Source organism: Aythya marila, assembly GCF_965140915.1.
Source record: "Aythya marila genome assembly, chromosome: 4".
NCBI classification, from domain to species: Eukaryota; Metazoa; Chordata; class Aves; order Anseriformes; family Anatidae; genus Aythya; species Aythya marila.
This window is the reverse complement of record NC_139045.1, coordinates 2,731,812-2,948,050: the sequence shown is the minus strand read 5'-3', so window position 1 is coordinate 2,948,050 and position 216,239 is coordinate 2,731,812. Positions and strand designations below refer to the sequence as shown.

The following is a 216,239-nucleotide window of genomic DNA, read 5'->3' as shown; positions in this document are numbered from 1 at the left end:
CTCCTACTCATGTCTTCCAAATCACAGTCAAAGTGCTCTACACCCAGGCCCAAAAAATCAGTGTGCTCCTGTATTTAGGTCTGTCCCAGTCACATTTAACTATTTAACTATTTAACTATTTATTTATTTATATTTTTTAAGCATAAATATTTAACTATTTATGTTTGTGGTTTGGTTCCAACCAGACTGAAACAGTGCTTCCGAAAACAGGTCAGAGAATGATGTGTCAACACCTGCATGTCTCCAAATATACGCATGCAAAAATCAGATTTGATGAAAGAGGATTTTCATACTAAATGAACTGAGGTTATGAATTCACAGATCCATTTCAAACTGCTGTGATGGCTTTGAGGGGCATTTCACATAACTGGTTCTTACTATGGGCTGTCACACATCAGTCTGCCATGCCTGCAGTTCTTGGAGCATCGAGATGTGTTAACAGCTAAACACTTCCACTGAAGGATGAATAGGTCACATAGTAAATTTTCCTCTCCTCTTCTTTCATTTTAATCACTGCAATAAGTAGTTAGGACAGTTTAAAAGAAAATCTAGCACTGCTCCTTAGAATAGTTTTCTTCACATGACTGCTTGCTGTACACATAGCTTTGTTTGTTTTTTGTTTTGTTTTGGTTTTGCTTTTGACTCCCCAAACCTGATCCAAGCATTGCTGATGATTTCAGATGCCTTAAACTGCACTCAGAAATTTCCTTGACCATGCTGTAAAAATGTTGAGGTTGTGACCAGGAGACATAAAGAAAGTTCCTGCATAAAGACATAAAGAAAGGTGATCAATGGAATGGGATGTCAAGCAGGGTCCCTCTCAGGTTCTGGAAACTTGTTACTAGTCCAGAATTCTTAAAACATGCATATATATAAATATATATTTATATAGCACAGGAGTAGTCATTGTTCTGACACATGAAATCAGCAAAAACAAGTCCCAACAAAGAAAGCTAGATCGTGAGACTTTTTTCTTTTTCTTCTTTTTCTTCCCTTCACCCCAAGGAACAGAGTGAATTTAAGCCTTTAAAGAACTATTTTGGTCAACTTTCAAAGAACCTCTTAGACCACAGATTTGCCAAAATTACCAATACAAAGAATACCAAGGAAAGCATGGAAACTGCTATGTCAGAGTTAGAAGTGTACACGTTTACACCATACTGACAACCCCAAGGCCAACCAGAGAATCAGAAATTAGCCTGCAAACAGGTCAGGCATGCTGCTAATGTCTATTATTATGTGTGAGGATACCCTGTTGAATTCAAACTTCTGTTTAGAATGATTCTTTTCTATAAGATTGGATTTAGGGAGTGCTGTCTGTGGAGGTTTTGTAAATTAATGTGTTCAGACAGCTGCTAGGACACAAAAGAAAGCTAAACTGTCAATTATTCACCTAGAACAAACACATTATCTGTTACTAATTTGCTTTCCAAACAATTTCCCAATTCATTTAATAAACCATCTTCCTAATTTACTAAAATGTTAATTATTTAAAATATTTACTTTTGATCAAAGCCAAAGGAATATCCACATATCACTGTAAAAGAAAAATAAGGTTCCTTAAGCCTACCTCTTTTGGTAAAATATTGTTTTAAACGATTTGTAAAAGAACAAGCACTTTTATAACTTCTGAAAAGATCTATGAAGTGATTTTATCTTCATTTGGCAATATAGGAGTTTGATGGCATTTGATGGTATCTGATAATATACTGAGTTCTAAAGAGTGCTTTTTACACATACATGTTGTTTTCCTTTTTAAAGAGGTGCCTGGGGTTCAGGTATCCACATGTGAAACAATTCATCCATGAAGGCAAAGCAATGCATTTTCCATAACTGTTTTTGCTAAGATGAACAGGACAGGCAAGTTTTGGCACAGCCCAGGGTCCTGTGGTGGTTTTACCGTGCTGGGCAGCTAAACCCCAAAACCGCTCTCTCACTCCCCCTCTTTTAGATGAGGAGGGGGAGAAGTAAAGCAAAGAACAACTCACAGGTTGAGATAAGGATAATTTAATTAAAGGGAAATAATAATAATAATTAAATAAAGATTATTATGAACTAAACAATTTAACTAAAGGGAAATAAAGGCCTCAATGCACATAGCCGGTGTTCGGGAGGAGGACCGATGTTTTCCCAACAAGAGCCCACCCCTCCCCTCTTCTTCCTGTTTCCACCTTTTATTGCTGAGTGTGACACCACATGGTATGGAATATCCCTTTGGTTGGTTTAGGTCAACTGCCCTAGTGATGTTTCTCTTCTCACTTTTTGCCCACCCCCTAGGAGGGTTAGAGAGAGGCCTGATGCTGTGCCAGCACTGCTCAGCAGTAGACACAACACTGGTGTGATAACACTGCTGTTCCAGCTACAAGTGCAGAGTACAGCACTGTATGGGCTGCTGCCAGGAAAGTTAACATCCCAGCCAGACCCAGTACAGGTCCTTGTTTTACCTTCTACTAAGTTTTGTTCAGGGATTCTATTTGTAGTCCTAAGTGTACTGTTGTTATTTTCAGAGCTGCTGATATAAAGTGTCTGTCTTCATCCCCTCTCTTGTGTGCATGCAAAAAAAGGGAAAGAGAAACCCAGAGACTGGTGTATGCAAAGATGTTTTTTCCCTGGTTTTACATAAGGTATCTGAGGAAAAACATTTGCTTTGCTGATCTAAGGAGCCCTCCTGAGCAGCCAGGCTATTGCCCCCCTCTGCTCAGAATGTGGTTTGGCTGACCTTATTAAATGTTGCTGTTTTCCTGCAAAACTGGAACCCAGTGCCGTTGTCTGTGAATGAGTAAGAAAACTGCTGATTTTGGGGCTTCTCCAAAATTTGGTTGGTCACTTTTCTTTTCTCCCATTGTGTCACTCAGTCCTGTTATAACCATCTTACTGACCAATGTCAACACTTAGGATGCTGCACATGAAGGCTGTGCAGCACGAACCACGCTTTTCTCAGCAGTGTTTTTAAACCGTCATTTTACCATTATGAATAAATGTTTAAAAAAGGGAGATACAGTCATACGTGTTCAATGGAATGGCAAATTCCAAAGATACTCAGTTCCATAAAGGTTGTAAAAATGATACAGCACCACCTTGGAAGCACTTAGCATTTTGGGGGATATTTAAAGCAAAATATACTTGGTTCCAGAGACGAAAAAAGGAAAAAAAAGGATGTACATGCTTAATTAGGGCTTCTAGTAGAGTTTAGTTTTCTGTGGGCGATCAGTGTCACACTTTTAATCTGGGAATGTCCCAGGTGCCTAACATTTGTTTTTGCTTGTGTAGAGGCAAGTCACTCTTGAGAAAACAGAGAGCTGAGCACTGGTGGGCTACTGGCATCGCTGTACAATCCACAGGGCTGCTGGATCTCTTTTGCTCAATGACATCTGGTAATCCCATTGATTGGGCACTCCCTGAGAGGAATGAATGCTGGCTTCTGCTCTCAGATCTACTGCTGTGTTTTATTCTCACCTTTTCTTGTTGCAATGGCCCTTGAGTAGGATCACATTAAGCTTTCAAAAAAGAGATGAGTGCTATACTCCTTCCATCCTTGTGAGACATCCAGTGACTGTTTTTTGAGCCAGTCCAAAACCTCACTTTCTTAGATTAGAAAAATATTGGTGTAGAGTTTCTCCCAAAGAAAAAGATCATCTATATTTTTACTATTAAGTCCACTACATAATCATCTGAACTGTCACAATTATATACTGTAACTTTGAACGTCTATTTGTAAGCTTAGCCTTGTTTTTCCTACTATGAAGTAGTTTTTAAAAGACCAGTAAAGTTTTCTGTAAGCCTACGTTATAGCCAGCTCTTGATTTCACTTGTACTGATGCTGATCTGCTTGCAGTAAATACTGTACGTAACACAAATGGGCCACCAGCTATTGGACTCACCACAAAGTGACATGTGCAACATGCCAGTATTATGCTGTACTTAAAATTAAAAATGAATGGTAAAAAAATCCTTGCATAGTAGAAACTGAGAAACATTAACATAAAATGACTACCATCTTTGGGCTTTGAATGAACATGAACTCTCAAGAAAACACTTCAAAATTCCAGCTATTTCTCCCCTCACTTCCCCTGTGCCCCATTCTGTTGCTGAAAGTAATCTATCAGAATAAATACACACAATGCTATACAACTGGAGTACTCCACTTCTGTGGGTCATGTATGCTCACCCATACTGGAAAAGGTAACAGTCATCTCTCCTCTGTTTGCACCAAACTTGTCACTCTCTTATAAAAACAGTCCAGGTGAATTTGAAGAAACCTACCGTAGAGCTATTGATCCTTCTCAACTGCCAGGTAAAAATATGAAAGCACCCAGAGCGCCCCAGAAAGGGCTTTATAGTCCAGCATGAAACATTCACAGAATGACTGTTGGTAAGAGAAAGTCTCTTTAATGTGTACTGTAGGGACGGTTAGGAAAAACAAAAACAAAGAAACACAACAAAACACAGCAAACCACTAAAAAGAAAATATGTGGGAAGTAATATAAAAATTTTTGTTCACACTTACTTCTTGTAGGAAACAAGAATTAACCTACTCGTGGGAAACAACAACTTGGATTTGATGAGAGTAAATAACTGAGGGAGGAGTCACATCTCTATTTTCATCACCTTTACATGAAGATATGCAAATGTACACGTTAATTTGTTAAATTGTTCACCTGTTGTGGACTCTTGAATGCAAACTGGTATGTTGGTAAATGTACTGTGTTCAGTTACTTAATAATTGCACAAACATCTTCTCCGTGGTAAAACTGGTTTAAGAATCCTATCCCTTTCCCACCCAAAGCTTATTTTCTTTTATTCTCCTTTGTTATGCTGATGCAGCTTCTTGTCCAATAACCTTGAGAAACCAGATCGGTATAATGACCATTATACCATGACATTATCCAGTGGGTTAAAATACAGTCTTTGAAAAAAATTGGCTTTTAACTGTGATCAAAAGCATGAGTAAGTATCTGATGTGAGGAGAGGGGGCACCTTTTAAGATAGTATTGTCCCTAGGGAAAAGGTAGAAAAATAACAACAACACATGTGCAACATGAGCATCAACATTTGAGTGCACCACAGTGATTCTGGAGACTTGACCTCTGAAACCAAAGGGGACGTGAGCATTTAGGCACTTTCAACATTGTGAACTGGCAGTCCATGAACTGTATCCCAAGGAAAAGCTGCTGTGCTCCAGGTGGAGATCAAACTGCTCTGCCAAGCAACCCTTCTAACAGAAATTCATACCCAGTGAAAAATAAACATAAAAAGCTTCATCTCTTAGCAATGCCTCTGGAAACTGATTCAGGAAGAGGAGCTTCATTCCAACTTGCGATTGCAAAATTGCTGCTTGGCTGTTATCCCACCTACAGTGGTACTTACATTTCATGTTTTTTGATGAATCCAAGAAAGACAAAATTTTGTTTCAGTGTATGTTGAGAAGCACTCACAGTTGAATAGCAGAGTAGCCGCGCTCACAGCTCATGCTAAAACTCTAGCTCAGGCTGGACAGCAGGTATTCAGATGCCCATTTTGCCCCAGGAACTTAATCAAGTTAAGTATGCTGAAAACATGGTAAGCTCTCAAATTCATGAATCCCTGTTTCAGGTTAGTGAGGGACAGAGGCATCACCTACAAGCATCAGAAAACAAACAGGGCGGCACAAGCAGTACAGTGAGAGGGTGAAAACTGAGTTTAAGACAGATTTTCTGACAACAGAAAGAAATACAGCTCAACTGCAAAGGGGCTTAGCAAAGAGAGATTCCGAAAGGGAATCCTGTTATCACAGGATACTGTGATGGTTAAGGGGTAGGTGGATTAATCGGGCATCATAAGATAGGAGGAGAGTCATGAGTACTCAGGGTAGGAGTGACAGTGTCAGACCAGGACAGTGTTGACAGATAAGGTGAAGGGCAAGTTGCAGGGACAGCATCAAGGAGAATGCAAATGTGAAATATCACCCTGTGTCTACTACCCCTTATACTGGGGTTTTATGAATCTCAGTTCAATCTCTTTCACTCAAGCCACAATTCAGAGTTTCTGCAACACCCACTAGTGAAACACTCCTTGCCCATTAATATCCTCTGTCACTTTGCAGGTGACCATAGCACAGTCATCAGCTGCTTCCTACACCAGTCTCTGGGGTTCCTGCCTTTTTGCTTATACTGGGATTGCCACAAAACTTTTAGCAGATCTGCCACCTAGCAGAGCATCCTGAGATTTCTTTGGGAATCCTGTGGTACAGTGTACTTGAGGTAGTGGCTGCCAGGTTCACAAGGTCACCACAGGAAACGCGTGCATACATCAACAAGTTGTCAGCTAGAAATGAGCCAGTAATATACAATGGGCATGTAGGTACTATCACCAGCAGCTAAGGTAAAATCACAATGTCTATAAGCTTTCAAAATCTGATCTCTGCAGTTGCTTTGTCCTAGGTAATCCCCCAAAATAACTGCTGTGCAAGGGAGGCAAGAGCTCAGTAGACCAGGAACATCTTCCTTCACCAATGTGTTAATATATTCAGTGATACTATAAGCACTCTTAATTCTACCACGAGGTCCTGTTGCTGAACTTTTTGTCTCTCGCTCTTGTACTTACCCCAGTCCAGGACACAGGATATGACAACAGTTTGGTATCATGTTTAAGTTAGTGCCTTGCTTTAACATCCCAGGGGTGTGTACCTGGGAGTAGTCTCTTTCTCCATCCTTACTGAGGGTTTCACTTTTGTTTAAGCACCAATATTCAGCAGTAACTTCACTTACAAAATGAGCCATTGGGCACAGGAACGTGTGCTCTTACCTCCATTCTAAGGCTGATTGTTTGCTAGCATGGTCCCTTGACTACATGTGTTACTTTAGCAATCTGTGACTGCCACTGCCTCGGTCCTAGGCAGCTGTCTTCTCAGAGAGCCAACCCTGAATGCCTGAGAAGGGTGGGAAAAGGAGTGGTGAAAGAGTGGAATGAAGTCTTCCTTCCCAGCTCAGGGTTGTTTTGTTTGCCACAAACTCTCTCTCAATGCAGTGGGCTGTTTATTACAACTTTGCACCCATCTCCTTCTGCACTGGCTTGCTAGGACACAAGGCAATACCTGACCGTGAGCAGGGAACTTAGTGAAGCTGGCTGCTGTTTTTTCTGACCTGACTCGAGGCAGTGACTTTCTGCTATGGGCTGAGTTCAGGGAACAGAAAATATAAGACCTAGGCTCCAAGAGCCTTTCACTGATGAAAGGTGAATCAGATTCCTGGTAAATTCTGTGATTTAATGCAACTTTTCAGAGGATACTCTGTGGCTACACAGACTCAACACTTACTATTTTAACCTCTTAGGAAAGACAGTTTGTCCCAACCATTTTCCACACTCAACTATCTAACTCTGCTAACTAATTAGAGGGCATTAATCAAAAAAGTCGTATGGGACAAATTCCAAGTTAGTTTCTAAGATGATCCAGCCCCATAGCTGCCTTCTGACAACATCTTTAAAGAAAGAATGTGACATTTCTTTAAATATGGATAAACTGCTCTCCCATCTGTTCACCCTGTAAATCCTGTTTTCTCTTAACTTCTCTTCTTTGCACTTGGTTCTTTTTCCCTCACACTGTGTGATGAGATGTTCTCCTCTTCCCCAGACTTACTCTCTCTAGTGCCTTTTCCCTGGGCTCAGAGCCTGGACAGGAGTATGCTGAAAATAAGCAGCCTTGCACTGCTGTTCTGGAGCAGACAGGCATGCAGAATTGCTGCTTTCTCCTCACTTTACATGCATGCTATCTTGGAAGTGGATCCTGCAACACACCCATTTGTTCTGCTCTGCCATAGGTATCTGTGTAAGGGAGGGAGGGGAAAGAGGAAAGGCTTCTAGTTTGCTATACACTGGATTCCTTTCATATTAGGCATAGATAGGTCTCAGTATAGACAAGTCTCCCCTCTCATGGACGTCACAACCTCCCTGTACTCCTGGTACAGGCATGTAAGGCCTCTGCTACAGTGGCTATCTTTACAAACATTTAGCAGGTGGACTTTGCAGCACTGGACCTTTAACCTGTGGCATCCTTTCTGAATTTCACCCACAGCTCCTTCTCTGTATTTTATTTATTAGGAGGAAAGAAGCTGAGTCTCCTTAAGAAATTTGGATCAGTTCTCCAGCTAATATTTTGTTAACTAATGGTCTTTTCCTAACATGAGTTACATACAAATTATGACTGTGTAAATTTAGAAAGAAAGAATCCCCCATCCCCCCCTCCCCAAGAATATTAATAAATTTGCTTCAAGGATGCTTTCTACGGAGATGATACATTACAAAAGATTAATACCTCACTGAAGAAATGGTAAAGTTTATCTTTAAAACAATGAACTCTGGGTTTCATATATGACTACAGGACTATACAGACTATATGACTATATATGTATGACTATAAGGATTATATTTTCTTAACTGTGTCCTGGGAGCCCATTTTTAAATGGAATCAATGTGATTCTTTCAGGAATGTATACGGTGTAAATTCAAGATCAAGCAAACGGGCATTTTTAACCTCTGAAATACTGTGTATTCCTTACTCACATTACATTGCATGAAAGCATTGAGTTCAGAACAAATAGCATCTTCTTGTGCTCTCCTAAATAGAAAACATTGTTAAGAAAACCACCAGGAGGCAGCATATTAAAACTCTTGTGCTATAAAGGGTATCCAGAACAATATAAAAATCAATTCTCCCCAAATCCTCGATCTGACATTTAGCAAATTTATTCCGACCACCCCTCTCCTAGTTATTATGCTTTACACACTTCTTCTTATCTACATACCTGAAATTAGTAGTGAATCCACTGCTATCAAACAGCTTAGTGCAGGCACACAGTTAAAATGGAAGTCAGTCTGATTTCTGGAACAGCATTTAGTGGAAAAAAAAAAAAAAAGTAGACAAAGTAGGTAGAACTGATATGAAAAAAAAATATAAAATCACCCAGCCTAAACCACTTTTACTTCCTCTGAGGTTTACCGAAATGTTCCAAACCTCTGAGGTCTCCTATAACTTTATTTATTTATTTTTACAGATACATAGCAAAATGCCTCCAAAAGGGAAGCACTGGAATTTCCCCTACACTGGAATACTCTCCTGCTCCTTCGACAAGCACTACTCCTGGATGACTGTCACATTAAAGCCACTGCCACAGGGCTGGCTCACAACTATGCTACCCTAGGCACAGAGCCAGAAAAATGATCCAGCTCTGTGTTTCACAACCCAGGGAAGCTGGAAGTTGTGTCCTCTCCTCCACCCCTTCTGTCTCTCTTTTCTGCTGGTAGAAAAGGGCTGTTCTCAGTTGTGACTCATGATAGGTTTAAGGAGACTAAAAATCACAACAGGCTGATATGGAAATATATGAAAGCTTTTAAACTAACACATTATTTGAAATCCTAATTATTTATGGTATTTACTGCATTTTAAGGTCTGCAACTGTAGGCATATAATAACTTCTCTTTTATGGGATCTTGTGTTACACAGTGAGTATACAAAACAGTAAGAAAGCTACAGAAATGTGCAACTACCCAAAATACTTCTAAATACAGACCTACAAACACAAGGTACATGCAAAATCTATCAACAAAGTACTAAGTAAACAGTGTATAACTGGGCCCTCAGAAGAGGAAGTTAAGAACTAATCAAAAGACAAATCATGAGAGCAAACATTTGTATTTTCAAATTGCAAATCTGGCTTGTAAGGACTTTATCTGTGTTTCTGACTTCTTAATTTAAACAGATGCTCCACATTTTCCAGTGCAAAACCACAATTAATTCTGAAATTAACACACAAGCACAATGTCAGCAGAAATCACAAATTTATTAATCCTTAAATATATCAATCATTTACCATTATGGCAAGAAATATGTACACTGTGTCCCATGGTAAACTGCAGTGTTCCAAATGACAGAAGAGAAGTGTATAATTCAATTGTGGTAGAGAGAACAAATCACAATTTCCATCTTGGTGTGGAAGACAAACTTGATCTACGGTAATACGCCAACACCACATGCTATGTTAGAAGTATAAAAAAAAACACCCTACAACTAATTCGTTAATTTTAAATACAGTTATGCCACTTATAGCCGCTTCACCAAAAAAAAAAAAAAAAAAAAAAAAAGGAAAAAAAAAGAAAAAAAGAAATTAATGAGAAAAAAATGAGGCCATTACTTTTTTTTTCACAGATCCCATTGGCAGGTTAATATGGCTCAACACATTTATTGTAGATGCTTATTTTAAATATATATTGTTTAAAATCACGTAATAATTATCAGAGAAGCTTAAATCCATCTACCATACATCCACTAGTAACAACATCAAAATGTTTAAGAACTGCTTTTGATCAGTAACCAACACAGAAAGGTGAAATTATACAAATTAGGAAGCTTTCCCATCTTATAAACTTCAGGCTGTCGAATTGTAAATTTTCCACTGCTAAAAAGAACATTGATTGAGATACCATGCACTATACAGCGCTGCAGAAAACAGTTAGCCCTGTTGGTAATAAAACAAATGAGAAAGAGATAACCAATCCCTGCATTTTTCTATTAAAAATGGAAGGGAACAAATCTAAATGCTTGTAAGGATGTACTTCACAGCCACGTAAAGGAAGCGAAAATAGTCCCTGTCACAAAGTTTGTGTTCTGAACTGACATTGAGAGCATTCCCTTCAGAGTGTACAGACATTTGCAGCCAGGGATAAAGAGCCAAAACAAGCTGGTAATGCTGCAGAGATTGTTGTCCTTGATACTGTACGCTGTCTGATGATTTTAATAAACAAAGAGCAGATTGAGGGGGAAGAGGAAGGAGAAACAAATCTGTGGTAAAAGCGTTACAGTTACTAGAAAACTGGTGTAGTCATAATACATTTCCAGAGAAGCAACAGCAACGTTGGAAAGTAAATAAACTCTTCATACTAAGCTTTTAAGGCCTAATACTTCTAGAGTATATTAACCACTGAAGTGGTCTATAGCTTAAACAAAATTTTAAAATGTTTTAAAGACTCCTTAATAAATTTACAATATATCCTAAAAGTGATAAAAATCTATTTTTCTTTATGCTTTCATTTTAATCCTCAAAACCTGCCTCTCAATCATCACTTAGTTCCTTACAATTTTTAATTCTGCTTAATTATCTAATATAAATTTTCATTTAGCATAGTAAGAAAGCAAAGGTAAAGATTTCAAAAGAAAAAAAACACTTCTGCTGACTAGCCAGAACATCGACAGTTAATTCTGAAGTGGCCAAGCCAGCAAATGATGAGATTTTTCCAGTTTACATAGACTAATAAACTAAGAAGGCTTCAGCTGGGACAGAGCCAAGATATTATCACTTCCACATTTATCAGTGATTTCGTCCATCTACATGCTGTAATAAAAATCTGTTTTACAGTAACAGAGCTGCCAGCGGAAATCCTAACCATTCCTACCAGAACGAAAGCAAAATCCAGGGACTCGGGGAAAAGGAGGAGTCAAAAAACAGTTCTTAAAAAAAAAGAGGGTAAAATGTATTTTTTGTTTCTTTTCTTTTTTATAAACAGGATAGCTTTTAAAGTTGTCTGTCAAAACTTGGCATAAATGAAGAAAAGATGACAAATGTATCCTGTATCTACTGCTGTACATCAACTTTTTTTTTTGTCTTTTATGCCTTGCTATTTTCTATTTGCATGGAACATCACCTTCATTGAAATGTTAACAGTGTACAGATGGAATACACAGCAAAATGGTGCATCACAAATGTGTTACATGAAGAACCTTCACAACTTCATGCACTCAGAAACATGCATGAAGAGAACAGGATGGCCAAGATGGTAATCAACCAGGTGCGTTGGGTACAGATAATGCAAGAGCGGCACCGCTGATATTTTTAGCTAGGAGGAAGGAGAAAAAAAAAAAAAAAGATTGCCATTACTACAGTAACATCACCACCAGTTAACAATACATGCTCAAGTGTTAACCAATACTATTAAAAAAAATCCTTCTACAGATCATTTAATACAATACTGCAAAGAAAACCAAAGGAAAAAAGGGGGAAAAAAGCCCAAATGCTCAAGCAAAGCATTCTTTTATTTTTCAAACCACTTTACAGACATTTCAATCTTTACAACATGCCAGAGATGGTGCCAAAGTAGAAATTAATCAGCTTCTCAAAGGAGCAAGGGCAAAATTAAAATATGAATCTCTGTTCCAGTTAAACTTACTTCCTTAGCATGTACGTTACAGTCATGGCCACAGAGTGAGATTCTCACACAAAAATTGAACCGAGTAACAAAGAAGAATCAGATGTCATTTACATGCAAGACATGCTAAAGCCACATGTAAAGAAAAAAAGAAAGTTCAGGAACGTGTAAGAAAGTAGTTAACTAATTGAGCTTATAATATAGTTTGTATTACCGTAGCATCTAGGGGCTGAAGTCATGATTGGGATCCCGCTGTGCTAGGCACTGTACAAACACAGAACAAACTCTTTACTCAAGTTTCTTGCTGTTTGGTATTTAACTTATGATAGTATATGAAAGTGCAATGTGTGATAAAGTGAGTAAATATAGGCCTGGGAATCACAGGTTTGAATTTAGGTTTAGGAGTCAGTTTCAGTCCCAACAGCTCTTTGACTGTCTTTGCAGGTTTGCTCTTTGTTATGCAGGCAGTTCTGCAGACACATGCTAGCACAAATTCTTAAGAACACTGAATACAAAGAAAGATTTCCTACCACCAGTCGGATCACTCAAACAGAGAAAAACAATGGGCAAGACAGAAACCCAAACTTGTTTGGACTGTCTCACAGCAAAAAATAGAATTTATATATAAACTAAATATACTTTTGTGCTCAGATTCTTCTCCAAGTCAATTATCTGCTACAAGAAATATCTCCATATAGCTACAGCTACCAGAGAGCTCAGTACGGTCCTTAGATTTATGTACTTATTACTGTAGTTCTGAAAACAAGTAAGCTACTGTCCACAGAGCTACTGATTTGACATAATCTAGGATACTATGTTTGCAAAAGCAGATCAGTGCTGTAATTGCCTTTGCAAGTTTATTAGATTTGAAATTCTTGACTGGAAATTGTGCGTAACATTTTTTTATGACAGAAGTGCCATTATTAACTACTGTGTATTGGTAATAATTAAATAGTTGTAGACTGCATAAATTTCAAATGCAAGAAAAGAAAGGACAGATCATCTGGAACAATATTGTAATTAAATTTCTTACATAGTTTTCCAAAACAGAGCTGCTGGTGTAACGGGTAAAAGTAAATGTGAAGTTCAAGACAGTCGACAAGACAGTCAGGATGGCAAGTTCTGACATGATGCTATGTGGGAATCTACCAGATAAACTTGAGAAGATGGGGATTAAAGAAAGAATACAAAGTAAAACAACTAAAAGAAAAATGATAGCTGAAAGGGGAGCTGAGGAGATTCAGTAATCTTTGTCAACAACAAAGCAAAAGCAACAGGACTGACCTCATGTAATAATACATTTACATATAGGTGGAAGGCATTATAAATATTGAGGAAAACAGGAGTCTTGTATGAGAAGAACCAAATGAGCTTAAGGTCTGGGTAATTCAGAAACAGTACATGTAATAACAGGAAGTACAAAGCTAAATGCTCAGGAAAAGTTTCTATATAGTCATTGGTTGGAAATACCAGTTGCAGATAAATTCATGGCTGTCTTAGAAGACTGGCACATCTACTAATATGATGTAAACAACAAAAGTGCAAAATCATGCCAGAAGACAGCAGGCGTGGCACTCTCAGCAGGGTAAAGAGAGAAATAGTGAAGTTAAATAAAAGCCCTGACCACAATTATATGCAGTATTTCAGGACTCAAGCTAGTGAAAAGCCAAACCTCAGACCAGAAAAGACATGTTGGAGAGCTATCAAGGTAGCTAGGAAAATGGAGATCCTATCAATCAAAGCTAACCAAGGCATTATTGTTTATTTACCCTATGAAAATAGCAGGTGAGAAGTGATCTAGTCATCCTTTATATAAAATATCTCGTCTGCATATCTATCCACCCAGTGTAGGAGAACAATGATGACATTAGAATAATCAGGAATACATTGCGTATGACTAAAATTTCAGGCTGGAAAGTAACCAGCAGAGAAATGGTATTTTAGGACAGTAATAATTAGCAAGTTGAGAAAAAAAAAAAACAAAAACAAACAACAAACACCTCTCTGAATTTAAGATGGGAGTTAGGTAAAGGATTTATAAGATATTGCTGCCAGCACTACATAGGATCTTTCTAAGGCTATACTACAATCTCAGAGCATCTCTCCTTAAGCCTTAGTCATGCCCTACGGTGTTGAGCCATTACTCTTCTTTTGTGGCCTTTTCATTTTGGATATATTCTCATAATACTAAAATTTCCTGTCTGACCCTCAGAACAGGTTCAGAACACCCACAGACATAGACACAACTGTGCAGGCTCAAAAAGATCATGTCTCAGCTTCTTTTCCAACCCCTTGCATCCTTAGCAGTCCCAGAAATCCTTATTCTTGGCCAGCATGAGCTATAAAGTACAGGCAGTACTTGAGTCTGAAATACTGTCACAGCTTCTGTGAGGAGTATCTCAGATCTGTATGGGCAACCGTATTCCCATGAGATTTGCATTTTGCAGACTCTGCAGCAGCCAGATGCACTGCACATGCCCTTTATATTGCAGAGAAACAAACTTTGGTGAGTGCTTGCAGGAGCAGTACATGTCACAAGATGCAGCAGCCCATCATACATGCTACATGTTACATGAACAAGTACTGAGGCTCCTGTTAAAACACTCTAACTCAAACAGGACACACTGCAGTATATGCAGATGTGAAGTGTAGCTCCGTAAAGTATTATTAGAAATATTATTGTTAAGGAATTGTTAAGCAAATTCCATAATCTTCCACGAAAATTGCAATATGATGGCTATTTTGTTGCCCTCTTGTTTTGGTGTCTAAGTGTGGTAAGTTACCTTGTTCCTTCTCTTAATGGTTATCTCTTATCAATATGTTTAGGTTAAGAAAGATAAAAAAAAAAATAAAAAAATACCTCCCCCACCTTCCAAATACTCTCTTTAATCTTGGAGATTAAATAATACCCTAGTCCAATTCCTATCAGTCACTTACAGACTTACTGTAGACAGATAGACACTACCGTGCAGGGTGCACCAGAAAAGGTGAACCCATTTAACTTACGCTTTCTGGCTCTACATATATCCAGGTCAGATTCACTGAGAAAAAGGTCCATTATAAAAACATAAAAAAAATCTGTAATACTTCATTTCAGGAAAACATAACTACTCTATCAATATTATCTGTTTAAACACTGGCCGTGCAGCTGGGATGTGAAAAATAGGATGACATGGTTCCAATGAGAAACCTCTCATTGGTTTCTCATTTTTAAATAAAATACAATAGCTATTGCTAGGTAACCAAATTACATTTTTCCTAAATATATATATGTGTGTGTGTGTGCATATATAAATATATATATACATACACATTTCATCCTCAATGAAGTTTAATACTTTGTTCTATCATATTTAGGTAGTCCTGTGTGGAGCCATAAGTTGGACTCAATGATCATTGCGGGTCCCTTCCAACTTGGGATAGTCTATGATTTTGTGTTCCTTACTTAATTGAATATGATTTCATTTAGGAGGATTATGTTGCAAGAAGTAAGTTATGGGACAAACTGAGGTTAGAAAGTTGAAATCTAAGCTCTTATCATCCACACTGGCAAATTCAGCCATTATCCACATTAAGACACCCCATATAAATGTAATTACATCTTATACAGAAGGCTTGCACCTAAGCAAGCTAATACCTATGTCAGTGCTACCTAATTGAGAAATGGTCTAATATAAGTGTGTCTACTTAAAGAAGTCAACAAGCTTGGGCTCCAAGAGACAGGGTAGATTAGTGAAGACTGAAAGCAGAAAAAAGGAAAAGAACTTGAGCAGAACCTCTTGAAGACACCATGACTCTCTATTTCATTACTGCAACTGTGAGCGTGCTGTAATTTACTCTGCTGAAATCTGGCGCAAGGAATTCAGCTTTGTGCTCACTGAGTTGCAGCATGACTCTGAGGGTATAAGAGGGCAATCAGAGATGTCCGAATGAAAGAAAACAGATAAATGACGACAAGAGAGATTTCAGGCTTACCCACACAGGTTTAGACTATCAGATAATGACTGTTCAGCAGTCAAGCAAAGGGAGCATAGGAAAAGAGGTAAGACAGCGATAGGTACTTGTGCGACTTAATTTACAAAGGAAATACATAAGCTGGCTCAAAATCAACTTCCAAAGAATATAGCTAGGCCTGAGTGAATAGAAGTGGTTGGGAATCACAGAAAAATGTTATTCAAATTTCAATTTTTCAGAAAACAGACACTGTTTTTCCTTGAAATTTTCCTGTCAGCTCTAACACCTCTATGTATCCTATCATTTTTTTTCAGTCCAGGTTTTCCTAAAATCCTATTTCAAGTTTTACAGTCCTATTTTGTGCGACTTGTTCCAGGCCTTATCTGTATTAAATCATTTTTGTCTTCAACCTCTCAGCTCAGGGACAGAGCTGGATCAGTGGGCATCACAGTTGAAAATAACAACAACAAAGCATTATTTTTAAAAAAATATTTGCACAAATACTACAGGCATACTACTGAATATAATACACACTGCATAAATAACCACAAAAAATTCCACTATCAAGAGGACAGTTTCATAGTTTTAAGGCCAAAAGCAGCTATTAGACTATCTGGTCTGATATACATAGTTTAAGCTTGTGGTCTGAATTGTTTCTTACTTGATGGGTACTGTTGGTGACCCTGAACGGTGAAAGTGAACATTCTGCCATTTCCCATCACGACGGTGCCAGACCCGTGTTTCCTCTGACTGCATTGTCTTTGGCATCCCACTTCCATCCATGTACTGCGTGAGCCGTATGTATGCAATGCAAGCAGCATCGTCACCCACAAGGTGGACATGAGGATTGAGGATAATGGTGTGGATTGGCTTATTACTTTTGGATAATGCTAGGAAACAAATATACACAACACACAAACAGGACAAATTAAATTTTCTCTACGTAAGCCAGAACAACTCATCTCACTCCATCATACAAAATCAAACCATCAAGCTTAGCAGGTACAAGGCAATAATTTCTGTTTACTGTTAATCATTACTGACAGCTAGCTCAAACACATTTGTAGAAATGGGCACAGTCACAGCATAATGTATGCTCTCCTCTTTCCTGTATGAGAAAACATCAAATGTTTCAGAGTATGTCTTATTTATCCAAGTAGGGGCCAGACAAGTTTCCGTAACCATCCATGCAGAATTATTTGACCTTAAATAGCAGCATTTTATAGTCATTGATATACTATACTATAACTTCCTTCTCTTTGATCTGGCAGTAAGTTTGTTGGAAGAACCTCAATAATTAGTTTCTTAACGCTTGTAGCAATAACTGCTACCTTTTTAAATACCTTTTTAAAACCTGCTTACAATAACAACTGAGTAATTTGATATGTCCCATTTCTAATCTGCAATCTTTATTGAAAATGCCCAATTGGGTTCCTGGTCATATTTCAGCACAACCACCCTCCAGGTGACATGTTCTATACAAGTGTTTGGAGACTCTGGTTTGAGATGCAAGCTGCCACCAGGTATTTCAGTGTGCGTGGCCACACAAGGCGCCCTGTCTCATTCAGATGGTCTGCTGATCAGATCCTCAGCAGTACAGACTGAGCAACATCTTCCCCAAAACAGCACATAGTAGCAGTCATTATAAACTCACTGTAAGTGTTGATTTTTACTTGCACTCACTCTCTAATCACAATTTAGTGATTTTCCTTTTAAGTATATTTGCAGCTTAGCATGATGTACTCTTTTTTGTAATGGAAAAAAAAATAAGAATTACTTAATTTATGTTACTATTTTATTACATATTTATTTTATACACCTTAATTTTCTCTCTCCAAATACCTAAAATTTTCTTCCACTTTCCAAGGTGCTACATGACATATGAATGAGTGCAGCAGAAACAAACAAAAAAATCATACATATCCAAACTCCAAAAGAAAAAATGAAAAAAATGAACTCCTTCCCCTGCAATCAATCAACTCCTAAACAAAAATGCTGCTTAGACTGGAAAAATACATTCACAAGGAACAGATGAAGATATACAGAGATGAAAGAGGAATGTTTACCATTTTCAAAGTAAAAACGGTGGAAGTCCATCCCTTCTACTAGATTACCCAAAGCTTCAGGTTCAAAAGACGTAAGGCCTGGATCACAGATTTTTCTGTGGAAAAGAGGAAATTCTGTAATAAACACATGCAGTCATGTAGCACAATGCTGAACTGAACTTTCTAAATGTCTCCTTTATTCCAATTGGAAACTTACTTACCTATGACATTATGTTGGAAAAGAACATAATTTAAATGGGGAGCATTAACGGAGTTCTGGTTTCATCTAAATCAGAAAATTTGGCAAGCTCACTTCAGGGCTACTAGATTTCACATCAGTCACCATTTGACTAAAAGAAAGATTGCCAAAGATAGCCACAAAGGCAATCCTATGATGCTGTATCACAAGTTTTCACTTGTGACTCTGGAAACTGCCTCTGTGCAATCCAAAAAATATTTTTCATGTCTCACACCATTGTTTAGGTAAGATTTTAAATGTTTTTAATCTAATAAAACTTAGACAAGAATTCAAAATAAGTTTCTACTTGACATTTGTACAACACAGGTTTTAGTGTGATCACACCAAAGTGTTGGCAAATCTTTAAATGGGAAGAGCAACGTCACTGTTGACCTGTGTGGCTTGTGCTTCAACACGGCAGAATTCACCCAGAGAAACAAAGGAGACCCAATGCAATGATGAGAAGTGTTTTCCTCTGCTTCTTCTTTGAGTTAGCAGGAGTGGAGAAGCAGTGATGAAATTGTGTCTTTGCACAGAAAAGCCAAGAAAGCCAGTCACCTTTCCCTCATCAAATTCTTGCACAGAAATGCACAGTGCTCAGTAGAGACTGGTAGAGCCTGAATCCCACATGATCTTTCATGCCTTAAAGTACACATGGGATTCTAGCTACTATCAGTCTCTACAAACACTGCAATTTTTCTGTTAAAATAGGTTTCCACTGTGTTTTCTGGATTGGATACCAAAAACGTGACTTTACTTTCATATACCAAGATAGGCTACTGCATGTTTTATGTCAGTATGATGATCCTGTCTCAGCACAGCAGTACCTCAGATTTACACTAGCACCTCCTCTGAAACTGGCATCCAGGCTAGTGTAAAGCTAAGACAAGGTGGCAACGAACAACTCCTATGTTTCCTGAGGGTATCTGAGAATAATCTCCAGCAATACATAAATACAAACATACACACTTGCATTTGCTTATTTACATATACATTTTGAAATGTACATCCACTCTCCTCGGTCTCTCCAAAATGAGAACACTTACGTGTAAGCTTCAAAGTCCCCATTGTTGATAGCTTCAATCAACTGCTCGGTAACCTTGATAATCTCCTGCTTACGAGCTAGAGAGAGATACAAACACAACTATTAAAATGGAAAGTAAAGTGGAAGGTGACAGCTGAAAAGCTGTCAGAACAACAGCTGTAATAAAGGTACTGTCATTCTTCAGCTGGTACAACTGTCTTTTCTCTTCCTTGTCTATGATCAAAGGACACTATGTTATATTACTATGATACGTTATTTTGCCTTCAGTATTCACAAAGAAATTAAACAGTCAAGATCAGTCCCCTTTCCTGCCATGGATTTAATCTATGGATTTAATCTTCTTTCTGTCACTGAAGGATCTTCTGTTTAAAAAACCAAACCAAACCAAACCCAAATCTCCAGCTCTTTTCTTTGGATGATTGTTTTACAAGTGATGGTCTAATGTTTTACTTGCAGATGGGGCCTTTAGCTGGTAAGCATATAATGCTGATTTTCAGAAATCTTTGTAACACCTGGTGTTCACTTTGCTTAAACATACACATTTGGCCAAAGAGGAATTCAGGCCCTAAGCCTATAATCAAGATCCCCTGGTGCAAAGCTCATGGATTACATATAATGCCTACACACCCACGCAAGTCTAATTACAATACAGTGTCTCTCAACTCCAGACTTCTGTGACTGTGACTATCTTTTGCTTGCAAAATGTGTAACATTTACATTACAACAAACCTCAATCAAATCATTTGGAGCTATTACAGTATAACTGCTAACTAATACTAATAAAAGCTAAATAGGAACAGAAGAATAAAACATTATTAACAACAAGCAGAATTCATATTTTTCCAGTAAGAATATTCAAACTTCCAACAGTTTGCAAATGCCTCGATTTCAAAGTCAAAAGTATGTGAAACAGTTTCTCCTTGATCCATCAGTCAAGAAAAGACCACAGGTCATTTGCTAATTTTGATACGACTTACACTACAACAGTGCAAAGTAAAAAAAAAAAAAAATCCTGAATCCTGCACGTGGTATCATCATTGGTAGCACCAGTTACTTTATGAGGGCTAAGTACAGAGACTTTCAGAAGATGGAAAACTTCACTGACTTCACTTTGAAAACTGACTTAAAATTTGCATTTTATTTTTCCTAGGAAATAACGTTTATATTTTCGTACTGTACATTTGTAATTTGAAAACTTCAACCTTACAATGATAAAGTTCAACCAGAGTGGCACTGCTCTCAATACAGATTTTTATGAGTTTAATGCTAAGGAGGTAAGGGAGAGAGATTTTACTGGTACATTTTCAAGGATTTAACATATGTTCAACTATTCATTAAACCTAGAAAATCAATTTGGAAGACTAAGCTTGAAATAAAAAGAAAATTAAAATGTTGGCAACCAGGCTTTAGTAGATCTCATATAAGCAATAGCTTTAATTGTCCTGCACACTCCTACACATGGATTAGACAATTCACACACACACTTGTCAAGTCCTAAGTGCTGAGGCAGTTCTCGTTCTTCTTCAAAAAGAAAATGTGGGGGAGCATAGCCAGAATATAAACCTCCAGTGCTGTACTGCAAGAACTGGCACCATGGTGTTGGACCCTCGTAATTCCTTTTATGCTCTGCCATTCTGCATCCAGGTGCACACCTAATGCTTTCAGATAGAAAGCATCAAAAGGAAGCCAGAAAGGAATGAAGTAATGGGGAATAACTGGATATAAAAGTCCAGTAAGAGTTTTTGTTAGTAGTTTTTGATTACCAGAGAGCATGCTGGGTAAGCATATTTAGTGTACAAATCACATTATTTTTTCACAAATATTGTAGAAACAACAAAGAATTTTAATAAAGAGATCTTTTTGACTGTAGATCAGCAATGGCTCTACCATCTTACACTCAAACAACACAGAAGAAACTGTGGACCTTGTGTTGCATTGTCAGCACAAGCCAAGTGGTAGGATGGTTGGCTAAGAAACAATGGTGCAGTGTTCAGAGAGGCTGAAAAATGAAAAAATGAAAGCCAGAACATGCAGACTGCATGCAGGGGGGAATCACAAGTTTTACATGCTACATCTCATATGCATGTAACTCAACTGAAGGATCTGATTAAATAACCTGGTAACACATTCCAATCAGAGATTAGAAAATTACACATTATTAAATCAGATAGTGGAAAATGAGGTAAAATTTCTGATGAGCTGCTACAGAATCCTGAGATCGTGTTATTGTGTAACTGTTAGACCAGTGTGAGCAATGAAAGTGGTTGTAAAGGTACTGTAATTTCCACATGCAAGAGACAAAACCAGATGGCCATCTTGTGATTTCACTTCACCTGGCTAGTGACAATTGGTAATATTTCCTTTTTGACTAACCTCAATCATTTCTTTTCCAAGTGCTATCATGAGAAGTCCCCAGTTAATTTGCATGTGACACATGCTCTGACAGGGAACAGCAAACGACAGGGAACATCTGAATATATAGATAGCATTCTGTGAAATAAACTGAGAGGCTGATTAATTATTTGCTTATTATCATTATTTTCAAATGAATGGTGTGCAACAACTCGATTTAGTTACATAACTTCATTCACTAGCACCTGCTTGTGCCTTTGGTAGTAAGAGTTAAAGCCACGGGAATGCAACCTTAAAGGTTCTATGACTCTGTGAATGACATAAGTTCCTTGCTGCGACTTTTTGAGATTTTGAGACTTGATTTCAATCTGAATGTGCAGAGAAATCTTTGCAAACATACATTTAAAAATATTTTGGGTCAATCAAACTGTATTTTAAAACATATATTCGATGTACTGAATTACAAGATTTAATTCAACATCAACCCAAGAAAGGAAAAATGGAACCATATTGCCAAATTGCTTTTATTCTGTTGTTTCTCCCAAAATTCAATTGCAGTGGAATACGTTTTCATGAGGTTTTCTTATAGGAGCCACCTAATATTACAGAATAGGTTCCAGCACAGTTTCTCTGGGCAGTACTAACAGTTAGCAGAGCTTAGTCCATGGAGTATGAAGAACATCCAACAGGAAGCTCTACACGCTGGCAAAATACGTAAATGAGATTAAAGGCAGCATCACTGGCTCAAATCAACCACCGACCAACTCCAGCACTAGCGTCAGTTCTTCCAGTACTTGTGGAAAACTTTGCAGTTCACAATGGGGACTGTCAGAAGCAGAACAATGCTGCCAAGTCATTTGCCTTCCAACACATCTCTCAAGCTTTCTACAAAATTCCAACCACCACATGAAAGTCTATGTGAAAGCAACTATGCTACGCTTTCCTTTCAGTAACACATAGACGATTACACTTGTATATAAGCAGCCCAAGAAAATCAGATTTCTTCTTACTCAGTGGTACGCTATGCAATCTCATAGGCAGAAAGTGACTAAAAGCCAAAGGGGCAATGCAATTCAAAAACTGGAGTTCCGAAAGGATTTACCCTCTGTGCAAAATCCCCCTCATTCTCAGCATTTCTCATCTGAAAGCAAGAATGAACATTACAAGAAAAAGATGGCCAAGAAGAAGGCAATATGAAATTTTATACTTTTTGCGTAGGTATGTGAGTGGGCAGAGAGAGACAGTACAAATACAGAGCAAATGTATTTTAGCCTATAAATATGTTTAGGAAGCTGAAGTTTTGCCTGGGAGGAAAGAAGAGAGAGACAGGAAGGGCAGGGAAATGGGGAGAACTGGACTACCTACTAGCAGAAAATTGGAAGGAGACTGGAAACCATGAAGAGAGGAGGAGGAAGAAAATTCAGCTGTTGCTTGGTGAACATGTGAAGCAAATCAAATGCTTTTTTTTCTTAGTGCAAGGGAAGAAACTGCAGGGCACTGGAGATGAAGGGAGATGAAATGGATATTGGTAGGACAGAAATAATTACCACCTATTAAAGTGGGAAGAAAATTACCAAATTTTCCTTATAAAATGGATGGACTCTGTGTAATGTATGCTTTTTCAAACCTCCATTTTTTTCCCATCTAAACATGCTACAAACTACTCAAGGACAAGTGAACAAACAAGGCAGCGGGGAATGGGCATCTGGCCAGCTCCCATCTGCCAAGTAACTGTCACCCACGATCACTGTTTTCATTTGATTATTATTCTTTAAAATCTAATAAACTTAGCTTGTTCAGAAGTCTAGGAGAACTACGTTGTTTGATGTACAGTGGTGCTTTGATGCTACTATACTTTTTAATGTGCAGTACAAATTCCCTAATTAAAGTACCTCAACTTAGGTTAGAGCAGGTCAGAGATCAGTATGCTCTCTCAGTGCGATGAGATACTCAGACAAAACCAAACGGCATAGCTTCGCTGGCATTATAAGCTGTGTGTGTTACAGTTCCACAGAGTCCTACAACTTTTTCTTCATGTTCAGATTTTAATTAAAGAATCCCCTATTTGTTATATCTCAGGTAGCATTGACTTTGTTTACAGGATAAGACCGTAATATTTGCTAGCACTAAACAAAAGGGGCAAAATTAAATCTGAAACGAACTAGATGTAAGCATAGTTACTACAGGGTAGTTTTCAAATGGCTATTTCCACAGAGTGATATGCTTTGGGTCAAACTCACTTACTAGATGCAAAGATATAAGCTCATCCATGCTGTCAGTGAACTGCATCAAAGCACCCAATGAAAGGAAGTATTCTGTAAGCATAATGAAATCACCAGTCCAGTGTTGCATTTCCTAAGCCACAAAAATAATCCTTTAGTTCAGGTGCAATGATCATGGTTTTAAATGGTGCTTTTTAAGGAAAAGTGCTTAATTATCATCACATGTTCAGAGTGCAAGGGCCATATGTTATGTAAGAGTTCTATAGTGTCTGCCAATGGTTTTCTATGACATAAAACTACACAATCTCTGTAAGTGAAAGATTCCTTAGCAAAACCAAATTCAATGTTTTTAAAATAACCAAGGTGTGAGGAAACATGTTATTAAAAGAAGTCAGAAGGTGCAGAGCCATTTCCCTAAAAACTAATCACGAAAAAAAATGCAGATAGTGTACCAGAAAGCTAGCATAAAATGGCAAACTTCTGTGGAAAGGTTGGTAGCTTTTACATCCTTTGCTCAGAATATGGGTGAAGTAAATCCATTAAAGAAAAGATCTTGGACCTACTCTCTAAATATAACCTTTACCCCTGGAGGGAAAGTGTGTGAAAGTCATAAGGTATTAATGGTTCAAAAAAAAAAGCATGACCCCTGCTTTGGCAAGTGAGTAGGTACATGACTAATACAAAGGCAGTTCAAACAAAAATATTATGAAGAACAGTTATAAAAAGATCAAATAATAGGAAAAGAACAGAAGAGAACATATTCTAACATTGACTAAAATTATTTCTGCAGCAGTGCTGTTGTACATAATTTGACTTTAAATGGGTTATGAACCTCTAGGCGTATTTAACTATTTTTTTCTCTCTCTCAACTACAGGGTAGGGATAATCTGTCATAATTAAATAACACCATTAACACCAATATCTAAAGAACACACAATAAGTATAAAAAACATTTATTCAAAAAGCATCTAACACTGTAAATGCCTTAATAACACTATAAATGCCTTAATCTACAGGGTGCAATCCCCTAGCTTGTGAAATAAAGTACCACAGAACAAAAAAGTTTAAAAACCAAAAGCAAGACCTTATTCTTGAAGACAAGTATGGGGCTTTTTTCCCTTCCCATAGCCCCAAACAATGTCAGTAAATTCACTCTCCAAGAATCACACATGAATGACAAATATTTTTGGTATTTTAATTGTGGAGAGAAGGTGTAGAATAGCAGTGAGCTGTAGATATGTGCAAATGAAGTCTTCAAAATACATATACCAGAAACTACATGTTTGGTGAAACACGGAAAAGAAACCTTGGTAACTGATGAGCATTTTACCCATTTAATTGTTCAAAACTAACACCAGTATGTTTGTTCTGAAAAAATATTTTTTTTCAAGTCTATGCTTCATTAAGATAATGGAGTTTCTTTCTACTTTCATTAATACTCTACATGATTGACTACCTAATTACAGTATTGGTATGGTTATCAATTAACCCCCACTGATTTTACACGAATACTCAGGTTTTGTTGTTCCTTGGCATATTTCTTTTAACACAAAATAACCCTAGGAACAGCCATTATATAGGCAAAGCATAAAAATAAAGCTATATTTTTGATCTTTCAGAAGACAGCTTCTCATCAAATGAACACAGTGCAGACAGCACCTTCAAGAGGGCCTGTGAAATCCATAGCAAAGACCAATCACCCCCATCTTTCCATTAACACCCAAATCAGGGAACTGCATGCTCCTTACTAAATGTTTTCTTTAAAACTGATAGCGATGAAATCTCTGTGAAGGAGGAAAGAACCTTTTCAAAAGAATGAGGTAGCTGGTTTATAAATTAGCATGTGAACTTGATAATGATTAAAATGATTCTGCTTCTTGCCCACATGTTGTTTCTCAAGGATAAAATCATTCAAACTTTTCAACTCTGTACTCTTAGCTGCATATCTTTGTACACATCATATTGCATTAACCTCACAACATTTCAGACAAGTAGAAATACAGACAAGCAATTTTGTTCTCTCAACTCCCCTCCCTTATAGTCAATGGGAAGAAAAAAGCACTTTCAGGGCACAATCCATTTCACCCTAAAATAGATGTCTAAGATAAGTGTGACTCATCTGACCTATTTGCATTGACTATAAAGGGAGCCTAGACAACTAGCTCAAATATAGATAACTACACAGTGGAAGTCCAAACCTGAGGAGACAAATCCTACCCATTATGCTACTATTTTAATACAGAACAGTCCTTACCAAGGTGACATTGGCTTTCTGAAACTGAATAACACAATATGGGAGGACCTACCTTAATTTCTTATCACAATATGGTACCAGCAAACAGCAATCAGATGAAAAGCATACAGCCACTAATACTATTTCTATACTCTGAAGATGAGCAAAATTTGGAGGGGGAAAAAAAAAACAGTGGAAGAGACTACAGATTTTCTCTGTGTTGTATAATGAACTCTGGTTATATGGATGTAGCAGATATATCACTCAACTTTACATCGTGTACTGCTACCATAGAAGCAGAGAAGAACACAACAAGTGTCACCAAATGTTGTACAGAATCATTCTATTCACACCAACGCTTGAGAATTCTCTGCTGATAATTTCTCTTATAATTTATTCCACAAATAATCCAAGAAAATAAATTTCTGTGAAGAAAAAAAATCAAATGTGTGACAAATGACAGATTGAATCTTAAATGTACATGAAAAACACCTAGATCCTTCAATGACAAGCATGCTTCAGGGGCCTTATTTTTCAACAACTCTATCAAAATTTAGTGCATGTAAGATCAGAGTTTATACCTCAGCCAACCTCTTGTAGTCTAAAATACCTTAAACTTTGATTTTGAATATGATATTTGAGTTGTCATCTTGTGAGTAACACCTCATTCCTAGTGCCGGTTGATTATAATGATTCACTCTGATTGAACCATAGATGGTTTGGAAGGGTTTTTAAGGCTACTGACTGTCTTCTGCCTTCTGAAAACCCTTCAAGCCTACTATTTGCCTAATGAAAATTTAACTCATTAGGCATGGAGGCAAAATTCTGAAAAATCATCCCCACAAATCATTTTTCTAGTTTACACAGACAAAAAAAATAAATCAAACAAAATAAATGTATTGACTATTTAAACCTTATATGCAGTAAGTAGCTTCCTTTTATTTATGTGTAGTTAATTATTTCTAAAGATGCTCTCTAATACTTGCACTGTGTCATATGTTGGAAATGTTTATTTTTATTGACAAACCATCTACAGTCTCAGAACAAAGCTGTATCAAGTGCAGTTACAAGATAGTGCACTACAGTTTCACAACATGTTAAATTAATCATGGAATCTGGCTCCCAACTCAATAAATAACATTTGAAGTCTTGATAACTGAAACAGTAATAAGCTTTGACACTGTGAATTTTTTAATTTAAATTATACTTCTAACTAATTACCCTAATACAATCAGATTTTTATTTATTTATTTTTTTACAATGGAAAATCAATAATAATCCTCAATTCTCTGTCTTATTCCTTTTAAATATTTAAGTAAGTTTTAAAAGCTATGAGATGTGTTGTGGTAATAATTCCTGAACAATAATTCTATGAAATATGGTATTTGGCTATTTTACTCATAGAAAAACTATGTTATCTTTAAAATTATATTCCTGAATACTCCAAGCAGCTATTAGATGTTTTACTTTCCGGGACTTTCTTTTAATTACATGATAATCCTTCCTCATCACACCACATTTACCTCACATCTTTCTGATGTCTGTGACAGCCGATTAAAATCTATGGAGTTTGAGCAGCTAAGAAATCAATATTTTTCTATTTTTTTAATGATATGTGTGCAATTATAATAATTGCTGCTTTGCAACAAACACAGAGTGAATTCAATTCCATAATACACGGAGATAACACTGTAGTATATTTTAGCTCCCACCTTCTTACCACTGTGTTGTCATGAAACAAAGGTCAGGTATGATTCATCCAGGTAAACTTTGAAGCCCTCCTCATTTTCCAGACACTTTTGTCATAAAGAAATTGCACATGCCTTTGATGTCCCCAGTCCTGTCTTCTACTCTGAGTTCACCATATAACTTTTTCCTTTTACATTCTCAAATTTGCCTTTGAAAAAAGCCACTGACCTGAATACTCCTGTGATGGCATTTAAAAATCATAACTGCTTGAGCCTGTATCATTCTTTCTGTACTTCCCATGTTATTCACCCCAAACACCTGCAGAGCAGTATTAACACCAGGGTAGTACTAACTTCCACTGATTTTTTACTGTTGTTCACTGCTAGTGAAAGTTATGCATTATGACATGAATACAGATGTTTATAGACACTACTTTCCAATCTTTTTTTCTGATGAGTGTAAATCTGCCAAATGTACACACCCCAATAGTTCTTTTTTTATTTATGTTCCCAGTATTCTAAAACAGATCATTAGAGCTACCCCAAGAAAATTCCATTTCAAAATTATTTTAACTCAAATGTGTCTTCTGTTAGTCACATGAGCAGTTTTTACCCCAATCATGTTACTGATGCCTTCTCTCAGCACTTACTTAAGTTCTTTTTACTTTTCTTGAATTAATCCTATTTTTGGTAGACAATAATCTCTCCAATCCCTGAACTTTCTCAGGACACAGAACTGCAGATTCCTACTAAATGGAAAGCTACAGAAAACACAGACTATCATGGCCATTTATAAAATCATATTACACCAGAACCTGACATTTTAAAAACTTACTTGAGGACAGGTAAGGTTACAGGGACTTTACAATTTGTTTGGTCACTGAAGTTAGTTATTTAACTAAGTTAAATATGATGGTTATTGGGACAAAGTTATTTTGAAGCTTAAGAAGGAAAAAATATAAGCAAGTCTGGTGCATGTTCAGATACGAGGTTAATTTCTGCTATTTTGCCTTCTAGGACTTTGGCAAGCTCTGAATTTCTTACCTGTAAATGATTTAAACAAAACAGCTGGTAGGCTAAGTACCAGCTGTAGCAATACCATTACGTTTCCATCACGTAGCTTTACCAGAATAATTTCCACCTAATACTTTTCCTGCCTCATAGCAAAGCAGCAGATAGTTGTTTAATCTGACTGCTACTGTACTCCTTAAATTGAATTCTATCTGCACCTTTTTATAGTGATTTTGGAGAAGTTTATTTTGCGGAACAAAGTGGATAAGAAGCGTGCATGTTTCTGAAGTCACAGAATGAACAGAATAAATGCCAGATTGTCTGCTTTCTTAAGACGTGATGATATATACTATGCTATTAATACACCACACCTAGAGTGTTACCTAAATTTGGTAACAAAATTAGTATGAACATCTACATTTAAACATTAACAGTGGTTTTAGCACTATTAACTACCTAATGAAGCAGGAAATGTGAGGCAGCTGTAATTCAAATCTGAAAATGTTGGGTACATAATGGATTTTCTTGGGATATACACTGCAGATGGAATACAAGTCTCATGACGTGTTACTGACAGCTTTGCAGGTTATATAAGTGTGTGATTTTCCTATTCATTCCTCCCATCTTCAAGGTTCTGTGCAGTTGGCACTGCCAGCACTGGTAGTTCACATTTGAACAGTCATGCTGCTAACATAACATGCCCTGCAGAAGCATGGTATACAGGCAGACCAACTTCTTCTACCCTCTGTGCAAGAAAGCCTCTGTATCAGTCTACTGTCACATTGACAGATACACCATAAACTTCCTTTTCTGTCATGAAACAGCCGATCTCTCATTTAGAACTATTTTTACAACTACAGAAAAAATAACTTAATTCCCACTTGTCAAAACAGTTATCTAAAGAATTAAGAAGAGCTTTTCCACTCACTGTGTAGCAGTGCTCTGCTCTCAGTGTCAACAGGGTTCCAGGTTGCCAATATCTAAATATCCTGTTCTTCCCTAAGAATAAAGCTAATATTTTAGTCTCACTTATCAACAGTTGTGACCTGGGACAACCCATCATCTACAGTGCTGATTCCCCTCTCACCTGCGTTAGTAGCAATGAAAAATTCCTAGGAAAAAATCCACCCAAATTCCCATTTAGATGTCACCGTAACGGTGCCTTTGCCAATTCTTAGTTTCAGCAAAATTACCCTTACAGGATGAAAGATCAGAATCTGGCAAGCAGAATGTATGTTCTTAGGAAATCATTCCCCATTTCAACTCACAAGCTACCTCCATGGTAAAGAATTTCTGAATTAATTTATAAACATGAAATGCATCTACATAGATGTTTTTTCTGTTTTACCAGTATATGAGCTACTAATACTATGCCATTTTCTCTCATATTTAAGTCATTCAAAGGTATTATCTTCACTCGAACAATTTTCTTTAGTTTATTGGTTACAAATCATCACAGATCTCTTCTTAAATAAAGCATGCAACATTTCAGTTGCCATGGATAAATACTGCAAGTTAACAGCTGTTCCAGCAGCTTTAAGGTTGGTTTACCAGTGGTGATGCTAAATAAAGTAACTTGATGACATTCATAAACATAACAGGTAATTAATCTGGAAGCCCTATCTAGGATTCAAGCCAGAGTTGAAGAGTAAAACCTCTAAGCTGAGAGCTACTGCAGAGAGGACCTCTGCAAGATATTTTTCTGAAATACATACCTATTTATACTGCTGTTATCACTGATGTTTTTTATATATATCTTTATTTTATTTTTCTTTTTTACAAATAATAAAACCTGGCCAAGAAATGAAAAGGTTAAAAAAAAAAAAAAGACTGACACCCTGACACTTTCATAAAAAAGTGTCATTCTCAGATCAGACATCACAAAAAAACCTGTCATTTTTTGTGCTACTCTTAGATGATGAGGAGGGAAAAGAAGGTGAGACAAAACAGATCATCTGAGCAGATGAGTCTCAACTTACACAGTACAGAGGAAGGAGTGGAGTGGGAGAGCTCAGACTCAAGCGAATGACTCTGTGAGTTTGCGTTTTTCGTGGACTTGCCCGCTGAATTGATGGAAAGAAACACAACATATGAACAAACAAAGATGAAGAGGTAGAGTATGATCAGAATCCTCAGCAGACACTGGCAGCAGGAGCGGCCGCTGGGCCATGGCAAGGATGGTGACCACTGAGATGAAGAAGCAATGGAAGAGGAGGAGTGGTGGGTGGAACATAGCCTCTCCATGTCACCCTCCTTTGTGAGAGCTGTATGAGGGTCACGCAGATGTAAAGGAAGAGAAAGAGAAGGCCAAAATAAAAACTGTGATAATATAATTACAGGCAACAAAATCTTCGAGCACACAATGTCAGTGATGTACTTTTGGGAGGAAGCGTGGGTGTCAATGAACAGTAGTAAAGGTCGTAGCCATAAATGACTCTGTTCAGATGCCAGCGCAGCTTTAGCCCTCTGTCCAGTACTGACATATACAGGATTTCAAAAAAGCTTAAGAAAAAACAAACAACCTTTCTTAGAATTTTAAAGGTTTTGCCTCATGAAAGCATGTTCTAAACAGTTTACATTGGTTTCTTTCTATGGTTAAAAAAAAATAAAATACAAACACAAAAACAAAAGCTGTAAAATGAAATAAATTAGCAAAATATATGAAAATATGTACCTCCTACATGGTTAATTTTTTAAGCTGTGTACCTTACAGATGTATTAAGCAGCACAGTTTAGCCAGAATTTATCTGATCTGCAAAGTGCCCTACAGCTCAGCAATTCTGCCCATTGGGAATCATCAATCCTACTGGTATTTTCATTAATTCATTTCCAGGGGCAAAATAATACCACGAGAAGTCTAGACTTCCTGACCATGATAAATTAAACAACTCATCTTTGCAAAAGTTTGTGTGTGTTGCTGGCAAAAATAACGACGGTATTTTACCGTGTGACTGAAAAAAAACATATCAATCTTATGTTGCTGCCAAAGAGTTCCAATTTCATTAGTACAGGAAGGAGAAGAATCCTGGAAGAAGGCATTGATTACAGTTCATTTTTCCATACGCTTTTTCTGTCTGCTCCTACCCTTATCTTTAGGGGTGATCACTGTCACACATATAAAGCATGCGATCAGTGGCTGATGTCTGAAATTTACGTGAGCAAGGAATCTGAACTATGGTTTCAGGTAACTTCAGACTCGAATTCTAGAATTAGCTTATTCCTTGAATTATTAAAACTCACCATTGCTTGCCAAGTAATGTTTCTAGTGAAAGAAATATGTTCTGTTTCTAAAAGATGTAAATACATATGTAAGTAAAAAATAAAAATAAAAAAATGTACAGACATGAAGATTCTCAATGCTGTTTTGAAAGTAATTTTCAGTGTGAAACATAACATGAAAAACCAGACTGATTTCACTGTCTTCAAAATAAATATACCTGCCTTCAAATGTAAAAATAGGGTGAGATCCTGACTTGAGAGAATACTGTATACTTTCCCTGAAAGATGTGAGAGGTAGGAATCTGTTCCTAAAGATAAATTTGTGATAGCTGATTTAGAATGCTTATTTATTTATTTTTGTTTAATTTGATACCTTTCTTATTTAATTGTAACATTTATAATATTTGTATGGGCATACATATGCACACACACTCCCACAGGGCACAGAAAAACATGACTGTCCTGGACATAATCTATGCCACACAGACTCATGTGATTCACACAATTTTAATGCTGCTTTTAAAGAGTCATGTCAATAAAAAAATAAGAAAATCACTTGATACAGAGCTGAATGTTTTAAATGCGTGTGGACTGGTAACACACACAAAGGGAGGAACCTTGCACCTGTGTGTGCAGCCTGTGCACAACATTAGAGTAACAGGAGGAGGAATACACCCTAATAAAAAAAAGCCATTCTCTGCAAGGTGTAGGTCATACTGTAATGCCATAGAACATGCTAATTTTACTTTTCAGTTACAGAATGGCACCCCCAATTACCTTTCTCCTTTGCAGGAAGTACTTGTACACCACGCTGCAGAGAAAAGCAAACAGATTTTTTAAGATCCTTTGTCACCTAGGGTGAGGAACATTCCTTCTAGATCTCAAATTTGGTGACAAGTATCATCTCGAACATCTGTGTAAGGAGCCAGACAGTCACTAATCTGGGAATTCCCTCTCCTACTTCTGAGATCCATTCATCCCTATCAGTGTCTTATCTCCAGCTGCAGTCTTTTCCACTGATGTCCAAGAAAACCTATGTACATAAGTCAATTTTGGTGTAGGAGAACAATGTCTTTTCTCAGTGCCCTACTAAACATAAGGTTTGAGCTTATAGCTGTCAGGATTTCAAGACTGCCTATTCCCTGAATCACTCTAGAAGGACTCTTGGGGTACTCCTAATAAAACATTATGAAAAGCAACCTCAGCTGGAAAGATTAGAAGTGTGAGAGAACACCCAAAAGTGAAAAACAAGCAAGCATGCAAGCAGTTAATGACAGGAAGATTATATTTGTCTTTTAAATAAATGGACAATGAAATCCCTGTAAGGTGGAATAAATCAAGCTCCCAGTGTCTGGTGAACAGGGTAGCGGTACTGCCAAGCTTCATGCCATGGATTTGATGCTGAAAGAGCTGCATCATTGCATGAAGTGACTGCGATCATCTCAGATGTTACAGATCAAGCTGTCATTCTTGGTGAGGAGAAAGCATCCCACCTTACTGCCAAACCATGTGAAGAGCAACAGCACACTACTCTGCCTCCCCTTTTGCAAGCATGGTAACATGTGGCTCCTCCTCCTGCAGTCTCCAGAAAATGCACAACGCAACATTCTGGAGTACAGCCTCAAATCTTCTTACTGGCTCATCTGTTTCATGCCCTTTGTGTCACTACTATACAGTAATGGGTTAGGAAACTATAAACAACAGAAAGCTTCTTTACCTCATTTTACATCTCTCACTAAGATGCAGAAAAGAAAAGGACACATCCAATTATCTTGTCTCTCAGACCTGTGATTACTAGAAGATCCTTTTTTTTTTTTTTTTTTTCCCTATTTTGGAAATAAAGTATATCATAGCCATCCAATCTGTTTTTAACTGTGATATTACAGGATCAAGTAGAAGAATTGGGCAAAATATTTTCATTGTTGTTTTTCTTTTAATTGTATTGCTCAGACATAATTCTGCATGGTAAGCTTCAAACAAAATTTTATAGATAAAAATTCTATGGTTACAACATCAAGTTGTATCACCAAGAAGAGGCCCTATAATTAAATTATTCATTTAACGAAGTTAGTTGCTAAACTACACATGGTGGTTGGAAGAAAGAAATATAGAGTCTTATGAATAAAGGTAAATTACACTGTATTATCCTCTGCATCAGCTGCAGATACCTGTAATTGTTCTCCAAGCCGTTACTTTGCATTAACTCAAACTGCTATCACTAGGCTGTTATTTAAAATGAGTGGGTATTGGCTGCTAATGTGCCCAAGCCTTTGTTCAAGTGGAGGCAAAATGATTCACTAAAACTCTGAGAACAAAAAGGCAACATCAGTGACTTAATTAGAGCTAAATCCAGCTTATACAGTAAGGTAAGGTAAGTCACACTTTACAGCTGCATTGCTACGAGCAGTGGGTAAAAATCCTCCACCACTGGGACGCCAACGCCAACTGTGTAAGAGGAGAGAAATTCATTGCAGTACTGAGCACTGCAGATATTAACCCACACACCAGGTGAGCTCCTCAGCCTTTCCAGAAGCGGTGCTAAGAGTAGCAGCAGAAACAAGACACAGGGCTGCCACGGCCTTGCTCTGCTCTCCCATGCAAGACTGCGCTAAGCTGCCATGATGTAAGGGACCAATAAATCTCACATACAGCATAACAAAGCCCTCATTTTCAACACAGTGCTTCATGCTGTACTCCTTGACTGCCTCTACACCAGGAGACTACAGTTTCACAGAGCAATTCCAAATTTTTGCTAAACTCCAAGGATTTTTCCCTGCTTATAAGTGGAAAGGCTGAGAGAGCTGGGACTGCTCAGACTGAAGAAGAGAAGGCCTAGGGGGGATCTTACCAATGAATTCCAAGAGCTGAAGGGAGGACACAGAAGACTGAGCCAGGCCCTTTTCAGTGGTGCCCACTGACAGGACAAGATGCAAGGGGCACAAACTGAAACAAAGGAGGTCCCCTCTGACCTTCAGGAAATGCTTCTGCACTGTGTGGGTGACAGAGCACTGGCACAGGTTGCCCAGAGAGGTTGCAGTGATCTCCTTGGAGATCTTCAAAAGCCACCTGGACATGGTCTTTGTAAGCAGGGGGGTTAGACCACATGGCCTCCAGAGGCCCCATCTAACCTCAACCATTCTGTGACCATTACGACTATAAAAGTTCAGAAAGCAAGAAATTTATCAGAACAGACTTCAGGATGTGAAATACCAGTAAAACTAACACCAAATAAACTTCATTTTCAAAGTTTCAAGTACTTCAAAAACAGACATACAACATGGTATTTTGTTGTGCCTCTTTCTTTCTCCCCCCCCCCCCCCCCCCTTTTTTTTCCCAATGCAAATGTTATCTGCTATATTTTGGATAAGTGGTGTTCAGGGTCACTTGGTTCATTTTTACAGAGGTATTGCCAATACAAATGAACCACTGACATAACAAAGATAATTATGTGTCAATAAAATAAGTATAAACTACATATTGTATATAACCAATCCATAAAATGGTACATCAGGATTTGCAAAGGTCATGACAATGCTGAAAATAAAAAAGCTTATAAACATTCTGTACCACACACACTGTTACCTAGAAAGGTTGCCCTTTCCTGTTTCTCCAATTAATATTCATAGGTTTGTTTGTTGGTCTTATATTTGTGCAGAAACCCTCCCTAATATAAAACGAGTCTAAGCCACAGGTTTGTACAGAATATGAACTTATTCCTCTGCCAACATTAGTTTCCTTATACTAATAGTGGAATATAACTAAGGGATCAATAAGGATACATGAAATGTCACCCTTTTAAGCGTGTATCAGAAAGAAAAGGCAATTAGTTAGTAAACACATAATTAAATTTTGGATAGCAGAGTAAGTTTTGCCCAGGGGATATGATCCTTGCATTTATTTTGCTCTTCCATTATGGGTCATAAGGAAAGGATTAGCATTTATAATCACGTTGCCATTCCTGACCCCTTGCTACACTACATTTGCAGGAACAGAATATGGACTTACATCTCCTCAAGATCACATGAGTTCTTAAAATTATTTTTTCTGTTATTGATTCTTCTGCAATGATAATATTTGAAAAGTAAGAATATGCTGAGCATAATAAAATATATGCTACATGAACACTGGATATTATCTGATAGCACACAAAAGGAGTGGAATCAGAATTTGTTTGCTTTTAGAAACTGTGTAAATGTGCCATTTCCTGAATAACCGCAGAAATTCTTTGCTTAGAACAGGAAACATGCACAATATTGCCAGGTAAAAGATGCTCATCTGAACTGTTGCTCAGACAGTGGTGTGCCTTACTAAAGAAATTATCCTCTCTTGTATTCCTTGTTTAACTTTTGATTAGCAACTGTCACGTAGTTCTAAAACAGTACACTATCAATTTATTACCCTGGCAATACCGGTATTTATTTATCAAACATGGATAAGACCTGTTCTGCCAACCAAAAACTGAGCACCAGATGGTTTTGATACAATTTTAACTACTTCATGATTGAACGTCTTCTAAATTCTTAAATGCTCCCATACTTGTCTGAGGCCAATGAGGCTCTTTAGCAGATTCAAGCCTGTGTTTTAAGGTGTAGCATTCTAAGACTCCTACAGGAATTATACTACTAACAAAATCAAGGAATGCACATAATATAATGATTATCCAATAATTCTCTTTTCCATCCTCTATATTTTATTTTTACTGTCATCTTTGACTTGCATTTCACTTTTACATATACCATTTTTCTTTAGGGCTGAAAGATGACCATTTCTGTGAACCAGTGACACACAAACCCAATACCCAGCTTCAAAAGAAAATGTTGTTAAAATAAGTATGAGTAACATCACAGTATAATATTTAGAGGGAAAAAATAAGAAACAAAACCAGTATCTGTGAATTTACAGATTATTATTATAATTAATTATATAGAAAAAGTTGTTGATTTTAGATTTTGAAGAACAAAAGGCTAAAATAACTGTATGGCCAGAACAAACTAGAAACATAAAAAAACACTGGCATCTGAACAGAATAAAAATTAAAATGCTGACCTCCAAAAAAAAAAAAAAGTATGCAAAAAGTACACAAACTCAGGAAGTGCTGGTGCATTTTTACACTACTACTATTATTACTGGAATTAGTATCTTAGCTAATAAGCAGTAATTTCATGTTCTTCATTCCAAAACATTCTGATAAACAACATCTTAGGAACTAAAAACCCAATGGTAAGTCGGAAATATGTCAAAAATAGTACAGAAGACTGTAAAAATCATTTCATTTATAAAAGGAAAATAGTCTCTCTTATGATTAGTTAGGAGTTTTTGTGTTTAATGACCTATTGAGATACTTTCACATAAACTCATGTTATTGCTTCTCCAAATGTTTCAAGCTGAAAATCATACCTTTCACATCTTCATCTTCAATGGTTGTATTGGAACTCTCTGTTGATTCCTGTTGAGAAATAAATATAAGCAGAATGTATAAAACAAGCCAAGTCTTACTTGCGTGCCTTTGAAAATTACAGTTAGTTACAGGTATCATGCAAAGCCTTGAAGCAGGGTGGGATGTAATTCACAAACAAATGGTCACAAACCAGTTGAGACATTTCCAACCTGAAACTGATGCCAAACATTGCCGCTCACTACAAAAGGGAACATAAATACATTTCCTGCTGTCTAATGCATTTACTTCACAGGAATGTAAAGGCAACATTTTTCTTAATCATCCAACTGTACAAAGTCCATCTGAAATGTTATATGAATTACCTCAGCCAAGTAGGAGGAGAGCTTGCCATTTTAACTGATTAACCAGTGATTAACCAACTGTGTAAAGTCATTCCAGTCCAATTTTTAAATATGCAGATTTCTTCACTCTGCAATTCTCAATTGTTTCTCCACTCTCTTACACAGTATGCATTAAAATTAAGTTTCCCAGTGATTTTAGGAATTTGGATAAATTTCTATCATTTTTCTGTTGCTTTTGTGATTAAAAAAAAATCAAAGCAAACAGTGAATGGGTAAGTTTATAACAACTTCGACAAACTGAGGTATCTTTGTAGCAGTATTCCTCAAGCAACCATCCAGAGGAATGACTTGTCTATCAGAAAGTTTATACTTAAAACCACCGCACGGTTAAAATGGCAAGAATACTGCATCTCACTCTTTCATAAATTACCAGAAACATGAAATATTACAGGAAAATTCAACAGGGCACTGTCAAATCTAATAAGTAAATTTTTTTTGAAAGCCTGCTAGCTTTTAACCTTGATTTTTTTTTATCTGTGTATTTTTTTTGAAAAGATCAGTATTTTTTGTCTTTAACTCTCAGCTCAATAGCAAAGGGACTAATTGGGCTAATTTTTACTGAGGGATGGAACCTGGAGGTGGTATTGTATTTAACTTTTAAAAGGATTTTACAATTAAATAATAAAATCTAAATTTGACAGTGCCCTTTATTTACCATCTCCTCATAAGGCTGAGTCAAAAGAATGTTCAAACAGTTAATGCGTTACTTGGACCTTAAAAAACAAAACACATGTGCATCCATAAATAAAACTACATGAATCAACTCTCACACAAACAAAACCAAACAAGTCACCATGCTTTTCTGGTACTGGCGGGTGTTAGATGTTTCACTCTACACAGATGTATCATGCTCTTTCACTTCAAGTATTAGGTACTTAAAAGTAAACAAAAACCCCACATGAAAACAAGTTGTAAACACCATGCACAAGCTCACACAGCAGATGTAGCCTGTAATATTGAAGCATCCACTCCAGTTGCCATACTATAACGATCAGTTTTTCAGACAAATTTAGGAGTAACTCTCCGCATTAAGTGATTTGCTTGTCTGCTGTGACCTTTTGGGACATTGAGCATTTTAATTGCTATGATTATATATTACAGTCAAGTAGATGTAGTCATGCCAATATTGTATCTGTGGTTTATTTTTTTTGGTCTTTAGTGGACTTTAGCAACAAAGCTTAGATTAGCATTTCCAAACAGGCTGTTTGTTGCCTTTGAGTTAAAACTTGGGGAGCTGAAAAAGTAGTAACATGAAAATAAGAGCTCGAAGTTCTACAGAGGTACATAAAGGAATGGAGAACACAAGCACAATACACACCATCAGCATGTTCATGCTTCAGAAATGCCTGCATGCGTTATTTTTTCACTCAGATTCAATCCTTCTCCCATAAAATAATCACAAGTAGTTAGACTAGATGAATGAAATGACAAATGTCAGCACTGTAAACGGGGAAATTTTTGTTGAAGAGTAAATTCTTTGCAGGAAACCTAGGAACACGTGTTATATGGAAATGATATTTCCTGTCCCTTTTCAAGTCCATGCATGAAAAAACAAACAAACAAACAAAACATGTTTTAGGAACCAGCTGCCAAACACAAACACCACAATACGCAAGAAAAGGAAAACAGCATGAAGAAAATGTATAAAAATAAAAAGACCTCTTGATCACTTGAAATGTTAATTTTTTTGAAACTGCTCAATGATGTTATGGAAGAAAACCAAAGTCCTGTGCAAAACATGGTATATAAACATGCTGAGAAACAGCAGATGGGATAAACTGAAATTATGTCTTTATCTAAGGTGACAACTGCACATAAAACTCATTATAACATCACCACACTCTGACAACAGCATTCTTTTTTTTTTTTTTTTTTTTTTTTTTTTAACTTAAAATGGAGAATTTTTGGCTGGAACAATTAGTACACAATGCTCCCTGAGACTGGTTGCATGGGGTACTGAGCTCTGCCAATTGCTGCCAACTCCCCCAAGAGTTTGAGACGCACAGCAACCAGCAGAGCACATGCAGCAGATGAACACAGATGAAACAGGCTCAAGAGACGCCAGGTGTAACAAACGCAGAAATGAGATTTTGCTCCATAAATTCCTGAAACGGCCCTACTCTGTTGTGGAATAGTGGATGAAATGTGTGGTTTGGAAAGGCAAGATGGAGTTGATTCTTTCTGAATACCTTATTTCCATCAGGGTTGTGGATTACTGTAGTTTGGGGCTCCTGAGCAAGAACAAAATAAGAGAAAGAGTTCTCATTGGTAAATACATTCTCATTAGTGTGAGGGAGTGCAAGAAGAGCCAGCTCACAAATGCTGAACAGTGACAAGAGCTAGAACAAATGTTAACTATTGCCAGAGGATGAAACTGGATGCCTCTAATAAATATTTCCTCAACAGCAAGCCAGCAAAAAAAGACCATCTCACCTAATGCAGCAGCATGCAAAGACCTTATTCATGACCAATGTATACAGGGCTTTGAAGCTCCGGAGACCTGCAGAGGCTCTCTTTTTCACAAGGTCACACTAAAGGCTTTGCCAGGCCAGACAAGAAGGCCAGGAATGACCTCTTTTCTTTAAGCATGTTTGCTTGTATTAGTATTAACACAACAATGGTCTATAAAAGTACAGATGGATTGATAAAGGATAAGCTAAGTACCTACAAACACTACTGTGTTTAGGAATGTGCAGATTGTTACCAATTGATGCCCAGGCAGAGCTGCACAGGATAAGTGAAAGAGATCTTTTAAAAGTGTATTTTATCTTTTTTTAAAGGATTTGGGGAAACTAATAATAAAACAGATTAAATAATCATTGAAATGGCAGTTAGCCAGCATGCTTTCAGCACTGACCATTGTCCTTTGTGACTATGTCTGGAAACACAGACCATATACTCATATATGAAACCTGCTACCTGTTAACTGGTCCTTGAAATTACTTAGCAATGTATGCTTCAGTACCAGTGGCCCAAAAATTGAAGATGAAAAATCTCTCCCAATGCGTGTAAGAATTATCCACATTTCCTAAGTGATGCATGCATGCATATGGGACACAATGCCTCACAAAATTAGGTACTTACACACTGGCATTCATATTTGTGAGCCACATGTATGCCTAAGAAATAGGAGATACTAATAAAAGCAAGATTGCAACAGAAACATTCATGAACGGCACTGATTAGTAATATGTGCCTAGCAGAGCTTATTAATGAGTAATATCTGCTGCAGCTTTAATGCAAGAGAAGTAGTGAAAATGTTTAGGACTATATGCCTCTCAATCCTTGGGAAGACTTGCAAAGTCCTGCTGAGTCTCAGCAAATATGGAATGAAAATCTGAATAAGGTCTATTTTATGGTTGCCAACAATAATCCTGTTAGCTCTCCTTGATATCAATACTCATACTAAGACAAAAGCAGAGAAAATAATAGATTTTTTTTTTTCTCCAAAAGGTTAGCGTTAAAAAGATTCAAACAATCATCAGGCAAAGAGCTAAGAGCAACATAAAGCACATTCTACTCACTTTCTGGCACAGCATGCAAAAAAATCCAACTACAGTTACAAATGCTATGACTCTACCGCATCCAGCTTCCACGTAATGTTTTCTATTAATAAACACGCTGTAACAATGGTCTTCCTCACACACAAAAAAACATAACTCAAACAAAAGTTTTTTTTCAAAAACCTGTTCTTAGAAAGCAAACAGTGTAAAAGCATGAAAAAAAAAAAAAAAAAAGAGGGAAGAACAAACAGAAGACAGTCAAAAACTTCAAGATAGCATGAGAAGGAAGATTCCAGGTATACCAGCGCCGGGGTAGGAATATTTTCCTTGGGGCTGGTTACCACGTTCGTTTTGTTGTTTATCTGTAGGTATGCAGAAAATAGAAACAGACAGGCCTTAGAACTCTTGGTAGGCAACGTATCTATATCTCTCTGTATAGAACATCTATATACAGATATAGATATCTATATATAGATATAGATATGGAAATAAAGAATCACAGAAAGATGAACTTATGAACTTGGAAGAACACTAACAATAGATCTGATAGCTAGCTGCAACTCCTCCAAACATGCTAGCTACCGGTTTTCAGATGCACTATAAGTTCTGTATGAGGTATAGATGACTTCAGCTGTGACACTTAAAAGAACAGAAAGCCTTTAAATAGCAGCTAAACACATATAAAAAGAAAAAAGAATTATTATGGGTTTGAAGAGAGTACTAAATAGCCATTGTGATTTCTTGTCATGCAACAGTATTAAATAATTGCACCCAATTGTACTTAGTTTCTAATCACCAATCACTAGCGTGAATAATATTTGGTTATTCATAGCTCTTCAAATATCTACACATTTGTTCTACTGTCTTCTGGGAACAGACCTGAATAAATATAACTGATGCTGGAAAGAGACTGGTGCCCCTTCATCTTTTTTGGTGTCACTTACTACAGAACAATTGCCAGCTGTGATTTTTTTTTTCTTTTTTGTGATTTCAAGAATCCTGCAGTAACTGAGTATCAGCCTTTCAGTTTAGTACTATGAACTGAAAGTGTAAGGTTTCACACTACAGCATCTGTAATCTTAATACACAAATCACTGCGTATCTGCTTAATTTACATGTAGGCCACCACACTAATTCTTAAGCTTTGCACAGTACCACACTTTTACAAAATTTTTGGCCTTTACTTACATAATCTCTTAGTTCAAATAAGTTGTTTAGCAATGAGATTGAAGTTGTCTGATTCTTTAAATCCATTTTTTAAATTCAGCTTTCATAAATACCATGGTATGAAAGGAACAGAAATACTAAAAGTCATGTACCAAGCCACTTTTTACATGCACTAGAAAGCAAGATTAAAGTATAGGTAAAAATTAGTCCGAAATATGTCATTTTTCTTTAACAATTATTAGGAAATATTTTCATGTACATTTCAGTTATGTCTAAATTTAACAAGAACAATCCAAAGCAGCATGCAGAACTGGGTGCATAGATATAGAGTCTGGAAAGACTTTGATCAAAAATGAACTTCTACTGAACCTTTTAGTCACAGTGTTTAATAATATACTTGCAAAACAAACGAACAGAAGTTCAAAATTGTTTCATTATTGAATTTTTGTAAAAATTTAAATAACTTCATCATTTAAAGAAGAACTCTAGCAATTTTGGGGTCAGCTTGTAAAGTATTTTTTCTTCTAAAAGAAAAGCCTTTCTAAAACCAATTAGAAAATTAAGATGTGCTACGTAATAAATACAAAAAAGCATAAGGAATGAGTAAGTCCTAGAATAGTAGCTGTACATAGAGCTGTACAGTAAACATCTGGCTTTTAATTTAAATTTCCCAATGACCGTAGCCTCGGATGAAGTATTCAGCTTCTCAGTGGTGCAGGCTGTGAAGCGTTTCAAGTTCGGTCTGTGCCAATGTTTTGCGAAATTCAAACCTTTGGAAGTTAGCATCACTGGGGAAAGTTACTGAACTTAATATCGTTGACAATTTTTCATGATTATTTTACTTTGGTAGAGGTATAGCAGGAACTAAGCCTGCAGCTAACCTGAAGTCTTACAGAAGGCATGTCTAGGTTCTAGAAACATCAGCAGGGTTTGCATTACTTAATTACAGACTGCAAACTTCCTTACCCTAATAAATATTTAACTGACTTAAAAAAAAAAAAAAAAGTCAGGGAATGTTTTGATACTAGATGTAATCTAGTAATATTTGTGATAGACCCGTTCTCCCATATAAGATCAAAATAATTTTCTTTAAGATCAATGTCATGCTGTAGAGCACTGTGAACACGAAACACTTTTTTTTTTTTTATTTAAACAATGATCTTTCTACAGAAATACCTATTAAGAGAAAATGAGTTATTATTGAGTTCCAAGTGTTTATTTTATGGCCCCAATTAGCTTAGTTATTGCCAAATAAGTTTCATTCATCTATTCACTGTTACATACTCAGTGATATTTCAGCCAAAAGTTTCAGGGGTATCTGAGCTCAAGACAGGGAGAAAAAAAATACCTTGGTGCATAATTTCATTTCAAGAAGACATACATATTAGTGAGTATTTTATATACCAACTAACTTGCTTAGATATTTATGGGACTGTGAAATTGGCAAAACCTGAACTCCTTACTCAGGAAAAACCTTAAAAAACACCCAGCTACTTCAGTAAAAGGAAGTTCTCTATAGCAGAATTATGGAACATCAAGAATACATACAACGCTGCTTGATGGCATACTAAATCTTCTAAACCAGGAGAAAAATCATGTATCCAGTTATATAACTGAAAGTTCTTATTTTGGTGACAGCCTAGTCATCAAAAAAACTATGAACAAAAAGCACCTAACAAAAGGCACAGATACACATTAGCAAAAATGTGAGGAAAGAAATGAATATTTCACAAGATTTCATACAGTTCTATTCCCGTAGCTTAAAAAAAAAAAAAAAAAAGTGATATGCCAAACAAAAGCTTGTTGTTGAATACATAATGAAAACAGGTTAATCAAATTCCAATTCCAATTTTGCCTGAGTAAGGAGAGCAGGCTTGGGTCCATACTCCCTTGGTGAAAGTCCTATAAAAATAAACAATATCCATTACAGCTACTGCTGAAAACTGCAGGAAATATATTCAAAACTTCTTAGTAACATAATGAGAATATAGCATTCATTAGTAAAAGCAGAAAGAGATAGCAATTCAAAATTATTTCTTCTGTACTTTTATACTAGAATATACTTCTGTATATTATTTATTCTGAACTTTCAAACTTAGAGAGAAATCATCAATAAGCCTTATACTTTCTCTCTCCCACAGAACACATAACTTGTGTTTTTTTTTCACTTGTATGTTAACACACATTGTGTATTTTGCATATATTTTAACAGAAGAGGGAAATGGTTTAAAAGGGAAAAAATCATGTTAAACAATTATTCTAAAGCTCAGTTATACCAAAGTGGTGATCTTCTGTTTGTTGTGAAGAAGGAAAACTTATACTAGCACACCACTTGTCAAGAGCCATTCTTTTAGGTCTGATCATGGTGCAGGCTGGACACACACAAATGCTCCAAACATCTGGACATGACTGTAGAATCATTACAGGTCTTTTGTCAAAATATTATAAAAATATTTTAAGAAACAAAACCTGCATCTTGGGATTTAAGCTTGCACATTATACTTCGATAATGAAAAGTTAAAGCACATCGCATTTGGGCTACTAGAAATATCTTCAGCACACTTTTCCAGTAATCCTCATTTGGCCACTGTTACCACTGATCCTCTGTCACTGAAAATATTTGTTCACCCAAAGAGACGACTATTTTCCTATATAAATACATGCCTGTCCACACCTGACCAGAACCTTCTTGCTTTTCAAGGAGAGTTGCGCTTCCCAGTTATAGGTGTGGATGAGGAGCATTTGCCATTCCTCTACCCACAGCAGCAGCAGAAGCTGGCAGGGACATCACAGCACATCATCACGAATATCGCAAAATTCATATTCAAAACCATATTCAACAGGGTACAGTAAGTTGCTGGTCTGTTGGGACCGCAGAGGCCAAATGAATACATGGCTATAGAGAAGGCTGAAGAGTAAGAAAAGAGGCTGACTGTCAGTTGGGATGCTTTGTGATGAAAATTGGAGCCGTGAAGGAAGTTAGTTGGGAGGCTGTAGTAAGGACAGACTGTGAAATTGTTTTCCTGATTCCTAAGCATTTAGCATGGCACCCTGATCTATAGTTGCTCAGTTAAATCAATACTATTTCATTGTGCACAACAATGTAGTTTGTGTTACATTTTATGATAGTAATACTATTAGCTTTAAATGCAAAGAGATTTTAAAGATTAATGGAAGGCTGTTATAAGATTACTATTTTGTTACTATTTTTATTTACCAAGGACAGCTGCATTGGCCAATGTTACATCTACTTTTTGTTTGGTTTTGTATGTCCCCAGGTAAAAAAAAATATAAAAATCTTGCTTGAAAGAACTGCAGAACAATTCATATAGCAACTGCAGGCTTAAAATTCACAAGATTGTACTGTAAAGTCTTGCAGCTTCTTGCAGTATGTTAACAAAACTAAATGCAACTGTTTGATTTCTAGGTGTGAACGTTTCACCGTAGGAAAAATCTGTCAGATAAAGATCCTCACCATCATCTGAACACTCGAACTGGACTTCCTTTTCTGAATTGACCAGTCAGAGAGAAAGGAAAAGAAGAAAATGTGACTGGTTGGATTTAAAGTATCAATGCATGGAGTACAGTATATATTTTTTTTCTCTTTTTAATAGGAAAAAACTTAAGCTGTAGGAAGAAGTGGAAAAATGCTATGGAGAATATAGTAACTATAAAAGAAATGACCAAAATAGACTTCCCCCGATGTAAATTTACTCCCTTTGCTCCACATGACCATGCAGACAAAAAGCAGATATATAGCGTGCTGAAATCCAAAATATCGTATCCCAGCAAGTGTAATTTAGGCAAAATTTTGGCAACAATTGTTTGCTGTATTATATTGAAAATTGAGATATAACAAATACATTGTAGACCTGTAGGAGGAACGATATTTATAAAGGAATATCTGTTCAGTTAAGTACATAAAATCTATATATTCCACAATAATCATGTTAAGGATTTTCCACAGAAATGACTGAGTAGTACAGATTGTGTGCTTCTCCATATAGCTAAGATACCTACTGCTTCTAAGTGAGAAGCACTGAAATCATAGTGTACTCACTTCATTTTGTCAGTGCCAAGATGTTTTTATAGGAAAAGTGTACATATTTGGGAGAACAGGGACAAATATACTACGAGTCTGGTGTTTAAGCATACAATGTTTTGTTAAAATAAAAAGTTAAGATTGAATAATAAATTAAAATTCAGATCTAAGACATACTCCTGAGAGAAAACATAGAGCAGAAGGATCTCTTTTGAATCATATAATGAAAGCTTTAAGCACTTATTTTAGTCTTCAGGAGTCCTCAGAGAAAATAAATAAAATATTTTTCATTACTGAGTGAGATATATATATATATATATATATATTTTTTTTTTGGCTGTTTTTCAAAGTATTTATTCAGAACACTCATTTGTGAAGAATCTCTCCTCCTGCAGGATCTGGTGACATGAGAATAGGAGCTCTAAATCATGTATGAAAGCTGCCAAAATGTTCCCTTCTTAGCAAGATCTATTCATCAAGATGAGCTGATTTGTTGAGATACTAAACCCCTCGAGTTCTGCCAAATATAGCAAGTATATCTGGCAGGATACACCTCATGTGGAGCCAAGCCTACCAGTAAAACTTTTGGTCTTCCAAGGAATCTAATGAAAAGTCAAGGAGAAATATGGAGGCAATAGAGCTGCAGACAAGCACTGATACCTAGCCATCTAACATGGCCACCACCAAAACATCATTTATATTTATAAGCTAATTAATAACATTGAGTCACACAATCATCCTTCACTGAAACATCAATAAAACATTTTCTCCAGCAGTTTTCTATTTTCCACTTATTAAAATGCTTGTTTTTCAAATATTTATTTTATTTCTTTTTTTTTTTTTTAAAGTTTCACCTAACATTCACGACTTCAAATACATAATAAGAAGCACTTATTATCACATTTTATCATGAAAAGAAATAACAATACTCAAATCTAAGAATTGCCAGAAGTTACAGGTAGGTGGTGACTAAGAATATGTATTTTAAAGCATGTGTTTAACCTACCTTAACTCCATCCGGCTTTTTCAGTAAACTCTTGGCTGCTGTAAAATGAGACAAGTAATTTCAGTGTCAGACGGTCACCACTGAGGTCAATCAGCTGTGCAGCAAACCCCCATTGACTCCCTGCTGCACATACATTTTCAATTTCTATTTCCTCCTTTTGTTGCTCTGAGTACAGGAAATTAAATGTTGATAATGTTTAAGAAACTACAAATACCTCAGATACATCTCTTTTTCCACTGATTAAAGCTGATGGTTAACCGTAAAATACAAAACCTAGTTGTTAGGAACTTTTCTTGGTGGCGTACAGGAAACAGTTGCAGCTGGTATCGTAATGATGTTATTGATATAAGAGTGCCACAGAAATAACCTATATCACATCAGTAAAGTATCTCAAAAGCACAGTGAGGTACATGACTGCCTATTCCATTTAATGAAAAATGAACTGATTTTTAAAACATCACCTCTGGGCATGGTTTGTTGGGGACTTCCCACCAGGACAGTATCAGTCTCCTTGTGTGACAGGTCAGGGAACAAAAATATGAAAGAACAATCTGCTAGTGAAGTTTTGATTTGGAGGAGTGCTTCTTGGGAGTTAATAATAAGGAATGGCAGCTTTGCCTCCAATGAGAAAAACCTGCCTGCCACTTTTCAATCATGTTGCACACTGATCAAAGTTCTTCAAAGTAAGTGGTGGGCAAAATCTCACTTGCCATGATTTTCTTAGGCTTTATATCCCACCACTTAAACTAGCACGAAGAACCAGGCCAAATTATTCCAAATTACTCAATTTGGAGGGCTAATGTGCAAGAAAACACACCACAGCCCAGAACCTGCAAGCATTACAGCAGAAAAATATGCGGGAAGACCTACTAAATTCAAATATACTATTCATTAAAATGCAAATGCTTGATGACTCACTGCCAATTCTTGAAGAATAATAAATTACAAAACAAGCCTTGTGGGTTTTTGTTTTATTGGTGTTTATGGTCCAATCTTCCTATTGAAAAGTATATCACAGCTTAGGTTGAAAGTGCCATTCTATCTACACTGTTTTACTCAGAAGTAGGAAGCTTTCTTGAAAGAGAAATGCTCCAGCTAACAAGCTGGCATTACCAAAGGGAGGTAGACCTTATATGAGCTCTCATCATTACTGGTATTCTTCCATTAAAACCAAACAAGATAAACCCCAAACCAGCCAAACAAAAAGAAATAATTGGAACTTGCTAGACTGAGGTTGCTCCAACCAGTTGAGGATTTTGGAGTTAATGAGTTATCTGTCTTAAAGTTGAAGTTCATTTGTGTATTTGTGGCTTACTCACTGGCTCCATCTGCATTAAGTGCTCATTTAGGTCTGTACAGGGTACAGAAAATGTAAGCCCACCTCAGAAATTGTACAGAAATAACTGATGTCCATTACTCTGCTGTTTACATTAAAAAAAAAAAAAAAAAAGAAAGAAAAAAAAGAACTGGATGATGAAGCCAGATTACCATTTATAATTTCATGGATACATCACCCCTCCAAATGCATTTTATAAACTATGGACATCAGCAAAGACTGCTGTTAAAACTCTCATAAGGGCTGTGATTTCCAACTAAATTAAGAGCAATAAATTTGCCTACATTACGTAACAAGAACAGTGTATATATTTTTTTTAATTTACAGAAGCATGTGAATTAATATTTAAAATAAAGTGTCTTACAAAAATATGGGGGGGATAGGATAGGACCTGTGTGTTTGAAGGACCTGATACAACCAGGCATTCCAGAAAGTCATTTAGGGAAAGCAAAGGGGAAGAGATACTTCTACAACCTATGGCCAAAAAACCCAGAAGTTCATTGCTTTTGAAGCCTGTTTTATACCATTATAGTTTATAAAATTATGGGAAAATATACATTAACTCTTATAGGCTGCTGTTCATAACAAACTAGGTTCTTTGACTACAGTTATGCATAAAACTTCTGAGTTCTTTCAACGCTTAACCAACATTACATGTTATATGTGAAAAATTAAATAAAAGCCAGTAAAATGAAGGCACCAAAAGCAGTAACTACAGGTATTGTGTTTATGGCACTGCCAGCATGTCCTTTAAAATGTGCCTGGTATGGATTATTATGCAGTATTTTATGTTATAGGACATATTTCATACTCAGCTGCCTTTGCAATTGTTGTTTTTGGCTTGGAATGCTTTTTTTATTTTTATTTTCATTTTATATTTTAATTCATCTTTCTCTAAGCACAGATACTGCATACAAATCAAATATTTAAATAATTTGCAGTAGCAAAGCAATTAGCATATTCTAAATTAAGCCCACAATGAAAGATTTTTTGCAACTACAAGCAATAGCTATAAATAAAACCTAAGGCAGTGCTAATAAGCCAGAAAGCAGACTAAAGAGAAATGGCGTTGTGACAACATGAAGAAATTAAAGTGATTTAGGGCAAACAGCAATTTTGAAGAGAAAAAAGATGTTCCTTTCACGTGCTGAGGGTCTTACCTCACAAGAAATATACATTCCACATAAAAGGAAGAAAGAAAAAGGAAAATAAAACACTTTTATAACCACATTGTTATGGACAAATGACCTTCAAAAGCATGCTTTGCAATGAAATACAATGAATAAACAACTTGAAAAATAAAATGCCATCAACAGATACTATGGGGTCGTTATGGTGTAAAACAGAGATGATAGGTGAAAAACTTCAAGAAAAAAAAAAGCCAAAACCCTGTTTGCTTTTCATGCCAAAATCACATTTTAAAATGACTTCAGCATTTTTCCTTCATGAAAGTTGGAACCAACTCTTACATGTACAGACAGTGACAGGTATGAAAAGTGATGAAAAATGATGTACTTGTTTGATATTTAAAAATAACTAAATTTTACAAAATACGCAGCCAACAGCATTCCCACCTTGAAAATGAACTGAAAGATGTTGGCAATTCATTAAGCCTTAACCCAATGAAATTTACATAAATGTAATCTTCTGTGTTAAATGTATATATTAAATATAGAAACCTAAGTAAGAAAGAACGTGTATTTCAAGTACTATGCTAATTGAACAAATTGTTTTTGCATTCATGATTATTTATTTTGGATGATTCAGATCTTATTATTATTCAAAACATGCCCAAAGCACTATCATGTTTTTGTCTATAAATTAAGTTACGCTCCAACAGTTACATCACCAGAGTAGGAGGATATGTAATATTACTAATTTTTAAATTTGGCATTCTTTTTAACTATGCCCTTAGGATCTTAAAAGGCAAAATGTAAAATATAGCATAGCATCATAGTTCCAGTAATACTGCTACTGAGGACAATTCTAACTCTACTAACAGCAAACACATTCTAGTTTTTGCTATTAAAATTTATTTAATATGAAGATCTAAATCTCCATGTACACTCACTACAAAATTATTTCATAAAGAGGAAACATCTCATTATAACAAACTAGGCAACAGAAGACAGGGAAAAGATGGACCAATTTTAGTGCATTTCTTATTTCTTAGCAAAGCAATAAAGAATGGATTTTTTTTTTTTTTTTTTTTTTTTAATGCAAGATGTAATAGTTCTAGAATGAGATGTCACATATAGAAAAGTGACTTTTTGACTGTTGTTTGACCATACTTACTCATAGGGAATTATATGTATTATTTTCGATTTTCCTCCACCAAAATAAGACAGGAAAATTCCATCTGTCTTTCAACAGATAGTACTAAACATGTAAAAAGAAGGAACCCACATTCTACTGAAAAATTACACCACTGATGTCTGCTACAAGTGATTCTATTTAGCCGAAATAGCTTAAATTCTCTTGCTTATTTCTGCAATGGAAAAAAAAAAGTGAGATAGATCATGTTATGTGTTCCTTAATAACAAAGATCTTTGTGTACTAATAAATCCTAATTACACCTTAGTTATTGCAGACATCAAAATACATGTATAAAAACTCTATGAAACTGGAGTTCAATGAACATACCTGAGAAATTTCTGGTAGCCAGCATAGTTGTCAAAATGGCCCCCTGTGTATACATATATATTCTCAAATTAGCAACACACTTGTTTAAAATATTGAATGTGAACACAACAGGAAAAAAAGTAAACAAGCATGCATTACATAAACTGCTTAATTAACCCTGAAAGAATGGATTGTCTGAGCATTAACTGTCATTCATGATGGTATGAGAGCATAAATTATAATTTAATCTTAATTATGCATCTACTAGCCATCCTGGTAATCTCACATAGTTACAGACTATGAGTATATAATGCCCAAAACATAAGTATTCACACACACAGCATAATACATTGCTGAATATAAAACAGACTTCACTCACTTGCTTAGATTCTTTTATTTTTCTTTGATAGGAAGAGAAGTTTATTATTTGCAATGTGCTAATTAGCAAAGCTCATATTTGCAAAGTTACGCTGTCTGGTCAGGAGAAAATATGTTATAACCTACAAGAACAATCTAAGCCATTTTCCTTAAAAAAAATATTTTTAATGTGTATAAATGAAGGTGGTTGACGTGATTTTGAATCCAACAAAACTATGCAATATTAATTTTAAATTTTCTTTCTTAAAACATTTATTTGTAATTGGTTAGAAAGACAATTAGATTTGCAAAAGGATACATCAGTTCCAGCATTATATACTTTTTAATGCTTAGCAGCACAGCTCATGTGAAAATATTATGTTCTATTCTCTTTCATTAAAAGTTAAGAACCTCATGCTCAAAAGCTGCTCATGTATCTAATAGTTCATGATACGACTATTCAAGAAAAATTCCCTTGAGGTCCATTTATTTTATACATGGACCACAAGCCAAATTACAGTTTTGTCTTTCCAAAATTATCTACTCATCCTTGCAGAAGTTTTCATTCTTACCTTTAGTTTTCGTCTTGCATTGAATTTCTTCAAGCAATCTACAGTCTCTTGTCTGTGCATCATAGAGGCAACAGTAGAACGTTGCTAAGGGAAGAAGAAAAGACTTATTTTAATGCACTCAGACAGACATCTAGCTTTTTATTTACTCTACAACATACATATTCTGACTCATGTGGTCCAAGGTTGAGTCTTCATTTTCTACCCTACGTGAATATTGCTTTTTGCAGGCTTCTACACATCTGGTAAATTTCCAAATCAACAAAAACCTCAAGATCTCTTTTTACCCAGTCTTTCCTATGTGTATTGTCCTGTTGAAATAAATCATTTTTTCACAGTTTCCTTAATAAGGACTAAGAAGAACACTAAATCTTAGAACTTGGGTTACACAGTATAAACATACTCAAAGTAATATACTAAATTATAGTTCCTGAGAATATGTTTTAAAACAAGAGGGTTGATTTTCTTTAACATTAGTGATATTAGGTGAGGTACAGAAGCAGGAAATATTTCAGAGAAAATTCAGCAGTACCTACATTTTCTCTGTAACCCAACTTAATTTGCATCACAATCTTACAGGCAAATAATGCAGCCTAGTGGAATGAATAAAGACTTGGCAACCAGCTGTACACCTCACTGTGACTTTCAAACTATCAGCTCAGACTGCCTGTAAAGTCAAAGCATAAAATACACTGAGAATTGGAAAGTGGTCCTGAATCCAGTAACACAGTCTACCTCTGTTAAAAGTAAATTGACTTACAAAAAGTCCATTAGTTTCCTGCCTTTTAATTTCATGTTCATTGTAATGGTTATAGGAAAATGATGTAAAGCATTATGCAACTGAAAGTTACTTCCTTGTACATTGTTTTTCCTGCAGAATTTAAAATAACTTTCTCATTATGGCAGTGAACATCTGCATCACAAATTCAAGGCAAAGAAGTTTGCTTCTACAAAATTTCTTATTCCAGGCTGAGACCTCAATGTACAAAACTATTGAGTGTATAAGTATAATCACAATTGTGCGCTCTACTACTTAAATAGCTGCAAAAGAAAATCATAAACAAGGACAAAAATTATCGTCTGAACACCTCTGCTGTATGCTGAAGTATACCATAAGTTGATTTGTCTATTAAATTACTTTGTTAAATGCGCAGAAAGTACTTACACAGATCCATGGATGCTTTAGTGCTTCTGATGCTGTGATACGTTTCGCTGGGTTGATAGTGAGCATTTTATTGATAAGGTCTTTTGCTTCAGGAGTCACTGTATCCCATTCTGGTGAGGGAAACTTAAGAAAAAATATGTACATGTATATTATCTTGCATGATCACTACACAATTTTACCTAAATATATTTATTGATATTAGTTCTGTAATATTACTGTCTAGTTCTAATGAAAAAAAAAATGTTTTTCCATAATTATAACAGATTGCATTAGCCAGATTTATAAGTAATGCTTTTGTCCTTTTCTGTTTTGACTTCTTATTGATTTGGTTCAGACGCAAAGTATTTATATATTTACAATAACACGATGTGAACTAACAGCAGCACACAGATTAACAGACTCCAGTCAACTGAGAAGAATATGGCCATATTGAATCTAATGCAGTACTAATTTCATTATTAATAAAGACAAAAATATTAATCATTATTATTCAAACTCCTTGTTCACTTTCTTTCAACGTCAGTATTAATGCTAACTGTATATAGCGTATAAATTCATAACTCTAATTAGATTTACCACCTCCCTGCTCAGCAAAATATTTACACATGTACTCAAATTGTCTGCCCAAATGGAAATGGATTAAAAAATATGTACATCTTAAAATACTTTTGTGAACAGACCTCAACCTTGAGCATTTTGTTTTCCAGCACTAAAAAATGTTTATTCTTAGCCATAGGAATTTGATACAATCTAGATGCAGTATTCACAAGTATTTACTATGTTATGTGCAACACAGATGTATAGTTTAGTCTCTGCACTTACTCATTTCTTGCCCTCTCAGCTGAAACCGTATTTCCCCACTGTCACCCTGTTTATTACTGTGTAATTCCTTGTTTGGTTGGAAGAAGACTAGACAGAGCCTAAGTTCATTTCCACTAAAAGGCATAACATATCTAGCATAACAATCACCTTTCAGTCATTACTCTCCAAGACTAGATTCAATTAAGAGCTTTTAAAAATTAGAAGGTTTAGTCTTTTCCTCTTCATCATTCACAAATGACTTAAAGATGAACACCAATGGCCTTCTGTCTGTTTAATTTAATATAAATGGATGATATTGCAAAATTCATAATGTCACCAAATCATCAGCTGATGCTTACCAACAGTCGTAATGCTTATTGTTGGAATACACATATAGTTAATGAAACTATTATTTTTGAGCAGCTCATATTTATGAGCTTTATTTAGAAGTGGGCGATACAAGAACATTTAGGAAGCTTAAGACTTCTTAGAAACAATTTAAAATAACTAATTAGTTGAAGTGATAAACCATAAGGAAAACAACAGGCCTTTAAGAGTTCAGAAATATTTATCAGAAGCACAGAGGTCTTAACAGGCTTGTCAGGATAACATAAACTTTTATGGTTTATACAAGGACCAGACAATGAAAGCTTGGAGCCCTAGGTAACGTGAAACTATTTTAGTGTAGGCATTCCCATCCTTACAATGTTCTTTTTACTAAAGTGACATTTACTATATTGAGTGGCTCATAACAATAGTCAGTACAAAAAAATAAAAATAAAATTTACAGAATGAATCTAGTTTCACTTTTCACTCTAGGAAGCTCCTACTTAAAGGAGCGATAATAAATAATTTAAAAGACAGAATATGGCACATACATCATAGGCACCAGCTTTGATCTGCTGGTAGAGTCTGTGCTGGTCTTCATCCCAGAAAGGAGGATATCCCACCAGGAGGATATACAGAATGACACCTGTAGAAATCATAGTAGTATTAAGTTATTTCAAAAAACAAACCACAACCAACCAAACAACAACAACAACAACAAAATAATTTTTCAGCTGGCAACCATGTAAGACAAACAGCTCAACAGGAGCATCCCAGCTCCTGAAAAACACTGCTGCAGATAAGAGTGAATGCGGGGTTCACAGAATAACCTCCAATAGAGTGTGGGTAAGAATGAATCTGACACAAAATCAGATCTGACACACTGAAAATATCTATTTAACTGGAGAAATAGATTTGCACTTTTCAGTGATGATTGATGTTCTATAAAAATGCCTCTTTTTAACCTCTGGTGTTATCAAGTATTGTACTGCTGTTTTAACTAATTCTGTTTTATTCTGTTTTAACTAATCTCATGCAAAGAAAATTTCAGTTTATCTCCATAAATATATGTTTGATAGGAAATTAAAAAGTCCACCTGCTAGTTCTACAGAGATGATTCACTATGACTAAAGAAAAATGCTTTCATAAATACAACCCAATAAGTGTGGGTAGAAGTAAAAGAAGGAAAGGTACCATTTGTTCTTAGGTAGGTAGCTATCCCTTTGCTGGTACCATAAATTACAATGTTTCAAGAACTGGATGATAAAGTAATTGGTCTGTACTCCATTTAACAAAAACTTTAGCTTCAGAGTTTAAAAATTGTAGTTAGAGTATCTTGGTCACATTGGTTTATAGACCATATATATGAATTGTTATGCTTTGTAACTAGTTAGGCATTGTGTGATGCTAGTATTATAAAAATATGATAAAAATATGTTCTGCAGACATTGTAAAGAATGCAGTGATAACATATCTTCACAAACAATATCCAAAATTAAATGAAGCTGGTAGAATATCAAATACCTGATGATTTCATCTAACAATTAGTATCAATTTTTAACTAATACCTGTTTTCTGATGTTGAATACAAGGTATTCTAGATATCTTTTCTCCCTCAAAGTACTTTACAGTGCACTAAACGTCATCTTTCAGAATAATGCCTTACCACATGCCCACATATCCACAGGTTTTCCATAGGGATCTTTTCGTAAGACCTCTGGAGAAAGGTATCCTGGAGTGCCAGCAAAGCCTGTCATAAGGCGAGGGAAATACTCTCAAAAAACTGTATGTGCAACACAAAAAGCAAGCAATTTTCATGTCAGCCCACAACACACAGGACTTTCCCAAAACCCCCAGCACCAACCATTTAATTTTAAACTTTCCTTTCTACGGTGAATCACCTAGAAGGAACAATAATAGGAACAGTTATGCAGACCTAGCCCATTCCCTTTCTAACACCAGATCTGGTGCAGTGACCTGTCTACACTAGCACTCCAGACTCAACAGTGGTGTCAGAGGTCTTGTGACAGTGCAACACTGGAAGGCTTCCAGAGGGGCTTCAAGATAGCTGACAACATTTCCTTTGTGACTTGTCCGTTACTGTGAGCTGTAGCAAGACGTCCAGTAGTAAAGTGCAAATACATCTGCTTGGGGTCAAAGTCAAAAAAGTTAGTGGAGCAGGGGGAGTGTGGGAAACACTGAGTGATCCCCTTTGAGATACTAACTGAAAAACAGAAAATGCATGCCAGGCAGGCCCAAATCTGTGAGCACTGAGGTTTGCTTTTGTTTGTTTGTTTTTAATCACTAGTCTAATCTAGTCTATTTTAAACTAGCCCCAAACTATAAAAATTATGCCTTCGGGAGAGCACAACTTGCTATTGCTCAGCATGAAGACAACCAGCTTGGGTTTCAGCCTTCTTTTGGTGGTTGGGGGAACGGTTGGACTAGGTGATCTTGGAGGACTTTTCCAACCATAATGATTCTATGATTATGATTTTTCAACCATAATGATTTGCTGTTCCTATTTCACACAGCTTCTCTTAATAAGATGTTTCCATTGCAACACTCATTTCCTTGAAGTCATACCACTTGTGTAAACCTCCTTACAGAGGTTCAGGAAAGCATCTCTGAAGTCATCTAGCCTTTAAAATTTATTCGTTCTTCCTTCCTTTTTCATTGACAGCAGTGCTGTCTTCTCTTAACAGAAATAAAAAATGTAAGTGTAAATGTAGAGTTGGTAAAAAGTTGGTAAAAATTTAGAAGACCAGTAACATCCTGTACCATTTCTGTTAGTATATCTGCTCTTTCATTGCCTGAAATAAATGGCTGAAAATTCTTGAAAGGTATTTTGTGGCTTTAATGAGGGACCACATCTTATTTTTGAAATACCACATTGTATTCCTAAAAACTTGTGCTGAATGGAAGATAAGCCATGGAACTTATGAAAGACAGTGATAACATGTAAATTGGACAGCTACAGAAAAAGGAAGCCTTTGCCCTGCAGCTGGCAATCATTTTGGGGTGGGAGGAGGAAATGGAGGAACACATTCTGTGTATTCTACTGAGAATTTATCTAAAATATTTTTATGAAAAATATGCTTGTGTTTCTCAGTCTCCTGATATGAGAGCCATGAATTGTTAGAGTCCTATCATACAGGAAACATAGTTTAAGCTCCTTTGAGAAGCTAATAAATATATGCTCCAAGTAGCTTTCAAAAGAGTGGTTTCATATTTTTTCTTGGGCGTAGTGCTCTACATTAATATTATTGTATTAATTTAAGTTGTAAAATTGTATTGACTTTCAACCTTACCATAGCTCCATAAACATGATTATACCTCACTTGAAACTAAACTTCATAGTGAAAATAAATATGCTACTTAGCTAACTTTGTCTCTCAACAAGGACACAGAATGGGTCTACACATATCAGAAAAAAACATGTCAGAAATAAATATGAGTGTGTTTTTTAGAAATCTATTGCTAATAGGAGTAATTTAGCTAAAAACAAATGAACAAACAAACAAACAAAAAAAAAGAATGGAAAGCTGGAAACTTTTTGTGACTGTACAGTAACCTACAAAACACCGTATCACCATGTATTCCTATTGTCACACAATGTAAATAAGTATTTCAGAGGCCTAGGGTGCCTTGTGTTGTTTGGTGGTGCATGCACATATGAAATAGCATGTAACTCAACCTTAAATAGCTTACGGTCTCAAAACCCTCTTACACGAAGATTACACATATACTTAACTTCATAAATGGTGAGCATGTCTCAAGTCAAAGCTGCACTGAAGGTTAACTATAATCCCATGACATAAACTAAAATTAATACGGGGAGATGTATCTTAAACAACAGCAGAAGAGATTCCTGCTCAAAGAGCTGTCCTATGCTTTCATCACCTTGCGAGAGTTATGGCCTCTTAGTGCCATTCATGCAACTATCAAAAAAAAAAATCAGAGGAGCTGCTCAAATGAATGAAATGGTGTGTATTTCAGTCCTAACTACAAGGCTGGACTTAGTTTACTACAAGGTATAACTAGGACTAAATCTGACTACCAATGAGTAAACTGCAGCCATCCCACTGAGTGAGTTTGAGTGAGTCCCAGCGAGTCTGTCCCAGCGAGTGAGTGGAGCCTGTCAGACACCTTCCCATCACATTCAACACCTGGTGGGAGTGTGGGGAGTTTCAGTTAAACAGAGTAACAGTTCCTGCAAACAGGCAAGAAGCAGGTTTGCTTTATAACATGCAAACTGGGAAAATATCCCTGTGGTATCCAAACGCACAGTCCTATGGCTTGTTTCCTGCTGGTGCACATCCTTGGTTGAAGCAGAAAAGTAACCATCACATCAGAAGAATACAAGAAGAAAAAAGAGAGAGAAAAAAAAAGAAAAAAAAAGAAAAAAAAAAAAGAAAAAAAAAAAGAAAAAGAAAAAGAAAAAAGGAGAGAAAGGAGAGAGAGAGAAATACTGATGCAGAGCTATAATTAGAATCAGAGCATGCCATGAGTCACTAAGTGCTGCAGAATCCACTGGAAAGCAGAAAAATATTCTGGAAGGAAGCAAGAGAAAGTTCAAAACACTGAACACATCATGTTTTTGCCTTGCTAAAGCAGTCATGAGAAGATGAAGGCAGGCACACAGACCATTATGGAAAACTTTTGTAGAGGAAGTTCCAAAACAGGTACAGAACCAACTCGTTTTATCAAATATTACAAATTTTAAAAGAGCCACATCACACTACTTCCTTCCACCATCTTGCTGCCAGCCTCTCTGTTCCTTACATATATGTGTTTAGAAGACAATTTGCTCACTCTCCTTTCTACCAAGTTCAGCATGGCAGTCTTCAGGATGCTACGAGTCTGCACTCCACAAGCAACGACTGACCAAAAAAATAAAGCGCAACATTTTACAGGGAGTTGCAGTCTCATGTGCGTTGTCTGCATCCATACAGACATACCATCTGGAGAAAATAGCCCTGAAGTCAAGTTCTATCTGCTGCTATCTGCTGCTTGAGCAGCTTCCTGCTTTCCTGATGTTTCTGTGATTTTAACACATCACTTGCATTTCGTTTTAGTTCTATTCAACTCCTTTTGCACTACTCTGTTTTGTTAATGTGCAAGAGCAATCTCCACCGTCTTTTCTGGATTATTGAAATCCATTTATATAAAGGCTGGGATTTAAAACAACAGGCTAGCTTATAAAGCTACCAACATATGCCCAATGGTACTGCCTGTGCACCCACACACAGATATATCCTAGATTTCAAACTCAATCTCTTAACACACCGCATGCACAAAATCCTTTGTGCTTTTATTCTAAGCTTTGCGAGCAAGCTCCCAAATGCTTTGTTCAATTTTAAGCTGCACTTCCTATCTGCTGTAAGTGAGAATATGTAGCTGCTACAAATGCATATATTTTTTCATTCCTTGGATTTACAATGACTTCTGACTTGTGCTCCATATCTGTTCAAAGGGGGTGGTATTTGAGACAGAAGCATTATATTTATGTGTCTTATTATTTAAAATGATCAGTATTATTTTTTTCCTACACTTTTCCTTTGGGCATCTGTTAACTGTAACGATCTGTAATAAAAGGTTTTTTTTAATCATTAACAAAAAAGAATATTTTAGTGGGACTAGAGAGAAATGCACCATCCCCCATCCTTTTTTCATACCCTGAAGTGAAGCATTGTACAGGACACTACTCCAGGTATCGATCCCAGAGATCTGGTTTACATGTGAGTTGCTATCTCCTGGAGGGCAGAAACCCTCCCTTTCCAATGTTTCGTGAGCTTATCTGAAGCGTGGAACTTGTACTCTTGGTGGCTGCATGCACACACAGTTTGTTTCCACATTCTGATACACCTTTGTGACCTTCACTACCAAGTAAGCGTGCTTTTGATCCATCCCAGATGAAGATAAAGTTTTCAAAGTCACCAAAATCGCTGAGAAACTCCAGTCTCAGCTTCAAAGTATCTTTTTAAGCTACAGGCAGAAAACCTTTTCCAGACTGCTGCACCAGGTTCCAAACACATTTAACCACCCTCTCGCCTCCTGGATTCATGGTCTCCATGATCTGCCATATGAGATGCTTCTATATTAGTTATTGAACATTCTTATAAGAAAGGTTATTTTTAACTTTGTGTGTCAAAGAACAGTTTCATGAACAGGAGGTCTGAAGGGGCAGTCACCTCTAGGACCACGATATAAACAGCTGGGGCAGATAAACTGGACTGTCACAGCAAGATTTGGATGTGGATGATGGCTGACAGTTTCAGGTACTCACAAACCCCATGTGTGTTTCTTTTTTTCATTCAAGTCCTATTTCAAAATGCTTCATAATTTTTTCAATTATTTCCAACTGACAGACAGCTGTTCAGACAACATGTTTTGCTCACTGGGCAGCTGTATTAGCTTGCAGTGTTACTCATCAGTCAACAGAACAATAGACCATTCCAGAGGGATGCAAACTAGCCATCTCCTTTCCCAGCCTCGACACCTGAAGTTCCTTCACTTATAAATATATATATACATATATATATATATATATGAATATATAGAGAGCGAGATATGAAGATATGAAAAAGAAAGTTAAGAAGAAGGGACTTTTGTATACCTATGTCTTAGTCAACTTACAAGCAGACAGTAGCTGGGACAAGCCTATAGTCAGGAAACCTAAGTTTCAGGGTCAATGAATATCAAAAGCACTTAGATTACATGCAAAAGAGCCGTTTGTAAAGAAACATATATTCACTAGAAGCATGAATAATAATAAAATTTCCTCTGCATCCTATCCCTTACAACGTACTGCTGTGCTTGCAAAATCTCTAGTATGAACATAGCCGTGCCAACAGAAGATACTTCCGCCAATTTATTTTGTGTCATTTAGGAGAGTGAATTAGCTTTGCCAATGAAGAAGAGGTTACGAAGCAGTGCTTCTTCTTGTCTAAGTGAGCTCTTAGATTTGGACATGTAGCTATGGGCCACTTTTGTAGTTTGTTTTTGTTTTTTAACGTATGAGGTCTGCTGCCAAGCTCTGATTTGCTGAGAATTATAGGTAATGTACTTCCTGGAGAAAAAGATCTAAAGTTTAGCCATCTGATTGAACTATGAACAAAATACCCCTCTTTTAAAGCTACAAATCAAGTAGTCCCACCCCTACAGACTTTACACTAGACTGAGAACTGGGAGGTTTGGAAGGTTGAATGGCAACACTGCATAAATAGTAAGAAATAAAACATATTTACTTACCAAACCAAGCCTGTTGTTCTCCTTGGACTTCTATAGCCAACCCAAAGTCTGCCAGTTTTACTGCTGCTCCCTTGGATTTGCTAGCTAAAAGTAAGTTCTCAGGCTTTATTCAGAAAGAGAAAAAAATAGAGATGAAAAGATGAGTAAACGTATTTTAAACAGTTTTTCCCTTTTGGCTTTAGTTAAGGTAGTCTGGAAAAGAACAAATACTTAAAGCAGTGGAAAATGAAAAAAACACCATGCATTTTCTCCATAGAATTACAAAAATTGTGCTTTCCATTCTTAATGGGAAGAACCACCAGGCCTGTAAACAGCCTCCATGACCCCATATGTCAGCAAGACAAATGGGCACATCTATCAAAGAACTACATAGGCCAGAATGGCCATATGACATTGTGATACCTTTTTCTTTAATAGGACAATTCGGAGAGTCCTAACAGCACACTACTGGAAAAACACTGCTGAAATCCCCCAAAGACACATATTCTTTTGATTAGTAGTCTGACCTACGCAGTTAGCAGGATCAGGCATCTACAGCTGTGGACCATAAATATGCTTTGCATGACAGCATAGCAATAGCAGCCATATTTTCATATTTGTATTTAGCGGGCAGGTGTATTTGCAGTGCAAATCTTTCTGCAAAAACATCACGCCCACATTTGTGCTTGCAGAGAACCTACCACAAATAACAATACAAGACTGCATAAGTTCCCACTTTGCTTTTTTAGAGTACATGGCAACATCTGAAATCAAATGCTACAGTATACCTACAGAACCAAAAGTAAAGGATTTGAACATTAACAATGGTGTTCATTCTAGTGTTCACAATGTATCCTTTTAACCTCATTTAGCGAATACATCAAATTTGAATCGTCCAAAGACAACTTTATTCTATGAAGCCTTATTTTTTAAACCTACAAAATACTGTAGAATGCAACAGATGATTTCAGAAAATTGACCTTATAATATTTTCTTGACTTTTTTTTTCCTATATTCAACATATTTAAAAAAGGTTTTGTTATACATTTATCAAGACCTTTCGTTCGTATTGCGACTTTTCCAGAAGCAGTTTTTGTAGTGCTCTATCACAAGGGAATTCACTATATCCACTCTGGCATTGGGGAACCAATCTTGAAAATTCTTAAGTATATATTTCATTTTAAGCCCAGCAGCAATCATATATGCTTCCAAGGGACTATTTATGTGATTACAGTCAATCCCATGCAGGTATCGATCTTGGGAACAAGTAAGATTATAAGCTTCTTTGAGGAAAGGCTATCTTTAATACATCTGTGTCAAATATGCTTGAGTGTAATCAAGACCTCAACCACTGTGACACGTCTATTAATTAACAACAAACTGGCCTTGACAAAAATATTTAATTTACAGGTGCTTTTTTTCCCTTCCACTGAACTGTAAAGGAACATTTTTCATTTACAAACACCATCTCTCACTCAGCCCACAGTTGCTATATCACAGAAAAAGATCACATTAAAACCCTCTCATCAACTATTACATGATTAATCTCCCATTTCCAAAATTTTCAAAACCAAGACTAAGGTTTCTGGGAATCAAATATGATCTTTATATTCATTTCAATTATCAGTAACCACTTCAGGGACATTACCTAACCAGAGACTGACCAAATAGCTCAGGACTTTTCTCTAGGTTTATCAATACTGATTTAAGCAATTTCACATTGCTTGCTGGTTCATCACACTAACTTCAACATGTAGCCACATATGTTCTTACATGTTTTCTACTGGGGTGAGAGAAGTTTACAGTAATTATTTCCTGGAATGCACTACTTATGTAAACCTCTTACAACAATGGATGATCTTATTTGTTGTGACCTTCAGCAATCCAACAGCAGCGAAATGCCTCACCCTCTTGGTTGAAAAAGAACTACTGCTCTACCAAGCACTTAGCAACATGATTCCATCCAAAATAGTAGTTTTGTGTTTTCTGTTGCTGTTTTTCTTTTTTCTTTTTTTTTTTTTTTTTAATTCCACTACACATCTTTAATCTGCCAAAGTGCTCTAGAGAAACACCACCATCAGAGATAAATATGTTTCAACAGAAGATGAAGCAGATTTACTGATTTTTTCCTAAGCCAAAGACAACAGCCTTTTGGACAGTGTTGTGTGGACTGTGCCCTTAAACAACACGCAGCTGTCACTTCTGGAAAACAAAAGGCATACCAGATAATCATCATGCATGAACTTAGAATGACTGCAATTACTTGGAAAACATTAATAGCCCAGTCCGGGACGCTGAGGACTCTACTTTGGATTCAATAGTGTCACTTCGTACTATCGGGAGACCTGCTGCAGTCAAGCATGTAGAATGGCAGCGTTAACTATTGAAATTACTTGCAAATAAATTAACGTGATTTACACTTTGTTTTTCCAAACATCTTTGTTCTTAGAGATCAAGTAATATGCCTCTGCATATTCTTCTCTACAATAAAATTAGAGGTTTTGTTTTTGTTTTTAAATTTAACTTCCATGGGGAATGCAAGAGGGTTGCAAGCATAGAGTTTAAAAAAGCAGCCATGCTGCTGGTTGCCAAGAGCTGAAATTCCTACACAGAAGTGCACTTCTACCATCTGTTAAAGACAGGCTGCCACTAACAGGTCAGTTTTTTCTGGATCTAGGATCTGCCACCATTCTGACTTGCACAAGGATTTCGAGAAGAGCAACAACACACAGTTTTGCAGGTCATAAGAGGTTGCAAAAGCTCCCATTTGCTACTAAATTACACTTAAAGGTCGGTTAAATAAAAGCAGATTGTTCAACTGTTCAAATCTCCTCCTCTCATTGCCCGCCCACATCCCCAAACATGCCATCAAATTGTGGTCTGCATTACTCGAAAAAAAAATCCAGAGTTTTGCAGTTAAAAGATCCATGCCAGGCCATAACCATCTTTTGCATATTGTAGTTCTGCTCTTGGGCCTTTGCATCTTCTTTTCTGTACAGAATTCTGCTGCAATTTTACCACAGTCTTTCATTTCACTCTTCTTTTATTTTCCTTTTGCCAGAAAGTAGTAAGTGAAGAAGGATGGTTTTGTGTTTCCTGAAGTTTTCACTTTCAGAAATGCAACTGGGTACTACAGTTTGGCAGAAACAGTTTTTCTCACACTGTTTCCAATTCATCCTGGATTTGCCAGAATAAGGAATCCACACATGGTTTGGAGCAGGCAGCAGCTGCATTTAATACATTTCCAAAGAAAAAGTTATTTTTTGTGAATGTATAAAACATACTAGAAAGCACTCCTTATTGTGTAGCCTGAAAGTCAGTTTACAAGGCTACAATCAAGTTTTTTTTTTTTTTTTTTTATTCCTTTTCATGCTGAAAGCATAATGCTGCATGTGCAATGAGGACAGGAAACCCTCAGAGCAGCTGGACAAATCTGACATCCTTTCATTTAGACTTGGTACGTGTTATCCAGCTCCCTGCCATGCAAGAGTTACAGACTGGTCAGAGATTCGTCATTCTCTTTTTGTACAACCGTGACCTGGGGAAATCCAGAATTGCAAAACGGGTTGAAGATTTTGTCTGTCTCTCTAGAATACATCACGCTCTCTAAGCTGTCCAAGTGTAACCCTTTATGATCATACATGACACATACTTTTATTATTTCAAACAATGACTGTGACAGATATTTTTTTGGGAGTGAAGGAGGGCAAGAAAGAAGACAGCATTCTGATTCCAAAAATTAATACTAACCACCAGAAAACTCCTGTCCTGAAAGGAAATTCCTGCTCCCTATAACTCATTCTGGAAGAAAAGTAAAGAGACAGAAGCTGTGCCAGAAAGAATTAGTGTGTGTTTCACTGCCTTAGCTCTCAAGCCATTTTTCTTCTGCCTTTCTAAAGGATCTGGTATTTCAGATAGTGCATTTCCATTTGCTTTCAGAAGAAAGTCTTCTTTTACTTGAGATCTTGAAGGCCAAGTGCCCAAAGTCCTCTCCCTTATCCATGAGGCTAGTTTACTAATAGCTTTGAGAGACAAACTTGCCTCTCTGAGCTTCCCAGTAAAAGAAAAGGATGTTTAACTGTTTCTTTGCATGCCAGCATGCTTCTAACACAGGAGGCAAGAGTACACAGCTAAGAAAGAGGCGATGCTGTTCTCGGCACAGCAGCCTTCTGTCTGAGGACAGATGCTCTTCTCAGCACAGGAGCTTTCTACTTGACTTGTCGGGACCATCACTGTGAGAGTGCTGTAGAATTTCCATCTTTCTGAACACGTTTGACAGCCCAGTCATCCGGAGGAGAGCGAGGTCTTGTGACAGCAGTCTTGCAGCAGCAGGCCTTTCCGCAGTGAAACATGTGATGTGCAAACACCAGCACGTGTCCCAGGAGCACTCCAATCATGCTGATGAGAGAGTTAAAGTTCCCCCTTCCATACCCTGCCCCAAAATCTCTGGATGACAGACAGGAATGTATTCAGCGAATACACCAAAGGCATGGAAAGTGACTACTGTTTCCCCTGGTCCTGACAACAGATGACGGCAGACTCAGACGGCTGAGCTTCACAGCCCAGATCCGGACAGCGAGGTATCGGTAAGCCTTTAGCGGGGTTTCTCCTGCAAACGCTAGAGGCTCGTTCTCGCTCGGAGGTGAAGCGAACCAATAAACGAAAGACAACAAAAGCAAAAAGAAAGGGCAGGAGCACCGTTTACACGTCCGCCGATCGCGGCTGCTCGTGAGGGTTTGCTGCTCTCCGCTGAGGCACGGCGGAGCGCCGCCGGGGCGGGGACAGGCGGAGCCCCCGGCTGGGGAGGGCTCGGCGGGGCAGCAGCACTCACCTTGAGGTCGCGATGGACTACGCCCATCTGATGGCAGTGGAGCACAGCCTCCAGGATCTGCTGAATGCAATGACTGCATGCAAACACCAGGGGCGCGTGTTAGTTCCAAGCGTGCACTCGCCGCCCGCACGCCCGCAGCCGGGCGCCGGCACGGAGGCGGCGGGGCCGGGGCCGGGGCCGGGGCCGGGGCCGGGGCCGGGGCCGGGGCCGGGGCCGGGGCCGGGGCCGGGGCCGGGGCCGGGGCCGGGGCCGGGGCCGGGCGGGGGGCGCCGCTTTCCCCCCGCCGCGCCGCTGCCCCCCGCCCTGCCCCGCCGCGCCCCGCCGCCCCTCAGAGCACGACGGCCTCAGGCACCCTGCCGGCCCCGGGGACCTGCGTCGGTTGGCTTGCTCTGACCTCGTTTTTATTTATATTATTATTATTATTTTTTTTTATTTTGAATAAAAAGGACCATTTTAAAGGAAAGTCTTCGGCAAAGCTTACAAATTCGGCCAATCGAAATCTGTCGAGGTCGCATTACAGATTTGATATCTTTACTTGTTCTGCCTCCGCTTTCTGCGAGCTCTCTCGGAGGCATCAGGAACTGTAGCGGCCACTGAGGTAAAAAACCATCGGAAGCGAGGTGTTTTGGGTAAATTATTAACTTCTCACGGTCCAATTTAGTCAGCAATTAGCATCACTTGCCTGAGGGTTCGTCATACTCTAATGCAGCAGTGTGCGACCGGCTGTTGTGCTACTGCAACCCAGGGCTCAGAACAGAAGTGGTGTGTAAATCTGCAAGCTGACATACATCACAGCCAAAGTTCACCTCCATGTGCGTGCACAGCGATACACGGACACCCTTAATAAAATACCAGACGTGTTCGACAGCATGGGATAAATCCAGAGCCGTGGAAAAGAGACAGCGTTTTGGCAACCATTCCCCCTTTTGCCATGATGTATATTAGGCCTGTAGACTTGCAAACTGGAAAGAGGCATCATGCATTAATTATTTGTTCATCTAGCTGTTTGGAGGGTGAGCAGGATAGGCAAGGGAACAGCGCACACAACCCGCCCTCTGCCCCTACCCAGCAGAAAAACAACCACAAAACTCTTATCCAATTGATGGGCACCAGATACTGACCTTCAGGTCTCTGTGAACTATGCCATTTAGATGACAATGATTAACACTTTCTAGAATCTGCTGTATACAATGACTGCAAAGATACAAGGGCAGAATGGAAGGGAGAACATTTTAAAGGCACATAATCACATCAAATACAAAATAAACAAAACTTAAAAAAATTATAAAGAACAAAAACAATTGTACATCTCCTGACAAGTCCTGATTGCACGTTGGACTGGAACAAAACAGTGTTAAAAACTGAGTTATTTCCAGCTCTAACACAGCCAAAAATTAAAATAAAAAATCACAAACCAAAAAAAAAAAAAAAAAAAAAAAAAGACATTTAAACATGGACATAAGACACCTATTAAACAGAATCATTAGACTGGATTTTCATTCAGCAGTATGGAAGCTTTTTCTAGCTTCCAAAAACTGCGATAGAAAAAATAAACTGGAAACAATAAATTATTTGGTGATATCTCATATTTTTTTGAACATTTTTACAATGAAGTTAACATTACAAGTGCTGAAACAAGAAAATGTTCAAAAGTGAAATGATATACAGAAAACAGATGAAAAAAATCAAAAGTTAAGGAAAAGCAAAACATTTACCATTGTGAATCTAATGGTTTCTTAAAAATTATTAGCAGAATAAAGCCAAGTCATTCAAAAAGGTGGCATGCAGTTTCAGTTAAAGTACTGTTGAGCAATAGTTTAATAAAGAGTCACACATGGAATGGAAATCCACATCAAAAATGGAGACAAATGCTTTCTTTTGGCTCTTTAAATAATTGAATTAGCACCTATTTTTCCATGCCCAGGTTTGCAAGTTTTGACCAGTGTACCATGCCAAAAGAATATTTATCTTTTATAGCACTGGAACTTTTTCAGATGTTTTTCGGCACCACAAGAGCTTATAAATGCGTTTGGATTTCTTTTTAAAGATATCCTTGTGGCAGAAGTCAGTGATATATAGTGAAGTAATATATAGTAGTCATGGGCCAAGGATTTGATTCTGCTCATCCAAAATGTTTTGGCCATGGAATTGAGAAGGAATGGTGATAAATCAGTAACTGGAGCCCAAACCTGAAAACCGTTTCTTATGCCAGTAGTTCACAACTCACCAACTAGCTGCTCATGTGAGTAAAGACTACTTGCATGAGTAAGGGCTTGCAGGAGCAGACCAGTATTAAAATCCTAGGATATGCATCTTTAAAGTCCATTAACTATTTCTAAAGGGATACATACAATCACACATATACAGACATGTATGCACTATATATATAGAGATATATGTATACACACACATCTGTATATATATAAATATATAAAAATAGAGATGCATAATAACTAGAAATTTCACTTATTTGGTCAAGTTCTATTGAATATATACATGCATATATATATCATATATTCATAGTATATATATGCACAGCAACTTCCAATATGCAATAACACTAAAACAGAAAAAAAAATGCACTTTTTGCTTTTAAATCACAATAATCTTAAAACACAATGACACCATATGGCCTTTGGCATCAATACTAGGCAAAAATCCCTGCGTTTTTTTTTTTTTTTAAACATAGCTCATCTCCTTCCACCTCACCTAAACTACTGATCTTGTTTGCTCTTCTACAGCATGTTTTGCCATGTGTTATTCTACAGTTAAATGCTTACAGAAATGACATTCCTACTATTCCACCAGAAATTAGTTAGAGTAATAAATAGTGGAAGCTTCCTAATATTTAGATTAACTTCTTTGTTCATTATTATTTTACCAGCATTGTTAGGGACACTTAATGCTTTCCAGTCATCTGCCAATTAATTCCAAATATAAAGAAATAACTGAAAATTATACATGCTAAATGTGTATCAATAATGGTGTGTGACTATGAATGTACAAAACCATGACAAATTCTTTAAATTTACTCTGAGATAAAGTTTCTCTGAAGAATGTACTGGTAGGAAAGCAACTGACCACAATGTTTAAGACTTATTATTGTATGAAGGCAAACAGATTCTGAGATGGAAAAATGCCCCTGATATTTTATGCCAGCATGCAAATTATGATAATCTTCAATTTATTCTTCAAGTTTTTCAACAAGCACTTGCAGCAAATTACTAGAGATTTCAAATTTGAGCTCAGACTATGAGCTGCACAGTATAATTGCTTATTGATGAAACACAACAAAAAATGTTTAATTATGAAGAGGAAATTAGTACTTCTGGACCCAGAACAAAAATGGTATTTAATGTAAAATTTCTTTCAGGACCAATATATATTTCACATTTTGATCAGTAAATACAAGAGTCCCTAGATAAGATTGCTGCAATTATATGTCCAGTTTGCAGAGAGGAAAACTGGATAGAGTTTTTAATCAACATCAGTAGTTTCCACAGATTTATCAAATTTAGATCCAATTTCAGCTTCTTCAGATCTGCAGACATCAAGACGTCATAGAGTTTATCTCCACACAGTTTTGAGCTCAAAACCCCAAACTGTGCCTCTTTCAAAGACTAAGAGAACTCAAGGAGAAATCCAAGACTCTTATAGACTGCTAACCTAACTGATGCCAAACACCAAGAGATATTTAAATACCTATACTGGAATTATTAAAGGCAACATCAGAAAAATAAATGACTTACCTGGCATCTGCTTCACTGTAATATTCTCTTGCAACTATATCTTCAAACAATTCACCTCCAGTGACTCTGTTAGAAAAAGCGAGATGGGAAAGGAGATTTCAGAACTGAAAATGCGCAACTTAAAGGCAGCTTGACAGGGAGAAGTCAGAAAAGAATAACTGAAATATTTGTACAGAAATGAAAGAGGTCTTGACCAGCATGGTGAAGGAACTAAAGCAGTAGGTTTGTCAATTCAAATTATTATATGAATAAAAAGTAGGCAGTGGAAGAGCAATCATAACTGGAAAATAACAGCAAAGTGCAGCAGCTTATTTGGCAGGATGACATACGTCAGCTAAGGATGTCAAGAGTACATAGTACAACTACACAAATAAACAGGAACTGACCAGCAAGGAAAACTGTGGCTGAAGTTCAGAACAGTTCAGGACAATTTGAGGATTGCAACATAAATTAGACATAAAAGGAGAATGCACTAATGCTAAAAAAAGGAAAAGGCTCTTTAAAGGGTAAGTCAGAACACAACAGAGGTATACCCATGTGCCAGATTGGTTTGCTTTCTATGCTTTTACTAGAAGGAGTATTACTGAGTTGGAGGAACCTTATCAGTAGAAGAGATGTACCTTAATCAGCTAAATGGCAGATTTTTTTCCCCTAAAATATTTTCAGTTATCGAAGAATACAGGAATACTTTAGTGAAATTGCCGCTTAGAGTAAACTAAGAGGCATTAACAGCACAAAGGAAGAAGTGCACAAGCCAGAGGATAAAGTAACAGAAGCAACAGAGTGTGCTTGCATACTTAGGATCTCACAGTATAACCAATAGTTTGATAGTAGGAAGTAGCTAAAAAGAAAAAAACAAAAACAACTGTTATAATTGTTATAATCAAAAGATGACAGTCCATAATGAATCACCAGCAGGATACTGCCACAGTCTTGGACTGCATTTGACAGCAATGTCATTACATACAGCTGTAAAACCTCTCCTTGTATATTGTACACAATTCTGGTCACTTGTGTTCAAAATGGGGATTGGAACAGCCATAATGAGGAGAAAACTGCTACCTGGCTATCCATTCACTTACTCATCTTACCTTCTTGCAGAAGCAAAGTCAGTTTAGCTTAGCAAAACAGTATTTAAGGGGGCTAAAAATAAATACTAAACACAAAAATCACAAACCATGTTCTCCACAGAGGAGAGTTTTAGGGGACAATATTGATACAATAATAAATGAACATACAGCATCTGTGTATAAATATATGCTTAAAATCAGGAGAGGGTTTGTAACAATTATAAAACTGGTGTAAGGAAGACGTTTTTAGTAAAGTAACAGAGATAGATGCTCAATTTTAAGATGAAGATCGATGAGCTTCTAAATAAAATCATGTCTAAAAGAACACAAAACAAAACAACAAAAAACTTTGTCTGCCTGTGTCAACAAGAGAATGAACTCAAAGAAACAAGAGGATCTTCCTAGTAGTATATTCTAACATTTCTCTTTTATGGAACTCACTGGTATATTTTCATAGTTAAATTAAAATCTTCATATATTTAAAGCATTGTGCTGAACTGTTGAAAACTGATACAAAGCTTGAAAATGCACACAATGTGAAGTACCCCTGGGCACAGCCTAAACAGAGCACTTCTGAACATAACGCATGAGTCAGCCTGATTCCTGCTTTCCAAAACCTTGATCCTACTGATATGCCAACATCAGTAACTCCTAGATTGGGGAATCAATGGTCATATTTCATTACTGTTTATGAAGGTAGTGAGCTTTCATATTACACAGTATAATCCCATTGAAGTCCCAAAGTTAAAAACTGGAGTAGGTTTTATCAGCAGTCCTGGCTATCGGGGGAGGTCCCACTTGACTGGCAGCTAACAAATGTGACGCCCATCTACAAGAAGGGCTGGAGGACTGACCCAGGAAACTACAGGCCTGTCAGTTTGACCTCAGTGCCAGGGAAGCTCATGGAGCAGATCCTCCTGAGAGTCATCACGCAGCTCTTGCAGGGCAAGCAGGCGATCAGGCCCAGTCAGCATGGGTTTATGAAAGGCAGATCCTGCTTGACGAACCTGATCTCCTTCTATGACAAAGTGATGCGCTGGGTGGATGAGGGAAAGGCTGTGGATGTGGTCTACCTTGACTTCAGCAAGGCTTTTGACACCGTCTCCCACAGCATTCTCCTCAAGAAACTGGCTGCCCTAGGCTTGGACTGGCGCACGCTTCGTTGGGTTAGAAACTGGCTGGATAGCCGGGCCCAAAGAGTTGTGGTGAATGGAGCCAAGTCCAGTTGGAGGCCAGTCACTAGTGGCGTCCCCCAGGGCTCGGTGCTGGGGCCGGTCCTCTTTAATATCTTCATCGATGATCTGGATGAGGGCATTGAGTGCACCCTCAGTAAGTTTGCAGATGACACCAAGCTATGCGCATGTGTCGATCTGCTTGAGGGTAGGAAGGCTCTGCAGGAGGATCTGGATAGGCTGCACCGATGGGCTGAGGTCAACTGCATGAAGTTTAACAAGGCCAAATGCCGGGTCCTCCACCTGGGATGCAATAACCCCAAGCAGAGCTACAGGCTGGGAGATGAGTGGTTGGAGAGCTGCCAGGCAGAGAAGGACCTGGGAGTGATGGTGGATAGTCGGCTGAATATGAGCCAGCAGTGTGCTCAGGTGGCCAAGAAGGCCAACGGCATCCTGGCTTGTATCAGGAACAGTGTGACCAGCAGGGCTAGGGAGGTGATCATCCCCCTGTACTCAGCTCTGGTGAGGCCGCACCTCGAGTACTGTGTTCAGTTTTGGGCCCCTCGCTACAAGAAGGACATCGAGGTGCTTGAGCGGGTGCAGAGAAGGGCGACGAAGCTGGTGAGGGGCCTGGAGAACAAGTCCTACGAGGAGCGGCTGAGGGAGCTGGGCTTGTTCAGCCTGGAGAAGAGGAGGCTCAGGGGCGACCTTATCGCTCTCTATAGGTACCTCAAGGGAGGCTGTAGCGAGGTGGGGGTTGGCCTGTTCTCCCACGTGCCTGGTGACAGGACGAGGGGGAATGGGCTTAAGTTGAGCCAGGGGAGTTTTAGGTTAGATGTTAGGAAGAACTTCTTTACTGAAAGGGTTGTGAGGCATTGGAACAGGCTGCCCAGGGAAGTGGTGGAGTCACCATCCCTGGAAGTCTTCAAAAGACGTTTAGATGTAGAGCTTAGGGATATGGTTTAGTGGGGACTGCTAGCGTTAGGTCAGAGGTTGGACTCGATGATCTTGAGGTCTCTTCCAACCTAGAAATTCTGTGATTCTGTTATGAGATGCTTAAATATTAAGATGCTTAAAAATCTATACAATAGTGAATATCTGTACTGAATACAATTAAGTTTAATACAATTAGGAAATTAAAAATGAGGATACTTGGAATCTTCAAAACCAAAGCATTCATTTCTAATTCACTATACTAACAACAATTCCTCATAGATCTCAGTTCACTTAGATGATGACAGAAATGATCTGCTCAACCAGTAACACAACCCCTTTCTGCTTTGAGAAAACCAGTTAATTTGTGTGTGTGTGTGTTTAATTTGTGTGCGTTTCCATTTACATGTACATTTGTGCTATATCATCCTTTTTCTGAGTTCATAACTTACTGACTTTGGAAAATAACTACTTTCAGGTAACAACACTATTTTGTGCAAAAGTCTGCAATAAAATCTGTAGGAGGTAAAATAGCAGGTTGCCTAATTCATACTTTCTCTCTCTTTGCCTTCTACCTTCCAGAAACTCACTTAGATTGCTGTAACACAAAATGCTTAATTGACACGTATTTTGACATTCTTTGATACCTCTTTTTTGCATGCATGTTTTCTACTACAGTTCTGGTAAAGGGGATTAATTCTTATTTTGTGATGTATGAAAAAACAAAGCATCCTTTGATCTCATTCTTCCCTAAAACACTCATTTTTGATCCAAGCCAAGAAAAACCTTTTGTCATCAAAGTGCATTTCAGTGGGAGAGAACACCAAACTGATGCATGTTCTTCTCAAGGAAAGAAAAAAATAAAAAAAATGCACTCTCAGTTGCTGACACTAAACATTTGCTTAGCATTGCTAACCACTGTTAAAAGATGAAAAAATAAAAACAAGAACAGAGCAGATGAATTTCACTGAGAAGCAAACAAGTATTCAGTAATTCCAATGCTGTCACTCTGAAGGATACATTAGGAATAATTCTTAGAAGACAGATAACGTAAAGAAGGCTGTAACAAAGGCAGGTAGTGCAGGGGACTAAGAGAAGTCATAACACTTGTGTATCTTCTGAGCCTCTGCCTGAGAAATTTGTCACAGCAGTGTTAGCAACCTTTGCTCGCTGAACGTGAGCAAGCAACTTGCCCATGCAGCAAAAAAAAAGGTCAACTGTGTCCCAGTACAGGACAGCCAGCAGGCTGGGGGAAATGATTCTTCCCTTCCACTGGGCACTCATGAGACCACACAGGTCTGCCCTTCTGCCCTTTCCAATACTGACGTTCAGAACTGAGTCTAATGGAGAGCAACCGAGGCGGTTAGAGTTGTAGCACATGATGCTCAGGGAGAGGCTGAGAGAACTGTGTTTATTCACCACTAAAATGGGAAGGCTCGGGAGAGATCTCGCTGCTGTCCACAACTCCCTAAAGAGCGGGCACACAGAGACAGCATGAAAGGCAACAGACAAACTGGAACAACAGAAATGCTAAATAGGTACAGCCAACCCCAAAGGTGTTCCAGCCTCAACAAATCCCCGAGCATCCTGATTCAGTTGGACCTGGTTCAAGAAGGGGGTTAGACCAGATAGCCTCAAGGGATCCTTACCAACCTATGTTATTTACTAATTTTATAAATAAGGAACAGAGCCAATACCAATAACTTTATTTTTATTCTCCATACTTTAATACCAAAGTGGTTTCAAAGCATTCTACTCATTATTAGCCATCTTTTCGCTAGGCTGATTTTTTCCCTCTATCCACAGTTCTGGAACATGATGACTAGGGAATGATCTGAGATAGCTAGCATGAATACAAATCCACAAATATGAGATCCTTAGTTATGAGGTTTTCCTTGCTTAGTGAAGGGCATCAACCAAATCAAGGAATCATGTACTCTTCGGTGAATGCATGGCTCAGAGGCACTGCTCTGTGACCAGCAGGGGCATTGAATTGCCTTATGGGGAGAGGTGTGCTGAAATCAGAACTTTTGGGGGTGTTGCTGATCAGCAGAAATACTTAGGCTGATCTCTGAAATTAAAGTAAATCCTATTATATATATTATAGCCTTTTGTAATTTATCAGTTGACTGCTGCTTCAGTTAAACATTTTCTTTTCTAAGCTAAAATAACAAAAAACTGATATATTGTACCATTCAGGAAAAAAAAAAAAAAATTAAAAAAAAAAAAATCACACAGATTCTAGTCTATGTCCTTAAATCAGAAGCCAACTCCCAGTACAGTCAGATCTTCTAATGTATCCAGGCCGTACACAACAGAAATGAAGAATGTAAACCAGAAGGTTGAAACAATCAAACCAAACCAACCAAATAAAAAACAAGCGGTTTTGGTCCTGCGCTAACTAGCAAGCTACAGGAACAGCTGCCAAGCTACTTTCTCCCCACAAGATTAAAAGAGGAAGTATATGGATCCCAGTGCCCTTCCGATACAGATATATTGCTGACTTCAGTGAGCTCCTAGCTCATGATGGGACATTTCAGGATACGGGCTCTAGTGACTTTCAGGGTACAAATTAAAAGCCACGGGCTCTCACTAATTATTCTTGTTCTTCTGTAATTTTCTTGAAAAGCATGCTAAAAAAGCAGCAAATAAAGCACATGGGGTTGTTTAAACAAAAGAATTACAAACCCCATGTAGAAATAACAAGCCTCTCCAGGAATATCTTTCAGAAAAGCCACAGAGAGGCAAGCAGAAGGATTCCACGTACAAGGGATGTTATTTCTCTTTAATTTACAAAGAGGTATATTAAAACACAGACTTTTTGACATCACTTTCTACAATCAATTAAAAAACCACTACTGTGCTTAGAATATTAAATGCCACTTTTTTTGTTGGAAACATTCATAACAATATATACAAAAATATTTATTTCATATACTATATTCAATTTGTAAAGAAATTTTTTGAATACGAGAAAATGAAAACCCAAATTAGCAAAGCTAGCTTAAAAAAAAGCCTCTGCTGATGATCACATTAACCTTCTTTCCTCTTGGCTTACATCTCATATTTCTTAAACAGCATAATGAAGGTGGGAGGAAACAGTCCTACAAAAATGACAGTGTTAATATATTTTTTTACATTTATTTCTGACCTTTCTCCTCCTGAAAAGGACACAAAGGTTCAGACACTTACTGTAGGCAGATTGTTCTGCAACTAGGCTTTTTTGGGTATTTTTTTTTTCCTTATACACACTACAGTCCCTCCACTTGGAATTCAGCAGCGATGCCAGGATTCTAAATGTACCAATTGTTGCATGTCAATAAGTGCATTAAAATGGGAGACACTGAGCAAAGAGAATCTCATGGACTTGCACAAGAGTCTTCAAGGGCTACAGCTGTTTCCATTCAGATACAGCAATTAATACTGACAGAATTGATTGAATTTGAACTCACATAACATCATTAATACTGAAAACAACCTCACATGTGCTTAGCAACTGAAACAGGTTGATGAAGAGATGAAAATCTTAACTACAGTTGCTTTAATCAGTAAGGGGAGAGGAATTAGAAACTTACGGAGTTCATTGCCAGTCTTACTGTGCACACCTCATTATTCAGAAATCACTGTGTCTTGTGGGAGAAACATAACAGGCATGAGTCCTTTGCTTGTGCGAAGTATTGCAGCAGGCTTGTTTATTTTTATTTTTTTTGAAGTAGGAAAGATCATGTCAGTAGATCAGTAAGATGACTCTCTGCCTTGGCAGTGACACCAAGGAGACACTGATAATCACTGCTTTGCCTAGTAAAGTACAAAATAACCCCCATGCTCCAGAACTAACTGGCCATTTACATATTTCAATGGTATGTCCATGGCCAGTGAGTCAGCAACTGAAGCATAATTACATATATATGGCATGTCAGCTTCAGCGTAGATAATTCTCCCATATTCAGTGCTTCTTACAGGAACACCTCTGTAAAATAAACACTCCTTCTAGCAGGAAGCACTTAATTCAATGTTAAATGTCCAAATTCCAAGTGGAATTTAAGACCTCCACCTTCCCATTTTGGCATTAGAACTCTTCACCTAAACACAAGCCTGTAGCAGGGAACATTAATCACTTTTCTCTCTCCATATGAAAGCTTAACTATCACTGAGGTATAGAAGCAAAGCAACAGGCTTCTCCTTCAGATTGCAGACATCTCTATGACATTTAGTAAAAAGAGATTATTAGAAATTCAAAATAGAATGTGACAATGATCATCTTTTTCTATTCAAGAAAAAGAACTCTTCCTCTGTACTTTATGTGGGATGCAGTTTAAGGGAAATTTCTGAAGAAACAGTAGCACCGAATCCCACACAGTCTGAAAGAAATCATTAAGATAAAAAACACGATGGTATGCGTGGGTGGAGTGACAGTGTTACACCACAGTCGAGCTTTAGTTGGAAAAAATGAAAGCACATTACTTGGTCTTCATATTAAAGAAGTCTATATGGCACCTTTTTTGTGGCAGCTCTTTTATGTACTTCTTTTAAACAAGCCACTAAACCACATCTATAACTGCATTAAAGGTGAAGTTTCACTAATCCATAGTATTAGTGAGTATTAAAGCCATAATTTCTTATTTAAAACAGTACTTTCTTAGCTTAAATGCAAAATAAACTGTGAAAAGCCATCCTTACTAATTAGGATACTTATCTACCAAAGATTAGTATCTGTCAGTAGAGTTACCACCTTTACCATTTAGACATTTTCTTTTTTGCAAAATAATTAATTTTGACCAAAAAAAAGGTAAAAATCTGTACATATATATTGAAGCCCTCCTTATTTCCTTATTGGAAGAAACTGAAAAACAAAAATGTGCAGACTGCTCTGGAGGAACAACAGATGTATGAGTCTGTTTGTATGTTTTTCCTGAATGGAAGTGACATTGAAATAGAGGAAGTTCCAGTCCAGTGCAGAATGTTTGGTACGCAATCTAGTTTTGGCAAGACAGTACCTTGGGGTTATATATTATTTCCTATTGCTGAACACATGCTTCTATTTACTCTGTAAGTACCCAGATATAGATACTGATATCTACAACTCTGCCGATGTTCAAATTCCTTCTAGTTCATATTGCAATCATAATCTCCTGAGATATAGCAGACATTAGATATTCAATTTAAGGTAAAAAATGCACTAATGCAATTACAGTATGTCAGTTTCTAATGGTACAATAATATGGCACGAAATTAAAATACCATCAGTTTATAAAAGCGATGTTGTCCCCAGAACTAGAAATTCTACGTGCATTTACTGGAAGAGTTCAGGATTAAGAACATTTCAGCAGTTCCACACAGAAAGATTTCCTTTGTAGCCCTTAATTTAAAAGAAAAACAAAACAACAACAAAAATAGGTATGTCAGAGAACAAGTATGTATGCCATGCCCTAGAGCTGATTTTAAGTGAACAGTCAGAACACTTACCTGGGATATATACAAATCAGATATTAAGTTCCTGTTGTGCCCAGTTCAGATCAGAGTACTGAACCCTAAACATCTTCACTGCAGACAGACCATGTATTTAATATTTTTGTATTGCTAGTCTAAACTCTAGTCTAGAAGAAGTCCCCAGAGATTTAAAAGTCAGCAAATAAAACAGAAGGTAACCTGAATGTGAAAGCGTGTAACTGATTGTAGATCTGGGTTCTAACTTACCTAAACTGAATGCACTTCTGTTTGCGTGCTTCGAAGTGAGCTATTTCACAGTTCTAGGGCAATAATGTATTCTCATTCTAACCAGCAAAAACGTATCGGGCCTAAGGAAGTTCTTAGTGGGGGCAGGAGGAGGTGGGAATTTGTCACATCCATAAACTGCCATGGAAAAATATGCAATTGAAACAAATTGTTTTACCTAAATATGTCAGTTTTGCAAGAAAATTACCAACCATTCATGTCTGCCCATATGCAGAACCAAAAGCAGTAGTTTTTCACATGATTGGAGAGTTTGCCCATCACCAAGAATTGTGAAGAATATTAGTGTTTTTGTTTCAAAGGTAAGAGTCTGCTATATGTATGTTCATGTTGTCATGTTTTACTAAACATCATTATCTGGAAGAAACAAGGTTTCGTCCCCATCTATCCCTTTCTGTAACCATCCTCTTCCCACACACACATGCTCCAACAGCTCACAGGATTCAAATTCATAGAGTAAATTGAGAAAGACAATTCCTTTCTGTATGCTGGGCATTTTGTATTCTGAAAAGAGTCAAAATGAAACTAATCATACATATCAGTAAACCATAAATCAGCAATAAAATTCATATGATCTTTTTCATTCTAGTGAAATCAGGCTTACCTGTCAACATAGCACTGAGGATTTGCTACTCCTCCACATTTGTTTATGTTTTCTTTATCAGACAACCAGTTTGCAGTGAATTCCTTTTTCTGAATTGTATGTTGGTTTAGCGTTGGCAGATAGCATGCAACTTTTACTTACTGTCCTGGTTTCAGTTAGGGCAGAGTTAATTTTCCTCCTAGTAGCTGGTAGGCTGCTATGTTTTGGATTAGGATGAGAAGTGTGCTGATAACACGCTGATGTTTTAATTGTTGCAGAGCAGTGCTTACACCAAGCCAGCTACTCGCTCTGTCCTGCCAGCGGGCAGGCTGGGGGTGCAGCAGGAGCTGGGAGGGGACAAACCCAGGACAGGTGACCCAAACTGGCCAAAGGGGTATTCCATGCCATCTGACATCATGCTAAACAATATATAGGGGTGGCTAGCTGGGGTGGGGGTGCCGTCTGCTCGGCGATAGGCTGGGCATCGGTCAGCGGGTGGTGAGCAATTGCATTGTGCATCACTTGTTTCGTACACATTACTAGTAGGAGTACTATTATCATAATTATTATTATTGTTGTTGTTGTTGTTATTTTCCTGTCTTCATAAACTGTCGTTATCTCAGCTCACAGGCTTTGCTTTTCCATTTCTCTCCCCCGTCCCAGAGAGGGAGAAGGGAAGGTGAGCGAATGGCTGTGTTTAGCTGCCAGCCGGGTTAAACCACAACACTTACACACCTACATTTTATATTAAAATCCAATTCAACAGTATCCCTACTTTGAATATTTTTTTAATGTGGAATTCTTACAGTGACCCTTACAAATTAGCTTTTACATATGCAAATGACCAAATATGTTAATCACTCTATTTACATTTATTTGTCCAATTCCTTGCACCAAATTCATGCATTAACCTTGTGAGGTTGTATTTACATCTAAGTGTTTTGAATACCACGTTCCCAACATGCTAAACATATGCAAAAGTCATACTTACAAGTCAAAGACTAAGTAATGGAATCCTTCTTCTGATATGCTGTCATGAAGCCGCACTATTGAAAGGGAGAAAAAGATAAAAAACAGTCACCTTTTTCATGTCTTTAATGTCTCACTTTGATTTTTTTGAGACTGTAGAGCTGGTACTGCATCTATGCATGTCTTCTCTCTTTTCTTTTTTTTTTTTTTTTTGGGGGGGGGTGTTTGGTTTTAAATTCTCCACCCTAAGAACTGTCTTCTTCATAAGGTGAGTTAAGCAAATATCACTGTACAAAGACTGTAATGTGTAGGTCATTGTGCAGTTACTTTTAAAGGCGCTCTGCTTTTCTTACACCACAGAGGAATGCTGCAGTCATTTCCTATCACCTCCTACTTGTATAGGATAGGAGATACACACACTGCACTTTGCCATTACCCTTCATGCTGAATCATAGCTAAACAAATACTAAAAGCACAGACAGACTTTGTCTAAAAATACTGTATTAATATTATTCAACTCCCTCTTTCCTAGGCAGAGCCTCCAATCAATCTTTTAAATAGCATACAAAGGAGTATCCAGTCACTGGACTTGAATTATCTTAGAACGGTATTCTTAATGTCATACAACTGTTTTCCCAGTAGCACCACATCCTAGAAGTTGTAAACAAAACAAAATGGAAAAAAAATTTAAAAAGCAGGCCACAATTAACCATAGATTTCAGCAGAATAAAAAACTTCAAGGGCTATGATAACAAATTCTGTAATCAGACAATAGATGCTGATTTTGAAAGTGAAAGCATCATCTTTGCTGTTTGCTAAAATGTTTGACTGTATTAAAAGATGGAAAACAAAACTGCACATTCAGTTCATAGCTCAAGATTCTTTAACTAACCAACAAAAATAAATTTCAATTAAAAATAAAACCACTGCATATAGTGCCCAATTTGCTTTTTCTGGTCTCTCTTTTTCCTTAGTCTCACTTTTAATTACATGCCTGAAATTTTGGTCTAGGTGAAATAGTAATTTCAAACATTTAAGCAAGTTAACTGCCCAAACAGTTAACATGTTCACTGCCCAACCTGTTGCATATAGCTAGCTATAGAAAGATAGAGAATGGCATCAAGTTGCACCAGGGGAGGTTTAGGTTGGAAATGAGGAGACATTTCCTCTCAGAAAGAGCAGTCAGGCATTGGGATGGGTTGCCCAAGGAGGTGGTGGAGTCACTGTCCCTGGGAGTGTTTAAGGAAAAGTTGGACATGGTGCTTAGGGACAGGGTTTAGTGGATGACAGTGGTAGTAGGGGAAGGGTTGGTCTAGATGTTCTTGCATGTCTTTTCCAACCCTAATGATTCCATGATTCTAATTTCACTGTAATGCAGTCAACACAACTACACAGAAATACAGTACATCCTTCCTTGGAAAACCAGCTTTCTGTTCTCTTGAAACTTACTCTTTTTTTTGTAGCAATACACCACAATTGTATGTAAAGAAAATGGAACAATTTGGTGTGACCCTTAGAGTACCTTTAAAAAAACTCACCAAAACACCTGCTTATCCCTTCCCTATCAAATAAGATCAACTGAGTAACAGCAATAGCCATACCATACTCTTGAGACTACTCTTCAGGAAAAACAATTCAAGTCCACATTTCCTATTAAGACTCCTTAGCCAAAATAACAGCACAGCTATGAAAATATAAATCCTATTCTGAGTACACAAATATTTTTATATGACAGAATCCATACAATACCGATTCCACACACTCATTCAGACCTTACACCAAACAGCAGTGTGTTTTCCTCGTGGGATGTCTGAGCATGGAAGACCAAGAAAGGATCCATGTAACAAGAGAAGAAATTTTGAGAATGGCAAGCTCACTCTTACAGGTTTAGTTAGGTCATTTATGAAAGCATTTCATTTCATTTATGAAAGCAGGTAGCTAAAATAAATAAAACCTTCAAACTAAAACTAGATGCATGCGGAGATGCTCAGAGAAAAAAATTATATGAGAATAGAATTTACTTGCTGTTCAGCTGACATGTACTGTGGTAAGGGATATGCCAGCTGGAAACGGGAATATGGGAATAGGGATGACAGTCAGGGAGCTAAAGCCCATAGACTTACAAACTGCATCGGTCTGAGAAGAAAGCAAGCTCTAATTGAAAAGCTGGCAGACTTTGGTAATGACTTTGTTTCTGTTAAAAAAAAAAAAACAAACAAAAAACAGTAATACTAGGCTGCATCATACATTTCTGATTCCATCACTAGCTTCTGTCTCTTAACCGACACTGCCAAACAGGGTCAAAAAGGGAATATGCTATATTCCCACTCAGTTCCTATTGTGTGTTATCTATATTTCCCTCTAATCTTCTTATCTCTCAACCCCTTCAACAACATGAGTGGTGAAAAGCTGCAAGGAGATGAATCTACTGGCAAATCGATGCCTATCAGTCAATGCTGAATATCCATGGTGGCAGCCAACAGCACAGTTGAAAGACCAGAATGAACAGACTACACACACACTGCCTGGCTGCTGGTGTTTGGCCAGACCTACAGGCAGCAAGGACCGTCAAGAAGAGAAAAGAAATGAGTGCTTGGGGATATGACAGCTCAACAAGGTAACTGACTCTTATTAAACCACCATGAAGGGTGATTTCCTGAAAGATTTAAGGCACAAGAGAGGAGGTGCCAGAAGAAAAAAGACGGGATGTCAAGGAAGCAGTCATTGGTGTTTACAAACTTACAGCATTCTCATGATCAAAACCTTGTGCTACTTTTAATTGCACCTATGCATCCTACATTTTCTCCAGGAATGCACTAGTCAGTTGCAGAACCTTCACTTCCAATTTTAAAAATTGAAATCATAGCATGGTAGAGCTATGAACTAACTATGTGTGGTTTCTTTTAGTAACTTGAAATGAAATTGCAATTCCCAAAGCTAATTCTCCTGCAATGCAAAAAAGCTTTGTCAGTACCCTTCTCCAAAACACTTACAGAACCAAATAAAAAAATAAGGGTACTCTAAACTACTTTGTGTTCAAACCTGAGCTGATTTCCCTAGAAGGTTACTTTATATATTATTCATTTTTCACACAACGTGTGACATTTAAAAAAAATTCAAATAAACATGACTTCTTTACTTAATAATATTTAGCCCAGGGAAACATCTTGTGTTTACACAACACTGATGAGAAAACCAGTTTGGCTGACTCTCTGCCCAGAGCTCGTGATGATTCAGAAAAGCCAAGTAGGTCTAAATCAGAATTTGTGGTTTTGGCTGGTTCTATATTCTAGATTTGTCTTAGTTTTTACAACGTGCAAGCCTTGAGCAAAAAAAGACTGAGATGGTACATTGCTGCTACAATGAAACGTATTTATAGACATTAAAGGGACATACAGATCAGTATATTGGCATCAAATAGTGTAAATGTCAAGTAGTTTAAAATGCAATGGATTGAAAACCTGGAGCACACCAAAAGTGAAATACAACTATTCAGATGATAACAGTGATGCAGCAGCAAGAAATAGAAAACGTCCAGATCTTTGTATTTTGTACTAGTGAATTTCCAAATAACTCTAGGGAATATCACTCATCACACATTATTTATTTGTGTCTTTTTTTTTTTTTTTTCTTGACCTTTATTTTGAGTTGTTTTCTTTGAGTTCAAATTTCAATATCCCCAAATGTCTGCTATTTAAAGCAAACCAAATGTGGGATGAGACACCAAGTACTAGCTTAGAACAGTATCCTGAAACTTCTAGCTCAGAACAGAGACCACAAAAACATCTGGTTTTGAGTACACTACTTCATACAGTAGCATCAAAGATACTAGTGATGAACAAGTGCTCAGAAGCTAGCAATGGCATTTAGTACGGACCCTGGTTACATCACAGAGATGCAACATCACCCTAAACCAGTGAACTTTGAGTGTAGCTATGACATTTTGCATACACCGCTATGAGAAAGTTTTAAACTTCTTAAGACTTCAACATACAAAAAAATGATACATTTTGATAGCAACTGCCTGTTCCTGAAAAAGATAAGAATTCAAAGCACAGTTTTTCTGTGAATGTTTTTTGAGCTGAAGTAGCAATCCTTTCCTCCGTGCTCAGTAAGAACAATCTACTCAGACAGACATAAGCCTTCATATTAGATTTCCCATATCATGTATGGATATTCAGAGCTACCAAATACTTCTCACTATGTGAGATGTTTGCTGCCAACTGCTTTTTCAAAGAGCTCTGAAGCATCTAAAGAAACCCAGACGTTTCAATTCTCTAGAGACATTTCAGAAAAGCATTAATACTTAAAATTTAGAAATGAAATCCACCTTAAAATATTACTTCAGTATTAGAACAGACAGTCTTGGCTTGAGCTTGCAGCTGCAGAATAGTCAGCAGCACATATTCATTTCATACACATACTTACTCAGTTCTCATGGTTCACTCCCTTCCACTGCTACAGCAACTTTCTGGCAACGAGCTGAAGCAAAGACTGTATTCCTTAATTATCACTGTATTTTTAACACAGAATAAGAATGATTTCTTATGTGCATTTATGAGAAAGTCATCTCCTAGGTAAGAATGAAGTCAATGTGGCCCTATGCTCATTAAGGCACAGTTTTAAGGCAACAAAGTCATAGGAGAAGCATAAGCTGCATTTCATTGCCTTTGTTTCACAGCAATGCAAATCCCTTTCTCTCTCTCTCTTTTGCGGATAATTGCATCTACCACTTGTATTGCTAGGAATACCTGTATTTAAACCTGCAATAAATACTTCATATATATGCAGACTGAGGTAGACATACTATTAGAGCTATTACATATAGCTAGCAGCAGCACCATAAAGAGCCATAGCTTATTCCTATGTCAGAGGAGATGAACAACATGCCCAGCAGCACACAGCATATCAAAATTATCAGGAGTAGAAGTGTTATCTTGGATAGAGGCACCCGTCGTAACCCTCTAACTAAGCAGACCAATATGGCTCTATAGGAAGGGGCTTCACAGCCTGCCTAAAACAGGAGGCACTCTCACTTGGCCATGCCCTTGTCTAGAAGAGGGCTTCTTCCTCCAGTGTAGCTCCCTCCCAGCTAGAAAAGGTGTTTGAGATTATGGACAATGTTTTTCTCAGGCAAGTGAGGCTTATTTCTTAATAGCCAAACTGCAGCCTGACATATCCGTGGAGATATATTCTTCAAAAATCACATTCTTTCTTTCTTTCCTCACAAATGCCTGACTCACACAAGTGAGACAGGACAAATCCTTCTCTGAATCAGGATCACATGCCCGTGATTGTCTCTGAAAAGGAAAACAGTCTGCGGCAGCCAGAAAAGATCAAAACTGTCTTTTGGCAAGCGCTTATGTTGGATTCTTTGGTCAGTTCAGATACAGCTTTATGCCAGTAAATCTGCTAGGTAAAAATCCCAAATAAGCATGGGCAATGGAGAAAAATCCACGGTGAAGATATGCCAGCCTGACAAGCTGGAGCAGAGGGTGCACAACAGCACAGGGGCAAATGCAGCATGGCCCAGACCTTGGCTCTGCCTCCTGCCTGCAAGCAGTCTGCAAGTCAGCTTTGCAGTGGAAAAGACAAGGGATGTTGTGGTGACAGTCTTGAGAAGCTATTCACGAAGTTTAAGAAGTGATTCATTACAAAAACCATTCGTGTATTCATTTCAAACATATACAGTTCTTTGCACACACGTATCAAGCAGGATTCAGGCACGACAAACCAAAAGGCAGCAATTACAAAGATTATTCATCTGATATAAGAACTCCCATCAGTAACCCACACTGCAATTCCTATTCCTCCAGAGCCACTAAAAGCATTCAACTGTAGAAAATGGTCCCATTTATCTTTTTTGAAAAGATTAGTTACATCTAATCATTATCAACTGGAGTTGGATAATCCCTGAGTGTTTCACAAGTGCTGTCATGAACGGCCACATTATATGGTTGAAAGGATATTTTATATAAATAAATAAATAAATAAATAAATATTCCTTTTCCTCCTACCTCTTTCTCCTACCTGCTGCAGTGCTATGGTCACTCTCTCCATCGAGTTACAGAGAAGATATTTAACAAACCTCTGACAGTGGAGTTGCTGCTCCTCAGCAAACTACTTGAAATAGCTGATAGGAACTGAGACAGCACACAGCTCTTTCTATTGGAGAAACACTACAAACCTACAAAAGATCAGGAATATTTCCCTGCAGCTTCTGCACTAATTTTCATCTGAAGCAGTTTCCAATTGTCACTGTATGATAATCATTGTGTTAATTTAAGGGAGAACTTCTATTGGCTTTATTAGTTTTGTACTTACCCATTAGATTGGGCAAGGTCCAACCGTATTGTAAAATCCAATGATCTCCTTTGCAGGATTTTTTTGCTGAACTATATTTTCTGTCTGTTTTACAGAATACTGCTTGCTATAATGCCAACAAACAACATTCGTGCCCCTTCTAGATTTCTGCCTTCAAAGGAAAAAATATAAAATAACACTGTATTGCAGTGTACTTGCAACGAAAATCAAATTCTTCCAGATAAAGAAATAAATCAAACATACAAAGTCATATAAAAATTCCTTTGGGTGAATGTAGTTAATCATATCTAATAGCTACTGCATAAGATATTTATTTTTGCAAAACTGCTGAAGTGACAATTTTCATAAAATTTGTATCTGTATTAGCTCAGTTCACTGAGACAAAATATTTGAGAAGACTCAATGAAACAGAAGTGATAGTCCATGGACAGCACAGCAGCGGCATGATTGTGCATGGAAGTGTCAAACTGCCACTCATTAAAGACCTTGCGAGCCCACTTGTTGTGTTTATTAACAGTGCATGGAAAGAGACTACCTATTTAATGGTAATGCAGTTAAAGACATTCATTTTCCCTTTGGTGCTAAAAGATTAAGATCTATGGATTCCCAGAAGCATCAATCGAGTAACGCTGTGAAGCTCGATGCCTTTAACTACTGCACTTTTAGTAAGTTATGGGATTCATTCATCAGCAGTACAAGTTTAAAATGGGTTTGAAGGACACAAAACCAAATGCCAGTGCCGTATTTGTTGAAATATGCAGATGGATTCCTCAAGTTCCTGTCTTCCTGCACAAAGAGTGAAATAAAGGCACAGATGTGCTTTACTCCAATGCTCAATTCCAGAAGTGCATTAAAAATCTTTATGCAGATCTTATGTACAGTCACAGCTGTAGCCTCTGGACACTAAGCTCAATAACTAAACAACCATGCTTAAGTCTCTGCTATAAATATACTGCTATGGCTACAGCTCCTGTTTCTCCACCATATACCATCAGCTTCCCTTCTGCTCTGAAAACAATCATTTGTAAAGATCAGTGAAATCTAGTAGAAAAGCTGGATAATGACCCAGGCTGCCACTGGCTGACCGATGCCCAGTGTCCCGGTGAGGTGTCTGTGAGCTGATGAAAACAGACGAGGCTGTGCAGAGATGCACCCCGTGTGGAGTGAAACAGTCGGCAGCACGTGGAATACAGGTCCTCTGTTGTCTGCTCAGGCACAGGATGAGGGATGCCAAAGTCACGGAGCACTTGGCTCTTGCCAGGGGTTATGGGCACTGCTCCTCCGTGTGCAGCCAAGTGTCCTCTTTCCCTCACTCACCTCTCAAGAGCTCACAGAGCCAGAAATTGGGGCAGTACTGTTAAAGATAGGATTGCTCCTTACACTTCCACTTCATCATGTGAAGTATTATTCTCCTGAGACGATGAAAGCCTGGGGGCCCTCTACAATAAAGCCTCTCAGTTACAGTGAAAAGAACTTTGCAAATATTAATAAAAGCCATTATCCAACAATCTGAAATATTTAGAGGCTAATCTGGTAAGATTAGGATAGTAGCAGATCTCAAGGGCAGCTGATTTCTGAAAGATGTTAAACAGTAATACGTCTGTATCCAAGAAAATAATTCTACCCCCCCAGTGTTAAATACACAGGTGGTATACTGTAATTCTTACTGTAATTGAATGGCTTTTTGCAAGCCAGCAGTGCTGTGTGATCTATTAACAGCTCTATATTCAGCAACAGTGAATGAAAATTATATAGCTTCCAAATGAACTCAAAAGATAAACAACTTTTTATTACAGTGCAAGTTCATGGCTATTTAGGGTCAGCAACTTGAAGAAAAAAAACTATTAATCTGCATTTATACTGACATAATAAAAAATCATGGGAAAAATAATCAGGCAATGTAATGTTAGGAAAGACTGCGTTTGTCCCCCAAGCATTTTAACATTAAGTGTTATCCAGTGTAAACAAAATGCCATATATTCTACAAACACTATTTGAAACCAAAGCCCTCCCACCAATGTCCTCACACAATAAGCTTCTGTGTGCTGACTAAATGCCAGAAATACTTACGTTCAATGCCTTCATTAAGTCTGATGTGTGCTTAGAAGTCGGTTTGTCAAACCTTTACCTTTGGTAAAAGATTTTTGCTATACAGAAAATAAAAAAATATTTCTCAGAGGAGATAAATGGCCAATTTTTGAAGTGAAAGTAAATTGAGGTACTGATGTCAAAGCAGATGGCCTTCAATTGAGAACTCTTTTGGCATGGTGAAAAAAGGAAGCTCTTACTTTCTTCCTGCTGGATAAAGACTCACAGGTTAAACAAGTCATAAGTGCACTGTAAGGTACACGTTGTGGGAAATGTACGGGAGAGAAAAAAAAAAAAAGAACATTTTAGAAAAAGAATGTTTTCGGACCGGAAGGGGCCCACTGAGCTACTGATCTTAACTCTAAAAAAAATAAAGCAGCTTCTCAAGTTGTAGCCAGTGATGTGCAAGCACAGACAGACCCTCCAGCTCTAGCTTCTCTGCCTGGTTCAGCACACTGAGTACTAAAAAAAGAAAAGACAGAAGCTGATATAGCCCAAAAAATCAGAAATCTATCTGGTAAGAATTAAACATTCCAAATAAAATTAACCAATTAAAAAAAAATGTGAATGGGAATTCTGAAATTTATGCTGTATTAGCAGTCTCCATGGAGAGCACTTGTACTAACCCTGACATGTTTTTCTTTAACCGATAGATTTTTGTTGCTTTTCAGTGCATCATAATGCAGTTATATGTACACAAACACACAGGAACAGCTAGATTACACATCTTTAACCACTGAAAAAAAAAAAAAAAAAGAAAAATAGCATGTAGTTGTTAAAAAAAAAAAGAACAGTATGAAAATGTACACATGTATCTTTATGTTTTCATTTAGTATAAAATCATTTCACTTACTAGAAATCCTGTATTTCAAGTTGAGCTAATTCCTCTTTGCAGTTAAATCCCTGATTTTGTATGTTTAACAAGATTTTTACAACACAACAAAGAGCCTTATAAATGTCATCAGAGTAAGCCTTATGAGGATAGCTGCATGGATTAAAAGCAAGCCTGACACATTTTTGCTAAGAGCAAACGGATGTCTCAGCTGCCAGTGTTGATGCTTTAAGCATTAACATTTTTTAACTATTTTAGCACTCATTAAAAGATGTAAGAAGAGGAATTATGACAATCTATACAAGAATTTCATGGAGTGTTAACTAATAAAAGGACAAGCTGTGACACAGAGATACAATATTAAGTAAAATGAACAGGTTCTGAAAACCACCCACCGTAGTTTAAGGAGGAAATGTAATTTATTTTTTCTAAAAGAAGGGCCTAGTTCTCATGTTAAAGCAAGTTTGCTTAATAGACCAGTTATCCTGAAACTGTCACAATGGTTGCAAAGCTCATCAGTTGCCAAGATTCCTTATGAAAAGCGACACAGAGAATTTCAGCAATTCAAGAAAATTGGATGATATAACAGATCAAATGAAAAACTGAATGAAATCTGTGCAATGTACCAAATCTAACATCTCGATTAGAGAAGTAAAAGAAGTCTGTTGACTCCTGCTGGAAACATACTGTATCTTTTTGATAAATACATTTGCCAAGTATAAATGTGGCAGAAGAAAGTTTTCAGCTAGACTCTGGATGCACTGCAAGAAAACAAAACCTTAGATAGTATGCAGGACCTACAATGCAACAAAATTGGACATTGGGGGGTTGTAATCATTGGGCAGAACACAGCCCTCTTCTTGGCTTTCCTCTTTTAAAACACATTAAACACAGGAATATAAACAATTTATATAATGATCACTTAGAGAAGAATGTTTGTTTGTTTTTTAAATGCTTCCCTTTCATGACAACTAGGCCCCAAGGTATTTAAAGGCATCAGCTTATGAAAACAAAGCCACTTACTTTCACTATTTTAAACAAAAAGAAAAGCAGAAAATGGTAATCCTGTGGCATGAGTCAGGATGTGACACAGAAAAGAAATGTCACCTATTCTACCAGAACCTCTCATAAGAAAGCAAAGCATAAACCAAGCAGCTTTAAACAATGTTTTCAAAGCAATTAGCACTGTATTTAAGGCATCTTTAATAATGCTTTCAGAAAACCTAGGCCACGTTATTTCAGTCAGTAGCAACAATTACTGTAGCTAAATTTTCTAAAACTTTTCATTTTTAGTTTTTTTTTCAACCTTAACAGTTTATGAGAAATACATGAACAATAAAATTGGTTCTAAATGCTGCAATACATATAAAAATCAGAAAGCACACGAATAAAAGCAGAAATTCTGCATTTCTAAAGGAAGGAATTACTTGTTCTTCATCAGTTTTGCCACAATTTGTATGTATCTGAAGATGGGTCAAGTAAAATCAAGAGGATGACAACTGTAGACAAGCTAACTTAAAAAAATGCTTAATTTGAAAACTGATTAGAACTATGCTAACCTTTCAACATAAGGAAAGCTAAAAGATAATCGTTACTGATACTTATGTCTGATACATATATGTATATATTTTAATAACTGAGCAACTTGTATGCAACTTTGGTGATTACTCCTACATAACTATCCTAAAAATGAATATTTGTAATTAATCTGAACTATTGATTTGACCAGAGGGAACACTGAATAAATAAAGTTTTTTCATTTTATTAACAGAAAATAATAAAGAATAATTTTTGGCCTACAGAAAAGAAACAAAAAAATCAACTACTAATTTAAAATACAAACATAAATTTTGTTGAAGGAATTGTTTTCAGATTTTTGACCGAACAGGGATTTTCTATGCAATGCAGATTTATTATGGAGAAAAAAAAAAAAAAAAAAAAGAAATTGAAAAAATTAAATTTGAATCCATTTAGAAAAACTTCCTGATCATTTTGGAGGAATATGATCAATAAATTTTGGTGAAGATGTTGTTAAACAAACTCCAGTCACAGAAATAAATAAATAAATGATGATATAATGTCATAAAGAGAAAACTGGTCTTTTGTTATTTAATGGTATGAGAACTTTAATTATTAAAGATTTCATTTCCCTCCATCCACAATAAAATCAGTCACAGAAAGCATTATACCTCATTATATCAAAGTACTTAACCACTTTAAGAACCTGAACATAATAAAAATTTGTACTAAATACATAAATAAAGTAACACACATAAGCATTTGCAGAAGTTATTTCCATACGGACCACATCTTTTGAAAACTAGAAATGTTGTATGCAAACTTATTTTTCACGTTGCACTCTTATATTCTAACATCCCAAAGAATGACTAGGTTTCAGTGGACACGCAGACCTCTGACAACTGCTAACATCCCTCATCCCTGTCTCTCTCACACCATTACACAATGTGGTAGCTCTGTAATGAGCCAAGGGAGATGGCAACTCAGACGCTCACCTATTGGAAACCCCCCTGAAGTCCATTAGAAGACCATGTATACAATTGCAGTTTGACCCATTGCCTTTACAAAGATGGTCTCTCCTCTAATTTCTGTATAACCAAATTTGCAAAGACCTATAGCTGAATAATCCTACTTCTTAATATCCCAGTGATGAGATCATGATGCACAGAGATGCATTTTCATGTCACATTTATGTTGCTTCCTAAACATCATAGAATCACAGAATGGTTTGGGTTGGAAGGGACCTTAAAGACCATCTAATTCCAATCCCCCTGCCATGTGCAGGGACACCTGCCACCAGACCAGGTTGTTCAAAGCCCCATCCAGCCTGGCCTTGAACACTTCCAGGGATGGGGCATCCACAGCTTCTCTGGGCAACCTTGTTCCAGTGCCTCACCACGCTCTGAGTGAGGAATTTCTTCCTTGTAACGAATCTAAATCTACCCTCTTTTAGTTTAAAACCATTACTCCTTTATTATTCCACTCCACTCCCTGACAAAGAGTCCCTCCCCAGCTTTCCTGTAGGCCCCTTTAGGTACTGTAAGGCCTCTGTAAGGTCTCCCTGGAGCCTTCTCTTCTCCAGGCCGAACAACCTCAACTCTCTCAGCCTGCCTTTGTAGGAGAGGTCCTCCTGCTCTCTAATCATCTTCACAGCCCTCCTCTGAACTCAGTCCAACAGGTCCCTGTCCTTCTTGTGCTAGGGGTCCCAGAGCTGACCACAGGGCTCCAGGTGGGGTCTCACAAGAGCAGAGAGGGAGAATCCCCTCCCTCAACCTGCTGGCCATGATGCTTTTGATGTGGCCTAGGATATGCTTGGCTTTCCGGGCTGCAATTGCACACTGCTGCCTTATGTTGAGCTTCTCATCAACCAACATCCCCAAGTCCTTCTCCTCAGGGCTGCACTCAACAAAAACTCCTCTGAAAAACATTTTTTTTTTTTTAAAGTAAATGAGGAAAACTAATTATCCCTATGCAAACAAATTCCCAGTACTTTTGATCAAAGAATCCAGGTAGATGTCATTTCCAGCTGTAACAAAAGTACCTCATGGAAACATGTCTCTGCTTAACCATGGAAACTTTCCATTATGTGTAATATTTCCTAAAGAAGAATATGCTTTTTGGAGAGGGAAAACAAACAAACAAACACCACAAATTCCTTCAAAATTTGCAGGCTGCTCCCCCTGTACTGCAAGGTGGAACACTTACTTCAGTGTGTGGCCTACCAGCCCAGCTGGCAAGGCAGCCTCTTTCAGGCCTTATCTGGACAGTCAAGCTACCGCTGGCTTGAAAGAGTTTATTATAAGGTTGTACCAGGCTGCTGGAGTCCATCTGATTATTTGGCATGAGGAAGGCTGGAAACCCTTCTTTTCCTCAGGGAAATAACTGTGGTTATCCCGTCCTGAATTTTGTTGCTAAAACATGCTGTATAAGTGAAGAGAGAATGCAGGCCAACAGGGATTGTCTGCTTCAACTTCCTCTGCTGGTCCCCATGCTGGCCATGAAGCAGCAGCCCTTTCCAGCAGCAAGGAAATGCTGGAGCAAATGTTCTGGAATAAACCATTTCCAGGCACAGACTGTGCGCTTGCAACTTGATTGCTGTATATAGGGAGAGAAAGGAAAACCACATGGGAACCGCAGCCTAACACCAACGTGGAACAATTCCCTGACTGATCTCTGAAACGACAATACGCTGGGATCCTTCTCTCCTTCAGTCAAGACAAATATTCAAGAAGAGGAAGCAACAGACAGCCCACACACCACTGTGAATAGGGAGCCTGTCTGATTCTTGAGTACAAATTACTTTTGAGCTTTTATGTGTAAAGCAGGTAAGAGCACAGTGTGCTAGATAGGCTCCTCTTGCTCTTGGCTATTGTGGGGATGGGTTACAAAATACCTGTAGACTCTGGCCTTACATTTGTGTTAATATATGTTAAACACTGCACAAGATAGGCTGAATGTAATTATTCAATATAGATACACATTTCAAAATCATCACCATTATCGTCATGTTTATTTCCTGAAAAACTAACTTTTAACTATAAAGGTCATTTTTGCCTTAAACTGGATATATAACCTTTAAAATGAAAACTTTACTACTCCTTTTATGACAAAATATAGACCATGTAGAGCCAAAAGACGCCTCAATGTATTTTAACCCTACCGTTTTCCCAGCCTGAGGGAAAAGGCAGAGAGCAGCCCCTCGTGCTTGCCAGCCAGGAGCATCCCCAGCCCTCTGTTCAGAGGTTGCGTGTTACAGCCACCAAGTGAGAGAAGAGTGCAGAGGTCAGGCTTTTCTGAGGCACACGGAGCTGTGCATCTCTCTTGCACAACTCAGTAGGGAACATTAAATGCTATATAAAGGCTGGCTGACTGGCAGGTAGAAGAAGGATTAAGTGGGACTTTATTTAAGACCAGTTACACTTTAGGGGGAATATAAATTGAATAGCCTCATCCCATTTAATTCTGAGAAGTCCAAAACTTCTGACATAAAAAGGATTTAGTTTATTTGCTGTATTTTTTGTTTTGCCTTTACAGCTTTAACTTATTTTCAAATAAGGCTGTCCTGGGGAATTCTTGGCATCCCACTCTATGGGAAGATGTCAACAGAATATAACAAGAAATTTTATTTTTACTTATTTCTTACTGAAGGCTGTAGAGAGGGTATTACAATATTGCTTATTAAGACCTTTGTCTACAAAAGAAAAATGCTCTAGTTTATGTTCTGTTGGCAGAAAAACAAAGTTTATATTCTTTTAATTCAGCCTAAAACAAGACATCAATTAATTTAAACCAAAACAATTTACCAGTTTACATAACAGAGAAAAAAGAGTCAAAAGATGGCCACAAAAACTAACTACATCAGTTTAAAAATAAATCAGTTTTTGCTTAAGTTGGAGCAACTTTTGTAAGCAGACAGAGCTAAAATTCTACTCCCTACAGGATAACTTTAACATTAGGTACTGTTGTGCTAATAGGGGAAGCATGATAGTGTTAAACCAAATGCAACTTCTATTACTAGTCCATACTGTAGGATTAAATGTATTTAGTCATCTTCATCGTGGGCAACAGAAATCAGCATGACCTTGAAATATTCTAGATTTGCAGTGAAGATCATGCATGATGGTATCATTATCTTTTCTGTAAATCAGAGAAGTTTAAAAGACATTAATTACGTTATAAAAATTGTTACTCTTTTTAGTGGTTACAAACATTAGAGTCAAACACATCTGAGCTCATTTTTTGAAGACCTACACATATTTATGCAGAGTAACCACCAACAGTGCACACTGATTCATTTAATCACAAGAAGTACCACATTTTGAGGGCATCTGGAATTTAATGACTATTTATTTAGTTTGACAACGAGACAACCAAATCACTTATCCTCTACTCCAGGCACTAGGACAGACTCTAGGCACCTTTAATTGCAATATTTAATATCAGAATATGGCAGCAAAAATGGTGATATATAAATTAAATTCATAAGTAAAAAAGCTAAGATACCAAGTCAACATTATCTCTAAACTGTTTCTGGCATATATTGCTAAATATTATTCTAATGAGCAACAGTACTTGGAGATCAGAAAATGCTGTATGTGGCAGGGGCACTGCTTGCAGGCCATGGACCCATTCCAGCAACAAATTAGGTCAAGGACAATAAAGTCAACTTCATGGAAGTGATCTGCAGTGTTTCTAAAATACATAAAAACTTTCATTTGTTTAGAAAGCTCTTGACCTGCAACTACTGGAGACTAGGGAAGCATTCAGGGAAGATACTGCTACAATGTGGTAGGCCTCCACAGGTACTACTGGAGACACCAACTAGGCTGGCTTTTGGCCTGATCCATTACAACCATTCAGATTTTGCAATTAGTATGTAGTAATTTTGCTATGTAATAATGTAGTCACTTTGCCAACCTTTCAGTTCTGGGCACTGCTTCACCATATAGTTTGGAAACTTCCTTACTTACTGACTATACTTTTTCATTGTAGATGATAAAGCCCATCTAAATGTTTCTAGAAAAAGACCTTTTCATTAACAAAATGTGAATTAAAATATTGTTTTCCAACTGACTTGAATCAGCTAAGCTGCACAAGCAAGAGGAAACATTTCTTTGCCCTATTATAATTACACAATCTTTATTTTAGGGGATGAACTTATTATTTTCTAATGTTTACACAGTACCACTGTAAAATTATCTTCTGTCATTTTATCTGATAGTTGTTTTTATACCACTGCATGAAAACAAGGCTATAGCAACCTTCATAGGATTGCGTCTCCCAGTTTTCTGTTTTGTGTTACAAGCTTTAAGGAAAAAGACCTAAAATAGACACAAGAGAACTGTAACATGCACATAATTACAATCACATGTTCCTGGTGACAACTTTCACAAACAGTCCCAAATATACTGAATGAGAGTAATATGATAAACCCAAAGATTGACTCTTTGTGGTTTGTGGTCTACAGATATTCCCTCAGACTTCACATGACTCCTATCTTATGCAACACATTTTTGGTGGCGACAGGGGAGTAGGGACTACATTTTTTTCTTTTATCAGTTTCCTGAGGAATCTGTAAGTGTTGTGGAAAACAAAAATTACACAGGTTTTATTAGGATGTGATTAGCTTCTCATGACAATATACTGGTTATTACACAATAAAAAACTCCCTGAATGCCCTGCAGTTAGGGAGGAAATAGGCTCATACTACTTTTCTGAATATTAAAATATAGCTATACCATTGAGTTCTCCTATATAAACAGAGATAAAACACCAAGTATGATGCTATTAGCATGCAAAATGGCAGTAGGTTACAGAAGGTGAAACAACTTACCTCCTCAGAGCAAGTGGCAGGCCTAGAGCTTCCCACATAGTTCACAGCCCAGAAAGTCTAGCTAACACTGACTTGATCATGGTATTTCCAATGATGAATGATGGTGCAGAAGGATTTCCCCTCCTACTTCTCCTTCTCTTAGAAGGGCACAATTTAGTGCACAACAATTACATATAAATATTTTCACTTGTTATAGTTAGAGAATGCTTCGTAGGGTGTGTCTGTCCTGCAAATGGTGACATAGTGTAGAGATACCCAAACTAACTTAAAAAAAGCTGGTGTGTGCACCTGTATTAATTTAATTCTAACACCATGACTGACTTAACCTGCTCTTTGACACCAGCAAAAACAAAAAGCAAGACTAGGTATCTTTACACTATGCCACAGTTTGCAGTGAACACGCAAAAGAAACCTGTTTCTTACACTCACTGCCAATCTGAAAAAGCACTGAATATGAAAAGTCTCAAGGGAAAAGCAAGGTTACTGTAACTGGTCTCTTGTTTCTAGTTATCAGTATGATGGTGCAGACCTCTAATACAACCTCAAATGGTAGTGAACAGAACTTTCCAGTAGCCTAGATAACCAAATGCTACAACTAATCAAGATAACATATAAGCAGTTGAAACTTTCAATAACTTGACAGAGCATGAGACAGAGAAATGCAAAGTACCATATCAAGACAGAGCATTTCCCTAGTAATCCTACTCCATCTCCATCTCAAGAGCTGGGCTTAAAAGTGTTTGCATTAATTTCTGAGTGCACATTGTTTCCCTCTATCAATTAACCATCACAGTAAGCCATGCTACCAGAACAGAGGACAACTATAAATTACTATGATTTTCATAACATGCAAGTTTACAAGTAAATGATCATTCCAAATGATTGAAAGGGTTTTGTTTTACAAAAGGCAGGGAATGCATATTAACTTAATAGATGACAAACTTGAGGCTTATGATGAAAAACCGCCATTGTCTTTTAATCACAGTCTCACAATAAATGGAAATTAGACAGTTTGTCCTGTCCCACAGGACTATTTGTAAGATGCTAATTAGCTCTGTGGAAACCCACAGTCTTGGATGGAAGAGAAGCTGCAAGAAAGAGCAGGAAGCCAGTCTGTACTCATAAAACCAGACTACTAGTTGCAGTTGAAACACCTCTTTAAATAATCCCCTTATTAGGCAGCCTGTTTAGCACATCCAGCAACTCCCACAATATATATGCTACAGAAGATAGTTGCAAGCCAGTCAGCTGCAATCATGTCTGTAGTTCATCAACCAGTCTATCCCAGCTAGGCTGCATAGCCATATTCAACATAGCAGCAGCAATAACACAATTGATATTATACCAAGCAGTGATGGAATACGGTTAAGTAACTCTCAAGGTCACCTGCTAAATAGATGCACAAATAAATTCATTAAATAACCATTGCTTGGACTATACAATTGCTGATACATATGACTGCTATTCACTGCTGTGCAGCACATAGTGGAGCTATGGATTTCGTTACAGTACTATACCAGAACATCTTCAATTTACATGCACCAGGAGCAGAGTGCCACGCTTGGCCCAGGGTGACTGTAATGAGAAGGTAGATGTATTTAAAGAAGACAGATATCTAGAGGACAAACTAAAATTAGAAGCACACTCGCATGGGCAGTCCATGAGAATACTAACACACTGCTGAAGCCACTAAAAATAGAACTTCCAAGTTTGGAAGGTGACTGGGAGGATAGAGGTATCGTTAAACCCCTATCAACTGGAAAAAAACCCTGCATCAGTAGTTCGGTAGGAGTAAAAGTCTCCAGTGTAGAAATCTGCAAAAACAGGCTGAACTGAGCAATTGTAAGGTATTTATCTAATGCCAGTGATGTTGCACAGTGGTATTAGAGGGGAAAAAGCGTTCAGTCTCTGTGCTCTCTGTGTTAGGTTGCAGCATATAAAAAGCTGAGACACCAGTCCCAGTAACATCTTCTGGTATGCCACGGCTTTGACACATAATTCCTGGAGCAGAGCAACACGACAGCCTCCCATCGGGATGAAAAATGAATTTGTGACCGTTTTAAGGCAAACATTTGAAGGAGTGAGGAAAATCCTAAAGGACACCTGAAACGTGCTACAAGCTAGACCATGACAGGGGATGGTTGGGGGACAGCTGTCATAATCTGGACCGACCGATTCTGTCCCTGCAGCCACTGAGCACAAGGGGGGAGGTTAGCCAGACTGGCAGCAACCACTGGCACACTGCTGTCCTGCAGGGGGACACCAGAAGGCAACATCCCAGCAAAGTTTCAGACATAATAGGCTAAGCAGGCTGCCTGGGGTTCCGGTGAGGACAGACCTACAGTTATTTAAAAATAAATAATTAAATCTTGCTGTGGCAAGTAGTTTACAAGAGAACTCCTCTCAGGGAAACACAGAAGTAAACAAGAAGCTCTTCAAAATCTAGAAGCTTTCAGTTTTTGTAAGGGGTACTGGCCAGCAGTCTAACTGAGGTGGCTCCCCTCATCACTAAAATCACCACAGTTATGGCAATCTGAGCAAGGAAATAAATTGTGCTATGACTTTTCTTCTCTTATGATTTCTCCAGGACAAGAAACAGAGATAATTTGTACTGCCACTACTCCTAAAGTGAATTTGCATAAATAGAGAAAACGCCCTAGGTCTACATTGCTAAATAGAGAAGAGTCAAAGACCAGTGTTTGGCCAGCCTCCCACTGTCACGGCAGTGCACAGTTTCACTGTACATTACTCAGTATCTCCTATGTCAAATCTTACATTTTTATTAAGTAACCAGTTTTCTTGTGTGCTGATCTCAATAGTCAAGAAAATTTCTGCACAAGACACAACACCGAAGTTCAACCTATAAAATGTACTTCCAAATGCATGACTTGGAACTAATTAAAAACTGCATTCCAAAGAGTCAGGCCGTGTTTACAGTTTTTACTCAAATTCCACTTTCATTAACAAATTATGTCACAATATTTAAACATGAAAGCGGATGTGTTTTTTTTTTTTTTTTTTTTTTAAGGGAGTAAAAACATTTTACAGGGTTGCAGCTGTATTCAAGATCATCCACTTTTCTTTCCAGTGCCTTGTTCACTGATCAGCAGGCAAGATTTCAGGGAATGCAATATTGCCAACACTTTGCTCCTGTTCATTTACTGTATAAATATAGTTCTGCCAACTTTTAAATATCTGATTTATTGAAAAAATAGCCCTAAATCTCATTTGGGAAAGCATCCTAAAAACAGTCTAATGCAATGCTCAGATCTAGAATTTAAAGCATAAAAACATGTGACACATGGATTTACATGGTATCTTGTGCATCTAAAGTAACTCATGAAATTAACTTCTTGTGTCAGCCCACTGTAAAAACTTACAAGGACAGCTTCATTTCTTTCTAGCTCTGATTTCTCCCCTGCACTCTCCAGCAGATGGCCACCAAGATGATGAGGGGGCTGCAGGCAGCACACGAGGAGGGGCCAGGTCAGATGCTACGCGTCTCACTGCTGCCAGCAGGGAGGCAGTTGTGAAGACAGAGGCAGTCTTCTCCAGGACGCAAATGGCAAGGCAAGAGGCAACAGATGCAGGCTGGAATATGGAAAAACCCCAGCTGGGCATAAAGACACTTTTATTTATTTATTTATGTTGACAGGACGGTGGTCAAATACTGGAGCAGGGCCCAGAGCAACTGTGCAACCTCTTTCACGGGAGATGCTCCAAACTCAGCAGCCTGCATAACCTGATTTTACTGAACATGGCTTGAGGAGGGGGTTGGGACTGGATAACCTCCAGAGATCCCTTTCAACTCACATGATTCCATGATCTATGATACTTGTCAGGGAGTGGGATATGTAACTAAAGCAAAATGTCTAGGAAGATGTAGTAGCCCCTGGGATTGCGTCTCCTAATAAGCTCCTTGTGTTTGCACCATCTTTGGAAGAGGAGAAAAGTCATTCTTAAGCATCACAGCAAGCTCCCAGAGCACAGCTCCTGATTTATGATCACTTCAGCCAGAACAATCCTTTGTTGAAAATCAGACCTTCCTTCAGCGTCATTCCAGTTCCAGCTCACATCCCCAGCCTTCATTCCCTCACTCAAGTGCCTCCTCCTCCCTACCAGCCATGCCACCCTTACTGCTTTTTCTCTCTTGTTCTTTCTTCTCCCACCTCCAAAATGATGCTTTTCCCCACATCCCAGGGAGCCAAAGTTGTGACAGCAGCGGGGAGGGGTAAGGATGGGACACAGCTCAGAAGTGGTACAAACAGGCACGCAGGTACATACTGATTGCTCCTCCCAGCCTCCCTGCTGGCAATGGTGACAACTCACCCCTTTGGGTTAGGATGCAAGATCCTCTAAATGGGCTGATTTTGGCTGCTTGGGAAACAAATGTTGCCTGACTGTTAATTCTCTCTCTCTCTCTCTCTCTCTTTTTTTTTTTCCTGGAAAAGTGAACAGGCCAAGACAGACGTCTCCCACTGGGTTCAGCCCACAGCTACAGATTTCAGGACTGTAGCTGGGTTTGCAATGGAAACTACCTGTCAACAATCCTACCTCTCATGAGGGCTGCACTAAAGCCATCCAAACAGTGACATACAGCCATGCTAGTGAATACACTCTTAACCTTTTTTCAGTTTGTTTTCCAACTCAAGTAGGAGGTTCACATGATTTTTTTCCCAGCATTTGGGTATCAACCTGAGAACCAGTGTAGCATTTACCAACTAAACCGTCAACAACAACATTATCTGCACAAAGTAAAGGCAGCAGAACGTATAATATCCCCTAAAAATGCTCCAAAAATATGTGCTCGTTTTACTGAAATAAAAGAATATTTAAGCTTTAGTAGAGATCTATGTTTTTGGAGGAAAGGGTCCAGAGGAAAATTACATATTTGTGGTTTAGCTGGGAGTCATGATGTCTCTGCATATGTATAACATGTGGTTGCAGATTCGTAACAAACAAAGCTTTCAATCAAAAAAATGTAAGTTTTCAAAACTTAATCCGTAAAAAGAGAGTAATTTATTTTAATCTGGTTTATTTATATGGTTCTTGAAGTCAGCAGAGCAATTATGAAACTCTTTGTTCTAGAAAGCATGTGCTGACATTAAGCAAAAATAATAATAATAATAATAAAAAAAATCAAAATACAAATGGGAAGTGCAGTGGCTATCCTAGCACCGACCCCTTGCAGCAGGTTCCTCAAATGAGATATTCAAATTCTGCTTCCCCTTTCTGTGGGTTACTCTATTTTACATTTAAAATGCCTGGCTACACAAGCATAACTGACTGTATGGAAAGAAATCTTATTTAGAAGCTGCAAGACACAGCATGAAAAGGATTTTCATATGTTTAAGAAAATGTACAAAACCAGTTATAAGCAGGCAAGAAAAAACCTTCAAGGTCTGGCTCATGCTTGATTTATACTTTATCATTACCCATTTTGGTGCAAATAATGCATATACTTTCCGAGGCAGAAAAAATGACAACTTTTGTGTCAAATTTTCGTGAAACCTTATTTCCTCAGTATATTATGGATGTTGGTACAGTTAGCAAGGACGTTGCAACCAGCAATGTTTCACTTGAGCTAGAATAATCTCACCCTCCATTTAAAGGAAAGAAAATAGCCTAGTGTGGCATAGTAATGTTATCACCTATGCTAAAATACATTTTTATGCTCTACAGTAACCCAGAAGAGTAAAACCAAAAGACTCCACGCCACTTTTAACAGAATAAAGGGATTATGTTGTAACTGAAACAGGGACAAAAGGTATAACACCTAATAAATTTGCCTTTAGAGTTCTTTGCTTTGGCACACAGACAGACCACATTATCTGATACTTAATGTTACATATTGGAAATTACTGATTCACTCACTGGCAGTAAATTTAAATAATTTAGCTATGATTTTTTTTTTTGACATTTCACTCCCTTTTAGTGGCACCAGAAGGTCTACAGAAAATAAACAGATACCACACAGCCCCTTCCCCACAAAATTCTTACAATATCAAGGGTGAAAATCTTCAGTCTCTTCACCTTAAACATCACCTATGCATTCCCAACTACTTCAACAATCAGAGAAATCAAATGCTTAGAAATAGCAAAAACTTCTCAGAATGAAGACTGCAGAAAAGTCAGCTGCAATGAAAAAAAAAAAAAAGATAAAAAGCCCCCTTGTGCTTTCCTGCCTGCTTCATTCTCGTTCCAATGCATTTAATGACACTACTAGTTATCACAAAAACAGCTGCTATATTCTATTGCTGTACTTCACTGTTTGACTACAACCTGTAACCACTTTTTGAGTTTAAGCTCTGAATCTTATTTTACAATACTCTTTAAATAGGCTTTTGCATTAAGTATGAAATTATGTAATATCACTGGTTTATTTGGTTTCTTGATGTTTTAATTCTCTCAAGTACTGTGGTTCACCTTATTCATCATGGAGATTACAAATTTAATAATTCAGTTCAAAGGAAGAGATTTTAAATTGTTGAAATCATTATCTCATCATAGCAGTAAACATTATTAAAGAAAGTGAGATCTATATATCAGACCCATAAATTTCTGGTTTCTATTTATAGTTAATATATTCCTGAGGGAGGACCATATTTATTGAGCATAAATTCATGTAGTTGAGTATTTGTTTGATTTTCACTGAATCAAAGAATTGCGTTATTACCCTTAAAGCTTGTTTTTTGATGGTTTTCTGTGTGTGTGTGTGTGTGGTTTTTTTATGTAAAGAGTGAAAACTGAAATTCAGCTCAGAAAAATATTGTGCTGAAGAAGTATATCCACCAAATCTGACCAGGCCTGATTCTTATTCCACATTGGGTTTATACAGTAACTTAACCAATGCCAGCTGAGCTACTCTCAACTTTGCCATGGTACATCAAATGAAATTCAGAAAGGATTTACTGAATCCACATCTGTTGTCTATCAAGAATCTTAAGAGAAACACTATTGTGAATTTATGTGAAATCCCATGCACAAACGTGGTGAGTAAAACAAAGGACTCACGTAAGTGGGACTGAAGACCCACATATCTTTAAATACCCTTTGTCTAAAATGGACAAGATAACGCGAAGTTTCTTATTTTTCCCCCACAAATTCTCCCAGAAGTTCACAAATTCTATGCTGATGTTTTGTGCTACCACGGAAATAGAGGAGAAAAAAACAAAAGGAAGGCTTTTTCCTAAAGCTGCACTTGTGAATAACTAAGCTGAAAGCAAGCATTAACAGTTTGATGAAGAATAGCACCTAGTCTGGGTGCTACCAATTCGAAGTATGGAAACCAGAGAGGACTGCAAACAGACACCAACACGTTTATGAAGTCAGCTCAGAGATTTGTTTTTGCCTGGTGTCGCAGGCTGTCCTGGAGCTAGCCTGCCTCTCGACCTGTTGCAAAGCCACCTTCCCTTGGAAAGATGCTGCTCCACACTCCCATATGCTGGTCCAGCTCTCGTTCTTTAAAAATGAGACAACTTCTGCTATTCTGTCCTGAAGCTCAGCAACTCATGGTAGTGAGCAGTGTCACAGCTCCAGCCTGACAGCAGCTATGCAAACAGATCCGCGCACGACTGGCTCAGGCCTATTAGGGCTGACACGGCACAGTTTCTGCTTGGCAGTCCTACTTACCTCTAAATATCCTGGCTTATAAAGCCATTCAGGGACAACCTGTCTTGTTGCCAGGAGGACTTCATTTATCACCCGAAGGGCTGCCACATGTCAGTAAAATCTGCTGTGGCCTTTCAGGAAGAGATGAAGGTTCATCAGTCTGACCTGAGCCTGATGTAGCTGGTTAGCGGATCCTGCCTGCTTGCCATATCTTATACAACATCTGCGGGGGGGAGGTGGTGGCAGCAGAAAGGGAAGGAATAATGTGCACTAATGAAGCCAGATGTGTTGGCACCACCATGTGAAAACCAGAAGGTTCTGGTTATATACAGTGATCCTATTACACTGCACAAACCGTTCCAACTTTTGCCATGTATAGCTTTTCACAAGTGGGAACATAAAGGTAGCAGTAGCCTTTGCAGCAGCCACAGGGAGAAAAAGTGGGAAGTCGGGTTTAGGAAAACACTACTCAGTTCAGCTTAAACCCTGCAACAACAAACTCAACCAGGAAATAAATAATTAAAAACAACAACAACAACAACAACAACAACAAAAAACAACATTTGGCTCAGCAATTTTTCAGACTGGGTCAGGACCTGCATCGTTGGGCTAATACGGTTTTTATCAATTATTGGTATCTCCTAAACCAGAATCACAGCAGCAGGCTCTAAATCAACATCAAAACGAGTCATAATCAGAGGGTATAGCAGTGTTAAACCCACAAAAGTACATAGATTGTTAGACTACAAATCACAGACTGCTAAAATATAATTTCACAAAGTTAAAAGAGGACCAACAAATCAAAGTTTAACAAAAGAAGGTAAAGCAGCTGGAAATCAGGTCAGTGGCAATGGATTTCGTGGTGAAGAGATGATTAATTTCCTTTCACTTTTTCTTTACAATTTTCTAAATTATTAATAAAAATTATTTATAAAATTTATTGTTATTTTAAAAAATATTATTAAATCGGAAGTACTAGAGAACGGAACAGCTGTAAAAATAATAGTTTCTTAAGATGACAGAAATCCTCTGTGGGTATTTGGTAATAGAGGTAAATTTTTAATATAGCTTGAGTAACGGCTGCAACCGCCGGGGCTGCCGGCCGCCGGGTGCTGCAGCGGGGAGCTCGGGGCGGCGGCTGCAGGGCCTGAGGTGCTGCCTGGCGCTGCTTCGGCTCCGTTTTTAGAGGAGAACTGTCACAAAGTTTACAATAAACTCGTGGTGCGAGACACCCGGCGGTGCGGAGCTTGTTAAAAGTTACTGAGGGGACTGTTAGCGTTAGGTCAGAGGTTGGACTCGATGATCTTGAGGTCTCTTCCAACCTAGAAATTCTGTGATTCTGTGATTCTGTAATCATACAAAGTGCTAGGTTCTCCGAAGAGAAAGCTTAACCAACATTTATGTCTTCCATTTTAAACTCAATTATGTTAACCAGCTGTAGTAAGTAAAGAAAATGTATACGTGGTGATGTTGCAGTAATCTTATTATGGTAAGAATCTGAGAAATTAGCAACATTGAAAATCAGACAACTGTGCAAACTACTGCAGTCCAGCACAAACTGGACTTTGTTACTAAAGCTTTGTTACTAGAGCTTTGTTACTAAAGGAGCTTGAGCTGTTTGCCCAAAATTTCCTACCACAATGTTATAGAGGAAGCAGTTTAAATCACTCAAGAAATATTAGAAAAGGAGGAAGCTGGCATTCAAGGTCACTGCTGGAAGAAGAAAGTACCAGCATTACCAAAGACTGATCAGGGGAAGGACTCAGAGTTTCCTCATAAGGCCTGAAGTTCAGCCAGTGTATTTGCATCATTTTAATTCTCTCTGAGAGTACAGGAGTCTGGACTGGCAGTAATGAACAGAAACTAATACTACTCTGCTCAAACAGGGTAGTATTACACAAAAGAAGGGTACTTGATCTCACTTCTTATTTTTGTCTGTTTATTAGTATACGATAAGAAAAAAAATGTATGGGCTATGAAGGAAGCAGGATTTTAGTGTTGCTGCAGACATCATTGATATATTTCTGAAGTATTTCTGAGTAACAAATATAAACAGTTTTCTATAAAGAAACAAAAGGGATAAAACTCACTTGTCAAACAAGTAAGAAGTTATATGCTGAAATAGCTATTGTTTATAAACTTTTAACATTTATCCAAAAAAAATAGATATACAAGATGAAACAAACATTATGTTCTTTTAAACACAAAAGTCAATGGCTGACTTTTTACTACAATCACTCTAATACAAAGAGCTGAGGCAGGCAGAGTCATAAATCAGAAAATAATAAGTATTGCAAAGAAATAATTGTAGGTGAAAATGATGAGGCAGTTCCGTATTTTCTAAATAAAACTTCATGTATATATGAAGTCTGTAAAACTTCATGGATACATCAAGTCTGAAATGTTGAAGATGTGAAAAAAGGAGAACAGAAAATACCATTTCTTACCACTTTTCTTTTAGGCATTTTTCCTACACCATTCACTAGGCATTAGGACTAGATAACTGAGTAGAGAAGAAATCATGGAGCAAAAACTGAGTAAACCAAAAAGATCATGAAAAACTAACTGAATTAATTACATGCAAAGCAGTATCTGGACAGAGATACTCTGCTTTCAGAGATATCCTGGAGCTACACTTGCGCTTGAAATGAAAACATCTATAAGTTTCCATGACACTTCTGTGTCAGATAGGAACACAACCAGTAAGGATTGTCCAACTCCCTAGGTGCTTAAGACAAAGAATCATTACATTTTAATATTTCTTCAACGATACTCAGCTTTCCAAAAATAATGGCCTGAACTCAGTTCTGAATACCAGGAATATCTGCATCAACCATTCTCAGTACAAGGCTTTAAAAAAAAATCATCCACACTTCAAATCGGAAAATACCATATCCATAAAAAATTCTCACAGTTGATTACTTTCACTGCCAGAAAATTAACTCTGTGCTTAATTTCATTTTTTTTTTTTTTTTTCCTTAATAAGTATCATTGCCTGGTTATCCTTTTAGACCTTAAATCTCCTCCTTTACATAGATCATACCTACTGACATCTGGATGTTAAAGCCAGCCTCGAGTACTCTAGAAGTGACTTCTGTTGGCAGATAATAAATAAATACTATTTTCCTGTCTCTGACTGTTATTTCCATGCATCTGAGAATGGTATTTCCCTTGTTTTAAAGCGTCGCAATGAGATTTGTGTTCAAGTAGGTATTTCCTGTCATCACAGGCTTTTCAAAGTCAGTATTTTCCAAGATGCGGGCACTCATCTTTTAAGACCAACAGTCTTCCTTAAATTTGTGACTCTACAGCTCCTTAGTCCCAAAACATCAGCCTGATACCTATTTTTTGTTTCAGTCTGTCGATAAAAATATTGAACCAGACTTCTTTAGAACTCCTCTACAGAAAATCCCATCACATGATAACTACCACTTTATACTTTGATTGAGGTTATCAGTTTTTCTAGTACTGCTAATAAAAAATATGCTGATCTTCCTTAACAACAACAAAAAAGAGCACATACTACAGAAGTAAAACAAATGCCTTACAGATGGCAGTTGATGCTATGAGCCAGATTTGTGACTTCATTAAAAGGATATCAAGTGTACTTGGAAAAATCTATGTCTTAAAACAAACTGCTGCACCCAAAACGTGTTTTTCAAATGACTATGTTTCGATATGCTTAGCTACCTGTAAAAATAATGTATCCATATCAAGCAATACAACATCTCTGTATCAAAATGAATTATGATGGATTTCTTTAATTTGCAAGAACTTAAAAGAGCTAGATATCTGGATTATGATTTAATTATCTTTCCTTCCTGACACCTGACTAGTGAGGGTAATCACCAGTAGTTTAGATTTCTCATACATGAGTTCAGAAGTTGTTATCTTACTTTAGTTCAAAATCATTCTTCAAGTGGAATTTCCTAATAGGTAATTCAGATGAAGAATTTAGCTCCCTCAATAGATACTTAAATGCTTCATCTGTGGACTTGCTGTAGGTATGTCGATTCCTGAAACAATAATCTCATGTCTCAAATACTTGCATAAAGGCAGTAGAAAATATATTCATTTCTTCTCAATTTTGTGCTTAGTAATTCACCGAGATTATTTTCAGAGATTCAAATCAAGAAATGAGATGAAAATATTTTCATGCCTCCTTAATTTCAGAGCTCTATCCCTTTGAAAGAATGAATTCTAATTTGATCTTCCACTAATTCTTTCATATGCTATGCTCTTCCAGAGCTCTGGTTCCATATCTACATTTTAAAAAAAATCAAAACATTCATGACTAATTTCAAGACTCCTCTGCCAATACCAGAACTTCTTAAGTTTATATGAATACATATTAAAATGGAAAGACTTTTTAAAATGTCATCCTAAGATTTCTTAACAGCATAATGGCACTCATCAAAAACCAAACAAGCAAACAAACAAAAGTCAAGTCAGATATAAAATAGGTATAAAAATGGTTTTCTTGTGAAGCTATAAAAAGGTACATCGATCGTTAAAAAGTTTAGCCCTGAATTCTTTCTTATCCTGATGAAATAACTAAATGCTAAATTTTTCTACTGGTTATGTACTAATTGGACACCTGCCCTGGAACTACAAAAACAGTGATCTGTAATTTTTCTTTTTTTGACCATGTTCTGTTTTCTCTGATAAGACAAATGGAAAATAGTTCCAGTGGTTTAGATTGTTTTTCAAACCCCATTCCTCTAAAGAAAAAAAGAACAAACTTGCTCACATAATAGCTATGATGTGTTTACTCACAGACTGAAATCTAAAACTGATTCATTACAGCTTTGCTGCTTTACTCTGACCGGGGGGAAAGTATAAAAAAGTTAACTTCAAAGGGTTTTTCACCCTAAAGTATCTGGTGGCAGTCTCAAGACACAAGAGAAAAATAACTGAAGAGACCATAAAGCACTCTAGAAAGGACTTATATATGTATTACCTTAGAAATAAAGCTAAGCTAAAACTGACCCCTTTAAACCAAGTCACTTTTAGAAGCGAGATTTAATCAAGCTAACTAGGAAGAATAAATAGAAAGAAGCCTGAAAGAAAAGAGGAAGTTTTACTGAATTCTAACTTTTTATATTCACTGACTTGTTAATATTTTTAAGCACATACTCTTTATCATACACAATAAAATTTGTTTATAAGGGTTAATCTTTACCATTCTGACACGTACAAAACACTATAATCTGTGACTACAGCTGAATTACCTTACTCTGTACACTTCCCTTTTCACTATTAGTACTTCCTAGTACGATGTAGCATTACTACCCATCAGAGATCACTGCTTCAGAAAAGGCACATGATAGCAATGCGAGAATAAGAGGTTGAGCTTGAAGAACGGGCAGCATGCCCTGCAAGGATTTCAGGGTTACAGCTGGCTGGCTCAGGGCATGACTGCAGGAGTGGTGGCAAGGGATGAGAGCAAACCTTGGCCAGGGCTCGAAAAAGCCCACATGGGAACGTCTCGGGGTGCAGGGGGAGGCCAGAAGGAGAGGACGGGTGCCTGGCTGAGCCTGGACAGCCAGCTAGGCACCCAATGGGAACCTCTTCAGCTCAGTAGCTTACCTATGACTTCGCAGGCCTAAAATCATTACCTTTGCAAAGTTTCAAAAACAGTTTCTCCTTTTCAGACCACATTTACCATTTTCCTCCAACACAAAAACAAGAAACAAAGTGGCCTTCACTACTGCAATTATGCAAACAAGGAACTTTTGCAGAAAGTTAATTGGAAAAATCTTTTTCAGGAAGATACACTGGCAGGGTTGGTGGAATAATTGATAGTAGAAATTGAACAAGGACATAATTTTGTGCCTGCTGCCAAACTCCTGGCCTGTTATTTCCGTTTCATGAAAAGTTTCTCTCAGGTCTAGAACATGCCATCTTTTCACAGACGAGGGTAAAAGATTTTGCTTTATAATCCTCTGACTCAGTTGTACACCTCAGTAACGAAGCACGGAATTTGTGTTAATTTACGTAACTGTACCCATCTGTCAGCAAAGCTGCAATTGTCTGCTTGCATTTCTAATCATACATTCACAAACATAAACACTGTATATGGAACAACTGGTTTGCCAAAGAGGATCTGGACCCTAATATTGGTTTGAATTACTCAACAAAGCTAAGAAATATGATCATATGGAAACAATTTAGATATTTGTTTTAACAGAGTTCTTCTGTGTACTTCAGCTCTTCCACTTCATCAATTTATTACTGGTTTTTATTCTTCTTCCCTGGGAGGTTCAAATTCACAAATGTACTCTAACAATAATTACAGCAAGGCACAGGTGAACTACTCTAAAGAAAGATTAGCACCGTACACATAACCATAGCTTTCAACAACTGCACCTCTTCCCTTGTCTTCTATCACTTCACAATGCACAAATGTTGGCTGGGATAAAATAATGCCCGTAACTCTACTCTTCCTGTTTAACCAAATTTGCATGTGAAACTTTATCTAAGCCTCTGAGACTGCCTAAAAGAGCTTTTTAAAAGATTCAGTATTTCATTTTGAACTGTGGTTTGTTTGTTTTCCATTTACAATTATTATTAAAAGGAAAGAGCTGTTTCTTTCCCAGACATAAAACAATTAGATTAGTCTAAAAAGGTCACAACAACTAACTTACATTAGCTAAAAATGAAAAGGAGAAAAACTAACCAGAAGAAAAAGCAAGCAGACTGCCAAGTGTTTCTGTACCAAATATATGTGTTTATTTAAAACAGTGAGGTTACTAGTTTTTCTGACATCAACTTTTAAGACTGTGCACAGGGATAGAAAAACAAGATGGACAGGGCATGCTTGGGTATGGCAAATATTCTTGTACCAGAGACACCCTTGGCATTTAATTCAGTGTCTGAAAAGAACAGCTCCATCTACTTAAAGATCAAAGTACTTATCTTTTTCTACTTGCTTTTAAAAACAAGGAAACAGAAAACACAGGAAAAAAATAAGAATAAAAAAGAAAAGCCACATTCTTTAATGCTTTCCATGAATGTTGGAGTAGGGAACACACAGTTCCAGAAATAAAAGGAGGGGAGCTTTCTTCATCTACCTATCTTTCCTACAGCAGAACGGAATTTCATACACAAAATAAAACAGGATAAAATAATCATCTAAGTAAAAACAACACTAACTTTACTGACATTCGTCTGTCTCTTTTTGAAACATATGCTGTTACATGAAATTCTGCAGGTCTCAAAAAGTCATGAGCAGTACTGGAAATAACTCCTCCTACACACTGCTCAAAAAAACCCCAAACACCTGGTGCAGACAGCTCATTGATGGCAGAGCAATAGCTCAAAGAAGATGAGAACAGTACACGCTGCTCTAGGTGACCTGTTGGGATATTACATCTCACAGAATCATGGACGAGCACCAGAGTACGAAGAAACTGTCTTGCCTGAAGATATTATTGTTTGATTTCTCTGAGCTGCTATTTGTATTTGTTACTTTGTATTTTCCCCTCAGTTTTCTAATCTGGTGTCTACTGTGTAAAGCAATTAAATGTTCCTACCAATATTGGGATGCTTCAAGAGACGACAGATTCTAGCTTCTCTTTCCAGTTTCTGGTGATCTGCAACAAAAGAAAGCAGAAAGTTGGTTTTAGTATGAAGATGAACACAATTTGTCATATTTTCTTTATGAAGAAAAAGTATATTATTTGATACATTCTTTAAAAAAATACTTTATTTATTTAGATCATTTAAGACTTTACACTAAATCTGCGTGCAATACTGAAATTAGGTTACTGCATCCAACCACTTCTTTGATGGAGTATGTCAGGCACCGTTCCAGTCGAAAAATCAAGCTGCCAATGTAATGGGGAGAACAGGAAATATTCACGCCATGACCTATAATTATCAGGCAATAAACCATGTTACAGCATTAATCAAAATAAGGACAACCTGAATCTCTAGTGCTATCTTAAATCCTACCTGCTAACTGCTTTAATGATACCAGCTGTACTAGGTATACAGTTCAACACGTGGCAATCACTGTGACAGAATGCCAGCACTCCTGCTACGGCACTTTCTCATGCACAGGAATGTATGCTACAGGAACTTCCAATAACTAATGACCAGCAATTACTATTTTTCCAGCAGGACTAATCTCTCACAGGCCGATTAGTCATTAACCTGAACATATCCTGAACACTTAGGTAAAGGTCTATCATTTCTTGGTCCCTCCAATTCCCCTGCCATTCTTTTAAAACTTTGAGCAGAAGCAGCAGGCTCTAGGTCTGAACTTTCCTTGTACACCACTAAGGCCCAAATGACACTTTTGGCACTTTTGGAGATAAAATTTATGTTGAGGTCCATTTTACTTAAGTTGCTTTTTTTTTTTTTTTTTTTTTTTTTGTAGCACGCTTTTGTTGTATTTTTTTCCAAATACCACCATTTATAATACTACTGCTGCTGCATTTTGGTTAACATTAAGTAATGTAGTATTGTAATATAGTATTTCTTCTATATAATAAATACTAGTGTTGGGAAGGTGCATAATTATTTATACTGGAAATAGATGGAGGTTTACAAGTATATTATAATGTCTAGTGTCAGGCAATAAAGATCACAGACACACAAAGGAATCTACAGTTTGCAACACAAGCTAATAGACAAAAAGATTTCTTTTGGTAATATGGATGGGGAATGAAGACAGAACACATTGGAACCACTGATCAGAACCTGATTACCTGAGTATGAACTGCTAAACTGAAATACTTTAAATATGGTACGAAGAAATACCTTACTCTTTGTTCTGATACAAGGAAGATCACCTCTACACCTATACCATCTGCATTATATATGAGGCTAGAGTCCTTGGGCTAAGTGAAATAAAACACATAACGCTTTCTAACTCTGATTAACTTTTGTATCTTATTAACATACTTCAGTTTGCCTTGTAAAAATTGGTTCATTTTGTTACCTTCCATAACAATATCACAATCCAAAGCCAACACACTCAACAGACTCAAAAAAAAAAAAAAAAAAAAGTAGCATTTTAGGATCTTAGTTTTTCAGAATTACATACATGAGTTTGGTAGGACCAATTTATACAATTATTTCCTGATTCTGTAATCAGTAACAACCTCCCTAGCCCCCAACTGGCAGAGGTAACTCAGGCAATAAAATATGCAATTTGGAGATAATTAAAACAGCCAGCTATTGCCTACTGTGATTCTGTAATTCCAACTGACTTCTAGTCCATTTATCCTCATTTTCTGCAGCATAATTTCTAGGGATGCTAAGAAAGCTTTTGTCAAGAGGCAGAAGAACAGCGTACATTCAATTTTATAATATTAGCTAAAAATAGTTTTTCAAAATTTGAGGAGAAATAAACTGTAAAATGTTCTTGGAGATGAGGCTGTACTGCTATTATTTCAACCAGCTCCACTTGGATATCCAAGTATGTTACAATAACCCACCCTTCACAGGAGCTCAAACTTCAGATGTTATGCAAGTAATCTGGGTTGTGCTATCTCTGCAATCCCAACTATCTGCATTACATTTGAGAACACTCCTAACAACTGAAAGGGGAAATTCTTTTCTTCCACCCCATAAAAACTTTAGTCCAACCAATAGTTTCTGTGCTGAATAACTAGCATTCATTAAATAAAAAAGCTTAACCTACAAAAGAACATTAGGTATGACAATACCACAGCAAGAATGAATAAATTATCTGATTTTGTAACACAACTCTTGTTATATTAAGGTCTATTATGGCATCTGCTCTTCCTCAGAACACCAACAGTGTTATTAGGTTATCTTTCAAAGACATCATAGTCCCTCTGATTCAAGTCTGACATTGGAGTCTGTTGGAAAAGAGTCAAATAAGGTTCAAGAAAAATACACTATAAAATACACCTTAGGTGCCCGCATAGCAATAGTGCAGGCACCCAAAATCCTCCTCTGAGCTGGCGCTCAACTCCACAAATTGCCTTGGCACTCCTCCTTTCACCTTTCTCTTCTGTGCAGAGTCATACTGTCCCCAAATCAAGCTGTGCACAATCCCAAAGCTCTCCTTTCAAAATTATGTGAGGGTTGAGGAAGATTCGCAGGCACCTTTGACAAACAGGCTGTTTGGGCTTTAAAATCAAGCATTAGGTACTCCACCTTTTAGAGAATTTAACAAAAACACAGAATCAGGGCAGTTACCCCAAAAGTGAGAAAACCAACTTCACAGCACGGTGACACAGATGGTTGTGCCAGCATAACTGAGCCAGGACAACACAGTGCAACAGCGAGGATGGCCGGTGGCCTGTGCTGCTGCCAAAAAAAACTTATGAAATTGCAACTTCATTTTCCTGGAGATCACTTTGGCTCCAGACTGCCCACTAGAGAGGTGCTCTACCCACTGCTTGTCAGCAGGACAGGCAGACTCAGGATGAGAGAAGCAGCAGCAGTGGGGCAGATGGCGCAGCGGGTGCATAACAGCAATCCTGGGTGCTTAGCATGGAGCGGGCAGGCACCAGCTCCCTGCTGCCAGGATTGCTTCATGCAGAATGCATCACAGCCCCTGCACCAAATGCACGAGCTGTGATGGGAGCAGTGACCACAACATAGTTATCTTCCTGGCAGGCTGGTGCCCCGAAGTTCCTTATACATATCCTGGCTGGTGGAACAGCACTGAGTGCTAAGGCCTGGGCTAGGATCCTGAGTGCTGTTTCTCCTGCCACCGATGGTCCCTGTTCCTATAGCCAGCCCAGCAAGGCTTGCAAAACACATAGAACAGCTACCTCCTGATCTCAGGCACAACCTCTTAAGTGTGATTATGACATAAATAAAAAGACAAATAGTAACTATTCCAGTCCTCTGGGATTCTGCAGAGTTTATTTAAAAAAAAAAAAAAAAAAAAAGGAAAAAAGAAAAAAGAAGAAAAAAGAAAAAAGAAAGAAAAAGAAAGAAAAAGGAAAATAAGAAAAAGTCTAGAAGAACATATCTAAGATTAATTGCCTGCCTGCAGTACTTACTACATATGTTCTTAAAAACTCAGACAGGATACTAAAGGCTTATCCATGTAGACCCAGGTGTCATAATACAGTAAAGTATAAGCCTGGAACTCTGAACATAAATAACTGTAACCAACTGACCTCTAGAAAGTGACAGAGTACAGCCTGAAGAGCACAGCCGGTATGAAAGTCGGACAGAAAACATAAACACTTCCTCAATGCACCCTGAAGGATGTCTTCTGACTACAATGTTTCAGAGAGTGTGGCACAAGCTGGGCAGGAAAATCCTACCCTTCTCCTGCTGGAGCTGTCTCAGGCGTAATAGGCATCCTTACAAGGGAGAGGTGCTTGGCAGACAACTCAGGGTCTGAAACATTCAGAACGGGGTCTGAAACATTCAGAACCAGCTCCCACAAAACTAGCTCCCACAAATCTAGGTGAAGTGAACCAGACAGGCCTATTTTACATGCATTTGGAAAGCAAACTATTAAATCATATCAAATAATAATGTAAGAGATACATTAGGAGTGCTTTCCTGACAGATCCTGACAGCTTAATATCAGGTAATTGTCCTTGATTAATGAACACTATTTTTTTGGGTGATTCACTTCATCCAACCATTTAAGGCATACTTAATAAAGACATCAGAAAGCACAATTAATTACATCAACAGAGAGGCCAATGACAAACAGCGATGACTTTTAGTGCGAGAAGTCCTGCAAAAATTATAGCTATCCAGCTACTGCTACAAACTTTAAGGTAGGACATGCAGTCCATAGAAGACTTCAAGAAGTAAGGGGAAGGAGGGACATGCTGAGAGTAGCCACTACACTTCTTGCGTTAAAAACAAGCAAATTTGGATCTGTGCCACAAGCACTGCCATGCAGCTACAGCACGAGGGAAGCAAGGATGGAAATGCCAAAGCACTCTTCCAAGAGGAACTGAGCATCAGTTTGCAAATACAAACTGGCTGGCAACTCAACCAACACACAACCTGAAGCGTAAAGAAAAACAAAATAAATAAATAAATAAAAGGGGAAAGCAGTCAGTAACCATAATCAGATTGCTCCAAGACATCATTTTTACAAGTAGCAATTGTGTGGCAGCTTTTCATGAATCAGGTGGGAATCTGAAACAGAGAATGACTGTGTGCAAGGGTAAAAAGACAGGATAAGCTTGATTTGATAGAAAGCTAAGGAAACATCAAAATATCCTGGACATGGCTGCCATGTAACTCTTAAAAGGAACACTATTTTAACAAAATAAAAAGAAAATGTGAGGGCATAATAGAGAAATATATTGAATAAAACTAACTATAAAGGCACCAAATTTACTTCTGCATTCTCTGAAAAGTGAAGGAGATTTCCAAAGTCAAATAGTGATGAAGTAGGCATTGATTCAGCACGAGAGATTAAGACAAACACTAACTTCTGCTGCTCTAGCCATCTTCTCTAGACTAACGGGGTAAACCAGCCACAATGTAAAAAATGTCAGCCTTTATAGTCAGGATTATTATTATTTTTTTTAATACAGAAATACAGCAATATTCTTGCTCATAGAAATGCAAGTATTTGGTTTCTACATTGCAAATCTAACTTGATATGTTGACAAGAAATTTTGTCATCTGTTTGATAGAAAAATAAACACTATCCTGCAATATGAATGTAATAATAATCCAAAAACAAGCAAGCAAACAAACAAAAAACCTCTGAAAGCAAATAGCATGCAGCTTAAGCATGTGTTGGACTCGATGATCCTTGTGGGTCCCTTCCAACTTGGGGTATTCTATGATTCTATGTTTAAATATCAATTATTTAAGGAAGGAGCTCTTCTGTACATTTTTCTCTCTGTAAGGGATGCTATTATTGTGGGGGTTTTGTTGTTGTTTACCTTATTTAAAAAAATAAACAAAGCTCATAAAAAGCTAGTAGTTTTCCTTCAAGTTACACCCATAAAAATACATTATTTTAATACAACACTTTTTCCTAAAAGTCTGCGAGACTTTTCGAAGCCCAACAGAAAAGTAGAGCATAATTCAGCTTGTTTTCTCTACAATAATTGTACACTTTTAAATAAAGTATGTGAAATTAAATTGCAAGATTTGCTGCGACACAACTACTATAAACTTCACAAATTTCTGCAAATACCTGCTTTGGAAAATAAAACTGTTTTGAATTGTTGAAATATGCTAAAATTGAAACATGGTGCTTTAAACCTTCCATCAAATCATCATGCATCACAATACTTGCATGCCGAGGTTAGTTCCAAAAATAATAAGAAATAGACAAGTTTAGAAAAAGTTGTTATGGATGTGTCCTGGTTTCAGTTAGGACAGAGTTAATTTTCTTCCTAGCAGCTGGTAGAATGCTATTCTATTGGCTTAGGATGAGCAGAGTGCTGATAACATCCCGGTGTTTTAATTGTTGCAGAGCAGTGCTTACACCAAGCCAAGGACATCTCAGCTTCTTGCTCTGTCCTGCCAACAGGCAGGCTGTGGGTGCAGTAAGAGCTGGGAGGGGACAGACCCAGGACAGGTGACCCAAACTAGCCAAAGGGGTATTCCATGCCATCTGGGGTCATACTAAACAATATATAGGGGTGGCTAGCCGGGGGAGGGGGCCGGACTGCTCGGGGTTAGGCTGGGCATTGGTCAGCAGGTGGTGAGCAATTGCATTGTGCATCACTTGTTTGTACACATTAGTAGTAGTAGTACTATTATCATCATTGTTGTTATTATTATTACTGTTATTATTATTATTGTTATTATTATTTTCCTGTCTTAATAAACTGTCTTTATCTCAACTCACAGGCTTTACTTTCCCATTTCTCTCCCCCATCCCAGAGAGGGAGTGGGTGGGTGAGTGAACGGCTGTGTGGTGTTTAGCTGCCGGCTGGGTTAAACCACTATAGGATGACAACTCTTAGGTCAATAATTCAGCATCAGATGCTAAAATAAAATAAAATGAAATAAATAGATATACATATTTAAAAGAATGATGATAACAGATTTACAACAAAATATTAGAAGTGATTTTTTTCTTTAAAGTAGTTAGCACTAAAGGCTTATTTATAAAACTTTTTAAAACTGGAGGAAAAAACATGAAAGGGAATTTCATTATTTTTTCTAGATAATTTGTACTTCCCACTATTTTCACTCATTTTTAACAATAAGAACAATTGAATCACTTCTACATATGTTAACAATTCATATAGTTTTTATACTCCTTATAGTCAGAATTCTCTGTGAGGCCTCAAAGCCTACACAGGTTCCAAGATAAAAATTGTTAGCTTATCCTTCTTTTTATGTTGATTTTGTTAATAATAAAAAGTCAAAATGTAATTTAATATTTTGAAAGTCCAAAATATAGAAAAGATTTTTAAAAGTCAGCACAGGAAGCTCAAAGTTCTTTTAGAAACATACACCCTTTCACCAAGGTTTTATGCTAAGATTTTTAAATTCAGTTGCAGCAGGTTTGAGACCCAAGCACACATTATAGCATTTTGCTTCAGCTTGGGCTGTAACTTAATCGTGGGCTGATCAATTGCAATATTATACACAGCACACAGGGAAAACTATCTGAAATGCAAAGTAAACCAAGCTTGTTTTAGAAGAAAGCTGGAAATATGATCTTTGCCTTAGTAAAAACAAACAAACTCCAAGGGACTGTTGGTCATTTGGCACAAGATGTTGTATCTCCAGTCTCTCACTAGCACTACTTTAAAATGTTGTTCTGTATTCTGTCAATTTACATTTACAGAATTAGCCAGCATAGCTAGAAAGCTGGAAAGTGCTTGAGTCCTCTATGAAGTGCCAAATGCATTCTATGCCAACTCTTCAGGGATAACATAGGATAACATACAATAAAAGGAATTACTTCCTCTCTGACTTTGAATATAGAGTTTAAAGTTTCTTTGCTGTAGTTGCTATACAATGGCTTCTGAATTGACACTGTACATGATTAATTTCTCACATACACTAAACATTTTCATCGGTCATTTAATTAAATAAAATGTATTTGATTAGTACATTCTTTTTATGTAGGACAGTTACCATACTACAGCTGAGAGCATTGTGAAGCTACAGAGAGCCGTCAGGTACTACCTGAGTAAGGCAGCCTTGAGCATAACTCATAGCATGCATGATGAACTTACAAATATAAAACAAATAAAAAAAATAAATAAAACAAATAAAAAACATACAAATGTTTTTCCCATGTTGGTGGACTGAGAGTAAATTAAAGATGAAGTAAACTGCACAATTTATTATGAGAAACAAAACTGTCAAATGACAGCACAAACTAGAGGGAGCTCTTTCATTTAAATGAAAACAAGAGTCTGATCCTGCAAGACTCTTGATATCACCAAGAGGTTACAAGCCTTTTTTAAAAAACAAAACAAAGAAAACAATGCGACAACCAAATTGTAGCTGCACATGTTCATCTAGTGAAATACTTCGGAATCACAGCCACTGAGCAATGTACTGTTTGAGTTTATTCAATGCCATACCTAAATTCTTTTTGCCTACTGAACTTCATATTGTTAACTCTGATATTTCACCTAGTACCTTCCTCTGAAAAATATACTTTTGCCTTCTAAAAATAATACAATTTCTTAGACCTAAAACTTCATATTGTAAGGTCTCCCAGTTAAAATCACCCAGTGAATACAAGTGTTTCTAACATTTTCAGCTTGCCCATCAAAGCAAGAACAGGCCCTGCTTTGCACACACACAGTTCACAAAAGGGCCTCCTCTATTCTTTGCCCCCATTCAGTAGTCATCAGTTCCAAGTCAGGAGCTGTGCACATGCAGGCTGCTTCAGACTGTGCCACAAAACAAGAGGGTAATTGACAAAGTGAATTGTACTCTTGCACTAGTAAAAGGATTTCTGAAGTTACTCACCATGCTGAGGAAGGGTTAACATGAAGCTTTTCTTTACAGACATAATAGTGTGCTCTAATGACAAATACCAGAGCTGAACATTTGCTAGGTATGACCATTAGGGTAAAATCCTAGTGCATGTTTCGGTAACAATTGCTTATTAATAAATCAAGCCATCTCTTGTCATAAATCACAATAAAATCATCATGCTCAGATATGCTGCTGGATGCAATGGAATGTATGAAGGCTACATTGTCATTATTATGAAAGACTGCCTTACATTATTTACAGATTTTCACCCCAAACTTAACTAGTATATTGGCTACTGCCAGTTAGGTGGGGTCTGGTGTCACATACGTGATACTAAAACAAGCTGCATTTACTGCATTTAGCTGCTTTTAACAACTACTACTCTGATACATCTGCTATAAAAGCAATGCTAAGTGAATTGAGATACCTTCTAAAATGCACATTTTGCCGTGAGACAGCAGAAAGAGAGGTTAAAACTTTTTCAGTTTGGGACTTAAGTGGATGTTAAGGTCCTGAAGATGACAGCTGCACTTCCACAGAAATAACTGAATCCTTAGAATTGCTAGAAGAGAATCAGTAACAGGCTGAGTAAGTCTGAAGAATGTAAGTTTTGTGGGGAGAACCAAATGCCAATTTACCACTGTGGGGTACCCAAGAAGGAGACCTGCTTTTCAAGCCCACATGTTTCTTCTACGTGTTTCAGGAAATAGTGTTCCTTCCCTCCTCCACTCAGTATATTTACAAGCACTTCTAACTGAATGCTGTACATAAATATCTATTTCTGTTACACTGTTTTCAGCCAGGTTTCAATTACGGTTGATCTGAAGGCGAATGTCAAAGGGCAGGTCAAACTGAAACACTCGAAGCACTCATCTCGCAGACATCTGAAGCCTAGAAGGTGTGCCACTGCACGGAGAGCTGAAGAGGAAAGAAGTGTCCTGCCATGATCAGTGTAACCAGAGAAATGGCCTAGCAGACAGCCAAACCCTAAAAGTCCTAAGAAAGTTTTTGATAGTGACTAATAAAAGGCTTATGCTACAATAATACCACAGGAAAATCTCTGAAAAAAAATGCACTGAAAGTGAAATCCAATAAAAGGTCACTTACTAAAAACAAAAAGTTAATTCCTCACATTTTAACAGTATATAAATCGTCAGCTAAAACTGTGTATACTTGTCAGTATGAAATGGGAAAAATGATTATCTGTAAGAGAAAGCCAAGTTTTAATGCCAAACATATAATAAAATAGAAACAGATAAGAACAGATTTATATACTTAGTTCCTTTGCTATCATTTAATTGCCTATACTTGATTATAAAAGGTCTCCTACACTGTCTAAACAAGAGGCAGTAAGAAAATTAAATTAAATATACAAATAAGAAGCTCATAAAGCAGCACAAGAAAGGCAGAATAAATTTCTACGAATTCAGTATTATTTTATGAAAGCAATTCTCTATTTATGACCAATGGTATCTATGACAGCAACAGGGGTTATCAAGATTAGAAAAAGACCATTGTCTGTGAAACACTGATACAACCAGAAAGATAGCAATGAGAATAATGAAGTTTTACTGATGAACAAAATTTCCCAACCTTCCAGCCAGCTATCTGTGACATGCAGCCAAGGGAAAAAAAAAAAAAAAAAAAAAAGGCATGCACTAAACTACGGAAGTTTCAGCCTTTACCATAACTCATGAAAGACTGAAACCTGAAGCAAACAGAATGCAGAAACACAAAATTTGGACCACTGAAAGACTGTATGAATGTAAGACTTGAACTAATTTCACATGAAATTTCAATCTGTAACTTCTCTCACTAAAATCAGATAGTCTAACAGTCCAAAATTGCATATTACAACTTACAACGTCTAGATCAGAAAGTAAGACCATTTATATAGAGTTTGTATTAGGTAGGCAAATAAAATAAATTAAGAAATATTAAAGCCTACTTTCTTACAAAAACTTACATATAGAGAAGAAAACTGTTTCTTGGTTGAAGTCTTGTTTTATAGATTAAGAGGGATATAATTTGAGTCTTCAGCATAATATCGTACCATGACTTTTAACACAAATCACTGATCCTGCACAGACACCCATATTGAGCTTATCACAATGGTTGGAATGTGTCCATGGCTCACCTCCTATCAACACAGCTATCTAAAACTGAACAAACTTCTCCAAAGCTGTCTCTTCCTAACAACAACCTGTAGTAAATATTGTGGGTTTTCTATTGTTTACTATTAAAGCTTGTATCCAGAGCAAACAATTGAAGAGTACTTCCCCAGTACTCTTTTATATCTTTGTCTCCTGCTGTTGCCAGTCAGTTATGTATTTTTTCCCAGTATTGACTGGAAATAGTATTATTCAATGCGAGTCAACATACGTTGTCTAATACAGCTCAGCTCACTCAGTCTTTCTGAGGATGGTCTTCACAAGTTGCTTCTTACCTAGAGCAGTACAGCTCTTCAGCAGCAGTACAGTTTTTCAGGTTTTTACATTTTTCTTTATACAGCAAAATTAGGAGAAAAAGAGCTCTAAGTCCCAATCTCTTCAGATTCAAAACAGCATCAAATGCTTAAAGCCTACCCCAAAACACCTTGGCCCTGTTACAGTCTCACATAGAAATCTCAAGACTATCACAGAAATTCTGATGCTGGATGCATGAGGACACAGCTGTACTTTCTTTCTCATATCAGTATTATTTTGACAAAAAAAAAAGACTGTAACTTGCTCACTCTTTCTTCTTAACACTAAGGAAAGAAAAAAAAAAGTGTGTGTGGGGGGCTATTAAAAGGAAACCTTATGATGCATTAAAATCTTTCTCATCTTAGGTATTTAGATTTCTACTGGAATTTAAAACAGAAGTTTCCTGTTTAAAACTGGTATCTTCAATGAAAGTACAAAACCTTTACCTAGTATGTTCTGCTGAAGAAAAGAGCTTGGCAAAACTTGAGTGCCACAATCTTGGAGCATGTAAATCAGCACAGCTCCATTCCCAGGGGAGGTAAATTAGGTTACTTTTAACCACGAAGAATCACGAGTGACAACGGTCAAGGTCTCTTGAGCAGCACACCACCAGCACCTGCTTTACTTCATGCTGAGAGAAGGCCAGCACAGAACACCAGCGATGACTCCAGCATCTCTAATACCACACAAGAAGAAACAAGGGCAATTAAACAAGGAGGTCTCATGGCACTTAGGATTCTGAGGAACTAAACCAAAACTTCATTCTCCACCCAGAAGCTAACAAAACACTCAGCGAGTGCAAACGCATTGACAGCACCTACACACAATGAATAACACCACTTAAGTGGACAGGAGTATTGTAAACAAGCTTCACTTGGGTGGCTGACAGAAGGAACAGGCTCTTCTTCGAGAATATTTGCAGTTATCCCTTTACGAAGTTACAAAGGCATTAAGTATTAAACAGTGTTTTGTTTTTAAATGCAATGCTGCAAACCTCCAACTAAGTAAGAACACCCTTACCAGCATAAATTCACAGAATTTTATCTGCATGCAAGCAGAAAGAAAAAAGGGTAGTGTTGCTGTGTTCCTGCAACCAAATCTAACAAAGGACTGTGCTTGCCTTTTATTAAGTACTATACAGCAGGCTAGCTTCTAGGCACTCAGACTAGCCACCAGAAAACAACAATGGCCATTCTGTGCTTCTGTTCTTCATTCCAATCTGGGAAAGAGCACAAAGTGTTTCAGGGGATCCTGATTCTCAGTACACAGAGATGCCTCTCCATGTTTTCTAGGATAAATAACTTAATCTAGCAGCCAGCCATCACCAGAAGAAACAGTTCCACCATAGCTGGCAGATGCTCCTTCCCTCATCTGTTGTGCCAGCCCAGGTGCTCACCTGCCCTCTTGCCAAGCTGGCTCAGACAACTCTGCTGGCAGAAGGCAGTTCAGTTCTGGGACCTGCTCACAGCGGGCAAGAGATGAGTACAAGCATATGGGGTTTGCAGGTGCCCTTTCAGCACAGCTAACTACCAGCTCTTGGGAGCAAGCTGGGCTGCCTGCCTTACATCCCCACACCGCCGAGCCAAGACACCCAAGGTGCAGACAGCACTGGGAACCCACTGCTGGGCTCTGTGCTGCTCACCTGCTAGCCAGCTTCCTCAATCAGCTGTGCATTTTTCAGCCACCTTTTTGATACATTATACCCTCCATATTCACAGTCAGAGGAGAATAGCTGCCAGAGCCTAGCCCAGGTCCTGAAGCCCAAACGCCCAAAGCTGCATTGTCACAGAACGTGACCTCTAGGCACCTAAGAGCTCACCAGATTAAGCCCTTGTTATCTTCCCGAGAAAGATCAAAAGACTATTTTGTGAAACAAAAGGTGTTTAAGGGCTTTGGGCTGATAGTGAGTCAAGTGTCTGACAGCTCTGAGCCTGCTTAAGAGATGAAGCCCTTTGCTAGGAAGGTAAAACCTGCTCCACCTTTCCTAGACAGATCAGTTACCAGCTAACAACCCAACACTATGCAGAGAGATACTTAATCCTGGGAAAATTTAGGCAGGTTCCTGTTAAACTGCAATTTTCGCAAGCACAACATAGGTGTGAGGCACCTGAGGTCTGTTTATACCCTGCTTCAGATGTGACCCTAACTCACTATGTATGGGTTATTTGCAAGATTTGGGGTTTGGAACTCAAAACAGCTTAGGTCCATGAATGTTTCCTTGAGCACCAAACCCTCTTCTTTTTGTTCCTCCCCTTTATCACAGGATTGCTCTATGGAAACAAATTATTTTTTAAATTCCATGCAAGGAGGAGGTACGCAAAGAAAAAGCTGAGACTCTTTCTACCAACTTGTGCACTGTTTGATAAAACCCATTTCCAAGCAATATAATGAGGACACAGCTCTAAAGGTGTCCCACCAAGACCACAAGTACACCTAGAACTGCAGCAGACTTCAGACCAGGACTTCTGCTTTACACAGGTCCTCTGTATTTTATTTTTATTATTTAATTATTCAAAAAGAATGTATCTTTCTTAAATAATTTCGGGTTTGGTTCCACAGCTTGGGCTAAGCGCATCATGCATCTACACCAGAAAAGGCCCAGAAAAAGGCAGACTTCCCACAATCCTGCTCTCATCCCATCGGCCACACAGGGGAACAGCAGGCAGACCACAGTCTTTGACGGGAACACACTTTGTCCAAACAGGCTTTCCCATCTGATTTTTGAGGAACAAAAAGGACTTGCTGGAACCAGTCTATGGACGATGCTACTACAATACCAACACAGTGATATTGGCAGAGATAAAAGTTAACTGAGCTCTCCCTTGGGAAATAATAAATGTGCTACAGGTAGTAAACATGTGAAACTGAAGTGTTAAGATTATAAGAAACCCCCTTCCACGTGCGTAACTCCTAGGCCAAAACACAGAGCTGCAAAAACTCCTCTGGGAAAAACTGGGTGCATTGAGCACAGCAGGGCCAGCTGGTCAAAAGGGGCGATTCTCCCGCTGTACGTAGCATTGGTGTGGCCTCAAGTTGAGCACTGTGTGCAGTTCTGGGCTCCAGAGTATGAAAAGGATGTTAAGATACTTGAACGTGTCCCAGGGAAGGCAACAAAGCTGGTAAAAGGGCTCAAAGGCATGTCCGGGGAGGAGAGGCACTTGGATGGTGCCCTCCATAATGGGTGTTACCTTCTGGTTAGCCCTGGAGGGGTCTGGCTGTTACACTGGAACTATTCCATTCTAACCACAGAAGAACCAAAGAAAGTTTTTGTAGTTCAGCGTTATCCAAATGTTGCCAAATGCGATGGCTGAGTGACCTGCAACAGCAGCCATAACCTTTCTACACATTTTTGTCTGCCAGGTATGCAAACCTACTCTTTGTAACGCAGTGGGGGTACACGGGTTAACAAAGCAACAGTGTCTCCCACCACCACCCTGATTTTGTCAGCTTCTCTAACAAATACGTAGAGCACAATGAAGCATTCTAGTTATTGGGGAATGTAAATATTTGTGGTTTAAATGTATATTGTGCAAGAGGAATGCTGTTACAACAGTGCTTTGCTTTAAGTCTAGGAATGTGGTTTATACACAACATAACTGCATCAAATACATTTTTTTAAACTCCTTGAAGAAGTATAAAGGCTCTGGAAGCAGTCCAGTTCTATTTCTGAGAACTGATCATTTCTGTAAGATGAAGTCATTAACAGAGACCAACAACATTACCAAGCCCCTGACTGAGCTGGTTCTTATGAAAAATAACTTACAGCACTTTGCAAGTCATTTTCAGCACAGAAAACAAGCACCACCTTTGTTCATGTAGCAGTACATCGTGCAGCCCTTTCAATTCTGCATTATTGAGTGCATGCTACAGAAACGCTTACAGACCTCACTTACCCCCTCCGCTTTTCTTAGAAAAGGCAAATGCTAAGAAATATGGCCTTTTAATTCCCCAAAGCAGCGTTTCAAATTGGATGGCTTAGTATTCACTACATGAGAAACAGTATTTAGTGCTCTCCTCCTACCACTTATAACTAATAAAGTGGGACATTCTTATAATAAATGATTACAGACTCTAAGAGTGTCTGAACTGGCCCACCCCTCCTAAGGTTTCCTGAACAGAAGCACAAGCCAGGTGTTCATTGTTATAAAAGCATCTTTTCCATGGATACCCAGGTCCATAATGAATAAGAGCACGCAACAAGAAAAGCAGAGCCAATTCTTTTATTAGGTCATTGGTCAAAAGCATCAGCAGTCCAGAAATTAGGGCACAGAGTATGCCTCCAGTTATTTCTGTGGCTATGCTCATATATATACTTCTATTCAATCAGGCTTCTGAATATCGAGGAAAAGCAAAATGTACTAATCCAAGACACTTTGTAAAATAATGAATAAAAACCACACCTGTTGATTTTCACAATTCTGCCCCGGGGCATAAAGAAAACAAAAGGCACATTTGTGCTCAGCTGCGAAGGCTGCCAACAATAGCAGTTTTCAGTTGGCTAATGTTCCTGTAGGGCTTTCTTCCACTTCCCACCCACTTTCTATTTTAATATTTTAGCGTTCATAGTGTGTGCAAATTCGACAGATAGACACAGAGCCTTCATTCCTACCTACAGAGCATGGGCTACACAGCCAGAGATGGTACAAGTGTTTTCAGGCCACTTTATCAAGATACTTTAGCCCCAATCTCTATGACAAATATGACCCAAAAAAGTGTAGGATATTCCTTTGTTTCTCCTGTTTCCAGAACTGCTGCTGAAACTGAGGAGCAGATGATTTTCTGTAAACTGAGACCACAAAAGAAGAGAACGTAGCAATAACACAGCACTGAGCTGAAAAGACTTTTTTGTATATAATTTTTGTTTAACAATGTCTAAAATCATTAAACAAGCCAAATAGATCAAGAGAAAGAGGTGTTAGGAATTCAAACTGGGTTTACTCTAGTATCTGAAACCTTTAAATGCTTCTTAAAAGCAAGCATTCACACAGTGCTGACTTCAAGCTAGTAAGTCCTAATATTTTTTTTCCCTTTTAAATCCACAGTAAATTACGATATAAACAGCCAGCTGGTGATTTACTCACTCCTCTCCTTCTGAGAGAAGAGACTCAAAAATGCAATAAGTTTGCAAAAAATCAGCAGAACTTTGAAATGACTGCACTATCCCAGCAAGCCATACTGGCAGAACTGAAAGGACTTTAAACAACAGTTCCTAAAGAACACGCAGATATCCTTTAAATGTGTTTTGCCTCTTCCTGGGTTAAGTACCTTGTTCATGTCTAGGTAGGTAAGTCTTTATATATATATATATATATATTTTTTTTTTTTTTTTGCATAGTTACATACAGTTTTTATATATACTATATAAAACAGTATATCTACTGAAATTGAGTAATATGCTGTAAATCTCTTCAGTGCCAATGTAAACAGAAAGGCACTAAGAGCCAGTAAGCGCACAATTGATCTCCTGGATACCTACAACTCTTTGTCAACCAAGCTTCACCTGACATTTAACTCTTAGCATGTCCCATCACCTCTGCTCTGTATTATTTCCCTTATTCTGATCTTCCGTTTAGGGTTGTATCCTCTACCACCTCCCTAACGTATCTTCATGTGAGACCTGTGTTTGCCCTAACAGGAATACCTAAATGCACTTTTCATCCAAAATCTTCTCCTTACTACCCTTGTGCCCATACAGCAGTATATTTGCCTTTGTGACTCAAACTTGCAAATTCCTATAACCGATAGTCAGCCAAATCATTTTACCTGTTCCTCTTTTTGGACCAAAATTTATTTTTGGCAGCAACTCTATATGCAGGACCTGCACATTTTTAAAAGTAGAACAATGAGAAACAGAAGAATAAGAAAATAAATAATTCTTCTGAGACTTCTGATTCTTCTCTTGCCTTAACCTCAGATTCCCACTTCTGGCTGGAACATTATCATCTCAAACTGTGGCCTCCCAGAACTTCTCTCTCTGATTATCTGGCAGCTCAAACCAGCTGTTCTCCATATTTTTTGCCACCAGGTCCTCCCAGAGTCCCTTCATGGACTTGTCACTTCCTGTATGAAGTTTATATTCTTGTTTTTGAAAGCTCTTCTAATTTTGTTCTTGTGTCCTTTTGTCCTCTGCATTCTCCTCTTCTACCTCTAAGCAAATGGACATCCTTCAGCTTCCACAATGGGCACTCCTCCTTTACTTCACTGCCCTTCATTCACTTTTGGGTCTCATTTTCACACTGCATTCCCTCTACCTCTAATTTTTGAATTTATGCTAATAAACGTGTGTGCTTATGCAGTATTGCTCAATTTGCCCTTTTATTTTACCGATGGTTTGTTCAGATTTTTTTAAGCTTCCCAATGATGATTCATATCCAAGTAGCTGAGGCATTAAACACAAGCTGGATTACAGAATATGCGATCTTATTTCACTTAGTCTCAGCAGGAGTTAAAGCTGAGCGAGCAGCTAAACAGAGCAAAAGTGCCGAGACTGCTTTAGTGTGATGCATTTCAGCCAAGTGGCATTTTCCATTTTTTTCAGATTTTACAGAGGAATATCTAACAGCTCAACAATGGAGTTTTAGTTTGCTTATGGTGTTTCTGCATCATACAATTTGACAGGTGTGGAAAACTATATTAAAGGGGAGTAATATGAAGAAAATCCCGAATGCCTCCTAGACTGAGCTTCTAAAACTAATACTGAAATTATTTGTACTTGCAAATGCTGCTGAATCAGCACTTTAGTTCCATGAAGACTGTCTGAAAGCCTTTCTTCATATCTCTTTGTGCTCATAATTGCAAAAGCTAGGTGATGTATTCACAGACTTCACAATTTGATTTCCTCATTCAGTCAGAAACATCTGAATTGAAAGGAATATATGCAGCACAAATGAGTTGGCATGTATAGTTAATGGAGACGACAGCTTCATCCCACGCAGAGGATGCTTCAAACCTGGCAAACAGCTTAGTAACTGCCTGCTTTTAAAATGCAGCTTGGTAAACTTATTAGAAAACTTATAAAATGCAGCCATTTGATGGCAAAGGACTGTATTAAGAACAAAAGGTTTTCTTTTCCAGTCCTGTGTTTCAACCAGTCAGTCTACCAAGCACCACAGCATCTGCTTGCCCTCAAATACTTCACTGGAGAAAGATGGGCTTACAAACATACTTAAATGCCTTGCTAAGCTCCAGTCCTACAGACCCCATCTTAAAAAGGAGTAGTACAACACATCAAATCCACGCTAATGGCATTATAAACTCTGAACAGGTACATGCTTTATGACTAAACTTTTGAAGGCATCTTCAAGTACCTAGCTTCTGTTTCCGTATTAGCTTATAGTAGAACACAAAGTAGTGAATCCCAAATTTTCAAGATCCAGATCTTTAACTGTTAAACTGCTGCTTATGGTTAATTCTCATGCTTCTGAGCACACCTGTACAGTATTTGAAATTGAGCTAGCATTCTGGATTTTCATCGCTGTATACATGCTTCCTATAACTGTTGCCATAAAACAGCATAGCTAATACTAAACATTATTCTGATTTAGGTTACTATGTGAAGGTAAGATACTTAAAATTTTGCAAAGCAAAGAACTATTTTCCACTCCCTCCAGACCCCAACCAGCATCTCAAAAGCTTGCTTAAAACCAAGAAAAATAAAAATATACTGAGGCTCAGATGAATGTGTTTGATTTATTTTTTTGTCACTGGACTTGGATATTTTTGTTTTGTTTTGGTTTGTTTTTTCCTTTTTTTTTTTTTTTCTCCATTTGCATGAAACACTTAGACATATCTTCTCATGGAAAAGGCCCAGATGAAGGAAAAGAAGTTCTAATGTGCAGTAACTCTGAGTACTTCTTCTGGATAGTATTTGAAAAATTAGTAATCTGAAGGGAAGGAAATTCAGGTGATTTTTTTAATGGTTCTGAACTCTTAAGGGAAGAGAAGTGGTAAGAAAACTAAATAAGAAAAGCAAATTTCCCTTTGCCTATTTTAGGAATGAGAACAATGCATGTTTGCAATATGCTGCTGCTGAGTAATCACCCAACTGACTCAAAATGCTGTGCCTTCCCAAATTATATACAGAAATAAAGATGAGGTGTGAACACGAATTTGGGATGGGTAGGCTAAACAACTTCAGTCACTGTAAGGGCTGTTCTCAGGCATTACTTCATCCTGGTGAAGGAAAGGTGGAAAAAAAACTATGGTTATCATACTCAGGCTTGTGGGTTTGTTTTATTTTAAGTCTAACATCCCGCTCAAACATATTGCTAATGTTCTACGTTAATTTACATTTTGAGTGTCATACAGATATGTGAAAGATTGCAGCATTTTATTGGACTGATTTCATCACAGCTGAGAAAAATAGTTGGAATCATTGATCACACACAGACTTGCTTCAAGAAGTGAAGTTTCAGTATTCAAACTTAAAGACACAATAAGGTCTTATCTCATCCCCAGGGATATGGGATGCAAGATGACTAGTCTCACCACTACTTTCAGAGTCGTTTACTCCAAAGTTCAGCCAGAATCTCTGCAAGCATGATGGCATATTGAATTCTCAGTGAAGCACTCACCAAACCAAGAACACAGATGATGATGTAAGGAGACTATTCATCTGCCTTCTGAATGTTGGTAAAACAGTGCTGTCTAATAGTAAAAAGTAGTAAGTGCTGCTTTCTATAAGCCCTGTCAGCCACAGGAATACATAAACCATGACAGCAAATTATGTTTTAAACTTGAAATAAATCATGAGCTACTGACTGATAGTAACTAGTTTTAATATAATTACTACATGTAAGACACTGGGACATGATAACTGCCTAGGATACCCACTTGCCTTGGGCAGACATGAGTAAGTTACGACATGAGTAAGTTACTGATTTTGAAGCTGCTGCAAAGAACAACTTTTGAACTGTCAGTTTCCACTTTTGAAATGTTTATTTTTAGAAAGTGTATCAATGATCATCTTTTGCTTTGACATCATTTCTAGAACAAGATAATTGCATTAATTGTGAGGGAGAAACATTTTTGTTTTTACAGATGAAGAACAGTGTGGAAGTTCAGCTCACCAGTAGCTTACGGGTGACAGAATATTTGGTATTTAATAGAATGGGAAAAAGAATAGAGTCAAAGGTAGAAATTCCACTGTGTTGAAAAGGTCAACATCTCCTGTTGTCACTGTTACTTTAAAACTAAACATTACACATGACTTATTCCACCAGAGATTAAGGGCTTCCTTTATGCAAATCCACTTGAAATCACTGACATTTATCTTAATAAAGGCACATGGACTTTAACCCCTTTGAAGGAAACAACTGTAGAACCAGCATCAAGTCTGAAAAGAACAAAAATAATGGTTTGGCAACTATTGCTATGACTCAGAGGAAATTTATTAAGCACATCAAAGCCTCAGCTTTCCATAACAAAAAGAAATGCTAAGAATACTTAAACACATGCTTACAGGAAAACATCTTCAGAAACAAAACAGTAGGCTGTATTAGTATTATAGGGCTGAAGATACTACTGCATTAATAAAAATATCCTAATGACTTAACCTTGGCATTTACTGACTAGTAGGTCATAAGTAAAAAAGGTATCTATTTCTACGTGGCCCATAAAAAAGCTAAAATAGTAGTAACAATCAACTCAAAAAAGGGCCCCATATTAAATAATTTTACTACATTCTTTCCACTAACTTATTTTATAATAAGTGGCTTAGGAGTAACCCAGTGAACGAAACATTACTTTTTCTGCTGCTCTACCAAAACACTAAGTCTTTGTTCATAGGAATAAAAATTCTTCTCCTCAAATACCATGTGCACGAATAGGTTTTCATCAAGTGAAGCTTTATCTTGAAGTTATCTTGGTATCAGAATTCTAATGCCATAACCTCCAAGCTACAAGAGTATGGTCCTAGGTTCAAAGTCAATCACCATGACATTTTAAAAATCATTTTCTTTTAATTCGATTCACTAGGTTTGTAAAAGATTTTTTTATTATTTTTTATTTTCATTTTTTTAAACAATACTTGGTTTGTGTTCTCTCTCATACAGAATAAAACTCGGAGGGCTACTCTTATTAGCGTTCAAGTATCACCATAGTAATTTCAGTCAGTACTAACCAGTAAATCCTTTATTGAAGGTTAACAGGTTGATTTGTCTTAACCTAGAATTTCATCCCTGAGTTTGAAAAGATCTCATTCTTTCTTTTTCAATTTTAAACAACAATTCAAACCTACCACAGCTGACTGAACCATGAAAACACAAAAGTCTCTAATACCTAAAACAGAGGATAAAGGCCCATATCCTCCAAGCGTTTTGCCTCTTAAGTCCCATTGATTTCAGTAAGAAATTCATACCTAAATTCAACCTTTGCCACAATTGCCACTCTTTCTATGGATAATGAAGATGCTTCCAAACAAGTCTGAGATTTTTATTTTTTATTTTTTTAAATAAGCTGAGGATTTAATAATCAGGATTTCAAGAACAACAGTCACAAATAAAGCTAAACTAAAACATTATCAGGTATTTCAACTTTTGCTTTTGACAAATGTCTCAGGTTTTGTGTGTAAACAAGCTTTCAGTTTAATGCATGCTTTCATTAGCTTCTGGATTCTGTGCCATACATTATATCCAAAAGATAATCAAACTAACTGTAAGTGTATGGAAATTCTGTATCAAACACAGCCATCTACTGCAGGAAGTCCCATGAGACAAGCTATCCTCTTTAACAGTCATTGGGTGCACAGAAGCTGCCTAAAGAGACTGAAGGATTTCCCACTGCTAGGGCAACTAAAACTTGGGTATTTGTAGCTGTCGTTTTAATCCTCCAAACTGCTAGCCTTACCCATCTACTGAGCTTCTCGGGAAATACTATAAAAATTGGGTTCTCTCCCTGCTGGCAAAAGGAGCAAGTTAAGTATATCATTCTTTGCCTCTGGAAAATAAAAAGATCCTGGACTACAGGAAGCATGAGAGGAACAGAACTGTAAGGAAAAGCAGTCAGAAGAAAAAGTACACCCTACTACGTAAAAGATTGCTTGACACATTTCAGTTTCTCACGGTGCCAGATTAATCACTGGTACAACTTTAACATTTAAGATATGACCAGCCTTATAAAGCTACATGCAGCTTTCTGATATCACAGCTTCCAGGGACAGCAAACCCAGACAACAGGCCATTCTATATCATGAATTTTTATCCCTTGTTCCTGCAAAGACAGACACTAGGGAAGATATTCTAATATTCAATAGAATGAAATGCTGGCATGGTGACTAGTATTAGCTGTTTGAATGGGCAGAACTGGGATATTTTAAGTGGGAACCATCACACGGCATTTGACTGACATTACAGAAGACAAGAAAGTAATCAATATAATTGGGAAGTTATTGGATTAGCCTGCTGATTTAGAGAGAATAAAAACCTAAGAGTATATTTATAGCAACATGAGTTCAAAATATCCATGCCACCACTTTAATTAGCAGTGCTATTAATCTGATCAAAGAGAGCATGTTTGAGGTGTTCTATTGCCAAACCTTGGTCGCTGATGCAAGCGTGCCTTTTGCTTTTTTGCCAGAGCCCTGTGCTGTGATAGCCAACACCCATGATCCCCAGAAGCCTAAACCCCATGTAAATAACAACAAAATGCAATCCAAAGTCAAATGGAAGATTTTATATTTACTGTGTGAAAAACCATCCTGGATAGAGCTGATTTTCAACAAGAAAATCTGACATGTTGTTCAAATTCTGTTCCCTCCAAGGATCAGACTCTCATTGTCACCTTTTTTTCTAGCATCTGCCACATATCTGAGAAAGTTATTTAGTGGAAATACTTCATTATAAATATTATGTATGACTATTACTAAAAACCAAACTCGGTGTGGTTTCCGTGGTACCGTTGAGCATTCTTCTTTATCTACATACTTCTCCACTAACTGTATCTACTACAGAGAAAAACCTCTCTCTTCTGAAACCAAGGTAAGGGAACTGGAGGAGGGAAATAACAGCTTCCATTTGTGTTATTTAATTAAAACTGCCAGTTCTAATTAAAGTGCTGGTGAAGCACCAGGGAGATTTTATAAAACAAAACTTCTTTACCCATATAGTGTATTAGCTCATAGCCGCTTCTGTTAATTCCAAACGCTCACATCCAGTACACGTACTGAACAGCTCTGTGAGATGGAAAGGCTTTGTAGTTAAGTAAAGAAACAAGTTCTTAGCACTTTCACTTTGCTTTGAAAACGTCCATGAGAACTGACACACAAAGTGTTGGTAACGCACAAAGGCAAATCTCAGCAATTTCTGCTTCTTCCCAACATGGCTCATCAATTTCAAAACCAAGTGTGCATTCTAGTGCCTTTCACCACCCATCACACAGCTGGGCTTTTTCCAGTTCTGAGGGCACAGAAACCTGTTGCAGTGTTTTTTCAGCCTCCTTACAGTCTTTGAGAGAATAAGCCTGTGACAGGAAGGTAGCTTATAAAACAATCTTTTTTTTTTTTTTCTTGAAGAGTATTTAACAGATTTTTTTTTTCTAATACTTCTAATGAGCACCATGAGGAAAGGAGATAAACACTACGATCCGGGCCACAATCTTCAAATGTACCCTGAAAGAGGCATGTTTTTCCAAGTTCCCTTACAGACAATCATGTCATAACTCCAAGTGGCAAGATGCTAGTGTTGCTCTCTTCTTTAGACTTCGTTTTGTTTTGTTTTTTTTACAGATTTTGTTTTCCATCTTTCCGCTTCCCCTTTTCACTCACACACATCTTTTTTATGTTTTATCATCACCACCAACACCCCTACAATGAGAATAGATAGGCATATTTTAACATTTCTTAACTAGAAAGCATTCATAACAGCAAATAGCTGAAGATACAGCTAAGGTCAGAGTTGCCCCTGGACCAAGATGTGCACAAGACTCCCAGGATGATACAGTAAGCTCAGCGGGTAAGGAAAATTTCATACAGATTTCTTCAAAATCAGCCCTACTCCAAGACAAATTACCACTGGATCACACCAGGAGTTTTGCTGAAGTCAGCTACAAAAATGGATAGGTGCCATTTCATTTAAAATTTGCTTTCTTTATTACTAGATGTTTTCTCATCAGCTTTTTCCTAAGATGAAATCACTTGCAATGTACCTCTGCTGTCTTCTCACACAGTAGAAAGCACTCAGCAACTTTCCTTCTTACCTAGTTTAAGACACCTAGGATCCATTGCTTGCCTTCTGAAGAAGATGTAAACAAGCTCTGTGCAAGACTGCAGCTGCAGACAGACCACAATGCCAGCTAAACACCACTTCTGACAGATCTCTGCCTGTCAGAGTAACACAAGCCCTTGAGGTCCAGCCAAGGATGTTTGGGCCAGAAAGAAAGGTGACTTAATGCATCATTGCTAACTCACACAAATCACTACATAAGCCACCCCTGAAGAGAGGGACAACCAGATGCCTCCCTATCTGCACAGTGGCAGAATTTAAAAAGCCCAAGCAAGGACCAAGGCACCAAGCCCTGACCTCTTGCTTAATGCTTGTGGTGCTTTAGAAACTGGTTCTGAAGCCACCTCATGAATCTGATCCGCCTTTATTTTCAAGAGTATTTTTAACATCTACCAATTTTTAAAAGGTCTTTGTGAATGTTTTCACTTTTATCCTTTGGTATTTCAGCTATTAACAACAAGGGGACTACCAAAGGAAAAGAGGATTTACTGTCCTCTTCAGATCAAACACATTCACAGCTCTCTACCAATTAGTATAAAAGCACTATTTAAGCTGGACTTTTCTCAGCATTCCACAAAGATAAAAATAAAAAAATCAGCATTGGGCTTAAGAGAAACAAAGCAAAAAGCAAAACCATTTTGTTGCTGATGATGACAAACTGAAGCGCTGGAGAAAATAAGGCCTACAGGGGATCTTATCAACATGAACAAACATTGAAAGGGAGGGTGCAAAGACAACAGAGCCCAAATCTTCTCAGTGCTTCCTGGTGACAGGACAAGAGGTTATGGGCACAAACCAAAACATGGGAGGTCCCCTCTGGCCATTAGGAAGCACTTCTTTACTGTGCAGGTGACAGAGCACAGGTTGCCCAGGGAGGTTGTGGAGTCTTCCTTCTTGCACATGTTCAAAAGCCACCCTGACATGCTCCTGGTCAGCCTGCTCTGGGTGGCCCTGCTTGAGCAGGGGGGGTGGAGCAGATGAAGGCACCTCCAGAGTTACCTTCCAACCTCAACCCTTCTGTGACTTCAGTGTGATTCCGCAAGCCTCCAGTGCGAAGAAAACCTAGATGCTGGGTAGCCCACCAGCTGCCTGTTACAAATATTTGGCTTCAGTGTCTTCAAATGCAACCATTTCAAAAGCAATCACACTATTCACTCTGAATTACCATTTTCTAGACAGGGTTCCAAAGTCTACATTGATATTAAACCAAGCTCTATTCAACAGCAATTTCAAAAGATAACTACCCACTTAACGGCACCTTGGGACCTAATAAAAACATATGCATACTTAAAGCCCTCTCACCTGCTGGTATGTCAAGATTCCAGTTGTGCACCCTAACAGAAATTTCCCATGCATCTTTCTGTGCTTAACAATGCAAGGAAGTTTCCTGTTCAAGTAGTTTTTATTTTATTAGTAATCCCCTGAATTACCTGCGATGAATTTACTGCTCTGAAATTCCCAAATTAACTGTAACCACTCCACACCTTTACACATCATACCATTTCCTGCTTAGTTAGGTAACTACATGCAAAAGGCAACTATCTGCTAGCTAAACAGGATGTCCAGCAGGACAAGAGCCTCACTGCCAAGGAAACCAGGATTAGGCTGATAGCAGAAAAACTCGTAACCCTCTGAAGAACAGTGTGGACAGATACTGATCTCTGGGAACTGTATCATGCCTGCTGAATATAACACACAACATCTACCATGAATATGGCTGAACAGATTTTTCCTCTGGATTTAGGTAACATACATGGCAGACTGTAAATAAGCAGAAAAAAATCATTTTTAAAAAGAGAGGTCTCTGTTTCCATCTTTGCCCCAGATTTCCCACTTAAATGAATGTATCAGTGACGAGAAAGTATTAAACTGAGGGAGCATTAGTATGCTGTGCTGCACTAGTGTTGCATGAATGCACTTTTACTTAGCTGTCTGTCTTTAGAGCACTCTAGAGCTCAAGCAGCTTTCACAATCAGGAAGTGCTAAATAGCTTCCTTGCACCACCCTTTCACTTCTGTACAGAACAAGGAGCGAGACAAACTCCCTTACACTGTGCAGCAGAATCACCATCGTGCCATGGAAAATATTACTCTGAATTGCCTACTTCCACATTCTTAAAGTCTGATTCATAAATTGCATCAATGCTGAATTGTCTGCAACGTTATTACATATCACATACGAATACAGTTGTCTCCAGTCTTCAGCCACCCGTTTCTTACATTGTTTTAAGTAAAACCTGCACTATGAAAGACAAACACTAGGAACTGAACCATGGCCTGAAGGTATGACAGAGCGCCAGAATCATGATGACTGCAGGAAATACTAGTAACAGTTATCTCTTCCCTAACACTGTCTACTTGTTCAGGATTAAATTCAGGAATGTGCAGACACAAGGATGAACATTTCTTTTAACATTACGAATTTAAAGGAGCTCTTCCTCAAAGACCTAACAGGTACCTCAATAAAAATACAAAGGCAGATCCTCGCACCCTTCCTTGGCAGGAGGCCAGTCACTTCTGTCATTATTCTGGAAGAACTCTCACTGATGGAACTGGTCTACACCATGTAAATTATGAGTCATGCTACAAAAACTTGGCTCCTGTAGTTGTTTCATATCTAATTAAAATTCACTCAAACATCCCACAATCTGGCTTTTACCATAACAATATCAATATCTCTGCCTGCTGCCAGAAGACACAGTTCAGAACCACAGGCTGGCTCCAGAGGTAGCACATACAAATAATACTGAAAGAGACACCGAAAGTTATCTATTGTGTTGCCTCCCTCCTCAAGGGACCTAGTTACTTGCAGCCAGAAATTGAGCTGCTTTTTTTTTTCCTTTTCATAAAGAATCAATCAAAACAGCAGTAGTACTGTGTAAAAGAAACACATATGCACTAAGTAAACTGTTTCCATATATTATAGGCTAGCCTAAAAGATTTACTGAACACAGCCTGCCTTTACTTTTTCCTCCCACAGGGTTTGTAAAAACCCTTCTGCTACCTTCTATTTTTAATTGGATGTTTTGAACCAATGTTTAGTTCAGTTATCTTCATTGGTTTAGTTTCTGCTTTAATTCTCTTGACAATCTTCTCAATTGCTACTTGTTTCTAAAGCATACTAGTGAAGATTTGGTGACCAGTACAATTAGTAGGTATATGGGAATAAGACAACATTTTACTAAGCCCAGAGGAGTAAACATGATTTTTTTTTCTTGCAAAAAAGATTCCTTGTATCTGTCGTCTCTTTATGCAACCTTGTATATCATGTTGCAAACAAATCCGGTGTCGCTGTCACATGAGATTGTCAGATGGCTGCTAAAACAAAAGTTACACCTAAAAGTACTTTGAGGCTTCACATACATGCATACAGTTTCTTCAGCAGGCACTAACCCCTAAGAAAAAAAACAACAAAAAAACAGTACTATCTTGGTCTACGGAAAGAAAAATATTTAGACATTATCAGTAGGAATACATAAAAAGTAAAAACATTCTTATTGAGAATAAAAAAAAAAAAAAAACAAATAAACCAATGAACTAAACACTATCTACAATGCAATCAAAATATGAAAGAATTAAAAATTAAAAAAAGTTGCTTTTACAAGGCCATGTGCTAAGGCAGTCTAGCCTTTTAAAAAAAAAAAAAAAAAGATCAGTGTTATACTATTTTTAATTTTCTGTGCTACCAAAGGATTAATTAATACATTCCAATCCATGGTATATACCTAAACACAGAAGGCGATTTATTGAAGCACACAGAAGGCAGTCACACCTTCTGTTCCATTGCCTGGCCATGTATATAGACTGGATCGTGCCTCCAGTCTTTATACAGGTGAGTGGCAGCTGAAGGCTCAGCAAGTCGCATAAGCCACTGACGTTCAGTCATGCTTTGTTTCACTTAACTTTGAAACACACCACGCTGAGAAGACAGGAAATCTGCTACGTCTTTTCCTACTGAAATGTATGACTTGAGAGCTAGCTAAACCACTTTAATGACTGAGGGGGGAAGGCTTTTTCTCACACGTACATGCCTTAACTTCTGCGCTTTGCACGTACGTGAACAGTGTTAATGATTGTCACACCTGACATGCAGGGTGACAGTACACTGAGTTTATACTGCCAGAGCTAGAGGCTAGCAGGAAGATACAAACCGAAGAAGAAAAGAAGTGAATTTTCTGCTAGACCTTCTTTAAATCTCTGCAAATCCAGAGGCAGAAAACTGACTCTCCTATTACTAGCAAGTATCTCATTCTGGAACAAAAATATTGGACATCATAGATGATGAGAAATAACAGTACTAATTTCATTCTAAGGATTAGCCAGTAGCACATTTCATTCAAGGCTTTGGACACAGTCATCCAGTCATGCCCAGAGAAGCTGTGGATGTTCCCTCCCTGGAGGTGTTCAAAGCCAGGTTGGACGAGGCCCTGGGCAACCTGATCTGGTGGGTGGCATCCTGGTCCATGGCAGGGGAGTTGGAACTGGATGGGCTTTGAGGTCCCTTCCAACCCAAGCTGGCCCATGATTCTGTGATTCTCATTTCTGACCCCTGCTGTTCCCAGCCACGCCAGCCCCCAACACACAAGCCTGTAAGATTCACAAGCCCCAGGAAGAAGCTTGGCTAAACAAAGACCAAACTACAGGCAAATCTCCAGATAAGACGACAAACACAAACTGTGTTTAGCTCAATACCCAATTCAAGTAACATGACGAGAGCAACAGATAAAAGCTTTATCCACTAAAAGCATTGCAAGAACACTAGATGTTTACACTCCTTCTGCAAGTTACATAACGCAAGGAAGCTTATTTTTGAAAAATCACTAACCAAGAGTTGGCCTTGATCTAGTTGAACAGCCTGTAAAGAGAACCACCTTACTGTAGCTACACAACTTTCAGCAACAGGCCAGACTGCATTATAGGAAGATCTGATTGGTATCAATCAAAGGAAGAAATGCACTCACAGAGGCCAACTTCTGCTAAAAGTGATTGATCTCAATGAACTCCTACTACCAAAAATATTGACAGAAGTCGGCATTTCACAGCAGAAAGCTAGTTTTAGATGCTCTGAACTGCTCTCTGAGACTTCTGCACTGAAGGGAACTCCCTGGTGTTAGTCCTTAACAAATAGATCTCTGTCACATAATTACTCAAGTCAATCTTTCAGTACCTGGTTAGAGAAGCAAAGTCATGTGGCTAGCGACCAGGATGGGTTGCGTCTTCCCTGTCACTTCAGCAGAACTTTCTACCAAGGCATCACTACACAGGCTTCTCACTTTCTAGACGCATTTGAGAATTTGATGAATAGGACCACAAAGTGCTGGAGTTTGCAACTGAAGCCTTTAATACATAAGATGGGAAGTGCAGTTTCAAATGATTAACTTAGCTGTGGCTCAGACAGAAGCCATGCATGCCAGGCAACAAGCTCCCTGCAGGGGTGCTGAGGTCTCCTACAGATGCTATACTAAGGTTAAAAGAGTAGCACCAGTAGCAACAAATCATACACCCAGCCCTATAAAGTTTCCAATCACCCCGGGACTGTTTCAACTCAGCTGCATGAGAAACTATGCCAGCATGCAAAATATTTAGGTATTGTCACTAACAGAAGTTACTTACTAAAGGTAAGGCTTCATATTTGCTAGGGTCATGTGAGAGCAGAAATACCTTTCCCAGGCTTTCAGTGATACTGCTGTTTCCTACCGCTGTCTATCAATCATTACAGGCCAAGAAAACCACAGTCCATACAGAACACGAAGAGCACAAAATCTAGTGAAAAGGTCACTTTGTAGTTTCGCAGCAAATCAGATTTAAATGTACAGAAGCCAAGCTTCAGTCTAGTAGGTTTCAGTGCAAAACAGTAGGGTCCCTGTATATCTACCATGAAGTGTTTTGTTGTACAATGCATGTGCAACCATGTGCAATGCACTTGCCTTGCTTTCTGTGTGAAAAGTTTGATGTTCTACACGAGTAAGAAGCCACAACCAACGTAACTCGTTTGTAATTTCTTTACAAAGTAAATTACCAGAAAAAAAAATCTCTCTCAAAAGGAGAAAGATGCTTCTCATTTGGATCCCAGTTGCTCAAGATGAAGTGTGAAAATATTACCATAGTATCAGCAAACAGTGAGCAAGACAGACAGCAAAACTCTTATGTGAAGTGACAGGTTTCAGATGCAAGATATGAATTTTCCTCTTAATCCTCAACATGGAATAGGTTTATAAAAAGCAAAGCACAATTCTTTATCCCATTCCTAGGGCCTCCCTCTCCCAAGTGTAGGATTTGGGCATACATCCACTTTTGTGCATTTAGAAATCCCTGTTCTATATCGGTAAACAATCCTACACAAAGAATAAAAAAAATACATAAGTACATAGATGAAGCAAATTCAGATCTGACTCAAGAGACACAGTGCTTTAAGATACATTAAAAAAGCTACATAAAGACAACAGCAGTACTTGCTTCAGGCTAGTTAAAAGTTCAAATTACAATAATAAAGGCATACACTTTAAGTAAATATGCACTTCTAGACATGGATTTTTTAAGTCAATTTTCTATATAGTCACTGAAAGTATTGGTGATAGGAAGCAAGATAACAGATAGGAAATAAGGCAATAAAGAAACTTATGTTAACTTTTGGACAAACTGCATAGCAAGGTAAGTGTGCTCCATTTGCAAAACATACCGGTTCCTTCTTCCTGTAGTAATAAAGAGAGGAACTATTTCCTTTATCATTTGAAAACAAAGAAATCATCAACCCTCCTCTACAGGTCATTGCTGTTATTGCCATTTTAATGACAAGAAAAGAAGACATCCTTTTTTTTTTTTTTCCCCATCAATAGTCTTTAAGTAGGCAGAAGATGTGGATGCAAAGAGAACTATACGTCAATTAAGTACTAATTTACACTTTTCCCTTCCTCAACTCTCCAGGGAAATTTAGGGTAATGCAAAACAGAAAACAAATCCTGTAACTGTTTCAAAGTTTCAGTTCTAAATACAAAACAAACAAAAAACATGAACCATTTTCAACCCAGAAAAAATAAGACTTCTGTTACATAGAGGCAATTACTCTCAAGGCAGGAAGAGGCAGAACAAGCAGTTTGTCTTTGTCATCTTTTCTTACCATATTTAAGGTGGTAAGAAAAGATATTTTTCTCCTGAAGGAAAAAAAAAAACAAACACAGTAATACAACTTTTAGGTTTATAGTCTGAAAGTAATGGATACCAATGTCTAGTAATTTGTACTTGTAATATCAATTGCTGTAGAAAAAAGAAAGAAGTCAACCTTGGAAAGTCTGTCCCATTTAAGTGTATTTTAAAGGAGTACAGTAAGACAGGCATGAAACAGCTAGAGATGGTGAACGTACAAAGACAAAATGACTGAAGAGGTGAAGTGCAAATTTGAATGTCAGAAACACGAAAAGGCAAAGAACACCAGAGGTATGTGAAGAGCACAGGGAACATGAACAAATCTAAGGAGTGCTTGACTGCAATGCTGAAGTGCTAACCATTAAATGGCTTGTACTTAACCTCTGCATCTTAAGCTAGAGCTGGTACAGTCTAAAAAAAAAAGAAAAAAAAGTATCTTCAGGCTTTACAGATTCTGCATCAACTGTGAAATTGACTTTTATCTGTGTAAGCTTAAATACTGGAAATTGTCTGCAATGAAAGCGATATGCTGCAGTTATCTAGCGCCAGTCTGACAACTTGTTACTAAACCCATCCTACAACTTAAGGTTCACTGAGAGCAAATTCCATAAATCCACTTAGCTGGACTGAAAGAACAGCATAACTCTGTTTCAACCATCTGGTACAGCAAGTTTCCCTGCTTTATTAAAATTGGTTTTCTTGTCTTCCCAGCCACCAGGCTGAACCAGCCCTTTTGGAGTTAGTCATCAGTACTCTAACATGATACACTTGTTACGTATAACCAGGAATGTGCCCCTTTCTCCAATATTGCAGAGACACCTCAGAAATAAATTATGCATAATAAAGTTCAGACTATTTCTTTAAACTACAAAAGGGAAGGGGAAGGGAAAAACCTAGGATTATATATGTTTATTTTTTTATTTATAAAAAAACGACGCTTAAACATGCATATTCCCCCCACCCTCACAGCAGTGTTTTTGCAGCACAGACATACATAGCACCATACAATCATAAAGACCTGACCATTAGAAATTTAAACACTTTTCTCTCAGGGAAAATAATTTATAAGAAATTAAACAAAGAACTTTAAAAAATAGAAAAAGCAATTGCAAGGCTGAACAATTTCAGTGACAAACTACCAGACTGCCTACAGCACTGAGTGGTCCTTTACAAAACGGTCAAAACTAGCACATAGATTCAAGGGCATTTTAAGCAACCCTTGTGTAAATTCAGTTTTGGTAATGCCATGAGGTTTCTTTCCTCCTTGTCTTTCATTGTTTTGCAATAAAATAAGCGTCCTTCCCTAGACATGGACTTTTGGTATATGTTTCATGAATTGCAGCACTCTTAAAATTGGATTTTCCATACTACAAACACCTGACTGCAGTATTCATGAACATGTGAGTTCTGCAACAAAATGTGCAATTTGTAAACTACAGTGCTCTGTGTAAGCCTGAATTCAGAAGCAGTGCTCCTGAGAAGAGCTATTTTACAGCTTCAGGTGTAAGCAACAAATGTTTAAAGAAGCTGCCATCCAGTATGTGCCATTTTAGCACCTCATCCTTTAAGATTAAGGGAGATGTTTATTTTTATCCACTTAGTATCTTCAGTGGATTATGAGAAGTATCAGCTTGGCTGCAAGTAGTGCATTACTTAAATGTGTGATTGCTTTGTCAAAAAGCAAAGCAAAAAAGTGTTAATGAAGCCCATGTTTTCAGTAACTATATGCCCACAGGAACATTTTAATACACTAGAAGGCTGAAACAAAAGCACAAAAACACTTCAGCAGGACTAAACACTCGCAGCTTGAAGTGCCAAGCAAATCAAACCAAAAGCGAATCAAGGGAAATCAATGGTCACAGTCCTTGCTGAGTATTCTGATACAGAAAACACATTTGAGTTCCCAGGGCAGAGACCAAGTATCATTTACAGCAAGGGAAGTACCAAAATACGACACTTGAGTCTAATTTCAAGAACCTTGATACATTCTCTGGTTTATCATTTTAGACAAGTTAGTTAGATATTTTGCAAATGGTCTTTGAAACTCCACACCCGCTACTTTAGTAATCAATGTGAGATTTCAGAAAAAATACCAACTGCTCATAAAATTCTCACCAGTTACAGCATCCTTAGGTAGCACTGCTTCCCACTCTTAGGATACCCTTGTTTTCTTCCTCCCACTCCATCCACCTTTTTGTATCTCAAACTGCTGTTAACGTTTGCTCTCTTGGTGAATAAATCTCCAACTAAGATTCAACATTTTCGTTCACAAAATCAAGTATTTTCCCCCAAAAAAGTGTTCTATTCCTTGATGCCTACCATCCAAAATTAAGGAAGAAAAAGTGGAGGTGGAAGGGAGGCTGCCATTTTTTTTTGTTGGGGTGGGGTCCCCATATTCTTTATCATATTCACTCAATTCCAGCACAGAACCATTTACTCTCTCAGCAGTTTCTATGTAATTTGAGCATGTTGCAGAGTTTAGTCCATGAGGTGATTAAAAACACAGTACGAAAAGCCTCTAATATACATTATAGTCAATGGAGGTTCACAGAACAAGTATAAGTTTGTGGCTTCATACAGGCATGCTGATAGTACCTTCACAAGGACACCTGCCTAGGCATGGAAATGCTCACATACGCCGTGACTCACATAATTCAAGGTTAATTTATAGGTGTTAGTAAATAGAACGTATCACTTCAAAACTTGCAATACATCACCTTTTTGCCGTAAGAGTAGGTAGGCATTTAGAGCCTCTTAGAGGCTCTATAAAGGATGGCATGTAGTTACAGCACTGTACCTTTATGTACAAAAGATTTTTATCTTTAAATAAAGTTACATATAAAATACATTCCAGATTTCATGTAGGAAATAAAACATTCAATGGACTAATTATTTATGTTGGATATAACCAGATAAATGTTGGATATAACTAGGGTATCTACCTGATTATAATTATGATATATTTTACTTTATTGACTTGATCCTACTTTGAGAAGAACTTTATAAAAACAATGGAAAGGAAATAACTGGCATTCACTTGGCTTCTATATCCATGTGGTCTTTGTATCAGAATTTATATGTTTCTGAAATCTAATCTCATTCTAGAATTTAAAAAATCAAGTTTTTAAGATGAAATCATTACCAACGATAGAATTTCAGGAAATAAAAACGAGCCATTACTTACATTTCTGCCTGCAAACAACATTCTGTGCAACTGACTCTTTGCAACGTAAGGAATTAGACCAGTATTTTTATGATAAATGCACGTAAGAAAATAAAAGACAGGAAATTCTGAATATAATTCCTTGCAGTGGAACACAGGAATGAAAAGCATTGAAGAGGTATCATTGCCCCCATGAAGTAACATGGCTTATTCATAGCTAATACTAATCTCAACTTCAAACATGCTCAGAATGAGTTATGAATCCAAGTCTCAATTTCAATAACCTAATCAGTGTTAAAAAAAAAAAAACTGTTCAAAAAAAAAAAAAAAAAAAAAAGATGCTAAAAGGCGAGATAAGGTCCAAACAGATACATTACTTCAATGCAGCATCTCTCAAATCCCCAGTTAAAGTATTCCATTTGAAAAATAACTACTCGTAGCTCTTTCTCATTTCTACATAGCTGTTATTCAATAGTGTTTACCATCCTGCTGACCACCTTAAGTCACCAAAGAGTGATCTGAAGCACCTCCAGGACAAAGGCACCACATGACCAATTGATCTAGCTCACCAAGCTCAATCACGAGTGCTGATCAAATATTTCTAAGGAACTACATCAGACCCCTGCCTCCTTCCATCTGCATGCCTTGCAGCTGCTTGACCCAGCCATTCTTCCCTTCCTGAGAACTAACACACCCAACGTGTACAGAGGAAACTTCCGGCACTGCACCACGGCTGATACACAAGTTCTTATCTGTCTGTACTGACAAGGAAAATGCGAAGGGCATTTGGCCCTTCTCTTCTCTTAATCCCTAGAAGCATTAGTATAGCAGATGAGACTCTTACTTGATGCCATAGCATATATTATTATACAAAACAATCTTAACTGCCACAAATCAATTTTAAACCATTGTATTGAATAAAAAAATAAATCAGTAGAGCTAACCTTCAATAATCCAAACTTTATTACTTAAGGGATTACCACTGTAGAGTAATACAGTAACTTGAACTGTGGTGTCTGATTTCATTTAGAAAGCAGTAAGATGTATATTCAGCTGTAACAGAGTTTTCAGTCATTTCTTTATGGTAAAATAAGGTAATCCAATAAAAATAAAAAAGCCATAAATCCTAGTCAACTGTAATTTGCAAACAGATTTTTACATATGTAATAACCAAACCTATTAAAAATCACTTTACTCTGGCAGAAGATGAAAATGAACTACTAAAAAACGAGGGGAAAAAGGCAAGCCAACAATCGGGAGCTGAAAAGACAGAACTGCAACATAAAATGAACTTCTCTGTTAACAAATGCATGATAGAGCAAAACAGTTGTGCAATGTTGGCAGTGGACCACTCTGCAGAAAAGGTCCATGGAAAGTAGTATGTGGAAACAAGTTATTTTGACCTGAACTAGGCCAAAAAGCATTCAACATACTGAAATTTTCCAGACAAAAGCTACAATCATAAAAAAGACTCCTTTCTCAGTGTGTAAAAGACGTGGTTCTTCTGTTAGAATGGCTCGATTCTTTGCCTCATGCAGCCACTTTCTGACTGATCCACATCAGCATCATTCCTTAGAAAAACATGCAGAAAGTTTTGCTCAACTTCTAGAAGTAACATACCAGTTCTAAAGACTGATCACTACTATTTAGTTGCTATGTGTAGTAAGTCTTAGTGTAAGATCCTTCCTTTGGAAAGCCTTCAAATCCATACAGGGGAAAGAAAAACAACACTGCTGACCTTTTAATTACCTGAAGACACTTTCAGGCTATATGAAAAATTAGTCATTACAACTGCTAACAAACTAAAGGGAGGAATCCTTCACAATAACATAAATACATTACCAGGATAAGTATGATATCTATAGCCATTAAACTGCCACTCATCAGTTAAACTAAATGAAGCAGTGTTTCTCAGCATTTCAGAAAAATACTTAATCTGGCTAAAACCTTTCTGAACAATTACAGTATGGATGTACATTTGTATGCCACTACAGAGATTATCTGGAGTAATTTACAAATTAGAGTGAATAATGACCTTAAGTTTACGGAGTGCTAAAGCACTTAACTATACTAAGTAAGCAGAACCCAGAAAAGCGTTCATTTGGAGACACCGATTCTGTCAAAGTTGCTAGTTTGCAAGTTACATAGATTTTGCTGTCAGGCAAGACAACCATTTCTTGGTTAACTGACAGATTAAAACTAACATTTAAATTCAGGTCTCCATACTGCCCTTTTTTCATTTTTTGTTACAGCAACAGAAACATTTGTAACACTGGTGAAGTATCAGAAAACTTCAAAACCAGCCATCTATGTATTGTTTGGATTACAATGAAGTACTTTGTATCAGATTTGATCACTTAAAGACATACAAAGGACATTCCTCGATAATTAGTTTGTCCAGTACTTGTAATTTTAGAATGGACTTGGATGAATGCCATAAGCAGTCCGACTATTCTATTGCCTTGTAGACTTAGAAAGTAAATGAGTAAATACAGATACAAGTTTATGCACATACTGTCTTAAATATGCTTTGTCAACATTTGATTCTCTAGATGGAATAAATGAGCCCAAACAGCACATTTAAAATGCTTACTGCTTCCAAAGTCACAAAATTATTTTAGTCAACTATTTTATGACATAGTAAACATCAGAAATTTTTAGGGCTATCATTTCGGAGGTTCATAATTTTACTTCATCAACAGTTCTGGAAGAGAAAACAGCAACTGGGCACTAATGAGCTGCCTGCATGCCAGAACACGCCTGAAACTCGTTCCAACATAGAACTGGGTGCAAGTTGCTGGCTGGTGCCCAGAGCCATCTAGCTGAAGCACAGTAACTGTATTACTTTGCTGTACTACAGTTCGTAGGTAACACAATGCATCAAAACAAGGGTATACAAATTTCAATTTCTGTCAAAGGTTTCAGCCACACAGGCTCTCTGCTTGCTTTTACAATTAGTATCTCTTTTTCTTTTATTTTAAGAGCACATTTTGGTGTCCCAATTAATTTGGATATACCCATCCAATGCTGTTTGTGACCCAGTAATCCCATTGCATTGCCTAATATTTGCCTTATTTGCAAAATTAATACTTCTAATTTATTGTAAGCCAAATGATCTTCAATTTGATTACACAATACTCTGAAGTCTGTATGTAACTAGACGTTATTAAACAACTGGTTTTCTTCATTCCCATGCTATTAGGAGATATTCAAAAGCTGACAAGTTTGGGCACCTTTAGCATTGCACCAGCCTTTCAGCTTCTGATCTATTTATTTTCTGTACATATACAGGAGGCTACCACAAAGAAACATAAGTTCACCTTTTGGTCCCTGTGTAAATGAAACAGCTGTACAAAAATACAAATTAATAGATTTACACAAATGCAGCATCATCCAATGAAACAAACGAGTACTCACACTTCAATTTAATTATCTAAGTAGTTTATCTGCACACACCATTTTATTCATGTCCCCACTTGACATGTTCATGGCTATTTTAAATACAAACAAGCTTAGGGAAAACACATGGCAGTTATTGTTTGCTTTGACGTTGTTAAGCAACTGGAAGTTTATCAGGTTTCTACCGCCAATTAATTGTCCATCCTAACTTAGTGCAAAGCAAGATCAATGGGTCAAATCTTCAAATAGCTTTAAGTTCTGCACATTCTGCATGTCTTTGCTTACTACTACCAAAGAGGATTCTAAAATCTTTGTGCAAACCTTTATTGAGATTTCCTTCTGCACTTTTTTTTCAGTGGAGTAAGATCACTATCCTTCACGACAATCTAAGCCCTCTGGTATATGAATCCATATGGTGACATATCCAAGTCATAGCAACATATCCAGGTCATAGCAACAACCTATTTGAATTCACTATGCCCTGCTGTACAACAGCTGGAGCAGCATACATGTAAGAGATCACTTCACTCGGTACCACCAGAATTTGGGACAACTTTATGTCAGCATGTGCTTAAGTGCCAGTAATAAGTGATGGCTTTATTAACGTTAGTTTTACTCCGTTAAACTACAGCTGAAAAAAAGAACCATCAGTATATGTAACACATTAGAATAGCTTTGGAAAGCAAAGCAGAGGCTTTTTTTTTTTTTTTTTTTTTTAATAGAAACACACTGAACCAAGTTACAAGTTACCAGTAAACACATCAGTCTATAAAGCCAGTCATCACAGTTTTTCATGATTTTGATAGAAGACCACAGTAAATTAGATCAACACTTTAAAAACCACAGTAAGACAACATTATTTTGAATCAGGTACCCTGCTAGGAAAAACAAAACAAAACACAAACACACACTATGAAAAAAAACATATAACAAAGCTCCACAAAATTAACCAAACCAAGCTTCTGCACCTAACAGGAGAAAAACCCTTTGACTTGCAGTTATACAGGAAATACACTCTCACCCTGAATACTTCTGATTTCACCAGATCCTATGTAGCAATTCACATAAAATAACATCCTCCACCTGCTTCTAATTTCTGAATTATCTCCACCTGCTTCTTATCTCTGAACCACTGCAACACTACACAGGATACAGCTATACCTCCCCACTGCCTAGTCAGCTAAACTACCCAATGTCATGAGACATCCCAAAAGCACTGCTGAATTCACTGCACAGAAGATGCTGATGCTGCAAATCTGGTGCAGCACGTGAGTAGTGTGAAGTCATTGTTCCTCATTAAACTGGTGTAAAACTAATAGAAGTTCTCCCTCACCTTTAAGTATTTGTTCAGAGTATAATAGCATAGATAATGTCAGCCATCTCTCACAGGAGATTCTAAATTCAGCCTTTCATTTCTAAATTACTTCAATAAACACATGAAATTGCACTGATACCTGCTTACCTTTTTCAAGCCCATATCTTCCATCCTCCTTATTGCCATTTTTATTTTCTTCACTATGAAACTCCCTCAATAATTTAAATTTCCAATTTCCCCTCAGTAAAAATAATTCCAGGCTACAGTCTGACAGTTTGCTTAATGGGCTGGGTACTGTACAGATAGCACTTCTATTTAAAGATACATTTTTAATTGCCCACTCATATCTCAATTTAACTTATCTGCAGTTAACGGTCATGTGTCCATATTTCTCCATATAGATCAAATTTGACAGTTCAAAAGGTCTAATTGGATGCAGAAGATATTTGAAACCGAATAAAATAGTTTATTCATCATTAACAGTGAGCTTTTACTCCTTTATTTCTTTTCTAATGATTCTAAAAATACAGCGAATTTAACAGATTAAAATCTATCGTAAAGTGTAACATATATTCTGATAGCAATTCAACACTGCATATCAATGCAGTGATAAAATAAAATCTTTCCATCTATTATCAAAAAACATCTATTATCAAAAACTTTCCATCTATTATCAAATTATTTGTGAACCAGGGCTTCAGCACAGAGTACTCTGAAATGGATGTTCACAAAATGGCCATGTTTGGGTTTCAGCAGGCACAAACCCCTCTAACAAGTCTTTGGTACAAACAGTCTGTTTGCTACACTGATTTTGAGGAATGAAAATACATTTCAGTATGGAGTTCTGAAAACCTGTGTTTCCACAATACGGGCTTTCAGAAACTGTTCTGATACCCCATTAAAATAGAACATACCTGCCTCTCCCAGTCTAGACTTGGAGAGAGAGAGTATCTACTTATCTAAAGGAAGAGGGTATCTTACTGTCGTGTTCTATTAAATGATCATCAGAAAAGATTTCACTAGGAAATCTTAAAAGGAAGTTAAGTCAACAGGATGTCACTCATGGATTCAGATCAAGTTAAAAAAATTGAGTATTTTAAGCTAAAAATCCAACCAACCAAATAAACAACAACAAAAACAGCTAACAAACAGCCAAGAGGAGGCCGAGAAAGGGAATCTTAAAGATGAAGTTAACCACTGATCAGAACAGCAGATCTAACATATTCACTTGGTGTTAGAATTCTTTGGCTCGTTAGAGAACTCTAGAGATTAGCACATCAGTAAACAGCCAGTAAAGGGGGCATGTTCAGAGTATTTCATTAAGTCTAGAAGCCTTGTTAAGGTAGCTTTGTTGAGAAAATCACATTATGATCATACCCCAAAAGAAAAAAAATCCTTAAATAAAAAGGTAATTATTGCTTATGAACTATGATGAATAGCTTATTAATTTTGCCTGCATTTGACTAAACTTTTGCAGAGATGGGGGCTTTTTTTTTTTTTTTTTTTTTTTTTTTTTTTAAATAATACTGTTAATGGCATTTATTCTGCCATTCAACTTGATTCAACCTGAACAGCCACTAGTAGTGAACGGGGATGGTAGTAGTAGCATAAAAAAGCCTGGAAAATATAAAGGTGCAGATTTGATTTATTCAAATTAAGAAAAAAGGCCTCCAATAGATAAAAATATACAAAGCTACATCAGCCACCTAGCTGTAGTGAATATTATGGATCCTCAGATCACTGGGTATCAGAATCACACAGCTCAATAATTATATTGCAAATTCAAAAAAATATTTACATTCCTTTCCACATCAATACTTAAAAATGTTACTCCTCTCCTTAAGTTTGCTTTGTATTTGGCTGAGGCTTCATTACAACCTATAAGTATAACGTATCCATAGAGTTAAGCTATTGACTTTTCTTACTCTAAGTAAAGGACAGACTATGCAGAGATATTATTCAGTTCCTTTGGTCTAAGTAAAATTTCCTCTAACATACAGGAAAAAAAAATATGAATATAAAAAATAGCCTATGATATTAATCGAAAACTACAGCAGCTTCTTCTACAAGTTTAAAATGAATCAGTAACTTATTCTGCCTGAACAGAAATGCATATCGCTCTACAGAAGCAACCTCAGTTCCTTCATGGTACATGAGAACTACAGTGTTTCCCACTTATTTGTCTCCAGGTCAGCAACACTTTGGTTCCGAATTCGGGCCAAAGATATCGAAGTCTCTTGAGGAAGTTTATCAAATGCCCATTTTCTTCTAGAGGAACCGTTATTTTTGGTTTTGTTGCCCATCACTCCCCTGCCCCCAGTGGGGAACCCCCCTCTTTCCCTTCCACATCAGAACTCACTCAGAACATTTCACTGTGCTTCTAAAATTTTTGTAACTTTCTCTCATTTCTTTCTCATAAGTTCTTCAGAAAAAAAGATTCTACATCACCTAATTCTATTTCACCTAATCACACCCCAAAATAAGCTCTTCTGTCTATCCATATTGAAATTTGTTAAGAAAGTACTGCACAGAACTATTTTTTCTAGACTTGCTAATCATTCTTTGGAATTATTCCATTGCCTGGTAATACTCTGTCATTCTATCATAAATAACTAAGGCCACTTCCGTAACAGGGAAGAGCTGCATAAAGAAACTGCATATTAGAAATCTAAAAACTTAGAAAATAATTTACTAGGTAGCATCACTTTCTTACACTACTATTTTTAAAAATGAGTTAAATGGCAATGATACTTCACTTTTGGCAAAAAGACAATGCATTTCCTAGCTTTGCCAGAAAAGTACAAAGAGCTATGATATATATATCTTTTCATTTTTAAATAACCTCATATCTATAGTTCTTTAGGCATTGCTAAGCTGTTTATGCAGAGAAATAATAGCTGCAGAACCTTCTTCTCAGATATGTGCATCTATGCAGTAACTAATGATAGCTTACAGGCACGCTTAAGGATGGAAGGAACAGTAGCCTGAATATTTAACATAAAAATGATCATAAGCTACACGAGAGACACCTCTCAATGAAAACTTAAGTGGTAATAGTGATAATTTCTGCATTTCAGGTAAGTAGCCTTTTCAGGGCTTATTGTTCTTTTGTGTGTGTTTTGTTTGTTTGTTTACTGTCCATCCAGAAAGCACTATTTCATTTGAATGCAGTCATCTTTTCAAATAGTTTTGTGGTTTTTTCTCCCCTCAAAGAGATGGTACATATAAACATACACAAGGTAACTAGCAGAAAAAAAATCCTTTCCATGTTATAAACTGCCACCTGGGTGGAATGTGTACTTGTGGGTAATTCTGTGCCACACAAGGACACTTTCTATCCCTTGTGGGTTAAGTCCGTGTCACAGGAAGGCATCATAAGGAAATTGAAACAGCTGACACGCTTTCAGTTTTCCAACCCTAAGTTTAAAAACAATAACAAAAAGCACAAAACTGTAACAAACATTCTTCTTCCATCCTTTTCCCTCTAATAGCTCTTCTCTCCTGATGCATGATCTTCACATTCACAAGCTACTTCTGTCTCAAGAGGAACACAGAAATGCCGATGAAAACTAGCAGGGCCACTGCCCAAAAACAAACACCTTGTTAAGTCTGTATATGAGCATCTTGCAAAAAGAAACCCAAAAGCTGAATTTCTTTAGCAGCCAAATAAGCCTGTAAAAGCCTACCTAAATATCTATTCCAACCCTCTAAGAAGGCATACGTTGTTAATGCTGTACCTATAAATATCTTGAGGGAATAGCTGTGAAGGAAGAGGCCTGTGCAGAGCAACTAAGGAGCTTATGGGACAGAGATAATCCCTTTCAGGAACATGCAAAGACACCAGGAAAGGTGAATATGCATTGCAAGATCTAGAGTTCATGAAGAACATGTGGCACCACTGCATCAGTGGATCTGAAAATTCAGAAACATGGCAAGCACCCTATTTCAGACTTTCACTGAGATAAGCTAAATTTGGTAATCTCCTGTACATGACACCTTCACCAACAGCAGCTGCGTCACTTCCAGTTCTCACTGCAAACAAGAATACGCCATCCCTGACAGGAGGATGGCTCCTTTCTCACATTAGTACTTTACAGCAGTTAAGATGCATAATATCCTTCCCTGACTCTCTCAAAAAAGAAAAAAAAATGTCAGGAACTATGTTGTTTACAGTATACTGTAGTAGTTTTATGATCGGATGATCAATTATTTTAAATATACTGTGCCAAATGTGAACAAAACAAGGATAAAAAGCAAAACAAGTTTTCGTCATCATTATGCCCCCTCCATCCTCCCCCCATCCCATAGAAAAATATTTATTATTTTTAATGGGAATATCTTTTAATACCATTTCAGACACTCCATCCTCTGGGTCTTAAAATGCTGAATATTGTTCTAGGCTAGTTTTAGTCAACTAGTGGCACAAAAATTATTCTATTTACAGAATGTTTTACTTTGGCATGTGAAAACAAGACCAGAAGTAATGTGTGTCCATATAACATGACGCTAACCTCAGAACTAGTTCACTTCTTCAAATAAACCTCTTAAATCACTTGGTTTAAAAAAGAACTTACACTACAAGGTAAGCCTGCATTTTCCTTCTGCAGGTCATGAAAACTCAAAGAGATACTACATCAAAGGAAGACATTCTGTACTATAGCTCAGTGCTTTTAAGTTTTTGATGGATTTTTTATAATAGTTTATATGAAAAGTTTATAGGGATCGTCGTATTTGTGCCACATGAGCAGCAAGAGAAAATTTTTCTGGTCATATCACTGTAGAACATCCTCAGCATGATTACACTTGAAGCTGTAGAAATATTTACAGCTGAAGACAAACAGCAGCAATAGACAAACAGTACAGGAAGATGCCAAACACATATCTTGCTCATTATTCTGTTAAACAATACACAGCTGTTAAAAAAATCTTTTAGTCTGCTTTCTGAGTGTTGCCTGCAATCTCCCCCTCTATCTATCTCCCAAAAGGAGAGGAAAGACAGACCCCTACAATTTTAACAAGAGAATGATTAAAGCAAACCAACATTCAGTTTACAGCTTGCACAAATTGTTCACACAACAGCATGCTGAGAGGACAACTAACTGCGTTAAGATCCACAGATGGAAATTTCATTTCTCTTCCTCCCCTCTTCACAATAGCAAATGTCTGCGCTTCTTTTCACAAGTACCACATTCTAATGAGATTTGCAGTATAGTTTAAAAATATAGAGATGCTCAGTTATATCATAATAAACTGCACCCTTTCTTTGCTCCTTGTTTTTTATAGCAAACAAAATATCAGTCAAAATTATCTTGGTAATTGTTCCATATATTTAACATATAAAAATATAAATGAAGATTACATTTCAAGTTAAACAAGCTACAGTCTGGCATTATCTGTCAAATCAATCACGTACACTAATTACCTGTGCTACTAGTATACTATTCGTTGTTTTTTAGAACTAAGCAATCACTGAGCAAACCAAGATGATCACTGTTTCTGGGTTTGAAATGGATTTGAAATCATGATTTAGCACAGTATGTAAACACAAGCAGACTTCAGCTATGTTTAGTCCCACAGATTATTCACAGGTTTCAAGATACGTAGTTAATTATCATGCTGAACCAGGACCTGTATGTTCCTAAATGACACAGTTTTACCAACTTAGCTTGATTTTCAAAAAATACCATGCAATTTAACATTTTACTAATACTAAAAGCACTATGCCCAAAGTCTGTGGTAAATTGAGAATGTGTACCTTCTTCTGAAGCAAGTCTCCTTTTCAAGTTACCACTACAGTAGAAAATAAAAAAATAAAAATAAAGTGCCCCCTTCAGCATGGTAGACTACCATATTGATAGAATTCTAGAAATGGGAAGATATCAGCTCTGCCTCTTCACATCAAAATTAAAACTCCTCATTGGAAAGCTCTCCAAATTATTAATCAAACAGACTGGTAGGAAAAAAAAAGTAAAACCTAGTGCAGTTCAAGAATTAGAAAGTGTATAGCACTATCTAGATCAGATTTTGGTGAAGAGGTGTCCCTGGGGACAATTACTTCTAATCTGATCACTGCATAAAATAAATCAGATTTCTCACTTCAAAACTACCAACATGACCTCAACAAGAACAAAAAACACCACTGCAACAATCATCCATCTAACAGAGCTGCGTGATTTACACTAGAATATAAGACATTGGAGATTTCCTCAAAGAACATACCTCATAAAGATAAAGCTTTATATACTGGCAAAAATTTCCACCCCAGGGAAGGTGAACCAGCTTCTAAATACATAAATATAGTCTGCAATATAACTTTCTCCCTCTTTAGGATAGCAAAAAAAGGTGTTGCTGTCCATTTCCAAGTGTAAATGAGATCTAGGTGAAACCGTCATTGCAATTACTAGATCATGGAAGCATATTACAGAGTTTCAAGTGTTATTTTAAATGCATCAAATTGGTTTTGTAATAACCAAATGGTTACCTGACAAGGCTACTTGTGGAACTGTTCTCAGAGCCCACATTATCCATGCAAGACAAACTGTACTTAGCACTAGATGTAAAGGAAAATGACAAGGGAGTTTTGAGTAGACCTTCTGGAAGCTCTTTCCATCACCCACCTACTAGAATCACCGAAGCTCTACTAATCAGAACTACTAATGCTATTTTTATTTGGCTCAACATTGTCTAGATGAGTGGCAGCGATGCTATTTTCCTATCGGCTCCTATGTTAGTGAGAATAAAACACCGAGACTACTTTTAGTGGTCACTGCTAGTGCAACAACATTCCAAATTTGAAAAAAACAAACAAACAAACAAACAAAAAAAAACACAACAGCACAAGCAATTATTAGATGCACATTTTCAGAAAGGGACAGATCGTTGCCTGCCAACATCACAGTACAGATTTCATCCACAAGTCCTGACCAACTTGAACTCTCCCTGAATTTCAGCCTAGGCTAGTTGAAGGTATCACCCTCAAAATCCTCTGCTTGTTTTGGCCCAGGATGCAGAGTTACAAACATACCAACAGAATTACTGACATCATTTGAATCATCTGCTCATCATAAGGAGACGGAAGACAGCTCTTAAATCAGCCCACCGTACTTTGAATTTCTGTAGTCTTCCCAGGAACAATTCTCTGATTTAGCTCCTGATGTTTAAGGGGTGGCCATTGGAAAAGCACACAAGACTGAAAAATAAAAAATGCTATTTCCTAAAACAAGCTTCAAAAATCAGAAGTTAAAGGAAATATTTGATCTTTCATTGTAATTTCTTTGGCAGAGGGTACAAGACAGCCATCTGCCATTTTAATACCATTGCTTCCCCATCTGTCCTTGGCACTGTGCTACTGCATAAATTGAACAGTTTAACAAGTTATTCTTTAAAGTTAATTCTACTGAGAAAATGAATCAGGAAAATGCAACTCAGAGGAGGAATTATGTATCATTAAGTTTTCATCAAGCAGCCCACCACGAGAGCACAACATCAATCCATTAGCAAGTGTTGGCCATGACAGCGGTGATCAACGCAGCAAAAAGCTGCCATCACAGTAAACAACTGCACTGCCCTACCCTGGGCCCTGACAGACTGGGGGATTGTGATGAAACTTGTAATTCAACCATCAGATAAAGGCACTGCTCATCAGGGTTTCCTCTCAGATTTCCACCTTGTTCTTGTCCCACAGGTTCACAGGCTTCTGCCACAGATGATTATAAGGGCATTAGAAGTTTTTACTAAGCAGCTGCACACCAGCTTTCCAACTACCACCTCTGCAGCAGAAAAAGAGGATTTCAGAAGAACAACCATTTCTGAATTCTTTGATTTTCAAAGAATTTACTAAGGCATACTCTTCCCAAAACCTGTTGTCGCCGAACTGCTATAAGGATCACTGCTTGCTATTTGTCAAAACACTAATGCTTGCCATTCTAGACTTTCTTATTCCTGGGGTGTGAGTTTTTATTTTGTTATTGTTGTTATAGTGTGTGTGTGTGTGTTTTTCCTTTTGAGAAGAAAAACAGTGATTTCCAGGTAATGACAACAGACTGAGATGAAACAAATGATTGGAAGATTTGTTTTTAGCTAAACTTCCAAATACACTCGAAGGGTTGTAAACTTTTCAATATTTTTGGTTTGTTTGCTTTTCTTTTTTGGCTAAAACTAAATGAAGTGACAAAGGTTGATGTTTCAATTACACACAGCACTTCAGAGCCCAGTAAAATGCTATAAGCAGGCAACAAATCTGTAACTAATTACTCAGGCCTTTGCACAGAGCTAAATTTTTTCACCATCTTTAAAAATGGCTTTTCCCCTTTTATCATCAACCTTTTCAGATTTCCAAGTCAATTAAAGGAAGAACATTACAAGTATTCAAACCAACTCTGAGAACTTGATGACAGGTTTGACAACATCGCTCACTCCTGCGCAGCCTTTTATTTTTATATTAAGCAAGAAAGCTTAGTCATTAAGGAAAACTTCAAGTGCATTTGCAATTCTTAGCACTCAGCAATCCACCTCAAAATATCGCTTTATTTAATATGAAGTAGTGACAAACCACCTTATTCAGCTGTTTCAGAGAAAGTCTCACAAAAACCTTAAAAGTCTTCCCATTCTAATAAGGTAAAGGTATCACTGTAAATATACAAGTGAAAGTTATACAATATTACAGAATCTTATTCTGCTTTATATTTGATGTGAGATCTTTCAAGATAAACCTTCAACAGCTTACTACAGAATACAAGCAGCAGATGTTTCTTCTCCTCAGTGCAGTTTTCAGTAGCTCACGTGCTAGAATGACCAGATAATGGGATGCTAGAATAATATTTTATCTTTTTGAAAAAGCAAAATTGCCACCAAAGAATCCGGTTAAATAACCATCACACTTGCCAGATAAAATGGCCTGCTTTCCCTCTCCTCCCCCTACAGATCTTCAATTCTTGAAAAACAAACAAAACAACAACAACAACAACAAAAATAACCACCAAACACACCAAGATCTTCTCTCCTGGTGATCACTACCCATCATGCCAATGCTCCCTTTTAACAAGGCCTCATCTATCTGAAACATAGCCCAACCTCACACACTGTAAAACAGAAGAGCCCCCAGGACACCAACAGATCCCAGTTGGCCACACATACTCTTTTGGTGTGATCAGGGATAGGTTAAAACAAATTCAGAAAGAATAATTAAAATTTAAGCAGTATGGGTTTCTGTTAGGAATGGGAAAATGTGACCATGAAAGAAAACTGACCTTCAGAAAACACCGCCACATGCTGAGGCTAAGTTTACAGTATTAGCGCAGGCTTGAGTTCAAGGAATGAGTGTTAAATAAAAACACAGTAAATCTAAATTCAGAAACACACTTGTAGTTCTACAACTGTTAGAGTTCTGGTATAAGCATACAAATTGCAGTGTTACTAACTGCACATTTAAGGTGCTTAAATGCTGTACCTGAAATTATTTTGGTCAAAATGTATGCAAGAATTGAAATATATCCAAACCTAAGCATGTTAAACTCACGTAAACATTTATTTTAAATAAGTCTCTTCTGACACTAACTACAAGATCTTTTCTAACACAGAAAAGGAAAATACTTCAAGCAAAAATAGGAAAAAGATGGTATAAAGTAGTCAGACTACCCTGTAATGAGGTTATAAGGGCCCCATCTCATAAAGAGGTGTAGTAACAATTTCAATCCAAAACCAAACAAAAACCACAACAACAAAACACCAAACCTGGACATACCAAGCTCAGAGGACTACTTTATAAGCCTTTTCAAGCATGGGATACCTGCTAACCATGGTTCTCAAACTAGAAGCTATTTAACACCTTAACAAAATTAGTAGAATAGGTTTGCCCGAGAAGGATGTATGAATAGCACAGAATCTGAAACTATCTGTATCCTTTTATTATCTCACCAGAAGTTGCTAAGGATACAGGTACCAGACTAAACAAGATCAGGTTACAGCACTTGAAGAAAATTATTGCCCATGGGTGGAATTTCCTCACTGCATACAGTTAAGGCTGCCACAGTTGCAAAATATAACATGTTACCTTAAACATCGCCTATTTAGGTTCTGAGACCAATGCACATGCACAGCTTCTTCGGCATTCCTTCATACACTCTCTTCTTGGCACAGAAACGATCGTTACATTAAGAACATGGAAAAAAAATACCATCAAAGACCTACCTAAAACATCAAATGCAAATGCTCGCATTCTGTGCAAGCAGGCAAGACCAAGAGCACGTTTATTCTGCAAATATCTAAAATTCACATGGATAGTTTTATATAGTTACATATCAGTGGCATGAAAACCTAGTGACCTTCTGGGTAAAAACTAGCAGTAGAATTCCCAAAAGAGTTGACAAATAAACAATTTCTGCAGTTTGGTTGGTTTGTTTTACACACCTGCCTTGATTTGGGGGGCTGTTTTGAGCAATTTGGTAGGTGTTGTATATATTCTCATGCTGAAAATACACTAATATAATACAACCAAAGAGAAACTTCCTTCCAGTCACAGCCCAGATTATTCAGTAACTGTGCTATGAAATACTGGACTCAGTTAGGTCAATTTTAGATAACTGACCTTCAGTGAGTTACTAAGACTTTCCCATGTAATGAAATTAGGTATATAGCTTTGCTCACATTCCCACATTCCTGTTTTATATGCAGAATTTGCATGGTCTGCACAATACTTAAGAGATGTAAAGAATATGGATCTGGTTCAATTCACTGTTTTGCTCTCAAAGTCTAGTAATATTAACAATTACTTGGTTACTAAAGGACTCAGTGCTAATTCTAAACCACCATAGGCTTGTTTCACATCTCTGTTTTGTATCTCGATACTGGAATCAAGCTACTCTCCTTTTTCCCCCCATCTGTAAAACTACGTCCTGTAGTTTGTAACATGTCCTAAAAGGAAACATAAGTCTTTGTACAGACCTCTTTCCCTTCCTCCTCCTCTATAAGGATCATCTGGGACAGCGAGAATCCCAACAGACTAATCAAAACACTTTACCAAAAATAATGGGAGTTGGTTGTTTTGCTTTTTAATGTCTAGCATCATTATTAGATTTATTAGATGACAAACCCAACGTCAAGGGAATCACTCCTACTGCTAGAAACTGAAATCAATTGACCTAGAAATATTTACAAAAGCAAGTAAGCTCAATACTCCATCCGTTTAAATACATACATCCCATATTAAAAATAAAAGTTACTCAAGCTTAAAAAAAGCAAACAACACATCACTTTAATATCACTTTATGTGATGCCTTCTAGTTTGTTATTACTAATTTTTGTTTTGTTTGAAAACTTATTTCATAGCATTTAATTAAAAGACTATTTTTCCGTGTAGGAAAGTAAATGTGACATATGCAACCCAGGCACCGATGTCATGAATGCTTACATGTTTGTAATATTATGTTAGTTGTCATGTAATCTCTATTGCTAAACAAATGCCCTGGTTCATTTACATAAAACTACCTTACTTACAATATCAAGTTGCAGAGGCTTGATACAATTACAATAAACATTTCTGTTCAAAAAAAAAAATAAACCATCACCACAGCTCAAATTTTTATAACCAGCTAGCCCACTTGTCAGAAGCTCTAAGTATATTTTATGCTAGAACTGGAACTGACACTGAGCGTCCAGCTCCCATGGGAAGTAGAGGGCAGTGAGATGCCTTACTCAGCCCAGTCTCTGCCAGCCCTGCTCTGAGCAAACACTCCAGCAGTGTTACTTCTAAGAAAATAATGGACATGCAATGCACTCAGAAAAAAAAAAAAAGTCCCACCAAAACCCCACACCTTAAAAGCCACACTGGGCTAATTAGGCTTTTTTTTTTTTTTTTTTTTTTTTTTTTTTTACACACTACATTTTATTGACTGAACCATTCAACAATTAGCAACATTTTGAAATTAAGTTTCAATTTAGGGTGTGAATCAAGACAACTTTTTTCTTAAAAAAAAAAAAAAAAACAAACAAACAATGCTGTTTTAAGTACATTTACAGAGATTGTCTTCACGTTCTTCAGCTGTTATGTTAAACAGATGAGCATCTGTGGTTGCAGAAACAAAAGTCAACGCTCAACAAGAACTATTCCCAATTTAGCTTCATTTCATGTAGCTATTTTCATAGCAGTTTCCACTTGACCTTGCACAGAGGTGAAAGTAATGGCAGGCTACAGAAAGCTATTATGTCAGAAACTGAATAACATTCCTGTGATGGAAAGAACTAGTTTTTGACGTACCTCTCAAATACTCATGATCTTGAGAAATAGCATATTTTTTTTATTTTTTATTTTTAAAAAGGATCTACCTATATCAATGTGTATCAGTTACCTGTTGTGTACAGGAAGACATTTAAAACATCCTGTGGATTTTCCAAGCAAGAATCAATTGCTCCTGTAAGGGTCAATTCCTTAAAATGTAGGAACAAAGAAAACGTGAAATCTAGGGATTAGTGAAAAGGGAGATTTCCTACCAATTTCAAAGCAACTCTCGGTAACTGGTAAAAGGGGTGACAGAAAGCACGGTGATGAAGGGGAACACTGAAGTGAAATTGCTAAAAAAGTTACTACAAATACAAATCTCTGAATCCACCTTAACATTCTGTATGCCCCACTACTAAGGTGAATAGGCACAACAACTGCAAAAAGAAGTACTCTATTAACACACAGTAGGAACTGGATTAATCCAAAGACTGAAATCATAATAAGTGGGAGAAAATTCAATAGCAAGAAGCTCAGACTATCAGTTCATATTCTGGGGACTAAACGTTGTGCTATTACAGGGAGTGCTCATCAGCTTCAGGGGAAAAGAGATGAACGACAAGGAATCCCTAAACCAGAAGAACAACACAAAGCACCACCAAAGTACATCTGCCAAATGCATCTGTGAACACAAGTCCTGGCATTTACCAGACGAGATTCTCCCATGGAGATACAGGTGATTACTCAAGCCACTCATGAGACCTCACCTGAATACATAGACTCCAGTCAACAGTAGACTAAGTCAACTCCAACCCCGTGTTCCAAACATCCGTATACAGAAGTTAGCATAGAACAGAGCACATGTAAAAAGAATGGCTCCTGAAATGGCAAGTAAGGAAGCTAAAAGGACGCTAAAGGAAGGTAAAAGAAGGTGGCTGTTAAGGAAAGAAAGAATGGAAACAAGAGAGCCCTTCAGAAATACAGATGAAAGATGAAGAATTCTCTGAAGGACAATATAGGCACAGATGACAAAAACCATCCACGAATACATTTGAGCTATAGAAGACTTCTAACTGAAAGTTAGAAGTACCAAATTATCTCTTCAGTAAAGCAAAAAGGAATAACCCCCTCAACTCCCCAGTTGCGACAGAGCTTGATTACTTAATGAGATGGTTTATTCTGCTGAAGGACTCAACTTCACTTCAGATATCACTTCAATTTTATTCCGTTTTTTTTCCAGCCCCATGTGGTCTGATGCTCATGTTTTCTTATCCTGTAGAAATCTGTGGAAAAAATGTGCTTTGAAAGTACAAGGTATCTGTTTTAGTTAGACTGAATCTGTCACTTGGAACAGGGAAAACAAAAATAGACCACTGATAAAAAAAAATCTGACAAAAAGCAGGACTTTCATATGGAGTACTGCTAAATGACCAATTCCTACCATTCAAAACTTTCTTCCAGCCTCATTCAGTTTAAGCAAAAAGACAGTTGGGGATGGAGAAAAATCAATCATTTATAGTGGATAAAATAGATGGTTTTTTTCCACTATGTTGTACTTGAAGGAATGTGAAAGTTGTTGAGATCTAACAACTAAAAAGCCTCCCTCCGCCTGTTACAGATTAGAAACACACTAATTTGTAGGTCCTTGTCCATGTCCCCTGATGTTTTCCCAAAACCATCTCCGATACCTATTGAGCTTACCACTATTTGTGCACAAGGTTAGCTGGGTTACCAACCTGACCCCCCAAATATGTGAAAGGTTAATGCACATCTCCTAGGAAGATGGATGGAACACACATAAGCAGCTTCTACTCTGGGAAAATGAATCTCATTAGTATACATGTTTTGATTAACATGACATTGAAAGCAATTTATTACTTAATTTAGATAGATAAATCATATTAGCCACAAATAAACAAAAATTTGAAGACATCTATTCTTACCCTCATTACAAGTAAAATTACATTAGTTAATAAGTCTTTTAGCATGAAACATTTTCCTACAGCAAACAAGCTGCCTGGGTATACATCAGGTCTGCCAAGCTCTGCCGGATCTTTTTCTGCATCTAAAGTACACACCCCTTTACCACTGGCTTTTTTTTTTCTTCTTTTTTCCTTCCTTCTGGAGTGAGCAACAAGAAATGTTCTTAACATGCTAAAATTTACTAATTATAAATGAGGAGTATCAGCAAGAGCACTGTGGAAAGATGCAAAAATTTAACAGAAAAAAACTTTTTTTCCCCCTTCCCTTTTGGGATAGTGATACTAAAAACAGCCTTGGAAAAAATGCTTTCTTATGTCATGATCAGAAGGGCATTGAATCCCACGTGCATACATCAATGCAATCCTAATCACTATTTCATAGCTGTCCACACTGCATAAAGAAGGCATCTACTAAGCAATCTATCTTATACCTGAGTTTCAGTTTTAATTTTAAAAGCAGCATATATGCTGTACAAAAAGCACCAAGAATGTGATATTTATATTTTCTAGGCTCTAGTGTTTCATAAATAACCAGTGCATATAGTTTTGAGGGCTGTTTTCTGCAGTCTCTTTGCATCTTGGAAGTGCTTAATATTTTTGACATCTTTCTATAAAAGAATGTGGAAAAGAAGTCTTTAACTCAGTTTTAAAAACCAACATTCAGCAGCACCCAGAGCTGCCCCAAGAGAAATGGAAGGTCATCTGCCCTGTAGTTCAAAGTCTTCCCTGCAATGCAGCACCACAGCAACAGAACTCTGACAACACTGCTTGATGTTTTAATTGAACATAAAATCTGTCTTCACGTACTGAAGGATATGAATATAATCAGCCAAATGAATACGGCTTTCCAAGAAACCTCTGAATTTGGTGACTATTTATTCTAGTGAGCAATAGCCTGTTAAAACCATTCTTACAGCGGGTCTCCCAAACCAAAACCATACCTAATCACTGGCTTGAAATCTGCTACACAATACAAATAACTTCAAGACCTCCCTTGACTGATTAAATCACAAACCTATCTCTTCAAGAGGTTAAAATTTAAATGAAAGCTTAGGCTTGGCAAATCCCATCAGAATGTCAAATATGGATATTATGTAGGAACCCCATCTGTTCGTGCAGCTACATGAATATGCAACGTGACTGTTGCTGCAACGCTTGCATTCACATTGCGGAAAATTTACAAGTAAGCAGAAGCAGTTCCCGACTATAATTAAATCAGGAACAAAGTTCTGAAAACACATGCAATAGGCTTCTTGCTACAAACACGAGCTTTGAACACTGCAGGTTTATGTTTCTCTTCCTCTCAGCTGTTGAGATGATGAAACTTTATAGCAGAGGTGTGTTATCCTTTCCACTTACACTGAGGGCTGTTAATCTTCCTCCCTGGACAAGGTACGCCGTACTTTGCAGCACAGGGACAGGAAAACAAGGGGAAAACCACCTTCTGCCACATGACACGGAGCACTCCCCTAATGCTATACAAATCTATGTGTGTGTCCTTAATGGTCTCCAAGGCTGCTGGCCACCGGGCTAGATGAGTTGTTCTGAACATTGCCTGCAGCCAACACACAAAACAACCCTGAACCAACTTTCTTATCAGGGTTTGATATTTTCTTCAGTCTGTCTCACACCTGCCAAAATTCACACGTGCTCTCTCAATCCAGCAACTATTCAGTTTACCCCATCTTTTTTTTTTTTCCGCTTATAGATCAGGTGCTGAAATTTTCAATTTTGCACATAAAAATCTCCGACTAAGGATGCATAGTTCTACATTTATTTGCTTGTATGTAACTGCAGCCATCCTTTCAACTGCCCTGCCAACCATGTGTTGGCAGAATAAAAAGTGACAGGAAGAGAGCATTTGGGATAAGGGGAAGGCTGTCCTCCTGACAACCCAATTGATTGATTTGGCTGTAACTGATCAAAAGAAACCACATGGCAAGTCATTAACTTTTTCAACAAGCGTGCTCTACATTCAAGGTGAAAGAGACTGCCAAAACATAAATTAATTCTGTTTTTATGGATGCCAGACATTTCTCTTGGAAAGCATCACCAAGATGTTAGCTTCTTGTAGCAGTATATAAACTCTTGGATAGTTGTAAAAATAAAGAGTTGTAAGCATAAAAAGATGCCTCCTATCACAAGATGAAATGATTCATCTTGACCAGCAAATATCCACAGCAGCACATTCCCATTATTAAATAAAATATATTGTTACTTTTTATTTTTATTTTTTTTAACCTGCATACCTTACTTTCCCAGTTTCCTCTGAAATATTTGCTATTTACTGCAAGTCAGGAATTCATGTAATAAATGCTACGAGAAATCACTAGGTAGGAAAAGTTACTTTCTATTAAATACAACCAACCTAAACAAACAGCTGCAGAGACTGATCTGTGATAGCTTGTTCGGTATATTAACTGCCATTCTCCAGACTTTAAAAACCTAATTACAAAAAACAAATACATGCTGTAGCACAATTTATGCTTCTCAAATTCCACTAAAGAGGCCCTGGATTAGGATAAAAGCTAAATCAGATGTATTTGCAAATTTGATTAAGTTCCTTCTCTTCCCGCTGTGTATTACTCTTGGCTATAGCTCATGCTTTTAACCTGTGGCATGTATAGAAGCAACAGATTCAAAAGAAATTGAGTAAATTCTCACTTGAGCAGCATAAATCCAGCAGCTTCCAATCAAGTGCAACAGAAATCAATGGGGCTGCAAAACTTTAAGATAAGTTTTACAACTCAAACAACCGAAACTCAGTGAATTTTACAAGCTGACAACATAGAGAACTATACTGGATAACAGCACAACTATCTTTCGTGGAAGAAAATACCAAAACCACGTCACACAGATTCTCCACTCTCTCCAATAACCATGCACAAGACGTTTCTCACAATGCTAGGATTAAACAGAGAAGGAGTTTGCACAAACATGCACACAAAGACATACACAGAACTCTACACATAGAGAAATAAACAGACAGATTGGATTCCTGTGTCTCTCCAAGACATAGCAGGTGTTTCTTCAAATTCAAGGCATAGTTATTTTTAATAAAGAATTAAACAAAAGGAGCTCCTATCCTTAAGTTTGTTTTTTGATCTCTATATAATTTTTCAATCAACAGGTAAGTTATGCTTTCCAGATAAGCTTTTAAAATCCCCACATTATCCTTACAAAGCATTTGACAAATGTGCAATAAACTTATCTGAAGGAGGAAGCTGGACCCTGACATAGATAAACCCACTGAAACACTGTGGCCTACATTTCTAAAGAGGTCAAATGAAGGACATTGACATGAAAAGCAGTATCTTGGCACTATTTACATTTCTAAAACAAAATATTTGAAATTTTGTCTCAGATCTTCCAGAAACCAGTATATTTCTAAGTTGCTGTCAATAACAACAGATGTAAGTTACTTAAATACCTCAGCTGACCTGTGGTTTCCAACTGCAGTACACATAAACCAATGTTTTCTATGTACAGTCCTACGTGCAAACGGACAGAACAATAAAGCTGAAGTGTTTACCATTCTGATTATTTCCTTGTTTTCATCTTTGACCATAATACTTAATTTGGAAGTACAATTTGGAGAAAAATCACAAAGCGCTTCCAGAGAACACAGTTTCTCTCAGACCAGGAAAAAGGGAAGAAATAATAATAATAATAATAATAATAATTAAAAAAAAAAAAAAAAGAAAGAAAGAAAGAAAAAAACACACCCCAAAACTACTCAGGTTCAAAATCTGAATGCCTTCACTCACCTACCATACCTCCATTCAGTCCATATTTTCCCCCTATGAATAGCTCTCCTCCCTCCCCTAACAGAAGTAATGAGAAGCAGTTCTGGAAGTGCAGCTATTCAGACATGCAGTTAAATCTTTAGTTTGCAGTAAATGAACATACAAAGTAGAGGCACAGGTCAGTGCCAGAATTGACAACTTTTAACAGAAAATGGGAGGAAAGAGGTAGCCAAATAAATTCCAGAGAAATCCTTTGTTGTTAACATTTCAGTGGAAGAGATCTAAAAGCAGAGAGGGGGTCCAGGCCAAAGCAGCGATGAAACACAATGAAAGAAAATAGGAAGCTCCCAAGAGAGCCAGATGCATTCAGCTGATTCATAATTGTAGGCATGTTTAATAATCTTGTGAGTTGGAACAGAAAAAACTCTCCCTTTTTTCTTCCCTATTGAGCTTGGTCAAACTCTGATAGATGATGCCAATGCTTTTAACTCCCTCTGCTTCCCCCCGAGTTATTTTACATATTGGATTTGTGTCATGTTTCCATTGCAGTCAATAGCTAACCTGAAAATTGAAGCGTGTGAAAGTAATCTGTAAATATTGTTTTTAGAGTTTCACTTCAAATTGTGAAGCTGCATGTTGAGGACATTTCTGTAACGTGTGCGAGGAGAACAGCACTGTAGTGTACTAGAACTCCCCCCCTCTCACCTCACCTCCCCACACCTAGGAGTCTTTTAAAGCCACTGCAGTTTTCACCTTTTTGAGTACATACCTCCCAGTACAAACAGCAGCAACAAGCTGTAAGGATAACAAGAGCGATATATGCATCTTTAAGTTCTAATGCAATTCATTTAAAGCCCATCAGCATATGAACTATAAAAAGAATCTCCTTTCCTGACAAGGAAAATGAAGGCTTTGCAAAGAAAAAGAGAATTGATATTATAGAAATTATATATTTGCTATGGGTAATTTACGTATCAACTAACAGGAAAAAATAATTTGAAATCTAGTGTAAACTGTTAGAATAATTTTCTACCAACTAACACTCATCACAATTATTTCCAAGTCCTCATTTGTATCAGTATTTGAAAGCTCTTTCGGATTTCCACTAAAAGCAAGAAATTGCAAAAGCTCCAAACCTTTAAAACAGAATACCCGTTTAACAATGAGAGAGCCACTAGACTGTTACATTACTGTAATCTGCAATTGAAACAAATACTTGCAGGTAAACACAAATGTACCCACGTTAAGTCAGAAGATCTATGTCAGACTGAAAAGAACGTCACGACTAAGCTGAAAGATAGAAAGAGCACCAGCATTAACAAAGGGCAACCGCATCAGTAGGTAAGGCTTAGGTATTACGGAAGAATATTGTAAAGTGTACTTTTAATACGTGGAGAAAAGCGACCATACTGCTACTTGACGTGCAATTAAACTGACAGACTGGAAATCTTGCTCTCACAAAGCTGAGATGTGCTTCACAGGCAACTAAATGCCCTCAAGGAGCATACTGTATGTGTGGGAAAAACTTCAAGTGTACTTAAGAACAGAAATTAACATTAAAAAAAAAAATACACGTGTTATAATAAACTTGCACAGGTAAATGCTTCAGAGATTAAGATCTTTAGCTAGATGAGGAATCCTAGCAGGATTATGCAAAACTGCCTTCTTCTGCTGTAGAGTACAGGCAGCCTTAATACATCTTGCCTTCTGTAAAACATATGGCACTGCCTAACACACAGTACCTGGCTGACTCCATGAAATGTTAGTCCACTGACACAACAAAAACGTTTTTCTCTCTGTATCACAAAAAAACATGCTGAAAAATACTACCCTGTATATTTCATATGCCATTCACTTCCCCCGTGTATTTTAAATCACTTTAGGGATCGTGAAGTGCTCTACTTGGACTGCTTTAGACACAGAAATACCCTTCCTACAGCAAAATTAATCAGTATTGCCACTAAAATACTGCTCCAAAAAAAAAGGGGGACTGTGTGTGTGGTCTTCAGCCTCCTCACCCATGAGAGCTTGTTGCAAGGAAGTGCAATTGTCACTTTTTTTTTTTTGTCACAAATTGTCACAAAGGAGGTCATACGCAGTCACCAGCTTAAAAGAAACACTCTGTTCTTTGACTAACAAGATGCTGAAACAATTTGGGAAGTTTCCTACCAAGAAGGAAGATAAATAACCAGCAAAGCCTCCAAGGCTTATAGCTCAAAAGCTCAGTGGAGCTAATGGAAAGACTGGTCCCTGAAAGATCAGGAGAGCAGTGGACAAAAAGGGATAACCTCCGGCTGATTCCTACATTGCTCTTACTAATGCGGATGTCCATCAACAAAGTGGCTCACATTTCTGCTGCAGCCATCCAAGGGCTGGGAGAGGTGTGTCTAAGCAGTATTTACAGAAGCACCCTAGAAAAGAAAATCACCCACTTCTCACAGATGCCATCAGATTGCCATCAAAGGCATGGGGCTTTTGGCCACTACAAAGCAAATCTGAAGATGAGCAGTAGCAAAATTACAGCCACTCAAAATACATTAGTAACTGACCTTTTCAAGTCTGATTAGAGAAACAAACACTTTGGGATTATTTTTTTTTTCAGTCAGAAGAAGAGATTCAAATATGTTAAGAAAATGGGTCTGTTCATGAAATCTGTTTGGATCAAAGCCAAAAGACTCTCTCTCTCAAAAAAAAAAAAAAAAAAAAAAAGATAAAAGGTGTACAGATAATAACAAAAAATAAGAGCATTATTTTTGCATTTTGTCCACACAGGGAAAAGTCACCTCACATTTCACTTTTATCTACATTGCTTTCTACACAAGAAAAACACTAAAAAGCAGCCTAAAACAACACAATTAAGAAACTGAGTCATGAGATAATTCCCATGACTTCATCAGCCAAAATGATAACAAACCCCAAACCGGCATACATTCTTCACCCTATTCCAAGTTTTCTGTGTGCTTGCTCACTACTGCACTTAATTTTACAAGGGTATGCTATGTAACTTCCCCACACACACTTCCTAAAATGAGCAGCATAATTAAATCATGCAATCTTGTCTTGAACATACCCTATTGATACAAAATTAGCTGCTGATATTCTAACATGAATTTAATACTTAAGTTGACTCAGTAAAGAAAAACTCAGAGCACAGCAGGTGTAAGTAACTGGTCATCAATTTAAAAGCACAGAAGTTACTTTGCAAAAATGGGCAGCATAGCTTCCTTTTCCCTCCAAATTAAAACGAGAGCCTGCACCTCTGCATGCAATTACTCTGAAGTTTCCCTGTAGCTATGCAAGGAAACAGAAGAGAACACACCTTCACTGGCATAAGTCTACGATGAGCTCAGTTCCTGTTTAGGAGGACTACTAGAGGGAAGGATACAAATAGATCTCTAAGAACATTTGTGGCTGGGGTGAAGGAGCGTTAGGGAAAAATATATTTTTATGACTGGGCTTTTTCCCATTAAATCATTTTTAATCATTTTAAATGATTTAATGATAAGCACATGAAGTTTTCCTTAGTCTTGACTCCCCCGTATCACACATCAAAATGGCTTTTCTTCAATCTTGCAAGCAAGAAGGCTCAAACTTGGCATTGTGCTCCAAGGAGTTGCACAGAACCAGGCCTGTACACGGGATGCACATTTTCAAAGTAAGAACCTCCAACTCTGTTCACAGATGATGCTCACCCAATGAATTGTTCATATTCACATTATAATCTGTATTTCAACTAAGAAATATGAAACGAAAATGAACTGCTACCTCATCATAAAGCAGTTCATATGGAAACAGAATGAAACTTACAATTTAGATAGTAGGTAAAATGTAACTTAAGTTGTAAGCTGTTACCAACCCTGGCAAGGTATCACAGTTAGAGGATTATTAATGTTGGGAGTTTTTGCACTGTAAGTGATCACCTTCTGCAACTGAAGAACTGCCTAGCAGGAATCTGAAGACCTCTGCACAAAGCTTGTTCTTCAAAAGGTGCTTAGCAGATGTCTCAACAAAGTAAATGAATAATTATATTAAAAAAATAATAATCCAGAAATATGTGAAACAAACATGGGAATGGATTCACTGTATTCATGGACTTTGCATCACATGTGTGAAGAGAAGAAATGGTATTTCGCAGTCCAGTTATCAATCTTTAAAGTATAGCCCCTTACTTTACGGGCTTACATGTTAAACCTGTAGAAAAATCTCTGCTTGAGTTATGCCTCATTCCATCTGATCAGCTAAATTCTCACCAACTTGCTTCCACTCATGAATGGATTACACCAAGGACCAACTTCGTCCTGCCTGAACAGTCAGAGAAGTACAAAAACTGAAACTTGAGAAGCAGTACGTTCCAAATGATGAATTCAAAGGTAGACTTAACATTTATATTAATTTAGCCTAGCTTTCAATATTTTATCCCATTAGATGTAAAAACTATGGCACATGAATAATCTGGGGCTTATCTTGCTACAGCTTTTCGTGTTGAAAGACACCTTGATCTATAAAGTCATATAGACCTCGGAGATATATTTTAAGCATCAAAATTCAACAAATCATGTTATTGTTCTGACAAAAGGTTAATTTGTTCACGCAAAACTCTGAGAATACCTGATCTCAAATATCACTACTTTCTGAACCTTTCTCCTTTTAAACCTGTAACTCTGCAAAGAAGTATTCTCAATTTAAGTTTGAAAAATAACAGAAAAATCTGAAGACTAAAATTCAGCAAAAGGTAAAAAGCATGTTTTCTCATCCCTTTCATCAGCTGAAAATGAGAGCATTAACGTGATGCTGAAAGATCCCTTGCGCATGCTGTTACCAGCACGTGCCACAGGATCATAGGTGGTACTTTATGTGTAAATTTAATGAATTCATTCAGGCTGCTGTTGCCTGCAGTGACTGCTTTGTGTCAAAAGCAAACCAGAACATGAACATAGGTTTACACGGTGCCATTGCTTGCTTATTCACTTCCATGTTCTTTACCACACCACAAATTCATATCAAAACATAGATAACGTTAACAGAGAATAATCCATAATCCCTGACATCCTGGTACAATCACTTTGATGTGGATTTAACAAGGAATCGACATATCACCACTGAGGCTTGCTTTCAACAGCAACAACCCACAGTACACATATAATTCCCCGAGTATATCACAAAGACTCATGCATTGACACTGAAAGTATATAGGAAACATACACGTTATGGGGAAAGTACAAACATGTGGTGTAGCAGGCATTACTGTTGGGCTGTAACAGTGAAACACTGTATCACTTTATCAGAATGAGTTGGGTTCACAAAGGGTTATTTCATAAAATGGTAGTTTCCTTCCTATAGCATCTCATCACGAAGTTTAGTACAGGGTAGTAGATTACACTTTTCCTCCTGGATTCAGATAGGCCTTGATTTTCATTTTTAAATGCAATGGAAGCACTGAATTCAGTAGAGCTTTGACATACATTTAAAATAAAAACTGTAATGGAAACTTATTATTTCCCCCCCAAAAAAAATCAGTCTGCAAAATGCTTTCAGACTGATGTTCAAGCTATTTACATATAAAAAGAAGGAAGAAGTGCATTACTTTCAATTGCTTGAGAATTTGTACAGCTTTCCATTAAACGCTACAGCAACAACCACACACCTCCAGCATCAATCCACAAAACGTTTAATATTAAAAGCCAAGCCACAGTCTTACAGAGGATGAAAAAAGACACGTTATGAAAATTAATAACTTTAATTATCACGATTTGGTTCGGTTTTAGCGCTTCCCACAAGAATGCACAAAACAGGGAGGAGGCACCGTAAGCACTCGGTTAAAATATACCCACCCCTAGCCGAGAGCTTTTTGGTGTTGATGATTTTGGCAGCGTACTCTTGTCCTGTCGTAATTTTCATACATCTCCTCACGACCGAGAACGCCCCTCTGCAAACCAAGAAGCGGACAAAGTGTCAGCGGCACCGAAAAGGGGGGCTCCCTGCGGATACGATGGCAGAAGCGTTCTCGCGGATTTCAGCGAGCGGCGTGACGCCGACAAATTTTTAGAAAAAAATAAGAAAGAAACGAGAAAAGACAGAGAAGGGAGGCGTTTTGGGGCGTCGCTCGATATCGATTTTATTCCCCACAACGGCAAACTCGGGTCGGAGACGCGCGGCGGGGCGGCAGCCACGTCCACAGCCGGCGGGTTGGCCGCACAGCGGGGGCTGCCCGCTGCCGGTGCCCGTCCCCATCCCGGTGCAGGTCCCGGTCCCCCCCCCCTCCCCCGAGTCCCCCCCGTCTCCCCCCGCCCCAGCCGGGCGCCAACATGGCGCTGGCGGCCCCCCGCCGCCCGTTAACGGCCCCCGCAGCCCTCAACCGACGGCCGCGGAGGAGCGGGGCGAACCCCGCGGCACCCCCCGGGGCTCCCGGCCGCCTTCCCCCCCCCGTCTCCCCGCGCTTACTTCCCGAGCTCCTCGAAGAGCTGGTACTCGTCGGTGAACCTGGTGCAGGTGGCGGTTGAGGCCATCATGAGGGCGGGCGGCCGGCCGCCGGTGCCTCCGGCGGCCAGGGGCGGCGGAGGGGCTGCGCGCTGGGGCAGGGCTGGGCTGGGCGAGGCGAGGCGAGGCTCCGCCGGCTTCTCCTCCTCCTCCTCCTCCTCCTCCCCGTGACGGGGCTGCCTCGGCGCTCTCCCCGCCGCCCGCCGGCTGGTCCTCCCGCCGCGGCTCTCCCCTCCCCTCTCTCCCACCCCCTAGGAAAATAATAAAAAATAAATTATTGAATAAATAAATAAATAAAAGTGTATCCACGCAGAGGCGGCACCCCGAAACGGAAAGCAAAACCGCGGCTGGGAGCAGCGGCGGCGCCGCCGTGCCGCTCTCCCGGTGCCGTGCCTCCCCCTAGCGACCTGCGCCCGCCCCGTCGCGGCTCCCTGCTGCCGCCTCGCCGCCGGCTCGGCTCCACCCCCCCCCACACCCTCCCCGCGGTGAGCCGCGGCCCCGTCGGGGACGCTGTGGTGATGGCGAAGCGGGGAAGGGAAGAGAAGAAGGGGAAGGGGAGGGGGGGGGGAGCTGCTGCAGGGCGGCGGGCGGCGCTGCGCGCCCTGAGGAAACGGATGCACCTGCGGCCCGCTCCGCCGCGGCCGCCTGACGTCAAGCGCCGCCCGGTTGGCGCGGGGAGGGCGCTGGCTGCCGCGCGGCACGTGCGGGGCGGCGCCGCTCAACGGCCGCCAGCGGTCGCCGCCTCGCGGACGCCCTGAGGGGAGCCCTGAGGGGAGCGAGCCCCCGCGGTGCGCCCGTCGGAAGCCCGGGGTGTCGTTGTCCGCACCTCCCCGAAAGACACGCTGATGGAATAAAGCTTTCACACGCGGGGGGGGGGGGTGGTTCTTGTGAAGTGAAACGTGTGCGTGTTGGCGTTCAGCTTCACCTGATGGTTTCCTTTTCTAAAATATTGAATGGCGAGGTAATGACAGCGGGTGAAGAAACGCCTCTTCGAACTACAACCTGCTAGCCCCAAATCCAATCTCCCGACTTCGAAATTTTTGCCACTTTAACAAAACACCCTCCAAACACAGCTACTTTTGCACATGCCACCAATGCAGAAATTAATAACCCTGATCATGTCTCTGGCCTAGCCTCTGCCAGTGATTATTTCCCCCGTTTTGCACAGCTCATACCATTTTTGGGGTATTCCTTCCTGATATCCTCAGCGGTGGCGAGTTAAGTAATGAGTTAAATTAACATCTGCACAGCGCTTTAAACACTCCAAGCACCGAATATGTCAGCTTGCATTACCGCCAGAGCTGCGCTACAAATCGCAGCCTGTAGCACGCATCTACAGCACCGAAATCCTTGCGTTGATGCGCGAGAAGCCCCACATCGGAAATACAACCACAAAATGCATCCACACAGGTCTCTCAAAGTTCCCGAGATCCCCGAATCGAGACCTCATAGCAAGCGTTAAAAATCCGCCAGCTCTTCCCTGAGTTAACGTGCACGCAACGTGAGTGCGTGAGCCTGCGTGTGAGGCGGTTTTCCTGCCTGCGAGGTGGCTTTCGTGGCGTAAAGGGGGCCATGGAGGGAGGCTTGGAGCCGTGTGAGCGCGCACAAAGCATTTACTGCCCAGTTCCTCTCCAGGGGACCCTTATGTGCAGCAATGTGAGAGCAAAAAGACCAGAGGATGTTTCAATTTAGACCAGCAATTTACATAGGAGCAAGAATGAAACTGCTCTCACATCAGTGAAGGGAACGTGCATTAAAAAAAGCATACAGAACAGTAGACTATTTCCTTGTCTCCTCTAACAAAATTATACCACAAGTTGTGCATAATTTTGTATAAATCTGCATAAATAACACAATCAGCAGTACTGAAACCTCTGAGTTGTCTGACGATTGTAAGTATTTACATTACAGGGGCATGTCTGGCAGGTTGCTATCTCTGTATTTGTAGACATGCAAAAATTAAACATATTCCCCTGTTCTATCTCATTTTTTTTTGTAACAGTGCATTCTGACAACAAGCATTTGGTCAAAGCATTTCTTAAGATGGTGCCATACATTTAATTCATCATAAAATGTTCAGTAGAAATTCTTAAAGTCCATTCACTTTCTTTTCTTGCCACTGTTTTGTTTAGCAATGACATTACAAGAATGCATGGTCCCAAGTGAGATTCAAACAAAAATTCCATTTATTTTTTTCCCCTCCTTCCCAATCTGGGAAAAAAAGAAGAAAAAAAAAAAAAGTCAGGAGGAGGCCAAGGAGTCCTAACAGAAATATCAAGCATGAAATTTATTATAGGAGTTCAGGAAAGAAAATAATTGTTTACAAGATCAGTATCATAGGACTTGGAGATTGTCCATAGGGACAGATACTAGGGAAATGATGAGTAGCTTGGAAACACTCTGTGGGGAGGCTTTCTTCTTGTTGCAACAATCCTCTCTCAAATGCAGCTCACTCTTGAGCTGAGGCAGAACTGGAGCTTGTAGCTGCCATTTAAGTACTCCATAAATTCTCCAAATTGTTCCTGAACAGGCCAAAGCCTCCACAATGGCAGCCAAGGACCTGGCCCTCTAGGTTAACTTCCAAACCCTGGTTCAAGGTTCAGGTTTCCATTGAGACCACAGAAACAGTTAATCTGTGGTTGATCTAATGGATACAGAAAGTCAGATCTCAATAATGAACTAAAACGGGCTTTAAAAAATCCCAGAACGTGTGTCTCTTCTCCAGGAAAAAAAAAAAAAAAAAAAAAAAAAAAAAAAAAAAAGAACTATAAATAATTGAAGTCTATAAGAAACTGAATAGCTGTTCCTCTAAAGTTCCTGAAGTTTAACAAAATGTTATAGCTTCAGTTAAATGTTATTTAACTTCAGAATCTGAAACTACATTTATGGTAGCAAAGGAAATTGTATTTATTTTTAAAGTATGCTATTCAGCAAGGTCTTTCCTTTATATGGCTTCATTTTTAGAAGCCAAAGTGAGGTTTTCATTTTATTTCTGATCTTGCAAATACAGATTTTCAATTTGCTTGTGTTTTGAAGGAGTCAGAAAGCTTTTGAAAGGTCATTTGTGTAGCCTGCTCATTATGAGCAGTGCTGGGAATATTGTATATTTATTTCATGAACAAATTCAGAAGCCATTTACAGCAGAGGTCTAGACAGAAAATGGCCTCAAAACCTCACTAATCTTAGGTTTAGAGAAATAGCTGCTTTATGACCAGATGGTTGAGAACTGCTAGCAGCCCTTGGTCCTTCCCAAGGTTTCATGTGTTCTTGTGGCAAGGCTTTTCTTTACTGCCTTGGGCGACGGACTGAAAACGCTGAAGCAGTTACAGGTACATTACTGCAGTAAAGCTGAAGAACTGTAATTTGATCAATAGAGTATCCGTATCTTGTTGAACTGAAGTGTGAGCCAGACTGACAGAAGTCGCTGATTAGTGAGCAATCACCTCCTTACTAGCACATGAAAAGTATCGCTGCTTTGCACCGTTCTAGAGAGGCTTGTGCTGATAATGTGTGACACCCGCCTGAGACGACCAAGAAGGTGCTTGTGGGCTGCATCTCACGAGCGAGGAGGAGGTGAAGGAAGCTGAGATCTGTGGAACAGAGCAGCAAAGCTAAACATTTCTGCTAATGTGATCAGCAGGGAGAGGGCACTGGGTAGGAGCACAGTGGGAAAGTCAGAGGAGAGGTACTGAACTAGAAACAAAAAAGGAAGAGAAAGTGCTGCTTGTGAGAGAGAGGAAGGGAAAGATATTAGACAGCAGAGAGAAAGAGGAAATCAGACCGAGGGAGCCGAGGCTGATGGAGTTACGTTGCTTCTGTAGCAAGAGATGAGAAGAAAGAGAGTAAATGAGTTTTATAATAGGAGTGGAGAATCACAGAAACGTAACAAAAGGAAGAAGAAAGGGAGCAGAGAGAGAAAAGGTTGGGTTTTCTTTTGTTTGCTTGTTTTCTTAAGGAAGAGCTAAGTAAAAGGAAATTGAAAGAAAGTAAAACAGTTGTTAGAGTCAGGAACTAAAATAATCAATGTGAAAGTGGACAGGAAAATGAATATGCAAAGACGATGGGAAAAACGGAGAGAGGTTAATCAAAAGGTCATATAAGTGCACGTAAACAGGTGTAAGAACAGAAGAAAGGATCAATAGTAAGAAATAACACAGCGTAAGGTACTTGGGTTTGCAGCTCATTGCAATAGTTCTGTATCCATTTGTTATTGGAAAACCATTTCTACTGACTCTGAAAAGGGTGCACTGCTGCCTTTTCACCTTTGCATCTGGGTGTGAAATCATCCTGCTTTCCCTCCATGACTAATTGCAGGCAATGCTGGGAGATGTGCTCAGGGGCAGCTGAAGGGGAGAGAGAGCTCCCCATCAGAAGAAAATGCAGTTTCTTCCCAAAGGGCTCTGCTCTGGGGTTTCTGCTGAAAGCCAAGGCTCAGCTTTCCATAATGACCCTTTAATAAGAGATTGCACACGAAGCCGTTTTGTAATCATGGACCTCAGTGCTTTCACATGCTGCAGAAAGACTGATTTGGAACAGGAGGCACGCAGCAACTGGGACATTCAGTTGCTCTTTCTGCCATGAGACTGGCCTCAAGTCCAGTAGACCGGAGTGAACCAGAGGCAACAGATGTCAGGTCAGCAGTAAATTATGCCGTGCCACGTGCTGTACCTCCCTTGTTTCCTCTTTGGAGCCGTTGCACTTTCCTAAATAATGTTTTCAGCAGGCAGTACCACTGGTAACGTCAGCTGGTCGGTATGGCAGGCTCGCTCATTGCAGCCTACATGCTATTATGTCCATGCACTGATGAGGGTCCAAGCTGTGTCCTCATGAATTCACCTAAGTGGATTCACCTAGGAGCAGCTCCCTCCCAAACGCCTGCTGGTCAAAAGCCCCAGGCGCTGACTCCAGAAGCTGAGGGCCAGTCCTACACATCCCAGATCTCCAGCGAGTTGTTAAGAGCCGAGATGGAGCCACTGAGAGACCCGATCTAGGGCTTGTTTTCTTTCCAGGGGAAGCTCTCTTGCTCAACCCCTTGCTGCTGTTGTTCCACCATGTGTGCGCAAGCACTCAGAGAAGTCGATCCTTGAAGGTTCCCCAAAGAAAATTAATTATTTACCCATTATTTACACTCCTGGCAAGTACCATTACTACCTGACTATGGCAGCGTGTGTGCTCTCCCTTATTCTCCTGCCAGAGTGTTCCTGCATAGGATTAATTTACTCTTCAGTGAACCAGAAAGATGTTGGCAGAATAACTGATTTGATAGCTCAGTGATTCTGTCACGCTCTTGGTATGCAGGGGACCAAGACTTCTCTCTGGCCTAAAAAAACATTGCTTCTGACAGATTAGGAGGCATTGCTGGCCATTTACCTTCTACCCCTAGAAGCACTAAAGGGAGAACTAGGTGAAAAAATAATGTTTTTTTTTTATTCCTCCTCCTCTTCTTCTCCTTCTTCTTCTCCTTCTTTCTCTGTCAAGGACAAAAAAACACAGGCTTAGCAAAAATTAAATGTTTTAATTTATTTCCATCAGAAAAGGAAAAAATGCTCTAATAAGATATGTTTCATCTCAGAATTTTAAATAATGTTTTTCTTTTTCTGAGGGTATTTTTAATTAAAATGTTCCTTTAAAATAATGCTTTCAAAGAGGGTTGTTTCTCTTAAATTAACTTTCATTTTGAGCTGAGTATTTTTTATGAACAGCTAGTAAATAAAGTATTATTTATACAGCTTTTCTTACAAGCAAATAGCAGACAGCAATGCTCCAAGAATTATACCTTTTGCCACTGAATTGCATGGCATTGATTTGAATGATAGATACGGGGAAAAAAGAAAAAAAGAAAAAAAAAAAAGGATGCTATAAGCTGTGGATGAATTAGTCAACAGAGCAAGGACTGGAAGGTGAGAGGGAAGAGCAGAACACAGGAGAGCATGCAGAAGGTTGTTTTATCATACACTTAATGACTGAGACCATGTCAGCAGGATGCCAACTCAGGAATTCAGATCCAGTGACAAAGTCAGCAAACAGAACTGCTCTAAGCAGGAACATTCTGAATCCTCAGATCTAACTAGAAAAGACCAGTGATTTATAGACGGGGTGCAGAATGCTTCAGTAAAGGTATTCTAAGCTGTAACGCTCATGAACATTGCTGCATAGATACAATATATTTTTGAAAAAGAGGAAGGGATACATCTCAGAACTGAGCCATTTAGCAGCTGGTTTATTATTTTCATCATCAGTTACGTTCCTCTGTAGGCAAATCACCTTTCCCTTCTGAATTGAATAAGGACTTAGCCTAATACCTACTAAATTTAATAGTTTTCTTTTCCCTGTTTTCAGTGGATCACCTGGTGAGCATGGTAAAGATAACAGCCTGGACATGTTGAGCTATAAATATTCTTAAGCAGCCAGGCTAACTTCCAGTCTGCCAAGGTTACTGCTGAATCTCAAAAGTCATTTAGTAGCAGAACACAGGATTTCTCCAGACCGCATTTCTCTTCTGGGCATGAGAGCCACATAAGCACCAGGACTGACTTATGCGAGACCTCACTAGCCTGCAGACTGCTTACACATATGTGCTACATACAAGATCTAGGAGCTGATATCCCACTAAGGATATATCAGGGTGTGTGCGCACACATATGCACACTATTATGGTGTTGTTAGAGGGTACAGTGAGGAACAGATAAGCACAAAAAAAGAAATAAAATTAATATTTTTTTTCTGACATCAAAAATGGCTTTGATGTTAATTTCAAGAATTAAATTTGAATGATTCCAAGATGCTGTTTAAGTGGCCTGGATTTTTGTCCCAATCAGCTGGCTAACATTATAGTTTATATATAATAACTTTCAGGCTTTGCTGAGAGCTTCCAACATTAACAAAAAAAAAATGCTCTGGTCTGAAACATACATGTGACAAACACAGAAGTATCTGTTACAAATTTCCCTGAAAGAAAGATAGACCCAGACCTTATTAAATTCCTCCCCACTTCTCTTTGAGAAGGAGTGAGTCTCCCATGTAGAAGAGCCAGCTCTGGGAAGATGTCAGGGAGATGCGTCAGGTTGACAAAGCACCTCCAAGGAAAGGTAAAGAACAAGAAACAACAAAACCCATCTGGTCAGGGCATGCAACCTCCCTACACTTTTTTTTTTTTTTTTTTTGAAAATGGCTCATGAAATCCTGCCTGTGTAAGACTCTACATTGTCTGTATAAAGCTTCTGCTGACAATGCTCATTTCATGTGCACAAATAATTAAACCACTTTGGGGAAACTAGAGATGACCAATACAAGTAGATCAGTCATTTCAGTGAGACACTGCTGCAGGGTCATTGCAATCTATCTTGCAGAGTTGCAGGAGGCTTCAGGCCTCTGAAGTGTGAACAAAATGCCCAGCAATTTTGGAGGTGCCGTGCTGGAGGACGCAGCATGTCCAGTGGAAGCTTGAAAGGGAGGAGAAAAGCCATGCTGACAAGTGAGTGCTGGCTCAGATGTGCTTCTGTAGCTTCCTGTTACTGCTCTTCGAGGGCTCAGTTTGTTTGTTTGATTTCTGTGGTTGCTTCCCAAATGTTTCTGGAAATTTTAGCATCAGCTTTGGGGCCTGTGTGATCAGTTGTCGGCAGGACCCAGGGTAAATGTATCTGCCTTCAGAGTTCCCAGGGGGTTCTTACTTTTGGTTCAATGGTAATAGACTCCAAGAAATACATGCTTTTTTTTTTTTTTTTTTTCTGGTGTGGTAAGAGGTCTTATTTTCATGTTATCTTATCATATAAGTTCAAAAGAAATATATGCATCTGGAAAAGCAGACTGTGACAACCTCAGTATCTCCAGGATTATGAATTAATTGCACTCTTGATCCACAAGATGCTGCAGCTCCACAAGATGTTGAATGGGAGGAGAGTGAAAAGGAATGGTAAGAAGATGATGCTCTTCAGTTATTCCTAAGTCACTCAAATAAATGCCCGCTGGTATTACTGCCAGTTATCACAATGCAGGACAACCCCAGGCTGGGCTAACCAGGAACAGAGGTTCAAGGACATAGAATATAGTTCAAGATGCATTTAATTTGGTAGAAATTGTGTGCAGTCATTTAAGTAGTGCTGAATCTTCACTCTGAATGCTTTTTGGTGATTGTTCTGTAAATACTTCCAGACACTTCCAAAACAAATGAGGGAGGTGGCTGAAAGTAATTTCATCTTCAGTACGTTTAGATTCAGAGCACCCTGTTAATGAAGAAAGTTAAAGAAGGAAATCAATTATAACATCCCTTGCTCCCCACCGCAGACACTCCCAACATCAGAGACTAAACGGCTTTCCAAGAGGAGATGAGGTCAGATCCAAGTAGCAATGAAGTCATTTAGAGCTGAGAAAAGAAACATGTTTGAATTTTAGAGTGGAAATAGGTCAACGTTGAGATTTTAGAAGCAGGACAACATTCTCAGAGAAATGGAAAATATCTTGATGGCAATAGTTTGGACAGACTGAATGGAAGAGGGGAGAAAAGATTTGGTCAGAATAGGGGGGCATCTTGAAACAACCAGTGCATAGGCTAGTGTTGAGATAACATTGACTGGAAAGGCTGACTTCTGAGAAGAACACAGTTCAAAGTCTCGTGGAGGGGTTAAATGTAAGTGGAGAAGAAATGGAGTAACTGGTTTAGTGACCTAGACAGCAGGGAGTGCTAATAGTAAGATAAAAATGAACAAGAATAATGGTACATAAAACTTTCAAACAGCTAGCCATCAGACCAACTTAACTTTGTCAGAATACTATTTCTTATGTCTTTGCATATTGCACTCAGCATACTTAAGAATACGCAGAGCAACAAATATACACTTAGTTACTGGCCAGAAAATATCAAGTAAAAGTGATTCCTTGAATTAAGTGCAAATTGTCTGTAGCAGTTCACTGGAACAAAACTATTTGAATAAGGGAAGTTTGGGTTTCCTTTCCAAGTAGAGTTACTTTGCAAAATGTAAATCAGTAGTACAAGAAACTCTTTCTTCTTTCCTTTTGGTTTTGTTATAATCATTTGCAAGAGTGCCAGCATTTCCCAACATTTCCTTACTGTGTTATCTCCAGCTCCACAGAACATCTATTGTCACAGCCATCTTGATAAGGGCGCAGCTGGGAATGCGACCACTATGTATCAGCTGTATGTAACATGATATTTGTTCTCGCTGTTTATATGGCACAAAAGGCTACTGTAGTGATCTTTACTGTTCTCTGTTTATAGAGCAAATTAAAGATGATCCCATCAGTCCTTTAACTTAGCTGCCTGCGTTCTCTCCAGCCATACCCAGTGTGCCGAGTGGCTGCATATTGCTCCCATTTGGGTCACTCGAGGGCAAGTGCGTCCAGCAGCCCAGTCCTGCAGCGTTCCCTTGCTTGCATGGGAGAGAGGAATTTCACAGCGAGACATCTGACCAAATGAGAGCATTTTCAGGCACGGGGCAAACCCAGCAATTTCAGTAATTATTCTGCTCATCATCATTATTCAGAATAAGCACGAATGAGCAACTGGATGGCTTACAGAGCGAGTGAAGGAAGACAGGCCTTTGGGTTACAGTCGTCCAAATATAGCCCGTGCTGACAGTGACTGAAGCAACTCTTATGTAATGGCCCTTCACCGACTGGAACTAAACAAGCCATGACCTTCGCGTCGCTCCCATCAGACAGAAGGCAATGGCATACATAAGCCTCCATCATAATTAGGATTAATAGGCAGCTTTATTGGGTGCTTGTTTGGAAAGAGCAAATAATAAATAGTTAGCTCCTACAGCCACTCTTTGAGGGCACACACATGCAGAGCGCAATCTGAGAAGCTGAGTCTAGAGCTCACTGGGTCTGGGTGGGATCGACATCCCTTGTTTCAGAGATTCCAGCAAAGTTGTTGCAAACAGCTTTGGGAAATACTGTTTTACAGGAAGGATCTTTAACTTAGCCTGGGTCTTTATCAGCGCTACAGCACTATCTGTCTTTCAGTATATTAGCACCAACTATATTGCACAAACCAGCAGAAACTTTTCACACTTGGAGCAGTTTTTTCTCTTGGAACTGTGAAAAATGATATATGGGCTGCTATCATTTTATATATTTCAAGCAAAACTGATGGCCAATTGAGAGCATAGAAACCTGCTGAATTAGATTCATCCCCTTAATGATATTTAAGCTTTGGCTCAAGTAAATATTTTTCTAGCAATTATTATGAAATATGGAGTGATTCATACCCCAACTAATGATTAGACATCTGCAATATTTTTGCATAGGCTTTATGTATACCTTTACTAGTCATTTTGTCTGTAAATACAGATTTTATGCATTGATCACCAGAATTAGTCAGCTTTTTTTTTTTTTTTTTTTGTCTGCTTCTTTTTTCTTCTCAATGTGTTAAACACAGCCCCTAGTGCTGCTTGACCCTGTCCTACTTTTAACAAAGCTGTAGCTATCTGCTTCCCTATCCCGACTTCTATCCAACAAATCTTTTTGATTCAGAATTGCAGGGAAGTCTTTCCACTTATTTAAAACAAAATTACTAAAGAAAAACAAAGAATGGTATTTCCTGGATGATATCCTACAGAGAAGTAGCTTCTTGATTTCTCCATTGGAAAACGTTCTTTCTTTCAGCTCTTTATTTTTCCTCTGTGGTTCCTCCTTCCAAGCCCAAGCACCACAAAGGAGAAAAGATCACCGAAATAGCTTAATCACACTGGAAAGCTTTTCCCTCCCAGCCTTAGTTGCTCTGTATTCATGACCTTGCTAAGTGTTTCTTCCTTTTCCTGGCAATATCATAAGGCCTAGGAGCAGGGTGGGTTTTTGTTTGTTTGTTTGTTTTAACTCTGTAAAACAGGTTCCCAAAATATCATCAAAATGATCTCACAAACACATAACCTATTTCTACATGCAAAAAAATAGTCCGGCTCCAAAATTATCAGTGCAAATTACTCGTCCAAAGGTTCTAGTTCTCAATTCTCTTTTCTCACATGAATTTGGTCATTGGCATAACTTTCCAGGAATCACTTAAAATATGGTCCAGCACATGAAATAAAGTATGTAAACCCAGCAGGAAGTGGCAATAGACATCAGTAGACAAGAGATAGGCAGTAATTATATGCACTTACCAATGAGAAAGCTCAGTTTATCATGCCCCAGGAAAAACATCGATCAGTTGTATATACAGAGAGCTGTTTGTAGCTAGATGTACTATCATTATTGCTCAATGCAGGTGGCATTAATCTTGGGAGACAGATAAGCAATGCAAATGGTGGAAAACCATGACTTCAGAGGGAAAAAATGCATGTCAGATGTAGGGATTTTTTTAATGTCATTTAAAGGTAACTTGCAAATATTTTAAGGTATTTAAAATGTAAATAGCATGTGAAGATTTACACAATATTTAAATTATAAGTTTTTGAAGTATTTTTAAAGCATTAATTTATACCAGTATAAATTCAGGATTATCAAGAATTGAGAAGTTATAGGATTGTGAATTAATTTTGTATCTCTGACGAACTTTGTTCTACAGTGAATGCATGACAAAGAAAGTTTGCATTCTGCTTGAACCCTTTGGTACTACCACAACAGAAATATGAAATAGCATTACTGCTCTGAGGAACTGATACATACATCTTCCTTCTCACACAAGCAAAATCACGAAAGAGCAGTAACAACATAGACAAACTATACCATCGTTGAAAAAAATGCATCTAAGAGGAAACTTAATTCATCTGATGCATAGGACTGGAAAAGCAGGCTGACACAAGATCATAGGAGAAGATTCTGGTACTATTTGCCACACTGTGACTCAAATATTCTACTGAAATTAATACTCTGTATTTACATGCACGTGATGGATAAGAGATTCTAGTTCTTGATAATTAGCGGAAGACATGTGGAAGACATCTGGACCACCCAAATTCCTGTTTGGTTTCTGTAATGTCTTGTTCCTTTCAACAGCTGCTGATTCCTAAGTTATCACAGCTTTTTAGGCATGCTTGCCATAATTACAGCGGTGCTGGTACATTGTGCATCAAATAGGATCTCTGTAAGCCCTTTGGCTGCTTCCTCTGTGTGCTTTAACAATGCGTGAATTGAAATAATGTTTTCCTTTATATATGTAAGCCCTTCCTCATCTATTCTGGATAAATCAGGGTTTGTATCATCATCTAGGCAATGCAAAATGATGTGGAGCTGACAATAACATGGAGTCAGCATGGTTGAGTAGAGCCTCGCTTGCCAAATAAAAAGCAATAAAAAAGAGCACAACCCAAAATATCCTACCAGTCATAGAACGGCTGCAGATGACAGAGGTGAACCGATTGATGGTACATAGATATCTAGCTCTATGTCAGCTGTGCCTCATCTCCTGCAGCATAAGGCATGCTCCTGTACCCACCCCCTCTTTCAGGGGCTAAAGTCCTTTATGTGCAGGTCACATTGCCACCACTACACCCATCTTTCCTCCTACACTGCTACTACCACTCTTTTAACTTCCTGAAGTTGAAGAGGTGACTCAATAGGAAGCAATCCACTGCATTTCCACTGCATTTCTCTGCAAAGACATGAGGATGTGTGTTTGTAGATAGACACGTGAAGTGTTCGTTTGATTGCTTGTGCAAGAATCCTGAGCTGATTGATTCAATAAGGAAGCAGTTCTGGTGTGACAGCCTTGCTTTACCTCAGGAACAAAAGGTTGTAGGTAACAGTGATCAGCTAACAATAGCTGCCACAGTGCATGCTGAGAGGTAATTTCATGGTCAAAAATTAAACTAAAAGGCATTAGAGCTGTGCAGGGTTGACCACAAATTTTCATCTCTTTCAATGCAATTATATATATATATAACTATGAGCCTTCTCAGAGATTCTTCTTATGGGCTCTGGTATGCTGCCATGTTTGATGTATCAAAAGGAAAATATCCGCACAAGAGGCCAGTAGTTGGGTTTCATCATCAGAAGCTCCTGGTGCTGCACATTACATTAGTGATGCTCCAGCCTTCAGAACAACCAAGAATAGAAGGACTGCAAAGCGCCACCCTGGATAAAAGCTTCACTCCTAATGGACTGCAATTTTCTGTCCCTCCATGCAGCAGGGAATAAAATGCCATCCCCATTTGTTTCTCTCTCCCCTTTTTTATATGTTTCTTTAAAAATGTCAGATTGTATAGGTACATCTGTATTAAAAAAAATAATAATAATGTACAGATCCATGCCTAATACTAGTACATTATTTTTATCAGTGTGTGTCACAGAGATACTTTCTGGTAGTTCTTTCTCCTTAAACTACATGCTGTACATACTAGATCTTATTCAAAGGCCATTTTTCAATAGAAAAAACTTTCTGAGATTTCACAAGTCACAAAAACAGGCCCACTTAGAATTCTTTGTCAGGATTTGCAGGGCAGGTATTACAGAAAGTTACTTTAAAGTATCCCTTTGAACAGCAGATCAATTGAGTGATTCACTTCCAGCTCATTTCTACTAGAATTCAGATAAGTGAATTGATTATTATTATTTTTTTGTTTTCTTTTTAATCCCATTTGATTTTTGAAAGACTGGTAATTATTTAGTCTTTGTTTTCTGTTATGTACTGCTAACTATGGATTTGTTTGGGTTTTTAATGTTGTTTTTAGAAAACAGAAGGTGTCAAACCCAAACTAGGTTTTATAACAACGCCATTACATAACCATCCAATTAGTAGCTCATTCAATGCTATTAATAGCAGCTTCCACATCTAAATCATTTTGTGTAGCACGACAATAACTGGCAAGAGAAGGCTTCATATTAGTTATTCATTCTCTGAAGAGAATAAATGAACTTCATGGAGATTTATGAGATGCAGAATAATGCACTGTTTATTAGCTGCCAGGCTGCTGTGTATTAAAAGGCTGTTTACCTTTCCGGATTCCCAGGAGATTTTGAGAACCAGTGCAATTTGTCTGTTGAAGTACCAGTACCTCAGGAGTTTTAGTCCCAGCTGTTTTATGTGACAGGCCAGGAGAACAACTGGGAGTGGGGAGGCTGGGTTTATTTGTAAACCGAATACAATCATTGAGCACTGGTCTAACATTCATGTTCCCAGTATCTTTCAATCAGGGATTGAGGCATGTGAGCCTAATATGTATATATATTTTATGTACATCTCATGCAGAAGGATACCAGAGACAGAGCTGAGACTGAGGTGGTCTGAAACCAGGAATTCTCTCAAGTCTTTTTCCTAGAAATAGCATCTATAATTTGGCATTACACTTTATGTTTACATTAACTGGCAGAACGTACCTAATTCCCCAGTGATGAGGATGTTTTACAGTGGATCAACTAGAACCCTGCCCTGAATATAAAGTTGGTTTTCTTTGTCTTCTTTTTCAGCTGCTTCATAGTGTCAGCTATTTCTGGGGACATTTGTCATGCTGCATCCACTTGAGCACAGACACTTACAGAGCGGAATCTGAACTCCTTTGAATAAAATAGGCTTGATTTTTGATCTTAAGAAGCTGCTTGAGCTTCTGACCACAGAATCTGAACCAGAATGTTTTGTATAAAAGATATTCTGAGAGTTCAATAATGATTTCTACTGAAAAAAAAAAAAAAAAAAAAAAGCTACTTTAAGAGTTGCAGCATGTGAGCTGCTTTGATCTTAAATTCCTCTGTTTCCGAACCCCAACATGGAAGCACTGAATTTACGAAGAGATTTTTCCATGCCTTGACAACCTTTCAGTCTACATCACAGAAATTTCCTCTTGTACTAGATGCCCCTATCTAATATAAAGATGGGGCAGATTTAGCTAGTTACATGCTTCTAAAATTACTTCTTCTCCTGAGGTTTGTATTATCCTCTCCTTGGGTATCTCCCCTGCTCCTGAATTTCAGACTGTTTGAGGTTTTCTGTCTCTCAGTCACGCTCTCCAGCTTCCCAGTGTATCACACTCCCCATCAGACGCTGCCTATGGGTACAGAACAATTTCTTCCGTACCTTTTTCCTATGCACAAGTTGTTTAAAAATAAGGATCTACTTACACTAGTACAAAATGAGTGCATAACTAATGGGCATGAGTGAGTATTGATTCAGGTCTTCGTTTATGTGTTTCTTGTTTGTGGAGTTCTTTATTCCCTTTTTACCTATCCTACAGATATATGTATTCTCACTGAAGGAAAAAAAAAAAAGAAGAGAATTCTCCTGTCACCTATGTGAGTTAGTTAAAACACAATGCACACACAGATTCTTTCATGGGAATATTAAACCATATACTGTAAATTGCTAACAATGTTTTTTCCTTGGTCTTTCATTTTATTTCTTACACCGATCTATATATTATTGCTTTCCTCTCTCTCTTACTGTCAACTACTTAAAGTTAATATGCAATATAAAATGTAAAACTGAAACATGAAAATGTAAAATGCCTTACATCATCTCTTTAGTGTTCTGCACAAGTATAATAATAAATATTCTATTCTTATTGTATTTCTCTTGCTGTCATGACAACGTATTAATTTTATATGTTCACATATCGATCATCTATTTCAGTGAAATTCACAACATATTTATACACTTACAGAATACATGAGATTCCCAAGTGACTTACACACAATGATGGTGAATATGTTGCCTACTCACCTTTCACATTTATGGCTAACTCTTCATGGAGCAAGCTGTGGATCTTTTGTATGTCTGGTGGGAAAGTGGAAAAAAATGGTAAGAAGTTAAAACCTACAGCACTTTTTGTACCTTCAGACTGAAGGTACAACAGTTCCAATGTATTAAAAATGAATTCTGTACAAATGGCAATCTGACAATCTGATATTGCCATTACTGCAACGGTGCTTGTTGGTATCTAATGGAGGTAAAACTTCCTTGTGGCATGAAATTACTTCCCTGACCGCTTACAGAAAAGAACTAAATAGTGCTGCAGTGCGTGACTTCTTGCACGCTGTACATATTTATGTCTCCTTGACTTCAGAACTGGGAAGAAAACTGCTGTCAAGGTTTCTTTCTGAAAATACCACACTGGCTGAGATACTTTAAAAGATACTGCCATGTTTTTGATGAATTTCATTTAAAAAGGAGGGAGGGAGAATCTAATCTAAGTGAAAACAAAGATTTGAATAATAGATTTTCAAAACTCAGCCAGCCATTCAGAACTGGAACAATCTGAACAACTCTGACTCCTGTCTGAGTTTCAAAAGAGATAATTAAATTAGGCTGCCATTTTCCCCCATTTTGTTGAAAAAGGAGAGTCTACAGGGCACGTAGAATGCCTTGGTACCATAAGCTTTAAAAATGCCTGGCAAAGCACTTGGCTCAGAAAAGCAGGCTTCCCAGTTAAAGCCAGTGAAGCAGATTCACCTTCAGTGTAGATCTGTCAAATGAAAGACTTACAGAAAAATGACTGTGACCCATTTTGTTTTATCAAAAAACATGTCTGTGATGCTCAGATAAAGAACCATATATTGCCTGAGTGCTCAAAGCTATTTATATGTGAGAAGATTGCTTTATAAGTAAGGATTTGTAGGATCAAACTAGCATAAGAACATCAGAAAAGCTGCGTCACACCAATGGTCCGTCCAGACCAGCAGTTTGTCTCTCAGTGGCAGAAGGAAATGCCAGGCAGGTATGGGAGCACAGAGCCTGCCTGCTTTCTCGATTTACGTGCCACCCTCTAACCACATGCACAGCTGACTTTTATATCAGTACACATTATATATTGCACATATAAATCGCCAAAAGGGAATGGGAAGAAAGCAGAGGGATCTGTCTGTGACATTTTCCAATTCACCATCAGCTATGTTGTATCTTGGAAGATGTCTCCTTAAAGGAAAGCATTGAAAGCACTCAAATAGTTCATTAGTTTACCGACCTCTTGATACACAGGTAACTTTAGTCAGTGTTATAGCTGCCAGTTTGGTAAAACACACTAATGTACGCATCCTGTAGTAGCCATCATATATATGTACCTAATTGTCTGGCACACCCTCTTGACAAGCTTCTTATTTCCAGAACAAGTGGTCTTGTTTGCCAGTCATCATGAATGGGCCTGTTAGTGGAAACTGCAATCCATGGGCTGTTCCTCAGTCTCAAACAGCACTTCTCTGAGCAGTAGCAGCTCAGTTGGGTATCTTGCAAATGAAAGTTGTACCATGTAAGATTTTTGGTGTCTTGAAGCTGGCGTTATTTGCTATGTGTACAGCACTGATAGTATTTCAGAGACAATTAAAAAATATCAAACTATTCAAGCAGCTTTTCATCTGACAAACCTGCAAGTGAAGGATTAATATGCCCCATGAGACTCTGAGATATAAAAGCTTTGTATTTATTTCAACAGCCCTGCCAAAGTGTTTAGAAAGGCTGCTTCCTGAGCATTGAAGTACACCTCTCATCTGCATTTATAATTTAAAATCTCTTTAAGTATGAACAACAATAGCTTGTGAATAAACTCACCCACAATCTGTAAAAGAAGAAGTTCATCCATGGCATAAAGATTGCCAGAATGTGGAAAGAGGACTCCAGTTGTGTTGCTGCTTTCACCTTCTCAATCTCAGCTGAAAAATAATAAGATACTTATTTGACCCTGAAACCTCTGATATAAGGAAAAAACATTTTCTAGATGATTAAAGCAAAATAGTTCTACACAGTTCTCTGCTCTCCTTGCAGTCATTTTCCTCATTTCTTCTCAAAGAAAAAACAACAAAACAAAACAAAACAAAACAAAACAAAAAGATTAGAAATACCACGTATCAGTAATGGTGCTGGCTTTACAATTAAAGACGTTTTTGGAAACTCACAGAAACACAAGTTTCTGATGTGAAAAAGACACATGCTAATAATAAGAAGGGGAAGGCCTCAGTTAAGACTTTGGTGCTTTGTCTCAGTGTGCTTTCTTAACAAGTAGGGTTGAACAGCAGTCCCTATTATTTTCCAATACATTTGCTTTGCCTTTCAGATTTTTCTAAGGTGGATGAATACATTTTATAACCGAACTGCTCCAATGGCAATTATCCATCTCATATTTCTATAGAGGGAAATATGTAAATAATTTCCCCTTATGTAAATAATTTCCAAGCAAATGCTACAGTTGAAGTTATGGTCATTATAGCTCTGTGTGTGTCTGTTAAAATCTTAGATCAAATTGAATATATAGATTAACATAAGATTAACATATTAACAATGGAATATCAAGAACCAGGGAGATTCAAGGCAGCAGTACCGCCCAGTTTTTCTAATGATCAACCTGCTCAAGAGCTGACTGTTTACCTTTTGATGCTTCTAAGACAACGCTGAGTGCCCTTCTCAAAGGTACGTTTCCTTCATTTAGAAGTTGTGAGGCCTAGTTCAGAGGTAACTGCGTGACATGCTTTATGGAGGGAGTCAGGCACAGGGATCTAATGATCTCTTCTGGATTTAACAGCTGGGACCAGAGATTTTAAGCGTTACCAGCAGGTAATGGCTTTGCCACTGAGAAGCTGGCTTTTTAGGGGAACCTGGGCTGAGTCCTGCCTGTGATTAATTGCTGGCTTTCCAGCCAAGCCTTCTGGAGACATTATCTGCTGATAGCTCAAAAACTACCTGCTCATCATTAAAACTGAAAGAGCTCATTTAGAAAGATAGCTGCAGGGAATGAATGGGCTCCTGTTGGAAATCCTGGATCAGAGAAAAACAATCCAGTTAATATGCAATCCTGTGGTATATAACCTGCAAGGTTAATCATGTAGGAAACAGATAACCTCTGCAACAGATACACAGCCACAACATGATTGGTATGTTAAGCTTCTGGCCAACAATTTTAGTTTAAAAAATAAAATAAAACCCGAACAGTGTAAAAAAACCCCTGGGTTCCATTTCCTAATGAGCCAGGAGAAGGTTTAGTCTTTTTTGGCGATAAATATCTGAAATAATTGAAGAAATACTGAAGGTATTGCTGTAAAGGAAAACACGTTTATGAGATCACTATATATTTTCATTAAGGACTATTTTCAGATTGTGAGTTTTATGTTCATTGCAAAGATTCAGAAAAGCTTTCTCAGCAAAGAATTGTCCAAGTAGGCTTGACAGAATTTTTAAAATGCTTTTTTGGGGGAGTAAAAAATTGGTGATTTCTAACACATTTGAATCTGAAAAAGCATGAATAAATTGATTATGATAAGCTATAGTGGACTAAAACAAAAAGATGACTTGCCATCTAAAAGGCACAGATGAATCAGCTTAGTTATGATGTCTCCAAATTAATGGCCTCTGAGACAGCAAATGAGAAACAGGCTGGTGAGGGCACATACCATGCGGAACAAAAGTGGTTCTATTTCCTGCTATCAACAACAGTCTCTACTTGCTTACTATCCCATTTTCCATTAAGTTAGAAAGACGCTTTCTTAACTGAATAATAGCTAGTTTGTTTCTTTTTGATCAGATTCATAAAAACACACAGAATGGACTGAATCTGAAATTGTACCATGGATGAAAACATCTGAGGAAACCGGAAAACTCTGCAAGACATTTATGAGTTTCTTACTATTCTTTCAATGTTTTTATCCAATTCCTCTGCAGGTAAGACCTACCGGTCTTGTATTTCAACAAGGCATGCCACACATGGAAATTTAACCTAGAACTAGAAGGCTGCTCCCGAGCCTTTTAGCCTTTTATCATACGGCCAGTCCTCACCTCTCCTCCTTTGCTAATTAGATTGAAATTCTACTCTATGCCAATATAATGTTAATGGTTAGAAGCCTTTGCTTAATATCCAGCCTATATGTATTCATTTTCAACTTGGAGCCATTTGTTCTGTTCCTCTGTTGTCCTTTAATTTCCATTATGCTTGTCCCTAAATGCTGTTTAATATCACTGCTGCGTTGAGAGTGCAGTTGCATTCTTTTTCAGTCTTTGTCTTTAGTCTCTGATCAGAGAATAACTTTCCATTTCCCTGTCATCCTTGAACCTGGCCTGATAGCTGCTCGGATTTGATTTTCTCTTTTTCAAGTATGGTTAAATCAGATCCTACATATTATTTATAATTACATGTCTAATCATATATATAATTATTATTTAGGAGGACAATTTTATTTCTGTCTGCCATTTTCTGTCTGCCATTTTGTTTGGAAAAATAAAATCTAAGTGGTATGGGGTGTTGTTTTTTTTTTTTTTCTTTTTTTTTTTTAGTTAGGCATGAACTATTAGATCACTTCACTGAGTGAAAATGAAAGTGTACATTATATATACTGATATGTATCGGGCTGATATATTTTCTAACTAATCATTTCTTAAAAATAGGGTCTCAAGTTTCCACTGTACAGCTCATAATAAAATACTATGGTCCCAAATCCTATTTTTTTCCTGACTTTAACAGCGTATTACTGTATTTCCAGGGGAGATACATATGAGTTATGAAGTTTGATTGCACAATAATAGCTGTTTGGGGATTTACAGCCCTTGCTATCTCTTTGTTACAAAGCTAACTGCCAACCATGTGAGAGTATCTTTCAGGAAAAACAATTAGCCATGCACAATGAAATCATGGATTATTGCTGTTTTGGAACTTTTCCGAACTTTTGGCAGGATTGCTCTGGAGACCCATATAACCTCTAGCTGTAAGCCCCTTGGTTGTTGGGACCCTATAAATATCAAGGTCAAGAGCAATCTCTGCATCTAATTGTCCAAAGAAATAAGTTTCTGGCTCTTTTCATGATGCCATTGACCTTGAGAAAAATAATTGCTAAGGTTAAAACGTCTCTTGGTGATCTGTTGAGCAGTAAAATTCCTTACTTGCAGTCATGACAACCCCCACCCCTGAGCTGGTATTTGTGACCTGCCAACTATCTAATTGTGACTCTCCATTAAGTTTTAGAGGTTGGATGGCTTAGGGAAGACTAAGATAAAGTCTGTGCACTGATCTAAGACAGCAAGGAGAAATGCCACCTTTATATTTGGATATGGATCAGTGGAAATAGTTTTCAAATACTACTGATTACTCATGAGCTGAAAACAATCACTAATTCCTTGCAGCAGCACAATTTCCGTATTTAAAATGAACATCATTGTTCAGAACTGACTCCCAATTTGCCATCTCATTTGCTTTCCTCAAAAGGTATTTAATGTGATCAACGTACTCACATAGAGAATCAACCAAATTATAAAATAATAATAATATATATATCAGCCTATAGCAAACAGACTGACTAATAGGGTTTTTGAAGGGAATGAAAAAATGCACAGGGCAAGTTGACTGGGCTCTAGGCTGTGCAGGAAGTATATCAGAAGGCTGAGCTGGTGGACCAGATTTATATGCACGGCCCCAGGCCAGCCTGAGAGCTAAGCACGTCTTACAATAACCTGAAATTAATTTTAGCTTCCAAAGTAGAAAATAAACCAGCAGGACTATGAATGGTCTCCACTGAACTGGGACTTGATCGGGGTATATCAGGAGTGCTTTGTTTCTGGAGCTAAGAGGCAAATCTTTATTGCTAACAGTGCCTGTTGGCATGTATGACCTTGGAATTACCAAGTACAATTTCAGATAATGCAGAAGGACATGGAAGAAAAGAATATTTAAAGAATCCTAATAGAAACCCTTACTGTCCCACAGGAAAAGATCTAAAAGTGCACTGTTGTCTGTTTAAAAAGTTCTAAGACAATTTGGATAGCTCCCATGCTATGGTGAACTCAGGGTAGACTGGTAAGGAAACCCTTAAGCCAACACAGAATGGCAAAGCAGAAACAAGAAAAAAATATCAAAAATCACTTAGCAAGAGTCAAGATGACAGGGAAAATATTAAGGAGTCACTTAGCAGAAGTGAAGACATTAATTCTGTTGCAGCAGAAAAATAAAAACAATCAGAATTTTGTGTTGATTAGCATGCACCCAGATTAGCTAGTATCACATATGGTGTAAAGTTTGTTGTTGTGTTGTTGTTTTTTTTTGAAGTGATCTGGTTATCAGTAGTTGCATGAAGAATCAAGGTGGAAAAAGGGAAGTCCAATACACTATGAAAAAAATACAGCTAATGCCTTTCTGAGGAGCTGACAAACTAGACACTTACTGTCTTGACCAAAGCTCTACCAATGGAAGTACAAAGAGGAATTCATCACTAGTTTCTGCTACAAGTACATCCTTGAGCAGGAGTAAGTACCCACCTATAAACTGAATGGTAACCTCAGACGTCTAGTACTGACATAACCTTGGAATTTCTACAAGTTACAGAAGAGTCCCCTAACTCAAAAATCCATTTATAATACTGAAAAATGGTACATCTTAGTTGGTGTTGAAGAGAGAGTTTTAGAATCCAAAACCAGTTTTATGCAAAATGAGATGTAAGAAAAAGAATTAAAATGAATAAAGAGACTGATAAATGAGAACTTAATAAAAAACCTTCTATTAGATGCACCCAAAACCACAAGCTTTGGTTGAAAAAGAAAACTGCGGGTTAAAAAGTGGTCTGGCTTTGAAAGTAATGAAAGTGATGATAAAGCAATATAAATATTGCCACTTTCAGTTCCTTGAAAGTAAGGCTGCTTCTTTAAATAATATATCCTTCTTTCCCTTTCTGGGTTGATGTAAGGGTCTGTCCTGCTGACAATGGGAAATTTTACATTGATGCCATGGGGTGACCTTTGAAGCTGTTCCCTTCCTGAATGAACTGTAAAGGATCTTCTGTTATACCAGAGTCTTAAGTATAAGGTTAGCAAGTAAGTGATGCACTCAGTGTTTGGCCCAAGCTCCTTCCTCTTGCCTGAGTCAGTCACGTATAAATTAAATAGGACTACTATGTTCTCCATGTCTCCTCTCACAGCCTTTCATCAAAATTATTAAAAAATTTATTTCCTTCCTCCATCACCTGCTAATGTTTTTCAGCATTAGCTGAAGTTGTGAGCCCAAGGTGAGAGACAGCTAGAGGAAAGAAAATCATAGAGCAGGATCACAAGGCTGCTCACTTCTTCTGAACTTGACGCTTTATTTCAGCAACTCCACTGGATCCCACTCTTTCAAACCTTTACATTTTTTTGCCAGCTCAGAGGCTCCAATTTCAACATTTTCTTTACAGTAACTCCTAGTTGCGGCAAGCCAAATGGACATATTTTTCCAGATAGATAAACCCCCTTCACTCTCATCTGAGAATAAGACCAATATGCGGAGTGTTCAATGCATCTTACTATTAACATAAATACAAACAAGGAAGCCAAGTCTGTAAATTACATGAGATAGGCTTTTCCCAGAGGACAAGAAGGAAGTATATGAATAAAGGTGCATATGTAAGGCAAGGCTGAACCCCTAATAAGACATCTGTGGAAAGGCAGGAGAGAATAAATCTTTTCCTTAGTCTCCCTGTGGAACTGCATTAATCTGGCCTCAATTAGGTTTTTCTTACCTATTGCCTTTCCTCCCATGAGCAAGCAAATAAAATCTGTAGCAAGGAAGGAAAGAGGACAGCCACAGCCAAAAAAGAATGAAAAAAAAAGAAAAAAAGAAAAAAAATGTAGAAAATTATCCTTTCAGAGCAAGAGACAGTTAAAATACTGCGATTAAGCAAAGCATGGGTTGCCTCTGAACCATTTACGAATTTACACAGCTTATGCACTACGTTTTCTCTGCCCAGAGCCAAACAACTAAGACTCCCCCTTTACAGAATATTCTATCAGACACAGAGAATTAGGTGATGGTCTTGAAGAAGGGATCCCCCCTTGTACAGCCATTTTCTGTCAGTCACTGAATCCTGCTCCCTTCTTAACGCAGCCTTGAGGGTAAAGTTTGCTCATTCTCTCCCTCCCACTTTATCAGATTTGAATGTCTAAAGAACAACCGCATTCCTCTTGGACTCGTGTAGTGTAGAGACTCTCATTTTCAATAACAGAAAGACAGTCACTTCTTATGTTCAGAAGCCTATTTAACTCTTACACGTGTAAAAAATGTTGTGTTCTGTGTAATATAAAAGTGTCTTCATTGTGAAAGCCTGTTTATAAAGTGCTGACAATTAGCGAACTACTGATCTAGTAAAGAGGGTATGTTTGCACACCCACAGCACAGCAGAGAAAGACACCAAGGTCCATTCACATGTGGCTTGGGTATGTGGAAAGTATGGACTTAGAAGCAAGCTTCACAGACTTCAAAGTGTTACCTTCAGAGTATGTACACAGACTGTAAGTCAACAACTTTGAGACATATCGTTAATCTCTTAAAAACAGCAAATGAAGCAGAAACATCAACAGAAAATATTTAAAGATTTCCTATCCAAATGTTTACATTTGTTGAAGTCACAGACAAGATCTACCATTTCTATTTCTGCTAAAAAAGAATATGTATATGAATATATCCATCCATTTACCTGTTCATCTAGCCATCATCTTGTGATATATCATAACGCTGCAAAACCCTCTAAACACCATCTGATTAACATACCATTCATACCAGGTAGGACCCAGATAGCATCTTCCTTCATCATCATCGTGCAGCCCCTGGCAAAACCTGAATGTGAGTGAGGCCAGAGGGCCCAGCCCCTGGAGCAGCCACACACCTGGAAAAACCAGGACCTGGGGACGTTGAGTGAACTTTCTGTAGCACTGACTGAATTATCTAAATCTTGGGAAGATCAGCTTCCTTTAGCCTTGCTCTGCAGCTCCCACAGTCCTTTCTCATCGCTCCTACTCCATGGTATCATCATTCCTCTGTGGTGATCCCAGGCTGTTCACCTTTTCTCATTTCATTCTATTTCGCTGCATAATCCCCTCCCAGGTATACCACCTCGCAGCAAAGGAAGTAATCAGGACTGCCCATTGATTTTACTGCTACAACATGGTTCTCCTTGACTTGGCACTCTGCCACCTTCCCCACCTAATTTCTATTTACAGCTTAAACTCTTTGAGGCAGGAGCTGTTTAATACCCGAGGCTTTCACAATGCCTAGCATGCTTGTGATCTATCTATTGGCCTTTTATTTTTAATCCTTTTCCTATATAATGCATATGATTCATTAATATGAAGTCTCCCGTAATATAGAACATCTGTTTTTTTGTAAGTATATGTTTATTTTTTCATTTTAGTTACTCTAGGAAACTGTCAAGCCGGCTGCAGGGTATTTTTTCTTAACTGGATCCTTAGCAAGTTGATGCAACTAGGATGGGAAATCCTTTCAAATTTCATCTCCCAGGGATAATCCCATGTTGGTAAATGCTATTTCCTGTTTAGATGCTTGTGTTAGGAGAACATCCTTCTTCATAGCTGCATCTTTTATTTAGTTTTGAAAAAGATAATCCTTGGGTTATTAATGCTTTCTATAGTCCTGTCGAGCTTGGCAGAGTTTTCTTTCCTTATATTTCACAGCACTTCCCCCCCCACCCCCCCATATTCCCTTGAAATGTTTCCTCCATCTGTTTTGTATTTTAATGCTTCGATGATGTTCTGTATTTTGGGTGATTTGGCCATTTCTATATAGGGCATTATCTGCTGTGCCTTTAAAGATGTACCAGCTTTGCAAATTAGGGACCCAAATGCTGCTAACCATCTCATTACTGGTCAAACAATGATTTTTATTTTTTTCCAAATGTCAGATAACAGATGGTGAACACAATTTTATTTCCCCTCCTTTAAAAATCTACCAAAAAAAAAAAAAAAATAGAAAAGGGGAGGACTGGACACATGCTTCAGTTTTTAATCGTATTTGATTTTAGTCATTTTATTTTTTATTTTAATCATATTTGACAACTAAAACCTTACCAGTTCTATAGTTAACAGCGTTTTTCCCCCCTGTTTTGGTTAAAATTTCATACTATGAAATCTATTCAAAATTGACAAACTGTTTACTGTTTTATAAAGTTAATCTGCTTTTGCCTTTAAGACAGTGATGTCAAAATAAAATTGGTACATTCTTCTAAGTTTTTAAGCATGAAAAATAAATTAAGCTACATTGTAAAAAAATGCATTTAGATTGTTTTTAAGTAAGGAATTACTATTGTTATGATTTTCTTGTAGCAAACTGTTCTGTTCTAGGAAGATGATGTAAACTGATGAAAAAAAGATCCATGGAATACACTTCATAATGCAGAATTTTATGTATAGTCTAGAAATATTATCTACTATTTAAACATTGCATCACTTGATAGATACTTAGTACTTATATTGCATTTCTATTAATGGACACATATTTTCATCTTTTTTTTTTTTTTTTTAATATATATTAATACATTACAGGTGATAGAAGATATCCCAAGGAAAAAATACTCAAAAAATACAGTCTACTGCAGACATGAAATGATTGATTTGAGGATGCAATTTAGCTCAGAAGAAGCCCTGTATGATTTGGAAATGGGTGACAATTCTGAGGGACTGGAACTTGGAAAGATGTTACAATAACCTTCACTTCAACCTCTGATTTGGTATTTGTGTCTTCCTCTGTGAATTCATGCAAGGAGTACACTGTGTGAAATAGAGTCTATTCAGTTGGACTCAGACTCCATAGGGTGGCTGACACGATGCTCTGTTTTATTCCGAGTGTGTCTGATGAGGCCTCCAACTTGGTCCAAGTGGATGATGGGGTTAAATGTGTATTTCTTCTCATTGAAACTGTTATCATCATAAAAATCTTTAGGATAAACTTTGCAATCTTGTCTCTATCAAGATCTCTAATGACATTATTAGGACTTTTCCTTGAATACATAATTACTTGAATAAATAATTACTAAATATTGGACATTTAAAAGTAGTCTTGACTTTGAAAGTAACTATTTTATTGGGGAAAAAAGTAATTGATTACAATGTCTTCCCCTGTATATAATCATTTACGTATTTATTACTGTTTGTTATCATAATGTATATTACTTGCTCCCACAAAAAGGCTGTGTGCACACAAAAGAAGAAGAAAACGATAGAAAACTCCTATCTAATAAATGCACAGTATTATATGCTAAGATCCACAAGATTCAAAGAGTAATTGAAATTCCCTGGAGAGGTGAGAGCCAAGACTGAATATATTTTTCTTTATTTACCTCTTCTGATGTATTTTCTCAGTTGTTTTGTTCAGAGAACAAGGAAAATGTTTGTTTTATTATTAAACTTCCTGTTGGAGATTTTAGTGTACTTTCTTACTTTTATAAGAAAACTATATTGTCACTTTAAATACACCCACCTTTTACATGTTCTGAATAAGAGTCCCTGAGGAATAATGAAAATGTTCTGTCTCATTTTTGAGCAAACTATGGCAATATTTCCCATTCACTTCTGTTCCAAAACTTTCCATTAGCAGAATATGAATCTCTTCTTTGCCACCTTGATGGAAAAGGAGAGGAGATGATTTAAATTTCGTTGAGTAATTTAAATAACAGCAATATTTCATCTTTCTTAGCTGCCTCGGCCAAAACTCATCCTAATGCTCCTCCAAATACTTTTATTCTCCCCTGCATATTTAGCTGATGCCAGCAGATGCTTAGCCTGCGTGTCAGCCCTCCAGGGATGGAACCATAAATGTCTTCCTCAAAACTGCATTGAGTACCATTCCCCTTGCAGCAAAACTTAATGACTTCAGATTGGAATCAAAAAACAAATGAGGCCCCTCTCTAAGAGGAACTCAAGTTATAGTTTGCTTTCTTATCCTTGCTTGAACTCAGCCTTCTGCAACCCTTGAAAGGCTTTCTCTCTTTAAAATTCATGTATTCTGTGGACGGTGCTCCTAGCATCATCCTGACAGGGATGAAAGGCAACGGGGCAAAAACAAGCACTGAACAACCATTTTATTTGATCACCCTGCATGGAGTAGATCTGTGTCTAAAAAAAGCAACACTTTTCCATTAAACTGAAAGCAGACAAAAATAAGATGATCACATGAAATAAGTCCAACCTTTGTGAAATTAATTGCCTGACTCAACTATGCATTATATTGGTGAGACTGGACAGTTAAGTTCATAACAGTTTGTGTATGATTGTGTTAAGTATTCTATCAGCATTTCTGAGTTGGGACAAAGCTTAAAATGTACCAAAAAGCAGAGGCTAAATGAAAAGTTTTTTTTATATTTTTTTTTCCTGAAAACATGGTTTTCAAGCTAATCATATGCTTTTGAGATCCTAATTCACGATTTCTGCATGACTGGGCTTGGCAGTACTCAATGTTTGTTACCAGCTCAGTGTTGCTGTGAACACTGTGAACAGTATCCCAAGTGAAAAAACAAAGGATATGAGTATGTTCTGAAGACTGAAACCTTACTAAGAAAAACTGACTTCATAAGAACATTTTCTATTCATTTTGGTGACACAGAAAGACAGGAAGCTCAGAGAAAAGAAGTTTGTTTTGTAAGATTGGATACACTGCTATTAAAACAAAGAGATAAATATCAGATTATAAACACCAGTTCCTAATGTAATTCGGTTTCCTTCCATTGGTTTAAACAGGTATTAAATTGACTTTAAGGCAGCTGTGTCAACTCCTGTCACAGAGGGGTTGAGTCCTGAGTATATAAGAACTTGATTTCTTATAGCTCCCATGTTGTGTAGAGGCTGATCATGTCTCATATCTGCCAAACAAATGAACAAAACCCAAATCCCTCACCACATGAACTCAGTTTAGTACATTTTGTGTTGCTACACATGTATATACAAGGTTATTGTCTCTCTCTATATATACATGCACATTTGTATATAGAGATAATGTGTATATAAACAAAATGGTATGTGTACACATACATATAAATTAAAAAATGCATTCACATGAAAATTATAAAGACATTACAATGACCTGATCACATGCTTTGTCTTTACTCCTTCCATCCATTCACTCTTCACACTAGCTTGTCCCCAAAGTAACAAGGCCTGCAACTAGAGAAAGGGTAACTTCTCTAAATCTCACAGTACTGTAATCCTGGATTTGAAAAGTAAAGTGGTACCATTACAGCAGATAATTGTACCGCTGGAGAAATAGGTCAGAGCTGCAGTTCATCTTGACAGTGCTGCCAACAAATGAGGTCAGGTTTTGCTTTCCTTTATTGTGCTATTGCTTTGAAAGAAAAGACCTTTTTTCTATGTTGGTAAGCACTCCCAAGCAGCAACCCTAGAAAAGATAATAGGAGAAACGAAATCTCTGGTCTCTCTAGTCTTAGGTATCCAGTCCCTCCTCACAGAGCAAGCTCTTGCTTGTACTAAAGGCTTCCAGTGTTTCCCTTTGTGCATTTCACCAAACACATGCACAAATTAAATCAATCTTACGATGCTCTTCTTAGCACTTCTCATAAAAATCACATACGTTCTTGCAATTAAGTAGTATACAGCATGCATCCTCAGTGTAAAGAATAAATATGCAGATACATTCACATCATTTTCTGTTGTTACATGTGCAGTGGTTGGTTATTTATTAAAGAAAAGTCGTCTCTACAGAACTACTAAAGGAAATGAAAATAAGAATCTGAGAATTTTCTGCAATTACTTCTTTGGAATGTAGTCATTCAAGAAGGAATTTTGTGCAGCTGGTACAGGCAGTACAGCTACAAGAAACACAACTTTTGTATAAACTCTCTCTGATCCCTAAGGAAACCTCAGGAAACAGGCTATTGCAATGCAGATTTGTATGGTTCCCTGAAGAATACTGCACTTGCACAAATCCTTCCCTGAAGAGATTTAGCTTTTCAACAGTTTACACTCAAGAACAGTTAATTTTGATGGCTTCTGCATACTTCACTGATGCTTACAAGTCTAATGTTTAGTTTTCATATCAATTACCATATGAGACTCTATTCTGAGTCAGTACCTTGTGAGCTGCTATATCTACACTTACTTTGTTAGATGGATCCATCCTCTGTGCTAACAGTAAGCTTGAAGCAGGCTGGTCTCTGAACAAGTTAAAGTGTAAAGAAACAACCAAGATGTAGTCAGTTAAGTCTTTTGCTGTCAAGCAGTAGAAGCATGGAAGAAATACACAGGCACGTCCCCTGCTCTATATAACACAATGCAAGTTCTATTTCAGAGAACTTGTGCATAATACTGTTGATTTGAATAGTAAGACTCACTTGCAAGAACACAAGTGAATCCACTGCTACAATCTTGTTTGCAAGCATTTCCAAATACTTGCTTTTTGTTAACAGATGTTAGTATTTATGCAATTACTCATGATTTGTAAAAATCTGATCAGCTTGTGCTAAGAGTGAGCTGTTAATTCCTTTCTGATTAAAGCAGTTTATCTTATCTGAAACTAAAAGTTTGCAGTCAACATTTTTCAAGTTTTCTATTTCAATAATGCTCTAGATATATACATTATATATTAAATAGATACAGAGGAAACCTCTTAAAACAATGAAATATAAATGAGTCATTTGGTAAAGGCAATGCATTTTTCTACCAGACTGATACTTTTTTTGTTGTTGTTGTTGTTCAATATGGACGGATAGCATAATCTAATGAACCTGGCAAAGGGGAATTGCTATTAAAATAATGAACTACTACTTCTTATTTTTCAAAGTAACAGATGAAAGAAATGTTAAGTATCACCACTTTCCCTCTGCTCTAGGCAGACTAGGTAGATAAAGTAGATAAATGGTAGATAAATGGTCTGTAGCCATTCCCTATTTGACATGGGGATCTTTCTACAGAATTGTTACATAGGCTTCTGGATAAAAATAATGATGATATTTAAGAGAATTTACATCTCATTAATGCATATATTTGAAAGTAGAAAATATGAATGAGTCAATACTCCATTGTCTCTAAAGATTTCACAAACTGTGTCTGAATTTCCTAATTTAATACTTGAGTGTGTTGGTCAGAGATGGGAGTTCTGACAAAAAGAAAAACACACAACAGAACAAGTAATAACTGGTAAGAGTAGGCAAGCAAGCTTGTTTATCTGATCGCCTTGAGCAATTTGGGAAGAACTACCAACAAAATGACAGCTGTCACTAGTAATAACCATCGCTTATGGGGTACTTCCCAGAAAAAGCCAGATGGATTAAACCATAAAATTACAGAACAAGAAGTGCACATCTTATTTGGGTTTATTTTTTTTACATATAGCATTATTTGACCCCATTTATTATACATTTAAATTGCTGTATTCAGAAAGGTATAATTATTTCCTCTATGGCTTCAAAGTTCTTTTTCTTTTTCTTTTTCTTTTTCTTTTTCTTTTTCTTTTTCTTTTTCTTTTTCTTTTTCTTTTTCTTTTTCTTTTTCTCTTTCTCTTTCTTTTTCTCTTTCTCTTTCTTTTTCTTTTTCTTTTTGTCTTTCTCTTTCTTTTTTTTTCTTTTTCATTTTCTTTTTTTTCCTCAGACATTCCCTCCTCCCTTCTCTCCATTCTTTTTTAATGTGAATAATGGAAAGACTGTAACAGCCATGCCAGCTGCTGAAATTCGCTGCCTGTTTGTAGAAGTGATAAAGTAAAAGCATAAGAAATGCGAATCATCTTGTCAGCTTCTGGTAGAAAGAATGAAACTGACTCTCTGCCTGAGACAAGGATAAATTGAACACTGAGTCATAAAACATAGATTAGTGGTATTTCAGGTAGGATAGCATTTCCATAGCCACCACCCGACAGAATGGATGTTCTTTCTTACCATTTGCTGTGTCTTATTCAGAAGATAAACACCATTCCCATGTTTCTTATTACAAGAATCAAAAGAAAACTTCAGCTGTGGTAAAATTGGAACAAGTAAATCTCCAGGATCACTCTGTGCTGGAAGCAAAAGCATTATGTTTTGTTGTATTGAATGCAGCACACTCGTACTGTGGCTCTAGACAAAATTCTTGGCCTCTAACTCTACTGAAGATGCCCATATGTTTAAGTCTCAGTAAAAGCAGTATGTAGATACATGCTTCAATTTACACGTAGAAATCAAAGCAATACATCATTTAACTCACCTCATCTCCTCTCAAATATTGTAATTTATGACATTCTGGATATTATGTAATCTCTTGCATTCACTCTCCTTTTGCATTATTTTTGACCATGTGCAAAAGTTCCCTTTAGCTTTAGGCTTCAACAATTCAGCTTCCAATACTAGGAAAACAAGAAAGCCTAATAACCCTTGACAGTTTGCATAAACTCAATAGCTGTTCCACTGAAATTTGATAGAAAATCCTGCACCCCTTATATTCAAATCACTACATGAATTAAACAAGTCTTTGATTTACTCTCTAGAAGTAAATTGTTTCAGGTTCATTGAAAATGTACAATAATCAATTTCCTAAAAACCCCTGGAACTACAGTCAACTAATTTTTTAATACATTTGTTTAATAATAATTTCCCTCCCCCCTTGATCAAATTAAGGGAAATATTAAAGCTTGTGAACAACTATGATAGTTTCAAGGTAGATCACTTTGTTTTCCTGAACTCTTTCAGTTTCAAATACATGATCAAATAATTTCACTTGACCAAATGCAAAATACTTTCCTTTACAGCTGCCCAAAATAATACAGGATTTGAGCTCTCTTAACTCTTACTCTCCAAACTCCAAGGGGAAAATAGGTTTGCATACTGACAGTCACTATGGTGATTCCAGACAAGGTATGCAAAAAAAAACAACACCCCACACTTATTTTACTAGTCCGTACTGACACTTTCTGAGCAATAATGGAGATTTTTGGAGCTTTTTATAGATAAGAGTTTCTCAGTGAAGCTGAAGAGAACTCTTTGCCATCTGTGTTTAAGTGTATGGATAACCACTGCAAACTCCAGCATTTTGTACCTAGTCCAAAGTCTGCAGAACTCATTTGTAGTTCTGTTTATTGTGAATGGTTTTCATGTTTGCAGTAGGTAAAATGTCTTTCTGAGCTGGCAGAAAGAGCCTGCTCTTGTGTAATGATGAGGTCTTGCTGTAGGAAAGCATAATGGAATCTTTCAAATATGTAAAACTGTATTTTGACCCTGCTGGACCTAAATAACCAGAAGCCTTGCCACCTTTTAGTAATGTAGGAAAAGGAAAAATTTCTGGATGTCTCTACATCTCTTACCAGCCTACCAATTTCTCAGTATTTCAACTGGGTAGGTCAACTTGTTCAAATACTTCTTATACTATGAACTAATGACTCTTTTGAAAGCCATCACACTCCCAACTTAAATTCCTATACCTTCTGGGAAAAAAAAACAAACAACAAACACTTGATTAGATGAAATACATGCAACAATATAAGAATATGTTTTCCATATGCAGTGGATATAAATATTTGTTAACTTTCACCTATTACAACTCATTCCCTTGGACATTGCACATAATAACGCCAAGTCCTTCCTCACTACCTGGAGTTTTGCTGTGTTAAGATGCTGCTCTCACTCTGCAGCTGGAATCTCTTTGCTCCAGCATTTGCCAAACCTTTGCTTTAGACCTGAAGTGGGCAGTCACAGCCAGCAACCAGGATTATGAAGAGGAGGTACACCATGCCCAGATCTGGTATTTGTCTCATGAGCATCTTTCCAGTAGTTTCGAAGTCACGGTGATATAAACGATACATAACAAACCTGTCCTATAGTTATGAGGAAATGCCAGGAATCTTTTTCATCTCTCTATAATTTTGTATAGTTGCTAACACAAGAATATGTATACAAATCAAGTGTGACAGTTACATCAACGTAACCAAAAATGACACTCAAGCAGTTTCTGAAAACAAAATAATCAAGGCATACATGTATGTAGTAAGTGCTGAGGGTATCATCTGCCTCCAGACAGGTCTCTATTCCCACTGCCTCTTATACGGTTAAGATTTTCTAGTACTTTCACTGTCACTGTTCATTTTCAGCATGGGTGATTTATTTTACACAGAAGGAAAACAAAGGAACAAGAAAAAAAAACAACTGTGCATTTCTCCTGTGTGATCTTATACACACTTTGGGAGCAAAAAAGGTTAAATCTCTTTTATCTTGAATATATTTAATAAATTAAATCACTTTCTAATCAGCTCACCCTTTGCCGCACTTCACTGATACCTCACCATAAACTTCACTGAAGTATCTGAAAAATATGCAACTGAGAAAAAAGCATTACCAAGGTGGTAGGATGCATGAGGAACATACTGATGAATAAAACAGTACAAAGGTGTACAAAGGTGTAATGCCTTTGTACAAAGTGACAACACAGCCCACAGCAGACAGCCTGTGCAGCACTTGCCACCCAATGTCCTGGAGCACGCTGCAGAAGGATTAAGAGACCCCAGCAGCCTCTCTCGGCGCCTCACAGCCCTGGAACATGAAGATGTAAAGGGACGAAAATCAAAACCGACACAAAAATACCTCTCCATAGTAACTAAACTGTGAAACTCAGTATTACCAGAAATAACTAAATCCAGCAACAAAACTTACAAGGAGGGACATGATATTTATAACGACACCAAGATTACTGAGTTCTTATCAATTAAGTGCCATGTACAGTGATTTAGGCCAATACGTAACTATTGGAAACTATGGCAAGAGACAGCATAAAAGTTACAGGTACGTTCTTTCATCTTGTTTTGACGCATCTGGCACAGATGTACACAAAGAGTAGAATTGAGTTTTGAAGTTAAATGAATATGAGAAGGGCATAAAATACTGCATGTATTCCTTTTTCCCCCTAAAACATACCTCTACTTATTTTCCTTACTGTATCAGCCCAGTTATGTAAAACATAACTGCACAGAATATTACTTTCTGTTTGACCAATATGGCATAATTCAAAGATTTCATACTTATGTTTGCATTAAAAAACAATCAAACAAACAAACAAAAAACAGAAAATGTAAGGAAAACTACTATTAACAACAAACATTGACTGTTAGTGATTTGTGTGTATGCATGCAGTGTACAAGAAATGATTTTCTTTGAACACAGACATTTTTACAGGGTCCTTTCTTTTCATGAGTCAACTTTACTGCAAACATGTGTGACTGTGTGAAGATAATGTAACAACTGGAAAAAATGTATACTCCCTCTTCCCATTTTCCCCAGTGCCCTATATAGCGTGCTATATAATATTACTTTAATCATGAGTATTTTTTTCTCTAGCATAGCTGTCTTCTGTCATCTGTTTTCACTCTTAAGCAATTCTGAGAGATTTGTTTTTTTTTTTCTTGTTTTTTTTTTTTTTTTGGTTGGCCAGTTTGTTTATTTATTTATTTATTAAACATCCAATTCAACTATTAACTCATTACACATCAGCTAAGTGAGAAAAAGAAAAGGTCATGATAATCAGGAAAATTCTTAAAGAGGATTATTTAGTGCAATCAAGAATTTAATATTTCCCCCTTTTACATGATTACCATTTTCTGTTTGAAAGTCATTTTTTGCAAGAAAATTTTATCTTCTATTCTTGTAACACCTCAAGAACATATTTACACTTTTTCTTAGGTTTAAAATATTTGCACACGCTGTCTTAGAAGCATATTGGTTTACTTTTCTTCCATTTATACTTACTACAGAGTTTGACACAATCCTTTCACCTAGCTTAGTTAGATTCATTGCTATTGGTTAACTTCCCTCTGAACCAAACTGGAGCAGAGGCATCACAAAGCGAAGGCAGGCTCCAGGATGCCTTGTTGGAGTCAGTGCTTTATTCTCATAGTTGGAACAGAGCTGTACCAAAATCATATTTCTATACTTGATTTACTGTTAACACTTAGGCCAGCTTTTTATTTCTGAACACTGTGCCAGTTAGACTCTAGCCCATCAGCAGTCATTCTTACTTAGAAATTACATTTTACTTACAGTAAATTCACCAGCCTAGAATTGTCCATTTACTGCTTTATTTTTTTTTTTTTTTTTTTTAGTAGTAGTAAAGCAATCCAATGTATTGATCCAGCATTTTCACATAAGCTTTACTTAGAACTTAATTTGACTGGTGACATTGGTCCCAAATAATTATTCCAATATTATATTTTACAAAATAATACTACCTAAAAATGACTGATACGGTATTTCTGGTATGCCTCACTGTTCACACGTATATACATTCATGTTGTGATATAGTTTTTTTTAACTGTAGCAGACCTCTTGGATAATTTTCCTTAAATGAACACAAGTGGGTTAAAGAGCAAATTCAGGATAACGTGGTTATTACATTTGCTAGGATTAGAAACAAATAATTGTCAATTCCAATAAATAACTGAGAAAAAGTCATTTCTATCAAGAAATAAATATCTACTGCCTAAAAGCAAAATAATTCTAAAAATAATGAACTTAAAAGTGTTAGTTACACAGCAAGCTTGAAGCAAAACTTGACATTAAAAACAGACAGAAAAGCAACTATACCAATGTATTTCTCCATATATCTTTGGCAGTATTACCTTTCCTTTAGGGAAAGCCTGAGGAGCATATTGAAAACTAGCACACTACATAAAAGCCAAAGCTGAGTTTCTGTGTCATTCAAGGAAGACAGCAGTTAAACACAAGGTAAAATCAGCTAACGAAGCTCTGAATCACATTTGTTCCGTTTAAACTCTCATACTGTTTCAGCACTGAAGGTTTCTGTATTTTAATGGCAGAATCTACATGGCTTGGCTGTTCAAGAGGGCTTGAAGCCAGGTTTTCACGATACAACCTTATGTGTCCTCTGTGCTGTCTTCTCTGGAATATTCTCCAGGTCAAAATGGGGTGTCAGGACCCCTTCTGTCTCACGGATGTTTTACATGGGACATAGAGCTTAAGGTGATAGTTAAGATCTTGAACCAGAGACAGACTTCATTTTATTGCCTGTTGAATCCAATATACCCGTGCAGTAACACTTAGCAGCTAACTGATGCCTCCTGTAGGAGTACTGACGGGTTAACCACCCCATAAACGTATACCCTGTTTCGTCATTTATGTACACTTTCAGAAAGTTACCCCATGATCAGTTATAAACAGCGCATCCTAAAAAACATCACTGGCACAACAGAACAGAAGTAATGGTATGAAGCAGCACTTGAGGCCAATGAGAGACAATGCTGCCTTCCTCTTTCCAACAGTCATTACTGCACCGGCTCTTCTTCACTTACTGATATTTGCCAAAAGTGGCTACAAGAAATGGCAGAGAAATGTGTGCCTATAAAAATCTTTCCCCTTTGCTTTCCTGCTTTGCCTGCTGGCCGGCATGACATGCAGTAAATGGGTTATACTATCTTGGCCCCAGTTTAGTTTGTGAAAGTTTTTTCATGGATGACTTTTTTCCCCCCTTTATTTCAGCAGATTGTGATTGTGCCATAGCTTAATTAAACTCTTCTGGTCCTAGGTACTTTTACTTCAGCAAGATTTTGTGTAAGGGAAAGGAGGGTGTTTAGACTTACTTTGAATGTCCTTGCAGCTGTGAAACGTGGATGGCAGCGTTGCTGGAACAAACTCTCTTGTGAGGTTTCCTGTACTTTCTGCTTGCAGTATTGCCAAGAATATTCCTAGGGCAGCTTTTTCACAGTAACTTGGAATTTCACACTCAAGATGAAAGCAATGCAAAAGCAAATGAGAAGCAGAGTTTAAAAAACATATATTTCAGGTTAGCTGTGTTAAATTCAAGAAATGAGCAAGCTTAAAGGAAATGAAAAGATTCCTTCTTTTTTTCCCCTCCTTCCCCAACTAATAATTTCTTAATATTTCCTTCCGCTTTCCCCTGCCATCCATCAACAGTGCACAGAAGTTGCTTCTACTTTATCTGCTATTTACTGGCACTTGCAACTTACTTCTCTGAAAAAAGGTTCATATGCATCTGGTTCATGAATTTCAAACAGCCTCTGGATTTCTGCTTATAGTTGGAAACAACTGAAGTGGCACAGTACTATGGCTGAGTTATGCATGTTCATAAAAGGACTGTCCCCTCTTGGCCTAGAGAAATTTAGCCCACAGGTCTTCATCCTGTATGTGTTTAAGCATTCAGCATCAAGCCTTGTATCATGTTTTACCCATGTAACTCAGGGCAGAAAATAGCAAGGCAGCTCTGCGCCCCATGACCTGTAGAAAAGTTGCTGGTCACTCAAGAAACCTACCAAAGCAGCCTCCACGTTGCATGTGAAATTGCTCACTTGAGAAATATTTCCATCTTCAGCTTCTCCAAGGACATCTGTTTAGCTTCTGACTTTTTAAAGCACCTTTTGTCAGCAGCTGAAAAACAGGAGACGTGTTAGAGTCATTTCTGGGACTGCTGCTAAACTCTTGCATGCGCTGTGCCTCATGCCAAAGTGTTACAGCACTTGGGTCTCGCATGCAATATTGTCTGTGGTGTAACCACAAGGACAGCTTCCAAGCCCTGCAGATTTAATGAGTCTGAGCACACTTTTCACAACAAAAAAGTGGAGCAGCTGGAACCTGAAACAAATACTCAGAGCTTCATTTTCTAAGGACCATATGTGTAGAGAGGACCTAATGCAAGTGGTAAACACTCAGAGGCCTTAGAAGACTTGGTAGATTTATGAATGGAAATGTAAAGATGCCCAAATTCCAGGATCAGTTTGCTTAAAAAGGTGATTTTCATATCGTGTGATAATGCTTGCAAGTCTCTCAGCTTATCTTTTATTGCCTAGTACTAAATACACACATAGAGAGTGACAGAGATGTGTTCAACAGTCATCTACTGGTGTAAAAGTCCAGATGAATGCTTTTGTTGCTTGGAGGTCTTCCTTCAAACACAAACAGAAAACTGGATGAAGCATCAACATTTCTCTTGCTTCACACAGAACAATTAATCTGTCCAGCAACTGACATACACTTCTCAAAGGCCAAGTGTGTAAAGCCATAGCCTTTGTTTGCAGGGAAACAAAGAAAATTCTGTAGATAGCCTCCATCTCTTGTTTCTCTTATCCTATTCTGCATTTCATATCCTAGAAACATTAAGGTCCAGATGAACAATTTTAGGAACGTCTGCCTTTGCCAAGAGCTGACATTGTTCTTCCAGAGGTACACAGAGCTGGTTCCAGATTTAATACCAGCTTTTCTCTCATGCTCCTCAGGTGCCTCTTCTTTACAGGAGCTACTGCTAAACTTCTCTCTTAGAAACACAAGAGAAAGAAGTCACAGCCTCAGTATTCATAGAGAATATGAAAAGAAATACTGTACTTTTCAGGGAAGAACACAGCTTGGGAGGGAATGAGAATGAATCATAGTGAATCATTTTCACTCACTGAATATAGTACAGAAATGGTAGGGGGAGGAGAAGGGAGGAGTGTGAAGACATTTGCCTCTGTCATTTTGTAAAGTAACAGCCAAACCTTCTCAGGACTCCTTTAAAAGCTGTGTGAAATGTTTAGTGTGGATTTACTTTCTGTGCAAACACTTAGTAAAAGGACAGCATATGAGAAAAATAAAACCACGCTAATTTAACAGTGGCAGTGAGCGTTAAGATGCCAGACTTTGAGACCATGGCATCCAAGGTCTGGGTGCTCTGCTGAGGGAGAAGGAGTATACTTGTGATTTCACAAGTATACTTGTGATTTCACCTTGTGAAAGGTGAGGCAAAAAAAAAGTCAGGGAGATCAACATAGTTCAAACACAATAGAAGAAGTGTTACAGTCAAGCACTTCCAAAGTGTGCAGGAAGGATTCTCTACCTTCTGCCAAGCATAATGTAAAGTAAGACAATTCTCCCTATGAGGCGACCAAATGAACCCATCTTAGTGTATACGTTTATATTCTGCATGAAATAGCAACGATTGTGGAGATGTATTGGTTTAAATACATTAGTGCAGAATCCCATCAACAAATTACAGTGGTACAAAATTTACATTTAGAATGGGCCTAACAACTACAGGCTAACTGCCCACAGGGTAAGAGTGGAGAAACTTATCTCCTAAAAAGCAAAGGTATTTATTTAAAGCAAGTATCCTGTGTATGCTTTGTCTGGATCAGTTTCTGTAGAGTGAAAGCTAGCTATACAAAACAAGAAATACTTCTCTCTCTCTCTCTCTCTTTTTTTTTTTAATCTTTATTTTCAAAAAAATGTTGTTTTAATGCGAGAATTTTGGACCATATGAATAAAGTATGTTTTGGTAAGTTACTTGGGTCATTCTGGAGAGAAAATG

At 37.8% G+C, this 216,239-nt stretch overlaps 1 protein-coding gene across 25 annotated transcripts; it reads right to left on the bottom strand.

Annotated features, from left to right (window-relative positions):
* Nucleotides 1-9,796: 9,796 nt before the first annotated feature.
* Nucleotides 9,797-176,743, bottom strand: CAMK2D (calcium/calmodulin dependent protein kinase II delta; the record flags this gene model as incomplete). Of its 25 annotated transcripts, none has more annotated exons than XM_082759645.1 (23): nucleotides 176,318-176,743; nucleotides 175,708-175,802; nucleotides 112,890-112,949; nucleotides 81,171-81,225; nucleotides 70,689-70,754; nucleotides 66,940-67,012; nucleotides 62,130-62,232; nucleotides 56,542-56,625; nucleotides 55,427-55,521; nucleotides 53,748-53,870; nucleotides 52,586-52,669; nucleotides 51,678-51,720; nucleotides 47,699-47,736; nucleotides 46,126-46,158; nucleotides 41,786-41,845; nucleotides 40,170-40,211; nucleotides 37,579-37,627; nucleotides 30,942-31,025; nucleotides 19,458-19,533; nucleotides 18,195-18,289; nucleotides 16,790-17,018; nucleotides 12,389-12,438; nucleotides 9,797-11,865 (listed from the first exon to the last, which is right to left on the bottom strand). In XM_082759645.1, the coding sequence occupies exons 1-22, from the start codon at nucleotides 176,383-176,385 to the stop codon at nucleotides 12,432-12,434; spliced, it is 1,662 nt and encodes a 553-aa protein (XP_082615771.1). In that variant the 5' UTR covers nucleotides 176,386-176,743. The 25 variants fall into 25 exon arrangements, with proteins under 25 accessions (XP_082615771.1, XP_082615757.1, XP_082615768.1 ...); XM_082759631.1 differs by lacking the exon at nucleotides 66,940-67,012 and adding an exon at nucleotides 68,061-68,133 and having other exon boundaries at nucleotides 176,318-176,741; XM_082759642.1 differs by lacking the exon at nucleotides 66,940-67,012 and adding an exon at nucleotides 68,061-68,133 and having other exon boundaries at nucleotides 47,699-47,733; nucleotides 176,318-176,740.
* Nucleotides 176,744-216,239: the final 39,496 nt, after the last annotated feature.